Source organism: Pollicipes pollicipes, unplaced genomic scaffold (assembly GCF_011947565.3).
Source record: "Pollicipes pollicipes isolate AB1234 unplaced genomic scaffold, Ppol_2.1 Scaffold_6138;HRSCAF=7277_pilon_pilon_pilon, whole genome shotgun sequence".
In the NCBI taxonomy this organism is placed as follows: Eukaryota; Metazoa; Arthropoda; class Thecostraca; order Pollicipedomorpha; family Pollicipedidae; genus Pollicipes; species Pollicipes pollicipes.
In genome coordinates, this window is record NW_023596818.1 from 23,151,360 (window position 1) to 23,436,931 (window position 285,572).

Genomic DNA, 285,572 nt, shown 5'->3' on the forward strand with positions numbered 1-285,572 from the left:
CATTGAGGTTATCTCATCATACCCATTTTGTAGTTGAACCCCTGATTGGTGCTCTCCACATCATCAGCTTGCATCACTTTTTGTTCACAGGGACCACACATTTCTTGGCTTTCCTTTTTGAAACTGCAATGCCAGCCTGAAAAATTTGTGTGTTGGGTGCAAAACACTTCCCTGTAAACCTTTGAAATTGGAAAACCCCTTAAAAGCCATCTAAAATGCCCAGGACAGGGAACACTCATGAAAATCACAGCCATGGTATCAACAGTGCCCAGATGGTCGACACTCTTGAGCCATCCTTAAAAAAATCCAAGGAGCTGCAATGCACAGGATCGTTGAGGCCGGGGCCCAACACGGTCATCTGGTAGCATATCTCTAGAGGCAAGGTAGTTCAGGCTATAAATTTCACAGAAAGCAGTCGCCGTCATTTGTTACACTGCACCCGACAAGCACGGACAGGGAACAGAATTTATGCCACGTCGGGACACCGGCTTACATTAAAACACAAGGCCAGCGCTCCCTGTAACTGCGGAAATGCTAACCATAACTGTGTATTATGTAAAGTATCAAATCTACATGTCAACGTGATCACACCCTCACCGTGCAACACCTCGAGCCCCAACTCACACGACCCAAAGCAGCATATGGGATTTAGAAAGGCTCAATGCATGCAACTCCATCAGCGGTTTCGGTTCATTCTGCGCCATAACCTTGTGGCGTCATGACTGTCCCATATAATATGCATTTAAATTTGGAAAGGATATTTAACCTATTTTCAGACAAAAGGTAACTTAATTTTTTTGCTCCTGGCAAACATTATTTTTATCGACATTTTCTGTTACTAATATTTTTTTCCAAATATTTTATAATACTTCTAGAGAAGGCATGCTGAGCACATGCGCCATGGCTGTCGCATTGAGTGCATGTACTGTGAAACCGTATGGGCCCTGCGTGATAGGTGGGGGTGCCGCCGGGTGAGCTGGACTGGTATATCTTCTGTACAGGTACATGATTTGGTGGCGTAAGTGCATGCGATATTTTGCTTTTTATCAACTTGTCAAGTTTACTTTATTTAGCTGATAAACCAGGTATACCGGTTGAATTGCCTTGCTCCACTTAACGCGACGGTAAACGCCTGTCTTAAGCCCTGCATCGCCCATCTGGTTTTGGATGGAGAACATATATGTTCGGTTGGAAAGGAGTGTGCGTTGCCGAAAGTTTTGGGTGTTTTTTTATTAACACTCAGAAAGACTCGCTGCAATTTATCCTTTCCATGACCATCTGTACTTGCAAGGTGACAAGGGGCACGACCCAGTTTACAAAAGATTGTGATGAGAGACTTGCTTGTCAGCATGCCAAATAGCTCATGTGTATGCTCCATCTTGTGTCCTCATGATAGGCCAGTGGTACAAGCGGACAATGGTACCTTACGTCACAAAAGCACACTGTACATAAATTGTCCTCTGAGGAAGGATGTTTTCTACATAGTCATAAAATGGTATAATCTTACCTTCAAAATTGAGTTAGTTATGATATTGAGCACATGAGTTCCCTAGTGATGTGACAGTTCTGGCCTGCAGATGCCATGGCCCTAACATAGTGAAATTACTGTGCATCAAGAAGCATAAGAAATAAACATGGTCAGCATAATAATTAGATAAGATATATTTCTTTAAGCAATATTGGTTAGCAATATTGCTCATTAACACTCACCCAGGCGGCCTGGTAGATACCCTCTGCTTTGGTGGGAAGGAGGGTCAATTTGACCCCCTGAGATCTCAGGAACTCGGAAAGCTAGATACACCAAATTTGCAGGGTGTCTTGACCTGTATGTAAACTTAGGTTGAAGTTTCAGGCTCCTAGATTGTGACCTTCAGGTCAAAAAGGTCAAACAATGTCAAGTTCCATGTTGGCTTCCACAGTGCCCCCAGAACCTAGATAACCATTTCGTAACAAAAGGTCACATGCTCATTCAAGGTCAGTGACCTTGTTTGACCTTTTGAAGGTCAAGGTGACCAAAATCATGCAAGGTTGCTTTGAGTTTTGCATTTGACTAAGCAACAAAGACTCTCTAGGCAGTATGTTCCTAAAACAAAATGTTGACCTGGTTCATTTTAGGTCAACAATCCATTCTGGCCTCTAAGAAGGCCATAGAAGATGTATAATGCGGTTCCTGCTATCAATGCATTCAAAAGGAGCACCAGAAACCATCACATACAGGAAGCCCTATAGTAACAAAACAGGTTGGTTTGACCTTGGTGTGACCTTTATACCTGACTTGAGGTCAATGTAATTTGCTCATATTACTGTTGTGTTGCCTAAGAAAGCATCTCAGGGATGTATGGCTTTGTCTAACACTGTTGTTGGATCAGATTGAAGGATTCACTAGAAATTGTCTTTGCTGAAACCATGGCCTGACTTTGACCTGCCCTAGGTCAGTGACCTTACAGGGTACATCTAAGTTTTTATGCTGAATGATCTGCTATTCATTTGTCTACAGCTATGCAAATTTTGATGTGGCTACAGCCGCACCATTCAGAAATCAATCTGGAAAAACCTTCGGGGGGTGGGGTCAATTTGACCCCCACCCGAGTGTGTGTTAAGGGCAAGATAAAGGTGCACAAAGTGAGCTTAAAACTGAAATTTGTGACCAAAGGCCTAAATGACTGGTAACTTGTTTAAAAAATAGCCTTTCCAAAAGTAGGAGGAAGGACTAGAATTTAACCTAATCTAATCTAGATAAATCTAATCACTGAAATTGTGCTGAAATTTTTGCCAGGCTATTGCTGCTATTCCTAACATGATGAGCATTAGGTGTGATTTTTTGTAGTCTTGAGGTCCAGCAATGTGGGAAGTCTGCCAAAAAATCATCCATTGCCCTATACATCTATTCCAAGGGTGTGCTGCACTCTGCACACCTGTGTCAAACCTGATGAGACCATGTGGTGCATAATTTGAAAAATGTAAGTTGTATTTTATTGGAATAATGAAATAGACAAATGTGGGATAAATTACCATAGCAAACAGACTATTTCAGCATGCTGGCACTCAAAGTGGGCCAATGCTGACGTCAAATTATAAGTTGTTATGGCGCAATAACAGAGCATAGGAATAATGAAGATGTGCAATATACTGCAACTATATGCATTTAGTTCAGGGTGACTGGGGTTGGCCCTGTCTCACTAAATGCTGTGTGATTTGTGTAGATTTCATCAGTCACATTACATGAAATTCCTGTTGCACCAGTTGAAAACACAAGATGCTGTGCTGGTTAGTGTAAAGGTTAAATTTCTATGATCATAATTTCTCCTCTCACATGTTGAAACTTTCCACAGAGGGCTGGAAAGCTGAGCTGAACTGCGGCCGCGACCATGGCGGACTATGACCTTTCCACGAAGATCGCGACCTACTTGGACCGGCACATGGTGTTCCCGCTGCTCGAGTTCCTCTCGCAGCTGGGCATCTACAACGAGATCGACCTCAACAAGTTCCGTCTTGACATGCTGAAAGGCTCCAAGATGGTGGACTACAATACAGAGGTGTTGCAGAAGGTGTACCCGGAGCGCGAGATCCCGCAGGAGATCGTCGACTGCCGCCGGGAGGTCATGGCTGAGTGGGAGCAGATCAACAATGAGATGAAGCCCATCTTTGAGATATTCAGGCTGGATGAGGTGAAGAAGCAAATCCAGGTGTCGCGCGATTCAAAGCAGCTGGTCGACTTCCTGGTGGACCGGTTCAATTTCGAGCTGGAAATGATGGACACGCTCTACAAGTTCGCCAAGTTCAACTATGAGGTGGGCAGCTACGGCCGCGCCGCCGAGTACCTGTACCTGCATAAGGTGCTGGTGCCGATGAGCGACAAGAACTACCTGAGCAGCCTGTGGGGCAAACTGTCCTCAGAGATCCTGATGCAGAACTGGGATACGGCCGTCGAGGACATGAACCGGCTCAAGGAGTACATCGACAATCAGGGCTTCAATAACGACGCGCAGGCGCTGACGCAGCGGTGCTGGCTCATTCACTGGAGCCTCTTCATCTTCTTCAACACGCCCAAGGGCTACGAGCTGCTCATCGACATGTTCCTGTACCAGGCCAACTACCTGAACACCATCCAGACCATGTGCCCGCACATTCTGCGCTATCTGACCACGGCCGTGGTCATCAGCAGACAGAACCGGCCGAACGCGCTCAAAGACTTGGTCAAGGTCATCCAGCAGGAGTCGTACTCTTACAAGGACCCCATCACCGAGTTCATCGAGTGTCTGTACGTCAACTTCGACTTCGACGGCGCCCAGCACAAGCTTAAGGCATGCGAGTCGGTGTTGTCCAACGACTTCTTCACCGTGGCCTGCCCGGCTGAGTTCATCGAGAACGCACGCCTCATGACATTCGAGACGTTCTGCCGCATCCACCAGGTGATCAGCATCGACATGCTGGCGCAGAAGCTAAACATGGAGTCTAGCGAGGCCGAGCGCTGGATCGTCAACCTCATCCGCCAAGCGCATCTGGACGCCAAGATCGACTCGGCACAGGGCCACGTCATCATGGGACAACAGGCCGTGTCGCCGTACCAGCAGCTGATCGAGAAGACAAAGCACATCAGCTTCCGCGCGCAGGCGCTCACCGACACCATCCGAAAGAAGCTGAACGCCAAAAACCAGGACCATGGAGGGTGGGCAGGCGAAATGTGAACGTGGGGAACTAGGTCACTTTCTCGGACGGTGAATACATTTACCAGGTGTTTGGAGCGGCGTGCTCGCTTGATCTCGGTGAAGGCCGACCCGACACGGCCGGCTAAAACTGACCTCTCCGGGCGACCGGCGTGCGGGTTACTGAGCAACAGCAGGCCTTGGGGCCCCCGAGGTCAGTTGTGGGTCATGGTTAACAAAGATGGCACGTTCTAAAAATAGCGTCCCCGATACAGTGCATCAGTGTTGTAATGTTGTGGGCGGCCACCGCGGTGATGAGTCGTTTCAAACGGCGGTAAAAACCGCCAGCAAAAGCGGATCGCCCGCTCCACAAGGCGGCGCATGTTTACAGTCAGCAGAGGGCAACTTACAGTATCACTGTTGTATTGTGCATCCCTTTCGACCGGGTAGCACCTCAATGGATAGGTTTCAGCCGCAACTGCTGCACACTGGTTCTCATCTGACGTTCACTGAAAGCCCCGTGCCACGGCGGGCGCAACAACACTATCCAGCAACGGTTACACGATCATGACCTTGTGGTTTCATGGATCACGGCGTCCGCGCGGCCAACAGTCACTCGCGGGCACCGTCGCTGCGCATACCACTCCTCCGGTTACCATCCACTATGGGCGAGGTAGACATACCTGCAATGTTATACCCCAATCGAGCGCAGCTCCGGCAGGTCCTTGGCGTACAACGCGCGCATACACAGTCAAGCTCTAACAGACGCGCATGCGGGATGTCGGCAGTACCATTGGCAGACGGTTTGGCATAAAGTCGCCCGGTTCCGTAGCACAGCCTGAGGCTGGCCGCCATGATCTGCCGGCAGCGCCATGGAAGCGTACACACGACCTCAGCGGCTGCACCCGCGGCCAGCTCGGGCCCGCGACGGCTGACACGCCATCGAAAGACGGGCCGACTGCAGCCGGCGATCACAGGTGATCTGCCGCGAGGTACACTGCGCCACCAGCCGGCACTTTCGGCGAAGGATGGTGATCGCGCCCGGTGGGTCAGCCGACGCCGCACCGTCTCGCGGGTGGGCACAAGTTCCGTCCCAGCACGCATCTACTGCGACGCGGTGCGGGGTCGAGCGAGGTCAGAGGCCGTCCTCACGCCGCTGCGCCGCCTCCAGCGCCTCGCGTATGCTGGAAGATGCTCCGAACAGCTGGCTAAAGTGACGTACGTACGGATCGCAGTGCTCACCTGCAGGGGAGGGATGGTAATGATCGAACAGGTCGCCAGGCTAGTGATCACTACCTGCACCTTCACTCACATGGCCCATACAGCAGCAGGGAAATACTTCGGATTCTCAACGCACGTGCCCAAAAATACAGTTAAAACACTACGAATGAGTAACGATGGGCACACCGGCGGGCGAACTACCACCGGTGATGGTAGAAAACGCGACAACACGATGCCGGCCTGTTGACGGCACCTCAATACCAACAATGCACATCCCGTCCTCCCGTGATTAGACGCTCACGAGCCAGTCACATGGCGAAAGACGAACGCTTCAGGTGAGACCAGTGGTCTCGTGACGCGTGCAGCCCGCAGTGCGTACCTGAAAGGAAATCCACCTTCCCTCTGCTTTGGTAGTTTCTTTCCTCAAAGAATTTGAACGTTGTGTAGAAGACGTCACTGTCGCCCGTATTCTTTGCGACGTCCAAGAACTTCCGGGCCGACAAGCTTTCGATCATGTCGTTCTGTCTCGCGAACCTGCGCGAAAACAGGATGTAGCTTCGCGAACAGGTTCCATCCGGTTTTCAGCTCTCGGTATCACTATTCCTGGCACCAGAACATACACCTCGAATGAGGTTACAGCCAGACAGGTTCACTGAAACCGGCTTACCAGGAAACACGACGACAGATCAAGACAGTCATGCCACTGCTTCGAGCTGTTACACTCTGTTGGGTAATCTACAATACCACACTAGTTAGGGCATTTTTGGTCATTGGAGCATGGTCTGCTATATAAAATTCATGCGTTCAGTGGCGACGTGCACAGCGTGGACACAAGCAGCCTATTTCCCCGTAACTTGTGCGAGAGCGTACGCAAAGCAGCCGAGTCATGTAGAGGGACGCATCAGTTAACCCATGTCCACACCTCTCCCATTGCATGACGGCCCAACCCGGTTATGAACAACATGCACACAAACGAACCGAACGCAAACACTAGTGAAAAAACAAAAGTACAGTCACCAAAACTCACCCGCCAGTTGCGGAAGTAAACTGAACAAGGGATCGCATCAGCGCGATGGAGATCATGTATTGTGAAAATCGCGAGGAAAATCGTTTCCCCTCTAAAATGATTTAACTTTCCTTGCTTTCAAATACACTTCCTCCTCAAATAAGGCCGCTCGTAACCCCCAATCCCGGATCCCCCTCTTACTTGAGTGCGCAGGCGACGCAATTCCGTGACAGGAGGACCTCCAAGATCTCCTCGTGAGCGTTCCCGAGCCGGCACAGCATATCCAGCGCCATCTGCTCCGACGGTGGGTACACACTCTGGCGAAAGGGCACACCACCATCACGTCAGCTATGCGATCGGTACACAGTCTGACATCAGCGCGCACCACGCTGGCCCGGCGACGGGCGCAGGCTAACAGGCGCCGCGCCACCGCGTCATCCGAAGGGCTGGTGCACCGCGCCAGCAGACCCGCGTGTACGGAAAGTCCACACACACTGAGCAAAGACAATTTCGAGGTTAGCATCGTCCTATCACATGAGCGTCGCATTTAGATAAGTGACGACTTGACAATGTAGCAACTCGCACATACCCAGAGCCCACGCGGCGCCCGCCGTGGTCGATTACCATACATCCATCTACCGCGCCGTGGCCTCCAACATCCTGCACCACTAGAAACCCCCAGTTACTAGCCTGCAGCGACAGCAACAAGCAGGCCAGCGGCTTCGAGTCATCCACCACGTGGTACTGCAGCAGCTGCTGCAGCTGGTAGAAGCAGCCACGCAGCACCAGCGTGTTGATCAGCATCTCGTACAGGAAGTGCTCCACCGCCAGGCCGTGCTGGTTCAGTGACCTGCAGCAGCGCGGGGACACGGGCTATGGCTCAGCCGAGATCACAAGCCAGTCGAGGGGGAAGGGGACTCAGTGACGACTGCCGCTTTTGGCCCGGATGCTGCAGTCCTGACTCAGTGGAGCCCAATCTCGGTTCGGTCTCACCAAACCCTGGTCCAGGAGGCCATAGCCCGAATCAAAGGTCAAATCCACACGTAGGGCTAACAGGAGACCTGACCGCGACACCAAAAAACAAATTCGGACACGGAGAGATTCAACGGAGGATGATCTAACTCTTCACCTTACAGGAACGGGGCGCATCGCAGAACTTTCCATCCCACAGCAGCGCAAATAAGTGAGACATGCCGCGTCTGTGACGCGCCGTAGTGACTTAACTTCGACTACAGGGGACCTGAGTCTGGACTCAGACTCGACTGGGGTCCTGACCACCCCGGGAGCGGCCGTCGCAGCAGGCCGCGACTACAGGGGACCTGAGTCTGGACTCAGACTCGGCTGGGGTCCCGACCACCCCGGGAGCGGCCGTCGCAGCAGGCCGCGACTACAGGGGACCTGAGTCTGGACTCAGACTCGGCTGGGGTCCCGACCACCCCGGGAGCGGCCGTCGCAGCAGGCCGCGACGCCGTCAGCGAGTAGGCTGGACAGATACAAGGCTGGCTGTGTACTCGGCTGCCGCGCGCGACTGCAGCTGGCAACACAAAAATCCCGCCGACCGCGCAGCTGAGGTCACGAGCTCAACGCCATCACAGTCGTGAAATGAGAAGCACGAGCATATAAGGTATGGGTGGCGCTTGAAGATCGTCGTGGACTAAAACCGACTGCTTGGAAGCAATTCTAATTTTTTGTGTGCTTTATTTCATACTCTTTTTTGCATACCACATTGTTGGTAATGTGGCCTCATGCATGGACACCACATGTCTCATACCACGCTTGGGTGTGTTTTTATTCTGCCCTCGCATGCCTCATACCACGCTTTCCTCATATCGCTCAGACTATGCTGACCTGACACACCCACCTGACACCCGGCTGACACAAACGAGCTGATAGCCAATGACTCTCCTCACCTGACAGACTCGCCGGCTCCCGCACCTAACACACTCGATGGTACGACCAGTCTGCCACCTGCTGACACAACTAACCTGATACTCCGCCGACCGAAGTAAGCTGACAGCCCATAGACTCCACTGACCTGACGCACTCGACCAGCACGCCGGTGACCCAGCGCTGGTCGGCGCGGCCTAGCAGGTCGCGGTCGACCAGCGCCGAGAGCGCCTCGCCGTGCAGGTCGGCCTGGCTGATGACGAACGGCACCGGCCGGGTAGCCGGCAGCGTGGGCGACGTGCCTATCGCCGACACCGGTGTCCCCATCTGTCGGCCGCGACGGGCACTACGTCAGCCCGCGGGTATCGCCAGCCAGCGCCGCAAATGAGGCGTTATGACGACGCCATTTGGAGACGCACGGTGGCGACGGAAGATGACGATATCGGTTCGGAGCTGCGTGACATTGGCGAGACTGTTCAGGGCCACCGCAATACTCTACCGGACAAACGCCACTGCCTAATATCAACGGCGGTAAAGACAGCCGTACTTCCCAGCACACTTCAGGACATTACCAATATTTGCTTGCTGTCATCCCTGCAACACAACTTGGGAAGGGAGAGGTTATCAATGTGACATGCATATAGCATACTGACATTCCAACATCCCGCTCACCCTTCAGTCCGTTACACTAGAGCACAGGGGCCGTGGTGTGGCCGAAACGCCAGCCTGAGATCCCCACGTGCGGGCCGGAGGTCCCACCAGCTTGGCCGTTACGCCTGTCCCAGCCTTTGCGATAACTGGTGAAACATTACCACGCTGCTTACCTCTGATCTAAGCAACGACTCCCTGCTCCGGCCGCTGACCCAGTGACCCAGCTGCTCACCTCCCGGCGTGGCCGTTCGCCTCAGGACCCGGCTACCAGCACCGTGACCCAGCTGCTCACCTCCTGGCGTGGCCGCTCGCCTCAGGACCCGGCTACCAGTACCGTGACCCAGCTGCCCACCTCCTGGCGCGGTCGGACGCCACAGAACCCGGCTACCAGTACCGTGACCCGACCGCCGACCACCCGGATGCGCACGCCCTGACCCAGCCGCTGACATCTGACATGCCGACCCGTGACCCGCCCACCTGACCTGGCTGCTGAGAGTGCTCCAGCTGACGTGTGACATGCCGACCCGTGACCCGCCCACCTGACCTGGCTGCTGACAGTGTGTCCCAGCTGACGTGTGACATGCCGACCCGTGACCCGCCCACCTGACATGGCTGCTGACAGTGTGTCCCAGCTGACGTGTGACATGCCGACCCGTGACCCGCCCACCTGACATGGCTGCTGAGTGTGCTCCAGCTGACGTGTGACATGCCGACCCGTGACCCGCCCGCCTGACCTGGCTGCTGACAGTGTGTTCCAGCTGACGCTGCGTCTGCGCGTTGACCAGGTCCAGCGCGTCGCCGACGGCGCCCAGCCGACCAGGCTGGCGCAGCAGCTGGCGCAGCAGGCCCAGCAGCACCGGCTTGCCGGCGCGCCGCGCCAGCAGCAGCCGCGTGGCCGCCACCGGGTCGGCCAGCACGCGCGGCACCGCCTCCACGGCCACGGCCAGCGTCCAGAAGCAGCCCAGCTTGGCGTCGATGATGATGTTCGGCTGGAAGACCACCCAGGAGGGCGCGTCTGGCGGGCGCCGGTTAAGGAGGTCGCCGGTGTCACGGGGTGGCCTGGTTGACGGAGCCGCTGCCGCCGACGGTATTCCAACGAGCGGGTTCGAGAGCGGATCAGGCAAGGCGGGTCGTTGACAGCAAGGGATACTGTTAAAGCGCGCTCACTAATAAATGAATGGTAGTGTGTTTCTGGCAGAGCGTGCACGTAGTACATGTTCGGCGGGGCCAATAAAGCGCAGCCAGATAAACTCCGCTGCAACACCAATAATGGGTGCAACTATGAGAAGACGGTGACGAAGGTGTCCAAAATTTTCCCAAAATAGGATACTGTCTCACAAATTTTGGTCATAAAATGTGCGTTTCTTTTACCTTTCCCACCCACAAACATCAATTTCAGATCAGGTAGTTCCCCCGCTTCCCCCCCCCCCCTCCACCCAACGTGGGAGTCAAAAGTGTTAGCCACTTGGCAATTACGCCCTTATGGGTGGGTCCATCGCGCACGACGAACCCACGGCGCCGGACGGGTCCATCGCGTCAGACAAGCCGACGGCGCTGGGCGGGTCCATCGCGTCAGACAAGCCGACGGCGCTGGGCGGGTCCATCGCGCCTGAGGCGTCCATTACGCCGGGCCCCTCGGCGCCGCCGCGACAGTGAGGATACAGAGCTCGCAGGTGATGAGCGTGGGCTCGGAGTCGAGGGCGGCGGCCGCTGTCGGCAGGCGCAGCTGGAACGGCCGGATGGCGGCAGGGGGCGCCACTGCCCGCTGGAAGGTCACGCAGCCGTCCGACTCGCCCGACAGCGTGATGTCGAACACCTGCGACGTCTGCCGATGGACGAACCGGTGGCGTTACGCGCATGCGCGGCCGACAGTGGGACAAGGCGGGTGACTTAACACATGCAATGGTTGACATCGGGGTATGACATGGTGACGTCAAAACGTGACGAAAACTGGCGTCTGCCAATCAAAAACGGCGGTTGGCGTCCGCATAGCCAGTGACGTCACTCATGCCAGAGAGACAGTGAGGTGATTCAAAGAAGTCCAAGATATCTTCGCGTTGCTTGCTAACCACACATGACTTAAATGCTTCGGCATTTTTCACACGAATCATTGCAAATGAATATGTCCTAGGCAGAAATATAGCCACAAGCGTGGCAACATTGGCACCAGCCTTCAGTCCTCTATATGTTCGGCAGCGCGTCCCCGACCTTTGATTCCTGGTGATGGACGATGATGAGGTTGTCGATGACTGAGATGGCGAAGCTGCCGCTGGTATTGAGCAACAGGGTGCTGTTCTTGACCATTGCTCCGTCCCTAGCGAAAGGCGGCGACGTCAAAGATCCACCACAGAGTGCATGCACAAACACATGACAAGCCCTCCTTTACTGGGATTTCATAGGACCAATCACCCTTACACGAAAGTAAATCCAAATCGCATGGTCAAAAGCCGCCAGCTTAATTTACTTTTGAGATTCCTTGTTTGAAAGCCGACAGCAGATATACCCTCGCCGAGTCGACGCCAAGAGTGCTGCTGGCTATACCAGGGCACCGCCGTCACCAGCTGAGCCGCTGCGGGGAATCTAAGGCCATCGGCACCCGGCACTGGGCAAGTCATTACAAGATCAGTTGCAGAGATGGTCTGCTCAGACGGATGTGTCCGAACGTACGGCTATGGGTGGGAGCGGTTAATGCAATGGTTTTTACGCAAGGTCAAGACGTCCCTAGAGAAGATTCCCAGTTGTGCGTCACTGGGGCTTTGCGACGCACTCAGCTGCTGAGGCTATATGGTATCCCCTCCCTCTGACCCTGCCAAGAACGATGGGCACCGCAGAGAGTCGAATCGCGTACCTCTGACTTCCCAGGTGGCAGCTTAATCACCACACTATCGCCCCCCCCCCCCCTTGCCATTTGCAAAGGCCCGTCAGCTTGAAATTACCGTTAATCCCCTGTTGTACCACTAACCTGTTAGCCTGGTGCAGCCGGATCTCAGCACCGTGGCCGGGGCTGGAGCTGGAGCTGGGCGAGCCGGCGGCGGCGCCGTGCTGCAGCGCCAGCACCGCCAGCTGACCGTGCAGCTCGCACAGCGTCACGTCGTGCGCGTGCAGCGCCAGCCGCGCCGGCCGCGGCACCTCCATCAGCTCCACTGTCCCATGCACCCGACAATTTTGTGTCATGATTTGTTGTTCATTGTTGAAAAATTTACACCCCAGGCAACACATTTATCTTAAATTTAAGCGATTTTGGACGGCGCAGCATAACGAATTGCAACCATTCTGCTCAGAAAACACGACTGTGAATCAATCATGCCAGATTCCGCGCTCAAAAACCAGATATCCCTGAACACATTCCAACCTGGGGAATGCAACAAAATGGGACCAGAACGGAGCAAAGGTCTCCTGGAGGGACTGGTTGAAAGAGCCGACACAAGACGAGCATAACTAAGTGTATCGGTGGTACATTTAGAATGCGTGCAATGCCAACACAATGAAAATATGAGCGCATGGTGCAGGGCCAACTTCGAGAAATTTCATTCGCCCCGATTACGACTGTCATTTACTGTACAATGAATATGCTCACAAGCGCTATACGTAACTACGTTATTCCGCAAGTGGGCACATGCACCGGCAAGACCGTAACCTGGGCCGCACTCTTCCGAGACAAGAGCGGGCATAGTCCATGCCAGCGGACAAAAGTTGCAGTTGGAGCGATCACCAGACTAAACAACGCAGCGACGCTGAGCACCCCACGGTCGTCCGGTCGCGTATTACCATCAAACTTGGTTAGCTTGGTCATGGTGCCTGGTTTGAAGGTGAACGGCTGCAGGGTGTTGCCCAGCGCGCCGCTGGATACCAGCAAGTAGGAGAAGCGGGCGGAGAAAACAGACCAGTTGATGGATAAGCTGCTGTTCTTCAGCGACTTCAGCTGCCGCCGCGCCGGAAGCACCTGGTGAATAGGGATAACACCAAGGTCATGAGTTGACTTGTGGAGGAGGTTGGTATGTAGTTGGTATGGGTCTGCCACCAACCCATGCCAACTAACACCAAACGTCGAACTCAACGTGGGCCGAAAAGGGAGCATGTGAACAAGATGGGTGGGTCCCGATCCAGAAACCGGGAGAGAAGTACTGAAGCGAAGTAACGCAGATGCTCCGTGACATAGGACGCCACTATGTCAGAACGCGGTCATCTGTCGGATACTCGCCATGGTCCTAGCACTGTGGCATTTCCTGATCCCAGCAGTGACATGAGCGTGCAGCCTGGGCATGTCCGAGCCGTAGTCGGCAAACGACAACCTCCTTAAAACTTTTGACCCGGTGAGACGATTTACACAATCCAACGAGCACTTTGATGGTCTTGAAAGCGTGATTTGTCCCATCAAAATCTTTTTGTCACCTATCATACGCATTATTGCAACTACTGGCTTCAGTTCGCACGCCCGGTAGACTGATAGGGAGACGCCAGTTCACCGCAGCGGAACAGATCCAAAAGCTCAGAAGCAGGTTCCATCAACGAGCTCAGTGACCACGCTTCAAACAAGACTCTGGGCAGGTCCATTTGCGAAAACATCATGTGTAGCGTGCCTCTCTTCCACCGCATCCGACCGCGTCTAGGAGTGAAAAAAGGTTTTCTACACCGCAAACGCTGTTTATGAGCATTCGTCCGCCGAATGACTTGATCAGCTGAGTACCCCGACGCCCGTGCTTCACACGTAACGCGTGCCGCGTGCCGCGTGCAGGGACGGCCGACGGATCGCCTTGACCCCGCCACAGCCCTGCTCGGTCACGAAGCTCCCCTACTCTGCCACGAAGCTCGGACCGCGAGGGCCGCTGCAGCGACAGGCGGCGGCCGCTCGTCGGACCCGGCTCGCTCCGTCTCCCGGCCGTTAGCTGGCGTCGGTCCAGAGTTGAGCCCGCCGGGCCGTGCGTGGCGTTTGGTGGTGGTCCAAGTCGAGGCTGGACGGGGTTAGTTGAGTCCGATGCCGTATGTACGGTCCGAATAAGCGTTTTTAGAAATTATCATTAGTCAGACACCATCCTGGGACGGTACAATCACAGCAAAGATAAAGTCCTTCGCGCTCCAGTGCGCCTCATTTCTCAGACGTTAATCCTGGAGGCTTAGACTGTAACGCAGCACATAGCTACTGTGTGGAGCAGTCCTGATCCACGCGCAAGCTTTCGCCAGCGGGAAGATCAGAGAGGTAGAGTGATTGATGGCCGGCCCATTCGTTCGACGTTGTGGTAGTGAATCTCCGCCGGAATGGAAGTGAGATCAAGAGGCTGCTGAGCGGTCGGTGCTGCTCGCAGGTCGGATAAAGAGGCTGCTGAGCGGCCGTTGCTGCTCGCAGGTCGGATAAAGGGGCTGCTGAGCGGTCGGTGCTGCTCGCAGGTCGGATAAAGAGGCTGCTGAGCGGCCGGTGCTGCTCACAGGTCGGATAAAGAGGCTGCTGAGCGGCCGGGCCCAGGTCGATAAAGAGGCTGCTGAGGCGGCAGTTGGCTGCTCCAGTCAGATAAAGGGGCTGCTGAGCGGTCGGGTGCTGCTCGCAGGTCGGATAAAGAGGCTGCTGAGCGGTCGGTGCTGCTCGCAGGTCGGATAAAGAGGCTGCTGAGCGGCCGGTGCTGCTCGCAGGTCGGATAAAGAGGCTGCTGAGCGGCCGGTGCTGCTCGCAGGTCGGATAAAGAGGCTGCTGAGCGGTCGGTGCTGCTCCCAGGTCGGATAAAGAGGCTGCTGAGCGGCCGTTGCCTGCTCGCAGGTCGGATAAAGGGGCTGCTGAGCGGTCGATGCTGCTCGCAGGTCGGATAAAGAGGGCTGCTGAGGCGGCCCGGTCGGCTGCTCGCAGGTCGGATAAGGGGCTGCTGAAGGGGCCCCCGGCCGTTGCTGCTCGCAGGTCCGGATAAAGAGGCCTGCTGAGCGCCGGTGCCTGCTCGCAGTCGGATAAAGAGGCTGCTGAGCGGCCGTTGCTGCTCGCAGGTCGGATAAAGAGGCTGCTGAGCGGCCGGTGCTGCTCGCAGGTCGGATAAAGAGGCTGCTGAGCGGCCGGTGCTGCTCGCAGGTCGGATAAAGAGGCTGCTGAGCGGCCGGTGCTGCTCGCAGGTCGGATAAAGAGGCTGCTGAGCGGCCGTTGCTGCTCGCAGGTCGGATAAAGAGGCTGCTGAGCGGCCGGTGCTGCTTGCAGGTCGGATAAGAGGCGCTGATGCGGCCAGGTGCTGCTCGCAGGTCGGATAAAGAGGCTGCTGAGCGGCCGGTGCTGCTCGCAGGTCGGATAAAGAGGCTGCTGAGCGGCCGGTGCTGCTCGCAGGTCGGATAAAGAGGCTGCTGAGCGGCCGGTGCTGCTCGCAGGTCGGATAAAGAGGCTGCTGAACGGTCGGTGCTGCTCACAGGTCGGATAAAGAGGCTGCTGAGCGGCCGGTGCTGCTCGCAGGTCGGATAAAGAGGCTGCTGAGCGGCCGGTGCTGCTTGCAGGTCGGATAAAGAGGCTGCTGAGCGGCCGGTGCTGCCCGCAGGTCGGACGAGTGGGTGGTAGTCTTCCGTCACTATTTGCCCAGGCAAATAGTGACGGCTCGGCAATATATGCGAAAAAAGCGCGGAATCCGTCGAAGCACGTAAGAAGATTTAGTCCTCACCTTTACATTGCATGAATTTCTGGAATGAGCGCCCCTGCAACTAGCGCTCGTCGCGTGAGCCCTGACACCACCATTCGAGCGTGGAGCTCCGGGTCAACGGTGTAATTTCACGGAGAAAGCCTTACGTACCGCAGCCCTCGCAGCAGTGCATTCCTAGGACAGTCAGCACGCGGGACGCGGCATGTTAACTTTTAACCGTAAAACTATGCTGTTGAACTGGACTTCCACGACCGAGTGGGAGTCAGAACTCACGCAACAAGCGGCTCAGCGTGGGCGCTGATCCCAGAAATCTAACCGGCCAAAAGGAAAGGGCAATTTTTTATTAAACGCCGCAACCAATTCATTGGTTTTATTTCGTGCATCTTCCTGAATTATGGCCAAATGGGGATAGAGGACTATCACCCACTCGTCCGACATGCGAACATCACCGACTGCACAGCAGCCTCTTTATCTCACTTCCATTTCGGTCAAGCTTTACTAGCACGCCATCCAGCGGATGGGTCAGCCATCAATCAATCCGTCTCTCTGACCTGTCCGCTGCCGAGAGCATGCGGCTGAATCAAAACTGTTCCGCACAGCAGCTTTGTGCTGCGCTACAGTTCAAGGTTGCAGGGTTATGCTTTGAAAGATAAGGCGCATGGGACGCGAAGGGAATTTATTTGTGCTGTGATTGTACCTAAGCAGCCGTGTCTAGACAGCAATGGAACGTTCATGCAACGTCCCCACGCAGACAGAGGTCCCAAAGACAGTCACAAGGCCTTTGAGAAAGAAATCCATTTGGGTAAGATGGTTCATACACCGAATGATACGTTACTAGTAGCTTACTCTGGCGTGTCAAGCGGCCTGCTCACTCGATTTCATTCATAATACCGCACTACACTCGATTTCATTCATAACATTTGGTGGCATCCGTGCTGAAACCAGCATCTGTTCTTATTTATCGCACATTTGACGCGTCTCCAATACGCAATGGCCATTCGATGACTGATTCAGGTTCTTAGCCCGTGCGCATCCTTTTTTTCTTGTTTCGGTCACAACTAAGTTTACCGTCACAATTACTGGCGTAAAACACCGGACTAAGGACGAGGCACCTTAACGACACTTCCCCTCTCCCCTCATCCCAGGTCAAGAAACCAACATTATTTGCCGATGGAATTTGTGCACAGATATGATGGGCCTAGTGCCCATAGTTCCAGCTTCACAAAAAAGGTATCCACTCTAGCGTTGTGTTTGCCTGACAGTAGCCTCTAGTTTACATTCTCTAGTTAACAATGATGGTGTTCAAATGGCATCAAATCAGTGTAAATCCTACGGAAGCGCAGGATAAAAATGTGGTCGAAACTTGATAAAAAGCACGTCTGTCGCGCGACAGTTAAAGCTTACAAAAAAAACATTACGCGGTTTTGCTAGGATCGCGGTGTTTTTGGGACTGATCGCCACAATCGCGTGTCATTCATTACTTAGCATTATCACATACGGCGGCCCGAAAAACTCGAGAGCGCAAACAGCGCATCCGCGCACAACAGATTGGGCCGAGCACGCCACGGCACGACCCGGCCGCGTTCGATCCCGTCGCGTGCCGGTGGGCGGACCCTGCCTGACGACCCTCGGCGGGTAGGCGGACCGAGCGCGACCGTCCAGCGGCACGGATGACAGACCCTCCCCGTCCGAACGACAACGTCAGCGGCGATCGCTGGTGGTCTCGTCGAGCGCCAGGCCGGTCAGACTCGCGTCGCTACAGCCTCTCTCCGCAGCGCTCGGCCGCGAGGCTTCGAAGCTGCTGCGACAAGAAGCCCGACCTGCGCAGAGTAGTTCCACGCCAGGCCGCCTCCGGCCCCTCGTGTAGTGCAGCCCGCGTCGTGGCTTGGCGGCCCAGCAGCACCATGTCCGTCAGCGACACGCGGAGCGGGAGCCGTGTCGCCGACAGCAGCGGCTCCGGCGGCTGGCAGCAGCGGCCGCCGAAGCCGCGCTGCCAGCCGCCCGGCCAGCTCAGCACCACCGGCGTGTCCATCGTGCTGAGCCGGCAGGCCTGCTGGCCACGCCGGCTGCTCTGGTCGCTGGTGCTGGCCGTGCTGCTCGTCGCGCTGGTCGTGCAGCTCAGCAACCCGCTGCGGCGGCTGGCGCGCGGCGGTGCGGTCGTCAAGTTCTCGCGCCAGTTCCTGGACCGGGTGCCGCTGCCGGCGCTCACCGTATGCCACAGCAACCGGCTGAAGAGGGAGGCGCTGGAGCACATGAGCCGACCGGGAACAGGGCTGCACGACTGGCTGGACGAGACAACGCCCGCGTTCTCGCTGCTGCGCTGGGACGAGTTCAACCTGGACGAGCTGTTCGCGGAGGCGAGCTACCGCTGGGAGGACATGGTGGTCGAGTGCCGGATCGGCGCCACCGATTGCGCCGCGCTGAGCGTCGTCGAGCAGGTGCACACGCCGCTGCTGGGCGCGTGCGCCACGCTGCGCACCAACGCCACCGTGCGCGAGGCGTTCCTCTCCGGCCAGGTGCGGCTGGTGCTCAGCGAGAGGGGCCGCTTCGGACCGCACGAGCACGACGGCTGGACGCTGTTCCTGCACCAGCCCGGCGTCGCCTTCTCTAGCTTCGCGATCTACAGCGGCATCACGACGCCCATCCGGCTCTTCACCAACAGCTCCATCACGGCCAGGGTGACGACGACCGTCTACAGCCTGTCGCACGCCCAGAGGAGGTGCGCCGACGAGCCGGCCGAGGCAGTGGAGGTGTGCCTGGAGCGCTGCTTCGCGAGCAGGACCGGGGCCGGCGCGCCCTCCTGCAGCATCCCCTGGCTCGCAGAGAGCGCCGGCCGGCCGCCCTGCTCCACCTACCAGCAGTTTGTCGACGCCTCCGGCCTGGGCCGACTTCACTCACTCGACGAGTCGACCATCGCGTCGGCCATCGACGGCTGCCCGTGCCGGTGGCCGTGCGCCTGGCGCCAGTACGACGTCGGCACGCCGTACCGCGTCGGCATCGACGAGACGCGTGGCTCGCTGGCGGCCCGCCGCGGCCGGCCGGGCCAGACCGTCACCGAGCTGTCGCTGTGGATGGACAACACTCTGCAGCACACCGAGGAGACCGAGGCCTACCCGCTGCATCGGTTCCTCTCGGATGTGGGCGGCGGCCTGGGCCTCATGATCGGCGGCTCGCTCCTCACGCTGGTCGAGCTCGTCGACTGTATGGTTTGCCTCTATTGCGGAACGCGCAGGAGCGGGTAGGGAGTGCTGTAGCCGAATCTTCCGCTTGGTCAGCACTTTCCTTTCTTCTTTCTTTGCACACTTTCCCAGAGAGTCGCAATGTAAGCCATTGTCCTTTCGGTGTCTACAGCGAGAATCACCCTCTTTGTGACACTGTCTGGTCTGCCTACTGCGACAGTCACGGCTACATCACCGTCCGAACCGTGTCTGGAGTGAGGAACGCGGCTTTGTCCCACCGTGCACTGGGCCTTCTGCGACAGCCGTGGTCTCCCCACTGTCCAATATACGTCCGCCGCAACAGGCACGTTTTTTAAACCGTGTTAACTGTACCTGCTGCAACGATCCTGATTTCATCGAAGCGTCAAAGGTATCCGTCGGGCATATCACAGTTTTGACCATCATCTCAATCATATCTGCTAAGTCACACCGACGTCCCTGCGTGCTTTGCCTGCAGCGACAGTCCCGGTCTTGACCACTGTCTGGGCAGCACTATACATTCGCACGGTTGCTCCATCGTATACCCTGTACCTACGACGATGGTCGTGGTTTGGCGCATCATTTGACCTGTGTCCTACTATCTTGGCCCAGTATTAGGACGAGGAAACCCACCGGCCGAGCGATTTTTCATACAAATCAGAAATGTTGTCATTTGGGTCACCCGCTGCGTCCGTCTCGGCAAGCAGCGCTTCTGGCGTCCTCGCGGCTACTGGTCGCCCAACTATGCAGCTTTTGGCAGCTGGTAGCAAGATTAGTTCAACGTCGTGCTGTCGACAGTTTCAAACACTTGAGGGCACTATATTTGATTAGACGGCGCATGTCTGCAATGCTGCAATGTCACCACCGTTCCACCTCATCATCCGATCGCCGTGTAGGGCGTGGCATTTCTAATCACGGATAAGCTGACGAACGCGTGTCAGACACAGGTGCAGACGGCGGGCATCCGACGTCACAGCCCCGGACCAGCCCGCGCCGACGGAGGACGACACGGACAGGCGTGACGACATGAGCCGTCTGTCGAAGCGTACAGACCGCCGCGCGCAGTCGTGCTCAAACCATGGACCTGCCTAGCTGCGGGCGCTGTTAAGGACTGATATCAGATCACAACCCGCGAGGGCACACACGCGAAACCAGCCGTGCAGTGTATGCGGGCGTACTGTCTGGAGATAAAAGAACGATCTCAACGATGTACAGCCCATAGGCGCGCCAGCAACAGACCGGGGAGCAGTCCATGCTAGTTCTGTCAACATGGAATGTCAAATTTCAGACGCCAGCCTCAAACAAAGCAAGCTGCTGTTTAAACCGAGAGATCGGGACATGGAAACTACGTAGGTGAACTGCCGAATTCATTGCGTCCAATACCCACCCCACGTACTCTGGCGTTTGTTCCAATGCTTTCGCCACAGTCACCAGAAACGGGAAAAGTGAAAACTAATTGAACAAGTCGATTAAAATTGCGAGATCACTGCAAGCTCAAACGCAGCCACATCTCTGCCATAGGCAACTAATGTGCAGACCCTAAATATCAGCGCCCTTCTGCCTGCTGATTTCGTGAAAGTGGGGCATTCCAATGGACTGAGAAGTCTTATCCACATGGGTCCCTACAGAGACGGTGTCTGCTCACTTATGCCTGGGCATCATCTGCATGATAATCACCACATCCATCATCGCCTGACTTGTGTTGCACCGCGAAAGGCGTCCTTCTGCTGCTGTGACGATCTCACTGAGCGTGCTAGGACAGCCATCGCCGCAACTACTATCCCATGCCTGTCACACCTGTCGCCACGGACTCGGTCTTGTCTGCCGAATCTGTGCCCGCCACAACAATTATGGTTTTCCCATAGTCCACTTTATCTATGTTGCGACAGCTACGGTTCGGCCTGCCGTCTCTGCCGTAACAGTTACGGTTCCGTCGCCGTCTCTGCTGTAACAGTTACGGTTCGGCCTGCCGTCTCTGCCGTAACAGTTACGGTTCGGCCTGCCGTCTCTAACGTAACAGTTACGGTTCCGTCGCCGTCTCTGCCGTAACAGTTACGGTTCCATCGCCGTCTCTGCCGTAACAGTTACGGTTCGGCCTGCCGTCTCTGCCGTAACAGTTACGGTTCGGCCTGCCGTCTCTGCCGTAACAGTTACGGTTCGGCCTGCCGTCTCTGCCGTAACAGTTACGGTTCCGTCGCCGTCTCTGCCGTAACAGTTACGGTTCGGCCAGCCGTCTCTGTCGTAACAGTTACGGTTCGGCCTGCCGTCTCGTCCGGGACTGCCGCAACAGTCACAACTTTCCTACGGTCCAATCTGCTTCCATCGGGTCACAGCCCTACTAACCGCCCGAGCAGATTCGCTGCGACAGCCGCGGCTTTACCCCACTGTTTGAACGGCGTCTGTTACAACTGTTACGCTTCTGTCGACCACCTGCTGCTGCAGCGTCTGTTACAACTGTTACGCTTCTGTCGACCACCTGTTGCAGCGGCGCAGACAGGGTGGGGACGTGACAGGTACGAGGCGTGCGGATGGCCGCGTGTAAAATGTGACACGGACTCGCGCCACCTCTAATAAAGACCGGCAAAAGGTTCGCGGCGGCAGTCCAGCTTGAGTGGCTTCACAGATCATTGATTGATGGTGACTAATTTCGGACAATTTGACGTCATGCTTTTTAATTAACTATTTAGGGTCAATATTTTAATACGACTTTCATGAAGGGGGATACGAGTACCGGCCCGGAGTGTTACTGGTTAATCTGCAACGGAGAGGCTAAATGTTTTTAATTCAGTATGCATCTAGTCCCTAAATATTCCCTGAAAGTGATAACATCTTACCCAAACAAAAGCCAGCGATCAGTATCCTAGCCAGCGACAGAAGCCACATTAGAAAAAAAACTAAATAGTACGGGCGTTGCGAACCGATGCGAAGTTCGCTGTAAGGGGAAGCACGAGGGTTTCTGGTGGGGAAGGACGACAGTTTAGCGCAATCATGCCTGTGCCAAGAGAGACAATTCACCAAAATGGCCAAAGGAAGCGCGGAATGGAAACGTGGAGTGGATTTTATGACATGAACTGACATGCACGACGTATACTGGGTTAAAAATATGCATTACAGCATACAAAAACAGGGGCAGTGCATCCACTAATGTCAAGTGAGCAAATACGGCCGAGATACTGAGCGTTCGAGGCTGTTTGTCGCTTATATGATCCTGTTCAAAATAGTAGGAAACAACGCGCATGGCAACGGCATAGCCATCATAGCCATAGCCCTGTGCTAATTGAGCTTCGTTGCCTGGTTCAGGTCAATATCACGACGCAATCCATTTTCAGGGGGAAATGGACCAAAAACCGCTGGGAAACCTTCCGTAAAGTGTGCATGCGCTGCCTCAAGGTACCTCATTCGAAAGAGCAAATGACGGAACAGGAGCAACTAACTGGCAGCATCTGGTCACTTAGCTGACGTTTGGTGCACTCACCAACTTCGGATGCGTTCGGCCTACGGCAAGTTGAATAGCCACGCTCATGCAAGCACATCATATCATTCCTGCTATGTCAGCCACACCTCTAATTGTTGAAAATCGTCCAATGGCAATACGGTCTCGGTGACCTTTTCAAATATTTCGGAGAAGGTCAGGCGTTGCTGCGCAGTGCCCGCGGCCGAGCCAAGTAGTCTCTCCGCGACGTTCCGCGCCTCCCCTTGCCCCGTACTGAGCAGTGAAAGGCAGCTTCCTGTAATCCTCGTACCCGTACCAATATGAACGCCACATGCCCATCCATAATCATTAAATCATTCAAAATCGTCAGCTAAACCATGTTTCCGCCCGGGATCGAACCGGGGGCCTTCCGCGTGTTAGGCGGATGTGATAACCACTACACCACGGAAACCCTTAAGCGTGACCTACAAGCCGACTGGTCAGAAGGCAGCGGCCGCCGACGGCTGACCTTGGTTTGACCAGTTCTTCGGAGGCGGGTTCACCTCAAGTGAAAGCTAACCACTCGGTCAATCATGACGCTCCAACGAATGAGTTCAAATGCAGCCGTCACAGGGGCTGTAGCTCAAGTGGTAGAGCGCTCGCTTAGCATGTGAGAGGTACGGGGATCGATACCCCGCAGCTCCAAAAGGTCTTTGGACTTCGCATTTTTCGAGGTAGAGTCGGGACACTTTGTTAAAAGTGACAAATAGCGCTCACTTCTCGCCGCAAGTTGCACCTCTTGTTTGCGTTACTCCTCTTATTTCACCACTCTGAACTGTCACGGTCACGGTCACGGTCACGGTCTCGGTCTCGGTCTCGGTCTCGGTCTCGGTCTCGGTCTCGGTCTCGGTCACGGTCACGGTCACGGTCACGGTCACGGTCTCTGTCTCGGTCACGGTCACGGTCACGGTCACGGTCACGGTCACGGTCACGGTCACGGTCACGGTCACGGAACAGAACCCTGTAATTCCCTGCGCACATCAAACTGTGAACAAAAACCGCTACCCTCGCTGATGGCTTTGTCGCCCGTCGCGTCTGTTTGCCCTGCATGCGTGCCGCTGCCGCCACCTGCTTCCAGTCTAAGTGAGCCTCCCAGCCTTCCCCAGCCTCAGTCAGCAGTCTCTCTGTGCGGCATAACATCCCAGCCTGCGCTGCGTTCTCCCGCGTCACGGTCGGGACCTGGCCGGTACCGAACCTGACCCGCCCGGGCCGAGTCAGGGCGCCGTCGTCGCTAGCTGTCCGCCGCGGGGGCGTCAAAGGTGGCGCCACCAGCGCACCACTGGCCGGCACATAGTGGCTACGTGTGCCTTTGAAGGCGTGTCACTCGATGGCCACCTTTGAAAGTTTCAGTGGACCGGGGCAGATGCAAGTGAACCATCGCCTAGAAACGAAGTATGAGAGCCTCAAGATGGTCACGGGAGGTCGAGTGCCCCTTAAAAATTATATTAAGCACAAGTACCCGATGCAAAGCTCATATGCTTACTCAGGGCCTAAGAAATTATCTAATTTGCAGTTTTCGATGAAAACCTGACATTGTATTGGTGATGAAAACGCATGGCAGAAACAAACATGGCACTGATATAACCGGCGACGCACCACGGGTGACATCTGGCACGGCCCCGCTGCTGCCCACCTGGTAGTGCTTCGACGCCGCGGTCTGTCACGTACACCAGCTCGGTGTCGGCCACCCAGACGAAGTCGAGTATGGTGGCGCTGCGACTGCGGCAGCCCTGCGAGTACTCCACCGTGTCCGGCTCGCCAGAGAAGTTCACATACTCCTGCCCACACAGAACGCAACAGCGCATGACGCTCAGGGCGGGGCGACGGCGATGAGACGTCCGGCCGACAACCACAGCGCCAACGGAGGGTCACGTGTTTTTGTCAAGCAAAGCCGAAGAACGCAAAGGTCTTGAAACGTTTTAGAACATGTCTTTTCGTTGCCCGTGAGCGTGACTTATGTTTCACTTTTAACGGGATGCGAGTATCCGGAAGATTTTGGAAATGCATCTAGCATGAGAACCCAGACCTAACATGCATCATACCCACAAAGCAATGACATTACCTCCAAGTGCGCAACACCTCGTCAAGCCAGTCGCTAAGAGTCGAAACGATTTACTCAGAGCGAATTCGGAAAGCTGCTTCATGACGATACAGCTATTTTGGTACCGTGCCCGGACGCTGGCGCGTCGCCTCAGTCCGACTGCGGACGTTTCAATGACAATGTGAACACCGTAACTAGGCCACCATCTAACAAATCGTGAGTGCCCGTGAGCAGTTCATGTGCTCGATATGGGATGTTTCCCAGGCTCACCACAGACGTCTTGTTCCGCTGGATTGCCAGCACCTTCTGGTCCGGAGAGAACTTGATCGATATCACGGGGCCGCGGTCCTCCATACGGAAACTGGCGTTCCTCGTCGGGTCCAGGCTTTTGGCAACCACACCGGTGGCGCCACCCGAACGGACGGCAAAAATCTGCAACGCACGCATCCGTGCAGAATGCCCTGGCATTATGGAATCCGGAACTGGTGGGACGCAAGTGAGCTGTTCCGTTTGGAGGAGGCAGGCTTGTCCTCCACTCCAGGAGATGTCGGAACCCACCCCGGCATAGGTCGGTATCGACTCATAAATATGTCGGCATTGACTACGGAATATGTCGACATTGACTTGACTCAAACAAAATATCTTTGATCTATGGTGCAATCAGTCCCTATGAAATTTATTGTTATCAGGGCCAATCTCCGGCCAATACAATTTGCTCCACTGCATTGGCTTGGTTGATGAACTAGGTATACTTAAAATGTGGCTCACAAACATGGTTGTGATATGGATAGCCATGCATGTGTGGCTTATAAATGCACCATCAAGCTTCTGATGATTTTATGACCTGACCATGCTCACACAAAACTGTTAGAGCAGTTTGTTTTATAAACTGTTGCCACTGAAATCAACTCCAACAAAATGGATCCCAAATTGAGCTACCCTGCTCAGGGTCCACATCAGTCAATCACATCCATTATGGATGTGAGATGGGATCTACCCTACCAGTATGGATTGAGCATACCTGGGAGATGGAATGTCATAGGTTAATACAACCCATCTGAATTGCACACAGTACTACTTCAATCCCTCAGCATTGTCACAATACTGAAGAGGCAAACTCATCAAGCATTTAATAAAAATGCTGAGTCCATCTGGCATAGCAGACTGCCATGTATTATTGTCACAAACCATTAATAATCATACCTGCTTGTTTGACTCATCAAAAAACACAGCAGTGACCTTGTTGACTGGCTCAAATCGAATCAGCTCTGTATTCAGGAACAGAAGGCTGTCTGTGGACTCCTGGTCCACAGCCATTGTAAACAGTCAGAATGCCTGTAAAAGTACAAGTCACTTTAGTTCTCCTGTAAAAGGAAATCTGGAGAGGTTCACTTTATACAAATTATTCAAGAGCACATAAAACACATGCACTGCATCACTTGATATTCTCCCAGCATATCTAGGTCTGTACATAGCCAGGAATGTTTGCAAACAGTCACAATGCCTGTAAAATTTAACATATAGCACAGCTGCGAGTACATTATTTTAGAGCTGCAAAATAATGACTGAACACATGAATCCCAAGTGGTTCCATTATGCATGCCCAAAGTATGCCAGCTTCTCACTTAACAATTATAAGGACCCTGCTACCTAAACAAATCATATGCAGGAACAAGAAAATGTACATTAAGCTTTCAATTCATCTGATGCAGTCTAGTATATCATGATGTACAAAGAGCAACAAATAAATACAAATGGATAATGGTGTGATCACAAGATATCAAATGCACTCAAACATTGGTGCTTCAGACAAAAAATATAGATATTTAGTAAAAGAACTGTCAAAACTTTAGAACCTGTTGGATTAAAAAAAAATCATGAGAATGACATGTGAATGGACTCTGTGATAAAAACAGTGAATGGAGTTTCCAGCAAATTAACCTGATCCATCTGTACATGGATGAATCAAGAGGTAAGTTTTCCAAACAATTAATGTTACAGCAATGATATATCTGGCAGTCTTCAGTGGAATCTCTCCAAGGTTGTTCAGTGAAGTATTATGGACTAGGCAACTTGGAACAAACACTTTCTGTAAGGATGTGCCTACTGTGCCAGATGCCTATGCAACATCTGAGTATTGAGACACGAGCTTGTGTGGCATTGTCAGGCCAGGTCAAATTACACTGGATTTTTTATACCCTTAAGGATGCCATACCTTTGGTGTATTTTGGCCTAAAATCATCTCTGCAGCATCACAATTCCCTGAAATGTTGATAACCTATGATATGCACTAGTGCCAACCATGTTCCAAACTCTCAGCACTCTGATTTACCATGTACACTGCGTGAGTGTACTGAAATTGTTGCTGTGATGTCACTCTCACACCAGAAATGCACAGTGTAGCAAAAAGTTGCCCCTTGGGTCTTAGCCAAACTTGGTTTAACCTTCACTGGTGCAAAGACATCAAGGCACAAACGATATATCCAGGGACCTATGGCTTCAGTATTCGAATAAACGTGATCTTGAATCACGTTGTGCAAAACTTAATGCTTTGATTTTTCAATCCATTAGTTTTAATACTGGGAAAATTACACCAAACCCAAGCACATACACCACCACACAGATCTTACCAACACAGGTCACAATATCAGAGCGCTCCCTGATGAGTATTCTCACTTGTAACTGTTCAGCCATCACAGCTCACACTCAGCGTACATGAATCAGTTTGTTTCCAAGGGGCCAGGTATGACTGAAAAGCGTCATATCAAGCAGCACAAATGACGGCCATATCCGTTTACCAGCTACCAAACCCTATCTTCCCTTCATGAGGGCCACAAACGTAAAAGCTATTAGTAATATGAGCAGTCTCTATACCACCCTACCCTCAACAGCTCAGACGGTTTCGCGCTGTTTGCTGATGCAAGGACTCGAGCAAGTTCCAGTGACCAACTCTGATTTGACGAGACGAACTGATGATCTGAAGGTGTCCAACTCAACCTTTGGAAGATGAGGCGTCGGGGCCAACCTGCTGGAACAAAATGGAATATTCGCCGCCGCCTAGAGGCCGTGCGCGAGATCTATTCCAGCGGTTCACTTTGTATACTTTTGGGGTCTGAGGTCCTCCCCCAATGCTGTCTTGAGTCCCCTCAATACTCTTCTGAGACCCCGTCCCGAAGCATAACAACAAAAAGGGAATAGTGAGCCAATGAAATGTTACTCGTGTGTGAACTGCTGGTACACTTACGCACCTAAACGCATCACCATCAATTTCCTCATCATACAAAATCGTCATCACCATCAAATGAGCTTCAAACGGGCAGTCATTCAACATTATCACAGCAATTTTGAGACCTACCACAAATTTGTCATTTCTTTTTTGTATTTCAGCATCAGAGGCCCATGTTGAAATGGCCAAAATTCATTGAGAGATCAGGGTTTGGGCTGGGTCAGGTCAACGTCATTGGCTTAGCCCCTCCCCCTCCCCCCCCCACTACCACCACCGATTTGACAAAGTGACCCGCTGACCTCAAGGGTGCATCAGCAATGTTATCTAACTTGCAAAGCCGCTGGGCACATCTCCTTACCGTTTCCACCAGCGTTGCAGCCGGAATTTGTGGAGGGAGGGAGGGGAAAAATAAGTTTGCTTGAGGGGGAGAATCTAAACGAGCGAGTTTCAGCCCATTGGCAGCACCTACGCACTGCAAGCAGACCTCACAAATGCTAAAAAGTACAGTGCCTAGCATATTAATGACCTACCGATGTTGGTTTCCACCGGTGTCCCGCACTTGTTTCCATTGTTCCAGCTGTGCATCGTACATATTTACTCGTCTATCTGTGAGGCTTGTTACTAACCGATAAGCTGTCGATTTAGCCTTCTTAGTCGCTCGAGGTGCAAAGTGTTGGCTGTCGGAGCTAGTCGTTTTTAGTCACTCTGTCAGAACAGAGGAGCGCCCTTGCAGATAGGGTGGAAGCTACCCGACCCGAAGCACAGAGGAGGTCAGGCGGTCCGGCCCGTTGGTGGCGGCGAATGAATGAGCACAGATTTCTGGAATGTGGGGAAGGTAGGTGGATAAGATCATGTGCACAACCGGGATGCCATTTTTCCATCGCGTTCGTAAATTCAACATGTGTTGTGACAACATGTTCAGCCTTATCGCATCGAGGGCAACAGTTTGACATGCGTCACAACACAAATACCAACACCATAGACATTCGGCTGTTTCTACTCGCTTCAACGTTTATAGTTCTGACCAGTCAGGTATATATATGCAACAAGCATGCTTACTGCAAACTGAATGTCAACAAAGTTCTTGCAGGAACAGGTGCTTTCCAATGAGTGGTGGTGACATTACGTAACTGCTTAGTTCGGAGGATTTGCCTGTGTACAAAACCTGGAATGGTACGAGTTGGTACACCCATTATTTTCTGCGTACGACGTCGCGTGATGCAAGATTTTTTGCGGGGTGCAAGATTTGTGAGTGAATGACGCTTTGTGGACATGTTCTGTCGCATGCGAATGTGAAAGCAGCTTTAAGTGACGTCTGAGTTAAATCTCATTTATAGATAAAAGCCACGTAGAGGAAGGTTGAACGTAATCACGTATAAAACAGCACAGGTTTGAGAAAAAAATTAGCATAAATTGTTTGACGGTGCTTTGGCTTTGGTAGCCCCTCTTCCCCATCCTGTTGCTAGAGATCAACGACTGTGGCAGATAACATCATGACATAATTGTGTCAAGACCCTAAGCGCTTTTGCAAAGGAGCTTCTGACAATCATCCTACCGAGTGGTACACAAAAAGAGAGAGTTGTAAATTCCGAATGTGTCTGAATGCCACGTCAATACGACGGTTTAAGGCTATACCACAAGTAGTCTATAGTAGAAGAAGGTATTCGTTTGACAGTGGCGACCGGTGACAAACATTTTCACTCTTCCACTTAGCGACCATTTTTATACATGACCGTTTCAGCGGCGTTTGCAGAGCGGTCTTTTCTGATGAATGACATCTAGTTGTTAACTTAAGTTGAGCGTCTGGCTCTAAATCTCAAATGATGCACCAGCACTCTTCTAAAACGGCAGACAGCTTTTACGTGGCAAACGCTTCAAGCCATGGTCCAGGGGTGGTAAAAGTGCATCTTTTTGTCTCGCCGACCAAGTCTCTGCAGGCAAAATTGTCGCCAGCACCGTCCTGCAATACCATAGGACATGAAATGGCAATGACGTCCATGCTCAGTAGCGTAAACAGGAATCGGCATATCACCGAAAGCCTCTTTCATCAGCACAACTTGCAATATCATGCACACAAGCGAACCGTTCATTTTACGATATCATTCAAATAAGGCCAGGACAGCTGCTGCTGCGAATAATGCAAGCACACCGGCCCAAGGCCATTGGGTAGACAACTCACCGAAGCAGACCTCCTCCACTCTCCGGGACTTGCCATGGCGTCAAGTTTGAGCTTGATCTACGGCTGGATTTGCTATCCTCGATCACGAAAAAACGACGGAGGACCTCGACAGCCAGGGCAGCTGAGTACATGGCAGAATTGTAACCGGTGGCAGGCAGCACCGCGGAATGATGTCCAACATGCAGGCCTCCTCGAGGCCACGTCCGCTTACAGAGTCAACGTATGCGCTTCGAGCCCCACTCCGACCATCATGATAATCCACCATAACTTGGGTATGCTCCAATCCTGGCGCGACAGGTGTTGCCTGGCGGGCGCCTCAGGAATTGGTAGATGCAGGTTCAAACTGGGTTTCTATGCTGCATGGAAAGGAAGAAGCAAATATTGGGTTCCATGGTTGGGTTGAGATTGCGATGAAGACGGCTGCGCAAATGCTGAGCAAGAGGCAGTGGGGGTGTGCTGGAAGAAGGATGAATCGGGAGGACGGAGAGATGAGAGCGTAGAACTGTTTGAAAAAAAACAGTTGTTCCATATTCTTGCCATCGTGAGTAAAAAAGTCATTTGCGGCTGCAGCCCAACTTTAAAAGACTTTTCATCCTAATACGAACAGAAGGTGCCAGAAATTTCAGGCTCGAGCTTTACGCGCACCCGGGTGGCCGGCTGGATACCCTTCGCTCGGGTGGGGGGGGGGGGGTCAGTTTGACCCTTTGAGATCTCCGCAACTAAGAAAGCTAGAGACACCAAAGTTACAAGGTCTGTTGACCTGTACGTGCACTGTACGAGTGGTAGTTTGAGATTCCTAGGTCATGACCTTCGGGTCAAATAATTCCAAATTCCCCCCAAATCGGAAAGGTCAAATTCCAGGTTGGTTCCAAAGTGCCCCTAGAACCTAGATAGCTGTTTCTAAGCAAAAGGTCACATGTTCATTTAAGGTCAGTGACCTTGTTTGACCTTTTGAAGATCATGGTGACTAAAATCATGCAAGATTGTTTTATGTTTTGCACTTGAATAAGGGACAAATATTATGCTAAGCAGTATGTTTCTCAAAACAAAGTTTTGACCCAGGTCATTTCAGGTCAATGACCTATTTTGACCCCGAAAAGGTCAATGGAAGATGCATGATACGGTTCCTGCTATCAATAACTTCGAAATGAGCACCAGAAACTGTCCCATACAGAAAGCCCTATGGTAAAAAAACAGGTTGGTTTTGACCTTCGTCTGACCTTCATAACTGATCTTAGGTCAACGTAACGTGCTCATTCAATATCTGTGTAGCCTAAGAAGGCATCTCAGAGACGTATGGCTTTATCTAACACTCTGTTGTTGCATCAGATTAGACGATTCCCTAGAAGTTGGCTTCGCTGAAACCACGACCACCTGCGACTGACACGACTGACTTTGACTTGGCATAGGTCAGCGACCTTATAAGGTACATCTAAATTTGTTATACGAAACGATTCGTTATCCAGTTGTCTACAGTTATGAGCAACTTGGCGCGGCTACGCCGCGCCGTTCGGAAGCAATTCTGGAAAAACCTTCGGGAGGGGGGGGGGGGGTCAATTGAACCCTCCACCCGAGCGCATGTTAGTGATTTCCCGCCTTTTGAACAATGTCATGACGTGTTTTCACCAACATGACACGTACTAATGATTGCCGATCCTAGCCGTCTTCTAACCCTTTGCGCACAAAAGCTGAACAATTCGCACGCTGATTTGGACGCATCGAATGCCCGAAATTGTTAGTTTTGTTGAATTCATGCGTCTGTCCTTATCTGAACCATGGCCTGAAGATGCTTTTTTTCAACTTAACACAAACAAAGTCGCAAACAAATTCCTGACTGAAACATTGGCATTCACAGCCCTTTTGCGTCGCGTTTAGATATGTTTTCCGCGCAGGTGTTCGAAGGTTTCACTTAATGCGTGATTACCAGCAGCTCCATTTTTTATCGCAAAATTAAATCAAAGCTATTCAAAACGAATTTTGATCGTCAATGTCAATATTTATTCCTTTCGAGGGGCCTATTGCGAGAGCTCTGTTTGACTGCACATGGACTGTATTGCACGATCCATAACCCCAGCCCTTCGGCACACCTCCACGCAGGGCCCTTGCCCCCCCCCCCCCCCCCCCTGCCACCTCATCACCCTGACCATCAAGGAACCCTCCAGTCACTGTCACTGTCATTCCTCCGCTTCGTCAGTGCCTCTCGTGCCGGTCACAATTATTTTTAGCGGTTCGCTGGACGCCTGGATACAGCGGGGTCGCTCTGGCCACTGAAGAGCACTCAGGCCATTGATATGTCCCTCTGGATGTCCAGAGTCTTACGGACTGCTGCGGGCCTCCGTAGGCGTTCAGAGTCTTTTACATGCTGAAAGCATTCTGCATACTCGTGCATACTACATACTGCATGCATTCTACATACTCATACTCCTTTTAAGGCGGCCGGTGCTGCAGCGCTGCAGCCTACTTTCGACGATAGTGGGGGACGGCTGTCCACAGTTGGGCGGCTATCGCGCCCCCATCAGTTCCGTGACCTTTGAGGTCGCCAACTCAACGCTCCGTGTATCGGTGTCCAGTGCACCAGCTTCACCCGCCGGATCAGTACCATCAGCATGGCCCGGCCAAGGTGACCGCGAGTCACCCCTGCAGGGTGGCCGGGTCCAGTGGGCATACATGAACGGCGGCCCCCGCCCGTCAGTTGGATGCTCGCTACACGGTGGCCACCTGCGGGGGCGCTAACGGGCCTGTGGAGTGCTAGAGTGGATTAAGAACAGAGGAAAACTTGCTTCACAAGTACCTTCATGCCGGTAAGTGTTCCTGAAAAAAAAATTGTAAACGGAAGCTGTGCGTGCATTGGCTGCACCACGCCCGCGCCCAGACCCACCCCAGTGAGCTTGGTGACAGTTGTGGTGTACCCTGCGGCGCCGTCGTGAATGGCGATAGACTGGGCAGAACTTTAAAACATTTTGGTACATTCCCACATGGAAGCTTCATGAAGCTTTTTGAAAGCGAAGTGCAAAATGATTGAATAAAGCGCGAGCAGTCATCTTAGTTTGAACAATAACGCGGCATATATCCCATCAAGTTGATCCAACGAGACTATTACCGACCGTAGCTATCTCTCGCTTTTACTTGGAGTTTTACGACGCGCGTAGCTGCTGGGGCTAAATGGCGTACCCTTCCTCTCATCGTGACAGGAGAGGCGACACTACAGCAAATCGAACCCCGTATCTCTAATTTCCCAAACAAGCAGCCTAGCCACCACACTACCAGAACGCCTCCCAGCCGCCTCTGCCCGCCCTCTTTGTTACTTTTATTCAACACAGGTCACAATGGGCAATTTAGCGCGGCTGTGGGCACATTTTCAGAACAAAGCATTCCGGCCTGAACTCCAGCGAGGCACAGTCCTTATCTAAAACGGATTGGGCTGCGGTTCTGGTCAGCTAGAACGCAGCTCATACCTAGCCAGGACTTAAGTACCTCGTTCATCGCAAATGTCGTGGCAGAATGCGGAAATAATCTGACTGCAGTCAAGGCTTAAGCCAGGGGCCCACTCAAACTAAGATTCTGACAGCAATGGCGGGCATCCGAATAGGAACCGCCAGTAGGACGTCAGCACTGATGCAGCGTGTTTTGTAGTATATTTCTGTTGCCTGCCACAAATAATCCGGATGGAAACTAAAGTACTCGCAATGTTCCATTTGCGAGCATTTGGTGGCGTAAGTTGCTCAAATGATTAAAGGATAATGTTTCGACATCTGCTCTACACAAGCTCGTGCTGCAAGCGTTGGCCATTACAGACCAATATTGAGCTTTGCGTGTCGTCTGACTGAGATCTTTTGTTGTAAATTGCTTCAGTTTGTGCAATTTTGTCACCAAATAGCTTGCAAAAAGGTCCATTTGTGTCAGCGATAATATTCAGTAAATCGGAAGCTTTTTCACCCGCGCTGGTAGTGCGCAGACGACACGCCTCTTCTCTTGTTTCGAGAAAGTCAAAAACCAAATTCACCTACCAGTAGGTCCTCGATACACCAAGTTAGTACAGGTACAGACAGGGACGTCACTTTGCCTAGTTTGGGGGGCTACCCTCCCCCCCCCCAGTGCTGCCTTAACCCCCGTGCCCCAAATGGTCCCCTGAGACAACCCACCCCATCCGAAGATTATGGGCGAAACAAAGATCCTGGGCCGATGAAATACAGAAAGTTCCCTGAAATATTGTAATGCTAGATGTCTGAAGTCGCCGCAATCAGTTCCAGGCTCATTTTGCACCATACGATATCTCGTACGTACCTTAGATATCTTTGTCATTTTAAATCCTTTTTATGTTCGGACAGTCTTCAGATGTTGAAATGTTTTCACAAGATAGCATCTGAGTAGGGATAATAGCAAAATGTACTGCAGTTTGCAGCAGCTTTTACGTGCTGGCTGTGCTTTATGCTGTAAAGATTTAAGGTTTAAAAGTTTAGAGGTGGCTGGCTGGCTGGCTTTATGCTGTAAAGATTTAAGGTTTAAAAGTTTTAGGGTTGTAAAGATTTAACGGGTTAGTAACTACTTGCCAGGAACTTCACGAATAGTACGCGGACATCACGGGCATTTCGGCCATTCAGGGTCTCGCGTCTCTTCACCCCATAGGCAGTGCTGTGATAAGGGCTACCGAAAACACTGACGGCTAAAAAGAAAGGTTTCGATGACACGTACCGGGCAAAAGTATGAAAAGGAACTTGCTGGCGGGTGACAGTGTGCACCACGACGACAATAGAACTATTTTGAAACGTAGAGATCTTGACGACCTTACTCAAAAAGCATGCGAGACTGCTCAAAACCTAAGCGTAAGACCGTCAAAGTCCTAAGACGACGCTTGTGTGTTCGAGCTCCGAGGAAGGTTATGACTGCACAACAGTTCTTGTATCCTGAGATCCGCGTGTTTTTTTCTGTTGCTACAATGTCTTCTTTAGGGTTGGTATTTGTTGCACCGTGCTCCGCTGGTGCGTATCATACTACCATGCGTTCACCTAATGGTACGTGCGCACTCCGTGGTCACGTACGCTATGTTTCACTTTGCCTTCATACAGCATTGATGGTTAGATATTACAAGAGACCTTTGCGGTCCTTGGTATGCATTCTCCTTTCAGCCGCTTGACGCATGCGTCTTTTGCCTGTCAATATCATTGCGAACTTGATGCATTGCTAAACAGAGGCGCGCACAGGATTTTGCAATTGGGGGAGTGGGGAGCACAACTCAGAAATGAAGACCGAGCTAAGCGCCAAAAACCAGAAAACCAGGCGTGCGCAACTTCTTGTGCTTCGTAAAACAGCATCACATGCTCTCAATTTTTTTTCTTCTCACGTGTCTGTCTGTAATCTTTAACTGCAACGTTTCGTCGTGTGCATATTAATACCCGCCCTGCATTTGTTAAGGAGTCTACTACGTGCGTATGCCCCTGTTTTTTCAAACAAGGAGTTGCTGCACAACGGTCAGCCTAAGTCCGGTGTTTCGGGCATTCGCTTCCACAGAAAATAAGGGAAATTTTAGTACGTCGACGCTCACACGACTGGAGAAAAAAGTTGCACTCACCGCTCTTCGCATTTGTGGTCTGGGACTGCACGGAAAATGCAACATGTGCATACTACACGTGTCAGACCATGTAATTCTACATAGAACTGCCTTTTTACACCTCGGACCACCTACCACAGACAATAAGTGAGACTTGTTTCTGCTGGTGTTATCAGGCCATCTCATCAATGTCTTTTTTGATTACACTCAGTTATAAACTTCCCACAAAGCTACAGTTTCAAGTGGGGTTAAAATGGGAAATCACAAGGCTTGCGTGCTCGCTTCGCTAAGCGACAGAGCGTCTATGTAAATTTGTGCCTGCATCATTTCGGGATGCTTCCGACTTTTTCATTGTCGAATTTTTCATATCAATGTATGCTTTTTAATCCTTGACATCTGGAACGCAAATTTGAGTGGCCGAAAGAAACAAGGGAAAATCATGTTTGGGGGTCACGTTAATCTTATCCGTTGAGCCCCGACGATTTCAAAAATTGACAGCCTTGGACGCAAAAAGAACATTGATCGGGACAGTATGATGTGCCCGAAAATACCCCATTACCGTTACCATTTAAACATTAAATCAAAGCATTAAACATGCCTCTAACTGAAACCGATATCTCAGGTCACAGACATTTGCTTAGAAGGATGTCTCAACAGGCAGGACGCAAACACTTAAAAAGCGTTTTGTGCTATGCCTCATGGTTAACTATTGCTTGTCCAATCAAGGGGCTGTCCTATTGGATTTGCACTGCAGCATAAGCTTCTTAGCATTGTATGTAGCAAACGTAGCAGGTAGTTTAAGGAATGGAGAGCATCCGGGCCAGCAGGTATTCAAATCCGGACCAGCAGGTGCTCAAATCAGGACCAGCAGTAGTTCAAATCCGGGCCAGCAGGTGTTCGAGCTCAAATGTGAGCTGCATTAGTCTCCCTTCGCCCCCCATTATAATCACACCTCATTTCATGACTAGCATGACAGAGAGCCATTCAAACGCCAGCTGTAGCTAGCACGTTCTTTATGCACTCACAAGCGCTGGTGGCTCTCATTCTCAGTAGTGGACCGCCCAGTGATTCACCTGGGGGTCATGGCAGACCGGTTCGGTCAGGCTCGGCAGTGGCCGGCACATGGCAAAAGTGGGTGACGGCTCATGTCGCCGATCCGGTAAGCCGAACGGTCTGAGGCCCGGCACGACTTCCGGCGCATGAAGCATGGGGAGGTGAACCCTGACCGGCCACACGCCCCTGGTGTGGGGCTGTAGCCAACAACCCGCTCCGGTTAACGTCCCGCTCCGGTTGAATTGCAAACATCCGTCGCCGGAGGTAGAGTGCCCTGCCACGTCACGTGCGTGCCCTGTTTCACATCACCTGTCCTAGCTGGGATGGCTGAGTTGCGTGCTCCGGAATTCTGACCTTTTTTGTCATGGTATCAGATGATAGTAACAGACTGAGAGTGGCGTGCCGATGTCGAGCTACGGACCGGTGAGCGGGTCAGTCGGCCCCGCTCTTCCCGCCACGGTGAGAGGCAGGCGATGCCACATAGCGTCGTGAGCTGGGCGCGTCTCACCTGCCACGGTGAGAGGCAGGCGACGCCATGTAGCGTCGTGAGCTGGGTGCGTCATAAAGCAGCGATGGCGATGGTAGTTTTCAGACGGTTTAAAATGAGCCAAAATGCTGCGACTGCATCTGCAGGAAGAGCGCACGCCACGTTTTCATCTCTCAGTAAAACGAGGTGGAATGATTTCGCAACAAGAGCGTCTAGTCCACGACACTACCAGCACCATCGAGACAGACTTAACAAAATGGCCCCATCAGTCTTGTTCTGGTCTGACCCCACACCTGGTCATTACATATGATTCGGGACTTTCTGTAGCCCCGTGCGCGAACAGAAGCAGCCACTTGCGCAGAAGCATAATGTTGTGATATGAACCTGGACAGAGACAGCCCTTTTGATGGGAAGGGGGGTGGGGTAAAACGTGAATGCACGAAACGCATTCTATTGCTGAAAGAAGGCACGCTTCTGTCTATATAGACCTCACTTTGATCTTTGACCAGGGTGTGGGATGTAGCGACCTAAAACTGGTGGACCCACGACGAATGGCTGAAGAATGACTGAATCGGAGAGTGAATTGTGGACTTCTTCGTGTGAATGTACGGATATGGTAAGATCAGTCAAAAGTCCAACTAACGGAAAGTCAACCCGACGTTTAAAGTTGTCTGGTTGATCCATGTGCCAAGGAATGCCGCAGAAATTCCTGTTTGCCCATTATTGCGTAATGGCCTGATTTCGAGTGCAATTTTCACTTGTTAACGCACACACGGTCGAGATAAGCCTCCGACGCTTGGTCATATTGGTTTTGTTTTATTGTCACGCGCACTGGGAGAGCAAACTTTGGAAATGTAAGTGGAGAGCAGCAGGGCACAGCCCTGATTACGAATGGATAGTAGATGGGCATAGATAGGACCTCACGAGTAGCGGGTGGGCTGGTTCGAGAGAGCCGTATCGCGGTGGGCCCGCCGCAGGCGACCTCGCGAGGCTCAAGAGATGGGCTGAGGAGTGCCGTCCTGATGACTTAAGATCAGACCAAGATACACATAACCACAACATGCCGCTTCAAAGCGGCTTTGAAGAGTGCATCGGAAACAAACATTCGTGCCTCGATGTTCCCCTCCGATGAGCAGCATTAACCGCAGTGCCTTGCTCTCCTGGACAGCTCGCGACAAGGCGAGGAGAATGTTAATCTCAGCCTACCCAATCCTCTGAGAAGCACAACTGTCTGAAACGCTCATGACGTGTGAAACCTGCACCACAGTCCGATGCCCGCCATCACAACCAACGTCCAAGATCCTCATCACCACACAGATTTCATTTTGAGCCAGTTATAGCTTTAAGCTTGCGATCATTTTCAGAATGCGCAAAAGTATAATTCCAATTAACTAATCAAAGGTAAATCGGCAAAAAGTCCTCCCGCGGAATCACGACAGTGATAGTATTCGGTAAAAGTGAACAGGAACGGGAGGCATGCAGGAAACGTGGTGAGGATTTTTAGGAGGGACGCTGCAAGCCCATCCTGTTTTAACGTCAACTAACGGAAACTCTTGTAGATAAGACGGTTCGATACCCTCCGGTCAATGGGTCACGCCTTTAACGGTCATAAATCTTAGCAACAGCTGGTTGTAAAGCTGTTGCAGCTTTCAGGAGGAAGAAGCGTCGTTCTTTGAAAGTTATATTGTGCTGTTTTCAATGTATTTCCCTGCAGCCTGTATCATGGGGTTGAATGTTTCCAGCAGTATTGCAGCGCCATCGAAATGTTACCTGCCATTCAATTTACGTATCACTGCCATAACATTTGCTGGATGCAAAACGTTTAAGGACACGGCTCAAAGGCTCAAAACCGGGTCTGCATATTGACAACCCGGGGTGGCCGAAGCGTGTTACGACAGCGTTTGGTGCAGGAAGGGAACAGCCATCGGACGGCCAAGAATGGAAGCCGCTGTGTGCAGCCGGTCATGCGTGCTCAGCGTAAATCGCACCTCGCGTGTGTGTCGTTACAGAGGCTCCTTCAATGAGTTCTGTCAGGTCTCGACAGCAACAGAGGAATTGTCGGCCAGCGTAAGTCCGCTGCATCGCGCAGGTATGTCATCTCCAAACCGTCAGACGAGCTCAACAATGTCCGACCCGTGGCCACACGAATGACAATGAACAACAAATCGGGCTCATAGTCCGTTGCAGTGAGGCCGTTATGCGCCCACGAAGTGGGCGCGCGCGGAGATGGCAGTGGCGCCGCACGTCCAGGTGGAACACACAAAACCAGCGGCCCTGCCGAACACCAGAACACCCTCCATCACGCGGAGTCAGTATCACCGCACCTGAGCGTGTACCGGTGCCGGCACCCCACCCGGTGAGCAGTCGGTGGCGCTCCGTTACCACCCGGTCAGTGGAGCCGCATGCCACCTCCTCCAGCGTGCGGAGTCGGTACCACTGTAGCTGGGCGTGTTCCGGTGCCGGCACCCCACCCGGTAGGCAGCTGGCGGTGTTACTTCACGACAAGATAACGGCTGCCTTCAAAAACGCAAGTAGCTCCCGATTCGCGTAAAACAGTGTGATAGCTCAAAATTCTAGGAAAAGCGCCACAACGAGTCCTACCTTCTTGCTTGCAGAGGCTTAACTCACAAAACAGGACAAAAAGTTTCCTATTTCCTTGCTTCAGCAAGATCGTTTCTCTGCGTCTCGGCATAAAACTAAACATAGAAGAAGTATTGGAGTAACGTACTAAATTGGGGTGGATTAACAGATTATAAAGTAGCGCAAGGTTACCTGGCCCCTAAGACTTTTTCAGGTGACAAGTACGTTGCTCCGATATTTAAAAAAACACTTTTTTGTTTTATGTAGCAGCGTAGCGGACCGTACCCCCATTATATCAATGAAAGTGAGACATCATGTCTAGCGATATCATCTCTCAAGATAGCAAGAAGTCATGTCTAGATTTTTGCGTTGCATAGATAGCCACCATCGTAGACGGCCTATCAGCGAAGATTAGACATCCCAAGTGTATCAGTACAGAAGCCTGCTGTTGGCCTAAAACCCAATATACTGCCCCTTTCTATCGCGTGCGTGTTTTTTTGTAGAATTGGTTTATCAATAATTTAATGGAATTGATAGAATTCATTTATTATTTTATAATGGTTTGCAAGGTTTGCCCCAATTGCATTTCATTGGAAAACCCATCCACAGCCAAGCCTGCTGCATTTTTCTAAAACTCCAGTCTAAAGCGAGAACAAACCATCATTTCTCCAAACGATAAATAAAAAAACGATAAATAAAAAATCTATCTGCTTTTAATCGGCATTGTTATCACGGGAGAGGCTGTCGCGTCACACATTTAAATGCCATGTAATCAATCCAAACACTAAAACCGTCCCGAAAGGCGCAGCACACGGGGTTCGACACTGACAGCACTGGTGTTCGCGTCGGCGTCATGCCTGAGTGAGCCGATCGGCGCCCACCGTAGTATAGACCTTTCCCTCGCCTTGGCGCAAGCCTCCCAATGCGCATGCAATCCCCGCGCGATTGCGAAACACGCCGCCGTTGCTGGTAATCTCTGCCGCGGCGAGCAGGCCTCTCTCTCCTGCAGAGCCGCCCCGCGAGCCGCCGCCACAGGACCTGTTCGCCGCGCGCGGCCGCAGGAGGAGGGAGGGGCCGCTGGAGCGGGCTGCAGCTGGCCCAGTGACCTGGCGTCCGTCGAGCGGGTCAGGCGAGCGGGACAGACCGGCCACGGGTCACCGCCCTGCGCCCTCGGCCGGTTCCGGAGGAAACGACAGAATGCAGCAGGCGGGCGCGCTGCTCCGGGCCGGGGTCAGTCTGGCTTTGGCGGTGCATCTCGGAGCTTCCGACCTTGCGCTGGCTGGAGATTCTTGAAGGTGGGTGGCGGCCGTGGTCGCTGCTGCGGCTTCGCGGGTCTGGCTGTGACCTGGCCTTCAGTTCTCCTATCTGTGCTAATACTGATTTATATGCGCCCGAATTCAGGTGTGTTCAGAATGGATGCCGGTGCCCATCAGGTGTGCTCAGAATGGATGCCGGTGCCGATCAGGTGTACTCAGAATGGATGCCGGTGTCGATCAGATGTGTTCAGAAGGGATGCCGATGCCAACCAGGTGCCAATCTCCATGTCGCCAAGGCGCACCATTTTACGCTGTAAAAATGCACGGGTTGCAAAAAGTATGGCTGCTTACCAGCTGACAATCGCATATCAGAACGATTTTCTAAAGCACCATCTGACATTGCGATTGAAGTCTCTGGTCTCTACTCCCGCTATGCTGGTCTTAATCGTCATCGCATTGTATGTGCAACGAATCTTGAACGGCACATTCATTACTTGAGGCTAGCATAAACACCTACGTTGTATTCAATCAGTTTGGAGAGCGTGTATTGCACCTGATCTACCTTGGGATGATATGCGCAAAATGACCCGAATTAGCTGTTGCAAAACCATTTGCGCCAGTCGCGTGCCTGCCCTGGATGCTGCAGTAGATAGCCGACAGAAAAGACTGAGTCTCTCTTGATCAGCATGTCGTAAGTCATGAATACTGCAGATCTCAAGAGCCGATCTCAAGTATGTCGCAAGCCATCCCAGTGGACCCGAACCCGGCACGTAATTCACTGTCGGACTAGGACAGATTAGGCTGTCTTTAAGCGCCACAGGGTCCCACAGTTACTGAGCTGGAACGCGAAGCCTCGGTTCTGAACCGGACCGTTTCGCACTGTCACGGTGCCGACATTCCGCATTCTGTTTCCGAACTGGACCGCTTCGCACTGTCACAGTGCCGACATTCCGCATTCTGTTTCCGAACCGGACCGCTTCGCACTGTCACGGTGCCGAAATTCCGTATTCTGTTTCACGTTTCTGTGCGTTCGGAGATGATGCGACCGCTTCTTTTGATACAACATCATGTTACAGACTCTGATAGGCGTTGGTCATGGTGGCCTCGTCCTGTTGACCATGCATGTCGTGGGTCACCTACGTACAGACGTACACACAAATACACTTCGCACATTAAAATCGCGCGTGCGGTGCGCTCTGGTGCTATGAGGCAATGCCTATATATATATATATATATATATATATATATATATATATATATATATATATATATTACTTGGGCTACTTATCAACAGTACGTGTTCATTTCAACGACTGAAGAACATCTATCGGTTCCTGACAACTCGCAGTTCATGCCACACTTCTTGTTGATCGGGGATCTAATTAACTGGGATATTGCTGGAAGACCTCGCCTGTGTCTGCGTCACTTGTTGATGTCGGTGACATGCGCAGCGCTGGGAGACGAGTTTTTGTCACGCACCGTGGTCAGGGACACCTTGTCAGCGTTTTTGTCAGCACTGGCTTTCAAAGTCAACGAAAGCCTTTATACGGGTCTTGTTTTTAGCTGCCCTGCTAGGTTTCACTTGCGTTCGTGTCCTTTTGCCTGCCGTCGCCCCGCAGACGTGTGGCGTTGACTTTCATGACACTGGAGACAAGCTTAGCTATACTAACATTTGGTCCCGCATGGCTTGTATCGTATATCTGGGTCGGCGCTATTCCCGTTATGATGCGTCGTAAAAATGCGCTGAAAGGGCTGTAATAACGATACATCTCGCGAAAAGTTTCATCACAAGCTGAGTCTCCAGCGACGTCCATACATAGACTTTGTAAAAGTAATAATTGCGGAGAAGATGTGCTTGTGGTGGCGACACGCTGTTATTGTTGATTATCTTATGTTGATTGATGAAGTGTGTGCGCACTGAGCCAACTGATCTGTCGTAAAGTACGTATGGTTCCCTTTCACGGCACCTGTTTACTGTATTGGGGTTTTCATTAGACAGTACATGTGCGCTGTGACGTGTGGTCACTTGTGAAGCACGTATGTGCTGTGTCGTAGAGTCACTTGTGAAGCATGTATGCGCTGTTTCGTGTGGTCACTTGTGAAGCACGTATGTGCTGTGTCGTGGGGTCACTTGTGAAGCATGTATGTGCTGTGTCGTGGGGTCACTTGCGAAGCCTGTATGTGTTGTGTCGCGTGGTCACTTGTGAAGCACGTATGTGCTGTGTCGTGTGGTCACTTGTGAAGCACGTATGTGCTGTGTCGTGTGATCACTTGTGAAGCACGTATGTGCTGTGTCGTGGAGTCACTTGCGAAGCCTGTATGTGCTGTGTCGTGTGGTCGCTTGTGAAGCACGTATGTGCTGTGTCGTGTGATCACTTGTGAAGCACGTATGTGCTGTGTCGTTGGGGTCACTTGCGAAGCATGTATGCGCTGTGTCGTGTGGTCACTTGTGTAGTGCTGTGTATGTGCATGTATGTGCTGTGTCGTGCGACTGCGTGTAACATGCCCCTGTGCTGCGTCATGGTTCTCTTATAAAGCGCACATGTATGTACTAACACTGCGCCATGTGTTTACTTACAAGGTGCGCATGTGTGTGTCCGTTACATACGATCCATATGCATCCCATCACATGAGTGACAACCAAGCATCCAACCAGACAGCTTCTTGGAAACACGATGGGCATGTTGTGCTTTCTCACGCAAGAGTGTAATTCCCTTTTTCGTTAATGGGGGGGGGGGGGCTCCAGCCCCTCCTCTCCCCCCAACTTGAGCTTCTGCAACTTTGAGAAAAAGGTGGGCCAAATCCGTAAAAAAACGACTTGTTGGCCTACTTTAGGGCAGATTTCGTCATTTGCACTGTCCAGCCCCTTCCCCCGCCAACGCATTTTGGGGAACTACGCCCCTGTTCTTATGATCATGCGTTTGCACTGTGTACAAAAAACAGCACGCTTCTATACTGCGCGAAGTCGATTTCATGCTTCACAATATCGTGCATTGGCGTGCATTCTGCGTCGTCCCTAAACGTCCGCCATTCACTGCTCCTCAGAGGACCAGGACCAGGATAGCCCGCCGCTGGCACCGCTCGTGACGGTCCAGGCTTGCGACCAGCACCAAGTGGAGCGGCCGGAGAGTCCGGAGTCGAGCCCGCCGCCCGGGGAGCGTGACCCGGTCGGGTCAGGGGCGCCACCATGCTCTGGTGGGCAGTGTTGGCGGCTCTGCTGCCTGCTGCAGCGCACGGCCAGAGCAGTCCGTTTGAACTGACCATCGTCCAGTACCAGCACCCAGTCAAGAAGGCCCAGGTAAGCGATCCGTTTGAACTGGCCATCGTCCAGTACCAGCACCCAGTCAAGAAGGCTCAGGTAAGCGATCAGTTTGAAATGACCATCGTCCAATACCAGCACCCAGTCAAGAAGGCCCAGGTAAGCGATCCGTTTGAACTGACCATCGTCCAATACCAGCACCTAGTCAAGAAGGCCCAGGTAAGCGATCCGTTTGAACTGGCCATCGTCCAATACCAGCACCCAGTCAAGAAGGTCTAGGTAAGCGATCCGTTTGAACTGACCATCGTCCAATACCAGCACCTAGTCAAGAAGGCCCAGGTAAGCGATCCGTTTGAACTGGCCATCGTCCAATACCAGCACCTAGTCAAGAAGACTCAGGTAAGCGATCCATTTGAAATGACCAACGTCCAATACTAGCACCCAATCAAGAAGGCCCAAGTAAACAAGCCCGGCCTCGCTGCTGGCCTGACCCTCAAATCCTGATATAGAACGACCTAATGAAAAGGAAATTGGTCCAATAACTGATCATTACGTATGGAATCCAGAAAAGTTAGGATGGTCTGGTTATAGGACTGAGCTAACAGCAGACAGATGTCATGACGTTCACTAGTTAAGGTTTTGGCCTGCCAGCTGATGTCAGCCAACGTATAACTGCAAGCTGAAAAATCCTGCACTTCTGTTTATTCGCGCCAGGCATGCTATGACTGGACCCGCAGCGGACTTTTGCACTGAGCGCCTTTCTAGCCTATTCACCCAACTGACAATGGCACGTCTCAACCTTCCAGGAGCAGTACATGAATCGAGTAGCGGATGCGATACAGGTGGCAAAGGAACATGGCAACGGCAATGTATTGGTGCTCAACACTGGAGGAACTTACCGACCGATACGCAAGCAGGCGGATGTCCCTGGCGTCACGCCAGCTGCCACGGTGAGATCCAGCGGCCATCTTGGAAAGGCTGCTCTGCGGAGCCGGTGCATGGGCCAAACGCCCCGAGATCTTGATGATTGTGTTTGTCATGATCAGCTTACCTGATATATGGCGAGGGCTTATACCAAAACTGTGCAACGTATTTATCATGCTTTGCAAAGAAATACGAAGAATCCCAGCAGATTCCAGTTGCTGTTTTGTTTTCCGATGCTATTTCGCGTGCCTGTTTTTACGGCTTGCCATCCGGACGCTTGTGAAGTTCTCGTAGCACAATTTTTCATTTTAAGGTTCTTGAAGCCTAAGCCAATCATATATCGTACATGGACCAGGAAAATACCTGTTCCCAGGCGTTCTCCACGAGGGACTTTGACGGCGGCATCGGCTCCCTGATGTCCAGGATCGTCGGATCGTCAGACACATTTGTCGTCTCAAATCTGAAGTCGTCACTGATTCGACGTTTTGCTCCGAAGTCTGTTGTCGTGAGCGTCGGAGGCAAAAAAATCGGAATCGTCGGATACGTCTCCCGGTATATGAATGTAAGAGCTATACTGACGCAATTCCCGATGATGTTAAATACGATAAAACATCTATAGGACATAGGCTTGCCCTCTCCGTTTTCTATTGCCTTCATTTATTCCGTATATTTCTTTGGTATATTCTTACGTCGTGTCGTGTACAATTATGCTCTTGAGTTAATTTCATGAAGTGCTCAAGTTAGCCGTGTAACTTTCCAAACACTACGTCTCTCATCTGTCTCCAAGCACTGCCGCCACCCCAAACCGCGCTCCTCGAGTCAAGCCGCACCGACCTAACATTAGGAAGCATCAGACATCACGGAGCGCCATTGCTCTCGGCCGGCAGATCCTGCTGGCGGGCGGTGGCAGCATGCCGATCATCTCCGAGGTGCCGGCGGTGCGCCAGGAGGTGCGCCGACTCAAGGACAGCGGCGTCCACATCGTCATCGGTGAGCCGCCCTCCGCCAGAGCGGCGGTGCCGGCGCCGAACCTGAGCGGCCGATGGCTGGGCCGAGCGTATGCGACTGAGTCGAACCAAGGCGGTTGCCATCATTGTCAGGCCAAGGCTGGTTGCGGCTGAGCCTCTTCATGAGCGGCTAGCCGATTTAGTTCAGGCAGCTACCCGGTCAGACGATTTGGTGATCAGCTGATGACTAGTGACCAGTGCAGGATCCCATAATTGGTTTGACCCCTGGGTAGAACAGAAGAGCATCTCGGCCTTTTCGAATAACCCAAGATAACCCAACCCATCCTAAGACACATAACATACCGATTTTCGGCGGAGCTATATCATTTTGCTTCCTGGAAACGTAACAACTTTGGGAAATGAGAATGAGAAATAATAACGATCATGATTTTCCGCGGACGAACAATTGGCTGCTTTGGTCTTCATTTGAATGCTCTTAACACCAATTGTCACCAATTTTAAGCCTGTTTCATTACATCTAGCGTTTTGCGATAATATTAAAACCTGAGTGCTCGAATTTTAATCCCATGTAACAGTTTGCAAGCGGTTCCAAACACTACAAATACAGCTTTTGCGGTAAATTCAGTGCCTGTAGGAATGTTCAATCGTGTCGAAATAACTGTGGGAGTAATATCATGCATTCCAAATCCACAGTGGATGTATGTGCGCATGCAGTTGTCAACTGCTCCCAAGCCTACGCACGGCAGGATAGCCGCGTTGGCCATCTCCAGAGGCTAGCTGATCAATTTAAGGCTAGAGGCAGAGACGAAGCTAGCTAGGGAATTAACCTCGGCCTGCCATTTTTGTTTAGATTTATCTGACTTTCACTGTGGCCAGAGGTACCCACGTCAAGTAATCTCATAGCGGTAGGCGTGCGCATTCTGTGCCCGGTCTCGTCAGTGGAGCGTCGGTGCATGCTCGTCTATTGTAGCGCTCCCCCAGAGCCGGCAGCCAGCCTGAGCGCCACTGAACCCTGCGTACGAGACTGGTCGTTAACGTTCCGACGCATCCGCTGTGCAGCCCTGGGCAACGCGGGTCACGACCGGAACGAGGAGATCGCGCGCAGCGTGCCGGACCTGGACGCCGTTGTGTCGGGACCGATAGAGACACGCACCGTCATCACGGACGCCTTCCCTCAGGCGGTAAGGGATCGGGCCCAGCTCGGGATCGCGTACCGCTACGTTCGTTGCTCTGCTCGGCTGTGGTGCTCGTGGGCGACGTCGCCAGAGAATGACCCATGTTGTCATTTTAGGTAGCTGCTGCTCTCTGGTGAATGGACAGCTTTGGGAAACGGCAACTGACGGCTGTCTTCAACGGGCCGCGTGTCTGCTCATTCGTGTGTTCTGGGCAGGACAGTGACGTCCAGTGTGCTGCATGGACGTTTTGTTTAGAATGGCTGATACCGAGAACGGCACACGCCGGAAACCTGTAGCGTTCGGTCTCACCCGTATTTTTGATCCCGCCATTCATTGCCGGCCATTCCTCCTCGACTCTCAGTGCATCTGGTGACCGTCTCGCTGTCCTCAGATCCGACAGCCGTGGAACAGGGTCGTGCCGCTGCTGGAGATCCCCATGGCGGACGAGCATCTGATCGGGGTCACTCGGCTGCTGTTCAACGAAAATAACCAACTCACAAAGGGAGACGGCATGTTCATTGTTGCGGACGGCAGTGAGAAAGGTGCGATGGAGACCAGTCGAGCGGGTGGTGTTGGCGACGGTGGTCTGGTTTGGTAGGCATACAAGGACATGAAGCGAAAAGTTACCTGCGAGTGGTTTGATGTCCTGATACCCAAAACCACATCGCATTAAAGGTGATTTTCATTTTGGCGTCGTGTCGTTAACTTTAAACCAAATCAAGCGAGGCATGTAAAATATACTTTACGCATTACTTACTACAAACCGCCACCAATGGTGCATTACCGTCCTGGCGCGAAGAACCTTAATCGCCTGTTAGTCTTGTAGCAAAGCGACGTACCCGTGATTCCCGTTCGTGACCCGGTGTGTGCGGTGTCCTGTCTAGGCGATATGGAACGCGAGGAGATCCAGCTCCTGGAGCTGGATGTGGTCGAGGGCTCGGGAGGAGGCACGCCCACCGAAGTGCTCCAGGAGTTCAGCTTGGCCGCCATTCAGCAGGTGGTGCAGGAGGCGGCAGCCAATGCCATTCGCCCCCCGCCACCCGCGCAGGCCTCCGACATCCAGTTTGCCCCCGAGCTCAGTGACGGGGTGCTCCTGGCAGCAACGTCCGCTGGCGGCACGACAGCCACCACCGGAACGGCGTCGCCTACCACTGTCACGAACACAAGTGACGAGGCTCCGATTGTGTTCGGCGCGCCCGTCAAGAACGTCAACGCCAATCGGCCAATCACGGTGGAGGAGATTCTGGCTCTCAAGGGCGAGCGTCGCCCAATCACGTCCGCCGAGATCGAGGTGCTGAAGAGTACCCACCGGCCGCTCACCGCCGCACAGGTGCAGGCGCTCAAGGAGAGGTTCACTGCGAGGCCAGCGACCGGAGCAGGTGAGGGAGATGCCGGCCAAACGGCGACGAGCGAGCCGGCGGATAAGGGCGGGGTCGTCGCAGGTGGAGTGGGTGATGGTGGCGGCGACGAGGTGACTACGTCGGCGACGGTCGAGTCGGCGGATGATGGCGGCGTCACTGCAGATGGAGTGGGTGATGGTGGCGGCGACGAGGTGACTACGTCGGCGACGGTCGAGTCGGCGGATGATGGCGGCGTTACTGCAGATGGAGTGAATGATGGTGGCGACGACGAGGGGACAACGTCAGCTGCAGAGGGAGAAGGCAGCACTGGCAGTGACATCGCAGCCCCTGCATCACCATATGTCGAAGCGGAGACCGCAGTCACGAGTGACGTGAGCAGTAATGAGGACAGCGACGCAGCCACAGCTCAACAGGCTGGTGGGGTGGTCAGCGCAGACGAAACACAGCCCAAAAAAGGAGGCGTTGTAAACATCGACGTGGACAAACACACCGGCGACATCGCTGGAGGGAGTCCGGGACATCAGGCACAGATCGAAGAAAGTCCGGTGATAAAAGATGGTGATGAAACCAACCCAAGCGCAGAGACCAAAAATGAACTGAAACCGGATACTGATGGTGAATACGGACCGAGTCATGGCACTGAGGGTGAAAATGAAAAGACGTCAGGAGCTATGGGTGAGAGTGAAGTTAGACCTACCACTGAGGTCGGAGATGCAGCGAGGCCTGCTACCGAAAATGCGTTTGAGGCGATTCCTAATGCTGATGGTCACGCCGAAACGAGTCCCAATACTGTGGATGAAGATGAAGTGGAGCCTGATACAGAAGGTCAGGAGGGAGTGGAGGCTGGTATCGAAGGTGAGGATGTGGTGAATCCTGGAGCTGATGGTGAAGTTAAAGTGAAACCAGGCGCTGTGGGCGGGGATGAAGGGACACCTGCCGCTGAGGGCAAGCCTATTGCTGAGGGTCCTGGTGCAGTGAAGCCTGATACTAATGGTGATGATGAAGTGAAATCTGATATTGAGGATGAAGAGGGGATCAATCCTGGCAGCGGGGCTGAAGATCCTGTGAATACCAGTACAGTGAATAAAGAGAAAGTAAGTCTTACCTCTGAGAGTGAAGATGAAGAACAGCCCATCACTGAAGGCGAAGAAGAAGTGCCCGGTAAAGATGGCAATGCCGAAGTCAACTCCTTGTCTAAGGGTGAAGACGGTGCGAAATCTGATAGTGGTGATGATGACGAAATAAACTCTGATGTCGAGGAGGAAGATGACCTGACACTTGATACCGATAGTGAGCATGCAGTAACGCCTGGCATTGAGAGTGATGATGAAATGAATGTTGCGACTGGAAGTGAAGAGAAAGTGCAGGAAGGCACAGAGGGTGAGGATGAAATAAGGCCGGCTGCCGGAGGTGAAGAAAAACTGCGATCTGCTACTGAGGCTGACGTTGGAGTGAAGCCGGGCACAGGAGTTGAGGGCGAAATTAAACCTATTGCTGAGTCTGGAGACGGCGTGCAACCTAGTGATGACAAAGAGGACGAAATGGAGTTTGTAACAGAGGTTGTTCATGGTGTGAACCCTGGTATTGATGGTGAGTACGAAGCAGTGTCCAGTATTGATGATGAGGATGGAGTGAAACCTATTGAGGGTGAGAATGTGAAGGCTGGCACTGTGGGTGAACACGGAACGAAGCCCAGTGCCAGCAGTGACAGCGACGTGAAGCCTGTTCCTGGGGCTAAAGATGAAGTCGGACCTGATGTTGAGGTTGGTGATAATTTTATAGCCGATATTGATGTAGGGGCTCAAGTAGTCCCCAACACTGACGTTGATGCTGAAGAAACTCCTGGCATTGAGAGTTCTGGTCAGGCGATTTCCGATGTTACGGCCGATGATGAGGGAAATCCTGTGCATGTGTCCAGTTTTGATAGCGAGGATGGAGTGGAGCCTACTGAGGGTGAGAGTGTGAAGGCTGGCACTGTGGGTGAACACGGAGCGAAGCCTAGTGCCAACAGTTACAACGACGTCAGGCCTGTTCCTGGTGCTGAGGATGAAGTTGGACCTGATGTTGAGGTTGGCGAACATTTTATAACCGGTGTTGATGTAGGGGCTGAAGCAGTTCCTAACACTGACCTTGATGCTGAAGAAATACCCGACATTGAAAGTTCTGGTCAGGCGATTCCAGATGTTACAGTCGATGATGAGGGAAACCCTGTGCATGGAATTGATGGTGAATCAATCCCCGAAATTGAGGTCGGTACTGAAGCTAGCCCTGACGCTGTGAATAATGTGAAACAAGAGCCTGTAGCTGAGGTTGAGATGGGCAGTGGCATCCAATCTGATGCTGAGGAAAGCAGCGAGGAGAAGGTAGACCTTACTGACAGTGTATTCGGGTCCGGTGCTGCCGAATTTTTAGATGAAGAAAGGCCTAGTACCGAGGCTGAAGTTGAGCTTGGATCTGGTGATGGCATTAATGATGAAGGTACTCCCCAGATACAGGTTGACGGTGCTGATAGCTTGGATGTCAAAACTGAAGATGAACTAATAACTGTTGCTCAGTTTGAGGGCGGAGTGAGCTCTGGTGCTGAAACTACTGCCGATGAATTAAGACCAGGTGATGATCTTGAGGATGATTACAAACCCATATCTGAGGTTCCGGGAGATATCGGAACTGCTGCTGTAGGTGATGGTGAAACGATACCTGAGACTGGGATTGAAGGTGGCTCCCATGCCGAGATTGAAGCTGACAGGAAGCCTGATGTCGTCGCGGACGGCGACTTGAAACCTGATACCACAGCTGACGATAATGCGACGTTGCATTCCGAAAATGGTGACAAAAAGAGACCTCTTATTGAGCTCATCGGCAGTGTACGTCCTGGCGAACCCACCGGGCCCCAGGTGACGCCCGATTTACAGCTTGGGTCTGCGGTGGCTGGAGATGAAGAAGGCTCCATAACTGATGTCAAGGTTGATGAGGTTACTGTTTCTGTGGTTGATAGCGGTTTGCATCCTGACAGTGGAAACGATGGTGTATTTGCTACTCTTGCTGAAGCTGAGGTTAGCGTGAAAGGTACACCCAATACTGGAGCTAACGCTGAAGTTGAACCCAGCACAGAGGCAGGGATTCAGGAACTGTCAGACAACGTGAATCTTACTACGACCGTGTCCGAGGAAACTATCGACCAAGGCGAGAACCACGGCGGCGAAGACACGGACGAGAGTGAAGTTTTAAATCTTACCCAGGTGGCTGTGGAGCTAGGGGACGAAAGCCATGCCACGGAAGCAGAAAGTGTGGCTGAGCTCATAGGGAGCACCGTGATCTCGACTGAGCCTGAGGGAACTCCCGATACCCAGGTCGAACTTGAACACAATTCAGGAACTTCAAATGTACCTAATGGCAATACTGAAGCTCCTGCTGATCCCGAATATAATCCTTACACCTCCGTGGATCTCAATGGTAATTCGACTGAGCCCGACGACAATTCTGGTGCCACGGTTGAAACTGAAGACAGTGCAGATATCACTGTAGGAAACAAAATAATTATCACCGAGGCTCCTGAGTCTGCAAACGCTTCCAAAGTTCCTCTCGAGCCCGCAGTTAACTCTGAGACACCAGGTGAGTCAGGGGACAAACTCGAGACTACGCTCGTGTCTGAGGACAATACTGAGACACTCGCTGAAGACAAGGACAATCCCGATGTTCTGGTTCATCCTGACGATAAGCCCGAAGCTCCAACTGAGCCTGAAGACAACGCTGAGGCCATGCTCCAATCAGAAGACAACACTGAGGCCATGCTCCAATCAGAAGACAACGCTGAGGCCATGCTCCAACCAGAAGACAGCACTGAGGCCATGCTCCAATCGGAAGACAGCTTTCCTGAGCATGAGAGCGAGGTGAATCCCCCAAACAGTTCCGAGACTCCAGTTGACCCTAGCGAGAACCTCGCGACCGACGTCAGTCATACAAAGCTGTCTGTTGGCATGACAACTGCGAGGCCAGATACGCATATTGGTGGTCTGTTTTGGTACCCAAGCTCCGGCGTACCGCTCTCCTCTTACATGCCCCTGCCTGTCATGTCCCAGTTGGGAGTGCGACCCGAAGTCAACCAGCTGCAGCCCGAAGAGGAACCCGGGGTGAGTCAGGCACAACCTGCAGCGGGACCTGGAGTGGACCAACGGCAGCCTGAAGTGGGTACCGTTGTGGACGAGCCGCTGCTTGACGTAGGACCTGGAGCGGTCCAGTCACAGCTTGAAGTTCGTCCCGGCGTGGACAATCTGCCGTCTGAAGGAAGTCTTGAAGTGAGCCAGCCGCAGCCTGAAGTGGATGGTGGGGTGATCCAGCAGCAGTCCGAAGCCGATCCCGGAGCACACCAACCTCAGTCTGAAGGAAGTCTGAAGGAAGTGGACGAGTTGCAGTCCGAAGATGGCTCCGAAGTGGACCAGCCACAACCTGAAGTGGATCTAGGAGTGGATGAGGTAACGCCTGAAAAGGGTTCCGTAGTGGGCCATCCACAACCTGCAATGGAATCCGGAAATATCGGGCCACAGCCTGAAGTGCGTCCGGAAGTAGACGAGGCGCAGCCTGAAGAGGGTTCCGAAGTGGACAAGCCACAGCCTGAAATGAAACCCGGAATTACCAATCTACAATCTGAAGCGTATCTCGAAGCTGGCGAGATGCCGCCTGAAGAGGGTTCCGAAGTAGGCCAGCCACAATCTGAAATGGAATCCGGAGTGAGCGAGCCTCAGTCTGAAACGGATCTCAGAGTGGGCGAAGAGCAGCCTGATCAGAGTCCCGGGGTGAGCCAGCCACAACCTGAAGTGGGTACCGAAGTACACCAGTCACAACCTGAAGTGGGTACCGAAGTACACCAGTCGCAGCCTGAAGTGGGCACCGAAGTACACCAGTCACAACCTGAAGTGGGTACCGAAGTACACCAGTCACAACCTGAAGTGGGTACCGAAGTACACCAGTCACAACCTGAAGTGGGTACCGAAGTACACCAGTCACAACCTGAAGTGGGTACCGAAGTACACCAGTCACAACCTGAAGTGGGCACCGAAGTACACCAGCTGCGGCCTGAAGTTCCATCCGAAGTGAGCCAGCCACAACCTGAGGTGGGTACCGAAGTACACCAGTCACAACCTGAAGTGGGTACCGAAGTACACCAGTCACAACCTGAAGTGGGCACCGAAGTACACCAGTCACAACCTGAAGTGGGTACCGAAGTACACCAGCTGCAGCCTGAAGTTCCATCCGAAGTGAGCCAGCCACAACCTGAAGTGGGTACCGAAGTACACCAGTCGCAACCTGAAGTGGGCACAGAAGTACACCAGCTGCAGCCTGAAGTGGGTACCGAAGTACACCAGTCACAACCTGAAGTGGGTACCGAAGTACACCAGTCACAACCTGAAGTGGGCACCGAAGTACACCAGCTGCAGCCTGAAGTTCCATCCGAAGTGAACCAGTCACAACCTGAGGTGGATACCGAAGTACACCAGTCGCGGCCTGAAGTGGGTACTGAAGTACACCAGCTGCAGCCTGAAGTTCCATCCGAAGTACACCAGTCGCAGCCTGAAGTGGGTACCGAAGTACATCAGTCGCAGCCTGAAGTTCCATCCGAAGTGAGCCAGCCACAACCTGAAGTGGGTACCGAAGTACATCAGCCGCAGCCTGAAGTTCCATCCGAATTGAGCCAGCCACAACCTGAAGTGGGTACCGAAGCACATCAGCTGCAGCCTGAAGTTCCATCCGAAGTGAGCCAGTCACAACCTGCAGTGGGTACCGAACTACAACAGCTGCAGCCTGAAGTTCCATCTGAAGTGAGCAAGTCACAGCCTGAAGTGGATACCGAAGTGCACCAGCCACCACCTGAAGTGGGTACCGAAGTACACCAGCTGCAGCCCAAAGTTCCAACCGGCGTGAGCCAGCCACAGCCTGAAGTGGGTCTAGAAATGGGCGAGGTGCAACCCGAGGAGAGCTCCGGAGTAGTCCAACATCAGACTGAAGTGGAACCCGAATTTAACCAGCCACAGCTTGAAGCGGGTCCCGAAGTGGGCGAGGTGCAGCCCGAAGAAGGCTCCAGGGTGGACGCCCCGGAATCTGAAGTAGGTCCCGAATTGGACCGGCCACAGCCTGATGTTGGTGCTGGAGTAGACCAGAAGCAACCTGAGGTAGAAGCCGGAGTGAGCCGGCCACAGCCTGCAGTCGGTCCCGAAGTGGACGAGGTCCAGCCTGAAGAGGGTTCCGGAGTGGACCAGCCGCAGCCTGAAGTGGGTCTCGAAGTGGACGAAACAAAGTCCGGGTTGGGCTCCGCACCAGGTCAGCCGCATCCTGACGTGGGCTCAGCAGCAGACGAGCCCCTGTTTGAAGGAGGTCCTGAAGTAGACCAGTCACACCCCGGAGTGGTTCCCGGAGTGGGCCAGAGGCAGCCTGAAGTGGAAGCCGGAGAGGGCCAGAGGCAGCCTGAAGTGGAAGCTGGAGCGGGCCAGAGGCAGCCTGAAGTGGAAGCCGGAGTGGGCCAGAGGCAGCCTGAAGTGGAAGCCGGAGTGGGCCAGAGGCAGCCTGAAGTAGAAGCCGGAGCGGGCCAGAGGCAGCCTGAAGTGGAAGCCGGAGTGGGCCTGAGGCAGCCTGAAGTGGTTCCCGAAGAGGATCAGAGGCAGCCTGAAGTGGAAGCCGGAGCGGGCCAGAGGCAGCCTGAAGTGGTTCCCGAAGAGGATCAGAGGCAGCCTGAAGTGCAAGCCGGAGTGGGCCAGAGGCAGCCTGAAGTGGTGCCCGAAGAGGATCAGAGACAGCCTGAAGTGGAAGCCGGAGCGGGCCTGAGGCAGCCTGAAGTGGTGCCCGAAGAGGATCAGAGGCAGCCTGAAGTGGAAGCCGGAGTGGGCCTGAGACAGCCTGAAGTGGTTCCCGAAGAGGATCAGAGGCAGCCTGAAATGGAAGCCGGAGCGGGCCAGAGGCAGCCTGAAGTGGTTCCCGAAGAGGGCCAGAGGCAGCCCGAAGTGGAAGCCGGAGCGGGCCAGAGGCAGCCTGAAGTGGTTCCCGAAGAGGGCCAGAGGCAGCCCGAAGTGGAAGCCGGAGCGGGCCAGAGGCAGCCTGAAGTGGTTCCCGAAGAGGGCCAGAGGCAGCCCGAAGTGGAAGCAGGAGCGGGCCAGAGGCAGCCTGAAGTGGTTCCCGAAGATGGCCAGAGGCAGCCCGAAGTGGAAGCCGGAGTGGGCCAGAGGCAGCCTGAAGTGGTTCCCGAAGAGGGCCAGAGGCAGCCCGAAGTGGAAGCCGGAGTGGGCCAGAGGCAGCCTGAAGTAGAACCCGGAGTTGATCAACTTGAGCTTGCGGTCGAGCACGGAGCGGACAACCCGCAGGTCAATGTGGGTCCCGAATTGGCTCACGCGGAGCAGGTGGTGTCGCCTGGAGTCAATCCGCCAGAGGTCACGGCTGAGAGCTTCCAAGCGAACCCCGTGTCTGGTGTGACTCAACAGGAGAGTACGGACCTCGACCGAGAGGTGGGCTTCGCCGAGACGCTCATCTCCGGAGAGGTCGAGGACTGCGCCAACTCTGAGTGCGACATGGGCAAGATTATTGCCGACGCCGTCCTCTGGAAGGTCAGTGCGCCTAGTCGAAAGCGTTGCATGGTGTCCGAAATTTTGTTGCTTTCATAACACTCCTATACATGACGCACAACGAATGAAGAAACATAATTGGCGTCTGTATGGTTCTCTAATGGTATGGTATGGATCTGTATGGATCTGGATCTGTATGGATGTATATGGATGGTATGGTATGGTATGGATCTGTAACGGTTCTCAAATATAAGAACCCTTATCACGAAAACCAGCATTTCAGGCTACCAAGGGCATTACTACGTGAGGTTGTCCTTCGATACCCTCCCCCCTTGCAGCGCATTTTTCTGTGTGATGTGCTCCATCTATCCAATGTGGTATGACATTTAATGCTTACTGTTCTCAGTTTGGAAGCAGCGTGGATGGTGCATTTGTTGGAAGCAACATCTTCAGCGGTATTTGGGAAGGTGGGTAAACTTTGAACTCATATCACTGTCTTGCCTCACCCAACAGTGCTTTTGCTAGGGCGTGGCCTTCGTGTTAACAGAAAATGCCGCATTTGTGTCCGGCTCGTGCGACACTACGCGCATCTTGTCCCCATAAGCACTGGCGAGGGAGGTAACGTGAGCTCGCTCTTCGGATGGTGAGCACCATGTTTGGCATGAACCTCGGATTATGCTAAGAAATGGCAATGTTTTGTCGTGCAAATTATATTTAGTGCATATCCAGCGGGATTCGTTTCAAAAGACTATACATTCCTTACTGTCAAAATGAGTTAACTGTTAACAGCGCTTTTCTCCGTTTACAGGTCACATCAGTGATGCTGACATTGCTGCTATAATCAAGAACGATCCCAGGATATCTTTGGGGATCATCAGAGGAGATATGTTTGAAAGGCTTCTAGCGGACCTCGGAGAGATACCCGTGTTCTTCCATATTTCAGGTATGCTATGGGTTCTCCGCCACCGTTTGTGCATCTAATTTGCATTGAACAGAATCTCGTCTACAGTAATCCAAGCCTAACCGCATTGCTATAGATGCACGTTTAATACAACTATCACGTCTGCTCTCAACTTTTTTAGATATCACATTATTCGGAGATATCTAAACGCATTTGTTGACAAAACGGTAAGCAACTCAACTAGCTGAAAGTGTTGTTTTTTATAGCGATACCTGAGAAATCTTTCTTAACCGACCACTCTCATTAACAGATTGCTGGCGACACGAAAAAAGTCCTTCCTGTCCGGCAAATTTGACAGATTCCTGTGGCCCACAGGACTGAGGGTGACGTCAAACGGGGCAACGGGAACGCGGACGATTTCCGTTCTCTGCAAAGACTGTCAAACCGTGGCCTACACCGACATCCACCCCCAAACGGTCTTTGTACTAGCTTTTGTCACCAGCGACGACAACCTGCCTAAGGCCTTGGAACCCATCCGGCACACGGGTGAGGGCTGCCTTCAGGACAGCTTGGGTCACGGTCGGCATGGTTGTACTTCGTACCCGTCTGATGTGCAGATGTTAGGTATAGCCAACAAATCAAAATCTTAAAAAAGATAGGACAGGAAGCGCAGAATCTCACGCAACTGTGAAAGAAGCATGACGTGTCCTGAGAGAGGGAAGATATTGTGTCGAAAAACGAACAATATGCAGTGCACAATTGGTTATCAATGATCCATTTGTTCTGCAATGGTAAAGCATGAATTCCTCTGATTGACTGAGCCTTTCTCCCGACGTGATATCAGACGGCTTTTTCGTTGCGGTTCACCAATCCCATTGTAACCATTTATGTTCCCACAGAACTGTCGCTGAAGGACGACGTTTTGATCCCGTACATCAAAGATTCCGGCATCATCCGAGCGCCCCAGGATCAGCGCATCGTATTCGAGGCCGAAGAGACCGACTTACCCGATACGGACGGTCAGCATACTGATGACCAGCGACCAGCTGGTGAACGCCCGGTTAACCTGCAACCGGCGGAGGGCCATCCTGGAGACAGTCCCCAAGGGACCCACGAGCCTGAGGTGACGCAGCAGGAGAGCACCGACCCAGATCGGATCGTGGGCATCGCTGCGACCCCCATCTCCGGAGAGGTCGAGGACTGCGCCAGCTCCGAGTGCGACATGGGCAAGATTATCGCGCACGCCCTCCGCTGGAAGGTGAGTGGGGTTAGTTGCAAGGGCTGTATGGTGCCCGATACTGTTGCGCTGCTTGTCATGTGTTTGGAATCCTTCCAATGGGCGTTGATAGCGTTCCTGGTCATCAGCATATTTGCAGTCTATTATGTGTTGTTCACCACCATCAAGTGGTTGCATGACATGTAATGTTTGCTTTCTTCAGCTGGGAAGCAGCGTAGACGGCGCGCTAGTCAGCAGCGACGTCTTCAGCGGTGTTTGGGAAGGTAAACATGATGTTCTGTAATTTTACTTTACACAGTTGTCGGTATGGTGTTTTAGCCGGAAGGGAAATTTGTGCGAACTGGGAATGCGCTCATTTCTTCGCAAAATGTTCCCACACCATGCCGTGTTGCCACAGAAACAACAGCGTGATACGAGGGCGCAGCTTTTCATTTATGGTGTTGTGCACATGTAGTGACGAAAGGGGTCGAGAAGAAATATCATTGCCACAAACATGACCGACTTTGGAAATTGTAAAATTACGTATTGTTGTTGAAGTTGTTACCGAGATCATTGCATCGAGGTTGAGGTAGTACATCGTTATCGTCTATTCACATCCCACCGAAACACTTTCAGGTCAAATCCGGGAATCCGACGTTGCCGCCGTAACCAAGAACAACCCCAAAATATCCTTAGGCATGATCAGGGGAGACAGATTTGAAACGCTGCTAACGGAACTTCAGCGGAGCCCTTTGTTTTTCCACATGTCAGGTAAGTTCTGCCCCGTAATGAAAATCAGGCATGGGGCTTCTCACTGATTAGCTTTCTCTCCACACGCCACGTTGTGCTTTACGATGAAAAGGGCAGAGATGAGCAGATGAAATATCTTAAAGCTGTGTTTGCTGTGTAACCATTCCTACAAATTTGGATTATTGTGGGATGAAGGACAGCCAAATACACTGGGCGTCTTGATCGTCTTTTGGGTAATCCACGATCTGGAAGTGCACGAACATGCACATGGCTTTTGCTTCATTCCCTAGTATGTGTATAGAGCTTCTACTCACTCGCAAAAGCTAGCACACTGTTGTGACCAACAGGACTGCGGCTGACGTTAGACAAGACGTCATCAGTTAAGGTTTCCATACTCTGTGAAGACTGCCGGCCGGTGACCTACTACGACATCAACCCCCAAACTGTCTCCGTGCTAGCCTTCGCCACCAGCGACGACCTCCTGCCCGATGTCTTTGAAACTATCCAGCACACAGGTGAGGGCTGTCTTCAATACTATCATAGTCACGAGTGAGATGCTCCATGACGATCTGATGGCGGGATAAAAAGGGCATCTGTTAATCGGAAAGAACCTCACAGGGAGATCACGAGAAGCTATGTAGCTTGCGCGAGAGTAACGTGACCTCTGCTTCGCCCAGAAAGGAATTACATCCAATTCTTTATCGTGGGTCCATTGGTTTCTGACTTCTTGGCACTATCTTCTTTTCGATTTATCAGTATCTCTGACTGATTTGTGACAGCTGTTCCCAGCACTGTCAGACGCATTACAACAATGCCTGTTTGTCGCAGATCTGTCGCTGGAGGACGACGTCTTGCTCCCGTACATCGAGACTGTCAGCATCCTGCGCGCACCTCAGGACGAGCGGATCGTGTCCCAGGCTTCCGAGCCCGACTCGCCGGGTGTGAGCAGCCAGCACACCGACGAGCAGGGGCCAGCTGACGGGTCCCCGGCGAGCCAGCAGCCCCCCGCGGGAAGTCAGCCCTGGGAAAGTGCACAGGCGAACCCGGCTCCTGAGGAGCCTCAACAGGGGAACGCGGACCCCGACCGGGTGGCGGGCACTGCAGACCAGCCGCCGGAGGCCGCACGACCCGAGGGCACTGTCCAGCTGGACGCAGAGACACTGGCTCTGTTGAAGGATCAATACCTGTCAGCGGAGACTCAGGAGCGTCCCGATGATCCAGAGGTGCCTGTAGAGCCGCAGCAATCCGACCTGGAGAAGCTGACCCTGCTGCAGCAGCAGTACCAGTCGACGACTCAGCAGGGACAGCACGGAAACGTAGAAGGCCCCACGGAATCTCAGCAGTCAGGTCTGGAGAAGCTGGCCCTGCTGCAGCAGCAGTACCAGTCGACGGCTCAGCAGGGACAGCACGGAGACGTAGAAGACCCCACGGAATCTCAGCAATCAGGTCTGGAGAAGCTGGCCCTGCTGCAGCAGCAGTACCAGTCGACGGCTCAGCAGGGACAGCAGGAAAACGTAGACGCCCCCACGGAATCTCAGCAGTCGGGTCTGGAGAAGTTGGCCCTGCTGCAGCAGCAGTACCAGTCGGCGGCTCAGCAGGGACAGCAGGAAAGCGTAGACGCCCCCACGGAATCTCAGCAGTCGGGTCTGGAGAAGTTGGCACTGCTGCAGCAGCAGTACCAATCGACGGCTCAGCAGGGACAGCACGGAAACGTGGACACTCCCACGGAGTCTCAGCAGTCGGGTCTGGAGAAGCTGGCTCTGCTGAAAGACGAATACGAGACTGCAGGCGTTCAGACGCCGCCTGCTGATGGAGGTCCATCAGAGTCGGAAGTCCAGATGGACGTACTGAAACTAGCACTGCTTCACGCGCAATACAACCCGCCAGCCCACCCAGCGGGCTCCGGGCCATTGGTGACAGGAAGTAACACCGCTTCGTCACAGCAGTTAACACCGCAAACCAATGTTCATACTCCCAGTGCGCAAACCGCTGCACAAAATCCAGGCGCACAAACCGGTGCACATAATCCCAGTGTGTCTGAGCCCGGCACTGAAGCGAGCTCTCAACCCCAACTTCCTGGTCCCGTAGGTGGCCATGACGGTATTTCCATAAAGGGAGGCGAACATATTTCCGGTGAAAACCAGTTCCAATCTGCGACAGCTGGCGAACCTAGCCCGGCAGCTTTCCAATCCGAAGGCCCGAGGCCCTCGACTCCTCACCACCTACCTGTCCCCTCCATCACACGCCGTCCCCTCGTGCACTACAGCAGGCCGCCGCAGGCCGCTGAGCCCGCCTGGGTCCCACCCACGACGTACGATATAGTCGTGGGGAGCGCTGAGAGTCCCGCCTCGGTGCAGGCGCAACAAGAGGCGCTCGCCGCGTACCAGCAGGCTGTGGCCGAGGCCGTCCAGCAGGCAGTCGCGGGCCAGCCGACGACCGGGGAGTATACGCAGGAGCAGCTTGACACGCTGCTGGCGCTACAGCAGCAGCTGCAGCTCCAGGAGTCGGCGCAGACGGCCTCACAGACAGGTGTGGAGACCTCAGATGCCGACACGGGAGTCTACGGCTCACTGTCCAGCTGGCACGAGCTGACACTTCAGAAGCTCGCAGCGCTGGGCAAGCTGCACGGCAAGCTGACCACCGTGCCCACGCCGAAGCCGCCGGAGACGCTGGCGCTCATCAGCATCCCCCTGGCGCTGGTCATGGCCAGCATCGCCGCCGGCGCGTTTGTGTGACCCGTGACATTTGTGTGATGGCGTCACGCGGCGGCCACGCCACGGTGCACTCAGTGATACTGGACGGGCTGGGCGGCGGCGGGCCGAGCGGCGTGGCGGTGCAGCGTCGCAACACATCAGCTCTTCAAAGACAGGGATTCACTGCTAGCGTTGCAAGCAGCAGTTTTTCAGCTGTGTTTTTGTCTGCATATTCGCATTCTGAGGCAGTCACGCAGAGCGGTGCGACGTCGAGGCACTGTTGGAGTGAATGTGGGTGCGTCTGTCTTCATGTGTGTGTGGTTGTGTGTGGCTGGGTATTTATTGTATGCATATTAAGTAGTATGAAACCGAATACATGTTTATTTATTGTGCGATCGAGAAGGATTCCGGCATCGATAAGGCATCCGGCATCCAAAGACGAAACACGCCTTGGCTCACCAAATAATGCGAATACTTTGCCAGGGATCCACACCCAAACTGCCACAAAGGCGGCAGATCACGGCAGGTCTTTGCGATGCATACTGCAGGAGAAAATATTAGCGGTTTCCAAATAGAGCATACAGAATTAACTCACATAACAACCACGTGGTCTGGTGTTGTCTTGTTATCTTACCGTTTTCTGTCTTGTCTCTAAAATGGGAGGACCATCGCAGAAGTTGTACGCCATGGGTCTGGAAACTATATTCCTCATGCGAATAGTGTTTTGCGTAAAAAATAAATGATAAAAGAAAACCAAGAACAAGGAAAAGATGGTCAACAACCACTCTGCAGTTACAACTTCACCTATACGAACAACTTCATCACCCGATATCCCTTGCAGAGTACACCGCTTACAGCGATGAGAAGACCATCATAATCGTAGCGCGGCATTCGCTGTGGTTTGCCCAACTATACAATACAAAGTATACTGAGGATACTAGGCAGGCGATATTTACTTTGTTCAGAACTAAAACAGTCGTTTCAATGAATAAAATTCAAGCAACGATTCCTTACCAGGCTTCGCTCAGCTCAGTGGTTTGGACGCTTGTTGGCTGCCAACGCACACTGCTGCTGATCAACTTTTCTGGCCCGTGCATTTTATTACAACTGCGGTCTGCGAAACATGCAGCCCTCGTCTGGGCGCTGAAAGACAACGGGCCAACCGCGACCAGAAGAGCCGATGCCGCGGCCTCAAAGGATACCACCGGCCCCACAGATTCCCGCCTGCGCGTGACAGTTGTGGTTCGGACCAATGGTCGGCCCACTTTGAAAGCTGCACTTCCTGCAGAGGCAAATAATAGCCTGCGAGATGTATGTATGTTATGGTGTCGTGCAGCCACTCATGGACCGCTGGCCATTGCAGTGATTGTGTAAGCTGCATTTGACGTGGTTGGGGAAACATATGACAACACGCTCGACGCTACACGAAAACTGACGTTCTCAGCTCCACCTCACCGTACCGCCCGACTCAACCATTGACCGCCCCTCCCTCCCCCCCCCCCCTCCGGCACTCGACTCTCTCCCTCGCTTTTCCTGCCTGAACAATTTTCTCCGCAATGGCCGCTAACTGCGCAGCAAGTAAGTGGTCATGCCTCAACCACTGCTACCAACTCCACTTAATGACGTCACGCAGGTGCTGTACGGCAAAGTCGCACTGCTGATTGGCACGGCACGCTGCAGGTCAGGTAAGCACCCAGAGATCATAGTGTCAGCCGGGAGTCAAACCGGACATCCCGTGTGGCACACGGGCTCTACGCTTGGAGGTAGAAGGGAAATGCACATTTGCTTTTTCGGTGTGCACAGATACTCGTGTGCACGGAGCGAAGATCCTTGATGCACGCATAGATGAATGACAGCAATAAGAGCGGATCAGCCATAATCTTTTAGAGCTTGAAGAAAGTTACGTACGAGCAGGCTCTGGCTCGGACGTAACTCATACGTAAACGCGTATACCAAGGATGAGGGGGCGTCTTTTCTATCACTGACGAAATCTGAAACGGCCAGATTTGTAACCTGGACCCAAATGTATCTGAAACTGTTCCAATACAAGTTTAAAAGCATTGCACAGCACAAAACGAGGAAAATGAAACGCATTGCATCATAAACATAGGCAAAATTACAATAGGAGCCATCCGTTTTCGGGCTTCATGTGACCAAAGCTTCATCTACTGACCATGTCAAGAGAGAGTCCCAGTGGTCAGCGCGTCGGTCTCAGCACAAGGGGTCGGCGCAGCGGGCATAGGTCGATGAGCACGCCGGTTCGGTTCAAACCTAAGACGTCGCATGCACGAAAAAGGGCGAGAACAAGTATGGTCAGCGTCTGTGTCACCACACAAACCACACGCAACAGACCCCATTCACTATTTTAGGACATACTGCGGCAATACCAGTGTTGGAAAAAAACTGTTGCTGCCGGTCTGCTATCAGATCGTACACTTCTTATGATTCAACATAGTACATTATCATTTTGTGAGCATTGCTGCCCTGTTTAATATTACAGCTATGACCGGTTTCTAAGGCTGCAGTCCCTGAAATGATATTCTATACTTTTTTACAGCCTCTAAGTCAAATTTCTAGCTCGTAAAATCCGTATCTGGAAAATACGTACTCCCCAACCCAGACCCACATACCAGAAATTCAACATTTGATTACCTATTTCATGGCCTGGTTTATGTAGATGAAGGGGCAACATGCTTAGTGGGGCTATTGTTTATTTCGGGTTTCGGGTGCTGCGATTAATTTTGGTCGCATGACCATCCTTTTTAAACTTTAGCAAAGCTCTGGTTTCAGCGCCGCTCAAGGAACAAAATCGTGAATTTTTCCATCATCATTTAGGTAGCTTACATATGATAGCCACCCGCAGCCATTATCGAGGTGCAGCCACTTGCACTGATTATGGATGGGTAATGCTCTCGGAGCAGAATGAGAGTTCTTGGGGATAGATGTCCCCAGCCAGCGTTTTCTATATGTGTTACTCACCACGAATGCTATCTTGAAAACAATTTAGCACAGAAACATCGGCATGAAGTTAGTGGGGTTTCATTAGCATTTCATCTGGCATAGTATTTAGTTGAATGGCAATCACCCTATAACACAAGCTTAACCGTCACCCTTTTAGGGGTGGGTGTGGCATGCGACCCCCTTCGGTCTTCTAACGATATCTCTCCGGCATATTGTGCAATCGCGCCTACATTTCCATTAGCCCTTGAGTCAATCTATTATGCATGTTATAAGACCAAAAACGTGCCCCTAGGATTTCTGGTTTTCTAGGAGCGACTATTTTTAAGCAGCACTGCACAGTGGACCACGGTCAGCGCCGGTGACGGGCGGCAACCGACGATTCCGCGGACCGCACACAGTAGGCCGATACTGCTATATTAACGGAGCCCTACAGTACGAACATGCATATAGAATTTAAAAAAGAACACTCGTGTGAAAACTCAGTGCCACTTAAAACGTAATTTCATACAAATGAGCATAAAAAGCTGAAAAGACGATTTTCAGAATATGGCCTTTGGCCTGGCCTAGTGGGGTCAACTATGGACCAAGCAACATCAAACTTGAAGGTCAAAGGACCATGAAGACCGATCGAGGGTTTTCATTTAGACCAATCCACTAGTCGCATCGCGAGGCTCTGTCTTTCGGAGTTTCGAAACGACGTGAGTTGCATGGAGCATAGCGAGCCATTCGCATTAATCAGGGTAAGGGTTAATGAATGAGCCATCACCAAACATCATGTTTGGCATACCCATCATACAGTTAAGATTTGTACTGGTGTAGGCTTAATGACATAACCACAACATAAATTAGGTCAATAGGTAAAGAGATGTGCAAAAGAAACCTAACAGAAACGGTCTGATGAAATCAGATTGTATGCATGCCCATCAGGACTTTCCTGAAGATAGCTCAATGTTAAAGATATAGCATCAACCCCGCGGTAATGCTAAGTAAAGCTGTCTGGCGACAAGTTCACAGGAGACTAACATTCCAATAACTGTGTGTCTAATTGGGGATGTCAATGAAACCATATGACAGACCCTGCGGGGCTGCCAAACGGCATCAACTACACATTAACACTTTGTCTACTTTAAACAGAATGTTCCAAATCCCGTAAGCCGCTCAGTGCATTCGCGAGGAACATTATTCACATAGATAAGACAGATGAAATAGCCTTATTCCTCGGAGAAAAACTAGGATAATGAAAATAAAGATTGGTCGATATTTCGGCAACATGCCTTTATCGAAGCAATAGTACTTCTGCTATTGTTTCGATAAAGGCATGTTGCCGAAATATCAACCAATCTATATTTCCATTGCTCTGGCCTTTCTCCGAGGAATAATGCTATTACTGTTGTCTTATCTATGAGAATGTTCCAAATTTTAAGAAATTGAGGCAGGTATCACTTATGATGAAAATGCTCATTTGTAACTACTGGTATGCTTTTAAGCGCAAAAGACTGCTGCACACAACAATATTTCACGATGTAGCAAATATTTTCCCCAAGACGCGATCGTTTCACTACGTAATTACATCTTTTTGTGACGCCTGGGTCGCTACGAGACTGGCTGTGTCAGAATTGCCACAACGGACCGTCTGACTACGCTTGTACTTCTTCAACTCACCGGAAGTTGGTCTTTTAATCTATGTGCACGACATATACTTGCTGATCATTGCGCTCGCGTCTTTGGGCCCTTTCTTTCCTGTATATTTTCCGTGATAACATACTTTTTATTTGTTTTTCTTCTTAGTTACGGCAATATTCGGAAACTATTGACTAGAAGGACTGTCGCAAATACCTGTATCGTGTGTTTTTTCACCAAAGTATGCCTTATGAGGATATAATTTGCGTTAAGTCTCTATGACTTTATGCACTTCTGAGTGACCCTACACCAATTCGCGTGAGCCTAGCTCAGGAACGAGAGGATCTGAAGCTGCGCCGTAAACTTCAGAGATTGATCAGGAAGTTTTGGCCTATTTATTGCCTGGGTTCGTGAGTGATGCGTGACAACATCCCTAGAGGACAGATATTCACAGTACGTGGCATACAGCAAACAATTTCATACCGATATGGTGTGACCGTTGTCTTCCTTTTAACACCATAACTGTCAGTGGGTTTTGTGCAAAGCCTTCGTTGCTTCACCTTGTATTGATGGTAAAGTTCGAGATACGGCACTATTCCAACGACGGTTGCCCAGATCCCTTCCCTGCCCGCGCATCGCGCACCGTCCCGACCTCGCTGCCCTGTCACGTGACCCACCGCCGCCGGCTACGGGCGGACGCCCGCTGACCCAGGGTCATGCGGCGGCCGACCGGGCCAGGTTCGAGCGCGCCAGACGCACGTCCAGCCTTACACTTGTTTCGGAGTAACTGTTGAAATGGATGACCTCAAACAATCCTTCACACGCATAATGGTAGCTGAGAGTAACTTAATATGGTTGTCAGGCAATAACATACTCAACTTAGCAAGCATCACAGGGGTGTAGCTTTCTCTTTTGTTGGGGTCATTGAGCCCCCCCCCCAAGCAGGGGGGGGGGGTTAGTTTCCTATTCAGACGGGCTGCAACCCCTCCCCCACATCAAGCTTCATGAAGCCCCGCCCCCCCCCCCCCTCCTTTAGCTCTCAGCAGTAATTGGACCAAAACGGAGGGTAATTTCTCCAGAGGAAAACGTATGTGATTGACAAAAGCCCGCTGCAAAAGCTATGCAGTTGTCTTCGTCCGTGGTCCACTGCTATCAGTTGTTTAAATAGATTGGGGAGAGGGGGAGGCTGAGGCTGATCACGTTTATCCAGCCTTTCTCAAAGCCTAATTTCTCAACGAATTTTGACCACTTCAGTTTGCGCCTCCGATGTCAAAAAACCTTTATGGTATGAAATGTTTCTCAAATTAATAAAATGTTTTGATGAATTCCAGGACTGATGCGCTGACGACGAACAACTTTTCATCTTAAGCTCATGTCGAGCACAATTGTGTGAAAGGCTTAGAATAGGGTGCAAACCACGGACAAAAATCTTAATAAACCGACCGGTTGCGATTAGGGAGTATGTGTGTCGTTTTTCCTTCATCAAAAGGTAGCTCGATGCGCAAGACGATGCTATCATGCATAGCGACGAATCGGTGCACGTACGGACTATAAGCTGTGAGCAGTTTTGTTATGTACGTTCGGTTTTCCGCCAGGATATACTTATGTAGACACTGAATCTACATAACCTTCCCAATAGACATATCGATAATCGGGAGGAGAGTGCAGTAAAAGGCTGGCGACTGGATGTGCCACCAGGGAATCTTTGTTAAAGAGCTGGCACTACCAAGGCTTTGACACCTGCTGGGAGTAGATATAAGTAAGAATAGTTTTGAGCTCATGATGTTTCGATGTTATAAGTTGGAAGTTCTCATGTCCAAGGATAACCGGCCAGCAATATACCATGAGGTAGTGCCTAAACGATGACATCAAGAAGGCACTAATTTGGTTGCGAGCATTCCACGTTTGGAAGCTGCGCCCATAATCCCTTTTTACTAGAAAAAAATCGATCAGCACCTCTCCAATGTTTCTCATACCCCTTTTTGTGGTACAATCAGGTGAAAGATATACCACCAAACTGTGCTTTAAGCATCCCTTTCCCAAAAATGTACTTAATCGTTCCGAAAGCCGAAAGGGTTAAAACGCCTACCTTCGAACTCACCCACCCGTGGCAGGGTGGCATCGGATCGCCTACGGCGCTCGTTTTTTGTTCCTGACCGGAATGGCCTTCGGCGGTGGCGGCGGTCGCGCTACCGATTTGGTAACGTCAGAGTGCAGGGTGGACCGTGCCAAGCATTACGGCACGTTATGCTTCGCCGCAACATTCTGCCGTCGGCCCGAAATTGTGCGGTCGGGTGGTAGGGTCCGGGCTCACGAAAAAGGCGCTGCTTAGTTCAGGTGCTCATCCCAGAAATACGTCCAATCAAAAGGTCCAGGCCAAATCTTTAACACGCGCCCGGGTGGCCGGTCGGATACACTTCGCTGAGGTGGGGGTCAATTTGACCCCTCTGAGATTTCAAAAAATATAGAGCTAGAGACACCAAATTCGCAAGGTGTGTTTTCTTGTACACAGACTCACTTGTGTCAAAATTTGAGGTTCTTAGGTCATGACCTTTGGGAAGAATAACGTCAAACAGGCTCACTGTCGAAATTGGTGTCGAAAGTGTCCGAAGCCTTCTCATACAACTATTGTGAACCTGTAAACCGCTTCTAAGAAAATAGGTCACTAGTGCTTATTTAAGGTCAGTGACCTTGTTTGACATTGCGAAGGTCATGGTGGACAAAATGATAAAAGACCGCTTTGATTTTTGCATTTAAACAGGCGTCAAATTACGCTAGCCGGTGTGTTCCTAAAAGACGTTTAAATGCGTCATGTCAGGTCAGCGACCTATTCTAACGTTTAACAATTTCATAAAAGAAGCATCATACAGTTCCTGTTGTCAGTTAACTAAAAATGAGCACCAGAAAGTACCCTATACAGAAGGCTAGAAGGTAATAAAACGGGTTAGTTTTGACCTTGATCTGAACTTCAAATCTAATGATATGAAATAATTCTGGAAAAATCTTCGTGGGTCAAACTGACCCTTATCCGAGCGCGTGTTTAAAGAGCTCATGGTCGCCTCATCAAAACGCAATAAGATTCAATACACCCCATGGATACTGAGAAAGCAATCACTACGGCATAGATATGGAAATCGAGTATGTACGTTGGGCGTATCTTCTATTCTGCAATCGTGCGAACGTAGTTGAGCGTAAATATCTTCCTTCTCGTGAGAACGGATGCCCGGAACACTGGGCGAGGTCTCCAGATTGCCCGTGTGGCTTCACCATACGGTAGCATCAGATCCGCGAAGAAGTCGTAGAAAGGCGAAACAAACGGACTTTGGCTATGTGAAGCGATCACTTATGCGAGGTGGCCCAGACAAAAGGTAACTCACGTTTGGCTCTACAGCGAGGCAACGAGAGGTGTATTTCTCCCACGATTAAGACTTCGGGGGCATTGGAATCATCATTCACTGGCAGAAGTGACCAAAGATAAACAAACAGACAAAACAAACAAGCAAACAAAACAAACAAAACAAAAACCAAAGAAATGACAGGCATCAGTGATATCACGTTCGTCAAATCGTGACTCTGCAGAAGATCATTATTTGGGGACAAAAACGAGGATCCTGTGAACATCACCTCAGAGCGCTACACCGCTTCCGTTGTAATGCCGTTCTGGGCGATCCTAAGACGTTGGGGGGGGGGGGGGGGGGGGAGGGGGGGATTGATCGGGGCGGGGAGTGGATCCAGCGGGACGGGGCAACACAGCACACGGTACGGGTCTCACTGGATTAGTTGGTGGAGCATTTCCCTAGAATTTGCATCAGCGTAAGACCGCCTAGCCGTAGCCTCCCACTCGCCTGATCCATGGCCCCTGGGCTTCATACTGTGGGGCAACATCGGGATCCACAGCCACATGGATAAGCCAGTCAACGACTAAGAGCCAAGGTCGCCTTCGGACATGCGATGGGATTCGTTGCTGTCAAGAAGGATGACTGGACATTCGACCACATACGGCATGCTCAGTTGTTGTGTATTCTGGACTGACAGATGGCCCATCTGGTGCATCTTTTGTAGTCACGACTTGACGGATGTAGTCTCTGATGGCTACCACCGTCGCTGCTTGTGTATGGCTATTGAATTGGTAGTTGAATACAAGACACGATTATGCACAGCAAATGCACTTACCACTGTTGAGCAAAACGTTGGTTAACATTCATCCGCGCCGCTCTGTGCTTTAAGCAGCTCATGCATTTTCTATCCATTTTTCCCAATCCAACTGTGGTATCCCGCGAAAAATCTTCCAACAAACTGCCCTAACAAATGATGAAGCAGACATGACAAAAACTATGTGCCTACAGGATGCTAGTTATTAAAAGTATGGATGATGTTAATAGCGATATGTCTAGCTACCTAGTGCACAAACGGTCCACTACGCTGATGAATTGCATGCCTTTCCTTGGAACACTTCTGAGCCTTCCCCAAGTATATAAAGTGACGCTTCTCCGTGGTGTCAACAGTACTCTGTGAGCCGAATGGAACCAAAAAATCACTCAAGAAATGTGCAAGAATGCGCTGGAAACTTAGGCCTACGCTAATTTATCAGATCTCACCCATTCATCGTGCCACCTTGTAACGACGGGTGCAAAAGGCTTCGCTCACTCCTGCTGGCACTCCTGCTCCCTTAAACGTCCCCGCAGCTATGTCCACGAGGCCAGTAGGCCTAGCCAAGCCAGTATAGACGATTTTTCACCAACGCTGATTTCCAGAAATCTAGCGACATAAATCAACTCCTCGAGTCGGTCATGACATCATTTGGGACTTAAGCGGGTCAGTAGTGGTGGCTCCATCTGAAACAAAACTGGTATCGCGGTTCAACGGACGACCAATCCCTTTTACTGGTGATGTGAACCGCTCACCCGTATGGCAGCAGGCAGCAGGGCTTTTGGGTGACTCACCCCCGAAAACTGCAGCGCTAACAGGGCAGCTCAGACTCAAGTTCCAGCTGAAAAATCTGATCTAAGGATCCAAGCCAACCTTGATCGCGGTCTGCCGCAGCCGCCTGTTGCCCAGCAGCCTGCTGGAACACAGATGCCAGCCTTGCAACGCAGTGTCAGTGTCAGTGTCAGTCGTCATAGCAGGTCACGTCCTGCTGGCGTCGTGCGGTAGCGGAGGTCGGCAAACATCCGCTTGCCTGACGTTTCCCGCCAGAGTAAGAAGCAGGCGTGACAATCGCAAAATGCACCGACCACGTGATGCACCGCCTGGTTCTGGCCTTAGACAAAATGAACGGAATGAACAGCCCTGGGAAGCACCCAAATTTTAGATACCCACTATTTTGAACAAACTGGACTACAAACTTAACTAAGCACATGTGCTATTAAGTGCTTTATTATGTATCCCACCACTAACTATGGGCTGCAAAAGTATTTACAGTTGATGATATCGCACTTAACACCTCTTGATTTGTGTGCTAAAAATCGAACTCTGTGCGGGAACGAAAACTTCCCACAATAAGATGACCATGGCAAACTGCAATTGCTTTACGATGAAGGTGACATCTCTTCACCACATATATCCAGGCTCGTGTCGCTGACGTCGCTACCTTCTTCGCAAATTGTGCTGGAGTAACGATTCTCTCACCGCGCGCAACCAGTTCTACTGCATTCCTGCGTCTTGGAGCTGACTGACCTGCGATGGTTGCGGAGAACTATGTTTTAATCCACCTGCCCGGTGTTTCGACCACGGACAATCCAAGGGCAATCTACGGGCTGGTAAAAAACAGCGGATTTAGGTAATGGTTCATTTCATGCGTCACTTGACAGCGGTGACTGTCAGCACACGATTGCAGCATGCCGTAGCCACTTCGAAAAGGCGTGCGTAGTGATTACGAAAACCGGCGCGATAGTTACGCGGGAGGGGGTGAGTCAATTTGCTTCCCTCGAAGTTTTTTTGGAATAACATCCGAACGGTGCGATGTTGCCGCGCCAAACTTTGCCTTGCTATAGGTAATGGAATAGCTACCTTTACCCGTATAGCTACCTTTGGTATCCATAGATCACATATAACTTGCCAGGTCTCTGACATATAGGACGCCAAAGTCAGTCCATGGTAACAACGCAGGCAATTGGCGGGGACCAATTCAGTTTGATGCGAGAACGAAGTGTTTGACGAAGTTGTACAACTTTGAGATCGGTTGCTAGATGATCTAGGTGTCGGAAAGATAATTGAAATCAGGGCGACGACTAACTCCGCTGACCGTGAGTCAGGCATGAGGGTCTTTCAATGTCAAACCGCGCTTATTATCGGAAAACTTGCTTCATGGGGTAGGCCTGACGCTCATTTCTAGTTCTTTGATCACACGGACGTCAACAGACACCGTATTTTGACTTCATGCAGGTTAAGGGAGGTCATTGACATAAAGAACTCCGATTGTTTTTTGGTTTGGGAGCCGCACATCCTGAAATTTTTTAATTGGAACAGTGAGGACATTGTCGTAGGTTTTTGATCATTCCGACTTCCTGGAGGTCAAAAAGTTAACTGACTTCATAAAAGCGCCAGTGGCCCATTGCTTAGAAGAGGTTGTTAAGGTTAAAGCTGGCTGCGTAAAAAGTCCGAGGTACTCGCTCACCGACCTGGGACTTTAAACTTGTTTGACGTTATTTGACCCGAAGGTTATGACCTCCGGACCTAAAAATACAACGAAATGAGTTCACATAAAACCTAGACACTCTGATGATTTTGTGTTTCTAACTCCCTTATTTTTCAGATCTCGGGGGGTCAAGCTGCCTCCTCCAACCAAGCGCGTCGCAATGCGACTGGCCACTGGGGCGCACGCCCGCGACGCGTGCCCTCAAGCATGCGCTCAACCGCCACTGGAATCGGTGATTCAATACCGAGGAACGTTTGGGAAGGTCAGTTCATGTTTGTTTTTGGCCCAGTTATAGCACCAATGCGGATTGCATAAGTGGGAAAATCTGAAAAGAGTTACGACACGGGAGAACAGAAATACTGCCTATCATTTGGGATATATGCTATAGCTGAGCAAGATATATGCGCCTCTAACACACTTCGCACGTGTACTGTCCCATCATCAGCAGCATGTGATTCAAAATCAGTGTGAACGAATTTCAGCTTTTTCTCATTTGACCAGGGGTGTTGCTTTCTTTTTTTGTGAGGGCCCCCATTTGGGCCATCTCAATGTTGGCTTGCATCTCTCCATTATTTTGGCTGGAATATCACAAAATGCAGGAATAGTTGGTTATTACACAAAACCTACCTTTTTGGGCATTAATTGCTGCCCATGATTACTATTCTGCTCGAACTAATGTCTAGGTAATATACGCTACCACACATTGATGTTCGCAAAAACAGTCAGTCAAGTCCGTTTTAGACAGGCTTGGCCATCGAAAATTTGTCCACATCTCCCCAATAAAAATTTGCACTCCTCCTTCTGACAATATTTCACTCACCGGGATTACCTTGCAATTCTCGAGGCAGCAGACGACATGGGCCACGGGAAGCGTCGTGGGCGTAGCCGCCTGTGATGTAGAAAAGCGGCATAGTTTAATGACCCAGAACAGAGAACAAACTGAGCTTGGCCCCCCAACTGCTGCTCAGTGTGCAAATATGTTGTTATTTACAGATACAAATATGTATATTAGGCACCTTCATTGGATGGGCTATATGGTGTCCACGTCAGTATATGATAGCACAATGCAATGCTGACCACGTGTCAACAATACATGGTAGTCAAGACATGACAGTAAAAGCGCCAACCACAAAAGCAATTACAATTATCCCCACGCAATACAAAACAAACGTGACGCGGGGAAAATGTAAAGTCGGCTCCTATCACCTGAGCTCCGCTCGCTGGACAGTGTGGAGCGAGTCTGCTGCATTACTTCCTCCCTCGGGAAGTAAGAAATCCTCGCTCGTTCCAGGTCCAGGTCCATGACAGGCTTTTCAAACGCTCGCAGCCCGGTAGAAAAAGCTATGACGACGAATTCCGTTCGTACTCTGGGTAGCTGCGGCTAGCCATCCTCTACACCCCGCGTGCGGTGGGCGCACACGTCGGGGCGTCGAAGCAGTCGCTCGCGTAACGACTCAGATGCACCGGGTCAGTGGTGAGACGCCGCATGGTGACGATGTCACGGCCGGTGAGCATTTCCTCAGATTTAGACCAGCCCAGCTCTTGCAGCGATGGGTTCCCATGGTCGCTCCCGTTAAGGCCAGTGGCCGCCGGAGACGGTGACCCGGGTCCTGCCGGACCGGAGCGCCCAGCGGGCCGGTCTGCCACCGCCCTGTCACCACCTCGCACCGGGACCGGTTGGCACCGGCGCGCGACAGGCACCGGGTGCGGGCGCTTCCGGGCCGGGTCACCACCAACGGTCGGGCACGCGGTGAGAGGCTGGCTGCCGAGCGGCGCAGGGGTGCAGGGCAGAGGATGTGAAAAACGGGCGGGCACGCGGGAGGAGAGCGGGCTGCCGAGCGGCGGTGCAGCGTTACAGGCAGAGACAGTGGGACGGGATCAGCAGTGGGCAACGGTGAGCGTTAACGCGTGATATCGAAGCTAAGCACGAGCGATAGCCTCCTCCGCTCTATCTCTAATTCGCGCTCTCTCTTCTCTCCTCTCTCGCTCTATCAATCTCTCATCTCTCTCTCTCCTCTCTCTCTCTCCTATCTCTCCACTCTCTCCCTCTCTCTCCATTTCGATTCTCTCATCTCTCTCGTCTCTCTCTCTCTCTCTCTCTCTCTCTCTCTCTCTCTCTCTCTCTCTCTCTCTCTCGCCCTGCAAGGCCCAGTGCAATCTCAGCCACCAGGGCGACGCAGCAGCGGATGAGGGATCAGGAGGTGCTTACTCCAGCCCCTTGCAAGAGTAACAGTCCGGAAGCCATTTCCTCTTTTCTTCCTGCGGAGATGTCCCACTTGATCCAAGAAGCCCAGTGGAAAGTTTGCTCCCTACTGAAAATCCGTGCCCCCCCCCCCCCCCCCGCAGCGACCCCTGCCACGGGATCGAACTGCAAGAGTCAATATCGGCCACTGGTTACGAACCATCGCTCGCTCCAGTGGTATGGTCGAGTACCCTTGCCCAACGCACTGCGTTCCTTAGCGCAATAGTTCTCAACTTGTCCACCAGCGAGAACTATGTTACTCAAGAGTTGAAACATCATTCGTTGACCGACTTTGAAAAGGACCACGAAGCTCTTTGTACAGTTGCCTGGAATCGCTTGTAGTTATTCCACGTTGAAACATAATTTCCCGCAGACAAGCATCTCTTTTTGGTTAGGTCTTGGGCGGTGCCTCGTGTTCGGCGGAGTGAACTCGGAAACGGCAACATAGGCGGAAGGGTAAGAAAAGGGCAGGAAGAATAAGAGGTGAGCGTGAAGGAAAATGGTGACGATGGTGACACCGGGACTCCGGTTGGGGTCGATTCTTCTGACAAGACGATTCCTTACATGCCGTGAAATTCGCACGCACTGGTTCTGCGAATGTGGCTATCTTCATTCGGGTACGTGGTCTGTTAAATGTGAACTGCTTGCATCATCGCACCGTAAGACATGTTCAACTCAAGCATCATTATCACTTATTCAAAGGGAGTGTTCCACATTTATATGATATTTTGAACTGAAATAGCAATCTTGAAGATCTTTCGGTGCTTTTCATAACCATTTCCTTCCCAAGACTTAAACCCCCCCCCCTTCCCCTAGTTTCTGAGCTTCACGCCCGCGAAAATTGGGAGAGGCTTATCATGCAAAGACTGCCATTCCACAATCCAAGGCCAATAAAAATATGACTGTCGAGGCGTTTATATCCGGCGTTCGGGAGCACAGTTTCCATATATAACAGCCGTCAATTGGCTCTCATTCAGTATCGTGCAATGTGCGATGACGTCATCAAGCCATAACGCAATGAGAAGCGTATTTACTAAACAGATAATTGCGCTGTCTAGAGCAGCCTTTTCCACTTAAATGCATACCAGGAGTTGTAAGTGAGCCTGGTTTATCATGCCTAATGCTTGCTTTAATATCACATGTGAGCAAACTGTATTCAGACTGTACAGATTCATTTGCTGTCTATGTAATCATAACCTGCCTTCCTAATCACTCCTCTCTTCACATGAAACGCCATAAAGACATCAATGAGAGAGGCATTCATTCCGGGGCTTTTGACCGCATGGCCCCATCTGCCCGCCTGGAGGTGGCGCTACAAGCGCCCTTGGAGCCGGCCGCTGGAACTCCGGCGCGCCACACGGCCGGACCGGCTGCCAACGACACGCGCGTCGCCAGCGTCTGTGTTATACGCCCAACGTGTTTCCCGGTTACGATGCCCGACCTATCATCATGCCACCTTATGAATGAAAGGATTAGCTCTGAGACAGGCCAAGACAACTGCTCACAGATATTGGGCAAATGACCGCATGTAACTCATCACGAAAAATGTCTGTGCACAGTAGCGTCTAGGAAGTGTCTGGACCCCAGCCGCGCACCATAGCTCTGGAAATCTGACCCTTCAACATTTAAGGTGATTATGTGCAATGTGCCGGCCTGTAGACATCCTGATCAGTCAGACGGGTGCAAATTCATAGTCACGCACAGCTTCCACATTTCTGCAATGGCTGCTTAAGTGAAGACGGCATACTTATCACAGGATCTTAACATATATGGACGCTCGCATCATTTGTCACGTCTAAGTGCCACTTGCTATACCTCGATTGTGCGCTTTTCACCGGTTGAACTTAATAACCATGTGTCAACGTCAAATAACGCCAACGAAAGCAATTGCCTGCTTTCAGTTTTGGGTCCACACATAACCGATGTCATCAGCGGTAGTGTTTAACCCTCAAATACCCGGGTGACTCCTGGAGGCAACGCTGTTGAAATCGTGTTCTCTCTACGTCTTGGTGACTGCGGATTCGTTTTGGTGTTTGAAATCAGTGCATTATTGTCAGAGGTTTTCTTGAAAAATTGCAGCGCATTTCACCCTTAAATGCCGTTATGCTATTCAATGACAACAGCAGTTACGGTTGAAAATTTACGTTTCTATTTCTCTAAACGCTCAAGGCTATCTGACGTCCTTTGTATATCAGGTTACCAAGAATGCACAAATCAAACGCCCTGGGAAGGACATATGTGACCCTTTTGAATATGTAAGCAATATGTTTTTCATGGAGTTGTGCATTAATGTGATTTTGGCCACCAAATGCCTGGAAACTGTGCGGCAACGTGTAAAATTCAAGTTACCAAAAGTGCATATACGTCGCAGGCGTGTACCGTGGTTCGCCATTTCTGAAAAGACTAGGGTTCGATGAAGTATCTTGCAGCATTTGTATTTACCGTGATTATACCGATACAACATTTTGAGCGTTATTTCAAATTCCAGTGAGGTTGCATCCATTTTCGGTCAATACATGTTTACCAAATTTCCCTAAAAGACATCACCATTGTTGGGACTTTCATGAAACGCCAGATGAGTACTGGTCCTTTCATGCGAAACCAAACTAACGCAAACAGTACTTAATGTACTAGTTTTATGTTTGATGTTAGATTACATCACCAATATTGTGCATTATAGCTTACATAACAAACTGTTCAAATTCCTACTTATCAAGCATGCATTGCATTTTATGTATTTGGTCCATGCATCCATGAATGATGACCTATACAAAAATATAGATCAAGAATAGGTTTTTCAGATTTGATGCTCTAGAAACGGTTCAAAGGCGGACCGGCCAAGTGGCAATGCAAAATACAGGAAAATAACCAAGAAGTAAAAGCCAGAGCGGTAAGAAGTTTGAGGGCAGTGACACCGGCGTGCATGAACGTAACCGTGCCGTAACCACGCTTAAGTGCTACTGGGGTGCATTCCTGTTTTGATACCAATGATATGGTCAAACATGAAAATGTTCTAGGCTGCCGTGTGGTTGGAGGTCCGGACCCTACCATGTCGCGTCTTTGCCCAGCGCCCTGGGCTCGCCGTTACCACGAAATACCGCATTGCACCAATTGGCTACATCAATGCATTGTGGTGCAGATAAGTGTACACTTGCTCCGCCTGCCGCACGGTATGGGCGTGCGGGCCCGGAAGAGCTCGTTTAGCGTTCGCCGCCGAGCAACCCGACACAGCGCACCAGGAAGGGAAGTACGTGCTAACTACACTTGTCTTATGCGTTTTACCATTCCAGTCAAAGTACCAATATTTTGAACCATTTCACACTCCAGAACGCGTCACACGTTTTAAAATTGCTTTCGAAGTGAATAACTGCAAATTTGCATCGTGAATACCAAACAGGAAACAACGTACGGTCAGTGGAAACAAAAGATGGAAACCCACTTAGAAAGGGCCGCCAGAGTTCCGCTCTCTTTCGCCCGTCCCTAAATAGCCTACCCCAGGGAGGCTACGGTGCGGGGCGCCCCCGCGAGACCGTTCATCACGTCCTACATCATACTCGCCCTGGGATGGTATTCGCTTTTCCTCGCGCATGCGCACAACGCGACTGCGGCACCTGGGATGCCTGGTACAGCTATTTCCGCCACCTAGCGGCCGGCCGCGTCTCCTGAGTCGGCGTAACCGACAGTCCGGGTGACGGCCGCCTGGCGACAGGTTTCCGGACCAACTATCACGATGTCGGCTGCAACCTGGCCCGCGCCATGCACGAGATGGCACCCGCGCCCCGCCCCGATTATGCGCACAACGCCGACCCCGAGCGGCGAGTCCCACATCACGGCGGGTGCGGTACTTCACAGCGAGATTCTTCTGCGACTTTTTTCGGTGCAACACTTGCCATGTTAGCTCCTGTATAGGCTAGCCATAAATTTATCAGCGTAGTTTCAGATACAGTCGCGCAAAGCTTGCGCTTTTCTAAGCAGTTTCTAACAGAAAAAGAAAAAATGCGAACCCGCATATTGCACAGCGTTTGTGCATTGGGTGTGCTGCACGCGTTCCCTAAATCAATGGAAAATGAGCGTTGTAGTATATACCAAATGTTCAATGTTAGTGCCGTAGCAACATATGCCTTAGGTCATTCACCATAGCATCAGAGCTAAATGATAAACCAAGCTGCACGAATATTCCTCATAATGAGCAAAGGCAGAAATGAAAGAACAGCGTTTAGATACAAGTCAAACCACTTTCCCCTTCGCGGGTAAAGGGCCAATACAACTTGATAAGTGCAAGCCTCCATTTATTATTGTAATTACCCGAGTTTCTGTAACTTTCACATCAGTGTACGATCTGGTGTTTTTATGAGCCAGCTGGCTTTGGATCAAGGTACGCCATGCTCAACTCATCGCCCAACAGCAAGTTTCGTATTCACTTGTGTGCAAGTATAGTGCAAGTGCCAGTATACCTACCAACAAGGCCGTCTTTCACGTTACGGATACTTTATTCCTTTGTCAGTTTTGTCAACTACTGAGGTACTGAGCGGCAGTTAAGTACCAATGCTCCACCTCCTGAGCGCAATTAAGAAAACAAATTGGCAATTGCACCCTTTTCAAAAATTACGAAAAGGGCTTGTCGTGAACGGGCAGTCACAACTGTCCATGAAATTGACCCAATCGGAATGGAAACCAGTTGATCAGTCACAACCGTAAAGGGCACCTGTTGGTCATATCCTTGCCTAAATTTTGGCGCACATCTACGAGCAGAAAATCCCAGTTCACAAAAGTTGAAACCTGCCTGGCGTTTGAACAGCGGCTCGACGCTCATTTCCGTTTTTTTTCTTTTCTTATCCCAGAACAGCTGCCCTGTCTTACCATAAAAATGCCTGGTCCCATACAGAACGTATGAATCCACCACGACCCCATGGAGCGTTTCCTCACAGTCCCTGCCTGAAACTTTCAAAGACCCTGGCGTGATCTGCCCCCCCCCCCTAGTTTCTGCCTAAACCGTTTCAAAGACCCTGGCCAGGCGTTATTTGCCAGCAAAACAAGCTTTTCACTCCGGGGGGGATTTCACCGTTCACTGCTGGGGAGGGGTAATTTTGGGCGGATAATGGTGAGACCCTGCTCCCACCCCCTCCTCCAGGTACCATCTTGAAATAAATAAGGCCTGACGAGGTGGACGGAACAACTCGAGTATTTATGGGCACAACAATGGACACACTCGATGCACAACACAAGTTTCACCAAAATTCTGGTTTGAAGAATTGTGCCACATTTGCATTGGTTTTGAACTGTAACAGCCATTTTCATGACCATTCCCTGCAGTTCACAGTTATGCCCAACTCGTATATTTGTCGAAGTGGTGCGCCGTGACGCAATGTTACGGCTCAAAGAGAACCTAGCGGAGACTGAGGGACGTAATTCATTCTGCCGTTCAGTCAGTCATTGCTAGTCCCGCTACAATGACTGACTGCATTGGACATTAGGCAGGCTCTCGCGTTGGAGAGTCCTAAATCCAGTCTTGAGGTGCCCAGAGCTGTTACATATTTTTACTTGAAATGCGCATCGCACACGACGTTCGAGCTTACATAATGCTTGCTGCGGTGCGGGCTCCACCGCCCCCAAGTGGTAGTCAGGCGCGTGCATTCGACCCATCAAAGGTCATGGGCTCGGGTTTTTAATGAACCTGAGAGGCAACGGTCTTGTCATGCATAATCATCCAAAGCCGTCCTCCGCCTGCCGCTAGTATGCTTAGCTTTCAAGGTAGGACGGCTTTTGAGCTGGGGCGCGTTGCAGTGATATGACAGTTGTCGCAGCGGCCGTAGCCGACGTTTGTTGAAAATAATTTTACCTTAACGCTTAAAGCTTCGCGATTGAATGATGATCGGTCCGGCCGTGTTACCTCACCAACGTTTCTCAGCTTACTCCACTCATGCCAGAGTCTTCGTACCCAGAGAGTGCGAAAATAACAGCCGTCTGGTGAAAAACTTACTTGGATATCTGTAAACTGGATTTGCTCCATCTGGAGACGCGGCTGCCGCGCAGTGCAGACATTGAATGCATTGATGCGAGCCAGATTATTTCATTGATTCATTTGTTTTCATTTCACATGTCATTCATTGTTTCAGAAATCAAAATAGACAGCTGAACTGGCTGCCGGCCAGCGTGCTCCAACGTGTAGATCAAGCAATTCGCTCCACGTTTCCCCAGGCCCCACCGTAACACCCGCCTGCGTGCGTTGCTGTCTGCCCATCCCCACTCCTGGCCAACGCCCGATCTCGTCGGAGCGCGCTACGCATGCGAACCAAGCCAAGGCCGTGGCCAGCCCAGCAGTCAACAGAGATGGCACCACCATCGCCGTCGCCGGCAGGCGCCGACGCTGCCGCCGTCTGGCCGCCAAGGCCACCATACTTCTCCGTGGGCGCGGGGTGGGTCGGGGTGCAGTGAGAGGAAGCCCAGACCGTGGTTCGTGCAGCCCCTCATCTGCATCAACAGTCGTCGAGAGAGGGGGAGGAGGGGAGCGCGGAGCAGCCAACAGGGGCGGCCAGACCATCAGAAGTACCGAAGGTGAGCAGCGTAGGAAAGGAACAAAAGTAAGTGGTCAACCGGAATGGCCCCATTTTCAAGATACACACTTGGTCGCCAGCTGAATCAGAAAGCCAAAACGGCTAGTTAATCACTAGGAAGGCGCATACGCCACCAATGAGGCAAGTTCAAATCTAGTGTAGTCAACACCGACAGTACGTGAGGGCTAAAACATCCGATGGAAGGTGGAAGCGTATGAATGATCACCAACAAATTAAAACAACCAAAATCCCAACTTGCACTCCATAGCTAAGGACCTTTGGGCGTGCGTCCTGATGGGTCCGGAGGTCCGTCGGGGCCCAAAGGGTATACGTCTCCTGTGCCGCCCCTCTCCCATCTGGCTGGGCCACTGGGCGATACGCCCACGAGACTCAATGCTAGTCGGTGAGTCGCTCTTAGAGCAAAACTCCAAGGTGAATTGCGGCGTCTGCATCCTAAGGCATTCGCAAGTTGGCACCAGTTTGGCCTAGAATGTGGTTGTTTCCGCTGGCAGGTTAAATGTGCCAGATTCTAGTACAAGTTCTCTATTTCCTACTATATTTTGGTGGTTGGTTTTACTTATATGGTGATAACTGAGCTAATCTGGTGGGTAGTGTTCTTTCTGGACATCGTACGCTTGGTGACTTCAATAGGCATCACGGTGAAGGACATTCGGTGGTGAAACGGTGGTTGCAGTGGTGAAAGCGGCAATACTGATGACACCGATTCACTTGTGGTGAAATGTTGCCTTTGGTTGTGATTCATCAAAATAAGGCTGGTTGACACCAAAATAAGGCTGGTTGACACCAAAATTTCGCCATTCGATGCCACTTGGTCGATACGATTTCTTCCCTGAACGCCGTGAATGGGCTGGGTCTTAGATCAACCAAAATGCAAAAAAGAGGAAAACTCTGTTTGCAAACGAGCCCATGCTTCGAGCCCAACGTGGTGTCCTTGGTTCAGGTTAAAGGTCGTCAAAAGAGCGTAAGCCACCGGAAGTGGTTGCAGATAACCTCGTGCTCCATAAAATCTGCAAAGCAATTTTTTGCCTCAGAATACTTTTGGTGACCTTGGATCTGACCTAACGGTCACCATATTCTAGAAAGATTAACCACCATGGTTCATTAATAAGTGAGGGCTTCGTGCCGATTGGTCCCAGAGGCTCGGAGCATGGGGTTATCCGCAGCCAATTTTGGTGGTTGCGGGCGTTTTTGGTGACTTTGGATTTAATCCAAGATAATTACGCTCTTGAAAGGACATGGTGGCGACTTGGACGCTGCGATTGTCGAAGGTTTTTGTAGGGATCGGTCCCATAGTCTCGGAGCATGATTGTTGTCTACAAACTAAGTCCTGGTGGTTTCCAGCTTTTTTCGTGACCATTAACCGTCGACTAAGGTTGCATTAAGGTTGCAACCTTCAGGTAAAGATGGGTTTTTGTCGATGGCATACCGATTTGTGAAGACCTCGTGCCGGTTGGGAAAGGTTTCGTTCCGATTGGTCCTGTAAACTCGTAGCATTGAGTTGTCTGCAACCAATTTTGGTGGTGTTAGGCGTTTTTTATGACCTTTAACCTGATCCACGGTCGTCACCACCTTTGTGATTGTCACCACCGTCTGGCATTGATAGTTATCGACCATTTCCGTCGATTAATCATGGTTTCGTTTCGTGTTCGCTCGTAAGCATAACAGCGCTCAACAACTGGAGCCGACCCTGATGACTCAAAGGGCGTCCCTCAACCGAAGATGCGTCCCGAGGGCCCTGGAAATCGTAACGTCCTAAACAAATAAAAAGGGTGTCCCAAACATTGGGAGTGTGGAACCGAGGACTCAAAGACGGCCGCGGGCGCCCAAAAACGTCCCAGGACCGGAAATTGCCTCTCAAAGAGTTTATAACGCTCAAATAGCGCTGTTTTCTACCTTTTCCTGACGCTATTTTTACCAAACGAGTTATATCATTCGGTGACGTAAAAGTGAAGAAAAAAAGAACGTTGGCGGTGTTCGTATTTTTTTGTAACATTGGGCGCAGGTTTAAGTTCCTTTAAAAAATAAAATGCCTTCCTAAACATTGTTAGTATGTTCTTGACTGCTAGAATGTGGTGCCTCGAGCTATTATAAGTGGATGGACGAAGCTCCCCAGAAATTCTTGTGAGATCTGAAATTGTCCACGGGTTTAGGCGGTCCTGAGAATAGCATAGTGCTCCCATTCCCATAGAAGCGTCTCGCTGTAATAAAAGGGCGTCCCTTACGCCTGCAAATGTCCCGCAAACGATAAACGATAAACGATTAACGATAAACAAACGATAAACGTTTTGTTAAGTATAAAAGGGCTCTCCAAGTGCCCGCTCAGGGCTTTGACTGACTTTGGTAGTGTGAAGCGACTACCATGGTGTTTGAAATCTACCTCCAAAGTTAAATGTTGCTTGGAAGTTGGAGCTTTGCTGAAAATTAAAAGATGTTGGAGCAAAGTTGTTAGTTTGGAGCTACCTCCAAGATATTCAAGTTTCCAGAGTCACAAGACACAACATATGCAGTTTTTAAGACAAGGCATTACAGCTTTAAAGACGTCCATGCGGAATAAGTTCTGTATGGTACCTATATGGTCTGGTATGCAAAGCAAATCGAAAGCATCGAAGGAAAAACAGCCGTCGCTGGGGTCCATTTCAGCACCATTGCCAACTGCGGCATACCTTGATTCGCTCAGTTTGCAACGCTCAGTTCTATATTCTGGTAGTTCAGTGCTAGAGATTCTGCTCGGCCAGTTTCACGAGTATCGCCGAGTATCACGTGCACCGTGAATCACGTGCTCAAAATGGCGCCTTCAGGCGGTTGCTCACACGGCCAGAGGCTTGGTCTGAAAACATTCCAAGTTATGTAGTGTATAATCTCATTTGCACCTGTTTAATATTCAAGCCAGGAATGGTGACGAAGTCAGGCTTGTGACTTCGAAACCGAACTCGAAGCCAAACATGACGCAGGCTTGGAGGCGAAGCCGGTGGCTCTTGAGTTTGCCTCTGTGAAGCTGAAGCGGACACCAGTGGTTTCTTATGCCTTAAAAATTAAGCCGAATTTGAAACCATTGGCTTGCAACCTTTTGTCCGCGGTGACGAAGGCTGAGTAAGTGACATTATAATTAGGAAACGCAGCGCCAAAATCGTATCATCAATTAAGATCACGAGCCCGAAATCGATGCCGATGGTGCAGCGTTGTTTTGCAAATCCGGAGCCAGTTTCACCGTCTGCTAAAAGTGCACGGAAACGCAAAATACCATCAAAATTCCGTGAAGTGATTAAGGCGGGTTGTGAACAATATGGGTGGGAATGTTTTCAGAATGTCGAGCCTCGTCATGTGTCAATATGTATACGACGTTTTGGACAGCTGAGTCTCGGGCTCACGCCAGGTGTGAGTTGGTTTGGAGAGTAGCTTGCTGGTTTTTGCGCCAAGCCATATCTGCGTCGCAGCATCGAACAGACATGTGGGGGTAAAAGGACGAGTAAGACTTTTTGTAAAGTAAATTTGCAACCACAGCAAAAATCACCGTGAAAAAGTCCAGGTCATCGATTAAGGATGACACCAGGCCAAACACCGGAGTCATGATTCAGAAGTCGTGTTCGACGCCGAAGTCAAGCAGACGTCAGTTTTTAAACATGGCGCAAAGTTTAAGTCGAAGTCAACCATTTCAGATGACACGAAGAGGAAGCCAGCCGGTGATGAAATGGTTTAAGCCCACAGCCAAATCCTTGATCGTCGGAGAAAAACTGCATTTTCGCGAAACCGAAGCCGGCGCTGAGGGTTGTCCCCATGCCAGAGCCGTGTGCGTATTTCTTGAAGTTAGTGCGCGTAACTGAACGAAAGCAACAAGACAAGCCCCTTCGTTAGTTGTTTAAGCTATTGATATTTTCCTCAGGGCTGAATAAGCTAAACTGTAAGTGGCTGTTTCCTTACTGCACTTGTATTCTAACTGTCGACCATAGGCACCAAAGTAAAGCCGATAAAGGTGCTGGGTGTTCTGATGCCATGTCAGTATTGCTAGGACTGACCGCGTGAGCCCACACTGTACGCTGATCACGTGATCATGCGACACTGCGATCCTTCAATCTCTTTGGTTTCGTTTTGATGAAGTTGTTTTATTGCTTTGGTATGAATCACCTAGGCGGTCGTGTTTTTGTTTGAATGTCTTCAGCGGTTTCATAAGCCAAAATTTGAGCATAAACAACTTGAGACTTGAATTTTTGTGTGCACGGCTGGCAGCCCCTGTACTGATCATGATGCCCCGTCCGAAGGCGGTATTCCACCGATCGGAGTTTCTGCATCCGACCCTGTAGTCATGATCAGCAACCACTTAGTTATGGCCAGCATTTTTTTTTTCACTAGTGTCGCAAAGTAGTGCTTCCGAATGCATTTTGAAACCAGTTCGTGGTATTCTAAAGGTTAGGCTTGAGCTCATATTTCAGGTACACAACTCCGAGGTTCGTCGCTGGAGTGCATTGGGAGTTACAGCAGCTATTCAACCATTACGTCAAGAGCTCGTGTGCCCATGCGTGACCTATGCTCCGTGGCTTCCAAAAGCCTTTTCAGCTGGAATAATATCGTTCAAAGGCTACACTGATGCGTACATGTCACCTATGCAATTTTAGGCCTCATTTTTTGAACGTACCACCATTTTTAGCAACACCTACTTTAGCGAATCAATACTTTTGGGAGGAGTTGGTGGTGCTGTAAATGTTAATTAATTTCGATTAGCATCGTATATTACATCAATCCTCTTGTCAAGGCTCTGGCTGCACCCAGCATATCTGCATGCACGCGTGGCATCCAAGACGACTTCAAGCGTTGTACGTAGTCCGGCTGTGCTCTCAACCTGAGCAACTACGCCAGACCCCTGTCCGCCGGTCGACGAGCTTGCTGAGTCTGCGGTAGGCAAGCGTGTCGGTATGCGCGTTTCCAGACGGGGTTTGCCCTGAAGTGCCGGTATCCGCCCCTAACGCTCTGTAGCACACTGACCCACCGTAGTTTTGTAGCATTATATTGGCGTATGTGTTGGTGACTGTGGCCAGTGCCGAAACGCTGTGACCTGGACAACTTACATCAAGCCTGCTTGCTTGCTCGGATCAAGAACTTGCTCGCTATGCTTATATCAAGCGTTCTTGCCCGCATACTTTCGTAGCTCTGATATTTCTTAGCAGCCTGCTAGCAGCCGAGACACTCCCTCAGGGACTGCTGCGGCTTACAATATTCAGGTCCTGATTTGGGTGTTACAGTGAAGATATACGCGCCGCTTTAATTTGGGATGGACACTCCTGGTCACCTGCTCATGAGTGATGACACTCCTGGCCACCTGCTCATGAGTGATGACACTCCTGGTCACCTGCTCATGGGTGACGGGAAAGAAAAAAACCGTAATGCTTCCTCGGTTTGCAGCAACGGTTCTAGACTGCTCACATCCACACGGAATGCATGCGACGTAAATTATAAATCCCCTAACCTTGGCTTGGTCGCTAACATATCGAGCAGGATCGAGGAACTGAAGATTGCAATATACCATGATTGAAGTGACTTATCTCACGCCAGGTGTTTATTTGTCACTGTCAACGGCCAGACCAGCGCTCTGTAGGGCACACGCGAAAGACACGGGTACGGAGTATTCTTTGGCGCGTACAGGCATATCACCAACATGCCATGTGGCGTGTATTGGTCGGGTCTGTAGTCAGTGAACTGTGAACAGTCAGTGAAGTGAACAGCAGTGAACAGTCACCCAAAAAGGTGATGCGTGTGAAAAGTGCAAGTAGGTCACGACAAACTCGTACGTAGGGTTGCTTTGCATACTTTCGGAGTGCTTGTGCTCCCGCGGCAATATCAGGTCCGAGATAACCTGCGGTGACGCATGAGTAGAACGAGCCTGTAGTATCCAAAGGGTCCACCAATATGCTCTGGGAAGTGTCACTTGTCTCACGTTTGCCTCCCACATGCGAGGCAGGTCACTGCATCTGTCATTGTACGTTTGGCTATACCTTTCTACCTTTGATGTTCTAGGCGGAAAACATGGGACTCCGACGGCTGTCGTCCTGCTGCTGCTGCGATCTGCAGACGGGCGTCGTCTCCATCGGCATCACGTTCATCATCCTGAACGGTCTGGGAGTGCTGTTCCTAGCACTAATCTTGAGCAGCGAGAATGTCATCCGCTCAGAGATCGCCAACGACCCATCGCTGTTCGAGAGTGGCAAGCCCAACGAGGAGCAGATTGAAGTCATTTTGGCTCGTGTCAAGCTGCTATTCGGCACATTGCTGGCCATGGCGGCTGCGAGCCTGCCGTTCGACGCGCTGCTGCTGGTGGCGGTGTGGAAGCGGCGGCACCTCTGGATGCTGCCCTGGCTTGTCTGGTACTCGCTGATCACGCTGCTGAGTGCCGCCTGGAGCCTTTACTTGGTGGGGATCTTTGTGAGCACGGGCGATTATTCTGCCGAGGCGTGGGTGTACATCGTGGGCCAGCTGGCCGCCGCCATTGTTTTCTGCTACCTCATCGCCGTGGTGATCAGCTACTACCTCCACGTACGCGATCAGCGAAATGGCGGTCGTGATTTTTCCATGCAGCCGCTGCAGACCGCGTAGTGGTGAGGACGCTCGTCCGGCTGTTGCCCGAGGAACGTGAGGAGTCGAGGACGATGGCTGGGTTTCAAGTGTGTTGTGCTTTTGAGGATGCGACCGCTCACTGACCGCCGGCGATGTCAGTCTTCAGGGGGGCGGCGTGAGACAGCAAGCGCGGAGCCAGCTGGATAATTGTCGATGGGCGAGTCTATGTCATTTGCGTATGACGCTGTGGAACTTAGTTCAGGCGTTGGAGGCATGCCAATGCTACCTGGTGCATGTTCTTTTCCTCCACCAGCAGCGGAACTGGAATCATATTTATCTGATTGCGCGGGAATTCACTGCTATCACTGCGCCTCTGTGTAACCACTTCTGACGTCGCTCCGACGTCACGTCTGACGTCACATCACCCGCCGTCCGAACCCACGTCTTTCTGCACGCACCCTCTGTTGCCTGTCGGGGTGTGACTCATCCGCCACGGGCCGCTTACACCACGTTTACCGCTCGAATCGCGACCGGTGTGCGCCGCAGTGACGTCACCGCGTCACGTGACGATAATATGACGTCACCGGTGTGCGCCGGAGCGTGCCCTGGCGTCTGTCGTACGGGAGGGAATAGAGGGGGTGTCGGCCAGGGGACCTGTGCGGCATGCGCTGGAGGGTTTTGACCTCTTGGGATGCAGATGGTCTCAGATCCAGAGTCACGTTTCCCAGCGCGCAGCCGGTGCGTGACATGCAGGGCCACCAGCCTGTCAGACATGCCCCGTCACGACACATGTTTGCGGTAACAACGCGACGAGTGAGAGCGAACTCTAGTCACGAAACGGCGCATTAGCGGCAATCACGCCCTTTTTAAGTGTGTTAGAGATACTCTTCTTTGTCGCCAGGCATCGGGTGACTGGGATAGTAAAACCTTCGTCATGATGGTGAATAAAGCTATAAAACTATGGCCATGACTGTGTTGCTGCGTACCTGCCAAACAACTTGCGTTATTGACTGATGTCCGCGCTTTGGCGGAAAATAACCTGCGTCCCGGCCGGGGTCTAGGACAAGCGTGCTCGACCGGGAGGAAGTCACTTCCCCGCTTTTTTTTTGTTTTTTATTTAATGTTTTTCATTTAAATTTAATCCACACCGACCGGCGATCTTCAGCTTTCAGATGTCGGACAACAAAACAAAGATACGGTTATGAAGTTTTCGTCACATGATAAAGGATGCAGATCTATTTTTGACCTTGGGTCAAATATGAGGTCACCCGAGGTCACCAAAAAAGGTCGTTCCGATATGTGCAAGTTAAACGTGGGTTAATACGCCAAGACTGATATTAAGGTCACAGAAGTAAGAATGTGTGAGTCCATTCCGACTTATTTTGTTCCCCACGATTGGTTGACGTCGGGCCAGATAAGAAAAATTGGCTACCAGTAGCCCACGAGAACGGTACTTTGTTCCTTTCTTTCACCATATGCTTTTGACTGAGCTTTTTATTGGGGAGATGTGGAAAAGGTATACCAGACACCAAAGCACCATTTTAGGCTGAACTAGAGGTCAGCTGAGGCCAACTTTGATTAAATAAATTAGCTATCCAAATAGAAAATTTTAAGTGCTGACCGGATCTAAGTAACCAGTGCATTGTGTCTCTGTGTGTTGCACATCTACAAGTACTTAAAATCGCGTAGCTCTTGCAAACACTTTGCCTCGTCCCTTCGATGCTTGGCAATACATTTGCAATAAACCGAAAACAGGCGCGTTGGTACATGAAATCATGCGTCATCAGGCTCACAAACTAGATGCAGAGGTAGTTGAACGCATCGCACTCGTTCATCTAGCCTCCCCGATACCGAAAACAAAGGGCATTGACCTTGGATGACCTAATATGACCTTGCAAGCACTTACGTGACCTGTTGCGATCTCGTTATGCATTAAAATGATATCTTAGCATGCTTTTAGTGAAATCTTTGAATCCTGCGCCCAGAATATCTATAAAATATGTGTATTTTGATCTCAGTTTGTATTTCGAAGAAGATATCCTAGAGCAATAGGGGTTGGCTATGACCTAGGACAATTTCATGTGCTCTGTGGTCATATCATGGCTGCATATGTCAGTAAGTACACTTTTCCTCATACACGAACTCAGTGATGCCTACGCAAAATTAAATCGGGCGCAAAACATACGGCCTTTATTTTTAAACTTAGAGCTTGACCTCTTTGACTTGGCCCAGGACACTGATATTGACAGATCAAAACTTCAAATTTTATCAAGGGACGCCAAATCGATAGAATAACGGGCACCGAAAATTTGGTGTTATTGGAAGCATTTGTTACTGAGATGTGCTCGAAAAGCGTAGGGCAGGATGTTAACTTTCCTCGGCCGGGCGCGGGTTAAGGTTGTTGACCAGACAATGGTCGCATCTGCGTACTTCTGGGTGTCTTTTGTATTTTGTCCCATAGTCCATGTAGTACTAAAAGGTCCCATGGTTTTCTATGCGAATAGGAGCGTAAGCCATCACCCTGTGACAGGATCATTTGGCGTCATGTGAGTTTGAGTTGTTGATGCCGCACGAAATCAAAGTGCTGCCCTCCAGCCTGGATGGGGAAATAGGGAAAGAGGCTGGTCACACACACAATTGGACCAGTGCTCTCTTGGCGTTGCTCAAGAAAATGATAAGTATGGATCCATGCATGGCAGGACGTGATCTGTTGTTGATATTGAAAGATAAGTGTTTAAAGCACGCTGTACCTCTCCGCTTGCAAAAATCGCTGTTTTCACACAACAGTCACCGCAATTTTGGCAGCCTCTGTTGAAATAAACACGTTCATGGTGATGTCATTGGGCGCTAGACCATTCTGATTGACGTTTTTTACAGTTTGAAAACAAGAACAGCTCTGGGTGGTCGTCGGCCGTTTGTTGTGAACGCTTTTAAGTATAAGCACCAAGGCTGGAAGTTTAAACAGGTATGAACGCTCCACGTGCGGAGAATATCATTTTCAGCCGGCCCATTTGTTGTTTGACCTTGTGAGTTGGTCACGTAAGACGAAGATTTTTTCCCATACTTTGCTCAAGGATGTTCAGGCACCCGGCCGCACCGCCATCTGTTGAGCGGAATATTAACCCGTGCGCTAGACACGGCTTCTCGGCTTCTGGAGCCTTCAAGGAGCTTCAAACGTTCCGAAGTGGAACTCCAACGGATGAATGTCGCGCAACAGCTTGGAATAGGGAATGGGGAAGGGGGCGTGCCCACAAATATTACGGAATCTGCTTTGATCACCCTATCTTCTCCTTGCGGTTCCGTAAGACCCGGTGAGCGGTATTTGATCCCGACCAAAAACTCTACAATATTCAATAAACAGGCTTATCAGTTATCTAGAAGCATTCATGCATCCCAGCATTGTGTGCGCCGTGGAGGTAAAGTTTCACAAGTGGACAGGCATGTAACGTCATTGGGGACCTGCCTTCGCATTTAATACAGGGGTGAGGGAACAAAAGCCTGTCCTGATTTTATACGTGCATGACGGAACCTAATAGCACGTAAGCACGTGCTTTTTCCATTTCACTCGATAGCACGTATTGCGAGTTTCAGCTAATGTCCTCAAGGGTGCCACTTTTTATAAACAATTGAGGGGACCGGAAGTTAACGGACCTAACCCCGTAAAACGAAAATGCACGTTTTTAGTCCACATAATTTTGATCAAGTGCCATTTACGTTTTAAGTTGTATTCCACTTATCAAACCAAACTTCATTTGAGCAGTGTTTTATCCATGCAGCTCAGCTTAATGTATCTCAAAGTAGCCATGCGGGGATGTATCCAGGAGGGGGGCCGGGGCATGAAAAATGTAAGGACGTCCCAAATCTCTTTACTGGAAGACCCCCTCCCACGAGGGACCTCAAGCTCAAAGTTATGCCTCGAGGGCAAGAAGAACCGTAACGCCCTAAACAATAGCAGGATGTTACAAACACCGGGGATGGGGCGCGGAGGCGCTGCAAGACCGCCGCATACGTCCAAAACATGTCTCAGGACCAGGTCTTAGAAACTTTATAGAGAAAGGACGCGTATAAATCGGAAGAGTGCATCTACTTAGAACAGCTCCTCGACATAAATTTGCAATTTAAATTAATTTTAATGTAGATCGTGTGTATGTGTAGATCCAAATTTAATTTGGGTCTACACATATCCCCGATCCTGTGCAAATCGACTCAGATCAGAATTGATTCACACAGTTGGTTCACAGTTGATTAGGTTAGGGTAGGTTAGGTTGGCGCAGTATTGTATACATTCACCTGTGAACAGATTTACACTGGCCTGGTTCCGCGAGCACATCAAATCAGATCTGAAAGGAATTATCATGTACGCAAAAGAGCCTTTCCGTATGTGTATCCACTACGGGATTATTTAAAGACGGGCTGCCTGTGCTGATCAACTCATTGCGTGATAAACACGGGAGCGCCATTCCGTGTGATGCCACTCGATTTGCGAGTGGATTTGAGCGGAGGAGGTGTGTTGTGTAGATGCTCTCACGACTTTATTTATCTGGAAGAGGTCTCATGTCTAAACTGTGACGTGATACATACCTCTGTTAATTGCATCGTGATGTGATCTACACAGCAGGCAGAGCTTATGCAACAGCGCTAGTAAAGAAGCCGTGTAAAGTCGGGCCCTGGCTCGACCTCCAGCGACAGCCAGCTGCTTTCCACAGGTATTGCTTTCTCACAGCGTTTCCCCGGGTTGGCCACAGCCCGACACAGTATATACACGGCGTGGTAAAGAGCTATGGGCTGACTGACCCAAACTAATTTATCCTGGCCTGAACTAATTAACGAAACTGGACTGAACCTAAGCTAACCTAGCTTTCATCATCTCATCTCATCTGATCTAATTTAGTCGAACCTAGCCTAATCCAACTCGAAACGATTAACGCATGCCAGCGTTACATAGCGGATAAAAACGGAGGTCGATAAACAGGCGCAAAAGTGATGCAACAAGTGTGGATCGATCCACACCGAGGTGAGTTTTTGTATAAACCGACATCAACTTATATTTGACGCGGTCTTCAGAAGGAAGCCATTTTCAGTGAATCGGCTCATGAGTCGATATACACGTCCACAGAAACTATACCACAGGGCCAGAGACGATTCCAGAAAAAAACAAACGGAAAAACAAACGGAAATTTACCAAAACGGAGATTGCGCCCGCCAAAAGCGGCCTGCCATGTGACGGCCGCGGCAGTGGGCGACGCTCCATCACATGTCTCTCCTCCTTTTCTCTGAAAGCCTGGATACGTCCATGACGCATGTGCATACACGATATATGGACACGCTGCTTCATTTACAGCGCACAACAGCATGGTGGCTGACACTAATATTGATTGCTCATTTAGTCCCCTCTTTTCAGCAACGCAACGGAATCTGCCTTCGCTAAAGTTTTGGCCTACTTTTTTACCAAGCATAGCGCCGTTGCATTTCCTCCTGAATGTATCCACGAACTTTAAAGTTGAAGAGAAACTGGCCATAACAGACAAATCACAAAATTGTAATTTGTCGATCTGCGCTGGTTGCATCCAAAATAATTGATAATCTTTGTAAAATGAAAGATATCTTCAATCTTGGCGAGCTACGTCCCCGCCCCCCCCCCCCCCCCCCCCCCCCCCCCCCCTGTAACAAAATCATTAAGGCTAATTTTGTTGCTGAAATTTCTGCCAAACTAAAAGAAAGCGGGCGTGTGATTGAACGAGTTTGCTCGGCATCGGCGTGTCTGTTGTGTCTGCTGTGTGGCCAGTGTGTCTGTTGCTTAGGCCAAAAGGCGGCGAGTTTTTGCGCGGAATTTTCACCCGATGCGGTTCCGACGGCGACGATTTCCAGGAACACTTGACGACGTTGTTCATCTTTCCAGCTCGTGTGCCCGTGACATGTGTCATGTGGCATCTCAAACTTTAAACATCCCATTTTTCGTTCATTGCCCTAAGGCGAGTGGGGAGCGAAATCAATTCCCAAAATTTCCATGTGCGTAATAAGGGCGACGCAAATTTGCCACCGATCGGAGGGGGGGGGGGGGGGGCTGGGCTTGCTTGCACTCCTACAACCACGTCTCGACAACGACAGGAAATGCATACGCTTCGATAATGAAATGAACGAAAAATGGGATTTTTGCAAGTTTGAGATGCCACATTACACATATAGCGTGCACCCGAGCTGAAAAGATTACATTAGCCTCCTTTGATGGTTTTACGTTTCAGCTCACAGCTTGAAATACAGTACAGGTGGAGGCATGCATTTTGTTTTACCACGTTCATAGATCTACCTCCTTTAATTTTACTTGACATCACGAATGTCTACGATGCACGGTGGCGTTGTAAATTTTTCGAGTGCTAGGATCTCTAGAAACGCTGTCGAGTGCAGGGCGCTACTGTCTCAACTGTGATCGCTCTACGGCTAAAAAGATGTTTGTTTATTCGTTCTCTCCGATATTCAGCCCTTTATTTGCCGTTTTTACCTAATGCAAAATATAAATCACGTTTAGGTAAAGGGCTGCATGATGACCTTTTACCCATGTTGGAAATGCCAATACCGCCGGATCTCATGGCTTCCAACGACAGTTCGTAAAGGGAATCACGTCCGTCTAATTGGCACCACATTCCCATTCAGATTCAGGTCCATATTCGGGATTCAGCGGAATTCTCAAATTGCCCTGAAACTTTGCACACAGATGCAGTTTAACCTCCTGAACACGATGAGCACAAAATCTCGGACCGGTACGCCCTATTACCAGAGATATATCAATATCAAAGATCACAATAAAAAAGGCGGACTCCTTCAATTCTTTCTAAACTCCGCATGCTAGTAGATATTGACCTTCTGATTACGATAAATACCAAATATTGGACCGGTGCGCTGTTTCAAAAAAGTTATAGCTGTTATAATGTCAAGGTCGCGAATGCAGCACGCATTGCATTTTATCATGCTTAACTCAGTTTCATATTCAAAATTCAGTGAACTCCTCAAATTGGCCTGAAACCTTGCACACAGATGCAGCTGGATCTCCTGACCACAGTGAGCAAAAAATATCGGACCGGTACACCCTATTACCGGAGACATCACAATATGAAAGATCACAATAAAAAATGCGGACTCCTTCAATCTTTTCCGAAATCCGTGTGTTGCTACATATTAGCCCTCTGATTACGACAAACACAAAGTTTTGGACCGGTACGCTGTATCAAAAAATTGATAGTTTTTCAGATGCCGAAGCTGCTTAGGTATGACGTATATGAGGCATGGATCACATTTTCTTTATCCTTGACTCAATCTTTGATATTGATATATCTCCGGTAATAGGGCGTACCGGTCCGATATTTTGTGCTCATTGTGTTCAGGAGGTTAAACTGCAGCTGTGTGCAAAGTTTCAGGACAATTTGAGGAGTCCGCTGAATCCCGAATATGGACCTGAATCTGAATGTGAATGTGGTGCCAACATGACGGACGTAAGGGGATCGCATGGTATCAAGTGTGCATAGCAAATGCCACGTCGCACACGCCCACGGGCTGACATGATCGGTTTGGCGGTTCTTTTTTTGGCGCGTATTGTGCCACATCTTGGCATTCAGTGCAAGTAGAGACGTGACTCTTACTTGAAAGTATCGACTAATATACCTTTCACAGTTTCAGTAAACAACACCAGTTTATAAGACACACGGTCACTCTGTAAGTCGTCGAAAAAGTAGGGAATGTCGGCATTTTGGAAAGCGCTGACGATCGTAGACAGAACACGGGCGAAGGAAGTTTGCTCCCGATTGGCGGCCAGCCGGCGAGACGCGCCATCCCGTACACATGACCCATCAACGACGGGTCGGCCAGCCGGCGAGACGCGCTGCCCCGTACACATGACCCAACAGCGACGGGTCGGCCAGCCGGCGAGACGCGCCATCCCGTACACATGACCCATCAACGACGGGTCGGCCAGCCGGCGAGACGCGCCATCCCGTACACATGACCCGACAACGACGGGTCGGCCAGCCGGCGAGACGCGCTGCCCCGTACACATGACCCATCAACGACGGGTCGGCCAGCCGGCAAGACGCGCTGCCCCGTACACATGACCCAACAACGACGGGTCGGCCAGCCGGCGAGACGCGCCATCCCGTACACATGACCCATCAACGAGTCGGGCTGTACTGCAAGAATTTCGACATATTAGTGCTGCGTGAAATTTATGCTCTGAAGACTAATACCCGTGATTACTCCTACCACAAGTAACTTGTAGGTTTTTTAGGCAAAGACGACATTGGTACTAATGTAAATGCTCGCACATGACATTAGTTCCACGCGGCAAAATGTCTCCTTCAGAAACTCAAACCCTTTAATGATTGCAGTTGTATGCGGTTCTCAGTTAATATTGATGACCATATAAGTGCATAAAAATGCATGCAGGTCTCGTTAATATTGCTCGCTTACGCTGATGTACAATAAAACACTTTTTATTTTCGGGATATACGAGAGCTTGGATGACTAGCGTCATACAAGCCTTCGGCTTCTCGGAAGATATGTTTTGAAGGTTTTATCATGAGGACCTCCTTTTCCCCGTCGAACGATGGCCAGGTACAGTAAGACAGTGGAGTTTGGTCCTGATTACAGCTGATGCAGTAAGGCTGGCCAGAGATGCGGTTGTCGCTCAGGTGGACGGTGGACGAACATTTGCTGCGCACTGACTTCTTTCGCCAATGTGGTTCCGTATGGCCGAACTGTTGGCATTGAAGACGGCACATGGGATTGGGAGCAAGTCGGACTTTCACGGACGCATACCCCACACAGATTTCTGATGGTAAGTCTGGACGACTGAAAGTGAGAGTGATGTTGTTTGCAGCCGTCAGTTGTCCTCCTCTCCTGACCAGGATTCTGAGCCTGGCGGTTACGCCGCACTCCGAAAGCTCCTCGATGATTTCACCCTCATTTACATTACGGAGGCCAAAGCAGTTAACGACTTCTTTACATTTTGTTGTTGTTGTTGTGTTGTACAGCGTTACTACCCAAGCTGCAATTTTGTCATGTTTTCCGTTCTCGTCTCGAATACCACAAAATGATTCCTTCGATCCAAATGTCCGCTTCGTCTCCAGCCTGTTGGCCAACCCTACATCTATGTCAACATCCCTCAGCTTGTCACATCTCGTGATCTTTCCGAACTTGTCACAGTCGTTCCGTCGTTGGACCGTGACCGGTCTTATATTTCAAGTCTTATATCTGCACTGGACGGGTGAGAACCCGAGGGGAAGTGGTCCGAATTCTCCTCGCACTCGGGCGTTGGCACTGCGCGACCTCCTTTCAGGGGTCGGGTGTTTGTCTTGTTTTCAGGCGCCACGCGATTTTCAGTGAGCGTTCAGCACCAGCGCTCCCCACCCACTTCGAAGCCCGCAGGGGGGAAGGCCCAACACTCCCTCGGAGATCGTCCCCGTTAATGCTACTCCGATGCTTTACGGGGCAAACGACGCTCCCATATACGGCCGGGTGTAACTGGATATATTTATCCCCGTGCTGACCGTGGTTCAGCTCCACGTCCCTTAACCTCTTGAGCCACTGACTGCTGAGCTCGGCCAAGCGCCCCAAGCGACGATCCGCCGGAGCAATTAGCCGCCTTCCTCCTTCCGGCCCTACACAGCCGATAGCACGAGGATGAGGAGTGATGAGCGAGCAGAATGCAGGAATGCGGGTGACGGGAGCGAGCGGGCGTGATAAGGGGCTAGAGCTCACGTGCCAGCGGGGTTGCTAAGCCCCGCAATGAACAGCCTGCGCTGTCCAACTGCTACCGGCGCTGGGGCCCGACGGGTCCCAACGCCGGCCGAAGCCGGTATCCATGCGGGAGTTCCCCGGCTGCCCACCCCCTTGAAAACGATACTGCCCAGGAGGCCCGCTGTGAGGAGACCTCATTTTGTCAAGGAGGCCCCCTGGAGAATCTTGTCCCAACTCAAAATCCGTGACGCCACCCCTGGACCGGGTGTGTATCCTCCGTGCTTCTGCATGCGTCGCTCCTGCTTATTTACCTCGAATTTTTGTCCACGCCTTGAAAGGATCTGAGGTCCATGGGAAGCAAATGGGAAACTGGTGGGCATTCAACATACAGTGATGGATTTTTTTCCCATGCTGGTCAACATTGTATTTAGTAGCGTCGTATGTTCCTGAATTATGAGAGAATCTAGTTCACTCATTTACGTGATTTAACCAAATTTTATGATATCTTATAAGACATAACATACTATTTTTTACATAAATTTTACGAAAAACGTCATAAAAAGGCAAAAATTAGGACAAAAAGCTCATTTCTAGATTTATTGTGTTCATCCGCGTAACGTCAGCACCAGCTGTGGCTACTCTGGCACTGCGCAGGCGCAGTGAGCTCTCGCCCTGTGTCGGCTTGGACAGGTGAGGGTGCGGGAGCAGAATCGTGCAGTCTACTTTACTGTTTGATAATGCGTATTTTTTTGCCATTGACTACTTGATGCTTGTTCCAGAATCCAGCGGCAAAGTGGATACCATCAAGGGAATTCCAGTATCTTAGGACGGACCCCACGGGAGCAGTACTGTGAGTGTTTTAATACCGGCCATGCATGGCCCTGCTGTTGGATAGGCGCCGGAAGTAGCACAATTGGGTACTTATCAGCCAGATTAGGTGGTAAGAACGCCCAGCAGTCAGGTGCATTGCATGCCTAATTCTCGTTCGTGCTGGGAAATGAAACATCTGGTCCAAAATATATCTTTGTATGCCGCCTGTTACTAAAGAAGGGATTTACTTCATTACCTGATGCTAAAATGTGACCGGAGTATTGCAAAGTTGTGCATTCCATCTTTAGCCAGATGGCTGTAGATGAATGTATGTCTGCTATCTTGAATATTTTTTCCATGCTATGTCAAGTTTCTTTTGAGAGTTCCACATGTTATTCTATTTCGGTCATGCCGAATAACGGCCAGGTTCTGGAACTCAAGCCCAGTGATTCTGGGTCACAAGTGCATCATATGCATATTATCAGCATATTGGTATTCTTTGGAACACATGCCATGCCAATTTGTTGGGGCATGGGCTATCCAGGCTGTTAAGTTATATGTCCTTGCAATGGTGTCCAGGGTGCTGCATGCATATGTATGTGTTTCTTTCTCTTGGCCAGTGGGAATAGGTGTAAGCTTTAATTAACATTTTAAGTAAGTAGCATTAAGATTCACTGGTGGTGAACTGTACTTTGCCAATTTTCACCCTGAAATGTGGCCAGATGTGGGTCTGGCTTCTAGGTGGAAATGCAAATATTCTATGGTGTCACCTTGTGTGCTCCTCACAGAGAAGCCCACATCACATTTTATTGTGGTGGTCATAGTTTGGTGATTATCTAAAAGCCTCAGATGTACTTGCTGCAGATAGCAATTATTCTCAGGCCCGATCCTACTCATAGCAATGCCAACAGATAATGTGCATATGACAGCATGCAGCTGATTATTAAGGCACAACACCAGCAGACACTAATCTAATAAGGGGTTAAAGCTTGTTAATGGGTTAAAGCAGGTTAAAATACCTGAAAGAAGTGTTGTGTGAGCTCTGATATGGGACATCATGTACTGTATAATATAATTATTCAATTGACCAGACAGCCTATTCATGCACTAAGCTGGGATATAGGGTTTGGGACACATCTCATTGATCCCCACCATCTGGTTTCATCCTCAGTTTCCCCCCTATGGTCCTCAGTCTAAATCAAAGTCACATTTCCAGCTATTGTGTGGAATGGTCTTGTGGCCATGCCACCAGAGTGGTCTCTCCCTTTATTGGTTTTTAAAGTGAAAGTATGGAAGTGTATCACTAGTTATGGTGGTTATTTTAGGTTATTAGTTTTTGTGGTATGAAGCAGTTCATATTTGCAGCATTTGAATGCATGGGTGGCTACTCACTGCAGGAATGCAGAGTATTCACTGTGGATCAGAGGGCTGCTTTTGTGCAATCAGTCAGTTAAGTTATTAATTGTGATGCTTGAGATGATCAAAAGCAGTCTATTGGGTATGCTTCCAGCATTTCCATGTCATAGTTTTATGCCTTATGGAAGTGCCTGTTTGCTGTATAATTTTGTTGTATCAGCTGGCTACATCACAATCTTACAAACTGTCATGAACTAGCCTGGGCTGGGTACTCAAGAGCTACTCCATTGCCTCAGCAGTGTGAGTTGCCATAGGTAAACACTGAAACCAGCTGCAGGTCTTTTGGCTTTAGGTGGGAATGGCAAGAATAGGAATGTTTGAGAAGCTGCACAGCATATTATTGGTATGCTTTAGTGAAACTTAGATGTATGCGATGGGAGTCTGCATTCAAAACAGACCACTGGAGGTAATTATATATGTAAGTTGAGATCCTGAGTCATTGAGCAGCAGCTGCAAGGTTTCCTTCCCTGCAGTGCCTGGCCTTTTTGCCAGGGTGAGAGGCATGTGGTGCCATTAAGCTCAGCAGCTGAGTGCACCTTAAAGCCCCAGTGGCTATTCAGGAACAGTAAAGTGGGGTGGCTTTGTGCAGCAGGTCACACTGTTTCATGACATTTAGGGCTGATATTCCATGGGCAGCAAACTTTGCATGAAATTTAATCCTTAGTCATTAGTGCTACAAACATCACTGCCCCATCCTATCATCCCAAGAAACAGCTGGTGCAATAATTATGGTGAGCTCAAACTAATTTGCTATGTAATACTGTCACCCATGTACTGAACTGTCCCTGTGGTCCAGAGTATTCAACCCTCCCCCAATCTTATCAGCTATAAGAACACTTCCCAGATTAAATACATATTGTTATCAGCCATCATGCAAGTTGTGTTTTGAAGCATCATATGTGGCTCAGTCACCTGCTGATTCATGCAAGGCGTTTAAAAAAACAAGGCGTCAATAATCCATTCATACTGGGCTGTTAGTGCCCTTACAGTGTTCAGTTCCCATCACCAATTTGCCTGCTATGGTCCGTTATTGTGCGGGTCCTTACACGTAAAACGACCTGATCTCATGGCTTGTGCGGAAAACCGGAATGCCCCACCTGCCTTTCAAGGTGGCCCCCGAGGCGTGAGAACCGGCTTACGGCTTGACGGCGACCATTTTCCTGTTACGGGGCTTAGTTTCGATGCAGCGGAACTGCAGCTGTGACATTTTTAGACAGATCGGGCGCGGATGAAGCGTAAACGGGCTTAACGGGCTAAGCGTAACTTTTCATTGGGCACAGGTGTGTGTGGCGCCACTGGGCGCGGGTGTGTGGGGCTGTTGATGACCGCGTCCCTGTCGCTCGTAATGAGATGCTGTATGATGTGGCCATAGTGTAGACTATCGAGTACGTCCGTGTAGATTGGGTTCATTTTGTGCCTTACATAGAATATGGATTTAGTTCGTTATCACGAAATCTACTGGGTCCTTTAAAATTTCTATCTGCATCCAAAAAGGAACATAATGTTAAGTTGGCGGAGCGGCACGAGTGCTCAACATCTAAGAAAAAAGTACCTCCATCGGCACCCTCTCGTCTTCTGGTTTCTGGTACACAGGACACTTGCCATTTTGAACAGAGATCCTCCCGTGCGTCCCCACGTAGAGGCCCGTCTGTCCCCCAGAAGCAACCTCGGGCAATCCGTGCCGTCTCTCTGTGGGCACCTTTGTTTGAACGCGGCCCCCTTCCCTCGCTGCTTAGTATCAGTGGATAACCTTTAATCAGTGAGACGGCTTTGTTACGAATGACCTCTGCCATTCTGAACGGAGCGGTATTGCACCTACCAATGCAATATTCTGCGACTTTGTGTATGGACAGAATATGGACGTGTGGAAAAAGCGTGGGAAGGGGCTGCCAACGAAAGGACAAAACGGCGATAAGTAAAGGCTATGATTTGCTGCTGCGGCCCGCGGAGCGGCGTCCGCAAGACGTACAATCCCATACTTTTACTTTATTTGCAATGCTGCCTAGACGACTTTCGGCGCCGGTGCAGGTTTTAGGCATGGATTTCGGTGGTGTTTGTCGTTTGTGCTGAGATATTCTGCATTCGTGTTGCTTAGGTGATCTTGCGCCTGGCTTCCTTTTTGGGCGCGAGTTGAAATTTACTCGGTTCTCAGGTTTCGCGTTCCGTGCAACAATTAAAATAAGAAAGTGGGCTAGAATTGCTTTTGACCTAGGATGAGGAAGGAAAATTTGGCTACAAAAAGACGATAAGCGAGTGGAAAAAACTAAATTTACAAAAGCTGGAATCAAAATGGTCAGTGAGAGATGCCCCTGCCAGCATAAACATGTTTTAATTTAACATGAAATTGGACCCGTACACGTGACAAAAATGTTTATATTCTCACGTCGTAGGTCATTACTGAGTCATATGAGGAAAATTTCCAAATTTAGCTATAAGTCATGTTTTGGACTCAGGTAAGTTCAGCAATATGTGTCTCAAAGAGGAAAAAATATTGTCTTTAAGGGCCAGCTTCTCTCTTACAAAATCAGCACATTTGACGCAGTTTACGAACAGACTGGGTCACCATATTTTTCACCTCTGAATTAGATCAAGACAAACAAAAGTAGGCTAACCGAATCAAACACTAAGAGCCTTTCTTTCAAGTCTTTGCTCATCTCATGCGACACGAAATTTGTGAAAATGACATTCAAGCTGCAACAGTTAGCTGTTTTGCATTCACATAATTTTTCACTCTTTGTTTTTGGAATGGTACGAGTTAGTAGCTAATTCTCTTACGGAACGAATGACATGGAGGCAATTTATCCATCAAGCTTTGCGTGTGGTTGCGTGGTGTGATAAGAAACTTCCAGGACGCAAGAAACCCTCACATTTTCCACACAGGTGTCTCCTGTATTTTATGTGATGTATTTTGTAAACAAATGAGAGTTGATAAACGCGAGCGGCTTTTGGTCCCGAAGGCAGAGCACACGTAGGGGGGACACCCAGGATTAGGTTGCATAGTACGCGGCTCGAATGCGGCTTGCTGGATACGTGCATTTCATATTAAGGTAAGATATCTTGCCTCTCTTTTCGCTACCAAGGCCAACCTTTCATCGCGATTGGGCGTGGATGATGGGCTGTGCTTGCAACTAATGCAGGATAGTATTAGCCATCTCTGGATCCCTTGCCATGCTAGCAACATCGTGATGGTTTACATTTGTCATTGACAAATACCACGAAACGTTCCATTATGATTCACGTATACTGTTCAGATCTGGCTTGAGACATGAACAGGCAGGTTATAGTGGTTGCGGCTTGGATGCTGATTGAGCGATTCAAGCACAGGGAGGATTCACACATGACTTGGGTGTAGGTAAATCAGAAAACAGCCGTAGCTCTCCAGGTGCTGTGGGGCCTTGTCTAAGCTGGGTCCTGTCACGTGATCCAGGACTTGGAGGACACCGTATGGAGGACATAGAGACGTCTGTGGGAGGAAAATACGTGGTTGTTTTATGTGGCAGACAATATCAGGTGGGAGTTAAACATTCGCTAAGAAATAGGGGAAAGAAGTGAACAACTGTTCCCCGTAGGGTGTTGTTTTACAGTCGAAGAGGGCAGTTCTGCGGCACTTAAATGTAAGCGTTGGCACCAAATGACTGTCAGCAGAACTTCCAGAACAAGCCGACCTCATCCTGTTGTCGGCGTGACGGTTTCACAGGTTCCCATGCCTATGAAATCGCGGCCGCGTGTTTGAATAAACCCGCGGCCGCGCACGCATGCGGTGGGAGCGGCCAGCTGCCACGTGTAATGATACGAGGCGCCTCCGTTTGCAGTGTACTGTAACGACACGGACCGAACATGGACCAGACACAGTTGCAGCAGCAGCAGCAGCAGCAGGAGGCTGTCGTGCCGGACGGCCTGCCGGAGCCGGAGGTGGCCGCCGACGCGCCGGTCGTCTCCTACAACGATCTGTTCCCGGCACTGCCCGACAGCGGCCCCGAGGCCGGCGGCCAGATGCCAGGACAGACCAACCCTTGGGCGCAGCGCATGCGCGTCGGCACGTCCAGCGTGACCCAGGTGCGTGCGGCGGCGGTCAGCGCCGGCTCGCCGCCCGCCGCGGCCGAGGTCCCGGCGCAGACACGTGGGCTCCTCACGGATGGCGTGTGTCATGCGAACAGAACCCCGCCGTGGTGTGGATAGGTCAGTCAAGGAGTTAGAGCCTAGTTAGAGTTATAGTCTGGTAGTTGGATATTTTTTTTCAAAATTGTCTGTGACATCGTTTCCATAATGCTTCGTCTGCGATTACCCGCTGTGCGCTGAAATCCCAACGGCTAGGAGCAGCATATTGCGGCTTTAATGTGCGAGTCAGCTTAATTTTTATGCAATCATTAGTGGCTTAAACTGGTTGTGCATTACCATGGGTACTATTCATCATACTGGCTCGAATGGAGCCTCCATTCATGGAAGCTTCGGTTTGTGGCACATTTGGCAATCGCAGCTATTATACTTTGATTTATTGTCTTACCGCTTTAAAGCGCAAACATACCGCATATGTCCAGTCTCATCTGTAAGGTATTCACATATAAAAATGCCCTTGATGGTGCCTCTGGCCCGCCCATCCATTATGCTCTTCTTGTCTGAGTATGATTTGTTGGGCGTCGGCTTTGCATTTACTTGTGGTATGGGGGCAATGCCCTGAGCTTGTGGAGGTTATTTCCGCCGTTGTCAGACGCCCTAATGACACGTCTGTTAGTCGATCCTGGAGTACAGAAAACAGCACGTGTCCTGGTGTCGGGATTTCCCGGCTGGCGGTCATCATGGTGGCCCTGGCCATTGTTGCCCGACGGGCGTCTCCCATAATGTTGCCGTGTGTGTCCCAAGGTGTTCCACGTGCCATCGGAGGAGCGCAAGACGGACAGGTTCGGGGAGGACAGCTCGATGCGCGCGTGCGGCGAGATCATGCAGAAAACGGGCACTAACATCGAGGCCTCGACCGGACGCGACCACAGTCTGACCTTCATCATCAGCGGCAAGCAGGAGCAGGTGCTGCGCGCCAAGCGACTCATCCTGGAGAACTTCCAGACGCAGGTCAGCGCCCGTTCTGATGTACGGTGGAGTCGCGGTGACCCGTCCGGATATGGACCCGTCTGTGTCGTAACCAGTGTACCTGTCACCTCCCGGACCTTGGTCAGTGCTCTTGACTGGTGGCCTGCAACGTTATGGGGTCTCGTTTGCGTGCTGCGTGCCGGCGTTGCACGGCACTTTGTTTCCCTGCGTATGGGGGATTTTGCTTTTGCTGCCATTACACCATGCTGCGGGCTCTCGGAAACCAGTGTGGCAGGAAGAGCAGGAGGGATTGTAACTCGGCTTGGACCGAGTCGCACTGTCCGCACACTGGCTGGTCCGACGTACACCCTGACATCCTACTCTAGCCCCGACCCCCCATCCGGCACCCGATGACCCCCGATCCGGCATCCAGGGACCCCCGACCCGGTACCCGAAGACCCTGATCCGGCACCTGATGACCCCCGATCCGACACCCGACGACCCCGGACCCGGCCGCCAGGGACCCCCGACCCGATACCCGAAGACCCCGATCCGACACCCGATGATTTTTGCTCCCGCACCGGCAGGTGACGCAAAGCATCAGCATCCCAAAGGAGCACCACCGGTTCATCCTGGGCCGTGGCGGCCAGCGGCTGCGTGAGCTGGAGGCGCAGACGGCCACCAAGATTCACGTGCCGGGCCAGGCCGACCCTAGCGACAAGGTGAACGTGACGGGTATCAAGGACGGCATCGAGAAGGCCGTCCACGAGTTGCAGTCTATCAGCGACGAACAAGTGAGTGGTGACTGGCCAGCCGTACGCCCCCGCGCACCTGCCCCCTCCCCCATCTCTCGGTGTCGGCTCTGTGTGACGGGATGTCGGCGTCCGTCTGATGTTACTCTCAAGCTAACGCAGTATGCGTTATGAAGCCAGTGATGGGCGTCGACCTCCGGTGGTTATAACACGCATAGGCTCATGTGCTACTCTGGCTTCTCTGCCAATGTTCCTGGCTGTGCATGGCTAAGCAATGTTAAATGTTTAAATATCTGTTCACCCAAGTGTACCGCACGAGTACCGGAAATCATATCTCGATCGCAGTTGAAATGCGTTTATGAATGTAGTTTTAGAGTGCGTAGAACTGCGAGAAATTGGGTGTGCCACTCCCAGGCATCCAATTACGTTCCAAGATGCATTGGGGGGAATTATTTGACTGTATGTGTCAGGGAAGTGCGCGAGCCTTGTAACCTCCCACGCATTCGAGATGATTCGTGGTATTCGTTTCCAACCACCTGATGGTTGGTGACATATCACCGATGAGGTCACCTCATCACCGATCACCGCAAAATCACTGACACAAATCATCAACTGTAATTGGAATGGTCTTAATGGTTTAAAGCTGATAGTTCATCCTGACGCAAATGAAGTTTGGTGTCATCGAACGGTCAGCACCAATCGTCTCCAGACCCGTCGCTGGCTGGTGTAGCCATGCGCCGGTCGCGAATGCCTGCTGACCCGCGCCCGCTGCGTCGTTCCAGTCGAAGCAGGCGTACGAGAAGCTGGAAGTGCCGAAGAAGTACCACCCGTTCATCTGCGGCGCGCACAACGAGAACATCATCCGCATGCAGACTGAGAACCCGGGCATTCGGATCAACGTGCCGCCGCTGTCGGTGATGAAGGACGAGCTGACGGTGACGGGCGAGAAGGAGGGCGTGATGAAGGCCAAGCAGCAGATCCTGGCCATCTATCAGGAAATGGAGCGCAAGTGCACCGGCTTCAGCGTCGAGGTGCGCAAGTCGCAGCACAAGTACCTGATCGGGCCGCGCGGCAACGGCATTGCCGAGATCCTGCAGAAGACTGGCGTGTTCGTGGAGATGCCGCCGTCCGACTCCACGTCCGATACGATCACGCTGCGCGGACCGCAGGACAAGCTGGGCGAGGGTGAGCCGCCCCCCCCCCCCTCCCCCGGCGCTTCGGGGGCAGCTAGTGCCGCAGAAGGGTGTTCCCTCCTCCCCGGCGCTTCGGGGGCAGCGGGTACCGCAGCAGAAGAGTATCCCCTCGGCGCTTCGATGGGCAGCAGGTGTAGGCGTGGTGGGTGTGGGGAGGTTGGGATCCCGCATTGCTTTCACGCTGGGCAGTCTAGTTCACACGCATGTTCTTTCCCAGAAAAAAAGTTTGTAGCAGATCAGCTCGCTGTAGGTCATGTGTATTCAGGTTGAAACTGTTATTGCGGAACGTCATGTCTCCGGCTCATGTTTGATATTGTTTGGTGGAGAGAAAACTACTCAGCTTTATATTCGCAACCGAACTGGGCCATTCCTTCCCAATTTGTAGTGGAGTTTGTGTCGCGCTCTCAGGGCGCGTCGCACCGTTCCTCAAGGTACGCGTTTGTTGGCCGTGCCGCGCCGTGTGGTGACGCGCCGGACATGGCCGCGTTCCAGCGCTGACCATGGTCTACGAGAAGGCCAACAGCGTTATGATGACCGAGGTCAACTGCCCCGTGTGGTGCCACAAGTACATCATCGGCAAAAAGGGCGCCGAGATCAGGCAGATCACCGCCGACCTTCCCAAGGTGAGGCCCGCTGCCGGGGGCTCGATGGCCCTCCCTCCAGTGTGTGTGTGTAGCGCAGCGCGGCAGGGAGGGGAGGGGCGAGGACTGTTGGCGGCTGGTGGTGATGGTCGAGCACTCGGGCGCGTCTGGGGCCCGTCCGCCCGGCTCACTGATGTCCGATGCACGGGGCAGGTTTGCGCTGCCGAGTGTGTCACCGGGACGCCGCACTGGCGTGTCATCCGCGTGTGCGTCCGGGCGCGGCCGGTGTGGCCCGGCCCCGTCGCTGCCCAGCCCTGTTGTTACACGGTGCCCCTGACACGGGGCGTCGTGTCGTCATCGCCGCGGTGTCAGCAGCTGGCGGCGGCGTGGGCCGTGCCCTGTCGGTCGGCCTGACGCCGCGGTCCGCTCCAGGTGCACGTGGAATTCGACACGGGCTCCAGCAAGGTCAAAATTGAGGGGCCGAAGGAGGACGTGGAGAAGGCCCGCGAGCGCATCGAAGCCAAGGCCAAGGAGCTGGAGGACAGCATGTGTCAGGAGCAGATTGACGTGCCCACCAAGTACCACAAGCACATCATTGGCAAGGCCGGCGCCAACATCAACAGGTAGGTAGCGGCGGCGGCGCCGGCGGCGGTGATGTGCGTTTGACTGGGCGTTGCTATAGTTACAGTGCGTCGGCCCCTGCCATTGCACGGGGACGAGGGACAATCTTTCCGGTCCCAGAGACGTCTTCCGAATCGTTGTGTTAACGACAAAGACAGTCGAGCAAACTGCGTTGGGAAAGCATCCATCCCAGATATTTAAACAAGGCGTCAAGTTAAGCTTCTGTTGAGTCACCGAAGTCGGTCGGACATCAGACGAGCTGTCCCACCACCGCTGGGTTTTCCCAGCGCCCCACAGCGGATCAGAGTCGTGTGACACGATCCAGCTGTGTGGTGGCTGTGGTGCGGCGTCGTCCCGCTGGTGAAGCCGGGCCGCGGATTGCTTGGTCGGTTGATATCGGTAGATCTGGGCGGCGGCTGGTTGGGCCAGCCCGCAGTGCCGAAGGGTGTGGCGTGGCGTGTTGGGGTGTATGCGTGGGCGAGGTAGGGGGTGAGCATGGCGAACACAGCCGACCGGCGGCGATTGGCGGCTGCGCGGGGCGTCAGGGCCACGCCCTTTGTACAGCTTCGTGAGCTCGGCTCTAAGAGCGTGAACGCCAGAGGAGCTCGCGCGCTGGAGGTCTGTACGCTGCCTCAAAAGGCGGGCTAGCCAGTCGGATCAAGACATGGATGAAAGGTGACAAGCAGTTGGCACGTGTCTGGCAGCCGGCGCCGACTACGCTTAGATGTGGAATCGGCGGTATCTTTGCGGAACTAAATTTGAAAGGAAATCTTCTTATCAAACGTGCTTCTAGTCATAATATATTGACATACTGTGGCTACTGATGTGCCATTTAACTCCTGTGGTTATCGATATGATTGATTAGCAGACACTGGTCATTGGCATGGTGTATTTGTGTACTGGGATTACTTACAGCCTATCACGGTCATTAGATGCTTCGGAAAACCCGATCTCAATTTGTCATATGCCTCGGCACTTTTGGTGAAATACGTATGAGGGCTTGGTATGGACAAGGGATTACGAGCTGGAGGGCTTGAAGGTTGTGCGAGACCGGGGAATATCTCCAGACGGGCGCGCCGTCTGCTCGCGGAGTGAAGCATGGGTGAGCTCGGCCATCGCATGGCTTCCAGACCTCGTACTGGTTACAACTTCTAGGACCTGCTCACCGTGTGCTGAACATCTTGCCTCCTGAGTCGTTTATGGGTATGCATTCTCTTCGGGGAGGGTGGGGGGTCGGAGGGCCACTCTGACCGTAGCCTTCTCTCTTGGCGAGCATCTCGCCCCGGACCGTCAGGTGGGACACACCGCGCTGCTGGTCACTCAGCGCGCTGCTGGTCACTCAGCGCGCTGCCGGTCACTCAGCGCGCTGCCGGTCACTCAGCGCGCTGCCGGTCACTCAGCGCGCTGCCGGTCACTCAGCGCGCTGCTGGTCACTCAATCGCGCTCCTGGTCACTTCATCGCGTTCCTGGTCACTTAGCCGCGCTCCTGGTCACTCAGCCGCGCTGTAACATGTTTCAGGATCAAGTGTGAGTACAGCGTGTACGTGTCGATTCCGGAGAACGAGTCCTCGACAACGGTGAAGATCGAGGGCCCGAAGGAAGGCGTCATGGGCGCGCGTGACGAGCTGCTCGAGATGACGGCCAAGATGGAGAACGAGAAGGAGCGCGACATCATCATCGAGAACCGCTTCCACCGGCAGATCATCGGCTCCAAGGGCGAGACGATCACGCAGATCCGGCAGAAGTTCGAGCAGGTGCAGATCGTGTTCCCACGCCAGGGTGAGTGTCCGCTGCGGCTGTGACGGCGGCGGCGGCGCTGGCACCGCTGCCGCGCCGACTCTCGCGGAGCGGATCGGTGTCCGCGAGCATTGCCGCTCGATGCGGGCTGACGCGGTGACCTGGGCCACCGTGCCTGGGTGCTTCCACCTCAGACACTGGTTGTTTATTCGATTGCACTGATGTTCGATAAGTGACGATTTGACGGGGCGCTGATGCGTTTGACTGTCGCGCCGATCGGCCATCGCTGCCAGACAATGTCGTTGTTAGCCTCAGAAGCGAGCAAACACGAGGCCAAGTCGTCGCCGGCGCTCGACGGACGTGTGCGGGCGAGCCTCGGCCGTGCTGGAGTCTCCGCGTGACCCGCCGACCGATGTTGGCTTTCCTTGCAGGCGAGAAGTCTGACGTGGTGAAGATCCGTGGCCCCAGAGATATGGTGGACCAGTGTTACAAGCACCTGCAGAAGCTGGTCAAGGGCATGCAGGAGGCCGGCTACCAGGTAAGGCAGCGGCGACGCCACCGGTAGCGCCCGAAGTGACGCCACTGGCAGCGCCCGAAGTGACGTCACTGGCAGCGCCCGAAGTGACGTCACTGGCGGCGACCGGACAACCCCGGGCATCCTCCCCATCGGAATGGCACGGGCTGCTGCCGATAAATGGGCACCAGTGACCAAACGGAATGTTACCGTCGACGGCTGACGGGTCTGCGGGCTGGTGGCAGCATGAAGAATTGCGCTGCACATGCGTTATGCGCCTGACCTTGGCCTTGATGGGTTATCGTTTTACCAATCATCACCACGCGGCAGTCGACATTCTTCGCGGCTCTGATAAAGCTCAAATGACAACGGGCCGGGTGGCTTAAGCCTGGAAATAGATCATTGCGCAGCAAGTTCCAAGCGCAAATTCTCACCGCCCTCCATGTATGTCGAGCGTGACGTTGGGTAGCCCGACTCCTGCTCTGTTCAGTGGTATGGAGTATGGATCGCTGGCCAGATACGCGGCGAGTCTCTACAAAGGAGATGTGCAATGCCGCCGTATCGCTCCCAGCTAATCAGCTCGTTGCTCGCGCCGCACCCGGCTCATTTGCCGATCCGGATCAAGCTTACATAAACCTTGGCCTTACCACGTAAAAAGACATGAAGTTTTGCGGTCTGCGACCAACAGTTCTCGAGTTATCAAAGGCTAACCGACAGAGTTCGCCCGGTATTATATAAGGTTACACCGTATTGCATGGGATGACACGTAGCGCCAGAGTGGTGTCGGATGGATGTGAAATGCACTGGCCGACGAATGCACTGTGTGGGACCTGACCCAGAACGCGCCCTGTCGGCAGCGGGCGCCGAGTTTGGTGAGTGGGCTAAAGCAGGGAGGTGTCGCACAGTCCCGCGCGTCCCTCCGCGTGTCGCCTCTAACCCCCCCCCCCCCCCCCTTCCTCCGTCGCAGGAGCGTGTCTCCATCTACAAACAGCACCACAAGTTCATCATCGGCAAGGGCGGCGCCAACATCCGCAAGATCCGCGACGAGACCAACACGCGCATCGATCTGCCGGACGAGTCGTCCGACAGCAGCGAGATCGTCATCACTGGCCGCAAGGAGGACGTGCTGGCGGCGCGCGACCGCATCCAGAAGATCCAGAACGAGCTCGACAACATTGTGCAGCGCGACATCATGGTGCCGTGCAAGTTCCACAACAGCATTATCGGGCCGGGCGGCCGGCTCATCCAGTCCATCATGGAGGAGTGCGGCGGCGTGCAGATCAAGTTCCCGCCCTCCGAGAGCAAGTCGGACAAGGTGAGCGGCCTCCGTCGCTGGCTGGCGAGGGCCGAGACGCGGACCGCCGGCGGGGCCGGTCGCGTCTGGTTCAGGGCAGGGCACAGGCTCGGGGCTTGCGTTTTGCCCCGAGGATCGGACTCGGTTAGCGATCGACAATGCGACGTTCTTTAAATCGATAGCGCGATCCGGACACACTCGCCACCAGTCGCCTGCGGCCCATTGCCATTCACGCTCGGCAGCGGCTGGGTGACCGACTACAGGGCGATTGACGGATGTAGGGGTCGAACAGATGGCCGTGGCACCAGCGCGTGTCGCTCACGCCAGTCCAGCGCCATTGTGTCGGGGTGCGGCTGTGATCTGAGCCGGGCCCATGCCCGAGCGGGGCAGCGCTCCGAACATCCACACGTCGGCACCCCGCCCCCGGGACGCGGTGCCGCACCCCGATCCCTGACACGTTGGACTACAAATCATGGCCAACCATGGACCAGTTTCGGCCTCCCGTCCTTCAGCCGGTACAATCCAGTGGGGCGCCCGTCACAAGCGCGCACATATCTCACCGGCCATCGCAGGCCCCGGTCCTGGCAGTGACCTGTGACACGGTCCCAGGCCCCCGCTACGTGCATACATCCGTAGCATGCGTTCCTTCGCCCGCCCCTGACACGGGCAGTACGCGTCTACAGGTGACGATTCGCGGCCCCAAGGATGACGTGCAGAAGGCGGAGACGATTTTGGTCGACCTGGCCAACGAGAAAACGCTCAACGGCCATACCGCCGACGTCCGCGCCAAGCACGAGCACCACCGTTTCCTCATCGGTGAGTACCCTTCTCCAGTGTCCTTCGGCGGGAGTAGCCGAGCAGCGATCCTTCTTACGACCACGGGAGTTGTGTCCGGTTAAATGGCGGGGAGGTTGTGGACAAGTTGGTTGTGTTTTTGAGCGCGCGAATGCGTCCGGTAGTCGTTAGATACCCGACGGGCTTTCTAATGTGACAATTGAAATGGCCGTGTCCATGTGTGGTCAGATGGCCATGCGAGCCCGGAGGGCGAATGCGAGCTGTTTCTCTTGGTCTAGTCCAGGCGGCGACGCGCACAGTACGCCGTCGCCTGGAGTGGTCACTGACGACGCTGACACCGCTGTTCGTCCTCCCAGGCAAGAACGGCTCCAAGATCGAGGCCCTGCGCGAGGAGACGGGAACGCGGATCGTGTTCCCCAGCGAGAACGACAAGGACTGTGAGATCATCACCATCATGGGCAAGAAGGAGAACGTGGAGAGGGCCAAGGAGCAGCTGGAGAAGCTCATCAGGGACCTGGTGAGGGTGTTGACTGACCTCAGGTCGTTGACGTGGACACGAAGCTTCACTCCCAAGCACGTACGGACTCACATGATGTCAGACGTCCTGGCAAGCGTCACGCATTGCTCTGCAAACCGCCAGTCCCGCCTCAGTGCAGGCAGAGTGTTAGTCTGCACCTCTAAGTGCAGCCACCGTCCGCACGTTTCCGGTGTCAGTGTGAAGTAGGCCTAGAGCGGGACAATGCCCGCTATGTGGCACCACACTGTCGGATGCGCGCCGCCCCGGTCCTGGCGCGGGGGCGCCGGCCGGACGCGGCTGACACGGCTCCGCCGACGCGACAGGACCTGACGGTGACGGCCGAGATGAGCGTGGACCCGCGGCACCATCGGCACTTCGTGGCGCGCCGTGCCGAGGTGCTGCGCGAGATCAAGGCCCAGTACGGCGGCGTGGAGGTCAGCTTCCCGCGGCCGGGCACCGCCGGCCAGACGGTCACGCTCAAGGGCGCCAAGGACTGCGTGGAGGCGGCCCGCCACCGCATCCAGGAGATCGTCGAGGCGCTGGTCAGTGGCGCGGCGCGCGCGGGACGGAGTCGGCAGGCGGGAAAGGGCGTGGGTCTGATACAGGGGAGGAAGGGAGTGGGCTGGGCACAGGGAAGGAAAAGCGTGAGCTCGGCACAGGGGAGAATCTCACCGTGTTGTGGTGGGTGTATCTTGGATTTGTGAAAAATTGCGCCGGCTGGTGCGGTCAGGCGGCTTTTCCCAGGTGTGGCGTTTGTGATTACGGTGGGCGGTGATGGGGAACTGTGTGGTGTCGGACCTGGCCGGCGGGACGGCTGCCTTTTGACCCGGCCGGTCAGATCTGGCCGGCGGGACGGCTGCCCCCTGACCTGGGGTGTCGGACCTAGCCGACGGGACGGCTGCCTCCTGACCCAGTCGTTTCGCCCCGCCCCACAGGAATCTCAGGTCACGATCGAGGTCGAGATCCCGCAGAAGCACCACGGCACGGTGATGGGCGCGCGCGGCTCGCACGTTCAGCACGTGACGCAGCAGCACCAGGTGCAGATCAAGTTCCCGGACCGGGCCGACCCGAACGCGGCGCCGCCCACCCAGAACGGCACGGAAGAGCCGGCGGCCGGGCCGCGCCGCTGTGACCTGATCCGGGTCACCGGTCCGGAGGCCAACTGCCTGAAGGCGAAGGCGGCGCTGCTCGAGCTGGTGCCCGTCACCATCGAGGTGAGAGCGCCAGCGCGTCCAGCCGACGGCACCAGAGACGTGGCGTGGCATGGCGCGCAGGTGCACGGCCGCTGCGCGAGCGGGTAGTTGGTGCGCCTGTGCATGCCCCGTATGTAGCCGGGGCCGTTGTCTGCCGAGCTCTGTGTTTGCATGAACGCAGGGCTTTGCGAGCGGAAAATGTTGCGCATTGTTGTTGGTTTGGGCACCAGAGAGAGCTGTGCGACGCGAGGCAGCCCCAGCCTGTGAGGCCGGCTTTAGTTGGTAGCTCTCTGGGAGTCCTCTCCGAGATGTATGTGTGCTGCGCCTGTGAGGCCGGCTTTAGTTGGGTAGCTCTCTGGGGGTCCGCTCCGAGATGTATATGTGCTGCGCCTGTGAGGCCGGCTTTATTTGGGTAGCTCTCTGGGGGTCCGCTCCGAGATGTATATGTGCTGCGCCTGTGAGGCCGGGTTTGGTTGGGTAGCTCTCTAGGAGTCCGCCCCGAGATGTACATGTGCTGCGCCTGTGTGGTCGGCTGACGCCGAACGCACCGTGGCCGTGGTGAAGTAATACCAACTTCTGGCTCTCCGCAGGTGGAGGTGCCGTTTGACTATCACCGCTTCATCATCGGCCAGAAGGGCAAGGGCGTGCGCGAGATGATGAAGAACTTCGACGTCAACATCTCGATCCCGCCGGCCGAGGAGCATTCCAGCGTCATCCGCATCACCGGAACGCCGAACAAGGTCAGTCGCCGCCAGCGCCTTCGCTTGGCGTAGGGCAAGACGCTCGCTGCTCCGGCAAGACGTCGGACATTTGCGCGTCTGGTAAGGCAGGTGCTGCACTGCCGGTGGTGCCCACTCGTACCGAGGCTGGGGCGCGGCAGCGGCGGCACCGGCTGCGGTGTCGTCTGGCCTCCGCGCGAGGCGACGTCTGCCGGCGGGTCCGGGCGTGCTGACGCGTCCCTTGCGCTCCGTGTCGGCAGCTGGACGACGCCCGCGAGGGTCTGCTGCAGCGCGTCAAGGAGCTGGACGCCGAGATGGCCGACCGCGAGCTGCGCTCGTTCACGCTCCAGATGCGCGTCAACCCCGACTACCACCCCAAGATCATCGGCCGCAAGGGCGCCGTCATCTCCAAGATCCGCATGGACCATGAAGTCAACGTGCAGTTCCCGCCCAAGGGTGAGGCTCGGGCGTTGGCGCCGCCCGCGACAGATGACTGGGACAGGGCATCACCTGGATACAGCTACGCTGTTGTGTGGCAGCATTTGGCTTTGGAATTCAAACTGTAGTGTGCATTTCAGTTGTGGTATCTGGTGGAAGAAAAAGTTTTCGGTAATGCTCGCAGTGGCATAGTGGGAACTGAGCACGCTGCCTGGTCGCGACTGCACAGCCCCCGTCCCCCTGGTGGCCACTCCATTATCTTCAGTCTCTGGTGCACCTCCAACATTCTCGGCTGGCCAGGCCTGCTCTGTGCATGCTCCTTATCCGAACTTTCGTGTTCATTTGTTTTGGTGGTTTATACGTTCATATGTTGAAGAGTTTATATGTTTTTGTCAGAAAGCCCAGCGCCCACTCTCAATGCCTGACCCACCTGTTGTCAAGTGAAGCCCTGTTGAACGCGCACCTCCACGCCTAAGACATGCCCTGGCGGTCACCGGCAGACTCTGAAGAGCCCGACCTGATCACCATCACCGGGTACGAGGAGAAGGCTCGCGCTGCCGAGGAGGCCATCCGCCAGATCGTCGGCGACCTGGACCAGATGACGCGCGAGGAGCTGCGCATCGACCCGCGCGTGCACGCGCGCATCATCGGCGGCCGCGGCAAGAACATCCGCGCCATCATGACGGAGTTCCAGGTCAGGGGGCGCCAGCCGGGCCCAGCCCGCCTCAGGCCGGCGGTGCTCGTCGAGCTGCGAGGGCGCCGTGTCGGTCGGACGTCGCGCGCTGCGTCAGACGCGTGAATGGGGTGCTCTGTTTGGCGGTGGTCGGTACACTTGGTGGTTGAGCTGGCCGTAGCGGGCGGGCAGCACGCGATGTTCCGGTGGCGTGCGATGATGGCACAAGATGATCACGATGCTGATGATGATGTCGCTGCGCTCCGCGCCGTTGTGACGATGGCCGGTTGAGCAGCCGGCCGCCGGCGCCCCGCGCGGCTGCGCCGGGCGCCGATCGCGCCGCGGTCGGTGCTGTGTCCGTGCCGGCGCGGCTGGGCAGGCGTCTAACGGGGCCGGTCACCCGCCCACCGCAGGTGGACGTGCGCTTCCCGCGCGCCGAGGACGCCGAGGACGACCTGGTGGTGATCACCGGCGCCGAGGAGGCCGTATTCGAGTGCGTCGAGCGCCTGCGTAACCTGGAGGAGGAGTACATGCAGGACGTGGCCGAGCGCGAGGAGATGAACTCGCACGTGCACTCGCGCGACACCGGCTACAACGGCGAGACGGGCGGCGGCCAGCAGGAGAGGTGAGCGGTGGGCGCGCGGCGACAGCCCGCCCCGCCCCCCCCCCCCCCCCCCATCCCGCGCCGGGCGTCAGGACTGGCCAGTCGGCAACACTGGGACGGGATCTGGCAGCGCGTCTGGAGTGGTGCGTCGTTCGAATGGTATGGTGCCAGTCGAGTCCGCTGAACTGGCTTCCCGGATAATTGGAAAAAGTCGAAAAGGATAACATTCGGGAGTGGCAAATATTGCCAATCACGTCAAAGAACAGGAAGTTGACAGATATGAAACTGGAACGGAAATAGTTAATATAGTTAATAAGAGATAATAGTCAGGTGGGAGAAAAGTCGGGTTGAAAAACGATAAAATGGTTAGCAAATCGGCATGAATAATCGTATGGATGGAAGTAAACGAAGCAGGCAAGCAGTCAAGCAAATTCAGACCTGGACTACTTCACCGCAACATTCTGCAACACGTACAGCCTTCCGCAGTCTTGGGAGAGCCAAGGCAAAACTATCCGTTGAACTGGACGCCAGAGCTTGGTTGGTGACTTCAGGGTATGCACAGCACGCCATACTTAGCAGGCACCATGCAGCCAAGGCCGCAAACTATTCGGAATACGCCATTGAGAAAACGATTCAGGAGTCTTCATGTGACGACTGACATGAAAGGGCCGAAGGACATGACAGGAAAGGGTGCCGACTGCAGTCTGAGGCACCCGTGCATTGAATTGGTTTCGCTTCCTTGCATCCGTGGGTCCTCTGATTTGGGGCCCGCCCGCGCTCACTCGGCAAACGCCCCGGGCAGGAAGCCAGCCTTCGAGCCATCACGCCCGAACCATCCAGAGCGCGGCTGTCGGGCTAAGGCCATCAGGGGGCTGATCTGCTTTGGGTACCCTCTTAGCCCCTAACAATTTCGTGAAAATTTCCTGTAATCATGATCTGGGATGGTGGCAGGCAACACAGGCGCCCACGACAGCGGGCGGCACACAGCGGTGGTGTCCGTCGCGGGTCGTGTTTTTCCAGTGGGCCGGGTGCTAGACAAACAAACGTGTGGTTCCAATGTTGGTTCTGGGTTGCCACTTCTCCTTTCTGAAAGCGAAACTTTGAACCTTGGTTCTTGAGGGTTCTTTCTGTCTGCCTGAACTCGCTGAACTCAATGCGTGGTTCTCTCATGATGCTAGTACAAAGAACGATATGTGTTCCTGGTTCGCACTGGTTTACTTACAAACTACAACCTAGCTGATGGTTACCACTGGCTTTGCATACGCGCCAGACCCTGATCCACTGTCCCCACCGGAGTTTTGGTTCCCACTAGTGACGTTTTTTCCCAGTCTTTTAGCCCCGCCGTCTAATCTTTTATCCCTTTCAACACTTTTTCGAATCGATTTCTATCCCTGTCACGTGACGACTTTTATGCCTGTCGGCATTTTGTCCTTCGGGCTTTGCCCCTGCCGAATTTGATCTGCTGACCTTGCGCTTTCGACATTTTTACGTTTCGACGTTTTAAGCCTGTCGGCTTCTTTGGTCTTTTCTTTCTTCCAGCCTTTGATTTTCGTGTCTGTCGGCTTTTTGCCGTGCGATTTTATGCGTTCGGCGGTGTTGCATGTTAACTTTTCTGCGCCAAATGACCGCTGCGGTCGGCTCGGTCCGGACGCCGTCCAGCAGTGGGCGGGTGGAGCGATCTTGGATGATTCTGCGTCGTTTCTCCCACCATCCGGAGGCGCTGCGCCGTCTGGTAGCCAGATTCGGCAGGCCTCAGTCGCCAGGGGCGGCGCCGATGACATGTCTGGCGTGTGGCGACCTGTTGTGTAGCGTGTGGGGACATGCGTGCCTTGTGGTGACCTGTTGTGTGGCGTGTGGCGACCTGTTGTGCGGCGTTTGGGGACCTGTTGTGTGGCGTGTGGTGACCTGTTGTATGGCGTGCGTTAGCTCGATGTCTGACCTATGCTGACCCGTGACCTGACCTCTGACCGGGTGTCGTTTCGTACGTCAGGTCCGGGTTCGTGGTGAGCGGCGCGCCGTGGCAGCAGCAGCAGCAGCAGCAGCAGCAGGCCGCGGTGCTGCGCTCCAGCGCGCCTGACATGGCCAGCGCCGAGGAGTTCCCCAGCTTCGGCGACACGGCCAGCAGCACGCCCGTCATGTGGGGACCGTCGCGCCGCTAGCCGCCGCCGGCGCCCAGATACGCACGGACGGAGAGACCGCTGCTGCCGCCGCTGCCCGACGGATCGGCACCGCTGCTACGGAGAGGGCGAGAGAGAAAGAAGGGAAGAAAGAGAGAGCGCGAGCGAGCGAGAGAGAGGGAGAGAAAAGCCACAAGTGTCTTCCGGGTCCCCGCGGCCGGGCCGGCGCCCAGGGACTGGCGCGAGCGGGCCCGCCCGCGCCGCCAACAGAGCAGATCGGCACGCCTATTTTGAAACGATTCCAGTTTATTTAGGGTTTTTGGCCTTGGCATGGTTGGTTGTTTTTAACCGGTGCATGACAAGTGCACTTTTTGTTGATATTTTAGGGGACATGGTATTCAAGTGTGGCTGACAGACCACGACAATAACGACGTTGGCGCCGTACGCTATGCACGGAGGCGATTTGACTTGATCCCGATTTTGTACAAAGGGGTGGTGTGTGTACGACACAAGTCATAATAATAACGTCCCAGCGACATGGCGGCGCTTGATTGCCGTTCGGTACACATATATTATATGTTACATATATAATGGTGAAAGTATACGAATATAAATTATAAAATACACCACCTTTGCCCCTGAGACGAATGAACGACTCTCATGAATTCGATTGCCGCCCAAGGCTATTGCTTGCAGTTGCAGGCTTCTCACCTGCCTGAGCGGGTACGACAGCATATTTGTTACAGACGACATGCTTGCGACCTGTCCAGTGTTGACGAAGACGACGACGACGACGACGACGGGGTATGTGCTATAGACGTAGCCGACATGCCGGCGGGCGATTTGCCGGTCCCGAACGTGGGCCCTGCGTGCCGGTTCGGACGTCCAACGCGCGATTTTCAAATAAACAGCGGAGTCGGTCCAGCCGTTTGGCGGAGGCAGCCGGTCGTCAGCAGCTGGAGCGGCCGGTCGTGCTGAGCGGGAGCGTCGGGGTCGGCTTTCCGTCACCCGGCTCCGTGGGACGCGGCTGGGGATCCACGGCACAGCGGCGTGGGGCGTGCGCCGGCCCGCCACGGATAGCCGGGACAGACACGAGCCCGGGTGGCCACCAACGGGCCGCTGAACTGGTGGCCAGGCGGACGGATAAGTGCGGGGCCGAGGCGTTCAGTGCCCAGAGGTCCAGCTTTTGTGGCGTGGCCAATGTTCCGGCCTCTGCGGTGGTACGCGGACGATGTGGTGACCGTTGACACGGGCAAGCTGTGACAAACCACTGTTATGGCGGTCATAGGCCCGGCTCACGAATGCAACTCCGTGGCTTTTCACGAATCCGCCGTGAGGGATGGCTTCCACCCTTTATTTCTCATACACGATTGACAGAGCAGCTGCACCAGCAAAGTGGGCGCATTCCTAGTTTGCCCTCCGAGTATACAACATGTCAAATTGGCGTGATTATAATCTCGTTAGCTGGCCTCCCATGTCGGCGTTGGCACATTGGTCGATACGTAAACCACCGACGCGTAACACCCAACCAAACCACGTCAGTCGGAAACGGCAAGTTGCACATTCGGCGACTGTGGGAAAACGGACCACAGGCTCGCAACCGCTGCCGACGCGCTTACCGTTCGTGGAACTTCAGGGTAAGGGAAGTAAGAGTTTGTACCTCACTTATTTATGCGGGATCACGCAAAATTGTACGGGGCTTGGAGGGGAAACGGCCACCTGTTTTCCCCATCCTGTCCGTGCGACCCCCCTGCCCGCACATGCTCTGTAAAACCGGCGCGTGCCGCGAGCGCACCATGCCGCTAAAAACCACAAACGAACATCAGACAAAAAGTAACCGCACGGCGCACAGCACGACGTCACAATAGAATGTGGCGGACAACACACGCAGCAGACCGCCACCTTAGAAAGCGCGGCAATAGCTGGCAGCGTTTGACGCGTGCCCACGTGAGCGGCACGACACGGCCACGGAGCCCGGCATGCGCCATGCGCGCACGGATTGTGCTGCATGTCTCCACATCTTGGCGCGCCCCGCCAACCGCCCCTGAAGATACCGGAGGCCGGTCCACTCCGAGATTGGGGCGTTCGTGCGCAGCGCCCTGAGCGGACTCGACCTGGCCCACCACATGGACGCAGAGCGCGTGGGTAAACCCGGCCAATCACGCATAACACGTTCCTGAGAGGGAGATATCTTACGCAAGCGCAGCCAAATGGTTACACAAATGAGCTGGCATCACGCATGGACGGACTTGCATCGGTAATATCGGTTATTCTTGCGCAACTCCAGTGGCTTCGCTCATCGCGTCCGACTGAAGGGAGGGGACGGCATATCGGCCCGACAATCAGCTGTTCTCGGGTCGCACACCGGTCAGCTGCTTCGCTCATCGCGTCCGACTGAAGGGAGGGGACGGCATGTCGGCCCGACAATCAGCTGTCCTCGGGTCGCACACAAGTCAGCGGCTGAACGAGCGCCCAAGTCAGACGGTAGCATTCTGGAACAAAGATAGCCAAGCAGGTAAAATAGTCAGTCCTCCGCACAGTTTCAAATCGTAGCATTCTGGAACAAAGATAGCCAAGTGGGTAAAAAAGTCAGCCCTCCACACAGTTTCACAACTGCCATCACTTTCCCGCACAGGTGGGGTGGGCAAACATTTCTTAACCCTTGCAGGACTGGTGGTCATGTTGACCCAGATGATGCAAAAGATGCTGGCTGGGCCCAGACAGGGGCATTTGTCAGCCTCATAGCATCTTGACTACAGTCTCAGCAGTAGGGTGGTCTCAACATGGGAGCTGGCACTGACCGTCAGCTGCGCCAGCTGATGCTCCAGCGAGACCACCTTTTCTTCTGCCTCCCGCAGTGCCTTCAGCACAGTCACCAGCACCGCTGAACTGCCATCCATGGTGCTGAATGCACCATCCAGCAATTTCTGCAGACCGGCAGCAGCAATCACAGCATCAGCCAAAGGCATCTATGCCCTGTTGCTTGTCTCAGCAAATGGGGGTGTGCAATTTGTGCATACCAAGATACTGTGCAGGAACTGTATCATCACCCCAAAACAGCATTAGCAAACAGGTACAAGCATACTCAGGCAGCATCTTCAATGTTGCACAGCAGCACTCATCACAAGAACACATCCATGCTGAGTTTTCAAACACATTTGATGCAAAGAATTGCTGAAGCATAATAAAATGGATGGTGTAAGGGCAATCTCACAGCTGCAAAATATTAACCAGAAATTCACTTCCCAACAACTCTGTTGCCAATGGCACTTCATGCTTCCACTTCCCCCACCCAGCCCTTTGGATACATTTGCTTCTGTCACTTTTTCACATTTGTTTCAGGTGAACATCACCCAAAAAAAGTTCTCACCATTGTTTTTCCCCAATTTTCAACATGTCCTTTGACATCACCTCGCAGACCATTAACAATGTTTGTACAATTCTTTGTGGTCTTCCTAAATTCTTTTGATTGCTCTTTTAGCTCTTCCTTGAGTTTTTTCACTTCAATATACTTTTGCTTCTCCAAAACAGATTTTTTAAGTGCCATATCTGAAAAAGAAAAGGTAGAAGGTGGCTGACACAACACAACATAATATACTAGGCAGCTTAGTTTCCTGTCTCAACCTGATAAAGACAAAATGTGGAATCAACTGGATCTGAAATACCCTGAATTACAATTTGGTGATAATCCAGCAAATGTGATGCAAAATGCACACAATGCACCTTAGCACATCCAGCATAACATGCATTTTTGCTGTCTGGTGCACAAAACAAGGAGTCTAACCATGATTCTTGCAAGTAGACTGAGAAGTTCAGATACCAGTTAACATACTTGCTGTGCTCCTGACACTGGTTCTTAAATGACTGATGCAGTCCTTCCTTTAGTCCTAAGCAGCAATGGGCTAAGCTTGGCAAAAGTGGACATAATAAACTGGAATTCGTTCAGGTTAGCTTGACATATGACCCAGGCAAACATGGCCCAGCTCACACAACTGATACAGATGCACTTAGTTTCACTGCAGCCTGGAAAATTTATGTCTTACCTTTGTACTCATTCAGAAGGTACTCAACCAAGCCAGCGCAGTGAACTGATTCTTCTGAGGTTTGAACGGTCAAGATGACGAAAAGGCCAAACAACAAGCAACATATACAAATGCCTACTATAACTCCGAAGCTTCCTCGCACCCGTTGGAAGTACATGAAGGCTTTAGAACGCAGCGTTCAGTGACTCGACTGACGGCAGGCAGCAGTATACCCAACAGGTCCCAACCAGTTAACTATTTTGCACCTTCCCGAATGCGACACCGCCCTCACACAACACCCTCAAACATGCCTCGGGTCATGGCCGGACCTCAGCAGTGTTGCCATTGAGAGGTCAGTGATCCGTCGAACGTCATACACCTTCCTGACCAGTTTGCAGTGGTTTTGCACTTCTCTGCAATTGTTTGGAAAATACGGGATCATCATTGGTTGATTTATAGCATTGCCAGCTATGATTCGTGAATTTTGGCACATTTGCCATGTGTAGCTTACCTTGAGCACCTTCTGGCCTGGCTCCTTTCAATGCATTAATGCCGCACAAGAGACAATACATCAGCTTACAACGGTAACATAGCTTTGAAGGAGACTGCCTAAAAGAGCTGTGAGAAACTAGAGAAGCGAGGCAGTGTCGGGGGATTTGTGGGGCGTGTGCGATCCGTGTGGTGCGTAACACGGGAAGGCCAGCGAGTGCTATAAAGCCTTTAGACTGAATTGGTTCCACATGGTGCAACAATGAGTAAGTGTATCATCATGCTTACAACTTGACTGAAGTAAGGTAGGCCTCATTTCAGGGGCGCAGCCAGGTTTTTAAGAGAAGGGAAAGGCGGGGCTTATTTAGAAGGCGCCACGCCGTCTATGTTTCTGTCAAAAGTAAACTTCATCAAAGAAGGACAGATGATTCCTCTTTTCCTTGACTGCATCTGCGTGTTCCCCTCCCCCCCTTTCCTTCGCTACCTCAACCTTCTGATTGTTTTTGTTTCAAGGGGAGTGTGGCACTTCAGGAATGCTAAGAAGTGGTGCCATTTTGGTTGTCAGATAATTTTGTCATTGCATTGCAAGGATGCACACTTGTGCACATTGTAAAAAGCTAAGGTATCAGCAGATATGTACAGGGGTACATTATTTTTTGGCTAGCTGCTGACTGATGTTCCCATATTATGCAGGCTAAACAATACATGCATTCCAGGATTCATGCACCATACTACCTTATTGCTACTGCAGTATCCTTGCACAGATCTTAAAGGTGAAAATGTAGATCCTTGACCATAAATTTATCAGTTTATTATCAAAGGTTTTAAATCTAGGTGATTTAGATGCTTACCTTAGCTTGTCTTTTACTTGTTAAGCTCCTTGTATGCCTGTAATGCATACATTCCATGGTTGGATGTGCCCTTTACTCCATTTTCTGCTAGAAAAGATAATGTGTAGCCAAAGCATACCTTATTTGAATAAGTCCAGCCAAATTTGTATGGATGTCTAATTCCAGGATGTTCTAAATAATTAGACATGAAACTGCTATGATGTTATATTCTGACCAACCAGGTTGTATCAATTTTACATCTGTGGTATGTATATCATTTCATTCTTTTTCTTTCAAGTTTACTGACCAGGGAGCTTATTGGATGCAGGAATTCAGTGACTGGTTAGACCTGATAAAGATGAAGGCAATCACTGATCAACCTGGATGTGACTGAAGACTGAGGTTAAGACTACAATGAAATATGGGGGCAGGGAGAAGAGAAACTTGAGTTTTTGGCCTGATGCCATCTTCAGATAGAGATAGGTGGGATGGGTGGGAGCTGCTACCAAACAGTAGTACAAGACAATGACTTGAAATAAATTAAAGATGAAATGTTGTTTTTACTTCCATTATCACAAGTTTTGTCCGGACCAGAGCATTTCTGTTGTTGCATCTTCTTTCCTGTTTAGTTGCTCCCCTCCCCCTTTGCCACTGCAACCTACAAATGGTGTAAGGCCAAAAGTTCCTGGGGTCCCTTTATCCTGCCATATGCTATCATTATATTTTCTCCTCCCATCTTCATTTTAACCCAAAGTCAGGCAGCAAGAACATAACCATAGCCTTGACAAGGGGGCTAGTTTGTTTTGTTGAAGTAAGAATAGAGTTATGTGCCATTCAGGGCCCCACGTTGGGATACAGCTGTTATGTTGCTAGTTATGATTTGGCTACTCGTCCAGGTTGATGAAGGACCCCTGATAGTAAAAGGCCCCCTGCAACAGAAAATCACCATTTATCTTTGAAGGTGTGTTGATGTATGTAAGGTACTTATAAATATAGATAAAGAAATATAAATATAGATGCATGCATAAAATATAAATGCATAAAATGTAAGTATGTATATATATATATATATATATATATATATATATATATATATATTACACATTTCTACCCTCTGGAATAAAGGAATAAAGGCCAGACATTACCATGGTTCTGCCTTCATCTTACAATAAAGAAGCTGAAAAAATCGGGGATTAAATGACTACATGAAATAAATAATGGGCACTTTTCACTTTATGATGGTCGTTTTGACTTTTGAAACCGATAGAACGCAGAAACTTTGTCAGATTTTTATTCAGGCTGCACAGAGATAGCAAGGACTCCGGAATTTAGATTGAAGATCAAAATGGGTCAACAATTAGTATTAACATGGCCAAGCCATGTTTATCTGGATATGCTCAACATTCTGAAAAGAAGTGCAAACTATATAACTGAGTTTTGAGCATGCGCGTTCGCATATCGCCACAAAAACCCACGCCAGGCGTTACAGTCTCCTCAGGCCGCGCGGCGTCGGCCTCGCGACTAATGCCCAGGTCGTGGCCAACAGGCGGGCGAAAATGGTGACACACCTGAAGGAAGTAGTTTTGAACACTTTTGGACACCTATGCGAAGATTTAGACGTTTTTCGGGCGTATGTTTCACCTGCTTGGTTTTTAGATTGATGACAGTAGCGTATCGGTCTCTGCGGCGCCCCAAAATGTTGCTGAAATCCAATGGTGGAACTGGAAGAGTAAAGTAAAATCTCTATTTTCCGCGTTGCCATAACTGTTTAATCTGTCCGGAGGACAACCTCAAAGTTGGAACAAAGGATATGCCCATTGTAACCTCTGAACTGCACGAATTAATTTTGAAAGACATTCAGCAGCATTATTTTACGATGGTCATTGTTGCGCGCCTGGCGTCCACCCCCTGGCGTCATTTGTAGTGGCCAACTCCGGTTGGTTTTGCAAAAACCGCGACGCAAGCCGTCGCTATTCTTGCCCCCCCCCCCCCCAGATTACGGGCGTTTCATCGGGCGTTTCTGACGCACTCAGCTACTGGGGCTATATGACGCCGCCAACCTCGCACCCCGGTTAGCAAGGGCCGGCATCGTGGAGAATCGAACCCCGTTCCTGTGATTTCCCAAACGCGGGGTGTTTAACGCAGGTGTGTTAACCACTGCACTAGCGGCACCCGGCGTGCAGGCTCAAACATTTGATGGTATTTGTTTCACTAGTCGATTCTGCAAGGATAATGAACACCCCCTGGGAAACACGGGATAGCTTTGTATGTTCTGAACTCATTTCGACCCACTCCATCTAGCACTGTGACCCCTTGTTTTTTTTCCGGTAAAGGGGCCCTCTTGAATACAACACTACGGAGCACATTGTTGTTCCCGGTCAAGGGTTAAAGGACCATTCTATCCCACCGGCCGTCATTATGGTGGCGCGGGGCGACATCCCCTGGCCGATCCGGAGGCCCGTGGAAGGATACATCATATGGCATTGGTTCGCTCCCTGACGCGGGAGGCCTTCTGACCCGCGCAATGGACCCCGGGTCGACGCATGAACCATGATTAACGAAGCAACATCCCTGCTTGTCGCAGGTGGTCAAATAATTGGCGCATAGACTCCAGTTGGGCTTAACGGGCCAATGCTGGAGCAGGTTTGGAGGACCCACCGTTCGGTGCTGGGGGCCCTGAATGGCACATAACTCTTGCATTACCTCAACGTGAGCACCCATCATAAGTTCTTATGGTTTCTTCAACAGTCAGAGGGCCCCGACTAACGCAAGAGGGACCCTCTGCCGCCCGGGCTTCTGTCCGCGTTTAGCAAATCTTCCCCTGTTGGAATCAAGGCCCGTTGTTGACACAGAAATCCCCGTTAGGCACGTTGGACCCGTGAACGACACAGGAGCCTGACCAATGTAAATCGCGAGCCCGGCCTCATCTCTGCTTTGGAAGTGGGCCCTCGGGCACATGCCGCCGCGGAGCCGACTGTGTGTTACTGGTGGTGTCTGACCAAAATATAGGCCCTTATCGACTCAGTGGGCCCCTGATGAGCGCGCAGCGCCTTCTGGCTCGCATTGGAGTGTCCGGCCCTGCGGGCTAGCCCCTCCCCCCCCGAATGAGGCCTTCGGCTGACTTTTCGGGCCCTTCGAGCCCTCAAATGGGGCCCTTAATCATAGTTTTCGAACAGCCCGAAGGGACCCTCGGAGCCGAATGCATCGCATACCCTCTGTGCCCCCCCCCCCCCTCCCCTGCCTGTGCTAATGCCAGCCAGGGATTGCCAAAACCTTGCCATTGTATTACAATATTATTGCCAAAATTTGCCAAAATTTACAATAGATGATATTATAACAACTTATATTGTATATATATATATATATATATATATATATATAATTTCAGTCGATAGTGAGGAAGCTCATACAGGGTAGTAATAGTGCGATAGTAAAGCAATAAACTGCAGATGTTCGTCAGTGACAAAGTTGGTATGGCCGGAGTAGGCGCGCAAAAGCTTGTACACGGATGCATGATGTTAGAACGCTGTACGTACGTATACATTCGTCAGGGATTACGTTCGTTTGACATAAATACGCGCGAAAAAATCGTGTGCTAAGTTATAATGTGAGCGCACCCAGCTGGTGTATGGATGCCGGCCCGTGATGCAATTTATGTGAGCATAGTACGTACGCAAATGTTAGCGTGCAGGAGAGGAATTAAGTTCGAATACATGTCACCATTCTGTGTGCCGCGTCTTGGACAAATAGTCACTGTGGAACGCCATACCATCCCGTCGACTGGGGAGACGAGGTAGGAGTGATAGGATGCTGCGACCGTCGCAAACGCCATGTCAACTATTACCCTGCTTAGTTATTCATAACACAATTGGACGCTCTCCGGCGGCCAGCTAATGAACCCGAGTCAATGGGATAAATGCAAAATAACCCTGAAACGGAAGGGGCCGGAGGTAAAAAATGTCCCCCGCATGTCAGCCGGGGGTGTCTGTGGAGATCCCCTTTATCCCCCACCCTGATGACGTCTCTGTGGACGCCTCCACCCGACGCGTGCTGAGCGTGCCACCGACGTCTGCTAGAGGGCGCCGCTGGGGTCAGCTGGCCGGTGGAATACAGCGGAACGGCGTGTGCTGAGCGTGCCACCGACGCCTGCTAGAGGGCGCCGCTGGGGTCAGCTGGCCGGTGGAATGCAGCGGAACGGCGTGTGCTGAGCGTGCCACCGACACCTGCTAGAGGGCGCCGCTGGGGTCAGCTGGCCGGTGGAATACGGCGGATAGGCGCGTGCTGAGCGTGCCACCGACACCTGCTAGAGGGCGCCGCTGGGGTCAGCTAGTCGGTGGAATACAGCGGGCAGACGTGTGCTACTTCTGCTGCGCGTATACCTACTTCTGCCATGCGAGCTTAATACCATACGTACATGCTTAGTAACAGATGCGTACGCACGTCATGCACATGTACTTTTTCCTGAAGTTCCTTTACCCTAAAACCGGTGCATATGACACTGCCACACAACCTGTGGCTCAGATGGCGCTGTCGTGCAACATAGATGCCGCTGTTGCGGGGTCTTCCTGAACATGTTAAGTGCGGGGTCAAATACCTCCACACGCGGCCAAATGGCCCCAACCCGCTGACCAGTTATTCCCCCCCCCCCCACACACACCCAGAGCTGCTCCATGCCAGTGGCGCATCCAGACGGGGCCACGGAGCAATGCCTTTGGCTCCGAAGTGCCTCACAGGCTCCGAAGGGGTCCGTACTGGCCGGACGTGGACAGGTTTTAACATAAAGCACGAATATTTGAGTGTGGTCGGTTCTCCAGCAGAGGAGGGAAAGGCGCGAGCAAAACTGAAGGGCCAGGGGGCAGGCGAAAGTGATTTTAATTGATTGATCTTTGATGATGATTTGACTGATGTAACTGATTGAAAGGACTGTGGTTGGAAAGATTGTATCGGTCATTTTGCTGTCCAGGGTCCGAACGCTGTATCCTGGGCCTGGATTGTTAAGGGCCTTCCATGTTGCTCTTGGGTTCTCCGAAGTTGCTCGGAGGTCCTTACGCTGTTTAAGGGTGCCCTATAGTAACCTGTCTGGGCACTCTCGATCGCTTCGGGACCCTCTACCGATTTTTCCCACTCACCCCGAAGGCGGGCGCCGTTGCTGTGAACTCCATTTGTTAACAGCCCGTTTGTTAATTTTCTGTCTCTAACGGGCCATTCACAATGTTCTCGGGCTGTTCCCACTTGCTCGAAGGGCGCTGCGCTGTTACCATGTAAGTTGGATGGCCCTGTGCACAGCCACAGAAGTCACCCACCATGATGTTCGATGCTCAGTGCCTTCTACATTGGTGCCGAACTCTTTCCATTGGCTTCCATTTGCGGACCCCACGCTCCTAACCACACACTCCTCGGTCAGCATTCGTCACGGTCACGTTTGGATGATGAGTTGTGCTGCTCCCCCTGACCAGAAGAGTCGTGGTGGCTGCAAGGCCTTCTGCCGTCCTCTCATCTCCCTCTGCAACCGCATTCCACAGACATCCTAGAGACTGGCAACGCTTTCGGCAGATGCCCTAAAAGCTAGCCCCAAAGGTGCCGTTAAGTTTTAATCTCGTTATTCTTCGCTGAGTACTTTATTCACGATACATAGACAGCGTGTGTTCTTGTTTCGGTTCTTCAGCTCCTCTCATGATTCCACCTCGCTGAGCTAGGCTTTGAACAGGACACGCTCATAGGCTCGTGCTCTGGGCTTGAACTGCGTTGTTCTTCATAATGTGCTGTTCCTTTTCAGCACGGGGTCATGTCCTGATCCGTTATTCGACCATTTGGTATAAAATCTATTGGCATGAAATTCCATATCGGCACAAAATCTGCCCTTGAAATCTGTCCCGAAAGATGCTGGGATAGTTGTCTTCCTCTGACGTGAGTAAGAGTTACTTATCTAGCAACGCCAGTCCCTTCGGGCCGTTGGCCGTGGGCAGTTCCCGATGCTGATGAACCCGATACCAAATGAACGCGCGGTGGCGCACCGGCTGTGTGCGGCGACCCTCACCAGCCAATCGCCCAGTCTGCCCGCCGCACAGATCAAGTTGAAACTTCACCCTGCGGACGGCCCCCGGACACGGAATGCAAACTTTAAGTTCCATCTGCTTAGTTTCGCACGGCGCGGCTTCGTCGGCGGGGTGGTGCTTCGCTAGAATGTTCCTGAGCGCGAAGGGATCTCCTCTTGAGGGAGACGTCGGTGCCTCCCGCGCGTACTCAGCCGACAGGGCCGCCTCAGACCGAACTTTCGGTTGAGTGCATGTGGCAGTAGCGTTCGTCGGATGGCCTGCGCGTTCAGCGTCGGCGGGCCGTAAAGTTTGGCGATGCGTTTTTTTGTGTGTATCTAGAAGAGTGTACGATGATAGCTGAGCCGGAGAGCCGCCGTTCCCTGCCTTTTCCGTGTTCCTAGTGTCCTGATACGTGTCGAATGCAGCCAGCTGGTCAAGTTCAGCGGTGCGTTTCTATGGATTACTGACTATCAATTGATTGGTGGGTAAGGACCCCAATTCAGGAGCGTTTATGGCTTCACTTTTCACTACTCGGCCTGATACCAGGACAAATGCACGATGAGCTGACCAAAATGACAGCGGAGCTGGATGGCCGCCGTTCCCTGCGTTTTCTTTGTTCCTGGTATTCTGATGTCACATCGCCATTACAGGTTCGTCATGTTTGTGGCGCTACCGCTTTATGGAACCGGGAACCCCTTTCGTAATCTCCCACACGATGCCAGGCAGAAAATGCGCAGGCCGCTTACTGTTAACGCCCAGGCCAGTTTTCCCGCCGCGCTCCGGTCTGGCCAAACCCACGCCTGCACGTCACAGGTCAAACTTGTTTACCGATCCACGAACCAAATCAACAGACCTCTCTGCTCGAGATCATCCGGGTTTTGCTGGCTGCTTTATGGGCTTATGAGATTAAGGCTTAACCAATGAGGGGCAACTTAATTACCATCGTGAGCCACATGATGTGCGCTAAACGCAACCATTGCGCGTGCGGGGAACGGACGGCAGAATGCATCCCGGCCACCAGCCAAACCCCACGTCTTTGCCGTACCCTGACTTTATAACGCCCTCAAGCCGTGGTCCCTTTTCTGTCGCCTTGCTTTTGACCTAATCGTGTTAATATGTCGACCTAGGATAAGAACAGCCAAACATGGTGATGTGTCTGCGGGCAAGTCAAACAGCTGATTTGGTGACGGTCTCCCACTGCCAAGTGCTAACGCCGTCTGAAGCCGATCACGTCACTAAACTGAGCCACCGTTCGAACCCATCCCAGGCTGCAGTCCTACCGAAGACGAAGACTTTACAATACGTCACTCGCCGTTGTCCCAAAAGCGGAGGACAAATGACCGTGGGTGAAGTAAGACGAGAAAGGTGCCACTGGGAACTTTTTTGTTGTTTATGATTTAGTGGAAACGCTTTGATTGGATATATTTCTGAGCACTCACTCTCACTGGTACCTGCTGAGTGAGTCCTGGCTCCGCCATCTGATCGGAAAACTCCGGATCATCGGCAGAATTTTGCGGCGAAAACTTACCGTGCCGCAATGCTCGGCGCGGTCCGTTCTGCCCTGTGACGCCACCTGACTTAGCGCAGCCGCTGCCACCGGCCGCAGGCAATCCCATTGAGTTGTGCCCTACGCTTTTGCCCAACCTTATCATAAGCTGGATCATCGCATGGAAAACGGCCGCACGAATTTCTCAGCCCCCAGTCTTAAGAAGGCTTTAGCCCTTGACCTGCGAAGCGGGTACGATTTTCTCCGGCAGTAACTAATATCTGGTGTGCTGAATTGGACCGGGGCCGTGCACTTCCCCAACTGGAAACAGAGATTGTTTTCACGCCCCCCGGCCACTGCTGCACGCCTTGATGTCAAAGCGCCACCCATTCCGTCTGGTCCGGCCGAACAGTCTGCATGTTATTGGACCGACGTGCGTACTGAGATGCGTGAGTCGCGCTTCTGTCGCCACATCAACTGCAGTTGACACAAGCTGCTCTCGACGCTTGTCGGAATTGTTCTCCCCGCCCTCCATCGGTGGGTCGGGGTCTGCCGGAGGGGCTGATCGGGTGGGCGGGGCTTTGTGCGATGCAGATTTGTGCTGGAGAGCGGGAAGTGAGAGGTGCTGGCCTAAGTGGGCCGGGCATCCAACTGAGGTGGGACAATGTTTGTGTGCTCGCGCGCGGAGCGGGTGGGGTAGAAGCGTTGGTGCGGACCAACTGAGCAGCGCGGCCAGTGTGGCAGGCAGGTGCAGTCGGGAGACCTCGCCTGCTGACAGCCGTGCCGGTGCAGGTTTTATGTAACCACATTTTACCAAGTGCGCCGCCGGCTGCCGGTCAAGTTTCAGTGTCCCAAGACGGTGGCAGTGGCGACTTTTCCGTCGGCACCGCCCCCAGGTGGACGGCGGGTAGTCCCCGCGCGGCGCTGGCGGTGCATCGGGGTCTGGTCGTCCTTTGTCGCGGCAGCCCGTGAAAGGGCCGGGACTCCTGACTGCTTGCATCACCCTGACACATGCGACGCGGCGCTGGCGCGAGGCCCGTGCCGCCCACGTCATCGCAGCCGCTGATGGAGACCGGCCGCGTGACGTCGCCGGCATAGGGACCTGGCACTGAGCTCCGCTATGGCGCCGCAGCCGACACAGACGCGGATGACGCGGGCAGGCGCCACATCCGCCGAAAGCCTTTCGCAACTCTGCACTGCGCCAGCGTCTGGTTTCAATCAGGACCCCCCCCCCCCCCAACCCCACCCTTTCCAACTTCGGGCGGGTGCTCAGACGCTCACCCCGGACGTACATCCCTCCCGTCTGATGAGTTCTACTCAATTGTAGGCCTCGATCTGTTCCTGCTGATTCATCTTCATGCGCATCAGTCGAGTTTGACGAGTTTCCCTCAATTGGCGCCGTAAGTGCACTCGAGTGATTCCTGGGTCGTCATCCGCACGATGTAAGTTTGCAAGTCTCAGTGGGTTGCGAATTTGATCCATTGTTTCTGCCGCTTCTACGTGTTTAGGCCGCCTGCAAGCATGCAGGAGGTGTATACTCGACGCTGGATATGCGCGAATGAACGCGAATTTGCTTAATTTCCACACGCAAGCAAAATCAGCCTGTGGCTGACCGAGTGAGGCCGCTCCTGCTGTGACATGCTCACACCGAGGCCTCGATGGCGTCCTCGTCTGGCGGTACCGGTGGCACCGATCCCAGGCGAGCCTGGGCCCGCGCTGCTGGGCACCGTTAGGATGTGTAGCAACCACCCGCCATCTTCGCTTCAGGAGGGCGTCAGGTCGTGCTCCTCGAGGCGCGTGCCGCGGACGTGGCCGCGATGCCGATCGAGCCGAGGCATCATTGCTGGACTGCGGGCCTGCTGCAGCGATCCACGGTATTCTCTAGCTCCGTCTTGCCCCAAAAAGGGAAACATTCAGCACATCACGGATAAGTGCAGCTTACTGAGTTATATTCGATCCAGGACAATGACATAGGATGGCACATATGGCACATAAGTGGCACATGTAGAAATACACAATTAAACGTTATACAACAGACTTAAACTGGGGCCCGCGGTGATGTCATGTTCATGACGAAACTCGCCAGTGTTTGGGCCGCAGAAACATGCATTTTCGAAAACGGGTTTCAGAACGGCAGTGGCGCCTCCCGCTTGTCGCGGACGCGGCGTGCCTGCCTCTGGCAGCAGATCCCCGATCGCCAGCGCCCTCTCTTCGCCGCCTCCTTGACCTCCCCGCCCTTGTGCGTCATTAACGTCTCACCGGATCCGCCCGCGGTGCTCCCAGCTTGACCTATGGTAGTTATCTGGCATTCTCAAGTCACATCTGGCATTCGCAGGCTACATCTGGCGCCATGTGACCAGTGGTAAACATCCTAAGCTCCGTTGGCGTCCGTCTGCAGTGACCTCATTCCCCTAAGCTCCATCTGTGATAGTTGTGAGCTTACGAAGTTCCATATGTTGTAATGACCCAAACTCCGTCGGCTTCCCCAGAGCGTGGTCCGTGCGAACCGGACCTGTCTGAACCCCCCACCCGTGGAAGATACCCAACCTCCACACCCTCTGTCTGTGGAAATTGACTTGAACTCCTGCGGCCGCATTTGCGTCACTCAGTTTCAAGCACCCCCGGCTTCGGCTGCCGGCTCAGCCCCGCTTCCGCTCTGCGTGTCGCCTTTAACTCCGCAGTTCCACCGTGTGTGCTCGCTTCGCCGCAGGCGGCCACCGTTTCGTCACAGTCGCCGCTATCCTGTGGCAGCTCTGGGGCTGCCGGGCGGCAGCTCCTGGGCTGTTCCGCGGCAGCTCCCGGGCTCTCCTGTGGCAGCTCCCGGGCTGTCCTGTGGCAGCTCCCGGGCTGTCCCGCGGCAGCTCCCGGGCTGTCCTGTGGCAGCTCCCGGGCTGTCCTGTGACAGCTCCCGGTTGCCGGGCGGCAGCTCCTGGGGTGCCGGGCGTTCTGTCGTCGGTCGCCGCGGCCCGCCCCCGCCGTGGCGTCAGCTTTGCCCGCCGGCGGCGACGACGGCGGCGGCGGTGGCGGCGGGGGCGACGCGTCGTCGTTTTTGTTGACGTGGCGGCCACCTGTTGCAGGCGCGGCAGCGCCGGCGGTCGATGAGGTGCGCGATCAATGCGCGCCGGGCGCGGGGCGCCGCGCGGCCTCAGTCGCCGGCCGCGCCATGTTCGGCTGGTGCGGCCTGCCCGAGCTGTCTGAAACGCTCGAGGCGGCCGCCGACAAGTGCACCAGCCCCTCGTGTGAGCCGCCCGCGTGCTCGCCCGCCGCGCCCCTCCGGCGCCGCCGTTGCGAGGCTGTCGCCTGGTGGTTTGTCGGGCGGAGTCGTCGGTTGGCTGGGTGCCGCTTGTTGTTGCTGAGCTGTTGCTTGCATGCTGCACGTTGCTGGCTCGATCTGTTGTCGCTCGAGTGTCTCTTGAACTCAAGCCTTGTTCTGATTGGTGTTTGTTCCGGTTTGCTTGTTTTCTCCATCCACCGTCTCCTTATGCCTGTGGCTGTTCAGTTGGCCCGCAGCCTTGTTTTGGGAACCTCATGGTACCCCCAATTGCAGGTGTCCAGCCAGACTTACAGATCTAGATTAAAGGGAATGTTCCACTTTTTTAACTGAAACAGCCAGCTGGAAGACCTTTCGGTGCTGTTGTCAATCCTGTCCTTAAGACCTCTAGCTTCCGAACTACGCGCCGGCGAAAATGGGAAAGGTATATCGGGCAGCGTATTTCAAAGTCACCTTGGCATTCATGGCGTAATAATGACCTCATTCAAATCCTGCTTGTCCAGGCGTTTATTTCTGGTGTTCGTGAACGCGATTTCCAGATAAAACGGCCGCCAATTGGCTCTCAATCAATGTTGTGCGAGATATGCTGACGTAATCAAACCATGCCACATTGAGGAGCGTATTCTCTAAACAGGGGAATGTGCGGTCTAGAGCAGTCTTTTCCACTTAAAGGTATACTTATAAGTATGCGTGAGCTTGCTCCATCATATTTGATGGTTGCTTTATTATCTTCGAATGTGGAACATTCCCGTTAAAGTGTCGCGACATTGCCGCGGCTGACAATGGTTTGTGGCATCGTCGTTGTGGGCCAGCGACCGTGTCATCTCACGCCACGCGCGTGACTTGACGCCTCAACATCATCCTCTCTCAGCCACTCTATCTCTCGTGTGTAGTAACGGCGCGTCATGGGGGGGGGGGGGGGGGTGGGGGGATGAAGTGGTGCTCTCCGCATGTGTTCTGCATTCGCCCGCCCCGCGAACCGACGATGCCACAAACCATTGTCAGCCGCGGCAATGCCGCGACACCTTACCCGAAATGCTCTACATTTGGAGACAGTAAAGCAACCACCACACATGATGCCTCCGCTGACTGCATGGCATCGCGTCCATTCGTGACCAGACCTCCAGCGCCTCGCGTGGCTTTTCACTTCGTCTCGGTCGCTTCCTCCGCCTCAGACATTTACTTTGCACCGGACAAGACTGCTCCGGCTGCCACATGGTTCCGGCCTCGGCTCAGGATGTAGTTCAGTTCTCCCCTGTGGATACTGCCACCCGCGCCCATGTCGGCTGTGCATGTACTGGCAGCGGTAGACGTTGGTTTCCATCCTTTAGGGTACCAATTGTGTATGTAGGTCTAGAAAACCTGGTGCAGTAGCAGACGACGTCCGTATCGCGCGCTGCACTCCCCGCGAAGAACGAAGGGCGTCGAGCATCGAGGAGCGCAATGGCGAATGGTCGCGTTGTTTTCGGTCGGCTTCCGGATTGTACAATAAGAGCGCATGGCAGCAGCATTTTGATGTTTCTGCGCCTCGCGCCAGCGACATGTGTCGATTATGGTCCCCGAGATCATTTTTGGTGTTGCTCTGCTATTGCCCGTTTAGCCTATGTGTATTTTTGTTGAAAATGTATCTTTCAATCGACTGCGAGGTTAATGTACGCATGCCTTGGTAAGCAAATATAAAGGTTGTAAGTTTTTTCGGAACAGGGCCATGTCACCGATTTCTTTCTAAGGGAAACAAGCAGAACTCGCGGCCATCTGAACAGGCCTGGCGGTGCCCTTCTAAAATGTTTCCTCGGATTTCGCTGGGCGCCGGGCGATTTCGGGCGCCGTCCGAGCGGGGCGAGCGCCCGCCGCCAGCGAGAGCGGCCGTGGTCCCACACGGGCCGCCGCCGCTCGGCTGGGTGCTGACAGTCGGTGGCTCAGGCAAACTGCCTGGTCTCGAGTCCCGCCGATGCGCAATGAACGTCGGCAGTCCGTCTGACTGGCGCTGATGGCGCCTGTTGGCCTGCTGACGGTCCGTCCGTCGGACCGGCCGCCTACATTCGGTCCGACAGCCTGGTGAGGTTTTGCAGCGCTGCATGGCAGCCTGCTGCCTTGCGTGGCTGACTGTGGGTGTCGGCGTGACAGGCGGTCGGTGTGTCAGGCTGTCGGCGTGACAGGCGGTCGGTGTGTCAGGCTGTCGGCGTGACAGGCTGTCGGTGTGTCAGGCGTCTAACGGTTTGTCTGCCGCGCAGGCTGTTGCGGCCTATGTTCGGCGCTCCGGCCGCGATGGAAGCGGCTGGTGGACAACATCTACCCGGTTAACCAGCAGGCAAGTGTCGGCACGACCCTCTCCCTCCCCTCGCCCCGCCTGCCGGTGCGTCGACACGACCCTCTCCCTCCCTTCGCCCCGCCTGCGACTTAGCTGCGGTCTAGCCCTTCGGTTTTGTTGAGTTGTGTCGGGATGTCTCGAAGCTTGGCGATGGTAGTGCTGTTTATTTGGTATTTAACCGATTGGTACTCGGCTATACGCAAAACCACGCATTTATCGGCATTTGTGCAATCATATATTAAATGACCACTTCACTGGCATCAAAACTTTATACATGCGGTTGTTTAAATTTTACCTGACTTTACCTTCACAAATTTTACCTGACCCGTATGATAGCCCTGGACGTTTCCGTGCTATTTTTCGTCCACACTGGGCTGACGACGGGCGATTTGCTTCAACGCCAACAAATAAGCTACTGCTTATTTCAGCGGTTTCTCTGTTTCACATGGCTCACGAGCGACCTTTGACTTTCAACGCGCGTGCCAGTTTGATCAGCGGCGATCTTGGGCCAGAGTAGCAGAGTATTCGTAAAATAAACTACATGCAACCTGCGTGTGTCTATGTTGCGTGGAACTGCGTGTCCGTCCCGTGTTGTTACAATGCATTATTTGTGGCCGGAGCCGACTGCTGGGACTGGTCTTACTCTTTCACCACCATGTTTCGTTGGCTTGCTGTGGGAGCGGATGTTTAACAGCCACTGTGGCGACCCCTGCAATCAGGGGCTTCGCTGATTGTTCTCGGAGAGAAGCGGCCGCCAGTAGTACAGGGGCTTCCATTCCATAGGTCTCTTGGACCTCAGGGCCTCCGCAATCTTAGGGGTCTCCTCGAACAGGGTGGTCTGCCTCGTGTTAAGTGCATGTAAGGTCGGTCGGCGACATCGTACTTCCCGTCGTCCTGGTCGCACTTTCAGGTTTGGTAAGGGGTAAATATCTTACCCCACTGATTCGTTTGACGCCCAGTATGAGACGATCGTTGCCGCACGTTTTTCAGGCCCGCGGCGATGCTGAATGGGGCCCTCACGAATGCGAGCGCCAAAAGCCGCGCATGCATCAAGGTATTCTCGCCTCATTTGGCGATCATCTTACAGCGTTTTAAGGCATTTAACGCGGCAAACACCCGCTGAGACGACTAGGCTGGATGACATATTGGGGTTGTGATTGGGAGCATCGCACCCAGTGGGTTCTTTGGTGGACTGAACGGGCGGTGTGTCCGGTTTTTGGTGGACTGAACGGGCGCTGTGTCCGGTCTTTGGTGGACTAAACGGGCGGTGTGTCCGGTCTTTGGTGGACTAAACGGGCGCTGTGTCCGGTCTTTGGTGGACTAAACGGGCGCTGTGTCCGGTCTTTAGTGGACTGAACGGGCGCTGTGTCCGGTCTTTGGTGGACTTAACGGGCGCTGTGTCCGGTCTTTGGTGGACTGAACGGGCGCTGTGTCCGGCCTTTAGTGGACTGAACGGGCGCTGTGTCCGGTCTTTGGTGGACGAAACGGGCGGTGTGTCCGGTCTTTGGTGGACTGAACGGGCGCTGTGTCCGGTTTTTGGTGGACTAAACGGGCGCTGTGTCCGGTCTTTGGTGGACTAAACGGGCGCTGTGTCCGGTCTTTGGTGGACTAAACGGGCGCTGTGTTCGGCCTTTAGTGGACTGAACGGGCGCTGTGTCCGGTCTTTGGTGGACTAAACGGGCGCTGTGTCCGGTCTTTGGTGGACTGAACGGGCGCTGTGTCCGGCCCTTGGTAGACTGAACGGGCGCTGTGTCCGGTCTTTGGTGGACTGAACGGGCGCTGTGCCCGGCCTTTGGTGGACTGAACGGGTGCTGTGTCCGGTCTTTGGTGGACTAAACGGGCGCTGTGTCCGGCCTTTGGTGGACTGAACGGGCGCCGTGTCCGGCCTTTGGTGGACTAAACGGTTGCTGTGTCCGGCCACGCGTCTGAGCAAGCCACAGTGTCAGCACGTGGGTGGGGAAACCGCTGTGTTCTGGTGAGCGACTGAGGGAGCCATTTGTGCGGGCCTGTGACGGACTAGACTGTTGCGTTCGGGCGGTGGATGGTGACCTTCGCGATCGCCGCGGCGCCTGGCGGTGCGCTCCGCCACCGAGCCGCGCGAGAGATTCACCCGTCCAGTCCATCAATTAGGCGTGGCCTGGGGCGCCGCTCGGGGGTCCGCCTGGCATTCGGCGGCGGCGGGCATCTGCTGGCTCCGGCTGGGCACGGGAAAGGTCGCACCGTACTCTCCGACCGGCGGCAGTGCATTTACTGGGCAGCTGAGGTTTGCTGCTGCGCTGCTGGCTGGACGGCCGGACGCTGCGCGGCAGCACGAGACGCGGCGGCCGCAACCTTGAGATATATAGCAATGCTCACCCGTCATGCAGCCGGGCCGCATGTCTTGGCACACACCGCATGGTAGCAAGATGTGGCACGATGGGATCAGTGCAGTGTGGCTCCGTCGAGTCCTGGTCAGCTGGAGTCGGATCACTTGTGGCCGGTAACCACCAGTGAATACTGATAGAGTGAGGAGGCTCCGATGACTTCTAAGCAGTTCTAGGTGTGCAATGTGTTCACCCGGTAAACCTGCACAGCGTTGAAATTGTTGCCATCAGCTGACATTGAACGTGCATTGTGTTGAAATTTAGCTCCTGATCAGCCAAAATTCAACACCTTTTCAAGCATTTCGTGTGCTGTTTTGAAACTAGGCTCATTAAAAAAGCTCAAAATTACGTATCGATCCCACTCCTTGTAGGCTTATGTATGCACGGCAGCCTCAAGGGGGAGGGAGGAGTAATTTTGCCCCGTTTCCCTCGGGTATCTCAAGGGGGGGGGGGGGAAGGCAGCGTTTTGCCCCGTTTCCGTCAGATATCTCAGGAACGGGTGATCCGATTTGGAGGGAATCGGATATCTCAAGAACGGCTAATTCGATTTGGATGAGATCGGATATCGCAAGAACGGCTGATCCGATTTGCATGAAATCGGATATTTCAAGAACGGCTGATCCGATTTGGACGAGATCGGATATCTCAAGAACGGCTAATCCGATTTGGATGAGATCGGATATTTCAAGAACGGCTGATCCGATTTGCATGAGATCAGATATCTGAAGAACGGCTGATTTGCTTCGGATGAGACAAGCGCGATTAAGATTCGTGTCAGCAAGGTGTTCATGTTTCTGGGAGCCCTGCGTTTAATAAACAATTGAACATTTGGGGAACGGGGCATGCATGCTAAGAAGATAGCAAGCTTTTGAAGGTTTTTGGTTTCATGCGTATTACTCGATTTTCGGCAAAAGACCTGCATTTGGTTTGCAATTCACAGATCTTTTAACTGCTATTATCTCAAAGATCAAAGAAAACCTACATGGTTCCTGGATGGGCAAAAGTTTTTTTTTGAGATAATTGTGGGCCATAACGACATCATGAATGGAGAAGACGGTGTCCGGTATACACGACATGAGTACGGCATAGTATAGTTTGTTATGTTGATTTGCCTGTGAAACTAAGGACTTTGAATGATAATGGATGTACTTCCTCTATGTTGAAGACGTTTTTGGTGGGTAGAATATTGGTGCATTTATTTTTCTTAGTTCGAGCAGGATATGGAAGGCCTCCACACTTCACGCTTGTGTGAATGGGCCCGCAGGAGTTACGTTCGTAGTGTGCGCACTGAGCTTGTTGATGGGAAGGTTTTCGATGCTGCCTTGCGGCGATAGATGGTTTGTGACAAAAAACACGCTTAGACGGATCCTTTCTTAAATTGTATGTTACAGGCATAGCACTTCTTTGAACCATGCGCTTGTTGTGGGAGAACCCGACTCAGCTAAAGCATCTTCTGTGCACTCAACAAAAGTATCTTTTCCACGGTTATATTTTAGAAGAGGCCAGATATAATTGACGTTATAGGACGTTGGCTTGGACTTCAAATGACATGACAGCTGACCAGAGAAGCAATGGTATAGTGTGAAGCTGTAAAAGCGACCGAACAGCTTCACTGTTGTGGATTATTTTTGAGAGGTGACGGAACGTCGCGGAACCTGTTTCCATTACCGCTGTTCCCACTACCAAGGATGTTGTTGAGGTGCAGCTGCATCGTCACGCAATAGCTACAAGATGGCGTGGACAGAAGCTACACACCTGCTGCAAACAGTTCGCAAATAATGTTGTTATTGTGAAAAACTGTTAATACATGTCCGCAATGAAGATGTATGAACATAGTCCAGTCGATGCCGATTATGCGAGCGATTTTTTTGTTTGAGCGGAATTGTGCCAGCGCCTACTGGAATGGTGATAAGACAGCACGTATCCGAGAAAACAAGCCCATGATCTACGAAACATTCGTCAGCGTACCAAACGCTTGGATAACAAACCAAGCAAAAACCTCAGTTGCGACTGCTGCATCTTTTTCGTAATCGCCGCATCTTTTTTGACTGCTTCATCCTTTTCCATTTTTATTTTTCAATGGTTTCACGACGAACGTACCGCCTTGGAGAGTTAGAGAGGCAATTGACAAAACGTATGTATACACCCTTCCACATGCCAATAACAGTTATTTTATGCATATGCAGGTACATTCGCGGAAGAATGCTACGCTGGTGGAGCGTGCCCGTGTTTGAGTCAGAACAGGATTTTGTTTCAGGTTGATGTGTCGTTGTCTTAAAACACACAACTATTATCGGTCGCCGTCATTGACGTCGCCTACGTTGTCTTGCCGACATCGCATGGTTGTCACCTTTAACCCATGTGTGGATGGCCTGTAAGGCATGTGTGGACGGTTAGTAAATCCATATTTAACTACTGTTTCAAGCACTTCCGCCTGTGCCGCTCTCATTGCTTTCACTGTCGCTTGGGGTTTGCGACGCTTCAATAGCTTTGTAGCGTGTCTGCGTCTCACCCTGGCAGGCATGGTACGAACCGTGGAAACCCTGTACTTCTGGTTTCCCAGACAACCTAACCAGTTCGCTACTAGAATCCCACTTTTTTAGAGGACGGATGGTTACAGGTGACACGAACGACCTGAGAAAACAAACGACACAGAAGACGAACGACAAGAAATGATCCCACAATGCATTAATTTCGTGTATGCCAAATGACTTCCATAATCCACTCGAAACAAATTTATCACACTGCATGGGATGTGATACTACGGACACTCGCGGAAGGCTGTGTGCGAATTTTATCCGATGCTTCACCATGCATTTAAACACAGAAACTCGTACACATTTCACGATGTCATCCGGTCAAACGTCGGCGTTAGACTTAAGCCTCTCCAGTCCCCAGCTGGTTCAGCACCTTGAGTGGAGTGTCGGTGCTGACCCGATGGGAAGTGATCATATTCCTGTGTGGATCCGGATTGCGAGAGGTGTAACATTGGTTGTAAGTCTACAACGTTGGAATGTGAAAAAGGCCGACTGGTGCGAGTTCGAGACTCGGCTTGGGGCATCGTTTTCATCTGACGCTAGGAGGACGTCACTCTCTGTTGAGAATTTTACTCAAGCACTTTTGTAGTGTGCCAACAGGTGTATCCCACGCACTTCTGGCGCTTCCCGACGCACTACTGTTCCGTGGTGGGTAGAGGAGTGTCGGAGCGCCATTCGGTCACGTAAGCGTGCATTTCGAGCTTTTGACTCCAAGAGCAGCGTGGAAAACCTAATAGCATTTAAAAAGGCTAGAGGATTTTGCTCGTCGCACGGTAAAGGAAGCGAAGCGTACCTCATGGCGCGCGCACGTGAGCACGCTTAACCGGTTTACGCCGACATCGCAGGTTTGGGCCCAGATCAAGCGTATTACGGGTCAGTTTTCACCCATGGCTCTGTCAGTGCTGTGTGTCAACAGCCAGGCTGAGACGCGCCCGTTGGATGTTGCGAATGAGGTTGCTCGGGCGTTGGCCCAACGTAGGTGGTAACACAAGCCCACAGTTTCTGCGGCATAGAACACGATGTGAGCAATGTGCAGCGGACTTTTCGACGAGTGAATTGCATTCATGTAATGACCCTTTCACGCTGGTCGAGTTGGAATCGGCGGTCGCCAAGCCCCAAGCTTCGCAGCGTATCAGAAGGCCCAAACACTGAACAGCGATGTGCTTAAACGTCTGCCGCCTCGCGTGCTTTGTGTTTTATCAGTGGTCTTTAATTCGCTTTGGGCCGGAGGTGAATTCCCAGCTTCTTGGCGAGAAACTTCTGTCGTGCTTGTTTTAAAACCGGGTAAAAGTGGGCTAGATCCTTAACATTATAGACCCATTTCTCTTGCGCCATCGCTGTCTAAGTTGATGGAGAAGTGGTTAACATCCCTTAAACTCGGTTTTTGGAGCATCACGGCATTTTTACAAACAATCGCAGCACAGCGGATAATCTTTTAGTTCTTGACACTGCGATTCGTGAGAATTTAAAGCGAATAACACAGTGGCGCTGTCTTCTTTGACATAGAGTGCGCCTATGATACCACATCACGTCATGGTGTTTTTGTCAAGCTATATAAGTATGGTATACGCTGCAGTATGAACACTTTTCTTCAAAATTTTTGGTTGACCTTTATTTCCGTGGCCTTGTTTGGGAACGTGCTCTCTGAGAGGCACCACCAAGTTAATGGTGTGCCCCAAGGTGGTGTCCTGAGCGTATCACCGCCGTTATGATAAACGACATCGGGGTTGGGCTGCCACAGTCTGTGGGTCTTGCCCTTTTTGCTGATGATGTTACCATTTTGACTGGCGCGGCAAGAGCTTCGTCGATGGAGCTGCATCTTCACTTGGCTGTAGACCGTATCGAGAAGAGGAGCACCATAAACGGGTTCGGGTTTTCTAGCAACAAGATTGTGGCCATGCATTTTTGTCGCAGTCGGCAGTGCAGCAATAGGTCTATCCGTCTGTGTGGTCAACGCATCTCAACGGAGCATGTGATTAGATACCTTGGGGTATGCCTTGACCGCCGACTAACGTATAAGTTTCGTCTAAGAACACTACACGAAAGCTGTTTTAAATTTTTGAACATACTGCAATGCGTTTCTTGCACATCGTATGGGGAGATGGAAGCACGCTTTTGCTATTGTATCGCTCAATCATGCGTTCTAAGCCAGACTATGCATGTTTTATTTATGACAGCGTGTGTGAGTCCACCAAACGCGTCCTTGACACTGTCCATCACACCGCTTTGCGGGTAACCACAGAAGCGTTCCGCACATCACCTACGGCAAGCCTCATGGTGGAATCATACGAGCCGCCCGTGTCAGCGAGAATGAAAATGTTTAGTGTACGCTATGCACTTAAGCTACGACAGTTCCCCCTCCCATCCGGCATATAACGCATTTTTCACGGCCTGCTTTGCGTTTTCTTCGCAGTGCACCTCGGGTACGTTCCGCGATCTTTGGCCTCCGAATACAAGCCTTGCGGTGTGGAAGCGAAATTCCCATTAGAAGGTTGAAGTGGGTAGATCATCTTCCCACTGCTCCCTGGTGTTTGAACTCGCCATAAATAGAAACGTCTTTGACCGAAATGAAAAAGAATGTCGTCTTGCCAGATATAATGAGGTCAAGGGCACTTGAGCGTATGGCGTTATATGACTGTTGACACTTACACGGACAGATTTAAATCTTCTTGCGGTGTGGGTTGTGCGTGTGTAAGCGGCGACGTCATCCGATTGTTTTCTTTGCCTCCACGCGCGTCGGTATTCACATCGGAGTTGGTAGCGATCACCAAGGTGCTATGCTGCATTGAATTCGCTGACGAATCTTCACATCTGACTTTGACAGACTCTCTGAGCAGTGTTCTTAGTGTGAGGTCTTTTTATCCATCATGTCCCCTTGTACAGGATATTTTAGGACGTCTGACTCAACTGGGCCAGGCCTGAAAGAAAGTCATCTTGTGTTAGATCCCCAGTCACATTGGAATCGCCGGCAACGAGGTGACTGACGCGGCTGCAAGGCGAACAGCGCTGGCTCCATGTGTACGCTCTCTTTCCATCCCTGCTAGAGCTTTTACCCTGCGATAAAAGCCTTTCTGCAGAACGAGTGGCAGCGTTGTTGGGATGGAGCAAATTAAAATAATCTTAGAGCAATAAAACCCAAGCTGGGGCAGTGGTTATGTTCTCGCAAAGTCAGGCAAGAAGAGATGATCCGCTTCAGACTACGTACTGGTCACACGTATGCAACTCACGGCTGTCTGTTGCAATGAGGCGAAAGACTATCTGCCATCGATGTGATGCTGTTCTCATCGTTGGCCATGCGCTCATATCGTGTCCGCGCCTCGTGGAAGAACGTCGACGTTACTTTGGACAGCGTGACATGCCCCTGACGCCCTGTAACATTTAGGAGAGAACACGCGCTTTCTTGAATCCAAACAGGTCTTTTTATTCGTTAAACATGTCAACTTCGGGACTCTTTACACGGTTCATTATTTAGGTAAAACAAAACTCGTTATGGGCGCCAAATGCCACTGCAGTCGGCGCGCCCAAAAACACCAATACACAGCATTCGAAGCAAATTTAAAAGCTGAAACTAGCTCAAATGGGAAAAGCAGCCCAAATTGTTGAGGAAAGTAAACCCAAATGATTTTGTTGCTTTGACCCTGCCATCCATTTACGTAGCTCAACGAGGTTATTTGTGCACCCAGTCTTTTAGGTAGAATGAAACGCCTTGTAGGCAGCAGGTATTCGAGACGTAAACGTTGTTGAAGTGGCGGATCAAGCAGATGCTGCGAGGCTCGTCAGTTATGAACAACTCCCCAACCACCTCCAACCGACTGTCAAGGAGGTTAATCTGCTTGTGTTGTGTTCAAGTGCGTGTAAACCGATGCGGAGGTCTGAGCAGGCGTTAATTGCGCTGGGCGTTCGGTTATCCTTCCGCTCAATTGGTGGCACTACGAGCGAGCGTCCGGATGTCCTTGCGGGAAATGTGGAGTAATGTGTTAAGTCAAACTGCAACATCCCGACGGCCTAAAAATAATGCACTACAAAATTCAGTACTTTCATGTTCGACTTTAATCTTCAGGGAACTTACTCCAAGTGCCCGCCAAAAAGACCGAAAATCTACCTCCAGATGTCGTGTTACAAATAACCCTAATTTTGGAGCACTGTGCAGCTCAATAATTTGACTATTATGCCGTTAATGTACCCGGCCCAGTATCGTTCTGATTTATTGGCGCGTCTGGCAGCGGCTCTGCTCACCGCGTCTGACAGCGGCGTTGCTCACAGCGTCGAACAGCGGCGCTGCTCACAGCGTCTGACAGCGGCGCTGCTCACAGCGTCGAACAGCGGCGAGGCCGACGGGGCGTCAGCGATGGCCCGCACCCCCTCAGTCTTGTGTCAAAGGCAGGAGGGGAGCCGGCCCGCGCACCCCATTTGATGTTCGGCGAGGAGTACCGTCCGTTCGCCTGCTCGCAACAGCACGCCAGGGCGGATCGCAGGTCGGGTCATGGCGTTCTTTTTACTACCGTTTAGGGACGAACCCTCCTTTACGCAGTCATGGAGGAGACTGGCGCCGGCACAGGGGCCGGCCTCCCGTTGGGCTAAACTAAAGTCGTGCACGTGCATATCACGCCACTCAGTTTGTATACCCCCCGTTCAGGTTGAGCGTAGCGGCACGTGGGAATGGCTCAGTGGAAACGCTGCCCTTAGCCTGTCAGTTGGCATTCACCACACGTTTGAAACATGTCACGCGTGAACCATACGTGCACGCTGAAAGCCGGGAGCGCTGCGAGTGCATTTCATTGCTGTAGACTGCGCCGCACACCGCCATCACTGGCTCCGTCCATGGATGTTTGTTGCGCGACAGTGGCGCCCAGCTGACGTTGGCCATGGCGTGGCTCTCAGCGCAGCAGCGTCGGCTCGGCGGACGTCAGCGACGGCCAAAGAGCGCCGACTAGCTGCATGGTGGCTGGTGATGGGTGGGCGGTGGCCTCGGCGCGGCAGGTGTCCCGGGCTCCTCGGGGCTGAGGCCCAGCACGACTGTGTGACCTTGCAGGGCTTCTCGGGCCGGGCAGGCGGCGCCGCACCCGTGCCAGGGTAGGCCGCTATGGAGAGGCTGGGGGGACTGGGGTCAGGGAGGGCTGCAGTGGAGCGGCTGGAGGGCTAGAGCCGGAAAGGGCCGGTGTGGAACGGCTCGAGATGCTAGGGCTGATATTGGCTGGTACTGCGCTGCATATGTGCCCTTGCACCCGACCTGGCAACACAAAACCGTCTTCGCTGTTGCTAGGTTGACTAGTCGCGGTTGCGGCGACCCGCAACGAACTTGCTATGGCATTGATGTAAATGTGAAGCTTTTAACATGAACATTGATGCCAGTTTGTGATGTTTTTGTGCGGTTGGTCCCCGACATAACGTGCTATTTCGAGAGAATGCTAATAGGCCACCGCTCAATTCGAGCCGCTAGGAGCAAGCTGTTTGTCCTTGGTCAGCACTGGTCCGAATGCTAAGTTTGTGGTGACGTCTGTGTATAACGGGTTGCTGCCCGCCCGCTCTATCCCAGCTGTTGGCGCGGCAACCGCAGTGGTAGCTAGGTAGCTGTGTAGATAGGTATGCAGCTTCGTTAATCAACCAGGTTTTCGGATTCGCTAAGATGGTATTTAATCGATATCTCAGGAATAGAAAATAGTTTGTCCGCAAATTATTGGTCAGGCCAGTGTTGGAATTGTGTGTTGTGTATGGGACCCTAATGCCGTGCACACAGTCCATAGCATAGAAATGGTTTAGAGCAGGGCAGCCAGATTCGTTTTGGCAAGTGTGATGGGTATGGAAGTATGAACGGTTTGCTTGTTGAGCTGGGTTCAAGACCTCTCGAATTTAGACGAAAGCATGCTAGGTTTTGCCAGCTATTTATGTTTCATGATGGAAGCAGCAATGCAGATGTTGAAAATATTGTTCTTGGACCGAACCACGTCGGGCGTAGCCCCCCGTGAGGCACTACCTTTCCGTGGTGGGGGGGATTGCGTGCCCCAATGATCCTGCGGGCGGTTGGGGAGGCTTGTAAAGCGCCCCTTCCGGCCAAAGAGGAGGGGCCAGACGAAACGTGCCTCCCGCAAGGGCTCTGACTCGTTCAGAGTAGGGATTAGCAACCCCTCGGCCCCAGCTTCTCAGTCTTATCTGGGTCTCGCCGTACCCCGTTGGGTCCGCAGGTAGTGATGAAGGGATCCTGGTCACTGAGGGAGTTGCCCTGCGGGTCAGTCGGGGCAGCTTACCAACACGTGGCTTTGGCCCGAATTTGTGATCCTGCGGATGCCTCGTGAAGTCTCCACACGAGGAAATCGGCTGGTCAGGCGTCGTGTTTTCGTGACACTGGCTTGGAGGCAAGCAGGTCATGTGACGGGTGTTGAGGGGGGAGCTGCCGGGTGCAGTGTCTGCCTCTTGACATCATTAAAGGGGCCGTACCTCGGTTTGTCACCAGGGTGCCTGGTTAGCACCTGCGAACCGAGGCACTGGCGCCCGCAGACACGTGCCCGGTGGATCTCGCAGCAACTCTTTTGGCACACTGGCCTGCGTATAGCGTGCTGGTAGCCCTGGCGGCTCCTCTCTTAGAAGTGGACCGTCCCCGTGTTGGGCTCCGTGGTGGGCGGGGAATCAGCGCGCCGAATATAAACACATACTTATGGATACTTTATCATCAACCAACCCCCCAAACCCCGACCGTCGTCCACTACCCCAGTTTCTGGTCGTAAGATCCGCCAAAGTAGATGACCAAGGAAGGACAGTACCGCTCCGACTAAACCCATTTCAGCGCCAACAAGCATTTTCCAAGATCGGGACGCCCAAGGATGTCTTTTCGTATGCGGACGGAGGCATAGGAGTGCATCTAATAGACGACCGCGAAATCCAGCGCATGCTTCAAACGACCACACTTATGTACAAAGTGCGAGGACAGGGATAGGTTAGGGTGCCCGTATCGTTGCACCCTCACCCCTCTAAGAACTACTCCAAGGGTGTGATTACTTGCCGGGACCTTCGCGGCGTGAGTGATGAGGATGTTGCTGAGGGCTTGTGTGAGGAAGGGGTGACGACAGTGAGACGTATCAAGAGGAGAGAGAGAGGAGAGCTGACCGATACTGACTCAATTATTCTGATGTTTTGCTCTGCGAGAGTTCCAGATAGGGTCCGCGTGGGATATCAGTCGGTTCCTGTTAGGGTCTATGTACCCGACCCAGTCCGATGCTACCGATGCCAGACGTATGGTCACTTCACGGACAAGTGCTGGAAAGAAGTTAGATGCGGAAGGTGTGCGGGAATAGGTCACCAACACTCTGAGTGTAAATCAGAAACCGTGAAATGCGTCAACTATGGTCAGGGTCACGTGGCGTCATATCGCAGCTGTCAGTCCTTCTTGTCAGCGAAAGCTGTCCTGAACATCAAAGTGAAGGAAGGAGTCTCGTTTCGGGAGGCCCAACGCCGACACAACGATGCGACCACCACAAGGACATACAAAGACGCCCTTACGAATCCGGCAAGAAATTTAGTCCAAGTAACACCCGCAGCCAACGAGGTACTGAAACTGAGTGGACTTGATGATTTCAAAGGCATGACTTTAGGCGAGTTTGTACAGCTGATACTAAGCACACTTGTATCAACTGGCTGTGGTGTTCCGTCGTACCGGAGGTCGGGTCCTCCGGAAAAGAATCCACCTGCGGCATTGGCCGCCGCTAGAGAAGCTCAGCCTATGGGGCTGGAACCCCCTGGCGGAGCTGCCAGAGAGCCCGGGGCTGGGTCGCGTCCCGGGAACGAGGGATGGACCACGGTCCAGCGAGGTCGTGGACTTCGCCCCCCATCATCGCACCCCGGCCCAGCCCGTGCTGAAGACACGCCCTCCCGGGCTCCATCTCCCCCTCCATCCATACCAGCTACGACGGGATTTGTCGTCGCTGGCACAGGGGCGCTACGAGAGTTGGGCCCCTCTGGCTCCCCAGCTAGTGGCCCTGCCGGAAGCGCCGGTCCCCCCGGCTCACGGGAACCGGACAAGGTTCGGCATCCTCCAGTCGTCGCTCCCTTCCGGAACCGCCCCTGTGAAACTGTTGTTCGTCCGGGTTCTCTGGACCTTGGTCCTGCAGGGCGCGCCGCCAGGTCGGCGTCTGCACAGCGGACGGGGGGCCGGCTCCCGCTGTCGACTCCGCCCCACTCACCGGGAGGGTCAATGGGTCCGCCTCCCATCCCTCCACCTGGGGATGGGGTTTCGGGTCGGCCTACCCTGCCGTCCCCGGTGGCGGGTCGTGCAACAAAGCGTGCCCCTCCTTGGCCGACGTCGCCTACGGAGGGTGGAAGTCCCAAAGCCCGGCCAAGGGTCCGGCTTACCTCCACTGAAGTAGAGCGTCGCCAGGGAGATTTGTTTAGTGCAAAGCCCTAGGTGAACGCTTAAAGCAGATGTAAGCTGTACCGATGGATCTTAACCGTACACCCCACATACAAGCATGCCTAGCATGCCAGTGACGTTTTTACAATGGAACATGCGTGACTTGAGGGCCAACATGTCGGACCTACGCACACTCTTATCTTCTCGTATCCCGGTTGTGGCATGCTTACAAGAAACAAAGGTATCTGATGACACCCAAATTAACGTCAAATGTTACAGCATTTTTCGGAAAGACGTGAGAACTGACACGATCGCCCATGGCGGGGTGGCGGTTTTAGTTCATCACAGTATACCGTGCTCTCCTGTAAGTCTTAACACTGACCTTCAAGCTGTTGCTGTCGTCGTCGACCTTGGGTCGCTGAGGCTGACTGTCTGTTCTATCTACCTCCCTCCTGCTGAGGAAGTACCGGATTCGACACTACAGTCCATCTTCGATCAGCTTCCATCGCCGTTCTTGTTGCTAGGTGACTTCAACTCCCATAGCCCTTTGTGGGGCTGCAGTCACACAAGCCGCCGAGGCCGACATCTTGAGCGTTTGCTGAATACAAATAATCTTTGTGTTGTTAACACCGGCCGACATACCCATATATCTCTGCCGTCCAGCACTACTTCAGCGATAGATCTTTCTATCTGCTCCTCGTCCCTTTTCTGTCGGTTGTCTTGGTTCGTTGAGAGCACTACATATGGGAGCGACCATTTCCCAATATGGCTTGGGATGAATGCTGGACACCCAGGCAGGAGGCCTTCCTGCTGGAACCTTCGACGTGCTAACTGGCAAAAGTTTACTGATGAGTGCCATATTAGAGTGCAGCCGACCGAGGGCGACAATGCAACGTCTCTTGCACAACAAGTGACATCCACAATTGTCGACACTGCAAGGTCTTGCATTCCCTTGACATCACCTGAGCCGCGCAGGATCCCTGTTCCCTGGTGGTCAGAGGACTGCAAGGCGGCAATTCTCAAGCGGAAGCGGGCGTTCAGGGTTTTTAAGCGTTCTGCAACGACCAACAACCTCATCGCTTTTAAAAAGGCCAGAGAATTTGCGAAATGCACAATACGTGAGGCAAAGCGTACGTCATGGAGGGAATATGTAAATGGTTTAAATCGTCACACCCCACTGAGTGCAGTGTGGCAGCGAGTTAGTCGCATTTCCGGTAGGAGCGTCTCCACTGCAGTTCCGGTGTTGAAAGTGGCGGGAATCACGATATTGAACACACAGGAAGTTTCCAACAAAATAGGTCTCGCATTTGCAGAAAGGTGCCGACATGGAACAGACGACCCACGCTTTATTCGTTACAAGGAACGAAGTGAGAAGACGGCAATCAATTTTAGAATTCCTGACTCAGAGATTTATGAGTACAACCAACCGTTCACTGTCATGGAGCTCTGCACTGCTCTTAAGAGAGCTAAGGGTGTGTCGCCTGGATTGGATGAAGTCCACAACGATATGTTGAATCGCCTAAAGATTCTCTATGCCTTACTCTCACTTTTCAACTACATATGGTTGCAAGATGACTTCCCGGAGTCGTGGCGGGATGCCATTATAGTCCCGATACGGAAGCCCGGAAAGGATGGTTCCGATCCACTGCACTACCGCCCAATTTCGCTGACTTCATCGCTATGCAAAGTGCTAGAGAGGATGGTGAATGATCGTCTCATGTGGTACCTTGAAACCCACGGTTGTCTTTCCAAAGTGCAATGCGGGTTTCGGAAGAACCGATGCACTGTTGACCACTTAACGATCTTAGACACAGCTATACGACATTCCTTTAAACAAAGACGTCACACGGTAGCAGTCTTCTTTGACATTGAGCGGGCTTATGATACCACCTGGCGCTATGGCATTCTAAGCAAAGTACACAAGTGTGGACTCCGAGGTCACATGGCACTCTTCATTGGAAACTTTTTACGTCGTCGATTCTGCCGCGTCCGAGTGGGTGGCATGCTATCTGATTGCTATGAACAAGAGAACGGTGTTCCTCAAGGGAGCGTCCTTAGCGTAACCCTGTTTGCGCTGATGATCGATAATATCGCCGACTGTCTGCCACCTACCATCAGTCGGTCATTGTTTGTGGACGACTTTGCCATCTGGTGTGCGGCATCCACAACGACGTCTGCTGAGAGGCAGCTTCAATTATGCCTGATTCGACTAACTGAGTGGAGCCTTAAGAGTGGCTTCAAATTTTCGACCACCAAGACTAAGTGCATGCACTTCTGCTCACGGATTAGAGGCTGTAGAGACCCGGAGTTGCGACTGTATAATGCCACTATCCCAGTTTGTAGCGACATTTGTTTCCTGGGCCTCACGTTTGACCGTCGGCTCACGTTTAAGCAACACTTTAAGATGGTTAAGACTAAGTGTCTCAAGCGCATGAACCTCATGAAATTAATGTGTCGTATGACCTTTGGAGCCGATAGAAGCACCCTGTTGAACCTGTATAGGGCCCTAATTCGATCAGTCATCGATTATGCTAGTCCTGTCTACGATAGTGCTCCTACATCTTCAAAGCAGGTTTTGGACACAGTCCACCATACATGTGTTCGTATAGCCACTGGGGCGTTTCGTACGACCCGAACAAGAAACTTACTGGTGGAAGCGAATGAACCGCCCTTGCCTCTTAGGAGACAACGACTTACTTTGAATTACGCTATAAAGGTTTCACAATTTCCGGATCACCCAGCCTTTAAGTTCATCTTCTCTCGGACGTTAATCCGTTCTTTCTTGAGGGGGCGGCCCACGTCATCGCGGCCGATGTGCCTGCGCGTCCGGGACTGGCTAGACGAGTCGCTTATTACGCTGGATAACATTGCCCCGCACACTCTTCGGGACCCAGCTCCGTGGAGACGTCTGAATATTAAGTATGATTTGGAACTCTGTCAGCATCTTAAAAATGGCACTTCACCACGAGAGTTCCTCACGTATTCGTTGGAACAGATCTCACAATACGCGAACTCATTACAAATATTTACCGATGGCTCCAAGGGCTCAACGGGAACGGGTTGCGCATTTGTTTGCGGTGACCATACCGTAGGTCTATGCCTCCCGCGGCACCTGTCAGTTTTTTCCTCAGAACTGTTTGCCATTTTAGCAGCGCTTCAGTACGTTGCTTGTCGTCCTGAAAGGGATATAGTCATTTTGACCGACTCGCGTAGTGCACTTTTATCATTAGATCCGACGGCGATGTCGCGTGACCACTCATTTTTGACTCGCTCAATTTGGGAGGAATTGGAATGGCTGGACAGCACTTCCTGTCGTATCACATTTATGTGGATCCCCAGCCACATGGGAATAATGGGGAATGAAAAAGCCGACGCCGCAGCGAAAGCTGCGGCATGTGAGAGAAACCCAATACCAATTTATGTACCCGCTCGAGATCTGAAGACAGTCATTTCCAAATACGTTCGCAATACATGGCAGCACATGTTCGACCAACATCTCCACGCTTTCAGGGAAATCAAGCCCCAACTGGGTGATTGGGAATCCTCCCATCGCCGAAGCCGCTTCCAGGAAGTCGCCCTTTGTAGGCTTCGGTTGGGTCATACATACGCCACACACTCGTTTTACTTGACGCGTAGGGATGTGCCACGGTGTGATAGATGCGGGGACCGGTTGTCTGTTGAACATGTGCTCGTCTCATGTCGGCGCCTTGAGACGGAGAGGCGACGATTTTTTCCTCCAGCGCCCCTTCATCGGTTACTCGGTCGAGACCCATGTGGTGAACTTGGAGATATACTCGCATTTTTAGCACACATTGACTTGGACGTTATTTTCAGTCACCCCTCAGTGTAAGTGCGCCAGTGATGCTACCTGTTGTCAGTTGACAACATACTTATCGCGTCGTCGCAGAGGTAGATAACCGTCATCGAGTGGGCGCAAAATGGCCCCGATGCCGACGCGCCCTTAAAACACAAATCACCACCACCACCACCACGTCGGGCGTAGGGATAATTCAAACAATATTCGCGTGGTGCAGTCTCGTCTTCTTTGTTACTATGCCTCGTTTTTCCTAAACGATCCAGCATTGAAACTTGGTGGATCCAGTTGCGATATCTGAGTGTAATCCCGCAGAACAGTTTAACAATATATTTAGTCTGTCATGGAAGTAAAAATAAGGTCATTCTTATGTTTGTTATTATGGTGTCATTGAATGCTCAGTATGCGTGGTGTATATTTTCTGGATTTTGTTGCATACTCAAGGTTGTTTATGTTGTGCATTGTTATTACTGCACAAAATTTTGAAGCGTAGGTTTGCGATGATATTGACAATCTAGCTGTTTGTGGAGTAGTTTGTACTGTGATTACATTCACAACCAGGCCCTGCTTCAGTGTTTTTAATGTAAGAAGCGGATACAGAGTACAGATTGTTTGGGGGGGGGGGATGATTAACACGCGCTCGGGTGGCCGGCTAGATACCCTTCGCTCGGGTGGGGAGGGTCAATGTGACCCCCTGAGATCTCGGAACTAAGAAAGCTAGATACACCAAATTTACAGAGCGTGTTGACCTGTACGTGAATTCACTAAGGTCAAAGTTTTAGGTTCCTAGGTCATGACCTTCGGATCGAAAAAGTAAAACAAGGTCAAGTTCTAGGTTAGTCTCCAAAGTGCCCCAGAACCTAGATAACAATTTCTACACAAAAGGCCACATGCTCATTTAAGGTCAGTGACCTTGTTTGACCTTTTGAAGGTCAAGATGACGAAAATAATGCAAGATTGCTTTCAGTTTTGCATTTGACTAAGCGACAAAGATTACGCTAGGCAGTATGTTCCTAAAACAAAATGTTGACCTGCGTCATTTTAGGTCAATGACCTATTCTGACCTCTAAGATGTCCATGGATAGGGAATAATGCGGTTTCTGCTATCAATAAATTCGAAATGGGCACCAGAAATCATCCCATACAGCAAGCCCTGGAGTAACAACCCAGGTCAGTTTTGACCTTGGCGCGACCTACATACCTGACCTGAGGTCAATTAAATTTGCTCATTCAACTGTTGTGTTGCCTAAGAAAGCACCCCAGAGAGGTATGGTTTCGTCTAACACTCTGTTGTTGGATCATATTGAAGGATTCCCTAGAAATTGCCTTCGCTGAAACCATGGCCTGATTTTGACCTGCCATGGGTCAGCGACATTACAGGTTACATGTAAAATTTGTATGCCAAACGATGCGCTATTCAATTGTTTACAGCTATGCAAAATTTGGCGCAGCTGCACCACGCCGTTCGGAAACGGACGACACAAGGTAGAGCATAAACTAAACCAGAATTACCCCTGGAATTTGCGTGCTTTACTCTGGAAGCATAAAACGTGGTGACTAATTTGTGAATGAATTGTGTGATATGATTGAGTTGCCAAAGTGGCAGAAACCTAGGACCCAGTTCATTGTGAGCTCTCAGCCCAAATACGGTGGTGAAAGCACACACGTCCAGGCTCCTACGCCATTAGCGCTTCGTCCTCCGCTCTTTGGGCGCTCCAATGGTTGCTGGGCAATCAAACAGTATGTTTATTGTTGTCAACGTTTGCTGGGTATGGCGGTTCTCCGCCTGTATGGCGTGCCCAGTCGTGTTCTGTTCAGAAAATGCTGGCCAGCCCAGACAAAAATTTCCCGTGAAAGCTATGTTTTTTATTGAAGTCCTCACAAATCACACGCACGCGAAATTCTCACCATGACACTAGCGTTCCGCACGAGTGGGCAATACTTTTTTCGCTCCTCCATTTCGCCACTCACCCAGCCGGCCTAAGATGGCGGCAAAGCCTCATGTGGAGGGCGTTTGGATCGTGCCGAGTCGGCCTCAACTGGCGCGTTTCAGCGTCGAACCTGCGCTGTCTGGGTGGGGGACTACTTCTGGGTTGGGTCGTGGATGTACGCGGTGAAGATGGGCACGCCCAGCTCGACGTGCACCAGCGAGCAGACGAACGGCTGGTCGAAGCGCGCCTGGAACGGCTGCGGTTTGGCGCTGAGCGGCACGAGCCCGACGGCGGCGGCGCCGGCCGCCTCCGTGCCGTGCTGGTCACTCGAGATGACCGCCTTGTGGACCAGCTGGTTGACGCGCAGCTGGTCGTCAGCCCCCATGCCGCCAATGAACATCTCGCCGACGCCCATCTGTTGTGCTAGGTCGATGTACGAACGTTTTTTGGAAGTGATGCTGAAGCTGGGCAGTGTGACGGCCGTGTAGGTTGTGGGGCGCGCGCCCGCCAGCGCCTGGTAGTGTCGCTGACGCAGCTTGTCCTGCACCGGTGAGCCGTCGGTCGTGGTGAACAGGAACATGCGGATGGCTTCGTTGCGGTACGGCAGTGACACGCCGATCACGCCGTCTGTCGACCCGTCCAGCAGCGGCAGCGTTTCGCGCGTGAAGAGCATCTCCGTGTTGACGGGGCCGGCGTCCGTGCGGAACACGCCAGGCTGGGTGCCCAGCCGCGACTGCCACTTGTCGCTGAATACCAGCGCCGACGCGAAGATGAGGCTGGTGTCGGCCGCCAGGCTGGTGAAAAGCTGTTGGATCTTACCGTTGGTGGCGCGCTCCACCTGGCTGTTGATAAGCCGAACCGTCTCTGGCTTCGCGAAGTCAACTGCCGAGCCGCGGCCGCGCACAAAGTCGAGGATACTCTTGCAGCGCGCCTGCTGCCTCGTGCCAGCCGTCCCATCGCAGGCGGCGAAGGCGCCAGGCCGGTAGTAACCCATCAGCGTACCGTTGAGTGTAGGCTCGGCGTCGGCGGCGGCCAGGAGCGCGTCGCTCAGCTCGGCCGGCGCCGGCGACTGGAGCGCCTCCTTGATTTCACCGCGCACCTTGGCGTTGCCCAGCCGATAGGCGGCCGTCAGTACTTGCAGCAGGCAGAAGGTGCACACCACCTCGTTCCGGCCACTGAACACGCTGGTGACGACACGCTGGTTGAGCGCATGCAACGCCGGGTTGGCGTCGACCAGTGCACGCCGCGCTGCCGGATCCGCTTGCGGCCCCCGATCCGACTGGGGGCCCGGATGGGTGTCGGACGCAGGCAACGGGTGCGGACTGGAGGGAGGCGCTCCTCCGAGCCCTCCGGCGGACGCGAGAGGCTTACTCTGGCCAGACGACGGCAGTCGGCCCGTGTTGGTGGCAACCTTTGCTGGGCTGGTCGGGCCGCTTGCAGGGAACTGTCCCGGCCGGCCATCGGAGCCGCCAGGAGCCGCCGGAGCCGCCGAGGACGCCAGTAGATCCCGTGCTGCCGAGGTCGCCGGTAGCCGGCGGTAGGGAAGATGAAGATTCCTCGAAACGGCCTGGGATTGGTCGCGGGGCCGTGGGCGAGCGAAAGATGATCACGTCCATCGCGTGGCTGTTCGAGGGCGGACCGGGTTGCAGTACCCAGAACGGCTGCGGGAATGACGGGGGGAGTCGGTTTAGCACGACCGGTGGGTCCATCCCTGCAGCTCCCGCCAGGAGGCAGGCGGCGGTCAGCAGTAAGCCGCGCTCCATGGTGCCGGACCGGCGCTGGTCGGCACTGCTGCGACGCGGTCGTCCGACTGAGGTCCTGGACACGTGCGGCAGCAGTCAGCGGCCACTCGGTGCTCCGCTACTCTTGAACTGGCCGGCCGGCGTCCCTCACCCGCCGGCCCGCGCCCGGCAGTGACGCACGGCGCGTCCAGCGGACAGACGCGAGCCCAGGCGCGGTCGTGCGCGAGCCGCTCGAAACTCGCGGTCCGCCAGTCTTGTGCCCGTCTGACTCGCTGGCCCTAGCGGTGCCAGTCTGCCGGTATTCAGAGCGGCCCGGCCCCGTGACGGGCCCTAGCGCCGACCCTGTGACGGGCCCTGGCACCGAGTCTGTGACGTGCCCTGGCGCCGCCCTTGCGTGATGGCTCCGGATTAAACCGGACGGATTGGAAATCCCGCCCGGGTGGAAGTTCCCCGCGGTGTTTGGCCGCGACGGCACGGTAGCACGAGTTGGGCGATGGTGCTGAAAGGTGTTGAGGCCAGGCATACCATTCTTATACACAATGGCCAGAAACCATTAAGCTTTCTCGCCGTGTGCTGTCGTTGCCTGGTGCAATATCTAGTTGCCCACGTTCACGTGGGTCACGTGTGCCCAGGCGACCTGTTGACCTCACCTGGACAGAACGTTCCCTATGCCGTCATCTCATCATCGGCGCCAAGCTACCCCAGTCGCCGATGCTTCCCGAGCACTTGACAGCTGTCTGCTATTTACATGACTGCGTGAAACGAATCCCCGCAGGGGCACCGGCTTCGGCCGGTGTAGGGGACTAGCGCCCCCTCGAGTCCCAGCTCCGGTGACGGGTGGACAGCGCAAGCTGTTCCTCTCAGGGCGTAGCGACCCTGCCGGTACGTGAGATCCTGCCCCTTGTCCCGCCCGTTCCCTCCACATTATCCGCACTGCCGCATCCGGTCCTATCACCACTCTCATCCTCGTTTTATCGGGGTCGCCGTGCCCCCCCCCCCCCCCCCGCCCACGTCCCCGGGTTGATCAGATCCTGGTGGCTGAGGGGCGCGCCGTGCGGGTCAGTCACGGCGCGTCCCAACACTCCACTTTGGCCAGGATATCCGGGGGCGTGGGGGCCCCGTGGGGTCCCACACGGGTCTAGCAGCTTGTCGTTCGCGTTGCGGTTGGGTGCTTCCTCGCGGGTTTCCGCTTGGGGCGTCTGGCCGCGCGCAGCGGCTTAAGGGGTCAACGGGCGGCGGCGCTGAACCACGGTCAGGACGGGGAGGGGCTTCCCCGGTTACACCTGGCCGTGCAGGAGGCGTCATTCGCCCCGTTTAGCACCGGGGTAGCCCTGGCTGTGACCACCTCCCGAGGGAGAGTTGGGCCGTACCCCAGTTGGACTCCGAGATGGGTGGGAAGCCCCGATGCCGAAATGAAAACCACCCTTTATGGCATCTTCTCACCTTAAAAACACCCGTCCTCCGAAAGGGGAACGGACCTCGATAACCCCAGTGTGCAGAGAAGAATCTGCGCCCCCCGGTCCCCGGATCCTGATCTTCGGTAGTGGAGAGATTAAGCTGGCTTCCCTCATCATATGCGACAAGCTCGGGGATGGCAAAATAGAAGTAGAGTTCGCTAGTGGTCTGGAGGTGAGTAGGGCCATGGTAGCTAAGGATTTACGTATAGTGTTCGGGATGAGACTGGAAAGCATGAAAAAACCGCGTCAATATCAGTAATACCACATGAGACCAAAAATTCGTCCAGGGGGTAGTCACTTGTTTTGGTCTTCGTGACGTCGCGGAGGACGAGATAGTCGAAGAACTCCCAGAGTTTAGTGTGACGAACGCTCGCAGTATTCTCGTCGGACGGGGAGGAGAGCTGTTGCCCACCAACAACCTCATTCTGACGTTTAGCGCCACCGATTTGCCGGCCGAGATACGGGTGGGATACGCTCGAGTGAAGGTTCGCCCTTATGTGCCTAACCCATGCGGCGCTACCAATGCCAGCGATTCGGCCATACCAAGCTCCACTGTCGTAACCGCCCAGCATGTGGTAAATGTGCGTCTTTCGAGCACACGGGCGATGTTTGCACCTCTGCTGAACCCCACTGCGTCAACTACGGCAAGGACCAAATCCCACACACGACGTACGACCGTACATGCCCGGCTTACGCGAAAGAAAAAGAGATTATATCAATAAAAGCCTCTAAAAACGCCTCTTTTCGTGAAGCTCGTGAACTTTACGACAGCCATTCAAAAAATCGTATGCGTCCAAAGTGTAAACTTCGTTGCCACGAAGTAATGCCATCCAGCACATGACGGCAGTTCAGTTCAGTTCAGTTCAGTTCAGTTCAGTAGTCAAGAGGACGAACACGGCGTGGCCCAGCCCGCAAGGTCGACTATTAGAGAAAAGTAAGTTGGGTTAATTCGAGAAAAATGGATCTGCCATGCACTTGATTGATTAAAATCACATTACGATTGAAATCGTGCAAGACCCCTGGCTACTGCAGGAAACAAGACAGAAATGGAAGGTGGATTTTCGTGGGATATCAGACAACCTGGTATAAACTCTGTATTGTTTGGTGTTGCTATGCAGTGATCGTGTCGCAATTGATAAGCATGCTGCTAAACTTTTTGTTGTCATGTGTTGATATGCTGCACATAATTGAAGGCTCAGAAATGTAATGCAATGTTCCCACGCCATTAAGCTTCTTCAACCAGAAACGAATTTTACACTGCGATGTGGTGGTGCTTGAAAAATTGGGGTGCCAACAACTAAGATATGATTAACAATACAATGAGCATTGTTTGTGTCTGGTGGTAATGCTAAATTACATATATCCAAGAAGACGGGAGGCCAGATATATGATGTCAGTTCTCAACCATTGATTACACCTAAATGAATTTGTTTCGATGTCAATGAATGAGCAAAAGTAAATGCGCTGATATGTTCCACATTTGCTATTGATGTTTAGTAACCGAAAAATGCGTGAGTAGTTTGGCAGAGATTGACTAATTTGTGGTGAGCCGGCCCAGGTTGGATAGGATTTAGAACTGAAAAGGGATCGGTGAGCGGTTTGGACTTTCGACTCACCGAATGGTCTGAAGATGACTCCTCAGATTCGATCCGCGGCGAGTTCTGCTGCTTGCCACTGGCGCGGTCCGCCAGTCACGGACCCGACCGACTCGCTGGCCCTAGCGGTGCCAGTCTGCCGCTGATTAGAGCGGTCCGACGCTGTGACGAGTCCGCTATAAATAGCTATAAATCCGCTATAAGTCTGCTTTGAGAGCTATAAACCATATAGCAAGCGCACGTAACGTTTTGTGGAGAGGCAGTGCGACGCGGAAGTCTCCGCTGCGCCAGGCTGGCCTGCGAATATCCATGGAGGGGATGTAACTTTGTATTTGGTTTTATATGATGGTAGACACAAATCAGGCAGTTTTGTGAACTCTCACGTAGCCTGAACATTGCGTCATTCCATAAGGTGTCTGCCAAGCTATTCTTCGATACAGTCCGTATCATGCGGAGAAGGATGAAGTGCAGATAAATGTGGCGTATGAAACGCTGCGATACACAGAAAAAAACAATCGTTACGTCTGATCGATGCCACGCATGCTTTTGTTAGTGATTATGACATGCGCGAATACAAGCAGTCTGTGTGCTGTCATATAGTTAAGTGATATTTGGCCTATAAAGGAAACGAACCAAACCGATATGAGAACGTTGTCCTCGTTGACTAGAGCTTTTGCGATGTAGGCACCAACGCGAACGCAACAGCACGGAACCAATGGACGTACCCAATGTCAATATAGACGCCGGCTACCCCGATACCTGCCAGGTTGACGTTCGAGTCTGCGTTATCGCTATTTCCGTGAAAAGTTTGTGATTTCGTCCACGAAAGTAGGACTTAGCCAGTCATTTCTACCCGCACGTTGTCTGCAAGTCAACGCGCGAAAGCTGCATTTCTGCATCCCCACCTGTTTGATTTTCACGAACGTTGGATTTTCCAATGTAGTGATCAAACCTGCTGTTGTCGCTTGCCGAAGGTGCGTCCTGCCCTTGACGTGGCTTTGGTTGTTATCTTCGTGATGGCACCCGGACAGCTGCGTCATTCGTTTTGCATTCGCTCGTCGCACGTCGCACAAGACGTCGCATGAGCGTACTTTTGACGTCTCGGGTTGACAGAATCACCTAGCCCAGCGATTCGTTTGATAAACCCCACTAGTCCGTTTGAGACTGTTTGCGGTGCCATCACTGCAGAACGTTCTTAGATCTCAGGCAGGGTGGACTTGTGTTCTCGCCATTGGGAGTCCGAAGGCTGTACATAAGTAGAGTTCATCTTGCAGATTTATCCAAAATATTTTACCGTTGTGCATAACATGTCACGCGATGCACCAGATCGATCAAAATGTTGGGGTTAAAATTGTAATTGTCCCAGCCCTTGTGTTCTTTTGGTTGACTGGCTATCTGCTGTGTGTGCGGGCGTGTGATTCTTTGGTTGGCTGGGTATCCGCTGTGTCCGGGAGTGGGACTGGGTAGCGGCTATGTGCGGGCAGGTAGCTGGGTAACCGCTGTTTCCGGCCATTTAACCGTGTAAGTGTGGTGTCCGTGCGCATGACTGGGTAGTCCGATGTCCGTGGGTGTGACTGGGTAGCCCTGTGTCCGGGGGCGGGACTGAGTGCCGCTATGTCCAGGAGTATGACGGGGGTCGGGGTGGCCACTGTATCCGGGCGGGTGGCTGGCTACCCGCTATATCCGGGCATGCGACTGCGCAAAACGTTGTATTTTGGCGCGTAACGGAGGTAATCACTGTATGGGGCGTGTCACTAATTACGCGGCTGTTTTCCGACCTGCAAGTGAGCAGGCTGCTGTGTCCGGACGCGTGACTGAGTATGCTGTTGTGTCTTGACGCGTGGCTGCGTAAGCTGCCGTGCCCGGGCGTAGAACTGCGTACACCGTTGTGTTCTCGGGATTAACTGAGGAAGCCGTATTGTCCGGGCTGTTCCAGTCCATCATTACGCGTAGCCTGAGGTGCCGCTCAGGGGGTCCGCCTGGCATTCGGTGGCGGCGGACGTCTGCTGGCTGCGGCTGGGAACGGAAAAGGTCGCGACGTACTCTGCGGCCGACGGCGGTGCATTTACTCGGCCGCTGAGGTTTGCTGCTGCGCTGCTGGCTGGACGGCCGCACGCTGAGTGTGCGGCAGCACGGTACTCGGTCCGTGTGAGGCATATCGTCGTTGGTCTGGCATGATGCAGCCAGCATGCAGCCGCGCGCATCACTCGATAGGAAGCTCAGGTAGGCCCTAACGTCACCTCGTGGGGAGGCGAGGGCCATAAGACGTCGGTAATTTCTGGCCAGTGGAACGTCGATGACGTGTGTTCGATGGCCCCTGATAAACGCTGCTTGATTAGTTATGCTTCCATTGCCGTGATCGGTTGGACGCTGATGCCCGTGGTGGAGGGGGGGGGGGGGGGGGGGGGCAGTCTTGGATGGGGCTTGCCCCAAAGACTTTATCGTAGTGTATTATAGGTTATTAACTGAGAGCTTGCAATAAGCGAGAGCAATGGACGTTATTCTCTGCGCGTTGCTAAAAGAATGTACCGCCGCCCTGCTTCCCTCCCTCATGGCGACATCGTGGCATCTCGGCATTAGTCGGCTCCACTGCAACCACACTACTGTATTTATCAACGGAGATCTCTTGCAGAGGGTCGCAGTTTTGCCCTCCACACACGTCTCCCTTTAATGTGATGTTTAATTACCATCGTCTCCCACAACTCCCTCTGTGTTGGTTGAGGAGCACCGTCCACTCGCATTAGTCGCAACAACACGCCAGGGCGGCTCGGCTACTTCTGGGTTGGGTCGTGGATGTACGCGGTGAAGATGGGCACGCCCAGCTCGACGTGCACCAGCGAGCAGACGAACGGCTGGTCGAAGCGCGCCGGGAACGGCTTCGGGGGTAAACTAGTTGGTACGAGCCCGATCCCGGCGGCGCCGGCCGCCTCCGTACCGTGCCGGTCACTCGAGATGACCGCCTTATGGACCAGCTGGTCGACGAGCAGCCGGTCGTCAGCACCCAAGCCGCGGACGAACATCTCGCGAATGCCCATTTGTTGTGCCAGGTCAATGTACGAGTATTTTTTGGAGTCGATGTTGAAGCTGGGCAACGTGACGGCCGTGTAGGTGATGTTGTGCTCACCGACCAGCGCCTGGTAGTGTCGCTGACGCAGCTTGTCCTGTACCGGTGAGCCGTCGGTCGTGGTGAACAGGAACATGCGGATGGCGTCGTTGCGGTACGACAGTGACACGCCGATCACGCCGTCTGTCGACCCGTCCAGCAGCGGCAGCCAAGTTTCTTTGTAGAGCATCTCGGTGTTGACGGGACCGGCGTCCGTGCGGAACACGCCAGGCTGGGCTTCCAGCTGCCTCCCCCACTTGTCGCGGAATACCAGCGCCGACGCGAAGATGAGGCTGGTATCGGCCGCCAGGCTCGTGAAGAGCTGTCGGATCTTACCGTTGGTGGCGCGCTCCACCTGGCTGTTGATAAGCCGAACCGTCTCTGGCTTCGCGAAGTCAACTGCCGATCCGCGGCCGCGCACAAAGTCGAGGATACTCTTGCAGCGCGCCTGCTGCCTCGTGCCAGCCGTCCCATCGCAGGCGGCGAAGGTGGCAGGCCGGTAGTAACCCATCAGCGTACCGTTGAGTGTAGGCTCGGCGTCGGCGGCGGCCAGGAGCGCGTCGCTCAGCTCGGCCGGCGCCGGCGACTGGAGCGCCTCCTTGATTTCACCGCGCACCTTGGCGTTGCCCAGCCGATAGGCGGCCGTCAGTACTTGCAGCAGGCAGAAGGTGCACACCACCTCGTTCCGGCCACTGAACACGCGGGTGACGACGCGCTCGTTTAGCACGTATGCCGCCGGGTTGGTGTCGACCAGCGCGCCCGGGCGGGTCGTCTGATATTGCTGGCTCTGCGCGGCGGCTCCTGCCAGCAGACAGGCGGCGGTGAGCAGCAGACGACGCTTCATGGCGACGGACTGACGCCGGGCGGCCGCTCCTCCGCTTTTCTACTGGTCGGCGGGCCGACTGACCGCAGCTGCAGATGAAGGGTCTGATAATGATTAACGGCGGCGGCCGGCGGGCAGACGCGAGCTCAGGCTTAGCAATTTCGCACGCTGGTGGCTAGGGACAATTCACGGATTAGCTGAACCCAAGCATTGGTATTTATGTATTTACAATTACTACACAATTACAACTACAAGTACAATTAATGTTTTGACTTACTTTTGGCCATGCAACAAGGTCGACTATTAGAGAAAAGGAACTTGTGTTTATTCTAGATAAATTGAACTGCCATGCACTTGATTATTTAAGATCACACCACGGTTGAAATTGTGCAAGACTCCTGGGTACTGCAGGAAACAAGACAGAAATGGAAGGCGGTTTTTCATGGAATATCAGACAGCCTGGCATAAACTCTGTATTGTTTGGTGTTGCTATGCAGCGATCGTGTCACAATTGATAAGCATGTTGCTTAAGTTTTTGTTGTCATGTGTGTTATGTTGCACACAATTGAAGGCTCAGAAATGTAATGCAATGTTCCCACGCCATTAAGCTTCTTCAACCAGAAACGAATCTTACACTGCGATGTGGTGGTACTTGAGAAATTTGGGTGGCAACAACTAAGATATGATAAACAATACAATGAGTCGTGTTTGTGTCTGATGGTAATGCTAAATTACATATATCCAAGAAGACAGGAGGCCAGATATGCTCCGCCGGCGGGTCACGAGCACCCGCGCCGCCATAGTGCGCCATCGGGAGCTGCTCTCTGCCGGGAGTGCCAATGCTAGCCGGTAGATGGCGTCCATGTCTCCCGGCGAGCAACCTCCCGTGGTCCCGCGGAGTGGCGGACGGCCTCTCGAAACACAGAGGGATGGGCGCACCTCGTCCGGCCTGCTTCGCATCGTTCTCCTCCCCCGCACCGTACCTCCAGTGTCCGTAACGAGTTCCTCCAGGACGTAAGTGATCTTTGCCAACCAAACATGGGCGCCGCGCAAAGATCAATCAGTAAATCAAGCTGGACAAAAAGAAACAGGAAAAGGGGAGAGAGCACGCGCTCATTAGAGAAATCTGCGCGTGTGCTCGGGACGGGGCACAGACTGAGTTAGTTCGCTTCTGAATTATCAAAAAGGAGGCTAACGAATAAACAAAAACAATCAAATTCGTACAGACCTCATGCAAAATAAATTAATAAATCGAGCCGGACAAAGCAACACAGAAGAAAGCATGATCATGAGGAAATCCATCTATGCACGAGGAAATCCTTCTATGCGCGGTAGACGGGGTTCAGTGGCAACTCGTTCAATCCGAGCTATCGGGAAGAGTCAAGGAAACAGGAAACAGACAAACCGTCGAGCTGGCAGACCAGACCAACGGCCTAGCCAAAGAAATCTTTCGTGAGTATGGGTACATGGCCCGTACGCCACGCCTGGCCGCGACGCGGGGCCGGCGAGGGCCGTGATGAGTCTGTGGAGGTTCTGCCAGACTGGCCGGAGCAGGTGGTGCCGCAGTGCCGCGAGCCGCAGGCCCCACGCGCTGCGTCGGACGCAGACTAGCCGGAGCAGGTGGTGCCGCAGCGTCGCGAGCCGTAGGCCCCACGCGCTGCGTCGGACGCAGACTGGCCGGAACAGGTGGTGCCGCAGTGCCGCGAGCCGTAGGCCCCACGCGCTGCGTCGGACGCAGACTAGCCGGAGCAGGTGGTGCCGCAGCGTCGCGAGCCGTAGGCCCCACGCGCTGCGTCGGACGCAGACTGGCCGGAACAGGTGGTGCCGCAGCGCCGCGAGCCGTAGGCCCCACGCGCTGCGTCGGACGCAGACTAGCCGGAACAGGTGGTGCCGCAGCGCCGCGAGCCGTAGGCCCCACGCGCTGCGTCCGACGCAGACGCCCTCCGGCCCTCCCAATCAGATCGTCTGTAGTCTCGCCTTGTCCCAAACAATTTTTACGCAGCGCGTCACCTGTACTTTCAAAGCCCTAACGCATATTGTCCCCACACCCGATATGCATTTCCAGCAACATGTTTTCGCTGTGACACTTCGGCAACGCCCCGTGGGTACGGTGAGTGCCCTCCCCCTCTTCCCAGGTAAACAGGAGGGAAGGGGTTGTGGCGGCTCGCGCCCACCCGGTGGGAGCCGCCCTGGACTGTTTCAAGCACACAGACGTCCACGGCCCGGTCGGGACGGGGACAGCAGCCCTGGTGCTCGCATTGTGCATGTTCCCGCCGGCGCCCCGCTGCCCACGGAGCCAGAGATCATGGCTAGATGACCAGCGTTGGAGTTGTCTTATGCCGATGCACCCTGTGTTTTTTTTTTGTCTCGGATACCTCTTTTTCGGCCTTTTGCACGACGTGTTATGTGTCGTGATTTCTCGTAACTGGGTCAGCCGCCCTTGTTTTTCCGCATGGTCCAATGGTGGGGCCCGAATGTCTCCTTCACCTAATACGGTGCCAGCCCAGCGCATGCTAATTCCACAGATCGGCCCTTTCCACTTTGCTGTCGGCGGGTCCTGTGCGACACCCTCTGACCCAGTTACACATGGCGCCGACACGACGGCGATCTGGAGAGGAGGGGCGAGGCAGCCATGCTGTTTTTTCTCTTCCCGACGGTCAAACATCGTGCGCCCATCAGTCTTGTCTGGCCGACCGCTGGCAGATGTGCCCCTTCGGGGTGGCGGTCTCAAATGGAAAAATAGGGCGCTGCGGTGTGAAGTTGTGGAATACTTGCCGTTAACCGCGCCTGGTCAGGTTTTGCGCGCCGTTGGTGCTTGGGAACGTTGGTAAGCAGTAGCTGGATATGATAAGCAATGCCATGGGACTTGTTTGTACCTGATGTTTATGCAAACTGACACACCCGAGAAGGCAACAGGTCGAATTGAGTATGCTAGCGCTCGCCCATTGGCGACATCTAAGTGGATTTTTCTCGAGGCAAATTAAGAAATAAGGAAAATTAAAAGCGCCAGTAGGTATCGCTTTTGCCATTTGTTTTAAGAATGCAACATTGGGGAGCGGTTTGGCACAGATTCCTGGGGTTAGCTTTTCTGGTAAGCTGGGCCGGATTCGACTAGACTCAGACTTTTGTAAAAGGGTAAGTAGGACGCACTCTGGCTGCCCCAGTCACCGACGCTTCCCGAGCACTGGACAGTTATCTGTTGCTTACATTAGTGCGTGGAATTAAGGAAGGCTACCTTTGTCTGGTCCGAAAAATACTTATGCCCTGTGCTTCCGTTTTATTGTTAACATCCACGGATGTTCTGCATTAACGGCAGTAGCCGAATTAGCTCGACCAAATGAAGGCAATAAGTGGGGCAGACGCAAACTCAAGTGGGCAACGAACTGACTAATGCTGGACTTTTCCACAAGAGAGAGAGAGAGAGAGAGAGGGAGAGAAGAGAGAGAGAGAGAGAGAGAGAGAGAGAGAGAGAGAGAGAGAGAGAGAGAGAGAGAGAGAGAGAGAGAGAGAGAGAGAGGAGAGAGAGAGAGAGAGAGAGAGAGAGAGAGAGAGAGAGAGAGAGAGAGAGAGAGAGAGAGAGAGAGAGAGAGAGAGAGAGAGAGAGAGAGAAGAGAGAGAGAGAGAGAGAGAGAGAGAGAGAGAGAGAGAGAGAGAGAGAGAGAGAGAGAGAGAGAGAGAGAGAGAGAGAGAGAGAGAGAGAGAGAGAGAGAGAGAGAGAGAGAGAGAGAGAGAGAGAGAGAGAGAGAGAGAGAGAGAGAAGAGAGAGAGAGAGAGAGAGAGAGAGAGAGAGAGAGAGAGAGAGAGAGAGAGAGAGAGAGAGAGAGAGAGAGAGAGAGAGAGAGAGAGAGAGAGAGAGAGAGAGAGAGAGAGAGAGAGAGAGAGAGAGAGAGAGAGAGAGAGAGAGAGAGAGAGAGAGAGAGCACCCAACCAATGAGATGCACGCACAGCCTGGCAAACCCCCTGCTCGGGATTGCGCTGGGTTTTGCGATCAACAGGCAATCGCAAGACGTGGACAAATGCGAAGATTTTCAGCAAATGCTGGGATGCAAACGCCATTCTTGTAGATTTACTCCTACGTTCTACATATATATATATATATATATATATATATATATATATATATATATATATATATATCTATATCTATATCTATATATCTATATATCTATATATATGTATATGTATATGTATACGCTTGATTAAAAATGACTGCTGACTCAGCATTGACGAGCTTTTTGACACATCAACGTTTCAAACGTTTGATTTAAAGATGTTCGCGCAAAATTACTCATATATTCGTCGCTCCTTACGTTCTAGCGTTTCGATATCCTATCTCATCGTCGGAGAAGACTAAATGGTGCAATAAATAAGTTTGTTTTTTTAGAGGATAAAAATTGTGCACTATTATTGGAAAACATCTTTTGGTACGGAGGACACAAATGAATCAGGACTAACTGAAGTGAGACAGAGTCCCATTTTCGCTTTGATACATATAAGACACTCATAATGGGAACACTACAAAGACACAATGAGAACACTATTGCCGCAACCACATCAATAGTGCTCACCGCCCACCACCTAATAGTTCAAGAGTTGTGCAAGAATTTGTTTGTCTGTTTAGGGGCCAGAGAGAGTTCGTTAATGAATATGCTTTCCCAAATTTGAAGGCGTCTTCTGTCATTGCACGTCCGTAAAATGTCAGTGTTTTGTGTCGGTTATTGTCGTGTCAAGGTCATGTAGGGTTCAGGCCGTCTGTGGTCCAGAGGTGCCCCGTCACGTAAGTGCATTGTCAGGCGTCGTGAGAGTGTCGTGGTTACACTTATGTAATGTATGGAGCAAAGTTTGCAACCTTCGATGTTGCATTCGAATTGATACACTACATCGGTGCATTTAAGTTTGGTCGAGTTTGTCTGGACTGTTTCTCATAAGAAAGTTATGTATCTTATTACGATTGTAAATGGCGATGTCTATTGTAGTCGTCATTTAGTGCTTTTGACATCGTCGTTTGCTATCGTAATAGGAAGATATCTAGCTTGCTTATGAGAAACAGCCCAGACAAACCCGACAAACTAAAATGCACCAATGCAGTGTAACGATTCAAATGCAACATCGGACGCTGCAAACTTCGCTCTATACACTACATTGGTGTAACCACGACGACACCCTCACGACGCCTGACAATGCAGTTGCGTGACGGGGCACCTCTGGACTACATGCGACACGAACACGGCATGACATTGACACGACAACAACTGACAGACAACACTGATATTTTACGGACGTGCAATGACAAGAGGACGCCTTCAAATTTGGGGAAGCATATTCATTAACGAACTCTCTCCGGCCGTAAACAGACAAACAAATTCTTGCACAACTCTTGAACTATTAGGTGGTGGGTGGTGAGCATCATTGATGTGGTTGCGGCAATAGTGTTTTAATTGTGTCTTTGTAGTGTTCCCATTACGAGTGTGTCTTATATGTATCAAAGTGAAAACAGGACCCTGTCTTACTTCAATTAGTCATGCTTCATTTGTGTTCCCCGTACCAAAAAGGTGTTTTCCAATAGAAGTGCACAAGTTTTTATCCTTTAAAACTCAAAACTTATTTTTTGTGCCATTCAGTCTTCGACGATAAGACAGAATCTCGAAACGTCAGAATGTAAGCAGCGATAAATATATGAGTAATTTTGCGCGAACCATCTTTAAATCTAAATGATGATGCCAAGCCAAATGCCTGAAAACTAGAACGATGCGTCAAAAAGCTCGTCAACGCTGAGTCAGCAGTCGTTTTTAATCAAACATGTATACAAGAAAGGATTTCACCAAAATGTTCCAATACATACATGTGCACATATATATATATATATATATATATATATATATATATATATATATATATATATATATATATATATATATATATATATATATATATATATGTATGTATTTAGTTGTGCGTATATATACATATATATATATATATATATATATATATATATATATATATATATATATCGCCAGTTGACAGTGAAGCTACACTCATGGACCTGAACGCAACAGCAAGGAACCATGGAACGTGCACAATGGCAAACTAGGCGGAACCCCTGGACGTGCCCAGTGGCAAACAAGACGTCCACTCGTCCAGTGCTTTCCATATCTACCATCCAGTCTCTAAGAGTTCGTCGAGTATGTCCACTGTTTCGCCCGTGCGTACCGCTCTCACGATGGGGTCACTTTAAGCCCGTTGCCTCCGGTGCCTTATCACCAGACCCTCATAAGACTCGTCACATAGGCTCCCCCATACCCTTCAGACACCCTTCTCATGGTCACGTGACAGTCACCTGACACCCGGCAGGCGCGGCACCCGCCATCAGGCCTTTCGTCTAGACACCTTATGTCGGCTAAGCCTGTCGCACACACCGTCAACCCCGCAGGGGCACCGGCTTCGGTCGGTGTAGGGGACTAGCGCCCCCTCGGGTCCCAGCTCCGGTAACGGGTGGACAGCGCAAGCAGGTCTTCTCAGGGCGTAGCGACCCTGCCGGTACGTGAGCTCCTGCTCCTTGTCCCGCCCGCTCCCTCCACATTACCCGCACACCCGCATCCGGCCCTACCACCACTCATCATCCGCGTTTATCGGGGTCGCCGTGCCCCCTCGCTCACGTCCCCAGGTTGGTCGCATCCTGGTGGCTGAGGGGCGCGTCGTGCTGGTCAGTCACGGCGCGTTCCAACACTCCACTTTGGCCAGAATATCCGGGGGCGTGAGGGCCCGTGGGGCCCCACACGGGTCTAGCGGCTTGTCGCTCGCGTTGCCGTTGGGTGCTCCTTGCGGGTTTCCGCTTGGGGCGCTTGGCCGCGCGCAGAGGCGTAAGGGGTCAAGGGGCGGCGGCGCTGAACCACGGTCAGGACGGGGAAGAGTCTCCCCGGTTACACCTGGCCGTGTGGGAGGCGTCGTTCACCCCGTATAGCACCGGGGTAGCCCTGGCGGTGACCACCTCCCGAGGGAGTGTTGGGCCGTCCCCCTGTTGGGCTCCGAGGTGGGTGGGGAGCCTCGGTGCCGAAATGAAAACCACCTTTTATGGCTTCTTCTAATACTATAAACACCCGTCCTCCGAAAGGGGGACGGACCCCGATAACCCCAGGGCGCAGGGAAGTATCTGTGCCCCCCGGTCCACGGATCCTGATCTTCGGTAGTGAAGAGATGAAGCTGGCTTCCCTGTCACCGTTCCAGAGACGGAACGGCTGCGACAGGTTTGGAAAAAATCATCAGATGCGACAAGCTTAGGGATGGAAAAATTGAAGTAGAGTTCGCGAGTAGTCTGGAGGCGAGTAGGGCCATGGCAGCCAAGGAATAAACGTATACTGTTCGGGATGAGACTGGCAAGCACGAAAAGACGGTGTCCATATCAGCAACACCACATAAAACCAAAAATTCCTCCATGGGCGTAGTCAACTGTTTCGATCTCCGTAACGTCGCCGAGGACGAGGTAGTCGAAGAACTCTCAGAGTTTGGTGTGACGATCGCTCGCGAGATTTTCGTCAGACGGGGAGGAGGGCTGCTTCCCACCAACAACCTCATTCTGACGTTTAGTTTCACCAATTTTCCGGCCGAGATACGCGTTGGATACGCTCGGGCGAAGGTTCGCCCTTATGTGCGTAACCCCATGCGGTGCTACCAGTGCCAGCGATTCGGCCATACCAAGCTCCACTGTCGTAACCGCCCAGCATGTGGTAAATGTGCATCATTCGAGCACATGAGCGAGGTTTGCACCTCTGCTGCACCTTTGCACCCCATTGCGTCAACTGCGGTAAGGACCGAATCCCACACACGACATACGACCGTACATGTCCGGCCTACGCAAAAGAAAAAGAAATTATATCGATCAAAACCTCTAGAAATGTCTCTTTTCGTGAAGCTCGTAAACTTTACAACGACAGTCATCTAAAAACATCGTATGCGTCCAAAGTGAAAACTTCGTTGTCACAAAGTAATGCCATCGAGCACATGACGGCCGTTCAGTTCGTGGGACTTCTGAGGTCGTTTGGCCTGTCGGTTGTTCCCTCGGTCTGAACGCCCGACTCCCAGTCGGCACCCCAAGCTCCCTCTCCGCCGATCGAGCAGTCGGTGGACGTCGCACCGCTGGCCTCCTCGGCGCGCGCCGGGTCACCAGCGGGCGACGGTTGGACGACGGCTCGGCGTGGTCGGAGTCCCCGCGCGCCGCCGGCCTTGCCTTCGTCTGCGACCCAATCGGTCCCTTTGCCACAGACACCTCTTGCCAGTGCCTGTGAGCGTGTGGCAGAGACGCTGGAACGTCAGGAAGCTGACAGGCGCGCCCGCGAGGCCAAGCGAGCACGCTTGGCCGAACTGGAGCGCGCTAAGGCGGCAAGCCGCCTGTCCGGGGCAGACAAAGAGCCCGTCCCCCGAAACAGCACTCCATCGCCACGGAAGCCGGTGGAGGCCCCCGCTGGTGCCTCGAACCCCGGTAGAGGCCTACCGATGGGCCCTCCCCCGCCCCCACCCCGGGCTGGGTACGCTGGCGTAAAGCGTGCCCCAGCCTTTCTCCATCTGACGGAGGTACCCCAAGGATTCGTCCTAGGGTGGGGCACGGCCCCCCGGGGTTAAGCCGAAGCTCTCAGTCTGAGGCGTCTGGACATGCAACTGGCGCAGCCGAGTTCTTTCAAGCCGGAATTGTTTTAGGTTCTCACATCACACCTCTTTTTTAATACGCCCTTTTATAGGCGTTTTTACAGTGGAACTGTAGAGGAGTAAGGGCGAACGCCCTCGATCTCGAGGCTGTCGTCAGCAGAGTCTCTCCTGCAGCCGTGGCGCTGCAGGAAACCAAGCTAGCGCCTGACAATTTCTGCTCTCTGAAAAGATATGCGATGTTTCGCAACGACGTATTGACGGAGAGCATTGCTCACGGTGGCGTCCTCCTTGCAGTTCACCATAGCGTGCCAGCGAGGAGGCTAAGCTTGTGGTCCACGCTTCAGGCTGTGGCCGTGCGGCTTTATTTCAACCGTCGTCACATCACTGTTTGCTCACTTTACCTTCCACCAGGTATCGCTTTTCCGTTGGCGCACCTTAGGTGTCTGCTGGCTGAACTGCCTCCACCACTTCTTCTAGGCGATTTTAATGCACATCACACCGCATGGGGGTGTGACGTCACCAATGCTCGTGGGAGGCTGTGCGAGAATTTTATCGACGGTGCTTCACTATGTGTTTTAAACACAGGAACTCGTACGCATTTTACAATGCCGTCCGGTCTGACGTCCGCGCTAGACTTAAGCCTCTCCAGTCCCCAGCTAGTCCAACACCTCGAGTGGAGTGTCGGAGATGACCCCATGGGAAGTGACCACTTCCCAGTGTGGGTCCGGTTTAAGAGAGGTGGAGCGTTAAGTGTTAGACCACAACGCTGGAATTTTAAGAAAGCGGGCTGGTGCGAATTTGAGACTCGGCTCGACGAATCGTTCGTAACTGAGGCGGTGAGGACTGTACCCTCTATTGAGGATTTTACCCGCAGACTTTTAGAGTGCGCCAACGGTTGTATCCCACGCACGTCTGGCGCTCTCCGACGCACTCCTGTTCCGTGGTGGACGGAGGAGTGTCGGAGCGCCATCCGAGCGCGTAAACGTGCATTTCGGGCCTTTGACGTCAGGAGCAGTACAGAAGACCTCATAGCCTTTAAGAAGGCGAGAGCTTTTGCTCGGCGCACTGTAAGGGAGGCGAAGCGTGCTTCCTGGCATGCCTACGTGAGTACGCTGAACCGCTTCACGCCAACATCGCAGGTTTGGTCTCGAATTAAGCGTATATCTGGGCAGTTTTCACCCATGGCTCTTCCGGTACTATATGTGAACGGACAGGCCGTGACGCGCCCGTCGGAAGTTGCGAACGAGATTGCCCGGGCGCTGGCCTGCCGCAGCGAAGGTGGCAACACGAACGCACAGTTTGTGCGGCACCGAGCGCAATGTTAGCAATCCGCAGTGGATTTTTCAACGAGTGAGCCGCACTCCTATAATGATCCATTCACCCTGGTCGAATTGGAATGGGCGATTGCCAAGCTTCGTAGCGTGTCAGAAGGTCCGGACACTGTACACAACGACGTGCTCAAGCATTTGTCGCCTTGCGTGCTTCATGCTCTTTTAGCGATATTTAATGCGCTTTGGGCCAGTGGGGACTTTCCAGCCTCTTGGCGAGAAGCCAGTCATTCCTATTTTGAAACCGGGTAAAAGTGGACTGGATCCTTTACACTATAGACCTATTTCTCTCACTTCATCGCTCTATAAGTTGATGGAAAAGATGGTTAATGTCCGTTTAACTTGGTTTTTAGAACATCGGGGAGTTTTTACAAACGCCCGGTGTGGTTTTAGAAAGAATCGCAGCACAGTTGACAATCTTTTAGTTCTTGACACTGCGATTCGTATGGGATTTAAAGCAAGCCGACACATAGGCGCAGTGTTCTTTGACATAGAGGGCGCCTATGACACCACATGGCGTCAAGGCATCCTTCTCAAGCTACACAGGTATGATATACGCGGCAATGTGGGCACCCTTCTTCAAAACTTTCTAGTTGACCGTTCTTTCCGTGTCCGTGTTGGAAACGCGCTGTCTGAGAGGCGTGTTCAAGTTAACGGTGTGCCCCAAGGCGGCGTTCTCAGCGTAGCTTTGTTCGCCGTTATGATCAACGACATCGGGATGGGGCTTCCGCAGTTTGTAGGTCGTGCGCTTTTTGTTGATGATTTTACCATTTGGACTAGCGCAGCAAGAGCACCATCGATGGAACGCCAACTCCAGTTAGCTGTTGACCGCGTTGAGAAGTGGGGTACCATGAACGGTTCAGGTTTTCACGTAGCAAGACTGTAGCCATGCATTTTTGTCGTAGCCGGCAATGCGGTGACCTGTCTATCCATATGTATGGGCATTGCATCCCAACTGAGCCTGTGGCTAGATACTTTGGGGTGTACTTTGACTGCCGACTTACATATAAGGCACATCTTAAAGCGCTACATGAACGCTGTTTTAAATCTTTAAACGTGTTAAAATGTGTTTCGCGCACGTCGTATGGCGGGTATCGGAGCACACTTTTGCTGCTGTATCGGGCAATCATACGCTCTAAGCTGGACTATGCATGTTTTATTTATGACAGCGCGTGTGAGTCCACGAAACGGATCATTGACACCATCCATCGCACTGCTTTACGTGTCATCACAGGGGCGTTCCGCACATCTCCTACCCAAAGCCTCTTGGTAGAATCGCATGAGCCGCCGATGTCAGCGAGGAGGAAAATGCTTGGCATGCGTTATGCACTTAAGCTGCGACAGTTTCCGTGTCATCCCGCATATCACGCAGTGTTTCCGCGGCCTGCTGTGCCGTTTGTTCGCCATGCACCTCGGGCGCATGCAGTAACCTTTGGCTCCCGGATACAAGCCTTACTGCGGGAAACCGAAATTCCCATTCGAAAAGTGAAGCGATCAGGTCACCTGTGCACTCCTCCCTGGCATTTGATCTCACCCTTCACAGACACTTCTCTGACCGAAATGAAAAAAGTGTCTCGCTGCCAGATATAATGAGGTCCAGAGCGTTTGAACGTATAGCGTTATATGAGGGTTACACGCACACTTACACGGACGGCTCTAAAACTTCTGATGGTGTAGGCTGTGCGTTTGTGAACGGTGGCGTCACCCGGTCGTTTTCACTGCCCCCAAACGCTTCGGTGTTTACATCAGAGCTCATAGCAATCATTAAGGCACTATGTTTCATTGAAGTCGGTAACGAACCCTTGCATCTCATTTTGGCGGACTCTCTGAGCAGCGTTCTGAGTGTGAAGTCTTTTTATCCGTCATGTCCCCTTATACAGGACATTGTAATACGTTTGACTCAGCTGGATCAGGCCGGAAAGAAAATCATGCTATGTTGGGTTCCTAGTCATGTCGGCATCGCGGGCAACGAGTTGGCTGACGCGGCTGCCAGGCGAGCAGCGCTGGCTCCATGTGTTCACTCTCTTTCCATTCCTGCCAGAGACTTTTACCCTGCAATAAAAACCTTCCTGCACAGCAATTGGCAGCGTTGTTGGGATCGGATGGATAGTAATAAGCTCAGAGAAATAAAACTTAAGCTGGGTCAGTGGTTCTCTTGTTTCCGGAAAATGCGGCGAGAGGAGGTGATCCTCTGCAGATTGCGCATCTGGCATACATACGCAACCCACGGCTATATGTTGGAGGGAGCCGATAAACCGATCATTCATCGATGTGGTGCTGTCTTCACCGTTCGCCATATTCTTATTTCTTGTCCGCGCCTCGCGTAAGAACGCCAACGCTATTTTGGACAGCATGACTTGCCCCTTACCCTCTGTGATATGCTAGGAGATAACTCACCATTTCTGGAATTTCAACAAATCTTCTTGTTTGTCAAACACATCAACTTTGGGACCATTTATGCGGCTCATTAGATAGGTAAAACAAAACTCGTTATGGGCGCCAAATGACCACCGCAGTCGGCGCGCCCCTAAACTCCAATAAACAACAACAGCTCTTGCCCACAGTTCAGAGAAGAGCGGGCACTTTACTTCGGACGAGATGCGTCAGGTCTTACCTTTTCAGACCTTATTGGTGACGATTCTCGCATGCTTGGCACCGGACAGCTGTTTTCATTTTTGAGAAGCGTAGGATTCACAGCTATTTATACACCACGGTAAACATTAGCTGTTATGGGCGCAAAATGACACTAGAAGTCGACGCGCCCTAAAACCCCAATCATCATCATCATCATCACACACCGCCAACACCCGCCTGGTCTTAATTTCATAGCACGCAGGCTATCGGATCGGTCACGTGATGATCGGACGCGGCAAGGTTCGCGAGTAGATGGGTCCCCTCAGTAAGCTCGGCTTGGCGGTGAGGACTCAGAAGTCCCCTGCGCCGCGGAGCTATCACTGGATCAGCCACTGTGGCAAAGCGGGGAGCACTGCACGCCGCGACTGTCCGCAAGGGGTGGCTCTGCCTCGCTAGGGCCACCGTACTGGTGTTCAGCTCACAAACCAGATGAGCTGTGGGTCAATCCAAACGCGTAGCAGGATATTTATACCCTGTAGAATGCTGTCTCACGCCGAAGCCACCCGCGCAAGCCAAGCGTTTCTGTAAAAAATCGCCAGTGTTCTTAGCATGCTCCCGTTCCTCATAAGGTGGCGCCATGCCCTGTGTGAGGAGTAGTGGGTAACGAAGCTGGTGTGCCGGCAGGATGGCTTAGTCAAGTCCAACATGGCGAAGCTGACAAACTATGTGCGCCTGTCGCCGGAGAAGCTGGACCGGATCGGCGAGTACCTGGAGACTCGGGTCAGCCGCGACATCTATCGGCGACGTACCGGGTAAGGTTGAAGGGCAACCCTGGTGACGTACCGGGTAAGGTCAAGGGTAGCCCCGGCGACGCAGTGGATAAGGTCAGGGACAACCCCGGCGACATAACCGGTAAGGTCAAGGACAATCCCAGCGACGTACCCGGTAAGGTCAGGGGCAATCCTGGCGACATACCCGGTACGGCCAAGGGAAGTTCCGGTGACACACCGGACAATGCCGTAGCTAGTTTACCTAGTCTTACCGCAAAATCGTCACTGGACGGCTTCGGAGAAGGCTTACCCGGGGAGGACATTCCAGATGTAAGCTACCGGCAATGCCGCGTGTGCAGAGGACGAAGGGGACACTGTCGTCACACTCTGAGTGGACGTTTAGCATGAATCGCACGGTGTCTTATAGTGATAAGTCGATTGACAATGTGACTCCGTCCACTTAATCCTTTGGAATGTATCCGTCCACGGATCTCACAATGGCGAAATTGAACTGATGGCGCGTCGTGGCTTCAGGCGTAAGAAGATTTTAGAAGATTTTGCCTTAGGCTTTAGAAGATTTTGCCGGTGGTGCGTGGGTGCCCGAACGATGATGAGATAGGATCACGCCCTTGTTGTGCTCGCCTCTGCTAACATGTCCGCCGCTGACAGTGTGGGTTCACCACTGAGTATGTCCGCTGCCGACAGCTGATGGGGTGTGTTCGTCAATTGTGTCCGCTGTTGATGATGTGCGTCTGCCGCTCGCGGTGTATGTCCGCTGATGATAATACGTGTCGGCTGCTGATAGTTGCGTCCGCTGCTGGCAGTGTTTGTCCTTTGCTGGTAACCATGTCCGCTGCTTGCAGTGTGTGTCCGCTGCTTGCAGTGTTTGCCCGCTGCGTGCAGCGCGTGTCCGCTGCTTGCAGTGTGTGCCCGCTGCTTGCAGTGGGTGTCCGCTGCGTGCAGCGTGTGTCCGCTGCTTGCAGTGTGTGCCCGCTACGTGCAGTGGGTGTCCGCTGCGTACAGCGTGTGTCCGCTGCTTGCAGTGTGCACCTGCTGCGTGCAGTGGGTGTCCGCTGCGTACAGTGTGTGTCCGCCGCTTGCAGTGTGTGCCCGCTGCGTGCAGTGGGTGTCCGCCGCTTGCATTATGTATCCGCTGCGTACAGTGTGTGTCAGTCGCTTAAAGTGTGTGCGTGCTGTTGACAGTGAGATCGTTGTTGACAGTGCGTGGTCGCTGTGTACAGTGTGTGTCCGCTGCGTACAGTGTGTGTCCGCCGCTTAAAGTGTGTGCCTGCTGTTGACAGTGAGATCGTTGTTGACAGTGCGTGGTCGCTGCGTACAGTGTCCGCTGCCAGGGGTATGTCCGGGGTTTTCCTTAGGGGATGTGCCGCTTAGCTCAGTCAGCACCCGTCATAGGAGAACCGAAGAAGCTGTCTGTCGGGCTCGCAGGAGTGTGCTGGTCTCAGTGGAGGCGATGGATACCCTGGTCTCCAGCTGCCCGCCAAATACGCTCAACCTGTTCGTCGAAAGCTTTCTGAAGACGGTGCAGCGCCTGCTGGAGTGTGAGGAGCCGCAGATGCAGGTGCTAGCCACGCAGTCGGTGAGTGTTAGCGCCGGCGTCGGCGGCCTTCGCGGCGGCCGAGCCTTCAACAAGCCGGGTGCCGGCGCCGCCTGCCGCCGCCTGGCGGAGCGCCCCTGGCCAGACACGCCTGGGAGAGCGCCTCTGGCCAGACCCGTCTGGCGGAGCGCCCCTAGCCAGACCCGCCTTGCGCCCCTGGTCAGACCCGCCTGCGGTAGCGCCCCTGGCCATACCCGCCTGCGGGAGCGCCCCTGGTCAGACCCGCCTGCGGTAGCGCCCCTGGCCATACCCGCCTGGGGGAGCGCCCCTGGCCATACCCGCCTGGGGGAGCGCCCCTGGCCAGACCCGCCTGCGGGAGCGCCCCTGGCCATACCCGCCTGGGGGAGCGCCCCTGGCCATACCCGCCTGGGGGAGCGCCCCTGGCCATACCCGCCTGGGGGAGCGCCCCTGGCCATACCCGCCTGGGGGAGCGCCCCTGGCCAGACCCGCCTGTGGGAGCGCCCCTGGCCAGACCCGCCTGGGGGAGCGCCCCTGGCCATACCCGCCTGGGGGAGCGCCCCTGGCCATACCCGCCTGCGGGAGCGCCCCCGGCCAGACCCGCCTGCGGGAGCGCCCCTGGCCAGACCCGCCTGGGGGAGCGCCCCTGGCCAGACCCGCCTGGGGGAGCACTCTCGGCCATACCCGCGTGGGGAAGCATTCCTGGCCAGACCCGCCTGGCGGACCCTGTGATGAGCCGCCGGCGGGGCGAGGCTGTAATCCTGGTCTCGTGATTGCCTGCCCTCTGTGGATCGATTGCCAGGCGGGTCCGGCCACGGGTCGGCGGCATCGGCCTTACGTGACCGATGCGGAGGCTGTTGGTCCACAATGGAGTGTCTCACGCTCAGCAAAACATAGCTAAGAATGTGTCCAGCAGGCAGGACGTGCGAGGCGTTAAGCAAGCAGGACCAGCAAGACGCCTGGCGAGGTGTGGAAGGGGCGTAATGATAACGGATGTCAGAGTTTCCCCTCCGTCAAAAGATGATAACGCCCTGTTACTGCGGCACACGGCCGGTCAGATTTGGGCCCAGTTTCGGAGCGTGTTTCTCGTCTTTCTCGCAGCTGAAAGTTATACGTTGTTATGTCGTTATGTCAGGTGAAAGGGGATATGAGATTGTGGTGATATGGAAATGTTCTAGGAAAACCGCCTGGTCGTGCGGCCTGTATTTGAATCCCTAATAATTTGCACTGTGTACTGCTTGAACTATTGCGCGTCTGTGTGCTGAGAAGTCTTGCGGTTGCGCCCGGTGGGCACAAGGATGGCAGCCTTTGGAATGCATGCTGGCAACGCCGAACCGGCTAGGGCCGGCCGCTCAAGTTTATATTTGTGTACAGTGAAGGGACACTCTCGGTTTGCGGTCGCGGCCGTGATAACCGGTCTCGTAAACTCGACAGCCTGTTGTGAATGCTTAATCGATTGTGCAGATGCTCAGATTAGCCTTCTTCACGAGTTTCCGTTTAAAGGGACAGCTCCTTGTTTTGGATCTGTGTTTAGCTGCACACTTACGTAACCAGATTAGGCGGTTCCCAGTCTGGGTGCGAAGTCAGTCGTCTCTAAAGTCGTCCTCAGTAGATCGTATTTTCTACATGAAATGGCCATTGTCACGGAGTGCTCCCATTGGGCTACTCACTTCTCAGTATAAAAGCAGGTTTAAATGCTGTCTTCTATAGCTGTATCCGCTTGGCCTTGGCATACGTTTGGTAGGCTTAGTGGCGGAACTCTTTTAGTCGTAAGTCTCACAAAACGTTATAATGTCTTATGTCGGTAAGGACACGCTATTTCCAACTCCGAAGTCAGGGACAAGCTGCCTACTCAGACCTCTGGGCCTGTATGACTTCCATCGGTCGTTGGCTGTGTCACGGAGTCCCCCTGCTGCATACGACGAATTCTCTAGGCCGTTCAAAGTGAGTGACTGAACTCATGGTCGCTTCCTTGCGTGGGGTGATGTGCTATTTGCAGCACTTGTGTTGCTGTATTGGCAACCGCTGGCCCAGCATGACGATGTTGAAAGTGTAGCACAAACCATATATTGGTTGTGTGCGTTGTACGACTCGAGAACATGTCATGTTGTCATGTGCGAGGATTTCGAGCCACGTGAATCCATTACAGGGCACGCTTGTGACAAGCTCCCTGGGTGACACCCTTTGTTTGAAGCTAGGAGGGCTGCGTTCTGGACGCAGTGTTTGTTGTACAACGTTCTGCTTGTCATTGTTTCCCTTCGCCAACGTCAGTGGTACTCAATATGCACAGGACGTTATGCTCGAAAGTTGAAAACTGCGGGAGATAAGCGCCGCAGTCCCAAGTCCAGAAACTACGCCATTTAGCATAACTGTCCCCTACGGCAAACTTCCAATGACATACAACGGCGCGAAATTTCGCAACTTGCGAGCGCGTGCCGTACGTCATCACTGTGGCTCCTTTGTTTCTGCAGTTTGTGAAGTTCTCCAACATCGCCGAGGACACGCCGTCGTACCATCGCCGGTACGACTTCTTCGTGTCGAAGTTTGCTTCCATGTGTCACTCTGCGCACTCGTCGCCGGCCACGCGACTGGAGCTGAGGATGGCCGGCCTGGAGGGGCTGCAGGTGAGCGATTCGGCCTAGGTCGACGGGCTGAAGATTCCCCACTCCGGCCACACGGCGGCTGCTGGTGGAACGACGGCAATCGCTGATTCGGCGGGAATGGATGATGTACCCGGAGAAAGAGGCGTGCCCGGTCAAGTGCACTGTAGGACTCGGCTCGGCACGCTTATAGCCCGCAGGGTGGGCAGGCGCGCTCCATCTGGCTGCGAGTGGTAGTCGAGGTACGCCTTGCTCAGTTGACTGTGGACCAGGCAACCCTGTTCAGGCGGGCTCCATTCCGTCTTCTGCGGACACGAAATGGCCGCTACGATGGGCGCACCCTAAATCCGAATCGCTCCCATCCCCAAAACTTGTCACACACCTCGTGTGTTGTCTGGCGGGGGCACTGCTCGGGGCGGCGGAGCTGGCGGCGCCACTGCCGCCTCCGCTGTCTTCTGCTGCGGACGGCGGAGCTGGCGGCGCCACTGCCGCCATTGCTGTCTGCTGCTGCGGAAGGCGGAGCTGGCTGCACCGCTGCTGCCTCTGCTGTCTGCTGCTGTAGACGGTGGAGCTGGCGGCGCCGCTGCCGCCCCTGCTGTCTGCTGCTGCGGAAGGCGGAGCTGGCTGCACCGCTGCTGCTTCTGCTGTCTGCTGCTGTGGACGGTGGAGCTGACTATGCGGCGCCGCTGCCACCTCTGCTGTCTGCCGCCGCGGACAGCGGAGCTGGCAGCGCCGCCACTAGGGATCAGCGATCCCCTGTGCCGGTGATCGATGCGCTAATTAAATAGCCGCCCATTTGGCTTTCTAGGGAGTCATTAAGAAGACGGTCAGTGATGACCTGGTGGAGAACATCTGGACCGAGGCACACATGGAAAAAATCATACCATCCCTGCTCTTCAATATGGACCAAAAGTAAGTTTCCTACCCGTACTACCAAAACAATGGCTATCGTGCTGTTGAGTGATTGAATGGGGGACCATCCGACTCCTATGCACTACTGAATAGTCCATCAGGGCTGAACAAATGCATATTTAGACTTAAATGCAGGCATCTCGTTTTTCGTCATTTCAGGAGTGCTTTAATCACATTGTGGTTTGTTCACTCAGGTTACTTGTACTTATTACATTTGGTTTTACATTGCCTACCAATTTTGGATGCCGAGCCAGGCTCAGCTGGCAGGAAAACCCACACAAAGTTGGAATGTGACGTGGTCGCCCCGTCGGCCAATGTCGGGCAGCCAGCAGACACCAGGCCAGGTCACAGTGGCGTGTGAGGAGGCGGACCGACCGCCCAACCAGTCGGGATCTGCCAACCGCTTGGACTGACTGAACTCCCCTCTCCCCCCCCCCTCTCTCCCTCTCTCCCTCTCTCCCTCACCGCCACTGGGCGCGATGTGTGACCCCTGCTGTCCCGCCGGCCCCGACTGATTCGAAGCTGTCCAGGCCCCCTGCCCCCACCCACTCTCCCTCGCCACCACTGGGCGCGACGTGTGACCCCTGCTGTCTTGCCGGCCCCGACTGATTCGAAGTTCCCCAGGCTTCCCATCCCCACCCACTCTCCCTCGCCACCACTGGGCGCGACGCGTGACCCCTGCTGTCCCGCCGGCCCCGACTGATTCGAAGTTCCCCAGGCCCCCTGTCCCCACCCACTCCCCTCGCCACCACTGGGTGCGACGTGTGACCCCTGCTGTCTCGCCGGCCCCGACTGATTGCGTGCTCGGCTGCTGCTCCCGAGCCGCCGGCCGTCTGCTGAGGACACTCGGCGCTCACTGACCGTCGGCGGCGGAGTGCCATCAGCCGCCGCCGGATGCGGCCCGGGGGACCGTCCTGGTAGCGGGCCACGGCGCAAATGTGGCGCGCTCGTGTCGTGAGCCGGACCAGACGACGGGGAGTGGCGCGAAATGCCGAGGCTAGGTGGCAGAGGAACAGCGTCTGCCACTGGGCTCTGTTCACGGCGGGTGACAGCGGAGGCGGCATAGCTCAGCGTCAATAGCCCTGCTAACATTTCGAAGGGGCTAGGACTTCTATGCAGGGAAGACGGATATTGGTTAGAACATCATCGTGGTAATGTGATCGTACAGATGCCTGATATCACGCATTGTTTGAAAGTTCCGATGTCGTACTTGCATCCCCGCCAGATAAGACAAGCGTCCTGTAGTCAGTCCATTGCGCACTTGATAAAATCGCCGAGTTCAATCGCCCATACATTCCGTACCTTTCAATCAGGATCATCGGATTGCAGAACTTCTTTCGCCGGCGTGCCAAACATCAGATCAGATCTCTCCTTCGCTCGTGTGTCGCGAGAGAGCCGCCGGAGATCGAGCATGCACCTGTGTTTGTGGACTGCGGTGGCCCACTGGTGATTCCGTATTGCGGGCCCTCGGACCACGGTGCGGCTCGGGCCGCAATGCAACAAACCTGCTTATTAATGGTCCTGGCCGACGCCCATCTCCACCGGCCGTGTCTGGGAGCGAGTGCCTCCGCTGGTCGTGTCTCGGAGCGAGTGTGACCGCCTGTGCTGACGGCGTCTGACGCCCCCCTCCGCCGGCCGCGTCTGGGAGCGAGTGTGACCACCTGTCTGACGCCCACCTCCGCTCGCCGTGTCTGGGAGCGAATGCGGCCGCCTGTGCTGGCGGCGTCTGACGCCCGCCTCCGCCGGCCACGTCTGGGAGCGAGTGTGACCACCTGTCTGACGCCCGCCTCCGCTGGCCACGTCTGGGAACGAGTGTGACCACCTGTCTGACGCCCGCCTCCGCTGGCCGTGTCTGGGAGCGAGTGTGGCCGCCTGTGCCGGCGGCGTCTGACGCCTCCTTCCGCCGGTCGTGTCTGGGAGCGAGTGTGGCCACCTGTACCGGCAGCGTCTGACGCCCGTCTCCGCTGCTGCAGCAACCATCAGCCGGCGGGGCCGACCGGCGAGACGGCGCCGAGCCTGTCCGAGCAGCCACCCCAGCTGGCCGAGACGTGTCTGCGGGAATTGGTCGGCCGCGCCTCGTACGCGCACATCCGTCGCTTCATGAAGCCCGTGCTCAGGTCAGCGGCGGCGGCGAGGGCCGCGGGCCGTGCTGGGCCCGGACAGCTGGGGGGGGGGGGGGGGGGAAGGGGGGGGGGCAGCGGCGGCTGTCGGCAGTGGCGGCGGGGGTAGGTCTGGTGTCTGGTGTCGCCGAATATTGGGACCGGCCCCCGACAGGCAGGAACCGACTGTTCTGACTACGGTTGGCTGGGTATGAAACATGCGTTCTGAATGCGTCGTCCTGCTATAGGTAGGTGCTATCAGATATGATGAGTGCGAACACTACAAGGCAAAATTGGCTTTATTACAATATAGTTATTGGCCATAATCAATTGTTATTAGCTTATTCCGTGCCCTGGAAGTCAATGTATCAGCAATATGGAAAACGGCACGCAGCTCTCCGACGAGTGCGGCGCTCGTGAAGCTCCTCGGGTCCTTTTTAGAGTCGGTCGAACAAATTTGGCGCCCTGATTTCGCATTCGAATGACAAATAACAGCCTCAGAATTATCACAAGATGAGCATATTACGGCCGATGTGAAAACCAGAGGAACTGTTCCGGACGGCTGAGTGAACGTTTTTGAATAGCGTATCGCACTGAGTTATGATGACTCCTGTGAGAAGGTGGTGTAAGCCGTGAGAGAACATTTGGGTCCCGCAATAACGCGTCAGTTCCGAATTGTTTTTGCTGAATGAGTTTGGCTCGGGATGCTATTGCAGCTCGGCTGGGATTGATAGCCGCCTGGAGACATCATTTTGAGTTTGTTTTACAGCAGATGTTGAGCTTAATGGAGGGTGACCTTCCCACGCACTGGGGAGGTATCAGCCCTCCTCGTGACCAGGTCGGAAGCTGTTAGAAAACGGCTTAAACTAACCTTTCGAAACTTTCAGTAGCTTCCCTTGCAACGGCTTCGGCGAATGCTCTGAACTGCGCGTGCTGAGGCAGCGCCGGGCCAGTGGCGTGCTGAGGTAGCGCCGGGCCAGTGGCGTGCTGAGGTAGCGCCGGGCCAGTGGCGTGCGCGGTTTTTGTGTAAGCGTATAGGACCAAAATAGGGTTGAACTGGAGATATTCTGGAAATGCGCTGGAAGTTATTTTATCCATGGCTTTTGTTCTTGTATTCATGTAAAGTTGCCACTCGGGTGGTGTTTGGACCTATAAGGTTGTCGCGGGTCAACAACCTAACTTGACCCAAGGTCTGATGTTGAAGCCCTGTGCACGATTGCGGGTATTTGTCGGTGCCTGGGTCCTTCCGCTCCATGTCACGAAGACACAACTTGGATAACCGAACATATCACCTTGGTATAGTATCCTCATTGACCTTACATGACCATGAGGCCTGACCTTTGGTTAGTGGTGGTTCCCCCATTAGTTTCACTCTAATGCTGCCGTGCTATCAGCACTACCTCTTCACGCAGACATGACCGTGTGAGCTCGGCAATGTCAGCAAGGGTCATCGATGTAAGTCCAAAATGCAATTAACGCGTTGTTAAAATCACGTAGTTGTTCAGTGCATTAGCGAGGAACATTATTCACATGGATAAGACATTAGTATTAGCCTTATTCCTCGGAAAACCAGGAGAATAGATATGTAGTTGGGTTGATATCTCGGCAACGTGCCTTTATCGTAACAATAGGCTTCTGCTATTGTTTCGATAAAAGCATGTTACCGAAATATCAACCTAACTATATCTCCATTCTCCTGGTTTTTCCGAGGAATAAGGCTATTAATACTGTCTTGTCGTTGTTAAAATCGGTTTGGACACCATTCATTGCTGCTGCTAGCCAAAAGAGTCAGCGGTGGTCGGCAAAGGCACTTTGTTCAAAAGAAAGACGAGTGACCTCAATGACCTATGTTGCCTTTTTCAAACAAGTTCGGTTGATTTAAATCCTGTTTATTTAGGTTTTATATCATACTTGAATAATTAATCCGCGCATAGATAAGCTCCAGAGGCGTGAGGCGGGGAATATCCCATAAAGCAGAACAAATGACATTTGATCTGAGTTCACCCTACTCTGACCTCACATACCAAAAGAACTTCACTTAGTATTTTGAAGCATTGCCTCAGCTGTGAAAGAGCATTTCGTTCGTCTATCTAGTCCTTTCCAATTCAGAGCTGCCAGGGGTAGGTATCTCTCCTCCCCACTTCGTCAGGGCGAAGTTCGTACTGACCACCGACCACAGTATGCTGGTTGCAAATATGAATTTCAAGCCTCGCGACCGGCCCGTTTTTTGAGTATGGCATTGAAGTAAGCGCCTTCGATGGATTTAGCTTAAGAATCACGTCTGCCTTGAGTGCGGATAAGCTTTTACTGGTGTCGTCCTCGACCATTAATGCTGCTGAAAACCGGTAAACCCGTCAGCCCGTCGGCTGCGGCCTCCAGGAAGGGAGAGGGGACGGGGGCCCAGGCCGCTTCAGCTCCTGTTTACCAGCGGACCGCTGACCTGACCCGCCGACTTAGCTGTAGCTGGATATTTCGCTTCGAACCTTCGAACCCGTCCCGTCATTATTTGGTTCAGATTCGGACTGATGGACTAATGGTCCAAATTGATTCACATGGTGGTCGTGTGAGAGAGGTAGTTCATGCTCGTCATGAATGATTTGCGCACGCGGCGTGTTCATGTCTTGAATTTTCTTTCAGGCACCTCGACAACCATGGTCTCTGGGTTCCCAATCAGTTCGCCGTAGAAACCTTCAAGGTCATCATGTTCTCGATTCCCGTAAGTACTCGTCCTACCATCTCTCAGACATCATCAACGCGGTAGTCCCACCGGCAGACACAATCACAGCATAAGCAGTCTTGTCGCACTCCAGTGTGCCTTAGCTCTGGGAGGTAAACCCGGCAGCCATTACAACTGTAACGTAACAATAATCATTTTGTTCAAGGGTGATTCATGTCGGATCATGTAAAGGCGAAGTATAATCATGTGAAGCATAAGACCCGCAAACTCTATAGTGCTGCATGTCTATGAACAGACCGCAGTGCAGGCAGGGGGAGGGGTGCAGGGGGCACGCGCCCTTCCCTGAGGTTCCGATGCGCCCGTCGGGCCCCCATTTCCCAAGCAGGGACGAAGCATAGACACATAGATACACAAGATGCATTTCTGCGATCCGCGCCCACGCTAAGTGGCGCTTATCGCGTCAGTCGTGACAGCACCATCCAGTCGTGAAACGCCGGGACGGTGACGGAATCTTGCGGCGAGAGCGTGACGTGCCGCGACGCTTGGCGCTCCCCGTCTTACCCTCCGACGTCACGTGACCTTCACCGCGGCCGCTGGTACCGACCACAGTCCGTGGAACCGGCGCCGAACAGCGACTCGGGCTCTCCTCACCAGTAGGGCAGTCGGAATGCAGGCGCTCCAACTGGGCTATCGAGGCGAACTGCGTGGAAAGGAAAGGAAATAGCATTTGTTATTTTTGCGGACCAGCTTCAGGATTTGAGTAAAAAGCACTGTCACCCGCAAAACGATAGAATGGCATATTTAGAATGAGCAACAAGACAGCATAATAACTTCAGTTCACCCATTTTTTATGCTGATAGTTGTGGAGAGCACCACACAGATCTTCGACTGCATTGCTTGCACGTAAGAACTCGGTGAAACTGAAATCCCACACTCGCACAGCCGGTCTTGTGTTGCAGCTGGTTCGGGTAAAGTGCTCAGATGCATCTCAATATTAGCCTTCTGATTAAGTCGGTGATGTTGTCTATCTTTTAATTTAGAGAACGTGGCCCTGTCCGAAACGTCATATCTAGCCAAAATTGGTCCAATGGCTTGTAAGATCTCAGTACGATGTATTGTTATTCCCACATAGAAGTCAGACATAATAATTAAGATCAAAGCGGTGATCTCATATGCTGTTTTGCTATTCCTGATGCACCACTTGTTTTCCCAAGTGCTGAAGCTTGGCCGTAAAAGTAACAAGCAATGTTTCCCTTCCCTTCTACGCAGTTTGTCCCAGTAGCTCAGTTGATTAGAGTCGTGCATTCCGGTTCACCAGCTAGTGGAGGGAAGGGTTTGAATGGCTTTATATGTACGCTCGCTGTCCGGCCCCGGCTGCATGGACTGTGGCCGGTAGCAGAAGGCGCGGTGAAGGTCAAGTGACGTCAGAGGATAAGACGGGCAACATCAAGCGTTGGTGCGTGACGCTCTCGCAGTAACGTTCTACCGTTGCCCCAGAGTTCACGATGGAATGGTCCTGTCAGCGCTCGCGCAACAGGCACCACATCCAAGAAATGTTTCCAATCAAAGGGTTATCACTAAATCCTTTTCTAAATGGAGAATAAGGTAAATGTTACGGCCGATTCCGTGGGTTTTATTATCGTACGCCTTTCCGAATTATGGCCAAATGAGGGTGGAGGACTACCATCCACTCGTCCGGCACGCGAGCATCACCGACTGCACAGCAGCCTCTTTAACTCACTTCCATGTCGGTCAAGCTTCACAACCCACCGTCCACAAAACGTGTCGGCCACCAATCACTGCACCCCTCTAACCTGTCCGCTGCCGAGAACATGCGGCTGGATCAAACCTTCCGCACAGCAGCTTTGTGCTGCATTACAGTCCAAGGTTGCAGAACTGGCCTCTCAGAGCTAAGCTGCACTCGAGCACGAGGATACTTTGTTTATGCTTTGGCTGTACCGATGTTCATTTCTTGGTGACTGTCACCCATGAATAGGTAACTAGGAGTGGTCCCCCACTGCCACAGCGACGCACAGAACCGCCAACATCTTCAGAACCGTCATCGTGCGTCAACATAAAAGAACGTAAGAGCAAGCCGTGGCACTTCCTGCTAAGAGGCGAAAATATGCATAAATAGCGCAAAAAGCTGGATGTGATCAGTTTCAGGCGTGCACACAAAGCACGAAAGGAGGCCGAACGTAGTCTTTGCTAGTTCCACAAACATGAGAGGCATCAATGCGCGCCATACAGCGACGGCCCTTGATAATTTCAGTTTGGTTTTACCTGTAAGCCAACAAAAGTCTCCAATGGAGCAGCGCTTTTCTCTTTTTTCCTTCATTTTTGTTTATAATGCTGTGATACACCACCGTAACTTAACTTTGCATAGGAAGGACATCCTTACAGTGTTATCGTTACTACGTTTTGAATCATACTGTTTACCATACTAATCCCCTTTGCGCTTGTCACCTGTCATCCGTCTAGCATTGCTGCTCATTAGAGGAGCTCAGGATCCCCTTTGGTCCAAGCATGCTGTAATCTTCAGCTGGAACAGAGCGCGCGCTGTGTCTTTGCCTTCGTTTGCCCTTCGACGCAACAATGTAGCCCTAATCATTAGTGGAAGCGCGCCACGGTGCAAAACGTGAGGACACGAAGCTTCTTTGAGCGGCCGTCCAAGTGCAGGAGATTTCGTGACGAAGTCGTGGTAATCGCTCAAATGCTCCTACTTTGTGAAGAGGTTGTGGGCAAAGTGCCCGGCTCCTTTCATGTATCACCTAATCTCTAATATCGGACTGAAGCCGGAACAAAGGGGGCGTTGCGCACGCGTTCCTCTCAACATGCTCTCGACGTGCTGGAAAGGAATTTGGTGAACACACAAGTGAAAAGCTTGATCCAGATTGTTGACGCGCATTCGTGCGCGCGTCGATGGACCCCGAAGGTTTTTACAGAATAATTTTAGAACGACTGGTGTAGCCACACTTGATATGCAAAATCGTAGGGAATTGAATCACGAATCTTTTGGTTTGAAAACATTCAATATAACTTGCAACCTATGTACCTATGGCAGGTCAAAGTCACGCCTTGGCTGTCAGCGAAGACAGTTTTGAATAAGGGAATCTTCAATGAGGCAATCTTTACAACTGCTGCGACAACGCAGTGGTACGTGAAGCTATGCATGTCTGAAATACTTTTTGTTAGGCAAAACGACGGAGAGATTTAGAACTGTAGCAAATTTAAATAACGTTGGGTCAGGTATGAAGGTCAGACGGAGGTCAATGTCAAACTACTTTTTTACCCTAGATTATCCTGTTATGCGTAATTTCCCGGTGCTCATTTCGAAAATATTGATAACAGAGACCGCAACAGACGTCTCCCATTGACTTCCTAAAGGACAGAAAAGGTCACAAACCTAAATTAACCCAAGTCAATATCTTGTTTTTAGGAACGTAACGCGTAGCGCATCCTTGGTGCTGATCCAAATAGAGGAATTAAAAAAAATATCGTAGAATTTGGGTCATTGTGACAAAAGGTCAAACAAGGTCACTTACTTCTAATGAACACCAGTGACCGTATACTTAGAGCAGGTATCTGGGTTCAAGACGGTTGCATAATGAAGTCTTGGGCCAATTTGGACACTAATCTGTAATTTGACTTTGCTTGACCTTATTTGACCCGAAGGTCACAATCTAGGAACCTCAAATTTTGACACAAATAAGTTCCCGTACAGGCCAGTCCGCACTGAATTTTGGTGTCCAATTTTCGTAATTTTGAGGTCTCTGTGGGTAAAATCGCGCCCTCCTCCCCACTCACCCGAGACAAGGATGGGATTCAACCGGCCACCCGAGCGCGCGTTAACTGGCAAAATGCGACGTGCAAGTCTACGTGTACGCTTGGAATTGTTCACGTTGAAATAACCCTGGCTAGTTTTACACCAGATACCTGACCTTTTGATGTCATCCGACTGTTATGACAGCCTGTTCTGCCCCTCACTGGATACGTGCGCCCAAGGCCACAGTTGATATCCTGTCACTGTAGGCGGGCCGCGGATGGTGACAGCCTCCTGGCGATGTGAGGATGTCCTGCTGTTGGCAGGCCGCGGATGGTGACAGTCTCCCGGTGATGTGTGGATGTCCTGCTGTTGGCAGGCCGCGGATGGTGACAGCCTCCCGGCGATGTGAGGATATCCTGCTGTTGGCAGGCCGCGGATGGCTGACGGCCTCCTGGCGATGTGTGGATGTCCTGCTGTGGGTAGGCCGCGGATGGTGACAGTCTCCCGGTGATGTGTGGATGTCCTGCTGTTGGCAGGCCGCGGATGGTGACAGTCTCCCGGTGATGTGAGGATGTCCTGCTGTTGGCAGGCCACGGATGGTGACAGCCTCCCGGTGATTTGTGGGTATCCTGTCACTGTCGGCAGGCCGCGGATGGTTACAGCCTCCCGGCGATATGTGGATATCCTGTCACTGTAGGCAGACCGCGGGTGGTGACAGCCTCCCGATGATGTGTGGATATCCTGTCACTGTAGGTGGGCCGCGGATGGTGACAGCCTCCCGATGATGTGTGAGCATCCTGTCACTGTAGGCGGGCCGCGGATGGTGACAGCCTCCCGGTGATGTGAGGATGTCCTGCTGTTGGCAGGCCGCGGATGGTGACAGCCTCCTGGCGATGTGTGGATGTCCTGCTGTGGGCGGGCCGCGGATGGCGGCGGGAGGTCCTTGGCTTCACGGTGGCCTCCGTGGCCGCCGGCTGGTAACATGAGCGACCATTGACATCGGTGGCGCGCGTGTTTCGCAGGCTCAGCACTCGTACGCTGTGATCCAGCTGCTGATGACGCACCTAGACGAGAAGGCGCGCTCAGAGGCGCCCGTGCGCACGGGCATCGCCGACGTGCTGGCCAAGATCATCACCATCGCTGCCGGCGAGTGTGTCGGTCAGTGACGGCCAGCGCCCGACGTGGGGGTGGCTGAGAGGGAGTTAGTGTCTGGACGGGGTTACTCTGTCATTGGTGGGCCTTGAATGTTGTATATTGCTTTGTGCATTTGATGTAAGATATTTTGTTGGTCGTCGTGATCCCTGTTACAGCCGTTCTAAACATAACGGACGCACTGGTCAGAGCAATGGTCTTGTGGAATGGCCACCACCCGTCTAGTCCTGCCTCCCGCCGGCTCCAGTGGCGTTAGGGAGGCGGTCGAAGTGATCTGACAGACGCCCGGAATGATCAGACAGACGCCCGGAGGGATCTGACAGGCGGCCTGAGTAATCTGAAAGACACCCGGAGTGACATGACAGACGGGCGGACTGATCTGACAGACGCTCGGTGTGATCTGACAGACGAACGGAGTGATCTAACAGACGGCCGTAGTGATATGACAGCCCGTCAGAATGATATGACAGACGGGCGTAGTGATCTGACAGACGACCGGAGCGATCTGATGGAAGGCCGTAGTGATATGACAGACAGGCGCGGTGATCTGACAGACGACCGGAGCGATCTGACGGACGGCCGTAGTGATATGACAGCCCTTCAGAGTGATATGATAGACGGGCGTAGTGATCTGACAGACGACCGGAGCGATCTAACAGACGACCGTAGTGATATGACAGCCCGTGAAAGTGATATGACAGACGGGCGTGGTGATCTGACAGACGACCGGAGCGATCTGACAGACGGCCGTCGCCGTCGGGCTGAGTCCGGCGGCGTCGGCCCAACCTGGCCGGCAGCGGAGTCGGCCGCTCGCATCCGGCGAGCGTGGGCCGCACTGATACCCTGCTTCGCCCGGCGCCCCCGTCTCCGGCACCGACCGTGTGGCCCACCGTGTGACCTGCATAACCGTGCCTGTCGTGGCAGGCCCGTCCGTGCTGGAGATCATCAACTCGGTGCTGAGCCACCTGCGCCAGTCGGTGACCACCAACCGCAGCGCCGGCACGCAGAAGGACCAGCGCAACGAGCGCCAGTACCAGGAGGCGCTCATCAACGCGCTCGGCGAGTTCGCCAATAACCTGCCCGGTGGGTGGCGCGCTCGGCCGCGGCGGCGGGTGGCCGGGTGGTGGGGGCTGAGGCATCGCCGTCCACTGCGATGGGACGCTGAGTGTTTAGGGGACTTGACCACGACGGGGGGCGGCCGTTGGGCTGGGGATGCGTGGTGGGCGGTGGGCGGCCCGGGGCGGTGACCAGCGCGCTGTCCGTTCGTGGTCGGGGTCAGCGACGGGGCGACGCCTGCGGCGTTCGCGGCGCTCCGTCACAAATGTGACGCCAGTCTGCCGCGTGCGAACGCCCGCGGCGTTGCCCGCCCGCTCAAGTCTGCAGTTTGCTGTGCATGGCAAGGCGCGTCTGTCGCCGATGTCAGAGTGTGCGCCTCAGGACGAGGCCGCCTCCGGCTGTGGGGCGATGTCTGACCGCTGTCCCCGCCCGCCTGCGGGCGAGGCTTGAGTCCGGCTGTCGACGGTCCGCGCCGTGCGCCACCCCCCCCCCCCCCCCCGCTCCCCCCGCTAACTCTGTCCCCGTGTCCTCCGCGCCAGACTACCAGAAAATCGAGATCATGATGTTCATCATGGGCAAGGTGCCGCAGTACCCGGGCGACCGGGAACGACTGGAGGCCGACTCCGAGAGTGAGGTGCTGCTGCAGAACATGCTGCTCAGGAGTCTGCTCAAGGTAGTCGGACGCGCCGGCCCACAGGCCGGCACACGCGTGCTCGGACGGGGTGGAACAGGACACGGCACACGCGTGGCTCGGGCGGGGTGGGTCAGGACGCCACAGGCGGCGGCGTCAGATGCCGCGGGAGCGGCTCTCCGGCGCGCTGTGACCGGGCGCTCGATAATCACTGGGCCGGACGTAAATCACTGACAGAACTAATAACCGTCCTTGCCGAGCGTATTGGCGCTGTCCGCAGCCGGCCGAGCGTAGCCGGCGGTCTGGAGGCAGCCGGGCGGCCCGTCCGTTAATGAGGCTCGCCGCCAGCGCCGCCCGTCACGGGCGACAGCTCACACGCGGCCACGCCGGACCCCGCCTCACGGCGCGTGGTGCGCTGTCGGCGCCATGCGGCAGCCGGCCGTGCGTCTGTCGACGCCGGCCGGCCGCCCCTGCCTGGCCCGAAATAGCTCGCCACTGTGCTGGGGGCCGGCTGTCGCGCGGGTAATGACGCCAGGGCATACCGCTCTTCAGCGCCGGAGCTGGCCGAGCTCGACACGCGCGGCCGCGCCCGGCGTGCAGGCGCCCCTTCCCGTTCACGCCACAACGAAAAAGCCGTGTGCTGGGTGTGCTGCAAGCGCCCCGTCCCGCTCACGCCACAACGGAAAAAGCCGTGTGCTGGGCGCGGATACGGATAATGGATAAAGCCGTCGTAAGGCGAATGCCGCCATAGGGAATGATGTCGCTCAATGACAAAGGCGATGATTTCGGGTAAATGACGTCATAGGGAATAATGTCGGGTGAGTGCCACCTTCGTGTAAAGCAGTGAAATATTACACATATAGCTGAGTTCAACTCGGTTAGCTTAAACTTCTTTTACGCGTTAATATACCAGGTACCTTTTAAGAGCAAATATCAGCCTTTTTGTGGATTTTTTGTTGTTTTCTGCCCGATTTCTTTCAAACCTTTCCTTTTTTTCCGACGTGATCCTTGCCTTCATTAAAACATTTAAGTTTGTACTTCGTTCGGGTCTCACGTAATGATCCATTGGCAGCCTGTTTCTGACACTGGTGTCTCAGTCATGTTTCGAGCAGGTACTTGTTTCCTTCGGTATCTTTTTTTGTCTTCGAATAGGCAGGGCTGCGATATAGGCAGATTTGAGAGTGGGATGAATATGGCGCATTTTTGTGCCATGTTTACGAAGACCCTGGAGACCATTGCTCTGTGGTAGAATGAGCGAATAGGTGGGAGGGGCATCTAAGTGACGTCACTGAGAGCGAACGTTCGCTGCTTTTTCTTGTAAAAAGCTTGTCTTTAATTGGTTAGACTTTATTCACAGCATCCTCACTGAAAATTGGACTAACTCCACTTGATAGACTGCTTGCAGACATAATCAGGGATGGCAGCAGGCGTGGGTGTGGTCTTTGATGGGTGCTTTGTGGTGGGGGATTCTCCGTTTTGACACGGCTGATCTTAGGTTGTAAGCTTGCATCTCCTCAATCTCAGTTGTCGACTGTTAAGCAGAACCTTCATGTACTGGGATTATTAAATTATTATTTTTGTTTTGACGACGATGATGATGATTATTATATATTATTATATTATGATGATGATTATTATTATTATTATTATGGGCCATCTGGTCATATGGACCGTCATCATTATTGTTATTATTATGACAGACTCGGGTCTGTTGGCGCTTCGGCTGGTTCACGGCGAATCTCCCAAGTTTTATTGTCATTTTTATTTGCAGAGACATTGGATGGCGTAGGTCTGGCCACGAATTGTTTCCGCTATGTCAGAACAGACGCTTTCCAAAATGGCCCCAATGTACTGATCAATAGTCATCACATACTGAAACTACCACGATGCGCCGTTGGATAATCAAGATAGGGAATATAATGTTTGCTTTTATTGATCGTGCTTCACACTTATATGCAGCGTCCTGGCGTATACCAGCCTTATGTCATTGCCAGCAATATGGCATTGTGGCGTCTTAGGCTGCGCCTCGTACATGACCAACACGGACCGTGTGGTAAGCTGTGCTGTCGGCCGGGGTAGGAGACCCGGCCCTCATTCTACTCCCATGGATATTGGAACCAAATTATTGAGCAGGCATATTTGCCAAAGCCTTCAGATTGCCATCAAGGGATGAACCATGCTTCGTGTTTCGCTCGCGTTGTTCCTTTTTAGAAATAACGAGTCATGCTCGTTTTGGGCGTTCCCAACTCATATCTTCAGTTCAGCCATTTTGTATTGATCTGCGACGTGCCGGGTAGAATAAATGCCTGTCAATCATGCAGCAGCGTTCACTCAAGCCACCCGCGGTATTAAGTCCATCGACTCGCTGTAACCCTCTGCAAAGACACCGCTCTGCCACATCTCACATATACCACACGTGACCTGTGCGGCGTGTCGTCCGCTGCTGGCGGCTGACCGGCGGCGGCTGTCGGCGCAGGTGGGCACCAAGTACACGTCGCTGAACCTGGCCACCACGTTTCCCGCTGTCGTTCCTGGACCCGCTAATGCGGATGTCGCTGGCGCCGGACCCGGAGATCCGGCTGCTGGTGCAGCGCATCCTGCACACGCTGATCGACCGGCGGGGGAATCTGGCGCGCCTGGACAAGCCCAGGTACGGCCCGTGCCCGGGCCCGCCGCTGCGCCGCGGCCAGCGCACAGCTCGTCGACGCCGCCGGCCTGGTGTCAGATGGCCGCGTCGAGTCGGTGCTGTCACATTGGCCGTCGGTGTCGCCGACCTGGTGTCAGATGACCGTGTCGGGCCATTGGTGTCACACTGGCCGTCAGTACCGCCGACCTGGTGTCAGATGGCCGTGTGGAGCCATTGGTGTCACACTGGCCTCGGTGCCGCCGGTCTGGTGTCAGATGACCTTGTCGAGTCGGTGGTGTCACACTGGCCGTCGGTGCCGCCGGCCTGGTGTCAGATGGCCGTGACGACCCATTGGTGTCACACTGGCCATGAGTGCCGCCGGCCTGGTGTCAGATGGCCGTGTGGAGCCATTGGTGTCACAATAGCCGTCGGTGCCGCCGGCCTGGTGTCAGATGGTCTTGTCGAGTCGGCGGTGTCACACTGGCCGTTGGTGCCGCCGGCCTGGTGTCAGATGGTCGTGTCGAGTCGGTGGTGTCACATTGGCCGTTGGTGCCGCCGGCCTGGTGTCAGATGGTCGTGTCGAGTCGGTGGTGTCACACTGGCCGTGGGTGCCGGGGGCCTGGTGTCAGATCGGTGCTGTCAGGCTTTGGCATGTCGGGACCGATGTCAGGACATGACGGAGGGCCGGCGTCGCCGCTGACGCCGCTCCCCGCTCTGGTGTCGCCGCTGACGCCGCTTCCCGCTCTGGTGTCGCCGCTGACGCCGCTCCCCGCTCTGGTGTCGCCGCTGACGCCGCTCCCCGCTCTGGTGTCGCCACTGACGCCGCTTCCCGCTCCGGCGTCGCCGCTGACGCCCCTCCCGCGCCCTGCAGACTAGACATCACCCAGCTGGACCTGCAGGTACACAAGTGCTCCCGCCAGGACGTGATGTTCATCAAGCGAAACGGTCCTGAGATGCTGCTCTGCCTGCTGGAGAGTCTGGAGCTGGCTAACAACAGCTTAGATAACCTGACTGCTATCTACACCACCCTGGCGCTGCTCTGGCTCGAGGTCAACTGCCCGGACTTTCTGCCGGATGTCCTGCGGCTGACGCTGGACATGCAGGTCAGCTGTCGGCCGCCGGCCGCACTCCTTCAGCGGTGACCTCAGGTCACCTGGGTCAACCGGCTGGGACATCAGGCCACCTGGGTAGACTGACCGTGACATCAGGTCACCTAGGTCGACCGAGGGGACCTCAGGTCACCTGGGCCGACCGGTTGTGACATCAGGTCACCGGGGCCGACCGGTTGTGACATCAGGCCACCGGGGCCGACCGGCTGGGACCTCAGGTCACCTGGGGCCCAACGTTAGTGGCTTGGGATGCGGCTGCTGGAGGGGAACAGTAGTCTGGTATTTATCACCAATATGAAGCTCGATGGTTTTGAGCATTGTATGATGGGCCATTGGTTTGCACACCCCCGGGAAGGTTGGGATTTGATATCCAATACCGGCCGTGTTTCGGTGTCCCCTGACCTTATTGTCGGGATACATTGCAAGTACCTCAGCAGTTTGATGCGTCGTGAAATATATCAAAGCTACATTAGGTTTGACCGTTTGCAAGGTTAGTTTCGTGTTGTAATCAGTTGCTTGGCGTCAGCGCTATTCATCTTGATGTATTTTGAGCGCAAATCGACTGCTTGGGCCATTTCGCGAGTCATATTGGTATAACACACTTGCGTTTTCCCCATTTGTGCTCAGGTTGACTTTGTCGGTGTCCTGGGATGAAATAATTTTTGAAGAGGGCACTCTGTAGTAACTCCTTCAGAAGTTTTACGGGCAGGGTTGCGCTACCGTTTCAGGAGATAGCGTTGAACTCTGAAATGAGTCAGACTCTTCGCATCAACCTGCACATCCTGGCCATCACGTTTGCCAACTTCGTCTCCTCCCAGTGCAGCGTGCCTGCCCTGTACCAGTACGTCAAACAGGTAAGACGGCTCGCCGTTCTAAGCGGGCCAGAACAGAATTCCGGCAGCGTCGTCCGCGGACCTCAACAGTGCCGACAGTGGCGTCCGCAGACCTCAACAGTGCCGGCAGCGTGGTCCGTGGATCTCGACAGTGTCGGCAGCGTGGTCCGCGGACCTCAACAGTGCCGACAGCGTGGTCCGTGGATCTCAACAGTCCGCGGACTTCAACAGTGCCGGCAGCGTGGTCTGCGGACCTCAACAGTGTCGGCAACGTGACCGGTGGATCTCAACAATCCGCGGACCTCAACAGTGCCGGCAGCGTGGTCCGTGGATCTCAACAGTCCGGGGACCTCAACAGTGCCGGCAGCGTGGTTCGTGGATCTCGACAGTCCGGGGACCTCAACAGTGCCGGCGGCGTGGTCCGCGGACCTCAACAGTCCGCGGACCTCAACAGTGCCGGCAGCGTGGTCTGTGGACCTCAACACCGCGCTTTGGGTGCTATGTCTGGTCAACGCCTGCGCAACTGTAGTGGGTTTCCTGTCATGGAACGGATCATTCAAAACACGTCGGACGTCCTTTCATCGTAGCGTTTGTCTTAGCCTCCATGGGCTGATAAAGATCATGCTTGGTACTTAGCTGATGCGCGATAGTTCGTGATAGACCAGCCAAGGTGCTAGATGTGTCGATCAACGGCTGGTTGTCCTGGTTGACACGGTTGTCCATGCTCGAGTGGCTGTCTCGCAGTGGTGCAGTCAAGAGACATTCATACACTACATCGTTCCTGGCGTGGCCCTGACCCGCCCTGCCCTGGCCGTGACCGTGACCTGACCGTGAGCGCCGTGTGTCGGCCGGCCGGCAGGTGGTGTCGGCGCGCCGCGAGCGCAGCCCGCACCTGCTGCCGGACCTGACCTGGCACTACGACCCGACGCTGGGGCGCGAGCCGCCCGACGCCTGCCTGCTGCTGGACCAGGCTCGCCTCACCGAGGTCCTCACCGGCCACGGCCTGGACGCCTCCCGACTGCAGACCCCCTTCAGCAACATGATGCCCAGGTGAGGCGGCGGCGCGACCTGACGGGCGTACCGGCAGCGGCAGGTCGCGGCGATTCAGGGTCGCAGCTGCGAAACGTAACGGGAACGTGGCCTACCTGAGCGGAGTTTGACGGAAGCTCCGGTGCCAGGAAGCGGAAACAGTGGGGAACTGAGTGCGCAGGTCCGGGTCAGCCGAGGTCACGGCCACAGGCAATCCCAGCAACAAGGAGATCTCGGCACCTGGAGCACAAGCCAGAGGGAGCTAGAGTGCAGAGGACAAGGCCACCGGTCAGACCGCCCTGGGCATAGTTTGAATGCGAATGCTTGGTTGTGGATATATTATTGAGACCACAGACTTTCTGGTGACGACGGGCTCGCTCCACCCTTTGGGCTAAGATAACGCAATGGGGTGCGTGCCGTGGTTTCGCCTGGATGTCGGGAATGCCGCGCTCGGATGGTTCGTGGAAGGCCCCATTTAGCCCGAGGCTCACGCGCGGCAATCTGCCTCGGCGGGGTGTCTCGTACCTCGGCGGGGTGCGGGGAGCCTCGTACGCGATCGCGACTGGGAAAACGCATGTCGAGCCGACCAGTGAACCGATACAAGTGATGCCACCTGATTTGCGGCGGTGAGGTCGAGGTGACGCGCTGTGTCCCCACGGGCCCGATGCTCAGTTGACCGTAAGACTGCTCGACTATCGTGCACCGTCACCGCGCCGGCGGCGAACAAGGCCTCAGCGGCCGGGCCTCTGTTGTCTCGCCGCAGCTCGGCGTCGGTGTGGCAGAAACGCCAGAGCATCCTGCAGGGCAGCGAGCGCGACCTCAACAACATCACCGTCGAGGTGGACAGCATGTCCTCCTCCATCGGCCTGTTCAAGGTGAGGCGCTGGCCAGGCGGCGGCCGCGGCTCCGGGGGCGCGCCGGCGGGCCGCCGCTGCGCCGCCGACCTCATCGCCCTCCCCCTCCCCATCCCCCGGCCGAGTTCTGGAGTCTGCCGACGTCGGTTTCGCGAACACGGCTCTGTACTTCGCTGTTTTGTCTGTTATCGGGGCTTTTGTCGAGTTAGCTTACTCCCGTTGCTGTAAGAGAAAGCGGGAGTCAGAATGTGTGGTGAACAAAATGCATGCAACATTTTTCATCGTGGTGTCATGTCGGGTATCGTTACTTAAGCTGGGTGAAAAGTATCCCTATCTGGTTTTAATAGCACCAAATGTGAAGTGGTACTAAACTGTTGGCTATTTTTGTTGTCAAGTAATTTTGCTTGTAATTTTGCTTGCCAAACTTTGTTTCTTGTCACCCACGTGATTAAGCTGAGGCTTAACGAATGTTTCGTGAGTAAATATCGTTCCCTTCATATTAGTTATGTTTGTTACACAGCACTGACTCCAGTGAGAATTGCAAGTGTCCCGTTCGTACAGGAACTGACAGCCTTTCTCATAATTTGCGTTGGTTATGTCATTTGCCCGCTCTCGTTCTTGGGTGGCTGGCTTGGTTGGCTATTGATTACCTGGCCCTGACCTTCCCGTGTATGCCTCCGTTTCTCGTGAGCTTTACAAGCGCCTGCATTGTGACTTTTTCATATGCGGCTCGGCTTTTTGAGACGGCTTAACAGCTATCTCACCCCGTTCCTGTCGCTGTCCGCTGCCTCGCAAATCTGAATGTCGCAAGTTCCGCTAGATGTTTCTGCCCGTGCTCTGCCGTTTGTTGTGCTGCTCTGAACGAACTTCCATCATCAGCTTCGGAGACGACGCTGCTCACTCTGTCCTGGTGCGGTTCAGCGTCTGTGCGCTCCCGACCGCCACGTCAGCATGCATGCGCCGTGCGCTGTGCACTGAATGTGCACTGAACGTGCGCTGCGCACTGAAGCGTGAACATATTGAGCGTCTTCCTCTGCTGTTATTGGGCGGCGGCGCACCGCAACATTCTGCTGGTGTCTTACTTCAGGCAGTTTCGGAGAAACACTACCATTGTTGGGTTTTCCTTAGTTGTGGCTGTTGGTCGTCGTATGATTAAAAACATGCGATATGATAATAGCTGCGTTCTGTTTTTATGTTTATCACTCGGGCCTGCTACGCGACTGTTGGGGGTCTCCTGCTTTTGTGTGCGTCGGAGCGATTCCCGAAAACAATTAGGTAAAGAATGGGGCTGTTTTGTCCAGTGCATGGGATTACAGTGGCGTGAGATGGGCTAATTTCATTCGTGCTAGCGGATAATCCTGAAGGCCTGAGTTCTCTACACAGGGACGACTGCTACCCGTTTACGGGAACTGCCGTGAGTTAGCCCCGCACGACAATACTCCAAAGATCAAAGTTCGCCGTTCATGATCGTGGCTTAACCACAAAAGCTGAAATCGCCACCTTGGGCGGGTACGGCGCCGAGCTCGCCGACGATTGGGCGCTGTGGGCGGCTCCTGCGACAAACCGACAAGCCGAGTATGCCGTTGTTGCCCCAGCCTTGGCTTCTGCTCCGCTGCTTACACAATGGCCAAGGGTGCTTGCCAGACCCATCCAGACTGTAGCAATCAGCTGGAGTGGCCTGAGGCCGACCGGGTGGGATCGCCAGGCGCCCGCTCTGGGAGTTCGGGCGCGTGTTATAGCCCGTCTGGCACCACTCACCGCGGACGTGGCGTGCAGCGAAGCCTCAGACTTGGAGTTCCACACCTCCGCTGTCGTCAGCAGTGCTGTTGGGACGGCCACGAGCTATGGGAGGGAACGATCGCTTGATTACTTATCACTGCTGGCTATTGCAGAGTTGGCGAACTCTCACGCCGTGGTCCGAGTTGTGTCAGAATGATCTGCTGACAATCAAAGTTGAGGTTTGCCAATCACGAGTCTGAGTCGCCGGCATTTAGCCTTCCTCCGGGTGGCTGTCCTTCGTGACCTGTCGACGAAAATCGCCCGGGCTGACCGCGCTTGTAAGGCCAACCGAGCGTAGTACGGTGGTCCGCGGCCAGGGCTTTTGAGTTCACCCGCAGTGACCAGCTCGCATCGGAGGCTCGCGACACCCACGCTGCTTGTGGTAAGGTATACACGTATATCAGGGACACGTATACTTAAGGCGTTGTGCGCCAACGCTACCAGGAAAGCAATTTTCGCAAGATAGCCTTTCCCTTCGGACTGATTGGTGCCTGCCGTCCCCGTCGCTTTTGCGCCTGTTTTCGGGACGCCTGCTCTGGTGGGAGCGTGACCCCAGCCCCGAACAGAGTGTTGCGAGACTGACCTAGAGTCTGTCGCGTGCACGTGGAGTTATTTCGACCGTCTGTGGTCCGGACATTGGGTCACCGGGTCGCCACCGGGCGCCGCCCGAGACGGCTGCGGCGGAGCGCGGCGCGTCGCACGGTCTCACTCGAAAACATGTCGCAGTGTGTTCGTTATTGTGCCGCGGGCTGGTTAGCCTGAGGTCGCGCAAGTTTTACGAGGTCGCAGTCCAACAGTGCGAGCCGTTTTGCTCTCAATAATGGGTTAGTTAATGCAGGGGCTTGAGCCTCCCTCACCTCTCAACATGGTCTTCATCCTTCAGACACTGTTCCCACCATGGCAGTCGGCTCCGACAGCTCCGTAGGAACCCGACCTTGGGAATATGTTTCTCCCAATGGAAATGGCGGCTCCAAGCGCCGTTCTGGGCGGATAGTGAAGTCCCTGGAGGCACTCCTTCAGATTTCCAAGCGATTAAAGTCCGACCTGTCCAGGTCTGCAGCGGAGGGTTAGTGCGGGCTTGTAAGGCCTGCATGCTGTATGTTGTACGCTCTTTGGGCTGCCTCCCGCACTGACGGTAATTGCCGATGATGGCTGCTGGAGATAGCTGCTGGCCGGGGCTGCTCCATTACTCCGTATGCAGCGCCAGGTTCTGTGGCCTGGAATCCCGTCCGGCGTTGGGGTAGGGAAGAGAGAGAGAGAGAGGCTGGACGAGTCGTGGTTTGCTTCTTCCCATGCACCGCCTCGGTTCCGTTGAGTTTTCTACAAGTCGCTGAAGCGCACGCTGCCTTGGCAGAGTCGGACGCAGTTTCGCTGCAGCGGGACGTGCGATGGGATCGGTATACAACAGCGCCCTGGTTGGCGCACAGCAATAGGGCCCGAAGCAGATCGATGCGCTGTGCTGCTGGGGGCGAAGTTGGCTAGCCCACGCACTAGTTCTTCTAGTACTTCGCCTGTTGTCAATGTCATTGCGCCTCAGTTAGCACCGAACCAGACACATTGACATATGGTGCCGTGCCCTCTCACTCCTGCCGACTTGCACGTCTGAGCCGTGTCGGAGACCGCCTGAGCTGATGGCTGGCGTCGTGCCTCAGTCGCTCGGCGTCCGGCTCCATGTGGTGTTGGCTGTCGCAGCATGGCTGACCCGCAGTCCCGTTTGCACGTCTCCCCTTCGTTCGATGTGCGGCCGCGCTGAACAGGCGTGGCGCTGCAGCTGCCTCACCCGGGCGTGTCGGCCTCCCGCACCACGTGCGGACGCTGTCCCGCACGTCGCGCGCCCTGTACGCTCGCGCGGTCGTGGACGGGCGGCTGCGGGCCGTGACGGCCGCTGTGGCCGGCTGTTTCAGACTGTGCGTGCCTGCCGGGACTCGCGGCAGCGCGGCGGCTGCGGCTCTCCGCGGCCGCGCCACTTCCGCCCGCCGCCGCGCCGCCAAGTGGTGCTGTAGCACATGGGGCGGCGCCCCCGGGAGTTCATGTGCTGACGCGCGCACACCCCGGGCCGCCCGCCCGCCCGTGTGGAGCCCGGGAGGCCCCCTTCCTCCCGACCCACCCCGCCCACTCCCCTTCCTCAGTGCGTGGTGGTCGGGGCAGCGGCGCCCGCCGTGCTGCCCCGGCCGCCACGCTGACCGCCCTCTCAGGAACGGACTCGCCGTGACTCTGACGGCGCCGATTGAGGCCTCTCGCCTGGGCACGGAGCCGGCCCCGAGCGCTTAACTGACGGAGCTTGTTGGAGCTGGCGACCGCGATCCGTGTGGCGCTTGCGCCGCCACTGTCAGGGGTCTTGGACGCAGCGGACGGTGGCGCGGCGTGCAGCAGATCGAGGCTATGAGAAGGACGCGCGCACGACGGCGTGCTGCCAGGACAGCGCCGACGCTTGCGTGAGCCTGGTGACGTCCAGCGGCCTGTACAGATGATGTTGGTGTCAGCGGCGTAGGGCGTGCCGGCTGCGTCCGGCCCTTTGGTGGAAGGTGCGCTCGGACGGCTGAGCCGGACCGCCGCGAGCCCGTGACCGGCGCCATCAGCTGCCTTCGTTTTGACGTGTTGCTGGCGCGGAATACAGTACAAACGTGGCGTCTGGCCGGCGCCTGTCAGTGTCGACCGCTAAACGGAGGCAGTGCAGTACGTCAGTCGCACCAGCTAGGTACGCGCCGCCTGGCCGGCATCGGTGTCCTCAGCTCTCTCAGTGGCTCCCTGCTCGATGTCGTGTGCACAGCGTCTGCTTTCGTCCACCTCTGCTCTTTTGTGGCGATACTTAGCATTGTTGTCGGCTGCCGCGGAAGGTGGGCCGTCTGGTGGAAAAACTTTCCGGAGGTGTATGACTGGACGTCCTGCACGGAATGAGTCGCCCATGCCTCTGAGCACCACGAGGCGGTTGTCCTTATTTGAAACTCCGGGCTAGTCTAAAAGACATTCCACGCATGTGCAGCGGCACGTGTCCAGCGTGGGGGATGCTGCTCAGTATGCCCAGGCTGCATCTGAAGAAGAGCGTTGTGAGCTGCCGGGCGGGGCGTTGTTCCGCTGTCACCGCCGCCACGCTGAGCCGTCCTTCGTAGCGGTGTCCTTTCGCGCACTGTCGCTGCTGTGCATTCGCGTCCAGACTGCGCTAACGCCTGTCGCACCTGGACCACGCTAATCGCTAACGCCTGTCGCACCTGGACCACGCTAATCGCTGACGCCTGTCGCACCTGGACCACGCTAAACGCTGACGCTTGTCGCACCTGGACCACGCTAAACGCTAACGCCGGTCGCGCCTGGACCACGCTAACGCCTTTGGCGTCTGGACTACGCCCACGCCTGTCGCTTCGGGACTACGCCCACGCCTGTCGCGTGTTTAACCGTGTTGCCGATGCGTGTATCGGCCATCCCAGTGTGTCTGTCCGTGTTGCCGATGCGTGTATCGGCCATCCCAGTGTGTCTGTCCGTGTTGCCGATGCGTGTATCGGCCATCCCAGTGTGTCTGTCCGTGTTGCCGATGCGTTTATCGATCATCCCAGTGTGTCTGTCCGACGCCTGGCGTCGCCGCTGGGCGTGCTGTGTCGCCATCTGCCGGGAGCACCATCCCTGATACGGAGTCGGTCCGTACGGTCGACGCCGCCTGCCTCGACAGTCCGGCCTCCCGAGTTGTGCCGATTCCGCCAGCCGCCTGGCATGCTCTCCCTGCCGCTGACGAGGCTGGCACGTGTTTCCAATATCACCACCGTGCCCGACAGCGTTCCCTGGACCGGTGCAAAGCTTCCTTCAGCAGCAGATTGTGTTTGCTCATCCCGCAGCGCTGCGCACTGCGATGTAATTGGATGCGTGTGTGTGTGAGGCGCCGTGTCTGCAAATGCCGGCTTGTTTTGCGCCGACTGCTCTTTCTCTGTCCACTGGGTGTGCCGCGCTCTCCCTCTGTCCGCTCGGTGCCGCGCGCTCTCTCCGTCCGCGGGGTTTGCCGACTGCTCTCCCTCTGTCCACGAGGTGTGCCGCGCTCTCCCTCTGTCCGCGGGGTGCCGCGCGCTCTCTGTCCGCGGGTGCGTCGCGCTGTCCATTTGTCCGCTGGGTGCCGCGCGCTCTCTGTCCGCGGGTGCGTCGCGCTGTCCATTTGTCCGCTGGGTGCCGCGCGCTCTCTGTCCGCAGGGTGCGCCGCGCTCCCCCTCTGTCCGCTGGGTGCCGCGCGCTCTCTCCGTCCGCGGGGTGTTCCACGCTCTCCCTTTGTCCGCGGGGTGCCGCGCGCTCCCTCTGTCCGCTCTGTGTGCCACGCTTCTCCCTCTGCGCAGTGTGATGTGATTGACTTTCCCCGCTAGAACGGCGAGCGGGAATCGTGCGGCATGAAAGGTCGCTTTAATTGCATGCCTCAGATGTATGTTTTTGGTCACCTCTGCGAGCTGTCGCGCATTCTTCCAGCCTCGCCTTTCTGTTCTCAGTAATGACAGCCAGGTGGACGTGTGCTGTTCGCTGATTTTGGCTTACTTTTTTGTTGTTTATTATTTTGTTTCCATAAATATTTCATGCATCAAACACTAGCCTGTTGGGATCATAGATGTGTGGATTATACCAAAACCGAACTTTCGTTTAAAACAAATATGAGCGGTCTTCCCCATTACGCGAAGACCTTGGCTGCAATTGGTAAAAGTTTAAGTGGGCTGATCCATCGACTCCAGCCATTTCTATAAAGACGTTCGTGGACCGTTTTCATATACTTGAAATTGTTTTATGACATCTCCAGGAATGTCATGTTCCTATCAGTTGTGATATACGCTTTGCTCTCAAGAACTCCGACCTAACTGTGATGATAAGCTTGACCTGCAAAACAGCTTACGTTGGCCATGCCATGCAAACTTATATCCAGACCTGAAAACGCAGTCGCACTGTTTGCGTCCCACGCATGCACGTCGTCATCGCCTGTGATGCGCCATCTGTACATCGAGTCAGACGTGATGGCTGGCGCTTTGGTTGTTGACGCGCCATCCGTACGTCGAGTCAGACGTGATGGCTGGCGCTTTGGTCGTTGACGCGTGTCTGATGCCGCCCCAAGCCGAAGCCGCCGCCGGAGCACGTGTGTTTCGAGGCGATGAAGCAGCTGGTGCGCGCGCCGCCCGAGGAGCACCGCGCCGAGCAGGAGGAGGAGCGCCAGCGGCTGACCGAGGCCTGCCGCAGCCTCAGTCTGCACGCTCTCGCCCAGCAGAGCAACGCCGGGGTGAGATCTCGGACCGGGCCTGGTGGGGCTGTGCTGTGCTGGGCTGGGCTGGGCTGGGCTGGGCTGGGCTGGGCTGGGCTGGGCTGGGCTGGGCTGGGCTGGGCTGGGCTGGGCTGGGCTGGGCTGGGCTGGGCTGGGCTGGGCTGGGCTGGGCTGGGCTGGGCTGGGCTGGGCTGGGCTGGGCTGGGCTGGGCTGGGCTGGGCTGGGCTGGGCTGGGCTGGGCTGGGCTGGGCTGGGCTGGGCTGGGCTGGGCTGGGCTGGGCTGGGCTGGGATGGGATGGGCTGGGCTGGGCTGGGCTGGGCCTGGGCTGGGCTGGGCTGGGCTGATTCATAAAATGAACACAAATACTGATTCCAGAAAACCCGCTTTTCAGCCTCCAGAACTTGAGAACAATCGAAATTGTGTCTTGTTTTGCGCGTTGCCCTCGGCTGAACGGTATGGACTGAAGCGTAGCCACTATGGAAGTGGCACAACAGTGCGTCCGCTTTCTGTAGTGCCCTACCTAAAGTCAAAACCGTACTGAATTAGTACAGCTATAGAGATAATTCCGGGCACAGCAAGATAGACAACATGAAATGGATGTGGATGTGAAAACAGTTTTCAGTATATAGGTGAAGTATACTTTCTGCGGGCCCTATCCCTTTAAGCCGCTGTGTTGGTTACGGAAGGTTTCCTTAAAGGAATTGGACGTACTTAATGTGATTATTTAAATGTACAGAATGTGGTGATGTCTCCCAGTCCTGGACAGAGCGCTCTTTCGGCGGGCAGTCTGCTCCTAACGCTGCAAAGTTTCTGCGGATGCTGGCTTTACCATGGCTTCTGGAAAGGCCGGCCCAGCTGTGGTATACCGCTGCAGTGCTGTGGTGTGCCAGGCTGCGGTGCTCTGGGATCACACCTGCACTGTACTGTGATCCAAAGAAGTGCAGAGTGCCGACATGTTTCCTCGTATCAGGGACGGCGCAGCAAGGAGGCAGCGGGGACAAGAATTTGCGTTTGTCCCTGCAACATGTTTGGACGCTTCGTTTGCCCGCACTGGAAGTTTTGTAGCCACACATAGGTTACCAACTTCAGGTCACTGAGGCCCGGATAGCTGAGCTTGGAAGTAAAAAAAAAAAATGGTCTCAGAAGACCCTTATCTACATCATAAGGCCCGTTCTCTGGATCGGGAGACCCTATTTTGCGTGAAGGAGGCCCTTTCGCTGGCTCGGAGGATCCCTGCTCAAGATTGTGAGACACCGTCTATATATCAGTAGGGTGTTCCCTTGCGTAAGAGTGCGGCTGTTTCGGATCAGGATAAGTAAGGAACGGAGACTGATTGGGATAGTGGGGCCCTGTACCGGACTTGGAGGTCCTTTTTGTGGATCGGAAAGGTCCTGTTCCAAATCAGGAGGCTACTCGATGCCTCAGGAGACAGGAATTGAAAAGGAGCCCCTGTGCGGGGATAGGGAGACCTTTTGCTTGTTTGTGTATCTCCCTGTATTTATTAAGGGTCTCTGTTCGATATTTTTTACTTGCCGACATTTACTCACCTACACGTGGACACATCATAAAAAAGTGATGAGGGGACGCACCTCCCCCGCCAACGCCCCTGACCACGACACTACGCGAGAGGTCCCTTTGTGAGGAGGCAGCCGTTTAGTCCAGAAGGCCATAACACAAAGGCCTTTTAACACAAGGTCCTCATCCGACCTAAGACCCGTGGCGATGCTCACGGTGCTTGTTTTCTAGGCGCTTGTGCGGGTCAGAAATTCTTTGTTTTGGAAACGCTGTTTTCTCTTTTCTCCAGGACATAAAGCTCGAAATTTTTCGTCAGACGTGATTAGTCAGGTGTAAGCAAGTGTCACCAGTTTCCCCTGACATCTCCTCAAAATGACATTTGGAAAATGTGCATCATCACCTTGGCATTACGCGCATAATATCTGTAATCATTTCGTATTGGGTGAACTTTCAAAGGTACTTTTTATGCTTTTGGCCTCCTCGCTTGATAAATGTGATGACACCTATGGCGGGGAGGTTAAATCTTTGTCGAGGAACTTTACTCTTTAGCTTGAAATAGTTTCGGTCATCTTTTGGAGCAATCACTGGGGGTTATCAGCTACTTAAAATCGAACTTACGGACGGTGGTGAATGGATCTGGAAGCTCTTGCGAACCGGTGTTTTTAACCAAAAGGATGTTTGGCTGAGGTTTTCACGCGCAGGGACGGATCCAAATGTGGGCACGGGGCCATGCCCCCCCCCCCCTAGGGCCCCGAAGGGGCCCATTGGCTCCGAGGGGCCCATGGCCGGCCGAACAGGTGTAGTTTTTTAACACAAAAAGCAACAAAACTGGGCACCTATGGACTTTCAGGCGACCAGGAAAAGTTATGAGCGAAAGTGAAGTGTCTATGAGAAGTCAAAGAAAGTTATTGAATGGTTGTAAAAGTTGTGAACTGGAAGTTTTAAGCCTTATTACACTGCCTAGGGGCCCATGCCGTTTCCGGGGGACCTATATGCCCACTTGCAGGATAATTTCGATCGCTAAGGAGCATTCCACGTTGCCCTTTATTTCTTTGCATTTGCTCGGAGGGCCCTGCGTTCTTGACAGGAGCCCTATATGTTGACCTGGGCCCTACGCTCTTTACGGAAGCCCTATATGTTAACTTGGGCCCTACGCTCTTGACGGAAGCCCTACATGTTAACCTGCTCTGACGCGTTAGATCATTCGGGGGTCCTTTGCGTTGGGTCTTGAATACTTTCTAACTGAATTGAGGGCCCAACGCTCTTTTTGGGGAACATTATCTGTTAACCTGCTCGGGCACACTAGATCATTCGGGGCTCTCTACATTTGGTCTGGGGTACTTCTTATGTGAATGGGGGGAGGCTACGCTCTTGTCGGGGGCCTAACTGATAACCTGCTCGGGTACACTGGATCGTTTGGGGGCCCTCTGCGTTGGGCCTCGGGCACGTGCTATTCGAATGGGGCCGTACGCACTTGTCGGGGGTCTCCTCTGTTCGCCTCCTTGGCTACACTGGATTGCCCGGGGGCCCTGCACATTGGTTCTTGGTGTTTGAATTTAGGGCCCTCTGCTCCCATCCGGGTCATCTGATAACCCGTTCGGGTACACTCTATCCTTCGGGGGCCCTCCGTACCGGATTTTGGGTACTTCTTATTTGAATGGAGGGCATTACGCTCCTGTCGGGTCCCCTTCTGATAAGATGTTCGGGCCCATTCGATCGTGGGGGACCTCCACATCTGGTTTTTGGGTACTTCTTTTTTGAATGAAGGGCCACTGCCCTTTTCGAGGGCCCTATCTGTCAACCTGCTCTGGCGCACTCGATTTTTCGGGGCCCTTTACATCGTGTCGTGGGTATTCCATATTTGAACGGAGGGCTCTACGCTCTAGCCGGGGCTTCATCTGTTAACCTGCTCGGGCACAATTGAATATCCAGGGGCCTTCCACATAGTGCCTTGGGTACTTCCTATATGAATGTAGGGTCCCACGCACTTGGAGACTCCATTTGTTCACCGGTTCGGTCACACTAGATTGTTCGGGGTCTGTTTATTGTGTCTTGGCGTTTGAATTTAGGGCCCTACACTCCTGTCTGAGCTGCCCGATAATCTGCTTGGATATACTCAATCTCTCGGAGACCCTCCGCACTGGGTTTTGGCTACTCCTGATTTCAATGGAGGGCCCTGCGTTCTTGTCGGGCCCCTTCTGATAAGCAGCTCGGGCACATTCCATCATTCTGGAGCGATTTACATGGGGTCTTCGGTGCTTCCCATTCGAATGGAGGGCCCTACGCTCTTGTTGGAGCCCTGCTTGTTAGCCTGCTCGGGCGCGCTTGATTATTCGGAGGCCTCTGCATTAGGTCTTGGGTGCTTGCTATTTTAATGAAGGGCCCTACGCTCCTTTTGAGAACCTTATCTGTTGCCCTACTCGGGCACACTCGATCATTCGGGGCCTTGGGTCTTTGGGCCTCACGCTCTTGACGGGTGCCCTATGTGTTAACCTGTTCTGGCGTACTCGATCGTTCAGAGCCCTACACATTGCGTCGTGTGTATTTCTTATTTGAATGGATGGCCTTACGTTCTTGGCGGGCCCCATCTATTCAGCTGCTCGGGCCGGTGGCGGATGCAGAGGATGGGGGGGGGGGGGGGGAGGGGGAAGGACCGGGACCATGCCCCATGGACCATGCCGAGGTTGCCTAAAGGCTCCGAAGGGGCCCATAACCGGCCGGACGGACGCAGTTTTCTGACAAAAAAGAACAACACAAATTGAGTGTCTTTGGGTCTACAGACGATCAAGAAACATTGTTAACAAAAGTAAACAGTTCATAGGTAAACGTAGTTCATTCTTCGCTGATTGAGAAAGCGTTGCTTGGAGGAAATTTTGGGGCCCATTACGCCGTCTACAGGCATTAGGCTGTTGGTTGCCTGGCCCTATATGTCCACTTGACCGATCGATCTGATCGCTAAGGAGCTTTCCACGTTGTTCTTGATCTCTGCATTTTCTCGGAGGGCTCAATGTGCTGTTGGGATGCTATCTGCCTCTATGCCTGAGCACTGTTGACAGATCAGTTTTCCTCCACGGATTCTTCCCATTCGCCCGAAATGCTCTATGCGTTTTTTCCGGGACCCCACATGCCAGGGTACATTCATATTGCTCAGGGGCCATTCATATTAGTATCGGGTTCTTTCCACTTGCTTGGAGGGCTTTGTGCTGTTGCTGAGGCACTTATAAGGTAAGCCATCGAGACACTCGATGCTCAAGAACCCTCTCCTTTAATCAAGGGCTCTTTCCCTTTGATCTCATTTGCGGAGGACCCTCCACTCCTATCGAAGTTTTTCTGTTAAGCTGCCCGTGCTTTCTTGATCGCACAGGGTTATTAATTCGTGGCCTTGGATAATTCCCTTGGCTCAGAGCGTCCTGTGCTCTGGCCGGGGCCTTATACGTCGGACATCCGGGGGACTACCGGTCGTTTAAGGGCCCCCACGTTGGTTTTGCATTTCTTTTGCTTGCTCTGAGGACTTTATACTTGTTGACATGAGCCTGTTTGCCTTTTTGGCCTTTTTGCCTTTGTTTTGCCTCCGGCGGCACCCATGATCGCTCAGGTTCCGTCCCTTTTACCCTTGGTGCCTGCGCCTTAGAGCAGCAGTCGAATATGCGCTGATGAATTTTTACCCGCGATTGTCGAACGTTATTTGGCACGCCGCGGACGTCGTGTGTGTCATTTCCATCGGCTGTTGAGTGTGTGACACTTATTATACTAGTGCATCATGTTCTTAGCAGCATATTTGAATGCTTCGATATGTTGTACTCCTCAATAGCAAAGGGAAAAATTATGCACTAGTCATCAGCCATCAGCTGATTACATCGCTCAGCCGGCTAGCCGTAAATACATGAGCTAGGAATCAAGTCGTTGCGTGGTTTTGATGGTTGTTAGCTGCCAACTCAAGTTTATTTTGCCTGTTATTCCGAAGCACTTGGCCTCAAAATCACAGCATTTAAAATAATCTGTAGAAAATGAGCTAACTCTACGTGTATGCATGCGCAGCACGCCTTTGCTGTATAGGGCCGTGCACGGTAAGACAGGTTTCCGTGTTTATTAAATGAATGAAGAAGTAGATATGTACATTCGTATATGTATATATAGATACATATATTACACACAACTTGCCTGAAAATGTAATGACCGAAATGCAAGGATATTTTTGGGAGGGGGCCCTCAATGCCCCGTGCCTCCCCCCTTGACGAAATCCTTGATCCGCCCATGGTCACGCCCATGATGTCTTGCTTACCGCTAATAAATGACGTTCGGCGGTATCTGGAACACCAATGGAACGGGTCTCTAGAACATTGATAGTGTCAGCTTAAAAATCGGCGGGTTTTGTTTGGTCGTTTCAATTCATGACACCAAATAAACTTGAAGTTTAGAAAATATTGCCTTACATTTTAAGCCATTTGCAACGGAGCCGCTGTCCATCGGAGCCTCAGCTCAAGTGCCGAGTCGCTGCATCGCCATCTTGAGTTGCGTCGCCATCTTGAGTCGATCCCCTCGATCTTCAGGTGGACACGCTTCGGGACAAGCTGGACGAGATCTTCTCGCAGCTGGGCGGCGCGGCCGAGGGCGTCGGCCGTGCCACGACCGTCTACACGCCGCCGTCGCTGCAGCAGATACAGTTCCCCGAGCTGTTCGTGTACTGAGCCGGCTGCCGACGGGAGCCCGCCGGCGGCTACTTCGGCCCAATCGCCGCAGGCGGCACGGTCGGAAGGCGCACGTTGGCGTACCCCACTGGCCGCTATTCGATGGTGTTATGCTTGTTAGCTAAACTACCGGGAGGAGTCACCATGAGGCTTAAACTTGCTTGGACTCGTTGCCAAGTGTCATCCGAAGTAAAGTGGCCACGGGGTAGGAGTGCTTACTGCGCCCTCCTGCGGACAGTGCGTGATGCAAGGGTCCGTGGTGCGTCGAACTGAATTCTGGCTGCGTGCCGGGTCAGGGTGTCGCGCCGCTGGTGCTGCCATCTTCCGAGATTGGCGCCGCTTTTTGGCTGCTGGTCCACGTGGTTTGCTTACATTGGTCGCGCCCTGTGTGCCCTGTTGCCTGCGATGTTGATTAGTATGTGCGCCTTCTGCGCACTCTGATTTTTGCGGCATGTGTAGTCCGCTGCCGTTACCCCTTCAGCTCTGTCGTGATTGTATTGCTGGTCTGGCGTGTTCTGGGCGGTGCCTAGGTTGGAATTCAGTCAGTCGTCGATGTTTTAGATGTGTGTGGGAAATTATCTGTGATCGCGCATCTGTGTGTGCAGAATATTACTTGCCGCGTCTACCTTGCTGGACAATACAATGGCAAAAGATTTGGTCGAATTCTACATTCCAAAACGGCATTCAATAGCAGTTTGATGCGAACTTGTTTATGAAACAGTAACCTGCCCTTATGGCTAACGATGGACGCCATGTGACCAATGTAGGCGAAGCGCCAAAACCGATACCATCATCGTGTGGCGGATGCAAAATTTAGCGTATACGTGAAATTTATACGCCCGTTGCGCGCTGTTACTCCATAGTTATCGCCTAGCGCCGTGTGGCCTCACAGCCAACGGCTCTGGATGCCGCGGGATTTCGCAGTGGATCCCGATAAGCACCAGCACCGTGACTGACGGCGTTGCTGATCGAAGACCGTGTGTCTTTCGGCCTCCATTTCGCCTCTACTCCCAGTCGTCGGCGGCCTGGCTTCATCTGCACCTCACAGAAGCAAGAGAAGCCTGCGATCTTTTTTCGGCGTTATGAGTTCGGAGTGTTTATGCAGAGTTATCGACGCTCGGTACACCAGCAGGCGTGAGGTGCTGGCTAAGCGTGGAGCAAACGCTGGTTATATTGGCAGTACACCACGCTTTAAAACGTGCGTATGACGAGTGAAAAAGGCTGAGATACTGAGCATGGTTAAGCAAAAAAACACGTGAAAACTAAGACACACGGATTCAGAAACATTTCGAATCTGTGCAGACAGTACCACTGAAGTATGTCAAGAGAAAGAAATCCTCCGAGCTCCCACGGTATAATATGCCATACACGGCCCGCTGCACCAAACGCAGGCAGGTCAGAAAATCACGATGATCAAGTATCTGATTTTTAAAAAATTGCCACAATCACCAGACACCACGAACATTCCCCGAACCTCACAACCATCTCTATATTGCGTCTTGGATACTTCTAAATTGCTTGGAAGGTCATACGCTGTTGTCGGGGGCCCAATGTGTTACGCTGCTCGGGTCAGAGGCCGATCCAGAGGGAAGTCCATTGGGCCATGTCCCCCTGAGCCCCGAAGGGACATACCGACTTCGAAGGGGCCCATAACCGGCCAAACGGACGCAGTTTTGTAACACAAAACAGCAAACTGAACTTCTTTGAGCCTCCAGGTGACCAAGAACAGTCGCATGTAGTATTGAAGGGCTCGTGAGCAGGCAAGCGTAAGTCTTCGCTGATCGAGAGGGTGGTGATTGGGGAGATGTTGAGCCCCGTCACGCTGTTGCCAAGGCCCTATACATCCGCTTGCCGGGCAATGCAATCGCTGAGGGGTCGTTAAAAAGCTCCTTGCGCTCGATCTCTGAATTTTTTCGGAGGGCCCGAAGCTGCTTTTGGGGCCCTATCTGCTAGCATACCGGGGCGCTTTTAATCGGTCAGGGGCCCTCCACGGATTCTTCCCATTAGTGCGAAAGGCTTTTTACGTTACTGCCGGGGTCCGCCATGGCAATCCGCCGGGATACTCCCGGTCGCGCAAGGGCCTTGTCTTCCACTGTTGGCGGGAGACATATGTTCATGCGCTGGGGGACTGATGTTCAGCGGTAGTTCTACCCTGATCTACACGATGTTCTATACACTGCTCTACACGGCGTTCTGCACTGATCTTGATCTACAGCTCTTGACGTTTAGTCTCATTTGCGAAAAGACCCGTTACTCTTGTCGGGGGCCCTTCTGTTAACCCGTTCGGGCGCTCTTGATCGCACAGGGGCATTCATTCACGTACACTGATCTTGGGTAACCTCCCTTTGCTCAGAGGGCCCTGTGCTCTGGCCAGAGTCCTGCATATTAGCCTGCTGGGGCACTCCCGATCGTTCAGGGGCCCTCCACGTTCGTCTTGGACTGTTCTCGCTAGCTCTAATGACCCCACACTGTTGACGGGAGCCTGTTGTGCCCGCCGTGGCATCCTCGATCGCTCGGGTCCCGTCGTTATCAAAGCTCATCAGTCAGGCTTCGACCATGTTGCTGCGTTCTGTGCGAGTTTCGAACATCTTATGTCACGTTTTATGCCATATAGTACAGGAATTTGGAGAGTGGACACGAGCTCTGAGAGAACCAAGACTGGTAGTAAAAGAACTTCAGAGTAACACCATAACCGGGCTAATTAATCGAGTGAATGATATGAATTCATGAACGAATATGCAAAACGCCGCAAGAAGTGGTAAAAACGCGTGCACATAACGATATTGGGACTTCGCAACCTAGTGCCAACACGCGCGTCACCTCTCGGCAGGTTGAAGTACTTCAAGTCTGCAAGCTAATCTGCTACAGTGTCCATTCTGCCACGGCCATTTGACAGCGACTCCGCTGTCATACAAGCGTTGCATGACGTAACAAGCGAGGACGTATCGAGGAGCGTCTTCACAAAAACCTGAGATTTGTTTTCTAGAAGAGTCTTTTGCACTTTAAAACATACCAAGGGTTACAAGTGAGCCTATTTCATCTTATCTGATGCTTTGGTCAAAATCTTCACATGCAGAACATTCTCTTTCACGAGCTGAAGGAGGAAGCACGCAAAACAGCGAGTTTAAAACGTATCCTTGTGACCTTTGCCAACGGATATTGAACATGGAAGAAGCAAAGCACAGTATCCGTAATACAAGAAGAATGCAGGGTAGACCGACACGGAGCAATGAAGCATAGCGCAGCAGTTACCAACTTTAAATATCAAAGTCTCGGGGGCAGCTAAAGACAACGCGGATCTCAAGATCTCAGAACCGCAGCACATTCGTCCTAGGCTAAGCACACAGTCATTGTGGAGGTGGGTTTGGGCAGCATTGTTTTGGTTACGCACATTTATAAATGGTTCGATATTCGTTGCAATGAATACAGGTGCCCGCTCGCAGATCTATTTTTGTTCTGATACTTGGTGCAGACCATTAAAACTTTCGGATTAGTCGTCTGTGTCTCGGAAGGCCCTTCGTAGTATCGTACATTGGGTGCTAGGACGTGGCATCCTGAGTTCCCGTTGGGTTCGCGAGGCTTCGGTAACGGTCGTGGTGCCTGATGGCATGGTAAGTAATTTTCTAATCTAATGCTCGGAATGGGTCATCGTAACCTCCCGGCTTACAGGGTTTTGTTTGCACAGCTCTTAGCGTTGAGCCGTGTATTGGGTGTTGTCACGCGGAAGCTCGGATGATTTTTTTTAGTGTTAGTGTCCGCACAGATTCGGAAAATTTTCTGGATTAACGTGCCTTGGTTATCAATAGCAATTTTTGTTTAACTTTTTTTGTTTAACCCTTTGTTTAACCCTCGCTCAATGGTGTCCGGGTCGGGGCTCACTGCCTGTTGCTCCCCTCGCTCAATGGTGCCCGGGTCGGGGCTCACCGCCTGTTGCTCCTCTCGCTCAAAGGTATCCGGGTCGGGGCTCACCGCCTGTTGCTCCTCTCGCTCAAAGGTATCCGGGTCAGGGCCCATTGCCTGTTGCTCCCCTCGCTCAATGGTGCCCGGGTCGGGCTCAACGCCTGTTGCTCCCTTCGCTCAATGGTGTCCGGGTCGGGCTCACCGCCTGTTGCTCCCCTCGCTCAATGGTGTCCGGGTCGGGGCTCACCGCCTGTTGCTCCCCTCACTCTATGGTGTCCGGGTCAGGGACCATTGCCTGTTGCTCCCCTCGTACAAAGGTATCCGGGTCAGGGCCCATTGCCTGTTGCTCCCCTCGCTCAATGGTGTCCGGGTTGGGCTCACCGCCTGTTGCTCCCCTCGCTCAAAGGTATCCGGGTCAGGGCCCATTGCCTGTTGCCCCCCTCGCTCAAAGGTATCCGGGTCAGGGCCCATTGCCTGTTGCTCCCCTCGCTCCATGGTGTCCGGGTCGGGGCTCACCGCCTGTTGCTCCCCTCGCTCAAAGGTATCCGGGTCAGGGCCCATTGCCTGTTGCTCCCCTCGCTCAAAGGTATCCGGGTCAGGGCCCATTGCCTGTTGCTCCCCTCGCTCAATGGTGTCCGGGTCGGGGCTCACCCTCGCTCAAAGGTGTCCAATCAGCATCGAGCCGGACGGCGGCCAGCCCAGTATCTATACGCCACGATCAAAGTTCAATCGGGTGTTGTATATAAATGAACGAATACTATGCTCTAAACCTTAAGTGAACGAAACGTGTGTGCTGGAGGCGGCCGAGGGGCCGGAAGTCTGGTAGCATGATTTCATGTTAACATCCTGACACCCCACTGAACGAATTTCGGATCCCTGGTTTGGAGCAACACGGCTCAGTGACAGCTGGCCGTGTCCGTGTTCGCGGTCTGGGCGACGGGGCGGCCGGCCGGCCCCGCCCGTGTCGGCCGCGGCGCGTGGCGCGGCCGGCCGCCCCAGGAGCGCTCGGCACGCGGCCGGTCGCGAAAAACTGGCCGACCGCGGCCAGGCCGGCGCCCCCGTCCTATCAGCGTCGGCGATCGCGGGTCGGCGGCGGGCGGCTGGGGGCCGCGCCGACTCGAGCCCGGTCCTGACTGTCGCCGCTGGAGCGGACCAGGCTGGGGCACGCCGAGACGTCGTCGTGTGGGGCCGCCGTAGTGCCCTGGAGTCTGCACTCGCCGCGGCCCAAGGCACGCCGCTGCGGTTAGGATATCTGATGGCCTTGTGTAAGATCCTCGGAACATCCCGTGGTGGCCCTCCTGATATCTCCTATATGGCTCATGCTCGCGACCAGACGAATGTGGGAACACTTCAACTGGGATAAGCTCAGGTACTTGTATTTTCGTGTGACTGGCGCGTGCTGCTTGAATTTAGTTATTATTAGAGAGAGAGAGAGAGAGAGAGAGAGAGAGAGAGAGAGAGAGAGAGAGAGAGAGAGAGAGAGAGAGAGAGAGAGAGAGAGAGAGAGAGAGAGAGAGAGAGAGAGAGAGAGAGAGAGAGAGAGAGAGAGAGAGAGAGAGAGAGAGAGAGAGAGAGAGGAGAGAGAGAGAGAGAGAGAGAGAGAGAGAGAGAGAGAGAGAGAGAGAGAGAGAAGAGAGAGAGAGAGCGAGAAGAGAGAGAGAGAGAGAGAGAGAGAGAGAGAGAGAGAGAGAGAGAGAGAGAGAGAGAGAGAGAAAAAGAGAGAGAGAGAGAGAGAGAGAAGAGAGAGAGAGAGTAGAGAGAGAGAAGAGAGAGAGAGAGAGAGAGAGAGAGAGAGAGAGAGAGAGAAGAGAGAGAGAGGAGAGAAGAAGAGAGAGAGAGAAGGATGAGAAGAAGAGAGAGGAGAGAGGAGAGAGAGAGGAGAGAGAGAGAGAGAGAGGAGAGAGGAGAGGAGAGAGAGAGGAGAGCGAAGAAGAGGAGAGAGAGAGTAGAGAGAGAGAGAGAAGAAGGAGAGCCGAGAGAGAAGAGAGAGAGAGAGAGGAGAGAGAGAGAGAGAGAGAGGAGAGAGAGAGATATATATATATATATATCTATATATATATAATATATATATATATATATAATATATATATATATATATATAATATATATATATCTATATATATATATATATATCTCTCCTCTCTCTCTCTCCTCTCTCATCTCTCTTTTAGTCTGTTGCCCCCTTTAGTCTGTTGCCCTTTATATCTATATATACATATATTTCACGATCATGCCATATATATATATATATATAATATATATATATATATATATATATATATATATATATATATACATATATATCTAATTATTATCCAACTTCTCCTAGCCAGCCAACGCATAAATGCAAAGCCTTGACCTGGAATCCTGACCTGTTTCTGCCAGTCACGACGCCTAGTTAGCGTATGTGGTAATGACTTGTAAGTTGTCATGTACGTTGTGTCACTAATGTTTTTCATCTCGCGTTTGCTTTTTATTAGCCGGGAACCCGCCCCAAGGTCGTTTATTGTTGACGATGGCGTTTACTTAACATTTGCGCCGTCATTCCAGGCTGGTTTATTCATTCCTTTGAAGCTCGCCCACGCAGAATACGCACATTCTAACGTGCATAATGTTCACCCACGTTCCACAGCAAAAACGCGGTAATATTTCACGATCATGCCATCGACAAAGCTTCACACGTTCTCATGCAATGCAGTGCTTCCTCTTTCTCTGGCAAAGCCCCGTCCCCGCCCTTCTTACGGTGCACATATCATTCTTTACTCTGGACCTATCTGTACTGCTTGAGTCCAAAGACATCACACAGCGAGGGAAACCATGCACACAGCTCTAAATGTAAATGCAGACACACGCGTTCAGACTTCGGCATCTTAACTACATGAATCCAGCATGCTGATGTCACATAGGAACTCAACAATCCCATGCACGGTTCGATACAGACACATCTGATCACATATGAGACCCATCAGCTCAATTGCCGCCATTTGCCGCAATCAGACCGCACCATTCTCTGCCGCATGTGAACCCTGAAAGTCTGTGAATACAAGGCGCTGACAGCTGCTTCAGTCCATCCGTGCTTGCACACTCCGGTTCAGTCGTCAGGGGTGCTCGTGCCCGAAAGCTCTGAAGATGAATCGGCCTGCTGCCTAGGATGCTCCGTCCCTGCCGGCTCCGACCCATCCGACGAGTGCTTACCGCGCCTCCTGGATCGGAGTCGACTGGGCCTACCTGGCTTGCGGCGCGCCGCTCGCATCCGCTTCCTCTCCAGCAGGAAAAGGGCCATGCGCGACGGTTTGGGAGCAGCGCTGGAGTCTGCAGCCTTGGACTTATCGTTCGCTTCACTGCTCTCTGAAGCTGTTCCCTTGGTGGCGCCGGATGTCGACGTAACTGTAATTCCGCTCGGGTTTGGTGCAGCTACATGATCCTCTTGGTGAAAAACGGCCTTCCCAGTTGGCATGTCACTCGTCTTTTGCTGTATGTTTTGATTACTGTTTCTTACCTTCTCTCTAGATTTTGCTTCTATCTGTGCTGCATTTAGCCCGAGTAATTTTTTGTCCACGCCTATTACTCGGACAAGATCCTGCAAAGCTTGTTGGCCACCTTTGTCCGTTTTGATCTCACCTACTTGCGGAAACGTGCCCAGCGTTCGCGCTGTTGGCTTCGCTCGATTGAGCAGAGTAGACAGTAACGCACGGGCCCGCAAATCCACTGGGATGGAGGATGGCGTGGACAGCACAGCCAGCGGACTCGCGGTTGGACTAGCTGCACCTCCTGCCGCCAGAGCGGCGAACGCAGCGCTTAACCATGTGGTATCGTGGAGAGAAGGGAGTGTCGGCACCATATCCCACTGGCTTGCGGTCGGGATGGCAAACCCCGTCTGCATTATCCCCGGCACGGCTGCTCTGTCTCCGGGTGTGCCCCCGGCTGCCGGCGCGGGCGCCGCGCGGCTGCTCAGCGCGGCGTCCCCTGCTTCAGTCGACTCTTGAGCTCGTGGCGTCTTTCGGGATGGAGACATTGTCCCGCCCTCCACACCTGAGGCCCTCCCAGCCGTCTCGTGCCGAGCCGGAACGGGCGTGGCACTCACCTGCTCATCTGTCGGTTGCGCCGGCGGGGAGGCGGTTGCCTCCCAGACACCCGAGGTCGGGATGGCTAGTCCCGCAGGCTGAACTGGCCACGCCGTGGTGGTCCAGTCAGTGGTCCGAGAAGCTGTCACGGGGTTGTTCACAGCTTCAGCATGTTTTTCCTGCTTCCCGGATGGTGTAGCATCTTCTATGATTGTTTCCGTAACAGATGGAGGGCCAGCCGTTTGTTGGAGCGTCGTCCCCGTCGTTTTACTGATCGTCGTCCTCATTTCTTCCTGGCGCCCGTTTGGCCCCAGGGTTGTTGACGCCTCTTTAACTTCCTTTATGTGTGAGATAGTTGTGGGCTTCTCCTGGCTTTCCACCTTCTGTCTTGGCTTGGCACCTTTATGAGAGTTGTTGTCCGGTACATGCCGGGCGGGGTTGGCTGGTTGGCGAGACGTTGTTAGCACTGCTTTCAGCCAAACTCTGTCCAGGAGTGATTCCGGAGAGGTCGCTTCCCACTCGCTCGAAGTCGGCACAGCGATCCATGCGTCTGCGTCGGTATGTGTGGCGGCTGCAGCCTGGTCCTGGCGGGCAGAATGCCTGCTCAGTTCCTTCCCCACATTGCCTTGCTCCGTCTCCACATGTCGACTTTCGTCTTGATGGACTGACTCACCTTTTCCTGTGATACTGATTCGCTCAACGCTCGCCCTGCCTTGCGTCATCCTTGACTCTGCTTCCTCTTCCCGCCAGCCTGGCTCAGTAGCAACCTCAAACCTGCGATCCTTGCTCTCAATTGGGGCATGTTCATACCTGTTTCCGCCTACATTTTGTACCGTTTTTGGATTTTCTGTAGTTATGACTAGAGCCTGGGATAATTCTTTTAAGTTTGCCTCATGCAACATCTCTTCCTTGTCACTGTTAAGCAACGGTTCCACCTGCTTGGCAGAAAGCGTAACCATGCCCCCCAATTTTTCGTTTTCATCAGCTTCTGTGTCCTCCCCGCCTTCGATGCGTTCTTCTGTTGGTGGGACACTTGTGGCCAGGGTTGACGACGGTGCTTTCAAAGTTATTTCCTCTATCGGAGACGGCGTCCGGTACGTCACGTCCGGCGGACCTAAAGTCGGTTCAGTAACCATTGTCTCCGTAGCTGTTGTCGGTGTGCCCGTTGGTAGTACCCTTGTGGCCAAGGTTGATGACGGTGTTTTCAAAGTTGTTTCATCTGCCGGAGACGGTGTCCGGTACGTCACGTCCGGCGGACCTAAAGTCGGTTCAGTAACCATTGTCTCCGCAGTTGTTGTCGGTGTGCCCGTTGGTAGTACACTTGTGGCCAGGGTTGACAACGGTGCTTTCAAAGTTGTTTCCTCTACCGGAGACGGTGTCCGGTACGTCACGTCCGGCGGACCTAAAGTCGGTTCAGTAACCATTGTCTCCGTAGCTGTTGTCGGCGTGCCCGTTGGTAGTACCCTTGTGGCCAGGGTTGACGACGGTGCTTTCAAAGTTGTTTTATCTGCCGGAAACGGTGTCCGGTACGTCACGTCCGGTGGACCTAAAGTCGGTTCAGTAGCCATTGTCTCCGTAGCTGTTGTCGGTGTGCCCGTTTGTAGTACACTTGTGGCCAGGGTTGATGACGGTGTTTTCAAAGTTGTTTCCTCTACCGGAGACGGTGTCCGGTACGTCACGTCCGGCGGACCTAAAGTCGGTTCAGTAACCATTGTCTCCCCAGTTGTTGTCGGTGTGCCTGTTGGTAGTACCCTTGTGGCCAGGGTTGACGACGGTGCTTTCAAAGTTGTTTTATCTACCGGAGACGGTGCCCGGTACGTCACGTCCGGCGGACCTAAAGTCGGTTCAGTAACCATTGTCTCCGCAGTTGTTGTCGGTGTGCCCGTTGGTAGTACACTTGTGGCCAGGGTTGACGACGGTGCTTTCAAAGTTGTTTTCTCTACCGGAGACAGTGTCCAGTACGTCACGTCCGGTGGACCTAAAGTCGGTTTAGTAACCATTGTCTCCGCAGCTGTTATCGGTGTGCCTGTTGTCATGCCTCGGGTTGGGCTTGTGACAGCCTCAGCAGCAGCTCTTACATATTCCGCGATAAGTTCTCGTATGTTTGCTTCAATGGCTTCGTTGTACTCACGGTCGTTCGTATTATGCATAGCTTCATCTGGTTTATTGACGGGCTCGGTTACACCTTTTGCTCCACTGGCTTGCACTTGTATGTTTTCTTTCCCGCCTGAGTTGAAGCTTGATATGTTTTCCTCTTCGCGCCGTTTCGAGCCTAGTGCACCTTTTCCGCCGGCCGACGTCAGCATCACATGCCTGATAGGAGCCGGAGGCCCCATTCGCCTCACTGGTCTATCGTGCCGCTCGGTCATGTCTTTTGCTTGACGTGTGCGAGCAGGCGGTACACTTTCTTCCTCGCCTGAAATAAGGCTCGAAGTCCAGGTATCCCCGTGCCACTCCGCACCTGATCTATCTCTTCCTGCTGCCGAGGTTATCAGCACCTTCTTGTCAGTAGCCAGCGGTCTCGTCCACACACTTGCCCTAGCTGGAGCCCGCTGCATATTTTCGCGTGGGTTTGACTTCACATAACTTCTTCCTCTTGGCTTTTTTAGGACTGGCTTTCCACGCATATTTGTGGGCCTTATTCTGGTTCTAGTTGCGCCAAATATTTCCCGCAACTTTCGCGCAGGTGCCCTCATTTGGGCCCTTTCGAGCAAGGACAGAGGGATGGTTATTTCACTCTCCTCAGTTGTTCGCAGCTCTTCTTCCCATTCGGAATCAGCTATCCGGTCTTCCTGGTTGGTGCCTTTCCAGCCGATATCGGAGATAAACGACTGTTTCTCCCGACCAAAGTCTGTCAACGCGTCTTCCTCCCAGCCGAAGCCGTTTACCGGCTCGTCTTTTTTCCAACTAAGGCCGCCTATTTGTTCATCTTCTTCCCACTCAAAGCTGTCAATGGGGTCCTCGTCTCCCCAGCCAAAGTGATCTGTTGATTCCTCTTTCTCCCTACCAAAGTCGTCTGTTGACTCCTCTTCCTCCCATCCAAAGGCGTCTATTGGCTGCTCTTCACCCCATCCAAAGTCGCCGGCTTCCACGTCACGTATCGACACGTTTTCCTCACGTGTGTCCTCCCGGTCCAAGCCGCCTGCCCATTCCTCACCATCGCGGATGCTGGGCACCTTCACTACCGGCCCCGCGTCAACGTAAGGTCTCCTGGTCTGGAACAAAACTGGAGCCTGTTTCCTTCCGCGCTGTGCTGGACGTGGGCCTCTTGGACTGGACCTCTCTCTGGACTCTGCCATCAGCCTCCGGTAGCGAACTGCCGTCCTGTGCCCCTGGCGTCGGTCTCGTGCCGCCTGACGCCTCCGTTCGGTCTCCCCGATGCCCGCCGCTCGGGGCCGCTCCGCCGGCCGTTCACGGCTGGCTGGAGGAGCGGTCGGCCTCGCCGGGTCCTGCTTGTCGTCCATGTGCGTTATCATAGCCACCATGGCGGCGTGTGCTGTGTCCAGCACGGACGTCATGGCCTGAATCAGCGAGTCGCTGGCCGGTTTCGGTGCCACGCGCGCCGGCTGCCCGCTGGCAGCCACGGAATCGGGAACTGGTGCTGCGGTGGCGGCGGCGGCGGCGGCGGTGGTGGCGGTGGTGGTGGTGGTGGCAGTGGTCGTCGTCGTCGTCGTCGTCGTCGTCGTCGTCGTCGTCTTCGTCGTCGTTGTGGCGGTGGCGGTGGTGGCCGCGGCGTCCTTCACGCACGGCAGCCGGCCGCCGCAGCCAGAGGCCGCCATCGGCTCGCTGTCCAGCGCTCCGGGCGCCGGCGGTGTTCGTTGCTCAGGCGCCGGTGGTGTTCGGTGCTCAGGCGCCGACGGAGATCGATGTTGAGGGGCCAGTGGCGTTCGATGCTGAGGCACCGGCGGCGCTCGACGTTGAGGCGCCGACGCTGTACGGTGCTGAGGCGTTCGGCGTTGAGGCGCCGGCGGTGCACGGTGCTGAGGCGCTCGGCGTTGAGGCGCCGGCGGTGGGCGGTGCTGTGGTCCCCTCGACAGTCGGTACCGCTGCGTCGGTGGCGGCGGCCTGTAGTACACCGGGCGGTGGTGGCGGCCGCCGGCCGTCGGCGCTCGATACCGGCCGGCGTCATAGCCGTGGTCGCTGCCGTGCACGTGTGCAGCGCCGCGGTTCAGCAGCGAGTCCAGCTCCACGTGATAGTCGATGTGCACCACGCCCTCCTGCTGCTTATGCCTGCGTCTGCTGAAGAGCCGCTCCAGGAAGCCGCCGCTGGCCGTCGACAGCAGCAGCGCCAGCGCGAGCAGACGGCGGCGCATGGCTGCGGCCGCGCGCCGCGACCCGGGCGAGTGGTCCGCGGCGACCGACGCCGGTGCCCTATATAGCCGCGGCTGACTCCCAGACGTGACCGGTCACAGTCGCAACGGGCGCTAAAAACTGGCGGTGGCCCTACACGAGACGCCGTGTCTTGCCAAACTCGGCGCCACCGGCACGGCGCGCGACGCGGGACATTGTCTCGATTTAATGCGTGCTGTATTAAGGTAGCTTTCACGCTTTTTGATTATCCTATTGTTTCGGGGTTTGGAAGCCATAGACATGAACTGACGTAAAATTTGCGGACACGACGGAAGTTCAAACTTTGTGACCATCCACGACGGAAGTTCAAACTTTGTGACCATCCACGACGTCAATTCATGCCCGTCTGATACCGGTATCAGTCACAGCGTGCGCGAGAGGGGGGGGGGGGGGCGTGTTTTAGCATTAAGCGGCACTACATTTTTCGCATGTGTTGGAGAAGCATGCTGTGCAGAGTGACAACCGTTGACAACCTGCCACCAAGCTCGAGCGACGACAATTGTAATGTGCCCACATGCGGAGGGCGGCCAGTTGATACACATTCTGAAAGGCTGATCAGGACATGCTGTGCACCATCGACATGCGCATCATGCTATGTGGCAGAAGATGGTATGATGTGCCGATGTTAGCGGCGCCTTTTTTCGCGCAGCGAAGCAAACGCGAACTACATTTAAATGAAGTATTTTCCACGCCCTTCATGTGTTGAACAGCATTGCGCGGTCAGTATGTTTGAGCAGTGTCGGTGCCACGAATTTTTGAAAGGAAGGGAGGGGGAGAGGTCATAAAACCATCACGGCATTGGAATAATGGACGAGGAATCATGCGTTCAATAACTGGCGCTCCCGTAAATTATGTTGGGCAAATTGTGTTAGGCAAAAGTTGTTAAGTAAATCCTTCATGTGTCTTATGTTACACCAACGAAGGCATGGGGCGCGCGAATTGGGGGTGGTTGCAAAGGCTGAAACCCGGAACGTTCTGTAAATCTAGTATTGGCCCTTTGGGCGTTGAGTGGAAATAAAAATACCGATATTTACCATTCCCTCGCCTTCCCAACGTGGGTGGACGTCCGTTTGTCTAAGTATTACCGCAGTGTCATAAGACTCTTCCCACCACAGTGCATATTATCATCTAGACTAGTTGACCACATAATTTATCAGTGCATGAACATGTGTATGTACTGCTACGGAAGTTTTGCAGGGTAATATTTCGTATGTATCTAACCCGCAGCTACACTATGGCTTGGCTGCCCGACTCCAAACTTTTTTGTTTCATGAGCAAGCAATAGCAGAGAATAAATGTGTCGATTTATTATGGCGTCGATAGAGCACCCCAGCGACGCGTTGCCTTGGGATCACAAGGCTCACAAACCTCTTTCATGCCTGCACCACCATAGTTTATGGTGCGGCCTAGGCGCAGCCAAACGTGCTTTGATTTGATGCGTTTGGGCTGGCAAAGGCGACTGCGGCATGAAGTGATCCAATTGGTTCAGACGAAGGCGAGCCCGTAACACACTGCTGCTGGGTCGGCACTCGCCTGCGTCACCATTAAGCGCAGCAAGCTCTCATCGCCGTTGCGCGGTGAAATTGCAGTCAGCTGTGACTGATCTGGCGGGCAGGGTCGTGAGAAGACGACCAAGTTTGATGACTTCAGAGATGGGCTACCGCGCATGGTGCCTCACATTGCGGAGAAAGGACAGGAGATATGCAAATGTAGCCACCAGAGGTCTATATTTGCCCCTTTGGCGAAGGGGAAGGGGTGGTTCCCCTTGCCCCTTGGGTGGCGCTGCCCCTGGACGTCTCCAGGGTTGGTATACGCAGCCTCTGCGCGACCTGGAATAGAAATATCACAAGCTGGAAGAGAGCAAAGACATGAATGAAGTCGAGTCTCTTTCGGTAACATGACATGTCACAACACATTGGACTTACAACAAAGTACATTTTAGGCATTTTTTCATCTGTAGTACGGGTCGAAAGCTTGTACCCTGCTGATGGGGGACGTTTTGCTCCCTTTAAAGATTTTGAAATGAAATGTGTAAAATAAAATGGTTTGAAACGACGCGATGTCCGCAACATTTTCAGTGTCATTTCCTCAGAACAGTGGCCAAAATCTTAGTCACGTTGGCCACGTGCAAAAAACGTCGAACGATAGACAGCGTATGACAAATGCGCTTGATTGGCAAACGCAGAAAATTCGAGCCCACGCTCTCAGGGTGATGCTCTTACATCATTTCCAGTCATTCCTGCCAGTCACTGCTGGAATACTCACTGAAAGGCATTCTGCTACAGGTAATAAGGCCATTTAAACAAAAACCAGTAAATGCACATGAAGTAAGTGCATAGGCCTTGACCTTGGACTAATCTTGACCAGCACAGTGACTTGAAGTGTAATAATTTAGCAGTTGTGAGACACTGTCTTGCTAATAGTCTTGCTGACGGCGGTGCTAATTAGTGCCAACGGCGGCGTCTGTTCGCGCAGGTGCCAACGGAGACGTCTGTTCTCGCAACGGACCAAACACGGACCGCCAGCGAATGAGTCGTTGATATGCGAGCGTACGTCTGGCGGTGCGTATTTCTAGCTAGAGGCATCCCACATAGTGGTGCAGGGATTGGCTCCAAAAGTTCGAGATTCAGAACGCTGAATCTTTTTGACGGCCGACGACTTGAATGCACATCCAATGTCGATCACACTGCGCGAGAGGAGGCGTATTTTGGCATTTAGCAGGGAGATACTTTCCGTGTGTGTGTGTGTGTGTGTGTGTGGTGTGTGTGTGTGTGTGTGTGTGTGTGTGTGTGTGTGTGTGTGTGTGTGTGTGTGTGTGTGTGTGTGTGTGTGTGTGTGTGTGTGTGTGTGTGTGTGTGTGTGTGTGTGGTGTGTGTGTGTGTGTGTGTGTGTGTGTGTGTGTGTGTGTGTGTGTGTGTGTGTGTGTGTGTGTGTGTGTGTGTGTGTGTGTGTGTGTGTGTGTGTGTGTGTGTGTGTGTGTGTGCCTACGTACGTGCGTGCGTGCATGCGTGCGTGCGCGCGTGTGTTCTATAGGAGAAGCATTAAGCATACGCGTTAAGGCTAAGCCGCTTATCACATAAGGAGGGGAAAAACAAGGACGCATTGAGGGTCCTTTGTTCCAGAAAACTTCACATTGGGTGGCAACATGATAATGTGAACTACCCCCAAGTGTGGACAAGACTTACACAGACAATGGTCCGATTGATCCCTGAGTGCTGAAAGGCTCTCAGATATCAACTGAGATGTGCCCTGCATTTACCACACACGGGTCAATGCCACCTACCTCGCACTTGGCGACGCCACCGACGCCAGTGCTTATTATCATCTTATTATTATTAAATGATGTTATTATCATCATGTCATCTTATTTAATCGCGTGTGCCGATCGTTCCAGCCCATGCGCCTAGTAGCTTGGTCTCGGGCCCAAATGTTCTCTGACCAGTCCTGTGCTGATCGGAGAAAGAGAATCGTGCCGCCCGCAGCCACTCACAGCTCCGCGAGAAGTGCAAAGCCAAAGCGATCCGAACTAGTTCATACTTCCACACGGTCTTGCAGCATCAGCGACCGTGTGGCGATACTGGGGCCTCGGCAGTGTGACAGCCGGCGCACTCTGCGGAAGATGTAAAACCGCTTGTCGTGATAAGTCAGGCAGCGCGAGGGCGCTGCACTGGTGTGTGTAGCGCAGGACCACCGGGTGCGGGTTTCACAAGGATCCCGCAGTCCCCTCACTTGGATGCCATAGCGTGGTTATCGCACGGGTGGATACCTTGTTAACAACACTGTTTTGCAATCGAGTGGATCGGTTCTGGCTTGGCTGGCTTGGCGCTCTTCCGGACGTCAATCACCATTTCAGAGCTACAGAGTGGAGGAGGAAGGAAAGTGGGAGGCATTTCCGCGGCCATTACGTGTCGTCACCGCTTCCGAGTCTGACGGGGATCAGGGAGCCGGCTTGGAGCATATACAGGTGTGTGACCGGGACTTCCAGTGGGACGTTCCCGAGGCTGGCTCGGGGCTGGCGGCTGCAGCACACTCCCAGCGAGGCGGAGCGTTCCGAGAATTTAACAGGGAGCGGTGCATGATGAAAACAGGCTGATGCTCAACGAAATTAAACCGAATGTTCGGACAGCAAGGTTCTGCAGTAGTCGGCATCTGCTGCAGACGTGTGCCGGGAGCGTTCAACAGATCCCAGGATCCCATCCTAGAACACCATAAACATGAAATCTTATTGGATCCTGGAGTCACCCTTGGGATCCAGGCTCATGCCTGATTTTTCAGAATCTCACAAGTAAAAGTGGGACTATAGACCAGTTCTCAATTTCTTTCGCAACAATAACTCGACACGGTAGTGGTGGGAAGAACTTGCGAAAACGGTAACCAATTGCATTTATCGTAACAGTTGTCACGCACGGTAATGTTTAACCGTGTGGCTGGACAGCGGTTTGCCATGTAATCACACGTAGGACATTGCTAGAGGGGCAAGAGCTCCACCTGGCCGTATCGTGCGCATCAGGCCCTGCGTTCCACGCCGGCCACTGGGGTCAGAACTAAGGACGCCAGAACCGGCACTGAAAACCGGAACTATGGTTCATGGATCGGCCGGCAGGTGGCAGTGACTGCGCGATCGGCCGCGGTGCCGGCGGCAGAAGAGTGGCGCGGCCTATATCGCGTGCAACACCCTGCCAGTCGTGCGCGGCACTGAGCGCTGTTTGGCGAGCCGGACGGCGGCCTGCGCTGCTGCGCCGATGAGCATGAAGGGCACGCTCGAGAAGCTCCGGCGCATCTTCATCAGCAAGAAACGCCAGGACGATGACCTCTCGCAGTCCAAGTTCGCGCGGAGCCTGTCGTTCAAGAAGGGCTCGATGCGGCGATCTCTGCGCCGACTGACGCGCAGAAAGGCTGTGGTCACGAATCGCGGCATCATCTACGTGGAAGGTGAGCAGAACGGACCGAGCTCCACTGGCGACGGCGGGACGGCCGCGCGGACAGGCAAGAGTCAGGCGACGCGCCCAGTGAGTGTTGAAGCGACCGGACCTCGGTCGGCCGGGAGCGCCGAGCCGGCCGGACCTCGGTCGGCCGGGAGCGCCGAGCCGATCGGATCTCAGTCGGATCGCGCAGTGAACAGTGACTCGCTCGGATCGCGGCGGTGCGCAAACAGCGAACGGACCGAGTCTCAGCGAGCCGTGAACGGCGAGTCGACCGGCTCCTGCCGAGTCGCGAGGAGCGGATCGATAAGATCGCAGCGGAGTGCGCGGGGCGACCCAGCCGAGCCTCAGCGCGCGCTGTTCTACACAGACATCGCAGCCACCGCTGCCGGTTCGCGGCCGGAGGCGCCGGACGGCAGCGAGCTGCCGGCCAGGAACTTGTCAGAGCCGGGGCTGGGTGCCGCCAGCCCGACGCCGCCGCCCGGCCAGAGCAGCTCGCTGGACTGCCGCTCCTCTCGTCCGCCGCAGCCGAGGGTCGCGAGAGCCAGCTCCGCCGCGCGCTGTCCAGCCCTGCTGGCCATCGGCGTCGTCGGCGTCGAGCTAGAAACGACAGAGAGTGCGGCCAAGGCGGCGGCGGGGTCGGTGAGCTCCCTCGACCCCGGCACTGACCGACAGACCGCGTCTCCCCGGCCGCGGCACGCCGCCGGGGAGTCCGAGCCATCCGTTCAGGCGGCCAGGAGCTCCTCCGGCGACGCCGCGACCAAAGAGGAGGGTGCGGCGCGTCTCGATGACGGTGCTGACGCCCGTCGTGATGGGGATGCCAGCGGGGGGCAGGAGAACGCCAGGGAGGATCGGGATAACGCGATCCCGCCTCTGGTGGAGGCTGCCAGGCCGGCGGCCGGCGGCGCGCGGCGGCGCCTGCCGACCGTGCTCGCCACCAAGGACCACCTGCGGCGCAGCTTGCGACGCCTCTCGGAACGGCGCCAAAAGAGGACCACCGGCCGGCGGACCGAGGCGTCGACTGAGACGCCTTGCGACGCCACCGGCCTCGACTTCTACCGCATGTTCTCGCGCGTGCCGCCTGTGTCGGTGGCGGGCACCGTGCGGTCGGAGGCGGCCAGCGTGCCGTTCACCTTCAGCCGACGCAACCCAATCACGCAGTGGTTGGCCGAGTCGGAAGTACAGACGCGCGGCGCGGCCGCCGCCGACTGGGACGCGCTGCTCTGGTCGGAGCTGGTGCACAGCCGGCCGGCCGACGACAAGGCGGCGCGACGCCGCACTAAGCGCGCCGCCAAGAGGGCGGGCCGCGCGCGCACACCCACCTGCAAGAGCGGCGGCAGGGCGGTGGCGCCGGTCAAGGCCGCGCCGTCGAACGCCGGTCAGGCGAGCATCGGGCCGGCGAGTGGCGAAACGGCCGTGTAGCCGACGGGCGGCGAAACGGAGTGTAGCCGACGAGCGGCGAAACGAAGTGTAACCGACGAGTGGCGAAACTCCTCGGCAGCCGGCGAGGCTCCGTAGCGGCGAGAGCCGTGGTGGGCACCCACTGAGGCTCTGGGGCGAACCCTGGAGACAACAGCACCAGTCTCGGATCGCGACGGTACTGACCGGTGGGCACTGCCGTAGTTTTGGACTCGGCGTTCCTTGTGATATAATGTGGCGTGGTTGCTACTCTGAGCCGCACAGTATGTGTGTGTGGGGGGGGGGGGGAGGGGGGAAGGGCGGGCCAGAATTCCAGAATCCTTAAAACATTGGTCGTGACAAGCATGTCCCCGGAAAGGTCCAGGTTTGGCTCTTTCCTCCAGCTCTTTCCGTGTGCTTACCTAACTTTCGTGTTTATTTCCCGTGTTTATATCGAGTGTGGTAACGAAGGGGAAGGCCGTCTTCGATTTTGTTGAGTGAATGGGATAGCCTCACTTGAAGGGCATGGTCGTCGATGAAGTTCCCCTCTGACTGCCCGCTCGTCGGCCGCTCGAGAGGACCGCGTCACGCGATCTCGAGAAGACCCCGCCGCCGCCGGCGCATCGGACACCGCGGACACAGTGGACACCGGACACCGCGCCGGCCGCGTCCGGACCGTGTCCGGGTCTGAGTAACGCTGCCGGGTCATATCGCGGTCATCTCGGGCGGCCGCTCGGCGCCGGCTGGAGCCGCCTCCGGGGACGGGCGGCCGTCGCGGCCGCGGCCGACCGCCGCCGCCGCACGCGCGCGCGGCGGCGCTGACTCGTGCCCCATGGCTGGTTTGTACTACGGCGGCGGCCACAACACCGCTACCTTGCGAACGGGCTGGCATGACGTGTCCTCGGCCCCAATCCGTAGCATATGTGGCATATGCTGTTCGAAGTTTGTCGTGTGCGCACTGGCTGTGACACGCATGAAGTGCATCCCAAGACACGGCGCTGCTGACGGTGGCGAGCGCTGCTTGGGACTGAATGTCTCGTAGGTTTTGCATGCTCGCGACGACGTCTCACGGCGTTTGACCCCCGCCAGCTGGCGGGTCCTGTGCACGGTCATGGGACGCGCAGTGTGAACGCGTCGGTTTTGTCCACGGTCTCGGAGCGCCAGATGCTGGCTGGGGGCCCTGTTGCAACATTTCCCTTGCGAACGTGTCGTCCTGTTACCTGCACATGCCTCTGATGTTCCCGCCTCTCAGAATGAGGAAATAAATATGAGTCACTCGTGATTAGATGCGCCTCATGCACCGGGAAAGATGAAGCGGCATGCAACATAGCGCACCCCACTGTGCTGTGCGGATTAGCCATGTCGGCTTTTGACCTTGGTGATGCCCTCTATCCCGATCGCAGTTCGCAATACTTGGCAATGCTTGCATCGCTGCAGTCGCACACTGTCTGTAAATGTGCGTTGAATTGGGCGTGGGTGCAGATTACGTGGAGGCATGACGTTGCGAGGGCCAGAGGCCGAAATTACGTGTGACTTGAAGCTCGTGCTGGAGACCGCGCACGTGTATTTTCATGTTTCAGTTTTCAAGTAACGAGTCATATACTGACGGTGCGCCCCATTGCGCCGCGTCCATTTGACCGTGAGAGGATCTGGCCGAGACGTTCCTGCTGTCTCTCGGGGCGTCATCCGAGGCGACCCCTCAATGGCACGGGCCGCCCATGGCCGCGGCGCCCCGCCCCTGGGCGCCGCCGCACAAGTGGTGGCAAGGACCAGTCGGCGGTGTACGCCAGAGCCTGCTCCGACCCGCCAGACCGGCCTGGCATGACGTCACAGCCATCAGCGGCGATCGAGTGCTCGCCGGCCCGCGCGGGCTACGCGGAACCGCAGGAATGGTAGGCAGGAAGACCGGCAGTGTCCCGGCAGGAGGGCTGCGCACCGTCTCCCGGAGCTGTCCGCCTCAGCAGGATTATTCATGGCGTGTTTCTACTAACGGGGTCAGGCGTGACCAACACGGCAAAGCCCAATGCCACAGCAAGTTTCCGATTGTCATGTATGGTGAAATCACTGGCCACCGCAGCCACTGCTTGTAGCCGCTCATTGCGCCGGTTGGACATGGGCGCCGGACGGATCTGGTGCGGCGCAGCCGGCTGGGAGAGCGCGCGCGCGCCCAGCTGAGGCCAGCCGATGACTCAGGGGCCATGCCGTGCCGTGCCGTGCCGTGCAGAGGCCGGCGACGGCGGCGGGGGCGGCCCGGCCGGCTCAGACCGGCCGGCCTTGGTCCGGCACCTGGGCCGCGCGCTCCTCCCGGCCCGGGGCCGGCGCTGCTTGCACGTGAGCACCGCCGGCGGCGACGACCGCGCCCGGCCGCGCAGGCTGGTCACCTGACGATCGGGGCGGTCAGCCGTCCGGTACGCGGCCGACCTGGTGGCGGCGGGAAGTGAGCTGTCCTGCTCCGATGCTCTCCTCTCAGATCCCCTGGACATATCCGAAGCGTTAGCTGACACTGATGAGGCTTTCTTGTCCTCGTTATCCTCGGACATGCCATTTTTGTGAATCTAGTCAGGGCTTCTTAAAGGCAGGGATTTATGGGATAAGGGGCCGCGCTAAGCAGTCTCTGTGTGGACGCTGACTCACCATATAATTTTGACTTTCCAAATCAACGACAAAGTGTCGTGGCAAAAATTTGACGTGGGCCACAATGTTCGACACGGTCCGTCCCGTCCTCTGACCTGACCTAACCCTGAGCGGCCGGTGTCATGGGCTACAGGCCATTGCAGGGTGAATGGCGAGTGCCGAAGTGACTCGAACCCCACACCCCCGGTGGGCTGGGAGCCAGACGCTCTGGCCGGTTGGGCTACTTATCCTGTCCATCAGGCTTGCCGCCATGCGAACCTTTCATCAGCATTCATCAAAACATCCGCCGAAGACATCCCCTCTGAACATCGACTAGGAGATCATTGGATAACTTACCCCCACCCAGCACCACTCCCACGTTCGGTCGGTAAGCATCTCGCTGACCCTGCACTGTCACCTTCGGCCGCCGCTCGACCCCGTTCTATCCCGGTAGCAGTCAACAGCTTCGCTGACCGGGCCCTGGACTCACCTCCTGTCCGCGTCTTTGCTCGATAAAGAAGGGTTGTTTAAAATGCGATCCCAACAGCAATCCCAATCCAATCCCAATCGTAAAGAGCATGCGATATTGAGGCTAAACGCTCAGTAACGCGCAACGTTGGTACTTCCGTTTACCGATTGCTGTACGGGTTTGTTTCGGCAGCATGTTTACCGATGTACCGATTTCATTCAGCAGCTCATTCTCCCCATCTTATGCATTTAGCCCCTTCTTCATCTCAGGAGAACGAGACAGGACTGCAGACGAGCTGTCCCCATGCCCTTGCGCTGCTCGATCAATCAGCTGCGATCAGATTTCATTGCAGTATGACAGACGTGCTCCTGCAGCACCACACAGGCGCCATCTACGGCACAGCACACAAAACAAACAAACCGCAGAGTACCCAGCAAGCCCCTTCCCTACCCCGCAGCACCATGTCCGACGAGTCAGGTCTTGTCGAGAAGCGTATCCCCCACTCGATCAGACAAAGAGCATCCGGTCCACTCGTCGAGGCCGCATGCCGCCGCGCCGCCGCGTCTCTCCCTGCGGCAGGAGGGCGTGCCGGCCCATTCATGGGCTGTCCTCCCTGATCGCGCCGCGGCCCGAACCATCGAGAACAGGACCGCCGATTACAGCGCACGCGATGTTGTGACTAGAAGCGGCCTCGTCTCGGGTGGTGCTGCTGGAAGTCGGCAGCTGGGACGTCTCTGCCTTCGGCTTCACGATGCGCAGGAGGGTAGTGGGAGACCCGTCAGCACGCCTTCGCGGCGCCGGCTGCTCGAGGTCCTCGTCCCTGCCGCGCGTGATTCTTTTCAGGGAGCCTCAGACGGTCGCCGTTGATCACATCTGATTCTGCTTCGACTTTTTCTGCTTCGACGACTTCCAGGACAACAGCTTCGAAGACTCTTCGACTGCTTTGACGACTGTGTGAAAAGTACGAAAATTATGTGATCATTAATGATACGATGATGCGTGTGAAGTGACAGCCTCTGTAACAGTGGCCGAACAGTTTATTTTTGTTTCGAGCCCAAACCGTCTCCTTTTACACAGAAGACAGAGCCTAGATTGAAAATGACAACGCTCTGGCCAATCGTTAATTTCATTAATTTTGGAAGCAAAAACTAGTTCCAATCGATCTCATCTTGCCAGCAGCTTACGGAATACTGTAGCATTTAGAGCGATAGCTGTTATGTCTCAGTTTTCCTCCCAGCAAGGCATGGTCTATCCCTGGGACCAGAGGCGTATCCCTGGGACCAGAGGCGCATCCAGGATCACACCCGTGACAGCGGAGAAAATCGGGTCAAAGGGGCCGCTTCCAACCAAGTGGACTCCTCTGATCGACGTTTGCCTTTTTTGGATTCGGAGATTCGTTAGGCTCGAGATGTTACTGTAATGCCTCCACGCCTCTGACCTGTTCCTAGACAGTTATACCCCCTATGGATGCATTTAGCTGCCAACAAGTACCAGAAGCTTCGAGCACAGGATCTTGCAATCGCTTGCTGGATAGGAAGGCGCATGAGCCTTTTAAGTCCATCTCCTGACTACAACACTGCCTGAGACACCCTGCTTTGTTACCAAGTGCTGCGGCTTCATGACGTGTACCGGCATGTAAATCAGTCTCGTTAAAATGGCGATCTCCAGCTTGATTAACGCTGCAACACGAGCAGGAACTGGCCTTGCGATGCCTGCACATTTCCTTTTCGAAGCATGTACATGCATCAGTCACCTATCTGCCTGCGCGCCTTGCAGTCGCCGACTGCCAGAACAGCTGCTCCTGGCCGGATCTGTATCAAGATGAGCGGGTCTGGGCTGGAGTGCCGTGACTGTGATCACCTTGGATAGAGAGGACGCCGTGCATCGACAGGCCGGACACGCGATTGATTCGATTGCAGAGCCGCCGCGGACATGTGCATCAGCTGACGGACTGGGCCGAGCGACGGCTGATGGACTGGTCCGAGCAACGGCTGATGGACTGGTCCGAGCAACGGCTGACGGACTGGGCTGAGCGACGGCTGACGGACTGGGCCGAGAGACGGCTGACGGACTGGACCGAGCGACGGCTGACGGACTGGGCCAAGAGACGGCTGACGGACTGGGCCGAGCGACGGCTGTGGACTGGGCCGAGCGACGGCCGACGGACTGGGCCGAGCGACGGCTGACGGACTGGGCCAAGAGACGGCTGACGGACTGGGCCGAGCGACGGCTGTGGACTGGGCCGAGCGACGGCCGACGGACTGGGCCGAGCGACGGCTGACGGACTGGGCCGACCGACGGCTGACGGACTGGGCCGAGCGACGGCTGTGGACTGGTCCGAGCGACGGCTGATGGACCGGGCCGAGAGACGGCTGTGGACTGGTCCGAGCGACGGCTGATGGACTGGTCCGAGCGATGGCTGTGGACTGGTCCGAGCGACGGCTGATGGACTGGTCCGAGCGACGGCTGTGGACTGGTCCGAGCGACGGCTGTGGACTGGTCCGAGCGACGGCTGATGGACCGGGCCGAGCGACGGCTGACGGACTGGGCCGAGCGACGACTGACGGACTGGGCCGAGCGACGGCTGACGGACTGGGCCGAGAAACGGCTGACGGACTGGGCCGAGCGACGGCTATGGACTGGTCTGAGCGACGGCTGTGGACTGGTCCGAGCGACGGCTAATGGACCGGGCAGAGAGACGGCTGTGGACTGGTCCGAGCGACGGCTGATGGACTGGTCCGAGCGACGGCTAATGGACCGGGCCGAGAGACGGCTGTGGACTGGTCCGAGCGACGGCTGATGGACTGGTCCGAGCGATGGCTGTGGACTGGTCCGAGCGACGGCTGACGGACTGGGCCGAGTGACGGCTGACGGACTGGGCCGAGCGACGGCTGACGGACTTGGCCGGGCGACGGCTGACGTACTGGGCCGAGCGACGGCTGACGGGCTGGGCCAGTTTTTTTAAAAAAGTTTTCAGTTAAATCCAATCCCAAACAGTCATCGTTGAAAGACGTCTTTAGTCAGCTGATCACAATCCACGAACTAATCCTAGCTGTTGACGGTCCCGTCACGGCTGGTGGCGGGCGAGCGACCGCAAGTCCCCGTTGCCCGGCTAGCGGGTTGGTACGAAAGCCCGCATGAGGGGCTGCACATGGGCCGTCACCTTCGAGCAACAGCAGTCATCGCGCCGCCCAGTCTGCCGCACCTGTTTGGTAGCTTACACCTGGTTCGTCGTCATAAGGGCTTTATGATGCACTCAGCTGCTGAGACTATGAGGCGTCGCCTGTCCCTCACCATGGAAGGAAGGTCGGGCACTACGGGGAATCGAACCATGTACCTCTATTTGCCTGACGCGCAACTCAACCGAACGCTCCCGGTCCCCTCACACCCTTGCTCTAACGCAATTGCAATCACCCTTGCAAATTAAGCTTAACGGACAAGCACGATGCTAATTCCGAATCATACACACCACATCCATTCATCATTGCGGACTGTTTGCAGGCCCTCGCTTGACCTTATGCGCCAGCGCTTAATGGTAACGACTGGCGACCATGCTTCTTCCAATCCATCATGTCCACCAATACAAACGCGATAGCTCGAAAGATGGTGACTGGTGTATTGTTTGTAGGTAACGCAGTTGAGCGTGCATCACATAACAACGGGAAAACAAGGGGAACCGAACAAAACATCACGTACGGACAGACTGGCTGATGACAGATGCCCCACACAGGCCCTTTAAACGACATACATTCCAAACCCAGCCCCAACTGAGTAGCAGGAGCCTGCAGTCCCCGGACACGAGCGGAGCGGTTGGAAGCCTGAGTTCCCAGGCAACGTTTCAATCTCAGTCACCGCAATGCCCGAAAACAACGATTCGCCCCTCCCGCGCAAGCGCACGTCTAACCGTCTTTCGAACAGAACCCTTGTCATGCTTGCTGGGCCGGCGGACAGTTTTAACGCCCGGCCGCCGTTCGGCCGGCGCCGGACCCGTTGGCGGCGCGTCAGTGGGGCGGCGCACCCCGCGGCCGCGCTCGACCGGCCGCCCACCTCCGCTGGACGGTCCCCGAGCGAGCGGCGGCCGGCGCTCGCCCCCGACACGCCATCACAGATCGGCACGTCACGCGCACACGCGCGCCGCGACGCAGGTGGGGTATTGGACTAGGCTCGGCGCCGCATCAGTAGCCTTGTAGGCCGTTGTAGACCTTGAATTTGCTCTCCTGCTGCAACACCTCTCGCAGAGCTGAAAGAGGCGGACCGGTGATTGCGTCGGTTGACCCAGACACGGCACGTGTGAGAGACATCACTCCACTGAAGTCAGCCTCGGACGCCAAGGACCCGATAACAGGAACGGCGTGCAGCACACATTGGAGGCTGGCAGGGAGACTGCGTTTGGGTCGACCGCACTCACCCGCGCTGGTTCTCCAAGCCATACTGGGAACACGCCCGAATCGCCTAGTTTAGATCTTCACGCAATGTTACAGATTTGCAGAACCGGCTTTGTTCGCAACACAAAACGAGCGGAATGTCACACGGCACACGGCCTGTTCTTCACCGACCATCTAATGTGCAGCTGCCGCGCGGCATGGCCACGGAAGGTAACGCTTGTAAACCTGATCGAGGCACAGGAGACATGTTTCACAAATGCCTTCTAAAGCAGCCACCTGCGTATCGGGAACCGCCTGTGCCGATCGACGCACTGACATCGACACTTACTCTCCTTCTCCTCGTCACTGAACTCCTTCTTGGGAAAGTCGACATCAATAGTGATGTACAGGGTGCCGAACAGGTTGTTGTTGTCGTAGTTGGGCATGCCCTCGCCCTTCTTGCGGATGCGCGCGCCCGGCCACGTGACCTTCTCACGCTGCACGCGCACCTTGTGGCCGTCCAGATGCACTGGAACAGACCCCGGGCTTGGTCAAAATCACGGGGTCACACACAAGGAACAGCCAGCGTCACGATGTCACGCACACCCACCCACACTCACACCCACACAGGGATCACAGGGATCACAGGGATCAGCACGCGTCACAGCAGCTGGGGAGGGGGTACACGCGTCAGCCGGTTGCGGGCTGATCGCGCCAGAGGGCACGTGGCAGCCCCAGACGCCCCTGCGCGCGGTGGGGCTCCCCGTTGGGCGCGCCGGCCGCAGCTCGTCCGGCCGGAGCCACTCCCGGATTCGTACGCGACGCGCTGAGTCAGGGCGGCGACGCGCGTGCACCGCCTGACTCAACGCGACCTCACAGCCGCGCAGCAAGGACAGGCCACAAATAGAACCCACTTCCGTGCACCATGCGCGTGTGTGTGTGTTGAAGTGCGTGACTGGGGAACAAGCAGAACCGTCCCGACGCAGCGCAGCTTCGTACACAGACCTGCTGACGTCCTGACGCACTCGCGCAGTTGACAAGGAAAACCCGTCAGCGACCGCGTAGTAAACAAGGAGCAGGCCCGCGCACCCTGCTCTTAACAAAGCGACCACGCAACCATGACCACGACTGTCTAACGCTAACTCTGCCTCCAGCTCTGGGGTCGGAGCTGGGGGCAGAGCTGGGGTCAGAGCAACGTACCGGAGATGTTGGCCAGCTCAGGGGCCAACATCCCCGGTACGTTTCCCGTGTAGGACGTTCCCGGCCGTCCCCAATGACCCTGATAGCACTATCTGAGTACTGCACAATCGGCAACTGTTAACACATGCAGCCGGGAGGTCGGCCGACAGGGACCGCGATCTCTCGGTCGGCACACAAGTTCGATAGGCTGGCGTGTCCTGCGCCGTCGGTAAATCTTGTATTTTTTGGACATAACTGGAGAAATGGCGTCGGGCTGCATGGCGGTATCGCGATACACGGCGAACGAATGTGCATATCATAGAAACATAGCCGTGAACGCGACAGGGGTCGGTTCGGCGCCGGCTCTTCGTACGGAAATTGCCGCCATCTCCAAACTTTACTCATCAAACAAGAAATTTGTATGCTGCATGTCCGGATAGTTCACTTGGTTAAAGCGCCTGCCTTCCAATACATCCGTCCGTAGCGTGGTCGCCTCACACGCTTGCTCTCGCTCCTGGCAAGTGGCCCGCGGCCAGACACCGGCCGCCGGCCACGTCAAGGTCCGATGAGGTCAGACGGCAGGACGGGCCATGTGGAACACTGCGGCACGTGGAGCTTTCCCTGCAAAATTCCGCCGCCGGCCCGAAATTCTATGACCGCATTGTAAGGGCGAGGGCTCACGCAGCACACACCGCTTGGCACGGCCGCAGATCCCAGAACGCCATCCAGGCGAAATGTTCGGCCCCAGCCTTTATAAAAAATCATGCCCATCTTTAGCACGCAGACAGGGGCCCGACCCGCCCAGCAGAGGCATGTCGCGTGCACAGAGGCCCGGAGGTTGTGTCAGCGCCCTGACATTGTAAGTCGACTCAGACACCGGCTAGCACCATTTGGCCCAATTGCGGAAGACTCCAACGCATTTGCTGCAACCTACCGTTGCAAATCAAGCAGTCTATAGTCTTAACTACCTGCTTGTACGTGCATTAAGGAACACAGCAATATACCATGTTTTCATTTTTTCGAACATGTTAAGTCGCCCGGCCACTAGTGCCTGTTGTGGGTCATGCTATTTTCAGTTGCCAAGTTCGGCCAAATGACAAGACCTACCCTCTCAAGCCACGTAGTCGTATTGGAAACTTGCAAACGAATGAATTCCACCGATACTTCGATGAACTCAGACGATCTCGTCACCAGTCTCGGCTCTGTCCGGCGCCAGCCATGGTTCATCAAGAGACACAGAAATCACGCGGCCATTCCCACTTCCGATAAGTGAAGCGCTGTCGCTATCTGAAGAGGCACGCCTCCGGCGGAGCAAGCCCGCTCCCGTTCTCACTTCCCTCAGTTGCACACCGCGGGCGGACGCAACCCCGCCCCGGTGACAAGACGACCACCCCAGCTGGGGAAAAGAGCCCCACTGTCGCCGCCCCCATTCGGCGGTGCTGCGCGGCACCAGGCCACCCGGAAGACAACCAGCCCGACAACAACACAACACACGCACGCACGCACGCACGCACACACGCACGCACGCACGCACGCACGCACGCACGCACGCACACACACACACACACACACACACACACACACACACACACACACACACACACACACACACACACACACACACACACATGCCGTCACACGACCCGCCCGGCTACAGCCAGCCTATCGCCGCGGCGCCTCGCCCGTCGCGCCGGACCGCTGGGGGGCTCACCGATCTCGGCGTCGAAGCCAGTGAGCGCGTCCGTCAGCGACACGGTCACGTTCGTGTACAGGTCGTCCCCGCGTCGCTCGAACCGCGCGTGCGGCCGCGACTGGATGCGGAAGATGAGGTCGCCTGCGGAAGGCCAAGCGTGCACGGTCAGCTGCCGGTCTCACGAGGCATTCGGAAGCCCAGCCGAAGGCGCACAGATGGCAGCACGCGCGTGGCCATTGATACAATAGACTGCAGAACCCACAGACGGCAGCACATAAATAACAGCCGCTATGTGTGGCAGCGACGCAACGCACGCAGATCGCCTGAACTGGCGTACTTCTGCAAACGAAAAAACGTCCCGATAGCGCGCCAGAGTGAAAACGCGGCGGAGATTATGGTGAAAAGTGGGGATCTACAAAACACAGCATGACAACAAAACGTGACACCCAGAGTCGAAAGTTGAATGACACGCCGGCTCCCGAGTCGCAGTCTGCGGCGTCAGCGGACCACGGCTGCCGTCCAGCGGCCGGAGGGGGGGGGGGGGGGCTCACCCGGGTCGCCGTCCACGTGCGGCTCGCCCTCGGCTACGAAACGCTGCTCCTGGCCGTCCTTCATGCCCTGCTCCACCTCCACTTCCAGCTGGCGCTCCTCCGTCTCCAGCCTGGGGCGGCACCGGCGCGGTCAAGGGCGCCGGCGAGCCGACGGTAGCGGTCACGCCGCGGTCACCGACACAAGAGCGCACGAGAGGAGCGCAGGTCAGCAGCGAGCGGACGGTGGCGACCGCACCGCGGTCACTGACACAAGAGCGCACGAGAGGAGCGCAGGTCAGCAGCGAGCGGACGGTGGCGACCGCACCACGGTCACCGACACAAGAGCGCACGAGAGGAGCGCAGGTCAGCAGCGAGCGGACGGTGGCAACCGCACCGCGGTCACTGATACGAACGCACGACAGGAGTGCAGGTCAGCGGCGAGCGGCGGCCGCTGCACCGCCAGACGGGCGAGCGAGGGCACCACAGATCAGTGATGACCGCCCCGCGGACAGAGACGCTCGGGGAGGAGTAAAACCTGGACCTACAAGGGTCACCCGAGGCTGGCGTGTCGAAATGGCATCGGTTAAAAAGGTACCATGAAGATTGAAATGTCTTTACCAAGGCCCCGAAAGAGACCGAAGTCAAGGAAAAATACAATGAATGGATGCATGAAGTCCCGAAATCCCGCAATAAGTCCAGATCTCAGAGCCTCAAACCGTCCATGAAAGGTGTCAATGTCTACAAGAAATCTTGAATTTCGACACACTCCATGCGCTGCGCAAGGCGCCCACGCGCAGCAACGGCCCGCGCATGGACTTGAACGCATGCAAGGATCAAACATCCACACCAGCTGACGTACAGTCATGAGGGGCACCCGAGGACCTCTGTCACATGATCATCACCAGGTGCACTGGTCACCAGACTGGCACCAGCGGAATGCTGTCAAGTCCGCCGTTTGTTCGACAGCTCCATCTGCGACCGGCCCCAGCACCAACCGTCCTCAGCCAGCCTTGGTGGCTACACGAATGCCCAATGTCAACTTCACCAGCGTGCCAACGAGATCTCGCACAGGACCATTCTCAGGTGGTGACTGTCACATCACCACGGCTCTCAGACTGGCGCCGCTGCCGTTGCTCTGGCCTCGACTCACCGGACATTGGGGCATTCGTCGCAGACCTGTTGCTGGGTCATGGCGAACCGGCCCGGCCCTAGCTGGCGGGTGACCATCTCCTGGCGGCAGTTGCAGCGCCGCGAGCCGGACGCCGGGCGGAACACAGGCTTGTTTCGCACCACCTGCCGGCGCGGGGACGACTCGTGAGCATGTGATCAGTGATATGATCACTTATCCATCACATGTCAAACATCTTTCACACCATATCATTTACATACGCATCACACTACAACCCACAGCACCCACATGTGTTGTTTTTCCTATTAGCGAGTTGAACAGGTTACCTTCTCTGTTCAATGATTGGCGCCCCGCCCTGCCGTCCCTCCCCCCATTCCTGTTTGACTGCTGTTTGACCGTGGATGTGTAACCCTGCAGTCTTTCCACGTCGTGCGTCAATGCCCTCAATGTCGCGCGAAGGACAGCTTTACCTCGACAAAGTTGCCGGTGTAGAGTTCCTCCAGGGTGACCCAGAGATCGACCACCACGTCGGCGCCCCGCGGCGTCTCACGGCCTCGCTGGTGACCGTCCTCAAACTGGAACCCGAAGTCGCCGAAAAACGACGCAAAGGGATCCATGTTGCCTGCAAGCGGTATCATAAATAGAATGATGATGATAGTGTATGTGGACTTAAAACACATGGCTCATGGTGTCTGTCTGTGGCATTTAGTTACTGCCAGAGGCGCCTGTACAAGGCAGTGTGTACAAGGTTGCATAACCACTGCAGTAACTGAAATTGCCACCAGCAGGGTGATGATGTCCTTATGAGGCATATATTTAAAAAAAAATACAATGGATCTTATACCACATAACCACAAACTAAGCATACAAGATGTCCTGGGAAGGAGGTGATGATGTCCTTATAATGCATATATTAAAAAACTACAATGGATTTTATACCACATAACCACAAAGCATACAAGATGTCCCTGGAAGACATAATAAAATGTATATTGATCACGCGTAATAGTTGCAGAAAGTGAAAGTAAGTGCATATAAATTCAGGTTCACAAGGCCAAATCATATTGTGTAAATTAAGCAATTCCTTACCAAATCCACCATCTTCTTTAACACACTCTTCTCCACAACGGTCGTACTTTTTCCGTTTCTCTTCATCTGAAAGAACCTCGTAGGCAGCCCCTAAATCCTTAAATTTTTCATCGGCATTTGGGTCATCTTTGTTTTTGTCAGGATGTAAATTCTTTGCTTTTGTTCTGTAGGCCTTCTTGATTTGCTTCGTATCTGCGTTTTTGGAGACTCCAAGAATTTTGTAAAAGTCTCTCCTGGAAAAAAAATACCATGAAATATCAACCAGAGCAGCAGCAATGCCAAACACCCCTTCATACAGATGTCTAAAAATGTAATGACCTTACCAGTTGTCACACTGCTGTCATATTAACAGAGACTGCAACTGACATCATCCATGGACCTCCTAAAGTCAGAGTAGGTCACTTACATAAAAACCTATACAATTCATTCATTTTCAGGAGGTACCATCTAGCATATCATTCAAATTCAAAAGCCAAAGCAAGCTTGTATGTTTGTAGTCAACATGACCTTCTAGAGTTCAAACAATGTAAATGACCTAAAATAAATGCTGGCGACCTTTTGTTTAGAAAAGATATCAAGATTCAGGGTGGTTGCATGAGGAGGTCTGAGGGCACTTAGGACACAATTAGAACAATACATATATCATACACACACAAACAAAAAACCCGACCAAACACTCACACACACATACACATTACACAGTGTTGTGCATGAAGTCATCAAGAAAATGTTCCATGTGTGTGTGTGCAGTGCATGTGCATTGCACTCCAATTCATTATAACACCAATGTGCAAGCTCAGGGGTGTTGGTAATCCAGTCATGACTTCCAGTGCAAATGTAAGGACTCAAAACATCTATTCATATTGGTAGGATTATGTTGTATTGTGTGAATGATGATCTGTCACAAGATAAATGATTTCTCATCAGAAGCAGGCTTTAAGGCATGGTGACTGCACAGCAATTCCTCAAAATTCAGCTCCCTTACAATATTTTCATGATGGAGTTGATAGATTTATCAACTCCATATATAGCTTATAAATCTTATATGCTGGATGCAGAAGTCTTTTGTAGAAAAACTTGCATACCATAGCTTGGGCTGGTGGTGGTGGGGGGGGGGGGGGGGGGTAAATAGCACAGCACATCTGATGAAGGTATAAGACATATGTTTGTCTGCTTTCTGCTACAAACTACAACTACCATGCAGAAGTTGTCAGGCCCTTCTCCCTAATTATGTTCCTTATACCAAGTATATGGACATATGATCATATGCTCCACAAAATGTACATTCCATGTATAAAGAGCCAAATGCAGTAATTTCCACCACTTCACACAGCACAAAAAAATGCAGGATAAAGGTTTCTCTGTAGTGTTCCTGAACATTTAAGTTATCTAGGTCTTGTTTAATCACAGCTGTATGATCTCACAAAGCATTTTCAGCTACTTCCATGATAAAGGATCATGGTGTTACTGGCCAAATGTTAGCAGGTGACCAGGTGCTTGTTCACATATTACATTTGCATGGGGTTCTCAGGACTGGATGTGGCACACCAGGCATAATAATAGGGATATTTTAGTATGTCCAGTGTAATTCAGACTAGTTAATTAAAGCCTCTAATCATGAGGACACTTTGAACATGCATGTGACAACAATCCTTTCCACAAATGCTTGTGTTTCGCTGTACTTTACCACTAATGCTGACAGAATATTTGAGGCAGAGAATACAATAAGGGCACTATGCAACTAAAATACATGCTGTCAACTTTTTACTCCAGGAACCATATTTAGTCCCTTTATATGCAAAAATACATGGACATTCCACATAACATGCTGCGACTGAGTTCACTGAACAATCAGTACAGATTGAACACATCAATATGACATCAGCATTCAGCAAATGGATTCTTGGCAGACTACACAAACATTGCAAGCCCGCACATCCCACAGTATCAAGTCTGGACGAATAAATGGTGTAAGTCGTGTACCGAACCGCCAGCGAACCATTATTACGTGCTTCGTTTGCGACGTGGTCCCCATACTTACCCGCAACTTATTTCCGTGATAAGTACGAAGCTATACAGTACGAAAAACGCGCAACTGAGGACGTTCGTCATTTCGGATCTACTGAGTGCTTCAGTGGTAGCCGAATACTGCCACGTCGACGCCTCACCACTAGTCCGTACTATCAAGTACTAACAAAACGCCGAGAACCACCGCTCCAAAACACACATAACCCGCCGGCCCCAAAACCCGCAGTCACTGCCTGTAAAGAAAACCCCTTCGTTGTACTACAGATTTTGCTGTACCGGCAACACGAGAACAACACTCAGTGCTGACTGTAAATCTGTGTGTGCAAACCTAGTGATCATTACTTATTTCTATAACTTTTCAAAACAAATCAGAAAAACAGCTAGCAAAAAGTTCCACAAATCATAATCTAATAGTTTTTAAATTATTATGAACAGTAAGATTACCAATTATATTACAAACTTGAGTTTGGCAATCTTTTACAAACGATATCGTATCACCAAAACGTCAGCATTACCTTTATGATGAATCAGCTTCAGGTAACATTTGCTGCCATATTTTTATTCTCTTTACAAAAAAATTGCTGGGATTTTAGGAGTCGCCCGCGCATGAGCGCCTTCCCTGCGACGAAGATGCGCCTGGTTTGTAATGTTGGTTTTTGGCTTTTCCTGTTGTTTATGAAGATGTGTACCTAGATTCTTACACCCACCGGCTATTTTATAAACATCAGGCCCTGGTGTCTAAATCCCAGTGGTTATTTTACAACCTTCGGAAAACTCCCACTCACGTTGCAATTTGGCGGCTACTCCAACCGTTTCTTTTTTGGACACATGCACTGTTCGACTGATGTAACTGAATTAGGAGCAGAGGCATTACTTTTTAGAGGCGGTTGGAGCCCCCGCCGATATGGATGGTCTAGGCTACCCGTAAAGCCAGATTTATTCCTCGGATTTTGGTCACTTCAATTTGCGTTCTCAATGCCAAGTTTTTGTTTTCTTTTAAATCGGCCGATAAAAGATTGCTATACAGAAGGATGACCTACCAATTCAAGCCAGCATACTTAATTAAAACAGTTCGATGTGGTCACCGCGATTAAGTCTTGCTTATCGTTCAGGAAGATGGTCCAGGGTGTAGACAATTGCATGCAGAATGGCGGGGGCCTGACACGTGCAGATAAGAGAACAATTTCCAGTGCCAGGAAACACCTACACCTGAAAGGGAAACTGCACTTCCTCGACCTCAACAAGCAAGTCAATAACTGGGAGGACAGAGAAGGAAAGACGTTGCTGTTGGGAATTAGGGCGCGAAGCCTCTCGGGCTCAAGCGTCCATCTTGGTATTGGTGCTTCAGGTCTCAGTTGTCCGCGTCTCCTTTCTTGCAAGACTTTGATCTTAATCAGGCCAGTACTACGCGGGTGTGGAAACGGACAGGTTTTTCATGCAGAAGTAGACAGTAGTATGTTTCTGGGTGTTATTTGTTAGTGTCGTTAATGCCAGTCTAAGACAGACAAGAAAAGTAAGTATCTAGGAACAAAACATTCCCAAACGACGCCTTCACAGTCAGTGTAACATATAACTTGGCATGTCATATCCAACATCGCAAAGACAACCTACCGTGCTATTTTGATAGCTGCAATCGTCATCGTGGACGGTGCTTGACAAACATGACCATAAATCATATACAATCGCTGTGACGTGCGTCTTATCCATTTTTGTGAGGCAAACACTACCACAGCTTTAACATCACCGCATCGCACATCCAGCAGCTTCCTCTGCCTTTCCAGTCCTCGACCCATTTCCTATTCCATACCTCAATGAAAGAGCGCAATCTACGAATTGCAGCTCTTTGTACTACGAATGCGAACCGCTGGAAACTCTTTTATCTGTCTACAGCTGGAGCTACCACTAATGTATCGTCTACAAGGACCACAACTTTTACTTCTGGGCAGGGACTACTGGGCATTCATTCTAACCTTCATCTCACATACCGTACTCTCACATATACCAACACACAACGCATACACATACGTGCATACACATACTGATGCATACACATACAGATACATATTGTATACCTACACATGTGCCTACACATACACACTCGTACACACACAGGCACGCACCCACACGCAACACTGAGAACACATCCGGTGCACGCACAAGTATCATCGCAAGAACGGGGTTGTTCGCAGCATCAAAATTACACGTCCTTTTCATTTACAGGCACCGTATCAGGCGTGACGATTTTCAGTAACAACAATTACAAGATGAACAACAGTAAACATACATCATTCATGTTGCTGGAAGATGCCGCAGATTCACTATCCATACATGATGTACATGACGCAAGATGTACCACAAAAAAGTCAATGTGATCTTACCGAGGCTGTGCTGTGCGCTATAACATGACTCTATTTCAAATGTTTAGCATCTCATCTATCTCTCTCCGCAGCACAGCGAAGGAGCAGGCTGGGAGGCTGTTGTTGACAAGCTGGAAAGGCATATCATACTTTCTTTAGAAGTTCACACTCCGCCGGAAATTGCATCACCGCGTCTATGATATCAGAGTAGTCGTCTTCTAGTAGTGTGTTCAAATCAGGCGGTGTTCTAGGGCCTGAAATAGCACCTCTATTTTCTCTGTTTGTCGCATATATTTTGGGCATTCCATGAGTATGTGACGCAGTGTCAAAACACTGCCGGTCAACACATTCTAGGCTGAAATATTGGTTTAAGATGAGGAATGAGTGAGTTTGGTATGACGCACACGGAGACGAAAAAGACTTTTCCCTCTCGATGGGTGCTCCTTTTAATGGATGCCTAATATGCTGCGACGTCCTTGATTTATTTATGGCGGATCGTCGGTTATATTCAGTACACTCGTCATTAAATAACGTTTTACAACAAATGCGTAGATACGGCAGATATTGCTGGTAACCAACTCAGTCTGCATCTCTTCGATGAGTGGCCGCTTTTGCCTGATAATTTGATTCCCCATTTCCTGCAAGTCCGCTACGTCCGGGTAACCAAACAAGCACACAGCTATAGTTAGTTTCTTTCGGCATATGAAGGGTGTCTTTTAAGTCGGTGATAATGGGGGGGGGGGGGGGTCGCTTTATCTGCCTTCCACACCACGAAGGACGGACAACGAGTCGGTGCACATGACGCTGTAAAAAGTATTTCGTCGTGCGATGCACTTCACAGCATGCAAAACGGCCTCTGCCTCCGCTAAATACAGAATACTTCTCATTCCGTTTAGTTTCGTGGCTTTCGTCTCCATGAGCAAAAGCACATCCCACTCCCAAATCGTTCCTTGGAGCTGTCCGTGAAAATAAATTGATGGTCAGAACATGGTTTTCTGAATTCGCAAAAAAATTGCTGCACCTCACTTTCAACCTTTTGTTCTCTTTTTGTTGCTTATCAGCTTATGCACGTCCTTCATTCTGCCTTGACACGGTAGGGTCGCTGTTACCTTGTGCACAAGGTCGGAAGACATTGCGAAGTCTTACCTCCTGGACACAGTGTACATTCTATCATTGGTGAGGATTCCACAGATTCCAGATCTTTTAATAGAGTCGTGGTCAACGTTGGGCAGCGCAAGCATATCACGCGTCAGCGTGTGGCACGATGTTCTTGCATTCTTCGTACCCTCATACTGCATTTCATCGTTAAACCCATTCGTCTAAGACGTGGTGGCGCGTTGTTAGTTTCGACGAGTGGAGGTAAGGCTGGGGAAGTCCGAAGAGCTCCATTGGCTTCTCATAGACACGTGTTTTGTACACACGCTTAAGGTTCGATGACTTTGTTGGCAGGGCCGTCCAGAACCTGACAGGCATATTCTAGGATTGATCTTATAAGCGATTTGTAGATTTGTACCAGAATAGTCCTGTCGGCACCACATTCCCGTCCCGCCAAGCATTTCACTCGTGCTATGCGTTTCAGAGCCCTTGCACGGACATACTGAACGTGTTTATTCATGTTGAGTCTGGAATCTAGCACAAACCCCCAAAGATTACATTCTCTGCTTACGCAATGAGATCATTGTCAAGTCAGTTTCAGGGAGGCTTTGCATTACTCCATTTTTCACACAGCGGCGGAACACAATCGCGTTACATTTGATGGCGTAAAAATGAATCCTGAGGTCTCTGTCCATTCAGCCAGCGTGCTCAGGGCCGTTTGTATGGTCTGTGTCATTTGGTGTATTCCTCTACCTGTCACCCATAGTGCGCAACCATCTGCATATATGGCGTGTGACAGATTGCCGGCGGCTCTGTCAAATACATCATTAATCAGCAAATTGAACAACATTGGAGAGATCACACCACCTTGTACCAAACCATTTTCTTGCTCGAAATCACCTGCCAACTGACCGCATTTCACTTGGAATGTCCTCAATCCCAAATACGCCTGCATGAAATACACCAGCCGTCCTCTAAATTCGAGACCAGGTAGCTTCAAGAGCAGTGCTGGGACAGACGTCAACTTATATAGACTTTGGAAATCAAGGAATACTGCCAAAGTGAGCTTGTTATAAAAGAATCTCCTTCGCACCTCCGATTCCAGCCTTATTATGTGGTCAGCAGTGCAACGGCCCTTTCTGAAAGCACACTGACATTTTGATAACAAACTCTCTTCCTCAATATATCACGATAGTCTTCTTGCCACTATCCTCTCCACCAGCTTACTAACGCAAGACGCTTATTGTACGAGTCTTCATGGCTCTAGCTTTTTCGACGCTTTACTGGTTTCGACGTTGTTATAAGATAGGAATGTCTCTGCTGCTGTGGGAAACATTTGTCACTCCCTATACAATTAAACAGTTGTAAATTGCCTATAACTGTGATTCATTTATGTGTTTGAAAAACGTGTAATGAATTATGTCGGGCCCTATCGCGATATTCCCACACAGGCTGATTGCGTCTACCAACTCGCCCTTTGCGAACAAGGCACATTATGTTGCATTGTTTGCAGATGTTAAGTCGGACATATTGCCCACCAATGTTTCCACACGATCTCTGAAAAACTCGCCGTTGTTCAACGGCGATAAAATGTGGGCTAAACACCTTCCCAAGACATTTCCAACCTCTAAAGGGTCGTCGATGATGTTTCTATTAACTTTCAGCACTGGAATAGGCCTACTTTCTCCCACTTTCTTGGTAAATCTTGGTAAATCCGCGATAAATGCTTAGAATCTCTTAACATCCTAAGGTGCGTGGGACGAACATCACACGGTGCTGATAGGATGACACTCTTACTCCCATATCGTTCCCTGATTCGTTCAAAACTTGACTACGGCTGTTTTATCTATAACGGTTCATCAGACCTGATCAAACGTACTTTGAACATGGTGCATCACGCCGCACTACGTATCGCCACAGGGGCTTTTCGAACACCTCCCATAGAAAGTCTTCTGGTGGAGGCTCACGAGCCCCCGCTAGCATTGCAAAGGCAAATGCTGGGACTGCGCTACACGTGCAAGCTCGCGCAGTTCCCAGATCATTCCACCTACAAAGCAGTGTTTTCGCGTAGCTTACGAAGGCTTTTTCTACTTCAACGGTCACCACGAACTTTTGTGTACGAATGCGAGAACTTCTAAACGCGAGCGGCCTCAACCTACGGCTTGTCATCAGACCTAAACCCATGAAGACTGCTCCTTGGGAGCTATCATCGCCAAGAGTGGATGCTTCGCTATCAAACATGCAAAAGCAACGCGTTCTCATCACGGAACTTAAAGACGAGGCCGTAGAGCACGTAGCCTCCTTTGACGGGTACATGATGACTTATACGGATGGTTCGAAGACGGATGCAGGTGTGGGGTGCGCTTTCGTGTGGATCCACAACACGGTCACTCACACTGCCTTCACACGCGTCAGTCTTCACTTCCGAGCTTATAGTCATCAGCAAAGCTCTCTGTCTTATTGACGTGGGACGATAGCAATTTGCTTTTTTTATTCCTTGAGCAGGCTCCTACCTGTTGGTGGCTTCTCCCCGTCGAATCCACTGGTCTAGGACATTCAACCGCGTCTTAGCTCACTGTAGCGAGCAGGAAAAACGGCCGTACTATGTTGAATCCCAAGTCACATGGGGATCTGCGGAAACGATCTTGCTGACGCGGCAGCAAAGCGCGCTACGACAGGGGCACGCTTTCCTATAACACCGCTACCAGCTCCAGACATGTACCCCGCAGTGTCGTCGTTTATGCAGAAGCGATGGCAGTTCCACTTGGACTCGCCGAGCGCCAACAAGTTGCAGTCCGTGAAACCCCGTATTGGACTATGGCGGTCGTGTTTTCGCGACAATAGGAGGAAAGAAGTTGCCCTTTGCCGGTTACGCATAGGCCACACATATGCTACGTACCGTCACCTGCTACTGGCGACAGACTGCTGCAATCGATGCTCTGACCCGCTGACCGTGCATCACGTACTGGCCGCTTGCCGTCACCTTGCTGCAACGAGAGCACAGTTTTTGGGACACTACGTCCAGAGTCGCACGCTAGTGTCACTTTTTAGGGGATTGTTCGCACGTTGCCGAGTTTGATAAAGTGCTCCAGTTTCTTCGCGCTATAGATTTCCCAGGAATCTTTTCATCATCAAGGCTTTATAGGGTGACCTGATCGATGCACTTGCCTGATTGGCGGCCTTGCATAAATTGATAGTCACGGGCGCTGCATGACCTACAGCAGTCGATGCGCCCTAAAACCCCAAATCATGATGATCATCATCATGGACAACAGCTCCAACTATTTTGTTTTGTTTTGTTCTGACGTAGGACACAGTGCCTCTGTGTTAAACAGTGCATGCTTTACTTCACTTCTATTTTTGCGTGACGCACGAGCGGTGTGCAAACCTTTGGGCTAAATTCGGCCTCGTAGCACATTTTTTAATAAAACTTTGTAATGGCGTCAACAATTATAATCAACAACATAACCATTATCACTAATATTCAACAGTACTTAATTTAGTTCACCGACTCAAGATGAACAATTCACGTAGACCAGTACTTGTATGTAATTGAGACTTAAAGTCAGCTATCTCAATTAGATACATAACCATGCACTATAAGAATAATGGTGATGATGAGTTCGCTGTAACTGCGGTGTAAACAATGTTTGTGTTATTATTGATAGAAGTCCCACATGCATGCTTATCGAATTGCTGTGCGCATAACGTGCGCATATATTTCCACTGATTGGATGTATGCCATGTTACCTAAGCCATTTACACACCACGTGGGCTAGTTTTTCTATCACATAGCAAAGTGGCAGATGACCCGTCTCTCAAAACATGGGTCAGCTTGCGTATTATTTCATGCCATCATTCCCTGCGGTACACGGCGATACACTTCTTCGCAGCCGGAAAGTTTGATTTAAATCCGAGTTGCTGAACCCACTATACTGGTAAAAAAACACAACAAAAGCATTTTTGAAACATTGGCCACATGGCTCCAGACAAAGCTCAAAGTTTCCGCTAATATGGCCCCGAAACGCGTGAGGGTGTCAAAAACAATACCGCTGTTCAGATGGCGTCAAATGGTGTCACGCATTTATCCGACTGCAAGAAGTCGGACAAATACGTTGGTAGGGACAAAATACACTGAAGGCATGAGAACCATGAACCAGTAAATAAGAAGGAAATATCTTCATCGATCACCAACATTTAACAGCATCTGTTTGTCAGAAACTGCAGACCCTCACAAAGGAATGCAAGTCGACTCCCCAGGTTACATATGTTCAGAAATAGTTCTTTAGTCGTCGTGATGAACGCCAACATCCGCCGGAAAGTTTCTATCTATGCTCGATCTCGACATGTGAGATCGAGAGACGCTCCATACGTGACAATGAAACGGCTCGGTTCAGCTGCCTGTGTTTCGTGCAGCCCGAGGCACAGCACCCCGGAACGGGTGACAGGAGATGAGAGGCCCGAGTGACTGGAATGCAACGTGATGCAATGTGATGTTCGTGCAACGTTAAACAGCGTTTTTCTGTAGTTTCTGGTAACCAGAATCTTGTTAAGCGTTGGTCATCGGTGAAAATGTTTCCTTCTTAGTTACTGGTTCATGGCTATCATTGTTTCAGTGCATGTTGTCCTTACCAAAACACCCAGCACGATTGCCAAACTAGACCAGTGTCGGAATGACGGGTTCCCAGTGCTGATCCGGGTGGTGACCTGGGGCCGCTCCTCAACGGCCTCTGAGGCGGCGGCAGAGGGCAGCGCTGGTGCAGACGCTAGGTAGCTCAATGTTATCAAGGCCTTCTATGTTGTGACCCGCTACCGCATACGGACATGACGGTGAGAGCGTCGACACGTCATCCACTTGTCTGTCATCCAGATGTCACTCTATTAGCCACGCCGCGCTCATCTCGTCCGTCGCACCATGATGATCGCAAAAATAAATTCCTCCGGTTGCAAGAGTGGTTATACATTTACGCGAGATGTGGTGCTCAGTAACCGTTAGCTTTCGTGTAGCCGGGTTAAAAAACAGACGAGCATTGATCTGTTGTATTTTACGTGCAAGGACGCACAGGAGAATATACGGATATAATAAACGCTCCCTAGCGCGCAGTAAAGAATAGCCTGGCACTTCAACCTATCTAAACGTGTATGTGTGTATTCATATCAACATTAGCATCGGAACGACATACGCAATGTAATTAAACGTTTAACATAAAACTACACATTAGGAGTATGGGAAATAGACGTCTGACTTGACGGTGAAGCCCAAGCGCTGACAATTTCAGACTTCTGCAATGGACAGCGGAGCCAGCGATGGGCGCGGGCGGTCAGCTCGGGGTGACCTAACGGTGACCCAGGAGAGCGACGCCCAGAGCTCCCGGCCAGCGGCGCTCCCGCGCCAGCTCAGAAAAGCATCGGGATCCGGTTAGGATCGGCAACGGGATCAGGTTATGATCGGCATCGGGATCAGGTCGTGATCGGCATCGGGATCAGGTTAAGATCGGCACCGGGATCAGGTCGTGATCGGCATCGGGATCAGGTTATGATCGGCAGCGGGATCAGGTCGTGGTCTGCATCGGGATCAGGTTGTGATCAGCATCGAACATGCAGTTGTACTTGTGGTGACAGCAGGCGGGCGGATCGCGGATGGGCGTGCAGCCCAGACGGGGCGGCGGACACGGCAGGTGGTTGACCACCTCCACCACGATGCCGGCCTCAGAGCACCGGTAGCGCACGCAGCGCCTCTCTGGGTCGTCCCACCACTCGCTGCCGATCGGCTGTGTCACAGCCGTTGAACACGCAGTCGGCTGCGGACGGACGAGGGGAGGGCACGGTCAGCACTGCGGCCCTCTGGGCCCCACACCTACCACGAGCTAGCACTCGGCAAAATAAATGTCATCGCACCTCTGCCATGTTAGTCCCCCAACACCCGGCGACGATGCTGAGAGTTGAAGTTCGCTTCGCATGCTTTTCCGTGCCACATTTCTCCTTAATCTGCCATCCTTGTCAGCGAGAGATGTTGAGGGAATAACCCTTTGGCAATTACTGTGTAAAGTGGAACAAAGACATCAGAGACGAGAGAGGGGCATACTAACGGCAGCGGTAGATTGGGCAGCAGTCGAGCACGGCCAGGACGGTGCAGAGGGGGTTCTGCGGCGGTGGGTCGCACAGATCGGTCTTGTTCACCTCCACCACCTCCGAGCCGTTGACGCACGTGACCAGCACGCACTGGGCCGCGTCGTCGTAGTACATCTCACCCTCTGCGTGCTGCTCGCCCGCCGCGTCCGTGCAGTTCGTGACGCCTGCCAGGCCCGACAGCGGTGAGGGGGCCGCGACGTTGGAGCACTACCGCAGCATCCTACGGCACAGGGGTCGAGCTCCGGAAGAAGAGGGCTGTTTAGTAGAGGAGATCCGGCAGAAGAGGGCTTTTGGAAAAAGAAGAGTCTCTAAAAAGGGTGCTCCAGGAGAGAAGGCAGTCGCCTTGTCAGAGGCGGGGAGTTCCGGAATAGGAAGAAGCCTAGCAGAGGAGATTCCACCGGAGGAGGTGAGCTCCATGGTGGGAAGGGAGCTCCAGCAGGGAAAACTCCGACGGAGGCGGATACCTTCATGGGAGGAGGGAAGCATCTGCAGACGGGGGGTAAATGTAGCATTAAGAGTGTCTAACTGAAGACAAAACTTTTAAAAGGGGGTAGGAGCCCCAGTAGAAAAGTGAGCCCCTAGCAGACAGCACGTCGAGCATTGCGAAAGAGAAAAAAGCCTCGGCAGAGGAAGTGAGCTCAGACTTCTAACATCCATTCCTGCGCACAAGCAAGGTTTATGGGTGTATATCGTGCGCAGCGCGTTTTCCCGCCTGTAAACTACAAGGCGACTGAAATGCCAAACGCCACTCGGCTAATATGACATACGCTGATATATTACGTCACGTAAACATTGGTTTCTATGCACTGATCATCAGTTATATTTACCACAAAGTGACCCAGCGCGTTGCTCCATGATGCTGGTTTTGTTAAATCTGACTAAGCCAAGGAAGTGGGGAAATGACAGGCGCCAGTCACCGCAGTCCAGATCACCACAGTCCAGATCACCGCAGTCCAGATCACCACAGTCCAGATCACCACAGTCCAGATCACCGCAGTCCAGATCACCACAGTCCAGATCACCGCAGTCCAGATCACCGCAGTCCAGATCACCGCAGTCCAGATCACCACAGTCCAGATCACCACAGTCCAGATCACCACAGTCCAGATCACCACAGTCCAGATCACCACAGTCCAGATCCCCGCAGTCCAGATCACCACAGTCCAGATCACCGCAGTCCAGATCCCCGCAGTCCAGATCCCCGCAGTCCAGATCACCGCAGCACAGATCACCGCAGCACAGATCACAGCAGCACAGATCACCGCAGATCACCCGACGTCCCTCCTCTCTCTCTCACTCTCCCTCGCTCTCTCTCCCTCTCTCTCCCTCTCTTTCTCTCTCTCTCTTACTCTCTCTCTTCCTCTCTCTCCCTCTCTTTCTCTCCCTCTCTCTCTCTCCCTCTCTCTCTCTCTCTCTCTCTCTCTCTCTCTCTCTCTCTCTCTCTCTCTCTCTCTCTCTCTCCCTGCCTCTTTCTATCAACGGACGCCGACCCTCAGTGGGGCTACTAGACCTACCTGGAGGCGTGCAGTTGTAGACGGGACAGCAATCGTCCACTCCCACAACCACACAGAATTCGATGTTGTCCGGTGGGATGCACAGCGTGCTCCTGTCGACCACCAGGACCTCCTGGCCGTTCTCGCAGCGCATCAGCAGACAGTGGTCCAAGTCGTTGTAGTACAGTTCACCTTCCGCGCGGGGGTGGCCGTACGCGTCCATACAGAGGTTCGTGTCTGAGGGGGTTGAGCAGCACTGGTCAGCTTGGAAGTAACCATGACTTGCCATGAACCAAGTCTTTTTACTACGTACCCAAGATGATGGAACAATTTTCCCCGTACATGAGTTTTTCGAATTATGCTTGCTTGCAGCCTGTCCCCCATTTTAGTGTCATCGAGTGTATTATTTTAGCAATGGATGGAATGTTTGCGAGAGACAGGCAGACCAGCTTGTTGCGGTGTCTCGGTATATAACATTTTTACATTAAGTTTCGGCATAAACGTCCCACGTTCCGGATCTTTGCTAGCCTTTTATTTATATATTGTGGTTTACCATAACACCTGAATTTCAAAACTCACCTGAGCAATGCATACCTGCCAATAGTTAATTTTGCCGATTATTTATTGCATTATATTTGGATTTAAAACCGCATTCGTGTATGGTAGATTACGGTAGGAGTGTACGGTACATTGCGGTAGGAGTGTACGGTAGATTACGGTAGGAGTGTACGGTAGATTACTGACAACGGTGAGCAGTCAGAGTGTTTGCTATCGATAAATACATTTATGGGCAGTTTCGGTTAAGATTGTTGGTTATAAGCAAAATCATTCTTGTTTGGGCAACCGTGGTGCTAGATCTCATGCTAGAAAAGCTATAAAGTTTTGAAAGCTTTCGAAACTTCATAAAAATTTGGTGGCATGTATAATCAAGACAAATATCACACCGATTGACGAGAAAACTGAAATAAAAGTTGTCATATATTACAAGAGCAGAACAGCTAGTAGTCTTACAATAAAAAAACAACCTGACAGTGGACCAAAACCAACTAAAGCGCACCAATATAGTATATGAATTTAACTGCCCTTACGCAGACTGCCGGCTCCCCAACTCTACCTAAATTGGAATGACCACAACATCCCTATTACGACGCATGACTGTGCACCTGCAGGAGGGAGCGCCAGACCAGCATATGCGCAAAACCCACAACCAAAACTCCTACGCTCTGACCTGACTGAAGACACACTGATTCTAAAATCTTGTCCGGACAAACACCGTGTACGAATTCTTGAAGCCATCCTCATCAGAGAAAGAATGCCTGACTTAAACAGCTAAAGTCATGCATTACTTTGGACCTGTTCCGTCACCCAATGACAGCAGAGTGATTCGATGTCTTTGCCTTTCCGTGGTGTTTAACTGGCTGAAAAAGTGATATGTGTCTGTTCGTATGTGTCTCGTAATTTGACTACATATTCGGATGCATAATCTGTTACCTGATGGCTTACCGATGAGTATGTCTCGTAGAGCATGTCCCGTATTTTGCCAGATTCAAATGTTTTCCGTCCGACCCTCTTACATTGCTTTGAGAATGAGGAATGGATGTCCTTGAAGCGTTATCTAGCTTTAACTAATATATATGACTACAGGCGAGTTGATCTATAACTTACCAAAAACAACGAAGGATTTAATTCGAGCATTCGAACGAACTCAAAAGAAACTGATTAAACGTACATTTCCCCTTGCTTAAAACAACACTCGCATCATTGAAAGCATACTGCCTAGGTACACGAATGTATATATACACACACACACACACACACACACACACACACACACACACACACATATATATATATATATATATATATATATATATATATATGTATATACAATCCTTTTACAGATATGGCCTGAATCACCCTTTCGTCTGCTTTTTTACGTTTGTTTCTACCTCTTAGCTAGGAAGGTCCGTGACTTAATCTTGTATGTTCTGGCGTTAACGTATAGTTTCCTGCGTCGCTGGGATCGAGGGGAGGAGCAATTCTGGTTGCCTGTGCTGGGATGACGGTTTACAGTTATTATAAAAACTTACATGCAAATATTAGTACGATTTTAGGGGCAAAGACTGCTGTAACTGACACAACTTCACTATTTGGTAAATAAGCCCCTTGATACGTCGTCAGCTGATTATGTCATTGAACGCTTTTATGATGCCAGAGTGACAGCCCAACTGGCCGTGTCAGAATTACCGCAGTAATGGACGGACTGACTCACTTGCAGTACTTCAACTTGATGCCAGGTGGCCCATTAACACACTCTCGAGTTAGGGGGTCAATTCCCCCCCCCCGATAGTTTTTTCAAAACGATTTCCAGAAATCTCTAAATCTGATTCTACAACGGAATGGTAGACAGTCATCCGTCTTTGAGAAAGTTTCTTAGGCAATAAGCCAATTCAATTTAGAATTACAACAAACTCCATTGGCCTAGGGTCAAGCATGAAGGTCAGACGGAGATCAACACGACTTTGCTTTTTTACTCGATAGCTTGCTTTATATGATAGTTTCTGGTGCTCGTATTGAATTTAATAACGACAGGGAACACAGCAGACCTGCTTCATGGACTCCTTAAGGTCCAATTAGGTCACTGACCTAAAATAACCCAGGGCGCCATTTCGTTTTCAGGAAAATAGCTCCTCGCGTAATACCTGACGTTTATATGGATGTGAAAATCGAAGCAATTTCCCAGGTCTTTGCCTACCTTGGCCTTCTATACGTCGGAAACGGTCACTGACCTCAAATGAACATCATCGAACTTCTGCTTAAAACAAGTGTCTGGGTCCACAGCGCTTGCATGAGGAGATCTTAGGACACATTGTACACCAATCTACTACTTGTCTTGTTCGGCCTATTTGACCTCAAGGTCATACCTGTTGTGAACACGCCCAGTCGGCCCGGCGGCACAGCACGCTGTCCCTGCCGTGTCGCGGCGCGGCCTCGGCCGCGCGGGGGAATGCGGCCGGTGGAACCTACCGCCGCGGGCGCTGACCGCCGTCGCGTGGCGGACGGCACGGGACGCTTGGTAAGTGCGTGTATGCAAGCTGACTTATGAGTGGTAGTTCACCCGAACTAAATGTTATGTCGTGCCCGCCTGGGATAGCACGACGCCACTGGACTCAGTCCATCACAGATCGCCGCGTCGCTACACGTCTCTCTCTCTGACCGAGCTCAGCTGAACCGCTGGACGAAGACATCACAATACCCCAGAAACAAAAAAATTACACAATTGAGTTGAAAACCAGACCCATTTACCGTGGGAGCGGGGGTCAAATTAATCCCCACCCGAGCGAAGGGCGTTCAACCGGCCACCCGGGTGCGTGTTAAATTGTATGTGATTTATCCGATGATCGGTAGGTACGCGTGTGCTAGCCTTTTTCTTGGTTGTCTTGCATATTTGGCCGTGATTTTATATTTTCTCACTTGCGTTCGCATTCATTGTCATTGCGGCATTCTTAAGGGAAGTGTTGCACATTTGTATGAGGTTTTGTAATGAAAAAGCGATCTTGAAGATTATTCCGTGCAGTTCACAGTCAAGCCCTTCTTGAGACAAAATAGTCCGCATAAACTCCTCTAGTTTCTGAGCTACACGCCCGCAAAAATGTGGCAACTTTCTCGTGCCGACTATTTCAAGGCTCTTCAGGCATCCATACCGCGATAATAACGTCATTGAAATCTGCCATTTCACTGATCATGCGATGATGAAATTTCAGCAAATATAATTGTAGAGTCATTTACATCTGGTATTTGTGAGAATACCGCACGGTATGCTATCTGAAGCAGTCTTTTTCGCTCAAAAGTAAACCAATAGTTATAAGTGAGCTTATTTCATCATGTCTGATGCTCGATATCTGCTTTGATATCTTGTCTTGCATCTTTGACCGTGATTTTATATTTTCTCACTTGCGTTCGCATTCATTGTCATTGCGGCACTCTTAAGGGGAGTGCTGCACATGCTTTGATATCTTCAAACGCGGAAAGCTCTTTTTAATTTATTCAATTCCCAGTCTCATGGTGTTGTTAGTAGAAGGACTGCCCAAATTCTTGCAACATATATCACAAAACGCGGTTTATGATCGAGATCTACCTGTATCGCGTTAAGCTGGTTAAAAGCCAGCTGCTGTCCGTTGATGCGGCGATTGGTGCTGATGTACTACGAACTCAAATAAGCCAATGGTTATATTTGACTTGACCTTGAACACAATACGCCCATTGAAGGAGGAGGAATTCCTACGATGTCCCTATGGCGTCGTATATTTTTTGGCTGCTTTAAAACAGGCGGCACGAAAAAGTCCGCATGTGTTTGCATGAGTCTAGTTCAGAAGCGAAATGAGTTGAGTTCTTACAAAGAGCATAATTTGGAGCTGCATGTAATGATCTTGACAATAACTATCTTATTCAAAACCCCATACAAATGTGGGACAGATCCTTTAAACTTTTACTGACATATTACACAATACGCGAGGTAATTCGGAAATGTGTGCACCGCCCTGGACAGCGCATGGCCGTCTGAACACGGAAACGTAGGTGTGTGGCAGCACGGTTGCACGCTGTTGTCTGCATGTGTGTAACCACTGGAAGGAGGGGGGGGGGGGGGGGAGAGATCTGGGAGAAATTAGCCCTCATACTCACAAGGTGGTAATTTATATTGTCCAATTTTGCCCGTATTATGCACATTTCTTCACGTTTCCCAAATGAAAATGCGATTTTCTACCTAGGTTGTCTCCTCAAATTCCTGTTCGATCCCTCTACTCTTGACTTGCTCTTTTCATTCTCAGAGACGTGGCCGCACCCATGGTTGTCTCAGCTGAATCCTTCTAGTCCCTGATGCAAAGGCTCCGGCTGCTGAAGGCCCGCACACGCATCTGCAAAATATGTCTGCCGCGAGGAGGACCTTTGGCATACACGACTGCACAGTCGGCGGCAGGACGGCGAGCGGGGCCGACTTTTGAACCAACGAAATCTGCAAATTTGCAGAGAGTCACATTTTAGGCTCTTGTGGCCAAAGAACGGCGAGAAATACAAATATTTTGGGTGTGTGGAAGTCACCACGAATTGGGCTTTACGCCTGGGCCATCCGCAGGTTAAGAGCTCTTGGTTTAAGCTGCACAGGCCAACAAGTTATAGGGGTTTAGTCTTGTCGAACTGTGTTATATATCTGCCATCCAACGGCAAAACGGCCTAGGTCCTACCTTACCTGATGGTCCAGTTTACCTTGCGGCCTCGAATGAAATCGTAAAAAAGAACTCCCTATCACCACACGTCAAGACAGCGTTAACATTTACGTTGGCGGGTACTGTGGCATGCCGAGAGAATCTGTAAGAATAATGTTCGCTTTGCCTGCTTTGGTGAAAACTTGTACAGAGAATATCCATAAAACCAGGTAATTAGTTTGCTAGTCGTACCACAGCCTCATGTCTTTCATTTATGCAGCGATCAGTGAATCACGGATTTGGCATATAAAAAGAGGACTGGCATGGAGCCACGAAGATGCAAGTAATTATCAAAGAAGTGTCCCCGTGGTATTGTTCGTCAAGTAGGAGCACCAGCCCAACGACTGCTCTCGTATTGTTAAAATCAACCATAGTAATTTGGCCGTTTGAATACTAACGGATGGTTGGGTAGTGCATCTGCGTTCGCGCTCTGTTGTGTTTGTTACTTGTTATGTTGAATTTACACATAGGGAATGCCGAGTGGTCCTAAGTGATCCAGAATTGTGTGATCCAGAAATCGGTTAGCATGTAGCCTTTCGCGGAATGCCTACCTTGAGTGGTGCAGTTGTAAATGGGGCAGCAGTCCTGCACGCCCACCACCACACAGTCGTCGACGTTGTCGGGAGGTTGACACAGCGTGGTTCTGTCGATCACCAGTACCTCCTGACCGTTCTGGCAGCGCACCAGCAAGCACCCCTCCGGGTCGTTGTAGTACAGCTCGCCCTCCGAGCGGGGGTTGCCGAGCGCGTCGAAGCAGCCAGAGCCGTCTGAAGAATTGACCAGGACGCCATTCACTCCGTCGAGAATGGCCACCGGCCTCGGGTCGTTCAGTCAGCTCTCACATGGAGAGCACCTCACCTCACACCTCCTCGCCGAACACTCGCCGTCACTCTCACCCAAGTAAGATCTCACAGACACAACAGATGGCAACAAATCAACGCGTAGATAACGAACGCCGTAGCCGCCACTGGCGCCCCCGCGGGGTCATCATGAAGCACGAGCAGGCGCCCGTTCTTGCGAGCGGCAGCGCACTGACCTGACGGCACGCACATCTTGCAGCACTGCGTGACGTTACGCTGAGCTGGGCAGTTGGGCGGCACGAGCGGCGGGCAGAGGGTGCTGTTCACCAGCTCGACACCCGTCCGCAGGCATGTGAACCACTTGCACGGGTGCAGCGGGTTGTCCACCCACACGTCGCCCTCGTTGTACGTCTGCCCCGCGTACGGGCAGGTGACTGCAGACGGCGCCGCCAAAAACGCGGGGCGTGACGTCACGGCGTGCTCGTTGAGCCAGCGGTTAGGTGTTTGAAATGACACGCTGTTATGTACAATGCTAAACAGTATGGATGAACAGTAAGGAACAGCATTCATAAGGATATCTGCCGTGCGTTTAAAACCGTTTTCCATTAATCGCGGCGTTCAAAGATGTGCATGCTTTTCAATTTGGTACCCAATAATATGCTTTAAGGCATAATGCAATGTATTTCATGCTGTGTCGTGGAATATCTGGCAGCACATCAAACTTGAAAAATGCAAACTATTCTTAGCCTGAAGCATGTCTCTCAACCATTTGAATGAGTCCTTCACATTTTCCCTCAACAGCTTGAATGAATGCCTTGCAAAAGTTCTCAAAATACTACTGACTATTTTAAAGCATATCGGGTCAGTGGGATGTGGTGAACACGTCTGGTGTGGCTGTGGTGAACACGTCTGGCGTGGCTGCGGTGCACACGTCTGGTGTGGCTGCGGTGCACACGTCTGGTGTGGCTGTGGTGAACACGTCTGGTGTAGCTGCGGTGCACACGTCTGGTGTGGCTGCGGTGCACACGTCTGGTGTGGCTGTGGTGCACACGTCTAGCGTGGCTGCGGTGCACACGTCTGGTGTGGCTGCGGTGCACACATCTGGTGTGGCTGTGGTGAACACGTCTAGTGCAGCTGTGATTAACACGTCTGGTGTGGCTGCGGTGAACACATCTGGTGTGGCTGCGGTGCACACGTCTGGTGTGGCTGCGGTGCACACGTCTGGTGTGGCTGCGGTGCACACGTCGGGTGTGGCTGTGGTGAACACGTCGGGTGTGGCTGTGGTGAACACGTCTGGTGTGGCTGCGGTGCACACGTCGGGTGTGGCTGTGGTGAACACGTCTAGCGTGGCTGCGGTGCACACGTCTGGTGTGGCTGCGGTGAACACGTCGGGTGTGGCTGTGGTGAACACGTCTGGTGTGGCTGCGGCGAACACGTCTGGTGTGGCTGCGGTACACACGTCGGGTGTAGCTGCGATGCACACGTCTGGTATGGCTGTGGTGCACACGTCTGGTATGGCTGTGGTGCGCACGTCGGGTGTAGCCGTGGTGTCAGCGTCGCGCCATTGGCCGAGCTATCCGGCCCGCCGTCACCAGCGCTGGCGGCTCAGCCCCACTCACCGTTGACGCAGTCGTAGGTCGGGCAGCACTGGTAGGGCACGTCGCGCTCCACGCAGGGCGGCCCCAGCGCCGGCGGGCACGGCGCCGCCACGTCCACCACCGTCACCACCGAGTTATTGCAGCCAAGGAAGACGCACGGCTTGAGCGGGTTCTGGGGCCACGTGGCGCCGTGCTCCCTGGTCACGCCGTCCAGCACACACGGCGCTGAGGGCATGGGCACGGCGTACTGGCAGGGGAGGGGGGGGGGGGGGGCGGCACGGCCGGGGACGCAATCATCACGCATACCGGGGTTTGCTGCCCCACTACAGATACACATGGGTATCAGTAGCAGTATCAGCGTCAGCCTATTGGAAACCATCCACATGGTGGCTGTCGCGGTGTTAGGTGGTACAGGTGCAGTAAGAAAAGGCACACGCAAAAAGTATACCAAAACTTATGCGAACAATGGTCAAAGCGCTAAAACAAACCTATCAGCGCACCATGGGCCGGATCAGAACAGTAGTCAGTGGTTAAAATCGCATCGCGTATGTCGGTCCCAAACGCGCTCAGTGTTATGACATAACGGACCCACGATGTCAGGCGGCTCCAGGCGGCCTCGGCTCCACACAAAAGCGCCCTCTGTGTGGTGGTCAGTCGGTCTCTGCGCAGGTGTAGACTTCTGTCCGAGGCGTGCGTTTCACGGCTCGAAACAGCGGCACGCGAGGCAAAAAACGCGCGGACCTGGTGAGGCGCGCCTACCTCCTTCAGCGCCTTAAACACTTTCATCACGCCGCAGTCCGACATCATGCCTTCGATTCTCGGTCACTTAAGATCTTGGAATTCAGAGCCAGAGCTATATGATGATGCCTTTTGGAGCTAGTGATTACTCTTGCTGCAAAGTTGATTTTTTTTAGTTTTGTGTAGTTGACTTTTTCTCGTCCAACTCCACACACACAGGTATATGCGCGATATAAGGGAATATATACGCCTGAATGTTGATTTTGAGAAGATATAAAGTAAAGCTATGACGGACTTTGTTCACAGAAATGAGGATGCCATTGCACTTGTTTCACAACGCTCGGGACATGGACACCCAATGACAGACGGGAGTCAACTATGATGCTGAAATTTTGATGATATTTGAGGCATGCACGGTCAAACCGTTTACCTTAAAGTGGAAGTCAGCTGACATTTTAAACTTTGCTTGGATCCGAAGAGCACAAAAGCAGTTTTTGTTTCGCTCGTTTGGAGAGGGCTGGCACCGAACTAGTTCTGAAGCTCACGCATGGTAAGTTCCAGTCCGGTTTTGAGGTCAGCGGCACCGGGCCCGTCGGGGGTCGCGTAGTTCATGCGCATGGTGTCCGCGTGGGAGATGAAGCGGCCATGAGTCAAGTATCCATATAGATCGTTAGTGAACAAAATTTACAAATTTGACCGATGGCCAGGCCTTTGAGTACACCGCATGACGTGGGGAGAGTAAGCTGCCAGCACCTGTCCTCGACCACTCAAATAGCCCCAAAACCATTTTACATTGGCAAGGCCATACCAAGGCAGTTTAGTGAGAAGGACATGGTGGTCGAAGCTATTGAATGCCTTCGACAAAACGATCGCTATTACCGACGGTGCAAGACCATCATCGGTGTTGGTAACCGGGCGTTCCACTGCGGCGGACACGGCATCCTCGGTCGAGTGGTGCGGCCTGTAGGCATACTGGGATGGGTTCAGCAGCGCTGTCGCACTCAAATGTTCCATTTGATGTGTGCAAGATACCTTTTCTAAGATCTCAGAGATCACACTGAGTAAAGATATATACACATTTTATTGGACGGCACAGCCGGACACCTGACTTTGGAACTGGTACAACGCATGCCGTCTTTCAACTATCTGAGAAAATTTTGGTCACGAGAGACAAGTTGATAAATTTTAAAAGATGAGGACCGACGACTGGAAAAAAAACATTCCCGCACAGCCAGGAGTGGGACCTCATCCAGGCTCACCGCCTGCGATGTGTTCATACGCTGAACATATCGTGACAGCTCAGGTCGGAACGAGAAGCCAGCGGCGCAGGCGGTGGGCGGTCTAGGGTCCTTGGAGCCGGCGTTCACTGTGTTCCGCAGGTTGGCTGCGATGCGGAGCCCCACGACAGCGAACTAGCGGTTGAGCTTGTCCGCTGTCACCCCGGCCTCCTGGGGGCTCATTGCAGACGCGGCCTCGGCCAGCGTCGAACCTGCCCTAGCAAACCTCTTGAAGATAGGCCAGAACCCTGGGCGGCCACCGTGCACCATCTCGCCGCGGGGAGACTCGCGCCTTGCTGCATTTAGGCGGTTCTTAACCCGACTGCGAAGTAGCGTTAAGTCGGATCTGCTCCCTAGTGTGCGCAGACACAGCCAGGTGTCGCGCGCGCTCGCTCGGATATGAGCCCTCGCAGGGCCGAGTCGTCGATCAGTCAGGGGCAGTGAGGTTTGGGGGCGCACGGCCTTCTTACTGGGCAGTGACGGTTCGACACAGCGTCCCACACAGTCGTGAAGTGCCCCGCGCTAACGTCAGTGGCGCCATCCACCTGGCTCCATCAGATGACGGAGGATCAGAACAGGACAACAGATGGCACCTCAGTCTGCGCGGGTCCAGCCGCGCGGAGTACGCCACTGCGGGTTCCTCCGGACACGGCCCAGACGTGCCCTCACAACAGCCTGATGATCGTTGAAGACGTCAGGCAGGATGTTGATCTCATGTATAGGGCCACGCGAGTTGGTGACGATGTGATCCAGCGCTGGTGGAGTTGGGTGAAGATGAGTCAGGCTGTCCACCGGCTGCGCCATGTTTAGCTCCCTGGTTATGACGGATTAGCGACGTATGTAGGTCGGGCCGGTGTCCAACGTGATTAAGTTCACGTCACCGAGGAGAAAAACGGCTTGCCAGTGCCAACGGACCCCCGGAGCACATCCTGCAGAAGCTCCAGGCTGAGCATCACCGAGCTATCGGGTGGACGGCAGATGACGCCCACCGTAGTCGGCCGGCCGCCTCGCCCTGCAGCTGAGACCCACAGCGTTTCCAGAGGTCCGGCCGCCGGCATGGCAAGCTGCTCAAGCTGTACTTCAGCTCGCTGCAAGATGGCAACGCAGCCCCCGCGTCGGCTGTCGCGGTCGCGTCTGAGAATGCTATGCCGGGAACCACCAGAGACGTGTCTAAGACACGTCTCACGATTCGCACACAAGACACGCAAGGCACGACACGGGTGGCATCTGTCTTTTGCTTAAACAAAAGAACGGTGCGATTACTGCAAGGCTTTTCATTTCATATGACTTGCACGCTATAGTTTAACAGAAAACTTTACTGAATTGCCTTTGTAAGCAAACTTGAAATACTGGCCCATGACGTTCAATTAAACCCACCCCCATGGTGTTGACCGCAATCGAGCCACAAATAACATGGTCGGCAGGTCATGGAGAGTGCACACGCTTCTCGGCATGCCCTCCTGGCAGCCCCTCTTGGAACAGCAAGCGCTCGGCCTACCTTCCTGGCAGCTCCAATGGTGGCAGTAACGCTCGGTCCACCTTCCTGTCTTATTTTGGGGCAGCGGGCGCTCGGCCTACCTTCCTGTCAGTCTTATTTGGGGCAGCACGCGCTCGGTCTACCTTCCTGTCAGTCTTATTTGGGGCAGCAGACGCTCTATCTACCTTCCTCACAGTCCCATTTGGGGTAGGAAACGCTCGACCTACATTCATGGCAGTCATATTCGGAGCAGCAGACGCTCGGCTTACCTTCCTGTCAGTCTTATTTGGGGCAGCAGACGCTCGGTCTACCTTCCTGTCAGTCTTATTTGGGGCAGCAGACGCTCGGTCTACCTTCCTGTCAGTCCTCAATTTGGGCAGCAGACGCTCGGCCTACCTTCCTGTCAGTCCCACGTGGGACAGGAGACTCTCGGCCTACCTTCCTGACAGCCCCACGTGGGACAGGAGACTCTCGGCCTACCTTCCTGGCAGTCCCACTTGGGGCAGCAGACGCCGGGTATGAACCAGGCAACGCAGCCGGGGCTGGGCGCCGGGTCGCAGGTGATGTTGCCCACCGTCTGCACCTGGCCGTTGGTGCATTGGAAGAACGTGCACTGCAGGTCCTGGTTATCGAACCAGATGGAGCCTTCGGGCCGCTGCACGCCGTCGTAAACACACCCGACTGCGGACGCCGTCAGCCCCGGTCAGGGACAGCCAGAGTTAGATCACTCGCTGTCGAGCGTTCCCAGTCGCTCAATGGACGCGACAAATTCACAGATGACGCTAGCAGGCTACACTAGCAAACCCTACAACAGCGGACAAGATGCGTTGATTTTAAAACTGGTCGCGTGTGGTGACTATGCACACTGCTGAACGTGATTGAGAGCCCTTTCAGGTGCATGGGCCACGTTGTCCACAGCTCCAGAACTGCCCATGCCACTGAATGTAGTAAACAAAATGGTCTAGCATATTTTACGGAGTTCAAAATTGACATATTCCCTCTGTTCTACCCCGGAGCACCTGACCAAAGTTGTTACGCTGGCGCACCCGGGGCTCGGCCGGCACTCACGACACGCCCGGGGCCCGGCCGGCACTTATGGCGAGCCTGGGGTCTGGCCGGCACTCATGGCGAGCCTGGGGCTCGGCCGGCACTCATGGCGAGCCTGGGGCCCGGCCGGCACTCATGGTGAGCCTGGGACTCGGCCGGCTTCGTTGCGCGCCCGGAGCTCGGCCAGCACTCGTGGCGCGCCTGTGGCTCGGCCGGCACTCACCGCACTCGCGGCAGCACTCGCCGGCTGGCCAGACGGTGAGGGTGCAGTCGAGCGACTCGCAATCGGTCTGGTTGACGGTGACGATGGTGCCGTTGTCGCAGCGCAGCGTGCGGCACGGGTGCTCGACGCTGTCGACGAAAAGCGTATCGTGCGCGTACGTTTGTCCGTCGAACTCGCACGGACATTCGGAAAAGGTAGCGCAGCAGTGCCCCACCTGACGCGTGTGCGCGCAGGTGGGGTCCGGCGCCGGCGCGCACGAGCTGTTTCTGTCCACCAGCACCTGGATCTCGCCGCTCAGACAGATGAACTTGACGCAAGGGAAGATGTCGTCGTCGTACCAGACGGAGCCGTCCTCGCGGCGCGTGCCGTCGGCCTCGAAGCAGGGAGACTTGTCCTGCACGACGGAACAGTTGAAGCCGTTGCAGCACTGGTGGAGCAGCTGGTAGCCGACGCAGTCGTGGCTGGGCGGCGCTGGGCAGAGAGGCCGCACGTCCGAGAGGACCACCACCGCGCCGTCATTGCAGTAGAAGCGCACGCACGGATGGTCGTTGTCGTCCACCCAGCTGGTGCCGTGCGGCCGCGTCACGCCAAGGTACACGCAGTCATCATGCGTCGTGATGTTGTTGAAGGTGCAGTGGTAGTTGTAGCAGCACTGGTTGGCTGGACGGTACCGAGTGCAGTCACCCAGGTGATCGGGAGCATCCATGCACGAGTCAGCCAGCCTGGTGACCTGCACCCCGCTCATGGTGCACGCGTATAAGTTACAGTGAGCCATGTCGTACCAAGTCGTGTAGAGCGCGCGGTACACGCCCCCGTGGAAGCATGACGAGACGCCACTCTTGGCGTGCTTGCGATCGACGCCGGCGCCACCGGCGTCGCTGACGTCCGCTTCAGCAGCGCCGCTGCTGGCGGCGGTGGCAGCGACGTTCGTGTTGACGGGGCTGCTGATGGCCGTGTCCATAGCGCCATCGCTGCCCGAGTCGGCAACGGGGCCGCCGCTGTCCATGGCGGGGGCAGCGGGGCCGCTGCTGTCGGTGGCGCTTGTGACACCTGCTCCGCCGACTGACGCGCGCGACAGGCCTGCGGCCGAGGCGGCAATATTAAGCTGGCTGGCAGCCGTGCCGGGCCTAGCCGTCACGTCACGCCACTTCATGTGATGTAACGTGACGTGACGTCACCCTACGTCACGACAGTCAGCGGTACACGACGTTTAATAACGGTGCATGTCCACAACGGTACGCGTGTTCAACGGTACACGTTATAACGGCGCACGTGCGCAATGTACATCGCTACACGTGCACAACGAAGCACATGCACAACGGCACACATACACAACGGTACACGTGTACAACGGAGCACGTTGACAACGTACACGTTTACGACGGTACACGTATGCAAGTTACAACAGGACATGACATACAGGACAGTCATTAGATACAAGAGTTGACAATGTAGGGGGAGGGGGGGAACACAAGACAATCATTTTGCCCCAACAAGACCAACGCTTTAATGGTTTTCGACGCGGTCTTGGTGGACCCAGCGACCCTGCAGTCGCCGGATTCCCGACCCAGCGAAGGGTCATGATGACAGGCATTTATGATTCAAGGGTCATGAACCGTGCAAAGATCATGATGCCGGGGGCTGATTAATGGCCATCAAGATGGCAAGAAGACAACAACATACAGCTTTTCTAATAACGGCCCTTTATCCCAAACTGCTCGTAAGCCACAAGCCAGTTCGTGTGCTCCATACTCTGCCCTACATATCTGGACAGGTCCACGGGCCACCATATCTTTTGTAATATGCGCACATTTCTATGCACATCAGTGGGACGATCCGTGGTGACTGCTGGAAACGTTGCGGCACATTAGATGGATGACGTAGATGTCATATTGTACTGAGGATTTTGAAGACATGTTCCTTAGCCTCCATTACAAAGGAAATGCTCTGGCTGGCGGCGCCAGTTTGGATCTGTCACCCTAATATACATGTAGAGCGCCTGGGCTTTGCAATGCGCAAGATGAACGATACAGACTCGCACAAGCATTTGAAACTCATTTGTCAGAAGACCTTAGATTGTATAATCATGGCAGGAAAATAAAATGCTAAGTCAATATCGCACTCAGCCCGCTGTGTCCAGCAGCATACCGATCGCCGCGACCGGTGCTGGGTAAAACATACACGACATGCATACGCCCGTACTCGATCATTGTGAGTTTTAGACGGATATGTCACTGCCTACAACGAGCACAAACTAAGGACGTAGCGAACTTGCTCTGACAGACTTGACATGAAACACACTTGTTGGGACCCGCTGAAGACGTAGCGTGAGATGTACAAACTCACCCTGACAGACTTGACATGAAACACACTTGTTGGGACCCGCTGAAGACGTGGCGTGAAATACACAAACTCACGCTGTTCTGGCGACTGCCCGACAAGCGCACCTCAGTCCCACACTACTTTAAATACACGCTTTCCAAAGAGCTCCAGACAGACACTGCTAGGGCATTCAGGAACTCAGAAACGCTGACGTTACTGGACAACAAAACATCACGGTTTCAAAGACAGTTTGCACCAGCCGCAGCTTATGAATGGAGCAAACTTCTGCTGCCCACTCGGCACCAGCCAATACTCTAGTTCAAGTCGTCTAACATTACGTCATTGCTGGGAGTGAGGTATCCTTCTCTTTTCAAAGGTTTGTGAAACTAATGCACCGCAATCTGTGCCAATAGGAACGTCAGACCTGCACGCACAAACATCCAACACAGAGTGCAATGCAAGCGCGTTGCAAATCAAACCCACACTTCAGAGGCGAATATCGAACAGAAAGGTCGGTTTGCATGTTTTTGCAGTGTCCCATTTCCACTCAAACACAGACATAGACTTTTAGGAACATGTCTATTGAGCTGCGCTGAGCCTCTTTCTCACTTTACAGCTAACGAACTCTTCGGAACACTGCCCTGCGGAGCACTTCAGTGCTGTCCCCAGTCTCACGGTCGCGCACCTCCCGCAAACGGGCTCCCGAAATGAGGGCACTCGCCGCTGAGAACAGACTAGCGAACGCAGTGCCGCGGGCCACAGCTCAGAACCGTCATCGCTTGGCAGCGGCTGCCGGGGGGGGGGGGGGGGGGGGGGGCAGTGGTCAGGTCATTGCTTAGCGGAAAAATGCGCACGGAAATGGTGATCCGATGCACATCCTCGGCCCTGGTAACCGCTCCCCACCGCTAAGCCACATCATGCTTGGATTTATATTTTTGTGAGTGTATGTGTACGCTATGTACAAGCAATGCGTATGTGTAGATTGTAATGCACGTGTTGACCCAAAACAACGTGCGCTTATATATCCATCGCAAAGCAACCCGAAATACAATCTGGCCGAATTTCGACCGAATGCTTGCGATCGCGGATCCCGGAAATCCGTCTAAACAAAAATTGTGTCGACTAAATCAACTAAATCTGAAGAAACAGGAAGCCGGAAATAGTAAGGTAGGTTTGATGAAGCTGTAAGCCTTCTGATGGGTTCTTAAACGGTATAGATTGGCTCAAAAACTTACTGTGCATGTTGGCTCCTATACTGACCATGAGGTGTGGTAAAACAGCCGCGGAGAGAGTGAAAGAATATCATTATATAGTTATCATAATCGTAATATGATCATAAGGTGGTAAAAAAGACTACCGGTGCGCCCCTGATGGCTCAAGAGAGTTTTGAATCAATGCGACGCCGGCTAGCTGAGGCAGTCAGAGGGTTCGACGAAGTACCAAGAGTTTTAATTAAGTTTTTCAGATAATTCACTTTCCGAGAAGCTTTTCGACGCAGTTAGCAAAGCCTCCAGCATACGAGCATTCCATGAGCAAGCGCATTGAGCGTGACAACTGTTCTTGTCTAAATTGATGCATGCATTTCGGAATGGTGTGTTTTGGGGGATGTATCAGCACCGTAACGTTACCTAGGAAAAAGGCTGACCGTTCTTCAAAATGGGTGCTTGAAATGGTACATAAGAGAACAGAGGCATGGTAAGGCCAGCATAGAACTTGCTTCAAGGGAATGCTCCACGTTGAACATGCTGAGGTTAGCATGAGGCATGATGAAATTAGCACGTTTATCACTACTGGTGCACTTTTGAGAGACAAAGGCTGCTCTAGACAGCGCAATTTCTCTGTCCAGTAAATATGCTCCTCAATGTGTCATGGTTTGATACGTCATGGTGCCTTGCACAACACTGATTCATAGCCGACTGATGGCCGTCACATCTGGAAGTCGTGGTCACGAACGCCGTATGTGAGCGACTCAACGATTGTATTTGTATTTGCTTAAGCGCCGCAGGGCTATTGAATAACAAGATTTTTATGACATTTTGGTGTCATGGATGCCTGGTTGACCTTGAAATAGTCTCTCCGAAATAGTCTGCACGTTTTTGCGAGCGTGTAGCTCAGAAACTAGAGGGGATGAGGTCTTAGGAACAACAGGGCTGTGAACTGTACCGACTGATTTTCAATATAGCTATTTCAGTCCAAGACCCCAAGTACAAATGTGGAACGCTCCCTTCAACCACTGAAGGACTCACACTTTACAAATATGACGATGCTACTTACTTTTCGGTAGTTTCGATGGGAAGACCGTTCCTTTTTTCGACTCCTGAGCGCTGTCTGAAAAGGAGGTATGTGTCAAATGACAGCGTTAGTTTAACTTCGTTGTTGTCATTTTAGCGTCAAGATGCGATAGCTTTATAGTTCATGGTCAGCCGCGGAATGTGGTTATTCGGTTAACATGTGAATGTTTGCATAGAAAGAATATAATATATGCGCATATATATTGAAGACGGCCAATGAAGAGGCGCGCTTATATTACTTGCCTCAAACGCAGCCATCGGGGCACTTGCATGTTCCCCACTTTGCATACCTTGAGAGTGTCATCACATCTACGTTATTGCGACCTACTGGATTTTTCTTTTGTATTTCCGTAGCGGCGCTAGAAGGATGTTACACAGTGCATGACCATACGAGATTCTCGAAATGAGCCATACTGAGGATCATTATCTGTACATTTACACAACTCCCCAACCTGAAAACGCCTCTGCCTTATCGATCCGTAAAACGTAAATCATTTTACTAAAAATTATGACGCACGGGACCCTGAAGTCCCTGAACACTTATGCTATGCTAGAAAAAGTACGGACTCTTTGTAAACTTACTTCACCCTCTCCGTTAAAACAATGGACAGAGGATCTAAAACTTTTCGTTATTTAGACTCCTCCATTCTTCTTTTCCAACCAATTATGACAAAATTATCCGTATAAAAAATCCTTGGCTGAAATTTGTTGTTTCAGTCAGAGAACTATCAGGATAATGCAAACGCAAACTGTTAAAAATTTTTACTAGCACAATCATCTACCTTAAAATATTTCTGGAGCCATCTTTGCCAAAACGAGTGGCCATATGTGATCTTTTTTAGCAGTTCGGGCTCCTCGATCCAAAAATTGTCGGGAAACTTTTATCTGCAGATGCGAGAGGTTTTATTGTGGATGTGCCCGCGAGCCCCTCTGTTTAAGGCGAGCCTGGAAGTAGCTTTTGCAACTATTTCGATGCCATACCGATGGAAAGCATTAGGGAGCCGATTAATAAATAATCGTGGTGGAAGCATTTGACTAAGACAGCAGTAGTACCTTAATTCCTTGGAGAAAAACCAGGATAATGAAAATATAGCTGGGTTGATATTTCGGCAACATGCCTTTCTCGAAACAGTAGCAAAAGGCTTCTGCTATTGTTTCGATGAGGGCATGTTGCCGAAATATTAACCCAACTATATTTCCATTCTTCTGTTTTTTCTCCGAGGAATAAGGCTATTACTTCTGTTTTATCTACGTGAATAATGTTCCCCGCTAATATACTGAACAACTTGAGTGCTTGGCTATGTATGTCATGAGCACAAAGCTCTCCCGCTGGGTTATCGACCTTCGATGTGCCAAGAGATTTTGGTTAATCGACGTGGCAGAACAAACATTGACTGCATTGACAGCAAAAGACGTAACAAGCCGTGCTTATGGTTACGAATAAGCACGACTTGAAATGTCGAGTAGGACTGTTAATGTCATCAATGTTTGCTCCACACGTCGTTCGACCAGTAAAGTCTCCTGGTATATTGAATGTCAATAACTCAGCGCAAGAGCTCTGAGCTCATGATGCTGAGAACCACGATCTGAATGCCCTTTTCGCTTGCATGGAGTATATATGTGTAAGGAGAACCCCTGAAGTTTCAATTTGCAGAAGAAAAAGATGCTGTGCTCAGCTACCCCTTACTTAAGCATCAATTTGTGAAATAATCTACTAATTTGTATCCCAGCACTCAGCATGGAATACTTCGGAAGCCACACACAAGCGGAAAACTGATGAGAATAGTTCGCTTAAAAAGGGGGCTATAGTGAGACAGCCCTGGCGCCATACAGTAGTGCAGTCACAAGTTACGCCTCAGAAGAATCTACAACGACTGTGAACGCCGGAATGCCACAAACTACAGTCAAAAAGATGAAGAGAGGTGTGTCATATTCATGATAAATTTCGTCGTATTTATAACACTTCATAGATCAGCGAATGGTTAGCACCATGCCATTAGGTGTCCTGCCACCTATCACGCCAATGTCGCGTGCGATGACATGCTGTGGAGCGCACTCACTGGTGAAGGGGCAGAGGTCCGAGTAGCAGGCGACGCACCGTTCCCGAAGCCCCGCTATCTTGCAGGCATACTGGCAGAACAGCTTTGTCGGGCACTGGTCATACCGTGCCAGGCAGGGAAGCAGCACCGCCGCCGCCATCAGCAGCAGCAGCGGCAGCTTCTGGAGACACGGCGCTGCCATGGTGCTGAGGCGCGGCGACCGGCGAGACTGCACCCCAGCTCGGCCGCCGACGCCCGGCCGGCCGGCCAGTCACCTGACCCGCCGTGGTCAGCACGCTGACACCTGGAGCTTCCGCCGACCCGGCATCAGGCGGGCACGCCGACCGATGACCTGGCGACGGCGACCGCGTCCGGCGGCCCCTGCGGACAATCGGGACGCTCCGGCACATGACACCGGTGACCTGCGCGGCGTTGTTGGCTCAGCGCCGCGCCATCACCGCCGGATGTTTGGGAGGTGCCTTTGTCGGTGGCGTCACTTCCGCTGACCCAGTCAGCCTCCCCCCGCCAGGGAGAAGAGGGTCTGATCAAAAGGTTGGTGGATGAAGGGGGTGTTGCCTCCTCATGCACTCGCGCGTTCCGCAAGGAACAAAATCGATGTCACACTGAAAAACTGTGCGGCGTATAAGTGATTTCCTGGGACTTGGCGTACTTTCCTCTCAAAGCTGGGGAGGCGAGGCTATGAAGTCCCCCGTCGCTGAAAAGGAGACTGCACTCTGCTACCTACCATTGCGCGTGCCAAATAATTCACCAGATGAGATACAACTCCCACATTGGTATCCCCATCCTTACCTCGCCCATGACCACAAGAAAGCGACAACAGGCGTGATGGCGGCCGCCTGGGCTTCCATTAAAACTTGGCTGATTGCGATGTTGCTCACTGACTGATGCTCATTCCAGCCACCCTGCCACTCCAACTCTCAACGGTTGAGCGTGCAGATCCGTCACTGTAACCACAACGGTTCAACACGCGCAACACAGTTCAAAACACAAGCAACCTAGCTATAGTCGCACTTTGATCACACCAACTATGCATGCAGTCAGCTGCGTAACACACATAACACCGAAAGCCTAAAACAGTGGTGTTATACTTAGTTACACTGGAACACAGGAAACTGTGAGGGAAAGCAAAGGCAGTTAACAGGCAATCCAAGGTTAGAGCAAGTAAGACAACACGAACTACACGTCTTGCTCTTCGGTGAAAAAATAAATCTTACTGCAGTGGAGTTACAAGTAAGTGAAAACCGAAAGCACACGCCCAAGTAAGCGCGTCGAACAACATTCGCACACGTTTAACAACTGAGTGCCCACTAATACGCATGATGTAAGCACGTGCAGTAAGCTGGAGGAACAATGTCCAAAACAATAAAAGATAACAAGACCCTATCAACAACGCCACAAGTTTATGAAAAAACATGGCTTCAATCCACGCTAAGCTTTCGCATAGCCCGTCAAGCCAAGGCATCGCAAGCGAAATAATAGCTTTGCTCGCAAACACTTCGGAGATTTCGTCAGCCGCGACTGTCGGGCCTCCTAACCGCACCGTTACTACGTGGATCCAACCGATCGTAATGGTCCCTCTCATCTACACAGCACTCAGCTGGCGAATGCCACACTACTGATAACGTGATAGGTCACATGGAATATATGAGGAGTCTTTAAATTTCCTTGCGTACCAATGCCGATAGCTCAGTTGAGTCAGCAACACTGCTCAGCGTAGGCGCTGATCCCCAAAACCCATGCAATCAACAGATTTGAACTCAATAGCCTCTGAAAATGGTTCGACGACCTTGAAGCTCCAACATAAATATATATACATATATATATATATATATATATATATATATATATATATATATATATATATATATGATAGTATGCTTCGAAAAGGGCAATACAAAATGACAGCTTTCTGATTGGAGCTACATCACCTATCCGAAGGGCTACGATTTCGCTTCCTTGGCGAGGCCGAAATGCCATCGTTCGATGGCTCGGTCATGGCCGCCGACTTTTTTTTAACAAGAGATCGGAATGCGCATGCGCTGCGAGTGAGCCGTCGGCTGGCGGCAGCTGCTTCGTTTCGTGCATTGATTCGTGGCCTGCAAAACAGGTGTTCCACAGCGACAAAAGTATGCGTCATTCCAGTCCTTGACCATAAATGGGGCTTCTAAAGTAGAGGAATTGCGAGGGATTGGAGGGAAAAGCTTATCGCAACTGTCCTGTCCCATCGACAAACTGTTCCGGCCAAAGGAATTAAATCTGGTGAACGCTTTTGACTAATACGCTGACCAGTCCTTAGAACATTTCGGCATCGCACATCACCCAAGGCCCGGGCCATACGCGCACTGAGAATGTTTTTACCACGTGCCGCGGGCCGTCGGTGTTTCTGCCACAGCGGGCGCCGCTCTCACGGGCCGATGGCGCGGCGCAGACGGCGGCGGCGAGCAGGTGAGCTGGCCAGTGCATGGAGTCAGCGACGGCGGTGACCTCCGATATCGCGTGCGGCTTCCCATGTTGCATCGCAGCAGTGACCGGGCGCGTCGCCGAACCGCATGTTTCGCGGCGTGGCTGCCCAGCGCTCCACGGGCGTCTGTTCGGAGAACTCCTGCCGTGTCGTAGCACCCGTCTTACACTCAACGCAGCTGGCAGGTATGCGTCGCGCCTCCCAGACGACATATGCACCGACATGGTGCGCACGCACGACCAACCTCTGCGAGCCAGCACCACTCTGTGACGATGACGGCACGACGGACACGGTCGGCCGCCAACGACGTCGCCTGGAACGGCCGTCAAATAGCCGGCAGTCGGGAAATCTTAGCTCAGCGGCATCCAGCACAAACCATGTGAGGATGAAAGCCAGATTTCCGTGGAGATGCTGAGATTCGTAAGCTGAACGTTGCCTCCTAGTACAGCCGTACTAGAGGACTAGCTCTGCTTTTAATAATTTGAATAAGGGTATTGGCCGCCCTCGGACGGCAAGGCTGCACAAATCACTATTGTTGTGGGAGCGAACCACGTTCGTTTCAGAAGCCTACACTGACAGACTACTGCCTTCAACAGGAAGGTGATGCTTAAGTAAAATATGCTTTTGTGGCAGCTTTATCACAGGCTTAAAATCATTCGCATTGTTCCGAAGAATATGCTTTCATCAACGGGTGTAAAGGGCATGGAGAAACCGTTACGCCCCGATGATAAAACTTGGTTTTAGTACCAAAACAGGAGTTGGATCCATTCAAGACGATGAACTGATTATTGTTAATGATCGCTATGACATCCTCGGCAATATGTACATGGTGTCGGTGCCTTTGGAGTGCGGATAGCAGCTCAGTTATTACTTGTACTTATATCATTCATGTTTCATTTTGCGTTGGATCATTGTAAAGTAGGTGTGAATAAGAACAACATTATTACAAGGATTGCATGCAGCAACATTCTGAATTCTCCTCAGTCTCCACAAAAAGTCACCACGTTATATTTCGCCAACGAGTCACCAATAATCGTGACCATACATGTAATTTTCCCAGCAATCTGTACTGCAGCCCAACCCGGAATCCTATTTCAGGGGTACACCCATGCCACGAAACCCACAAGGAGTCAAGGTAACGTTCACCACGTGACAGCGTGGTGATAATGTCGTGTGGGCTGGCGTGGTCAGAATAATCTGGACACCGCGAACAGTTGGGTTAGATTATACCTTGCTTATTTTCATTTCCCTTCCACTTTCACGTTGTTATCCAGAAGCGGTAGCTGGCCAATGCCGACGGGTGCTGCATATCTACATCGCTTTTTGAAGGACAGTGTCCTGTCTGTCTGTCTGTTGACCTGTGAGCAGGCCTAACGGCTGATCGCTGAGTGTTGGAATGTTGACGTATGGAATGCTGTGGAATGTGTCGTGAATTGCTTTTGTAGCTCCTGGTTTTGCGTGGGCGGTCCGAAAAAAACTCCCTTCGCTGAAGCTGGCGAGCGGCCGTTCGAAACCGCGGCCGAGTCTCGGCAACCGTGGGCCGGAGCGACGCGAAGCTAGCACTCTTTGGGAGATAATTGAACGGGAGGCGCATGACGGCATGTGTGATGCTGACACGTGCCACACGTCACGTACACAGCTGCGGTTTAGACGGATTTTCCTTTTTTGGCAGTTTTTCACGCCTTGTGCCCATTTCGACAGCCAGTCGACAGAGGCGTGAATCCGACATCTCAGTGTCGACCGATGTACCGTCCTCAAGTAATGTAGCCGATACAAGACACTCGCGGTTTGCTGGCTTGGTGAAATACCTAATTTGCAATATTTTTAACTAGATGGAAATCTTAGCCAAGTTTTAATTATAATCATTAAATCCGTTTACATTTGTTTAGGAATTGGTTGTTAAGCTAGACGAGTCACCATTAAAAGCGTAAAGAGATTATTTTCGGGAGTGAAAACGAAAACGTTTGCTTTCACATTTTATTTCATTTTTGTTCAGAGAGATCGTAAAGCAAGAACTGACATGAATCGGTGGGTTTCTTTCTCCATGTTTCCTGGCATAGAGCTAGCTGTGTGATGAAGTGTCATAGAAGCGATAAGAGCACCTCAAAAGCATCTCAACAGTCGCCCTGGCGAAGCGGGCGGTCTCTCTTGGCCCGCCTGCTTTTTGACGTAAAAGGTCGGAGGGCGCACGGCGCCGTAATCGCCGGCGAACGGCGGCATATCATTCATCCGCCGTTTATGCATTCAATGTGGGCGGAAGAGATGAGTCACATCTAAATCAAAATGCATTATTGCGCCCTTTACGGTGTAAATTTCTCGCCATATGGTTTCTATTGTATTCTAAATGTATGTTTTGCCCGTGAAAAAACATAAAGCACATTCAATTAGGAAAGAAGTAGTTTGTGGAGGGCTAGAAACAGGTTTTTAAAAAAGTGTCTATCTGTGAAAGGCAGCGTCGCGACGGTAAAACATCTCTTACTGTATTTTCATGTCATGTGTTTTGGAATCACTGCGGAGTGCGACAGAATCACTGCAGCGTCGTTGATAAGTGACAGCTGCAATATAGCGAATCTGGCACAGGGAACGTCGCATTGACAGGTGGCAGCGTTGGTTTTATAGATATCTGGCATTTTTAGTGGTAGTAAGTACGATTTCCTAAAAGCTTTTTGGAGTGCTTAAAATACCCCTACGGTAGGGGAAATCAGGAGAGTAGGATTCATAGTTGAAAAATCCCTGAATTTTTAGTTGCTAGCAGACCGCAGGCTAATTATGTTCAAATGACTAAAAAATGCTGCCGGATAATTAGTTCCACTGTTTTGGAACGCCCTTTTTAGCGTCGACGCACGACTGTGCGGTGTGAAGTCGGTGAGCAAAAAGTTCTGGACGCAGAAAGCAACTAGACAGCGTAAAGAATTGCTTAATGAAGGCTAAAAAGGAAATCAGGCTAGCGATAATCGAAATACTATATATCGATATTAATCGATAGCGAAAATATGATCAGAAATGCCGTTAGTAGACAGTTACTCTGATCGTGTTAAGGAACTTTTAGCAAATACGAATTCAAACCTAAGGGACTCTCTGTCCCCTCGAGGCCCCCTCGAGGAGGATGGGAAGCCGTTATTGGAGGACAGAGATATTATAGGTGCAGATAGTAGGCAGTTTTCTTTACATTTTACAAAGGCGACTCTGTGTGATTCCCCGGGCCATAGGCGAACTCTGACTGAAGGCAGTCTTGTGGACTTGACGGTGACCGAGGGTATGTTAAGGGATAGCTTGAAGGAAAAGCAAGGTTAATAACGGGGCCGGGCCTGTCCAGATATAAAGTGAATTGTTGTATGAATGCACTGGTGTTTTAGCTTATCCTCTTACGTTAATATGAAATGGCCCATTGAGTTTCTTCGAAGCAGCCGAGGACTAGCGCAATTCCCATGCAGTACCGGTATTTAAGAAGGGGACCGAAACAAGTGTCAGCAACTACATTGCCGTCAGTCTTACCTAACTTTTGTGCCAGATCGTAAAGAAATGCACTAAGGTTCAATTAACAATGACAACTGAGTCACAACTAGATAGGCATCAGTTGATAAATAGAAGTCAGTGCGGTTTTCTTTTTGGTAGGTCCTATCTGACTAATATTCGGGAGTTTTTATCTATATTCTAGTAATGCGTTTGATAAGGTGCCACACCAGCGTCTGCTATGTTAGTTAGAATTGCATGGCTTTGAAATGCAAATTATTGGATGGCTTACAGCTTGGCTGCTTGACAAGAAACAGAGAAGTGCTCAAAGGTACAAAATCTTACTGGGAGCTAGAGGATAGTGGGGTTCCACAGCGGTCGGTGTTGGGCCCTTCGCTCTTTATTATTTTTGTAAATAGTATTGAAATGGGGTTAGAAAGTAAGGTGATGCTCTGACGACATAAAATTGGTAGGGTTGTCAAAAAGGTTGACCTAGTGAAATGTGACCTAGAGAAATAAGTGAGCTGGGCTTCTCTGTGGCAAATGTCATTGAATAAAATGAGTGTAGGGTGGCGCATTATAGTAGTTCTGGCAATGAGGGCATTACTTATAAGATGGGGGCCAGGGGTTAGACAAGATCGTGGAAGAAAAGAACTGAGGGTTTATCATTTCCTGGGATTTAATAGCTGAAAAACCACGAGGAGCTGCTAAGAACAAGGCACTTCAGGTGTTGGGACTTGTTAACAGGAATGCCCATTACAAGAGTAGAATGTTGTCAAAAAGTTATAGTTAGCTCATGCCAGACCACACCTAGAATGTTGCGTACAGGCTTGGTCCTATGCTTCCCGAAATATAAAGGTAGCCTGGAAAGAGTGCAGCGAAAAGCAACTAAAAAATGAGATTGGAACTTAGAATAGATAGGCAGGCTTAGGGAATGAGATGATGTGATGTGTAAGATGTGTTCACTGAAATATCGTAGACTTAGAGGGGATCTGATAGAACTAGTCAAGATTATGAAAGGGATAGATA

General features: G+C 53.1%; 10 protein-coding genes, 1 long non-coding RNA gene and 2 other non-coding genes across 19 annotated transcripts in view; 6 read left to right on the forward strand and 7 right to left on the reverse strand.

Annotated features, from left to right (window-relative positions):
- LOC119105657 (polypeptide N-acetylgalactosaminyltransferase 11) overlaps window positions 1–688 on the reverse strand; it is a 17,292-nt gene extending 16,604 nt beyond the window's left edge. For 2 of the 4 annotated variants that reach the window (XM_037229119.1, XM_037229116.1), the window contains exon 1: window positions 598–672. The gene's annotated coding sequence lies outside the window, so the exon portion shown is untranslated. Of the gene's footprint in view, window positions 1–539 lie in introns of all 4 variants that reach the window. The other 2 variants (XM_037229117.1, XM_037229118.1) reach the window with 2 other exon arrangements.
- Window positions 689–912: 224 nt separating this feature from the next.
- On the forward strand, window positions 913–4,744 carry eIF3e (eukaryotic translation initiation factor 3 subunit e). Of its 2 annotated transcripts, none has more exons than XM_037229120.1 (2): window positions 913–1,001; window positions 3,333–4,744. In XM_037229120.1, the coding sequence occupies exon 2, from the start codon at window positions 3,369–3,371 to the stop codon at window positions 4,686–4,688; it is 1,320 nt and encodes a 439-aa protein (XP_037085015.1). In that variant the 5' UTR covers window positions 913–1,001; window positions 3,333–3,368; the 3' UTR covers window positions 4,689–4,744. The 2 variants fall into 2 exon arrangements, with proteins under 2 accessions (XP_037085015.1, XP_037085016.1); XM_037229121.1 differs by lacking the exon at window positions 913–1,001 and adding an exon at window positions 2,191–2,240.
- Window positions 4,745–5,073: 329 nt separating this feature from the next.
- On the reverse strand, window positions 5,074–27,426 carry Bulli (regulator of MON1-CCZ1 complex protein bulli). The gene is given in 15 exon segments (XM_037229122.1): window positions 5,074–5,888; window positions 6,247–6,401; window positions 7,075–7,190; window positions 7,564–7,723; window positions 8,909–9,087; window positions 10,146–10,426; window positions 11,074–11,236; window positions 11,620–11,725; window positions 12,374–12,554; window positions 13,180–13,354; window positions 24,313–24,321; window positions 24,323–24,457; window positions 24,991–25,152; window positions 25,924–26,055; window positions 27,351–27,426. Coding segments are annotated over 14 exon segments (2,043 nt in total). The 5' UTR covers window positions 26,038–26,055; window positions 27,351–27,426; the 3' UTR covers window positions 5,074–5,781.
- TRNAV-AAC (transfer RNA valine (anticodon AAC)) lies at window positions 23,019–23,091 on the reverse strand. Its single transcript has one exon. It is a non-coding gene; the product is annotated as a tRNA-Val (tRNA).
- Window positions 23,252–23,324, forward strand: TRNAA-AGC (transfer RNA alanine (anticodon AGC)). The gene has a single exon. It is a non-coding gene; the product is annotated as a tRNA-Ala (tRNA).
- A 13,433-nt stretch (window positions 27,427–40,859) lies between the features above and the next one.
- On the forward strand, window positions 40,860–62,432 carry LOC119105669 (uncharacterized). Of its 3 annotated transcripts, none has more exons than XM_037229137.1 (17): window positions 40,860–41,088; window positions 44,095–44,347; window positions 45,115–45,258; window positions 45,606–45,794; window positions 46,120–46,222; window positions 47,260–47,381; window positions 47,767–47,917; window positions 48,260–54,078; window positions 54,343–56,325; window positions 56,690–56,750; window positions 57,092–57,226; window positions 57,560–57,730; window positions 58,084–58,442; window positions 58,624–58,684; window positions 59,037–59,171; window positions 59,498–59,665; window positions 59,979–62,432. In XM_037229137.1, exons 2-17 carry the CDS (start codon window positions 44,237–44,239, stop codon window positions 61,883–61,885), a joined length of 11,619 nt encoding a protein of 3,872 aa, XP_037085032.1. In that variant the 5' UTR covers window positions 40,860–41,088; window positions 44,095–44,236; the 3' UTR covers window positions 61,886–62,432. The 3 variants fall into 3 exon arrangements, with proteins under 3 accessions (XP_037085032.1, XP_037085031.1, XP_037085029.1); XM_037229136.1 differs by having other exon boundaries at window positions 48,260–52,521; window positions 52,582–56,325; XM_037229134.1 differs by having other exon boundaries at window positions 48,260–56,325.
- Window positions 62,433–81,723: 19,291 nt separating this feature from the next.
- Window positions 81,724–89,384, forward strand: LOC119106439 (uncharacterized). Its single transcript, XM_037230086.1, has 2 exons — window positions 81,724–81,858; window positions 87,885–89,384. Exon 2 carries the CDS (start codon window positions 87,894–87,896, stop codon window positions 88,458–88,460), a length of 567 nt encoding a protein of 188 aa, XP_037085981.1. The 5' UTR covers window positions 81,724–81,858; window positions 87,885–87,893; the 3' UTR covers window positions 88,461–89,384.
- A 9,412-nt stretch (window positions 89,385–98,796) lies between these two features.
- Window positions 98,797–120,066, forward strand: Dp1 (satellite-binding protein 1 Dp1). The gene is made up of 20 exons (XM_037230018.1): window positions 98,797–98,837; window positions 98,927–98,997; window positions 104,186–104,429; window positions 105,234–105,440; window positions 105,986–106,192; window positions 106,933–107,335; window positions 107,836–107,966; window positions 108,357–108,547; window positions 110,065–110,324; window positions 110,714–110,820; window positions 111,764–112,111; window positions 112,774–112,906; window positions 113,242–113,402; window positions 113,726–113,944; window positions 114,338–114,616; window positions 115,186–115,335; window positions 115,575–115,770; window positions 116,253–116,446; window positions 116,839–117,050; window positions 119,020–120,066. Exons 3-20 carry the CDS (start codon window positions 104,211–104,213, stop codon window positions 119,186–119,188), a joined length of 3,786 nt encoding a protein of 1,261 aa, XP_037085913.1. The 5' UTR covers window positions 98,797–98,837; window positions 98,927–98,997; window positions 104,186–104,210; the 3' UTR covers window positions 119,189–120,066.
- A 420-nt stretch (window positions 120,067–120,486) lies between these two features.
- On the reverse strand, window positions 120,487–123,473 carry LOC119105860 (uncharacterized). Its single transcript, XR_005095074.1, has 4 exons — window positions 123,190–123,473; window positions 122,517–122,695; window positions 121,948–122,073; window positions 120,487–121,638 (listed from the first exon to the last, which is right to left on the reverse strand). It is a non-coding gene; the product is annotated as an uncharacterized LOC119105860 (long non-coding RNA).
- Window positions 123,474–135,151: 11,678 nt separating this feature from the next.
- stmA (Protein EFR3 homolog stmA) lies at window positions 135,152–215,383 on the forward strand. Its single transcript, XM_037229930.1, is given in 19 exon segments — window positions 135,152–135,247; window positions 137,514–137,590; window positions 178,526–178,653; window positions 180,058–180,208; window positions 182,656–182,808; window positions 183,593–183,696; window positions 185,670–185,813; window positions 188,433–188,511; window positions 193,261–193,396; window positions 194,315–194,473; window positions 194,986–195,119; window positions 197,554–197,592; window positions 197,594–197,727; window positions 198,575–198,806; window positions 199,541–199,666; window positions 200,505–200,695; window positions 201,438–201,549; window positions 208,379–208,540; window positions 214,590–215,383. Coding segments are annotated over 19 exon segments (2,475 nt in total). The 5' UTR covers window positions 135,152–135,171; the 3' UTR covers window positions 214,728–215,383.
- On the reverse strand, window positions 156,497–165,341 carry LOC119106317 (serine protease inhibitor A3N). The gene is made up of 2 exons (XM_037229931.1): window positions 164,179–165,341; window positions 156,497–156,764 (listed from the first exon to the last, which is right to left on the reverse strand). Exons 1-2 carry the CDS (start codon window positions 165,315–165,317, stop codon window positions 156,728–156,730), a joined length of 1,176 nt encoding a protein of 391 aa, XP_037085826.1. The 5' UTR covers window positions 165,318–165,341; the 3' UTR covers window positions 156,497–156,727.
- Window positions 215,384–240,039: 24,656 nt separating the features above from the next.
- On the reverse strand, window positions 240,040–248,733 carry shv (DnaJ heat shock protein family member shriveled). Its single transcript, XM_037229755.1, has 8 exons — window positions 248,469–248,733; window positions 246,428–246,660; window positions 245,809–245,960; window positions 245,360–245,502; window positions 244,231–244,340; window positions 243,698–243,820; window positions 241,157–241,336; window positions 240,040–240,683 (listed from the first exon to the last, which is right to left on the reverse strand). Exons 1-8 carry the CDS (start codon window positions 248,537–248,539, stop codon window positions 240,619–240,621), a joined length of 1,077 nt encoding a protein of 358 aa, XP_037085650.1. The 5' UTR covers window positions 248,540–248,733; the 3' UTR covers window positions 240,040–240,618.
- Window positions 248,734–257,472: 8,739 nt separating this feature from the next.
- On the reverse strand, window positions 257,473–278,820 carry LOC119105779 (kielin/chordin-like protein). The gene is made up of 10 exons (XM_037229288.1): window positions 278,630–278,820; window positions 276,553–276,606; window positions 271,957–273,036; window positions 271,167–271,367; window positions 267,216–267,419; window positions 265,833–266,030; window positions 265,348–265,563; window positions 259,554–259,769; window positions 257,997–258,203; window positions 257,473–257,708 (listed from the first exon to the last, which is right to left on the reverse strand). The coding sequence occupies exons 1-10, from the start codon at window positions 278,808–278,810 to the stop codon at window positions 257,617–257,619; spliced, it is 2,649 nt and encodes an 882-aa protein (XP_037085183.1). The 5' UTR covers window positions 278,811–278,820; the 3' UTR covers window positions 257,473–257,616.
- Between the last annotated feature and the right edge of the window lie 6,752 nt (window positions 278,821–285,572).

Excerpts from the sequence above, each read along its gene's own strand:
- shv (XM_037229755.1), bottom strand. The coding sequence starts at position 248,539 with ATGACGAACGTCCTCAGTTGCGCGTTTTTCGTACTGTATAGCTTCGTA. Across the intron at positions 245,961-246,427 it reads TAAAGAAGATGGTGGATTTG|GCAACATGGATCCCTTTGCG; the intron begins GTAAGGAATTGC and ends TACCGCTTGCAG. Across the intron at positions 244,341-245,359 it reads GACGAATGCCCCAATGTCCG|GCTGGAGACGGAGGAGCGCC; the intron begins GTGAGTCGAGGC and ends GTGCCGCCCCAG.
- LOC119106439 (XM_037230086.1), top strand. The coding sequence starts at position 87,894 with ATGGGACTCCGACGGCTGTCGTCCTGCTGCTGCTGCGATCTGCAGACG.
- LOC119105669 (XM_037229134.1), top strand. The coding sequence starts at position 44,237 with ATGCTCTGGTGGGCAGTGTTGGCGGCTCTGCTGCCTGCTGCAGCGCAC. Across the intron at positions 46,223-47,259 it reads CGGCGTCCACATCGTCATCG|CCCTGGGCAACGCGGGTCAC; the intron begins GTGAGCCGCCCT and ends TCCGCTGTGCAG. Across the intron at positions 56,751-57,091 it reads CTTCAGCGGTATTTGGGAAG|GTCACATCAGTGATGCTGAC; the intron begins GTGGGTAAACTT and ends CTCCGTTTACAG.
- LOC119106317 (XM_037229931.1), bottom strand. The coding sequence starts at position 165,317 with ATGAAGCGTCGTCTGCTGCTCACCGCCGCCTGTCTGCTGGCAGGAGCC. Across the intron at positions 156,765-164,178 it reads GTCGAGCTGGGCGTGCCCAT|CTTCACCGCGTACATCCACG; the intron begins CTTCACCGCGTA and ends GGGCGTGCCCAT.
- eIF3e (XM_037229120.1), top strand. The coding sequence starts at position 3,369 with ATGGCGGACTATGACCTTTCCACGAAGATCGCGACCTACTTGGACCGG.
- Dp1 (XM_037230018.1), top strand. The coding sequence starts at position 104,211 with ATGGACCAGACACAGTTGCAGCAGCAGCAGCAGCAGCAGGAGGCTGTC. Across the intron at positions 107,336-107,835 it reads GCAGGACAAGCTGGGCGAGG|CGCTGACCATGGTCTACGAG; the intron begins GTGAGCCGCCCC and ends GCCGCGTTCCAG. Across the intron at positions 107,967-108,356 it reads TCACCGCCGACCTTCCCAAG|GTGCACGTGGAATTCGACAC; the intron begins GTGAGGCCCGCT and ends GGTCCGCTCCAG.
- LOC119105779 (XM_037229288.1), bottom strand. The coding sequence starts at position 278,810 with ATGGCAGCGCCGTGTCTCCAGAAGCTGCCGCTGCTGCTGCTGATGGCG. Across the intron at positions 267,420-271,166 it reads CAAGTGGGACTGCCAGGAAG|CGCCGTGTGTGCTGGACGGC; the intron begins GTAGGCCGAGAG and ends CCATGCCCTCAG. Across the intron at positions 265,564-265,832 it reads CAAGATGTGCGTGCCGTCAG|ACGGCTCTGGCTGCTTCGAC; the intron begins GTCAGTGCGCTG and ends TCAATTCTTCAG.